This window comes from Pholcus phalangioides, unplaced genomic scaffold (assembly GCF_987345545.1).
Source record: "Pholcus phalangioides strain wild (caught in Gottingen) unplaced genomic scaffold, Ppha-v1.0 ptg000041l_1, whole genome shotgun sequence".
In the NCBI taxonomy this organism is placed as follows: Eukaryota; Metazoa; Arthropoda; class Arachnida; order Araneae; family Pholcidae; genus Pholcus; species Pholcus phalangioides.
The window spans coordinates 7,018,558-7,306,915 of NW_028301627.1; the positions used below are offsets into that span (position 1 = coordinate 7,018,558).

General features: G+C 38.5%; 11 protein-coding genes across 11 annotated transcripts in view; all 11 read right to left on the reverse strand.

Moving 5' to 3' along the window:
* Positions 1-19,795: 19,795 nt before the first annotated feature.
* Positions 19,796-86,990, reverse strand: LOC149065193 (cell adhesion molecule Dscam1-like). Its single transcript, XM_089254318.1, has 25 exons — positions 86,756-86,990; positions 83,393-83,674; positions 83,159-83,284; positions 81,421-81,607; positions 81,031-81,125; positions 80,626-80,907; positions 79,063-79,182; positions 77,003-77,146; positions 74,435-74,716; positions 73,385-73,504; positions 69,059-69,175; positions 66,999-67,280; positions 63,466-63,585; positions 63,133-63,291; positions 57,562-57,709; positions 51,377-51,525; positions 51,145-51,276; positions 43,836-44,003; positions 43,659-43,729; positions 35,984-36,221; positions 32,928-33,023; positions 31,886-32,074; positions 29,074-29,238; positions 28,766-28,974; positions 19,796-27,492 (listed from the first exon to the last, which is right to left on the reverse strand). Exons 1-25 carry the CDS (start codon positions 86,841-86,843, stop codon positions 27,400-27,402), a joined length of 4,062 nt encoding a protein of 1,353 aa, XP_089110444.1. The 5' UTR covers positions 86,844-86,990; the 3' UTR covers positions 19,796-27,399.
* LOC149065194 (cell adhesion molecule Dscam2-like) lies at positions 86,949-91,600 on the reverse strand. The gene is made up of 5 exons (XM_089254319.1): positions 91,382-91,600; positions 89,864-90,145; positions 89,626-89,745; positions 87,660-87,812; positions 86,949-87,010 (listed from the first exon to the last, which is right to left on the reverse strand). Exons 1-5 carry the CDS (start codon positions 91,476-91,478, stop codon positions 86,949-86,951), a joined length of 714 nt encoding a protein of 237 aa, XP_089110445.1. The 5' UTR covers positions 91,479-91,600.
* Positions 91,601-91,919: 319 nt separating this feature from the next.
* Positions 91,920-107,025, reverse strand: LOC149065195 (cell adhesion molecule Dscam2-like). The gene is made up of 8 exons (XM_089254320.1): positions 106,817-107,025; positions 101,119-101,400; positions 99,732-99,851; positions 99,249-99,401; positions 95,820-96,101; positions 95,561-95,680; positions 93,739-93,891; positions 91,920-91,978 (listed from the first exon to the last, which is right to left on the reverse strand). Exons 1-8 carry the CDS (start codon positions 106,908-106,910, stop codon positions 91,920-91,922), a joined length of 1,263 nt encoding a protein of 420 aa, XP_089110446.1. The 5' UTR covers positions 106,911-107,025.
* A 76-nt stretch (positions 107,026-107,101) lies between these two features.
* Positions 107,102-111,962, reverse strand: LOC149065196 (cell adhesion molecule DSCAM-like). The gene is made up of 5 exons (XM_089254321.1): positions 111,784-111,962; positions 107,762-108,049; positions 107,522-107,644; positions 107,248-107,409; positions 107,102-107,145 (listed from the first exon to the last, which is right to left on the reverse strand). Exons 1-5 carry the CDS (start codon positions 111,854-111,856, stop codon positions 107,102-107,104), a joined length of 690 nt encoding a protein of 229 aa, XP_089110447.1. The 5' UTR covers positions 111,857-111,962.
* A 4,343-nt stretch (positions 111,963-116,305) lies between these two features.
* LOC149065197 (contactin-5-like) lies at positions 116,306-138,816 on the reverse strand. Its single transcript, XM_089254322.1, has 9 exons — positions 138,813-138,816; positions 138,442-138,708; positions 133,540-133,824; positions 133,250-133,444; positions 131,752-132,039; positions 125,037-125,159; positions 124,757-124,939; positions 119,397-119,681; positions 116,306-116,424 (listed from the first exon to the last, which is right to left on the reverse strand). Exons 1-9 carry the CDS (start codon positions 138,814-138,816, stop codon positions 116,306-116,308), a joined length of 1,749 nt encoding a protein of 582 aa, XP_089110448.1.
* Positions 138,817-139,869: 1,053 nt separating this feature from the next.
* On the reverse strand, positions 139,870-142,848 carry LOC149065198 (cell adhesion molecule Dscam2-like). Its single transcript, XM_089254323.1, has 6 exons — positions 142,801-142,848; positions 142,247-142,531; positions 141,751-142,017; positions 140,600-140,884; positions 140,177-140,358; positions 139,870-139,878 (listed from the first exon to the last, which is right to left on the reverse strand). Exons 1-6 carry the CDS (start codon positions 142,844-142,846, stop codon positions 139,870-139,872), a joined length of 1,074 nt encoding a protein of 357 aa, XP_089110449.1. The 5' UTR covers positions 142,847-142,848.
* Positions 142,849-143,195: 347 nt separating this feature from the next.
* LOC149065199 (CAVP-target protein-like) lies at positions 143,196-145,225 on the reverse strand. Its single transcript, XM_089254324.1, has 4 exons — positions 145,140-145,225; positions 143,809-144,093; positions 143,410-143,676; positions 143,196-143,215 (listed from the first exon to the last, which is right to left on the reverse strand). The coding sequence occupies exons 1-4, from the start codon at positions 145,213-145,215 to the stop codon at positions 143,196-143,198; spliced, it is 648 nt and encodes a 215-aa protein (XP_089110450.1). The 5' UTR covers positions 145,216-145,225.
* Positions 145,226-148,306: 3,081 nt separating this feature from the next.
* LOC149065200 (leucine-rich repeats and immunoglobulin-like domains protein 1) lies at positions 148,307-151,996 on the reverse strand. The gene is made up of 4 exons (XM_089254325.1): positions 151,792-151,996; positions 151,200-151,469; positions 150,083-150,346; positions 148,307-148,590 (listed from the first exon to the last, which is right to left on the reverse strand). The coding sequence occupies exons 1-4, from the start codon at positions 151,904-151,906 to the stop codon at positions 148,307-148,309; spliced, it is 933 nt and encodes a 310-aa protein (XP_089110451.1). The 5' UTR covers positions 151,907-151,996.
* Positions 151,997-152,248: 252 nt separating this feature from the next.
* On the reverse strand, positions 152,249-166,440 carry LOC149065201 (cell adhesion molecule DSCAML1-like). The gene is made up of 9 exons (XM_089254326.1): positions 166,377-166,440; positions 163,629-163,916; positions 162,226-162,345; positions 160,454-160,603; positions 158,055-158,339; positions 157,686-157,955; positions 153,779-154,051; positions 152,638-152,901; positions 152,249-152,259 (listed from the first exon to the last, which is right to left on the reverse strand). Exons 1-9 carry the CDS (start codon positions 166,438-166,440, stop codon positions 152,249-152,251), a joined length of 1,725 nt encoding a protein of 574 aa, XP_089110452.1.
* A 35,160-nt stretch (positions 166,441-201,600) lies between these two features.
* On the reverse strand, positions 201,601-251,853 carry LOC149065202 (cell adhesion molecule Dscam1-like). Its single transcript, XM_089254327.1, has 23 exons — positions 251,653-251,853; positions 247,571-247,852; positions 247,332-247,451; positions 245,944-246,108; positions 245,730-245,746; positions 245,542-245,647; positions 244,430-244,708; positions 241,577-241,690; positions 241,203-241,377; positions 238,795-239,102; positions 237,878-238,000; positions 234,453-234,602; positions 224,441-224,588; positions 222,461-222,609; positions 219,810-219,941; positions 216,568-216,738; positions 215,360-215,430; positions 212,718-212,958; positions 211,517-211,612; positions 211,169-211,351; positions 208,585-208,752; positions 207,516-207,718; positions 201,601-204,213 (listed from the first exon to the last, which is right to left on the reverse strand). The coding sequence occupies exons 1-23, from the start codon at positions 251,723-251,725 to the stop codon at positions 204,130-204,132; spliced, it is 3,558 nt and encodes a 1,185-aa protein (XP_089110453.1). The 5' UTR covers positions 251,726-251,853; the 3' UTR covers positions 201,601-204,129.
* A 217-nt stretch (positions 251,854-252,070) lies between these two features.
* LOC149065203 (hemicentin-2-like) overlaps positions 252,071-288,358 on the reverse strand; it is a 41,267-nt gene continuing 4,979 nt past the window's right edge. Inside the window, exons 4-25 of the mRNA XM_089254328.1 lie at positions 287,151-287,315; positions 284,888-285,169; positions 283,513-283,629; positions 283,228-283,386; positions 282,086-282,367; positions 280,366-280,485; positions 278,765-278,929; positions 277,554-277,835; positions 275,370-275,531; positions 274,280-274,561; positions 273,857-273,976; positions 272,715-272,876; positions 271,313-271,594; positions 269,230-269,349; positions 266,593-266,754; positions 264,072-264,353; positions 263,786-263,905; positions 261,826-261,987; positions 258,234-258,515; positions 256,108-256,215; positions 255,194-255,313; positions 252,071-252,267 (exon numbers count right to left, since the gene is read on the reverse strand). Of these exons, the coding sequence (XP_089110454.1) occupies positions 252,071-252,267; positions 255,194-255,313; positions 256,108-256,215; positions 258,234-258,515; positions 261,826-261,987; positions 263,786-263,905; positions 264,072-264,353; positions 266,593-266,754; positions 269,230-269,349; positions 271,313-271,594; positions 272,715-272,876; positions 273,857-273,976; positions 274,280-274,561; positions 275,370-275,531; positions 277,554-277,835; positions 278,765-278,929; positions 280,366-280,485; positions 282,086-282,367; positions 283,228-283,386; positions 283,513-283,629; positions 284,888-285,169; positions 287,151-287,315 (4,133 nt within the window). The remainder of the gene's footprint in view (positions 252,268-255,193; positions 255,314-256,107; positions 256,216-258,233; positions 258,516-261,825; positions 261,988-263,785; positions 263,906-264,071; positions 264,354-266,592; positions 266,755-269,229; positions 269,350-271,312; positions 271,595-272,714; positions 272,877-273,856; positions 273,977-274,279; positions 274,562-275,369; positions 275,532-277,553; positions 277,836-278,764; positions 278,930-280,365; positions 280,486-282,085; positions 282,368-283,227; positions 283,387-283,512; positions 283,630-284,887; positions 285,170-287,150; positions 287,316-288,358) is intronic.

Consider the following 288,358-nt stretch of genomic DNA (forward strand, 5'->3'; position numbering starts at 1 on the left):
TGATTGCTTCATATTGCAGTGTATTAGGGTTTAACATACATTTCTCGTCTTAAAGTGTTTCTTGACGAACGCTGCAGTGCATTTCTTTTTTTACATAAAAGCTCCACATAAAACTCCTGTTCAGAAAATCATCTCGTCGCGCAATGTTTCTTTAAAGAACGCTTCTCGCTCCACAATCAATGTTTTCTAAATAAGACTTCTCATCGCAAAATGTTTCAGAAGAAACACTTCTCATTGCGTGATGGTTTCTAAATAACGCTTCTTATTATACAATGTTTCCTAAATAATGCTTCTTATTGTACAATGTTTCCTAAATAATGCTTCTTATTGTACAATGTTTCCTAAATAACGTTTCTCACTCCACAATGTTTCCTAAATAACGTTTCTCACTCCACAATGTTTCCTAAATAACGTTTCTCACTCCACACTGTTTCCTAAATAAGACTTCTCATCGCAAAATATTTTAGAAGAAACTTTCTCATTGCGTGATGGTTTCTAGTTTCTAAATAACGTTTCTTATTGTACAATGTTTCCTAAACAATGTTTCTTATTGTACAATGTTTCCTAAACAATGTTTCTTATTGTACAATGTTTCCTAAACAACGTTTCTTATTGTACAATGTTTCCTAAATAACGCTGCTTATTGTACAATGTTTCCTAAATAACGCTGTACAATGTTTCCTAAATAACGCTTCTTATTGTACAATGTTTCCTAAATAACGCTGTACAATGTTTCCTAAACTACGTTTCTTATTGTACAATGTTTCCTAAATAACGTTTCTTATTGTACAATGTTTCCTAAACAACGTTTCTTATTGTACAATGTTTCCTAAATAACGTTTCTTATTGTACAATGTTTCCTAAACAACGTTTCTTATTGTACAATGTTTCCTAAATAACGCTGCTTATTGTACAATGTTTCCTAAATAACGCTGTACAATGTTTCCTAAATAACGCTTCTTATTGTACAATGTTTCCTAAATAACGCTGTACAATGTTTCCTAAACTACGTTTCTTATTGTACAATGTTTCCTAAACAACGTTTCTTATTGTACAATGTTTCCTAAACAACGTTTCTTATTGTACAATGTTTCCTAAACAACGTTTCTTATTGTACAATGTTTCCTAAATAACGCTTGTTATTGTACAATGTTTTCTAAATAACGTTTCTCACTCCACAATGTTTTCTATATAAGACTTCTCATCGCAAAATGTTTCAGAAGAAATACTTCTCATTGCGCAATGTTTCCTAAATATTACTTCTCTTCGCAAAATGTTTCTTGCTTTTCATCACAATATTTCTTCAAAAATATGCGTTATATGTATAATAATCGCTACACCTTCTTCACTCCAGAGGTACAAGTACCTCATTTTTAACGGTTTTAAATGTTTATTAATATTTTTTTATCCAAGTTAAGTTACCCATATGTGTGCCTAACTCGCGATTATGGTCATAGTAAAGATATCGGCACAAATTTTTTGATTATTAATTTTGTTTTCTTTTTAAAGGGTATACTTAGACATACCATTAAACACCAATAAATCAATAAAAGTTTTTTCTTTGATAGTCATTGTATTGGCTCTGGTGTGGAGAGGACGGCATCACGCACTTTTCAAATCAAACGTTCTCTATCACATAATGCTTTTGATAAAAAGAAATGATTTTGATTTGGACGAATGCTTCGTGGCGAACGGTGTTGATTGACAATGATCATTTGTAATTGAATGTTTCTTAGAGAGCTTATCCCACCAATGAAATAAGTTCGTTGAGAGATATCTCAATGTTATAGAAGAAACACTTCTCATTGCGTGATGGTTTCTAAACAACGTTTCTTATTGTACAATGTTTCCTAAATAACGTTTCTTATTGTACAATGTTTCCTAAATAACGTTTCTCACTCCACAATGTTTTCTAAATATGAGATATCTCAACGAACGACAGATTTGATTAGCGAATGCTCCACATCACACTCTGTTTCTCAACGAACGGCAGATTTGATTAGCGAATGCTCCACATCACACTCTGTTTCTCAACGAACGGCAGATTTGATTAGCGAATGCTCCACATCACACTCTGTTTCTCAACGAACGACAGATTTGATTAGCGAATGCTCCACATCACACTCTGTTTCTCAACGAACGTCCCACATCTCTCTGATCTACATCATAGTTTCCCAACCTTTTTTGCCCCATCGTCCCCTTCTTCAGAAATTTTTCCTTCATCGCCATCTAACCCGTAGAATCCTATGCTATACTCGTAGCTTCTACCACCCCCCCTGGAGCATTCCATCGCCCACGTTGGGAATCACTGATCTACACCCTTCTTTGTTCGCAAACGAGCGCTCCACATCCCAGTCTGCTTTTCAACGGATATTCTACGTCACACTAAGTTTCCTAACGAACGTTTCACATCGTACTCTGTTCCTTGAAGAATCCTCAAAATTGCACTTTGTTCTCAAATCAATGTTTCATTGTCACACCCTGTACTCCAACGAACGCTCCATATCACATTCTTATTTATAACAAATGTTCCAGATCACACACTCTGTTCTTTGTTTCCCCTACAAACGCTCTACAACACACATAAGGTTACTTTACGTATGACAGTGTTTTTTTTTCGTTTATTTTACTAGACCTTCCCATCGCACTATTTTTTTGACAAAATTCCAGATCATAATAAACACTGCTCATAGTGAATGAACTCTAACGGATAATTAATGAACGATTTACATCACGCACTCTGCTCCACAGTGATCGCTCCATCATATCACTTTCTGTACCCCCCCCCCCCCCCGCGAAAGAATGCTCCACATCACACATTGTTTCTCAGAGGAACACACAGAGGCGTCGAGTGTTTAGGCCTGTGGGTCCTCGACTTGATCTTTATATAGGAGATTTTGATTTTTGAATTGATTATAGTGATGCTCAGACCGGTGTTACAGAGTATTGTAGGTGCTCGTGTACCTTCCCCCTCTGCTTCGACGCTACAGCTCAGTCCCTCACAACAAAACACTCCACACCTCACTGTCATTAAACGAAGTCACCGCATCTCACTATCATCGAACGAACGCTCCACATCTCACACACTTAGTTTCCCAAAGAACTCTGGAGATAGCACAGACAATGTATCTTAATGAACGACTGTGTATCTGAACAAAAACTCTTCACCGCACACGCACAATGTTTTTCACGAACACTCACGATCATAATGAAGACTGCGAGTGAACGAACTCCTCACATTGATGATGAACACTGCACGTCACACACCCTTACTTAACAAAGATATACATACGTCACATTCAATGTTATACGGAACTTTTGCTCTTTCAGTATTTCGTTTACCAAGGTTTTTTCTCATCACTCACATAGTGTTTTTTTTTTAACGAACACTGTTGTGGTGGAGCTGACTATCTTGCGTGAATGTGATTGAGCCGAAGACGTTCTTTCACTCTTGTAAAGTGTTAATGTGTCTGTGCAGACAGAATTGACATCTAGACGAGAGAATTAGTGAAGTAATTAAGATGCTGTAACGGAAAAAATATCTGTCTGTTATGTTATAGGCACACAATATCGTGGTTGATACTGTATATTTACAAAATTGTGAAATTCGTACAAATTGCCATCTATCGAGCAAATGCATAAAATATTTGCCGGAAAACACGCATGTTAGGAACGAAAAAAACACGAGAATATCTTTTTATACATTCATCATTTGGCTTGTCTTTACATGGAATAGCAGGTGAAGCTGCCGGTAGATATTACGACCAACAACAGAATTCGGCGTTAGATCTCCTCTGATTCAGCATGTTCACCATGTTTTCCCTTCAAAAAGCCCGCAATCAAATGTCATTAACGTGTCCCATAAATTCCATTATATCCACGGTTCCATGGAGCTGTTTCCTGAGACCTCGCCTCACGTGATTCTGATATCATAATACACCCATCAAGTATAGATACGTCTTCCAATCATATTTATTGCTCAGTGTCACGTGAATCTTTTGTGAAGGCACCGAAGAAGGTCTCTGTCCCGTCCCGCCGTTCTTTGGAATTTCCTAGAAAACCTATTGTGTTAGTGAGAAGATGGACGTCATATAGTTCAGAACCGTGACCGCACCTGCCTCATGTTCTTTAATGCGATTACAGAGATCGTACCTTGCCGTTTCGTCGATGATGCATTGCAGTCCGTAGAAAGGTATGATACCGGCAATCAGTCACACTAGAGATACGCAGAAGGATGCACTGAAACACCGTGACTTTTAGCCACACTATGTGGCTAAAAGTCACTGGACACACATTTGCTCGAAGCTCAATGTGCGCTTGTCACAAAGAACGTGTGAACTGTCATGATTGCAGGCGGGCCCAGGGCCACATTTGGTCCGCGGGCAAAGGGTCTTTAAGCGATTTATCATTATATGGCTTAGATGGTGGGTCGCAATGAATTTCTTAATGATAAATTTTGAGTCCATAACCTTCAAATAACATTGGAATTAACAGAAATCGATTAAAATAACATACAAAGGTATTTTCTTCCGAAATTTCTATTAAAGAAATATTTGAATAATTTTTTTATCGTCGGGTGGGGGAGGGCGCGACGAGCCCCCCCCCACCTTATGTACCCCGTGTGCGTCACTGATCCCACCAATATGCGTTAGGATTCAGAGGGGCAGAGATCTCATGACTAATTTTTGCTGACAAGGGGGGGGGGGTCAGAGTCTTGCTTACTTTTGCTGACCGGGCGGGGGCGGGTCAAAAATAGCTAAAAAATTTGCTGACGTAATACTTGAACGGTCCCTAACGTGTTTTGTTACTTCAAACGGAGGTTTCACCATGATTTCTTGAGCTCTTATAATTCGTGTTCTCGCGTTTTCACTTGGCAATACACTGACAAGGTTTGAAGCTTGAAAAATTTGAGCAGAGATTGCATGCGCGGAATGGAAAAACCATAAATAGCTACCAAATCCTGCCAAGACGGCATTCAGATGGCGATCGCATTGTGCATTGAATGAATTTCATTTTGTCGACAACATCAACGACTCCCGTTTATAAGTAAAGTAATGAAATTTCATAACTTCTCTGCCTGAAATTTCCTTTGTCCGCGATCTCAATTTTGTGTGCATTCCGTTCCAGACGTAGATTTTCTTTGCTCATACCAACTGTAGGTATTTGTTTTTTTTGCTCAGTCGAAAGCATGAAATAATGACTCTCCCCACCCACATCATCCAGAAGGACCCCTAGGCTGGGACATCATTTTTTGGGGGTCTCCCTCTGTAGTGAATTTATAGTGTGAAGAAACAAAAAAAAAAACGGTAAGAATCGTCTCGACTCCCGAACAAGTGCCCTGTATATGAAAAATGAAGACTTCTATTGTTGTGCGTCAATTGCACCAGCGAATGCAATGCAGTAAAAACGCACAAAGACCCATAGAAACCAAGGAAACAGTTATTTTCCGGATATTATGCTGAGGTGAACTCGGAAAGAAAAGCCATCATGTCGCCGCCGGGACTCGATCCCAGGCCCTCTTGCATACCTGGCAAGCATGCTACCATCCACACCACTGGAGACATGACCCTGCCTTCCTTATTTCCCGCACTGTAGCGTGAGGCGCTGAAGTAGAGGCACATTAGTAGCCTCAACTCCAGGAAATGGCCCCCGGATTAAGAGAGGCTACTGCCTCTACTTCAGCGCCTCACGCGACAGTGCGTGAAATAAGGAAGGCAGGGTCGTGTCTCCAGTGGTGTGGATGGTAGCATGCTTGCCCGGTATGCAAGAGGGCCTGGGTTCGAGTCCCGGCGGAGACGTGATGACTTCTCTTTCCGAGTTCACCGCAGCATAATATCCGGAAAATAACTGTTTCCTTGATATCTCGAGCTGAGAAAAAGCCATCTGTCTCTATCCATAGAAACGTTAAATGAATGGAATAACGTACAACGTATTCAAAAGTGTACCTTTGAATGACACAAAGTAGGTATTGGAGAAAAGCAAACACCATGATAGAAACACCTCTTCCTTTACTACATATTAATGTCCGCATAAGACAAAATGTCCGTTTCAGCATGTTATGCAACCAATCATATTAAACTGAAGAGCCAAAAAAAAACTGGTACAGGCATGCTTATGCAAATAAAGAGATATGGAACCAATCAGAGTACGGCGCTGCGGTCGGCAACGCCTATATAACACAACAAGTGTCTGGCGTAATTGTTAGATCGGTTACTGCTGTTACAATGGCAGGTTATCGAGATTTAAGTGAGTTTGAACGTGGTGTTATAGTCGGCGCACGAGGGATGGGACATGCTGCAAGAACGGGACTGACGAGAATCATTAAACGTGACAGACGTGCAACCCTTCCGCTAATTGCTGCAGATTTCAATGCTGGGCCATCAACAAGTGTCAGCGTGCGAACCATTCAACGAAACGATCTGGGCTTTCGGAGCCGAAGGCCCACTCTTGTACCCTTGATGACTGCACGACACAAAGCTTTACGCCTCGCTTGGGCCTGACAACACCGACATTGGACTGTTGAAGACTGGAAACACGTTGCCTGGTCTGACGAGTCTCGGTTCCAATTGCTTCGAGCTGATGGACGTGTACGGGTATGGAGACCACCTCATGAATCCATGGACCCTACATGTCAACAGGGGACTGTTCAAGCTGATGGAGGCTCTGTGATAGTATGGGGCGTGTGCAGTTGGCGTGAGAATGGGACCCCTGATACGTCTAGATACGACTCTGACAGGTGCGTAAGCATCCTGTCTGATCACCTGCACCCATTCATGTCCATTGTGCATTCCGACGGACTTGGACAATTTCAGCAGGACAATGCGACACCCCACACGTCCAGAATTTCTACAAAGTGGCTCCAGGAACACTCTTCTGACTTTAGACACTTCCGCTGGCCACCAAAATCCCCAGACATGAACATTATTGAACATATCTGGGATGCCTTGCAACGTGCTGTTCAGAAGAGATCTGCATCCCCCTCTTACTCCTACGGATTTATGGACAGCCCTGCAGGATTCATGGAGTCAATTACCTCCAGCACTACTTCAGACATTAGTCGAGTCCATGCCACGTCGTGTTGCGGCACTTCTGTGTGCTCGCGGGGGCCCTACACGATATTAGGCAGGTGGACCAGTTTTCTTGGCTCTTCAGTGTAGTTAAATATCTCTATAGCGACCAAAATCAACGCTATCGTCTTTCGACAGTAGATAGAACTAAATTTTACCATTAAACTAAGAAACCTAGAACATTTGTATTTTTTAGGAATTTAAGAGCCTTAGGGGCCGTTCAAGTATTACGTAAAGAGACGTACACGGATATGGCGGGGCTCGTACACCCCCCCCCCCCGAATTTTTTTTATTTTTTAATGCAAAAATTTACTTTTTTAATTGAAATTTAAAGGTAATCAATTTCTGTTAATTTCAATGACATTTTGAACGCTATGAACTCAAAATTTATCTTTAATAAATTCATTGCGACCCACGCTCTAAGCCAGCGGTTCTCAACCGGTGCTTCGCGGAGCCCTTAGGGTCCTTGTACACTCTACAGGGGCTCCGCGGCCGCTTGAGGGGAAAATAAACAAAAACAGTAAAATTAAAAAAAATAATTTAAATATTTTTAAATAGTGAAAATATATATAAATCAGTAACTTTGATGAATAATGAAGAAATGGGTCTACGGGGCTCTGCCATAGAATTTTTTTACGAAAAAGGGCTCCTGCGAGTCAAAAAGGGTTGAGAACCGCTGCTCTAAGCTATATAATGAGAAATTACATAAATGCCCTTGGCCCGGGGGGGGGGGGTTTATCTGAGGCCACCTGCCCTCTTCAAACCTAATTTTGTAAAAATGGAACAAAGCGGCACATTTACAGATCGCTTAAGTGCCCCGCGGTGCAATTCCAGAACATTTAAGCGGCCCGCGGCATACTTTCAGATCACTTAAATGACCCATAACACTTAAGCGACACATTTAAAGATCCCTTGAGTTACATGTGACGTAGTTTTAGAGCATTTAAGTGGCCCCCATTGTGGCTCTACATCCCTCAAGTGACCCGCGTCACATTCTAAGATTATTTACGTGATGCGCAATAATGAGATTCATCCTTGCCCCTGGGGGCTTGATGGGCCCCCCGTTCTTTCCATTTGTGAGGGCCATAGGTCAAAGCTGGGTCATAAAATCAATTTCATATTTTACTTTGCATATCCATGAATTCCTGGGAGGAGAGAAGGGGGGGGGGGTTAAGTCTTCTTACAAAATTTATTGGGCACCCAGTGGGGTATTTGAGGGAGGGCGCTCAGAGAGTTGAATGAATGAACGCCAGGGTCTCTGCCACCGGACTTATCCCGTTGCCGAGATCTCTTCCAGCCCAGCTTCATAGCATAGTCTGGAACAAAGGGAGTGTGTACACCTAACAGTCTGAGTGTGTAGCTAGTGTTGTGTATGATATTTCAATGCTGCCATCTATACTTCAAATTGTGAGTGAAGTGTAATGATTGAATGATTTATCGTTGCAGGACTGTTGCTCTCTGTGGCGAGACTTTTTAACGGGGAGATCGGCTCGCATTCGCGCCTTGAAGTTGGGAACCACAGAAAACCAACTTCAGCCGACCACCACTGTGGGGTTCGAACCCGGATCCTCGCATCGCGAATCCGTCACTATAACCACTCGACCACCACAGCGGATCGCTCAGAGAGCTGTAACCCAGGGCGGCAAGTTCAGATGGACGGCATATTTCGGGCATGCGTGGTCAAGAAAATTTGTAGAATGGGGGAAGGGCCACAAAATTTGTATCCTAATCCGCTTCTGCCGAGACTGTAAGGGACTACGTCGGTGAGTGACCCGGAAAGTTTGCAAGCGTGTGAATGATTAAACGAGTGACCCACAGAGCTAGGGACCACGTCAGAGAGTGACCAAAAGACTTACCTAAAGAGTGCGAAAGCATATGAATGACCAAAAAGTGACGTAGAGCATGATGAGAAAAGTGGCCTATAAAGCAAGGAGCCATATTTGTGAGCGATTAAGGGAGTGACCTAGAGGTGAGCAAGAATGTGAATGACCAAAGTAGTGTGCAATCATGTGAATGACAAACATTCACACAATTTCCAAGGGAGTGTGCGAGTACGGGAGTGACCAAAACAGTGTGCACGTATATGTGAGTGACGAAAAGAGTGACTTAGAGAGTATTTAAACATGAGAGTGACATAAAGCAAGAAGCCAGCCACGTCTGTGAGTGACCAAAAGAGTGAGCAAACACATGAATGAGTTAGAGAATGAGTGGGGACGGGAGTGACCTACAAAGCAAGAAACTATGTTAATGAGCGAAAAAAACAGGGTGCAAGCATGTTAATGACTAAAAGAGTGACATAGAGAGCGTGCGGGCATAGGAATGACCAAAACAGCAAGATACACAGGTTTACCTCCAGGAGTGGGGGGGGGGGGCAAGTGGGCTATAACACAGGGTGGTGGATTTGGCAAAACCATAAATGCGTCTCTTTAAGAGCACTCTGAGTCCTCGAGTACCGGTGTCTATGCCCAACAGGGTGTAGGCGAGATGAACTTCTACCGATATACGTGTGAATGACTGTTTGTAGGTCTGTTATATATGGCATGTTGGAAACTGTGCGTGTATGTGTTGTGAACCTAACGTGAAGTCTGTTTCTGAGGAATTCTTGTTATGTGCTCGTTATGCGTGTCGTGTGAAACGTTTCTTTCCCTCATTTATATATATGTTGTATTTCCCTACTTTTCTTTGAATTTCAATATCTCAGCGTGTATTGCACTTAGAAACGAGGAATTTCTTTTGTTGTTTTCGGGAACAACTCTCGAATCGCATTTTTGAGGACAGGTGTCCGTATATAAATTTAGTTTTTATGTTTCAAATACAATGGCCATTATAATACATAATGGCCATTTAACATTTTAAAAAGTCGCTCAATCTCACTACTAATTTTATATTAGTATTTAATTAGCATGATACTATAATATTAATTATTACGTATATACATCTAATTAGACGTATACAAACAAAATTCATTACTTAAATATATTGATATGTCACATTGCAAACAGCATATTCATAAAAACCCAAAAAAAACTCGGGCGGGGTTGGGTTTTCGGCAACCCTACTCTGCAGGTATTTTTTGGTCTCCAAAACCTTGCCGCATATTCCATTCCAGGACGAAGTAAGCCTCGGAAAAGCAGTAGAATGACTTCCAGAGAATCAAAACAGACCTTTTTAAGAATGAAACCGAGCATTCGATTTAATTTTTCGACCATTGCTGAACAATGTTCAGAAACCCTTAGGCGCTCGACAATGAGAATTCCTGAATCGGTGACTCTAGTTGCATTCTGGATGGTAATACGATTCAGCTCGTGAATGAACCGTTGTTATCAAACCAGAATATGTTATCAGAACGAAACGGCCATATACCGTGTAGAACAGCACAGTGATACCAGTGCACAGTGCTTCCATCGAGGACTGGTGTTCTTTACGGCAAATGCCGATCAATACCTCAAAAACGGTTCACATCAAAGTTACCCGTAATTACTTCCTCTTGAATAGTCGTACTCCGTCAATTAATTTAACGTTGTCCCAAGTTTCACAAATCAAATACTTCGGTGTCAGAATTTCAGCCGACCTACGCTGGAACAAACATGTGTTGACTACATTTACCAGAAGTGTCTTAACAAACATGTTGACTAAATTTACCAGAAGTGACTTAACAAACATGTTGACTACATTTACCAGAAGTGTCTTAACAAACATGTTGACTACATTTACCAGAAGTGTCTCAACAAACATGTTGACTACATTTACCAGAAGTGTCTCAACAAACATGTTGACTACATTTACCAAAAGTGTCTCAACAAACGTGTTGACTACATTTACCAGAAGTGTCTCAACAAACGTGTTGACTACATTTGCCAGAAGTGTCTCAACAAACGTGTTGACTACATTTACCAAAAGTGTCTTAACAAACATGTCGACTACATTTACCAGAAGTGACTTAACAAACATGTCGACTACATTTACCAGAAGTGTCTTAACAAACGTGTCGACTACATTTACCAGAAGTGACTTAACAAACGTGTTGACTACATTTACCAGAAGTGTCTTAACAAACATGTCGACTACATTTACCAAAAGTGTCTCAACAAACATGTCGACTACATTTACCAAAAGTGTCTCAACAAACATGTCGACTACATTTACCAAAAGTGTCTCAACAAACATGTTGACTACATTTACCAAAAGTGTCTCAACAAACGTGTTGACTACATTTGCCAGAAGTGTCTCAACAAACGTGTTGACTACATTTACCAGAAGTGTCTCAACAAACGTGTTGACTACATTTACCAAAAGTGTCTTAACAAACATGTCGACTACATTTACCAGAAGTGACTTAACAAACGTGTCGACTACATTTACCAGAAGTGACTTAACAAACGTGTCGACTACATTTACCAGAAGTGTCTTAACAAACATGTTGACTACATTTACCAGAAGTGTCTTAACAAACATGTTGACTACATTTACCAGAAGCGTCGTAACAAACGTGTTGACTAAATTTACCAGAAGCGACTTAACAAACATGTTGACTACATTTACCAGAGAAGTGTTTTAACAAAGTTTTCTTCCTCCGCCGCAACCTTAAACACTCCACTCGGGACATCAGACAACTCGGTTCCCAAACTTTTATCTCCCGCGTTCTCTCTTACGCCGCTGAAATCTGGGACTACTACACCTCCAGTAATATAGGTAAACTCGATTCAGTCCAAAGTATAAATCCACCCGATTTGCTTAAGACTGCTGGTCATCTTTCGTTTCCGTGTCCGAACTCAAAAACGAACTTCATCTCCTCCCTCTCTTTACTCATCGTCTCATTTCTCGGTTAACATTGTTATACAATATTTTCCATGCTCAATTTAACAGATACTTCTGGTATCTTAGCCAAACCATCCTACATCTCTCGAAGACTCGACCATTCCCTTAAAATAAAACCTATTTTTGCTTCCCCTTTCTGCTTTGAATACAGCTTCTTTCCTCATACCATTGGTGAATAGAACAAACTTCCAAGGTCTCTTGTCGAATCCTTTGCTCTATCACTAGTTTTTTGTCCAATGTCAAACAGTATCTTTGTCATTTTCAATCGCGTTCTCTTGCATTGGCCCCAGGGTCAACAATATTGTAAAAATAAATAAAGAATATTACCTTGTCAGTGGCGGATTAATGTCAGTCGAGGCCCCGGGCACAAAAGATAATATTTGGCCCCTTAAATTATAAAAAAAGTGTGAAGTTAGGGTTTTTAGGACCCTTTAGAAGTCGGGGAGAGCGCCCGGTATGCCCGCCGTTAAATCCGCCTCTGCTGACAGGCTAATCGGATTCAAACACTAGGCTAGCTTGGCACACGCTTATTTTCTTCCGTATTTGGTAATAGATGTATACTGGTCCATATAGGCACCGGAACCTAGGGGCTGAGGCTATTTGAAACCCTCCAATAAATTTTGTAGGGGGCTGAAGGGCACCCCCCAATAATTTCTGAAAAAACAATGCGATACACCTTTCTCCTCCTGCTTGAGTCCCGTATACGCGGGACGACCAGCAACTTTCAGCCTCTCCAATGTTTTTTTTTTTTTCATGTCGGCGCCTCTGCACCGACAACACCATCTAGAGCAGATTGCTTTAGCTGGTGTTAGCACTGATCAGCAAAAACAATAAATAAACGTATTAATAGTTCAGCAGAAACATCAGTGGGACTGTGCTGTGTTAATCTGTCAAGCAGTAACTCGTGCCGTTGCCACACAGGTACTCGGACAATTGACACAACTTGATGACCACAGGATAGTCACTAGACCATCATGGGCCACATGGGAAGCTGATGTTCCGTGGAGCTACCATGCTGGAAGCATCAGCCAACGATTTCCATAATTACGCTTGAAAATTATTCCAAATCTAGTTTTCATGTGTGCTCACCCCCCGTCTATATACTTGGGACACACGGGTCATGCCAAGGAGCAAATCTAGGGCGATGTGTTGGGAGGGACATTCATCCCCCCTTCCCCAATACGGGACGATTCTAAGAACCTAAACTATAAATCGTCTCGCCCAATAATAAGATAAGACAGATAAATTTTCCCTCACTCTTGGGAGGGGCGATGGAGGCAATCGCCCCCTCCTCCCCCCCCCGGATCCATGCATGGCCGTGCACAAGGTTGGCCAAACGGCTGAACGTTTTGGGCATTACGAGGGTTGTCGGAAGTGATACACCAAAAGAACTAAACAAAGAAGTAATAATAAATCATATCAAATTTTTTCAACTTTCTATAAGTCATTATGCTTGCATTCATGTGAGAAACCTCATTGATATGTGATCGCTGCTGCCACCTATCAAATAAAAACAAAACTATTTTTTATAAGTCTTCCAGTAATTGAAGAATGTTAATAACACACACACCTCGAGTTCGTAAGCCAATTTTGAATGGTAAAAGTTCGATTCTTAAAGGAAGGGTTAATCGTCCTAAGAGATCAGCTGTGTTTTTATCCAGATTAAGTCCCGATAGTACAACCGAGGATATTGTTCGATTCTTGGATTCTAATAATCTTAATAATTTCACGTGCACGTTTATCAACAGACGCCTTGATTGCTGATGGTTTCGCAAAGTTTTTTGTAGCGAATTTCACAGCTTCTGAGGATGATCACAGTCGTTCTTAAAATAGAAGATTTCTTAGAATCTTGTTGTTATAACCGATGTTGACGACAGCGACTTTCCTGTTACTCCTGATGTAGTAAATATTTCTTACATCTTCTTAAAAGGCAAAATATAGTATAAAACGTATGAAAGGAAGTAGCTCCAGGAGTATTGATGGTATACCTCCATATTTTATCAAGGAATGTGCTGAGCATTTGTTTTATCTACTTTCATTAATTTTTAATATGTCTGTTAAAAAGGGGATCTTTCCGGATGATTGGAAGAAAGCAAGAATCGTTCCAATTCTTAAAATTGAAAATTATAGAGGCGTAGCCATTCCGTCACCTTTTGCTAAAATTTTTGAATCCATTGTACATGATAAAATCTATGCTCAAACTAATACCTGCATCTCGCCAAATCAGCATGGTTTCGTTAGAAATAGATCAACAGTTACCAATCTTCTTTCCCTCAATGCACATATTATTGAGGTAATAGCTAATAAACGTCAACTCGATGTAATTTACGCAGATTTCGCTAAAGCATTTGATTGTGTTAGACACAGTATATTAATATACAAACTAAAAGAAAATTCGTTTCTGTGGTGATGATACTTGCAATTTTTTTTTTGCTTCGTATCTAAAATACAAATACAAATACAAATACAAATAAATACAAATACAAATACAAATACAAATACAAATACAACGCCACAACAGGCAAATTGCCCAACAGAACCTTGCCCTTAAAACACAGATTGATTTTTGTATCTTTTGGCTCGTCTCGTAGTGACGGATTTTGTGCAACATCCGCAGTCCCTCAGGGGTCTATCCTTGGACCTTTACTGTTTCTCATTTTTATTAATGGCCATGCAGCATATATTCATGATTGGTTATTACTTGCTAATCATTTTCAAATATTTGAATTTATTGTAAATTTTGAATCTTGTTATATTGTTCAAGATAAGTTAACCTACATTTGACCACTGGTTTTGTATCGAGAATCATCTACACTTGAATATAAGCAAATGTTTTGTTATGTCTTTCACCCGTATATGTGACTTAACAAACGTGTCGACTACATTTACCAGAAGTGACTTAACAAACGTGTTGACTACATTTACCAGAAGTGACTTAACAAACGTGTTGACTACATTTACCAGAAGTGTCTTAACAAGCATGTTGACTACATTTACCAGAAGTGTCTTAACAAACGTGTTGACTACATTTACCAGAAGCGTCGTAACAAACGTGTTGACTAAATTTACCAGAAGCGACTTAATTTACCAGAAGTGACTTAACAAACGTGTCGACTACATTTACCAGAAGTGTCTTAACAAACGTGTCGACTACATTTACCAGAAGTGACTTAACAAACGTGTTGACTACATTTACCAGAAGTGACTTAACAAACGCGTTGACTACATTTACCAGAAGTGTCTTAACAAACATGTTGACTACATTTACCAAAAGTGTCTCAACAAACATGTTGACTACATTTACCAAAAGTGTCTCAACAAACGTGTTGACTACATTTGCCAGAAGTGTCTCAACAAACGTGTTGACTACATTTACCAGAAGTGTCTTAACAAACGTGTTGACTACATTTACCAAAAGTGTCTTAACAAACATGTCGACTACATTTACCAGAAGTGACTTAACAAACGTGTCGACTACATTTACCAGAAGTGTCTTAACAAACGTGTCGACTACATTTACCAGAAGTGACTTAACAAACGTGTCGACTACATTTACCAGAAGTGTCTTAACAAGCATGTTGACTACATTTACCAGAAGTGTCTTAACAAACATGTTGACTACATTTACCAGAAGCGTCGTAACAAACATGTTGACTACATTTACCAGAAGTGTCTTAACAAACATGTTGACTACATTTACCAGAGAAGTGTTTTAACAAAGTTTTCTTCCTCCGCCGCAACCTTAAACACTCCACTCGGGACATCAGACAACTCGGTTCCCAAACTTTTATCTCCCGCGTTCTCTCTTACGCCGCTGAAATCTGGGACTACTACACCTCCAGTAATATAGGTAAACTCGATTCAGTCCAAAGTATAAATCCACCCGATTTGCTTAAGACTGCTGGTCATCTTTCGTTTCCGTGTCCGAACTCAAAAACGAACTTCATCTCCTCCCTCTCTTTACTCATCGTCTCATTTCTCGGTTAACATTGTTATACAATATTTTCCATGCTCAATTTAACAGATACTTCTGGTATCTTAGCCAAACCATCCTACATCTCTCGAAGACTCGACCATTCCCTTAAAATAAAACCTATTTTTGCTTCCCCTTTCTGCTTTGAATACAGCTTCTTTCCTCATACCATTGGTGAATAGAACAAACTTCCAAGGTCTCTTGTCGAATCCTTTGCTCTATCACTAGTTTTTTGTCCAATGTCAAACAGTATCTTTGTCATTTTCAATCGCGTTCTCTTGCATTGGCCCCAGGGTCAACAATATTGTAAAAATAAATAAAGAATATTACCTTGTCAGTGGCGGATTAATGTCAGTCGAGGCCCCGGGCACAAAAGATAATATTTGGCCCCTTAAATTATAAAAAAAGTGTGAAGTTAGGGTTTTTAGGACCCTTTAGAAGTCGGGGAGAGCGCCCGGTATGCCCGCCGTTAAATCCGCCTCTGCTGACAGGCTAATCGGATTCAAACACTAGGCTAGCTTGGCACACGCTTATTTTCTTCCGTATTTGGTAATAGATGTATACTGGTCCATATAGGCACCGGAACCTAGGGGCTGAGGCCATTTGAACCCCTCCAATAAATTTTGTAGGGGGCTGAAGGGCACCCCCCCAATAATTTCTGAAAAAACAATGCGATACACCTTTCTCCTCCTGCTTGAGTCCCGTATACGCGGGACGACCAGCAACTTTCAGCCTCTCCAATATATTTTTTTTTTTCATGTCGGCGCCTTTGCACTGACAACACCATCTAGAGCAGATTGCTTTAGCTGGTGTTAGCACTGATCAGCAAAAACAATAAATAAACGTATTAATAGTTCAGCAGAAACATCAGTGGGACTGTGCTGTGTTAATCTGTCAAGCAGTAACTCGTGCCGTTGCCACACAGGTACTCGCACAATTGACACAACTTGATGACCACAGGATAGTCACTAGACCATCATGGGCCACATGGGAAGCTGATGTTCCGTGGAGCTACCATGCTGGAAGCATCAGCCAACGATTTCCATAATTACGCTTGAAAATTATTCCAAATCTAGTTTTCATGTGTGCTCACCCCCCGTCTATATACTTGGGACACACGGGTCATGCCAAGGAGCAAATCTAGGGCGATGTGTTGGGAGGGACATTCATCCCCCCTTCCCCAATACGGGACGATTCTAAGAACCTAAACTATAAATCGTCTCGCCCAATAATAAGATAAGACAGATAAATTTTCCCTCACTCTTGGGAGGGGCGATGGAGGCAATCGCCCCCTCCTCCCCCCCCCGGATCCATGCATGGCCGTGCACAAGGTTGGCCAAACGGCTGAACGTTTTGGGCATTACGAGGGTTGTCGGAAGTGATACACCAAAAGAACTAAACAAAGAAGTAATAATAAATCATATCAAATTTTTTCAACTTTCTATAAGTCATTATGCTTGCATTCATGTGAGAAACCTCATTGATATGTGATCGCTGCTGCCACCTATCAAATAAAAACAAAACTATTTTTTATAAGTCTTCCAGTAATTGAAGAATGTTAATAACACACACACCTCGAGTTCGTAAGCCAATTTTGAATGGTAAAAGTTCGATTCTTAAAGGAAGGGTTAATCGTCCTAAGAGATCAGCTGTGTTTTTATCCAGATTAAGTCCCGATAGTACAACCGAGGATATTGTTCGATTCTTGGATTCTAATAATCTTAATAATTTCACGTGCACGTTTATCAACAGACGCCTTGATTGCTGATGGTTTCGCAAAGTTTTTTGTAGCGAATTTCACAGCTTCTGAGGATGATCACAGTCGTTCTTAAAATAGAAGATTTCTTAGAATCTTGTTGTTATAACCGATGTTGACGACAGCGACTTTCCTGTTACTCCTGATGTAGTAAATATTTCTTACATCTTCTTAAAAGGCAAAATATAGTATAAAACGTATGAAAGGAAGTAGCTCCAGGAGTATTGATGGTATACCTCCATATTTTATCAAGGAATGTGCTGAGCATTTGTTTTATCTACTTTCATTAATTTTTAATATGTCTGTTAAAAAGGGGATCTTTCCGGATGATTGGAAGAAAGCAAGAATCGTTCCAATTCTTAAAATTGAAAATTATAGAGGCGTAGCCATTCCGTCACCTTTTGCTAAAATTTTTGAATCCATTGTACATGATAAAATCTATGCTCAAACTAATACCTGCATCTCGCCAAATCAGCATGGTTTCGTTAGAAATAGATCAACAGTTACCAATCTTCTTTCCCTCAATGCACATATTATTGAGGTAATAGCTAATAAACGTCAACTCGATGTAATTTACGCAGATTTCGCTAAAGCATTTGATTGTGTTAGACACAGTATATTAATATACAAACTAAAAGAAAATTCGTTTCTGTGGTGATGATACTTGCAATTTTTTTTTTGCTTCGTATCTAAAATACAAATACAAATACAAATAAATACAAATACAAATACAAATACAACGCCACAACAGGCAAATTGCCCAACAGAACCTTGCCCTTAAAACACAGATTGATTTTTGTATCTTTTGGCTCGTCTCGTAGTGACGGATTTTGTGCAACATCCGCAGTCCCTCAGGGGTCTATCCTTGGACCTTTACTGTTTCTCATTTTTATTAATGGCCATGCAGCATATATTCATGATTGGTTATTACTTGCTAATCATTTTCAAATATTTGAATTTATTGTAAATTTTGAATCTTGTTATATTGTTCAAGATAAGTTAACCTACATTTGACCACTGGTTTTGTATCGAGAATCATCTACACTTGAATATAAGCAAATGTTTTGTTATGTCTTTCACCCGTATATGAAAAATCCCATCCCATACTCTTATTATATTGGACCTGATATTTTACAGAGAAGATATTCTGCTACTGACTTGGTGTAATCTATACAGTCGAATCCCGTTATAACGAACGCCAAGAGACCAGAGGAATCACTTCGTTAAAACGAAATTTCGTAATAAAGGAATTCCAGGTTACCTAGCATTGTTCCTACGTAAATTTATTTGGGGGATTAGAAAAGTGTACGTTAAAACGAGATTTTCACTCGTTAAAACGGGATTCGACTGTACCTCTGAGTTTACCTTTCGTGATCATACTAACGATATTTTTACTAATTTATATTGCAAACTTGGTTGGCTTAAAAGAATAACTGAAGATTTTCAAAAATTTGGGTACAATGATTGTTCTTTTCAACTCTATAATACGCGATCAAAACTTGAAAATTGTTTTGAATCCTCAGCTGTTGTTTGGAATCCTCATTACACGATAATGCTGTTGATGATATTGAAATTATTCAAAATTCATTTAGGCGATATTTGTATTTTAAGAAATTTAGAAAATTTGACAATAGAGTTTCAACAACTTTCCTTCGTCAAACTTTTTTATAATTGCCAAAATCCAAAAGAGAAGAAATTTCATTCTTTTGGAATTTACTCAATGGTAATATTGATTGTTCTTTTCTGTTACCCAAAATAGGATTTTTGGTCACACGGTACAATACTAGGTCAAATAAATTATTTCATTTAGCTCTCTTCAAGACCTCGATTGGTCTTTCTTGTGTTATTATATTGCTATACATTTTACGCGTCGTAATACCGATTAGAGTAGTATGATTTAGAGTTTACAAGAAAATAGTTTTACGTCAAAAATCATGTTATTAATAAGGATTACGGCATTGAAAATTTCATAAAATTTTGTCGTTACAACCGATGTTGACGACATCGAAGATTTCATGAAATCTTGTTATAACCGATGTTGACGACATCGAAGATTTCATGGAATCTTGTTATAACCGATGTTGACAACATCGAAAATTTGTCGTTACAACCGATTTTAACTAACGTTTAGGGGAGTGCTTACACACTATCCATACATTCTAATAAAAGAATCACATTCAATCGATAATCAATATCGTTTTATTCAAAACATCATTTTACATAAAAAGCATGGAAAAATGACACTTCGCCTTATAGAAAAGTCACAATACGTTTGTTTTTTTTGTGTATTTGTATATATACAAAAGAGGAATGCAATTATTACAACATTACATTGCATAAAGGCTACCATATACTTTGGGGGGGAAATGGGTAAGACAATCGATAACTCGTGTATATCCATCGCACAAAATGCATAGATTCCAAATAGTGAAGCTATAAATAGTCCATAGTGTAAAGGCAATTAATGGTATTGCATCATCATCAATCATCATTATGGTTAGAGCCCGGATAATACGCGAATGCATAAATGCATATGCAATTGAATATTTTAGCAATTTTTTCTTTCATAGTTAGTGCATATTCTTATGTTTTTACTCTTCAAATCTTCAAATTTAATCTAATTTCTCTAGTTTTTTCTAGAAAATATTTTACATTGAGTATTGATCATTTTAGGGCATTTTTATAAATGCATATTTTTATGCATTTTTCAATGCATTTCTATTAAATGCATATTTTCTTATTTTTTGCGCACATTTTTCTTTTCTCTTAGGACATACTTCAGTGCTTCTGATACGCATATTTTTTTTATTTTAGTGCATATTTTCTATTTTTCATGCATATTTTCTATTTTTCATGCATATTTTCATATTTTATAAATAATTTTTCACTTTTAGGTCATATTTCTGCATTTTTAAAAACGCACGTTTTATTTATTTTTCTCATTTCCGGGCCTATTTGCCCCTTTTTAGAGGAATTTTAGCATTTTTAAAAATGCATATTTTTCAATACTCGCATGGAACATATTGAAGAATTTTTGGAGCATATTTTTTATTTTATGCATATTTCGTTATTTTCGAAGCCATATTTTTACATTTGAAAGTACTTATTTTAACGACTTTATGCATTTCTCCACTTTTCGGCACATATAGATGCATATTTTTTCATTTTTAGTCCTATACTTTAGCATTATTAGATGGATTTGTTTCCATTTTTGATTTTATATTATATCTGGATGTTTATAAATGCATTTCTAAATGCATATTTTACTTTTCTCTAATACGCATTTTTTTTACTGCATATTTTTATATTCACGCATATATATTCCTTTTTTATGCCTATTTTTATTTTTCTGTAAATAATTTTTTCATTCTTAGGTCATCCTTCTGCATTTTTGAGTGCCTATTTTCCCTTTCTTGGGAAACTTCAGCATATTTTTAAATGAATATTTTTCATTTTACTTACACATGTTGAATTTCTGAAGCGTATTTTTTAATGCAAAATTTGAAATTGCAAAAATGAAGAATTGAAAATGAAAATTGATAATGCAGAAATGAAAAATTTCATGTAATCGTTAAAATATGCATACTAAAATAGTATGTTTGAAGTCGTATTTTGACATTTTTAAATCCATATTTTGACGTTTTAAAATGCATATTTTAACTATTATATGAAATTTTTCATTTTTTTGTCCCATACTTTAGTATTAGTAAGTGGATTTGCTTTCATTTTTTGCATGTATTTTTGATTTCATGTCATATCTCGACATTTTAAAAATGAATATTTTTACGCATTTCTTAAATGCATGTTTTCTTATATATATTTTCAGTTTTACTACATATTTTTCTTTTTTCCTTAGGGCATACTTCAGTGCTCCTAACACGCATTTCTTTTTCATTTTAGTGCATATTTTATTATGCTGATAATACAATTATTTCCTTGTAAATATTTTTTTTTTCATTTTTTGGTCACCCTTCTGCATTTTTAAAAACGCACGTTTTTTTACCTCCCTTTCATTTTTTGCGCCTAATTTCTTGCTTTTAAGGTAAACTCCAGCATTTTTAAATGCATATTTTTCCATTTTACGCATATTTTCCTATATTCCCATGGGCCATAGATTTCTTAAAATTTCTTTTTTTATTTTATGCATATTTCTTTATTTTTGGAGCATATTTTGACATTTTTAAATGCACATTTTAATGATTTTTTTTCATTTTTTTGCACATTTAAATGCATATTTTCATTTTTTCGTACATTTTCCATTTTTAGTCCCATACTTTAACATTATTAGACAGATTTGTTTCCATTTTTCTCAAATATTTTTGATTTCATATCTCGACATCTTTTAATGCAGATTTGTCTATAATTTCAGTGCATTTTCCGGCGTTTTTTATTGCATATTTCGCAACTTTTTTTTAGTGCGTATTATCCGGGTTCTAACTGTTATAAATGGGGTTTCCTTATATAGCACTTCCAATACGTAAAATACAATAATCACGATGGCTCATTATTGTTGGCATTTTGGTGCACCGGGGTTATACCAAACTTTCCGAACGGATTGTGGACAATCTTGGAGATATTGAAGGTGGAAAATTCAGGGCTGGACTGGTGACGGGCTGCCTGACCTTAACGGAGTTTCGAATTTGGTCCACGAATCTTCAATTTGGTCATGACTGAGCAGGCCATTCGTATTTTTAGGGCTTTTGGTCACGAATTGGCGACCGTTGTTTTTGCGGGATTTGTGGTGCGGAGCTTTAATTGGTGACAATTGCTGATAGTTGGCTGGATGTCTTGTTTTCTTCTGAATGCTGGTCTGGTCCTATCAATGATTGCTGGAGGAACCAGTGAAACCCAGAAAGTATGCAATAGTTACAACATTGATTTACCGTCTGAGATTTTGTCTTTAATTGGTGACAATTTTTTGCGTGATTAGCTGTGCTGAACGTTAATTGGTGACAACTGCTGATAGTTGGCTAGATATCTTGTTTTCGTCTGAATGCTTTTGATGCTATCCTATCAGTGACCGATGGAGAAACCAGTGAAAACCTAGTGTCCAGTTCTTCTGAATGTTGATCTTTCATTCAGTTGGTCTTACGAGTGACTGGATCAGCCGAACACTGAATGTATGCAATTGCAACAACAATATTTAGAACAAAATAGCGTTCGAGATTTTGTCTTGAATTGGTGACAAGTTTTTCTGCGTGATTAGCTGTGGTGAACGTTGATTGGCGACGATTGCTAATAGTTGGCTGGATGAGACGAAATCCCGTTCGGAAAACAAGCATTCAGAAAACAAGAATGCTTGTTCTCTACAAGATGGGGAGACCGGTGAAATCTCGAAAGTAGCAATTGTTGCAACATCGATTGATACCATTTGAGATTTTAGTTTGAATGAAATAGCATTTAACAATGGCGCATTTGGCTCCGAGCAATGACTACTGGGTGGACCAGCCAAACCCCGAAAGCATTTACTTGTTAGAACAGTGATTGTTACCGTTTGAGATATGATTCCAAATGGCTAGGTGGACTGTTTTCTGACGCATGAAATATTGAAAGCCAAAGAATGACTCGTTTGGCTCCAAATGACCTTCTGTTGGCATGGCCCACACATCCAGAAGTAGGGCCCCTAGGCTCGGATCTTTCGCGGGCCCCCTCGTCAGACTTCTCACGGGCCCTTCTATGGTTCATGTATAGCATGAAAAAGCAAAACATTATGAGAATTGTCACGGGTCCCAGGGCTAGAGCCCTGTCAGCCCCGGCCTTGTGGGGGCCATGTCTGTTGGACTAGTCAAACCCGGAAAGAACTCAATATAATAAGAGACCAATTGAGATATGGTTCCAAATTAACGGAATTTTTTTTTGTGCAGAGTGTCAGTTGGCAGCAATTGTGTATGGTTGAGCATTTGACCGCCTGATTTTCCATCTAAATGAACTATTGTCCTATCAATGGCCCATTTGGTCCTACCGTCAATTACGGGTCGACCTGTCCAGCCCTGAGAATGTTCATTATTACACCATCGGTGTCACAAATAATGCTTGAGATATGGTTATGTGAATAACCAGAAAATTAACAATGGCGGTATGGTTAGTTTGGCGGCTAATTAAATCGCCATTTTTTTTTAATGCGTTGAACTTTACAGCGAAACTGGAATCAAAAAGAAAATTTTTTGGCTGTTACTCATAAAATATCTTTGCCAAACCTATTGACAACTCGCCAACGTTGGCTTTTTTTATGTGTACGGATCCACAAACTGACCAGTGACGTCAGCCATTATTGTTCGAGTTTATTGTTATGAATATTGACGAATTTCATAGCTCATAAGTACACTGTCTTGCAAAATTTAAGCACGCTACAGACACATTTCTAGGAATGAGAAAGAAATTTCGGGTTATTCCATCTCTTGATGACCATCAAGTGATTCATCAAAGATTTTACCGATTTCTTTCGCGTTAAAGACCAATGAAATCTCGTTCCGCACAATTCCACAACACTTGCGAATCTCTAATAATCAATGGCATCGCAATTACCAGCCAAACACTAGCAAAACCCTGTTATAGTTTTTGGAATAAAATAAGAGAGGTCTACGTTCACCAGCAAGGTAAGAATAAAGGCCGAAACACACTACACTGACGAGACGTGGTTTCACGTCATGTCAGAGGCGTTTTGAATTCTGATTCGTGGAAATTCTGTGACGTGGGAATTCCACGTGATAATCGTCGTCACACCAGTGTAGCGTGTTTCGGCCTTAAGGCTCACATAGTATAGATCTTGGGAGAGTGTCACGAGTTTGTGTTTGTGACGCGATTAGCATGTTTCGTCTTTGGCCTCTGTTTAGTGCCGGAAGGTCATTATGTGGACCGTGACACGGTTATTAAGGTTTCGTCTTTGTTCTTTGTTCAGTATTAGGTGGTCATTACGTGGTCTATTAAGGTTTCGTCTTTGGTCTCTGTTCAGTGTCACTATGTGGTCTATGAAAGGTCATTACGTGGACTGTGACATCGTTATTAAGGTTTCGGCTTTGGTCTCTGTTAGAAGGTCCTTACGTGGTCATTATGGTTTCGTCTTTGGTCTCTGTTCAGTATCAGAAATACGGAGTGAGTCGTGAATCCGACTCATGCCTTAGACTCAAATAACCATAGCATTTATTGTTATTTATTGGTCATTACGTGGCCCACTAAGTTTTCGTCTTTGGTCTCTGTTCAGTGTCACAGGTTTATTTAATAAAATTTCCAGGCACACCCATCCTCCGGGAACGCTTCGATATCTTAATGAGATGGGAAGCGGGGTGTGCTTGGTCATCAAAGGTCAACGGGTCTATGAAGGTCATTATGTGGACTGTGACATCGTTATTAAGGTTTCGTGTTTGGTCCCAATTAGAAGGTCCTTACGGTTTCGTCTTTGGTCTCTGTTCAGTATCAGAAGGTCAGCACCCATACGGAGTGAGTCGTGAATCCGGCTCATGCCTTAAACTCAAATAAGCATAGCATTTATTGTTTGAATGCAACTGGAACAACATTGTTTAATGGGGGGGGGGGCAGTGTCGTCTTAACGCATGGGCCTACCCGGGCACGGCCCGGGGGCCTCAAGAGAAGAAGGGCCTCACAAAAATGAGATTTGGTTGAAATTTTCGAAATTTACCTGGTAGGGCCTCAGAAAATCCACTTGGCCCGGGGGCCCATGGTGCTCTTAAGACGGCCCTGAAGAGGGGTGATCTCGAGACCATGAAATTGAGCACAAGCGTCGAGTACTTTCAGGGGGGTATCAGTGACCACCTTGTTGTTCGTGTGCTAGAGGTTGGACATGCCGGACTAGGAAGATGAACACACTGAATTTTGCAAAAGAAGAGGTACAAGCAACCACGTTTTAGCGACGTTAATTTTTCTTTGGTCCGGCCATATTGGTTTTATGTTACTAGGTAGATTTTCTTTGGGTACTACACCGACCTGCGCATGTTCGCAGAAAGGTGTCTAAATTAAGTTCTTGAGCAATTTGTGATGTCTGTAATGGAGAGGTTCATATTTTCCCTTATGTGCGGCGTGTTTGTTTTTCTTACCTCGTGAGGAACCCCTACAGTAATTTACATGTTCAAGAGAATCCAGGTTCAAAGGGTGCTCAAATTTTCGGGGAGTACGGACCACTTCACAAGTTTGGTCACGGGCCACATGAGTTATCTGGAAATGTGCCTCAGTTGATCTGAAAATGCGCTATGGGCTACTTGAATCATCTGGAAATGTGTCGCGGGTAGCTTAAATAATCGTAAGTGTGCTGCGAGTCACTCGTAGTAATAAAGTATGCCACAGGCCACCCGAACGAGGTGGAAATGTGCCGGCCAGCCACATAAGTAATTTGCAAATCTATCACGTGTCACTCAAGTGATTTGGAAATTTGCTTGAAGTCACTTAAGCGATCTGAAAATGTGCTGTGAGCCACTGAAAAAATTTATAAATGTTCCATGGCCCACATAAGTGGTTTAATGGTCTTTCGTGGACAAATTTGGTGGTTCGGGTATAGGTAGTGGGCCACATCAGGTGACTCCTAGGGCCACATTTGGCCCGTGGGCCATGAGTGCAGCATATATTTTCTAAAGAACCCTTGAAATGACGTTCAATATTGACGTTGTAGAGAACCTTAAAAGGCAATATCAATGCTCAAGGGAACCTAAGAAGCAATCTTCATGTTTGCGAGCACCGTTCATTGAGGGCAGTATCTGATGAAGAGTATGTTCACACATGTATTTGGTCCATGTGCTATTCTTCGATTGCTCTCGTCGACATTCCTCGTGACACCCACCCTATAACGAATAATTTTGTTACTCAGAGCGCTAGTCATTACAGTATACAATTCCCCAGCACGATCCACCCCACACGGGTAAAGGACTCACATCCCGGAAGGGACAGAGACCCGGTCGCGTCCGGTCCGGCAGTCATGACAGCATTGTGTGTATCTGGGGTTGTGCGCGTTACAGTTTCTGTAAGTGCTGCCATTATGGAAAATTCGAAACCAATTAAATCACGTGTTTTCGAATCATGGCGGATTCACTGGCAGCGTGCTTAACTTTTGAAGGACAGTGTATATAAGGAAAAAAAACCAAGATAATATTTTTCAGTCCTGACCACACTCAACATCGCCTTCGAAAAACCATACATTTTAACATGATAAACATTCCGACATTAGGCCACAAACAAGCATCTTAAGATCATCATCATGCATAGGCTGACCATATTATTTCCTCGAAAAAAACACAGGAAAACGGGATCCTAAATGCGAAACGTCGCGAATTGTCGCTAAAAATCACTGGAAAAAAAATCATATAATACTGTATATATTAGTGAAATAATCCTAGCCTTTCATTTCAGTAAGGAATAAGATTTCAAGAACAGTGTTGAAAATACGGGACACTTTTTTGTGAAAAGAACGTCGGGGTAGCCAAAATTACGGGTTATATGGTCAACCTAATCATGCACTGAACATTCACATCCATGTAACACTAAGAGTGCAACACACCAGCGGTGTTGCAACCAAAACACTCGCAGCCGACCACCGAACAGCTTGCGCAAACTGCTGGTCGATCATTGTTGAAGCTGATCACTTCTCTCTTTTCCCATACGATGCCCAGCTACCCACTACGACGCCAGGTTTGGTTCCAAATTCCAATCCGTGGTTAACACCATCTTACTGCAAAAAAAAAAAAGAGTTATATAAAATGTCTTCGAATAACGTCCAATTGTGTGTCCTTTCGTTTTGTTTGCACAGTCTTTTCTAAAAGGGGAACAGAAATGGTGTGACACTATTGTGGCATGTCGTATATATGATTATCATCCTTTTCCGATCCACCAGGTGGCGCTTGTTGTTGCTTCTTCGACAAAGTCTGTTGAGCCTCCTATGGGTGAGAGGGCGTAAGAAGTGATTAGAAAGTGTTAACGCTTGAGATATGCAAGTGAAATTGGTTACACTTTACGAGAGATTACTGTACTCAACAGAACGTTACAGCGAAAATGAGAGGGAGGTTACGTCTAGACAAACTATTAATTGCAATGGAATATAAAGCCGGGAAGAGTAGACGTGGCCCAGCACCTGGACTGGCCACGGCAGAGGGCTCAATAGAGCTACCAAGCCGAGAGGGGAGATGTGGCTCAGCACCTTCGATGGCGACAGCGACACGGAGGGCGCACCCGAGTCACTAAGCCGAGAGGGGATATGTGTGGCCCAGTACCTCCTCTCTTATCCCCGTCAGGCTTTGTTGTAACCCCACAAAGTTGTTCTTTTTACCTTCCTTTTATTTCTATACACTTATTATTAGTGACTTTTTCCCTCACACGTGATGTATCCTTTTATTATATATGTATACGAGCAAAAGAGAACTACTTTACCGCACACCAACGCCGGTCATATATCGCCATACGGCAATTTCCAACCATAGGAGTTGGGGGGGGGGGGAAATGAAGGTTCCATCCATCGGTGGGCGCCCCATCCTCGGTAGGTAAAGAACTTGCTTCTAACGTTCTATGCCCGGATTCAAACCCATGGACATTGATGGTAACTTTCATAGTGGAAGACGAGTATCTTACCACTGCGCCACTCCGGCGCCAGCAAAAGAGAACTGGGTGGGTGAGGTGAAAAGAGGAAATCTACTTCGCATAACTACACTCATCTCCTGTTCTTACGTATTATACTGTTTTCATTTGTTTTCTGTCTTTTTCCCCTTCAACTTCTTTACCTTTCTGTAACGTGCGGTTAGGTTAGGACGAGGTTAATACATTTTTAGCCCATTCGTCAAATAGAGATCATCCGTATTTCTCGCCGAAACCTTGTAACTGAAGTGGTTAAGAACCTATTTCTCGCAGCTGCTAGTAAAATTCCGTTTGGAGCTCCTTCGCTGTTTTTGCATCCGATAAAAATTCCTTGACACGCCAAGCCAAGCCAGAACGAAATCAATGATTCATGAGTCGATAAGACTTGGCGACGAAATCCACATTGAGTTGCGCTCTGTCAACCCTAGAGAATCCACTTCAGTTTCCACAAAATAAAGTATACTCTATTTTCTAAGGATTGCTCTCAAATCCATCCCGGTCGTTGGGAACCCGCGTATTCATAATGGCATTTCTCGAATATACCATTCGTTAAACATATTTAGCAATGTCTGAAAATGATACCTTTGAGTACACTGCGGCTTGCTGCATGGCTTGGACGATAGCCTTCCCGTGCTGTAGGATCTCCTGCTCATCCGCCATCGGGATAGTCTCATAAGGTGCAGGGAACATGGCTCCTGGGTTGTTAGGATCCAGGAGCGCTCGCGTCTTGTCGATCTCGACGTACCTCTGCAGAGTACCCACCATTGCCAAGTGCTTTTCGGCCGCTAGAGCTGTAAGAACAAGAAGCGCGAACACCTTTAATATGAGCGACAAATTGAATTATACAGCACACACACACACCAAATCAAAAACTGAAATGTGACTGTTACCTCTCTCCAGGTTGTGACGGCTTCTGATCTTGCGGACGCAGACACAGGCAACTATGAGCACTACGCAGATCGTGAGCAGTGACGCTGTCACGGGGATTACGACGGCCATGTCCGTGTAGGCACCGTGAGCCCCGAAACTGGACACTGATAACAGGGAATGGCCTTCTGGAAAACAGAAAGTTACGTGAGCATGAATGTACGGAAAATAATTGCACGGCATTAATTGAATGTAGTCATAATCGGCCCTCTCCATGTGACATGGACGATAGACCATGTGAGATATGGTTCTAGGAAACCAGTCATCGATTCATCAGTACACCGATCACGCATTGAACCGTAATCGCTTGGCGTCTTTAGTAAGGGTAAATGTGCTGCAGGCCGCTTGGGTGATCTGGTACTGTGGCACGAATCACTTAAGTGGTTTGCGAATGTGACGCGAGTCGCTGAGGTAAATTGGAAATCTGAGAAAATCTGCCGCGGGCCATTTAAGTGACGTGAAACTGCACCACATGTCTGGAAATGTGTTGTAGGTCATTTGAGTGATCTGGAACAGGGCCACAGGTCACTTAAGTGATCTGAGAATTTACCGATGGCCACTTGAGTGCTCTTGAATTGTGGCGCACGTCACTCATGTGATATGTAAATGTGCCGCGGGGACGCTAAAATGATCTGTTTATGAGCCACGGACGACTTGATTGATGCGTAACTACACCACGGGCCACTTAAGTAACTTGTTTATGTGACGTTTAGTTCACTTTTTAAAAAATAATTTGAGGTCGCGGGCCACATTAGATGCCTCCGAGGGCCACATTTGATCCGCGGGAAAATAGGTTGAGCATGCATCACCTAAATTGATGAGCAGATCACGAATCTAAATAATGGATAAATTAGGCCACGAGAGTGAGCACTGTAATAGGCCGAGTTATTCGTGACTCAAAGTGAAGTAATCAAAGTGATTCTTCAAGTTTGACGTCAGGTGTTGATGTGATGGTAATAGTTCAAGTCCATTAATTAGGAAAAAAGAGCCTAAAAGTTACTGAAAGCCTAAATATCGCCCGCCCTATAGGCCACTAATGCCCTCGTCTCAAAGACGAGTCAACGAGTCCAGAAAAACGCCCGCAAATCGCTCGTCATTATCCTAACATTGAAGCGATAGACAGACCGTCATTAGCAACTAGGCCTAGTATCACTATACTAGGGCGATCGTCATCTACGCACATAAAAGAAAGAAAAAAATCCCGCAAAATAAAAATGGCGATGACCACCCAAAGAGGCTAGGCCCAACACCCACGCGTGCACTCTCATTCCTCCCAAAAAAAAAGCATGAAATTGCTCAAAGTCGCTCATTAAAGACCTCCGACTGTAGTTATTATCTGTATCCTGTTACACGCGCTAGACATTTTCCTTGATGGGGTTTTCTGTGACTCTTGGCGAAGGAATCGTATTTGGCACCAGAAGCTTATTTTACAGGGAGGGAGGCCAAACGGGCCTATTGCCCGGGGCGGCAAGTTCGGAAGAGGGGTGACAAATTTGATCAATGAGTGGTCAAGAAAATTAGAATATAATGGAAGAAGAGGGTGGTGAAATCATTAAATGCACCTCTACTTAGAGAGCGAGGGATCAGATCAGTGAGCGATCAAAAGAGTGACCTAGAGAGTGTGCAAGCATGTTAGTGACTAAAAAAAGAGCCCAGATTAGTGAAAAACCAAAACTGTGACCTAGAGAGTGAAGGGTCAGTTCAATGTGTGACCAGAAGTGTGAAAGTTGATCAGTAGTGTGCAAGTATGTGAATGACCGACAGCTCGACCTAGAGTGAAAGACCAGGTCAGCGAATGACCAAGAATGTAGAAACGTGTGTGTGACCACAAGTGTGACCTAGAGAGTAAGGTAAGGGACCAGTTCACCGATCCGAACAGATTGACCAAAAGTATGTAAGCATGCTAATGACCAAAGGCGTGACCTATAGAGTACGGACCAGGTCAGTGTGTGGCTAAAAGAGTGGTCAAGAATTTAAAATCATGTGTGTGACCAAAAGTGTCACCTAAAGAGTGAGGGCCAAATTAGGTGAGCAAGCATGGGAATGACCAAAAGCTTGATCCAGAGAATAAAAGACCAGGTCAGTGAGCAACCAGACAGTGATCAGAGTGGGAAGAATATTAGTGAAGAATATTAATCCGAATGAGTGACTCAGACACAGAGGCGTATTCACGTGAAGGGAGGAGAGTGGGCTATAGCCTGGGACAGGGTGCTCCTTTTGAAGAGTGCGGGCCATTTCATTGATTTCAAACGTGTCGCGGGCCACATAAGTGATCTATAAAAAATCGGGCCACTCAAATGATGTGGATTGTTGTTGCTAGGGCAACTCAAGTGATCTGAAACAGCGCTTCAGGTCACTCAAGTGATCTGAAAATGTCCCGCAGGTCACTTGAATGATCTGGAAATGTGCCATGCGTCTTTTAAGTGGGGTAAGACTGTGCCGCGAGCCACTTGAGTGATCTAGAACAGTATATAACCTCAGGTCATTTAATTGATTTGTAAATGTGCCGCATGTCACTTCATTAATCTGGTTATGTACTGCTTAGTTCATTTCTACAAAATCAAGTTTGAGGTCGCGGCCACATTAAATGACTCCTTGGCTACATTAGGCCCGTGGTCCACGGGTTGAGCATGTATGGCCGAGGGTTTGAAGTTCAAAGGGCGGCAAATTCGATTAATGGGTAACAAAATTAGACTGAAAAGGAAGAAGGGCGGCAAAATTTATATGGACCCCCCGGGCCAAAAAACCATAAATCCACCAACTGGTTCCACTTACCATTCTCTCCGGTCTTGATGGCGATGATCTCGCTGGGATCGCCTCTGCCATACTGGTTCGTAGCAGTGACGTAGATCTGGTACAGTTTACCAGGCTGCAGGGCGGTCAGTACGTAGGCGTTGTCCTCGGGGGCGACAACGGCGACTTCCTGCCATGGCCCGTTCTCTTCTCTGAAGTAGACGGTGTACCCTGCAATGGAATCAATCATGTATTGTAGCCTCTGAACACAACAATGAAACATTGCCTTAAGCCGAGGCCACACTCGAGTCCAGATTGGCCCAATACGTTTCAAGGTTGGTCATCGATGAGTAGTGTGGCCGCTACAGCATTGACAATGGTCGTCAAATGTTGAAGGTTGGTCGAAGAGAAGGACCAGTAGCCTACGTTCCAGCTTCCACCCCTAAGTTAAAGAAGCCACCTTCCTTCCTAATCTTCCATTTGGCCCCACACGGGTTGAAGAACGCCAGCAGCCAAAGCGCGGATGTATGCTTGGAGAGTGTTCTAACAGCAAATATTCGCCAAGAAACATTGGGCTAGGCTGGGTCAGTGTGTAGACAACCTACTGGTACGTGCCGCTGGTACTTGATTGTCGAATATTTGCAATGAGACTTCTGGTGTTTTAACGCCAACAGAGTCACAATGAGTATCCTTGGAGAGTTTTGTAGAAGCAAATATTCGCACAGTGACTTGGTGACACCATCGACTGACCCAGTCTGACCGTGACCTTCGAAAATAATACGTGTCACTCACGTAGGTCACGCAATGTTCCTTGGCGAATATTTGCTTTCAGAGTACTCTCTAAGCATACTCCCGTGTTGTGATTGTTGGCGGATTGGAAGATCGGGAACGAAGGCGGTTTCTTTGAATCGGGGGGGAAGCTGGTACGTACTGGTCCTTCTCTTCGACCAGCCGTTCAATACCTACCAGCCTCGAGCATTTACCATTGACAATAGTGCAGAGACAACACAACTCGCCGAAGACCAGCCTTGGAAAGTACTGGACCAGGCTGTGGTTCTCAGCTTCATTGAATGATTGTGTTTACCTGAAAGAATGTTGTCGATCTTTCTCGTATTCCACTTAAGGCTGACTGACGTCGGAGAAGTGTCTGCAACGTATATAGATGGCGCTGGTGGCAAATCTGTAAAATAGAAATGTCCATGAAAGTAGCTGCACTGTATTGAATCAAACATGGCGGAAGCAATTTGAACAATAATACGAACAACCCCTCAACTTCCAGTCAGAGAGTTTAATACAGTCCGTGAATGTGTTTCAGAACCTGTTTACGGAAAATCCACCGCCAACAATTCACTGCCGGAAAATTCACCGACAACAATTCACCGCTAGGAAAATTTACCGACCAGCAATTCACCGACAACAGTTCGTCATGAAGCTACCGAGTTCGTGAGCGAGAGAGGTGAGTGAGTTCGCTCACGGACTCGGTAGCTCGCTTGCTCACTCCCTCACTCACCCACTTGCACACTCACTCGCTTTCTCACTCACCCGCGTCACTCACTCACGGACTCAGTAGCTCACTCATTCCCTATTTCGTTCGCTCACACGCTCACGGAAGCTTCGTGTGGAACTGTCGGTGAATTTTCCGGACAAGTTCCAGAACAACGTAAATGAAAGTGAAGTATTGATGACACACCTCCTCGGCCTAGGCTTGGCCGGGGGGGGGGGTCTTTGGGTGGTCCTGCAAGCTTGACCAAGAGCATTCATGGGTAAGTGAAGATTTGGTTTTCTGAGGCATTGTGGGGGGGGGGGGATAATTACCTATCGTCAGATCACTTGTCAAAAACATACCTATACTTTCAAAACCAGCTTACCCCCCTCCCCGATCTTGTGCCATGTGACTTCCTTTTCCCTTGAATAAAGAATTTTCTCAACGATTCTCAAGCTCCGAAGGCACTACTACTACCTAACCGTACATGCACCTCGTAAACATTCCTCTACGGAATTTCTAACGAATTGGCATCCACCAGAATGTGCGCGCGCGTGCTGTGAAACTAACGCGAAGTTTGTTCCTGCGTAATGCTTGTTATGCGCAGTGCTGCCATCTGCCGTCACTTTTTCTAACTATGAGCGAAGTGTGATGATCGAAGAATTGTATCATTATAGGCCTGCTGGTCTCTGTGTATATGACGATGGGATCGGAATGTGCTCGGTTTGAAAGTAAGAAACGAAAGCCTAGTCAGATTACCTAGACCCATGATCTAATCCATAGTTTCCCAAACTTTTGATTCCATCGTCCCCTTCTTCATAAATGTTTTTTTCTCTCATCGCCCCCTAACTCAAGCGAACCCATATAATATCCTGTATAAAATCCGGAGCTTCTATCGCCTCCCCCTCCCCAAGACCATTCCATCGCCCACCAGAGGGCGATATTGCCCACTTTGGGAAACACTGATCCAATCAATGAATGACATGATGCCCCACGAAATACCAGGACAGTTTTTCTTCTTGAGTCACGTAAATACGGGACAGCGATCGACGCCGGAGCCTCTGCTTAGCGTTCCCCTGAAAACTAACGCGTGGAATTCAGGTTAAGGGATTGGCAACTTTCTCCTTTTAACTGAGCCAATTTGTTGACTAACAACCATTCTCATCACGCACAACACCTCATTAAAGCAACATGAATACATATTTGTTGGAGCATGGCGCACGAAAATGCCCATGGAAATGATGATATCCATCTTCTGGTGAGTGCCATAGACAGGGAGGGACGGTAGGCACGTCCAAGGTTATCCGGGGGGAAAGTGACTCTTCAAGTCTCGCAAGTAGGACACGCATGTGTCACGCGATTCTTCTCACGGTCCACTGGAACCGTTGAAAGTGAATCCTCATCGGTCAAGTCGCGATCCACTTAGAGCCCGACCCCGCGCTAAACGAACCAGGGGTTAATGAACGCCATTTTTTTTGTCTGAGGAATCGCCTCGTCAAGGCCGTGACTTCTCGATTGGGAACAATGGCTAGCGAATAATCTATTTTGGAGGCTGCTATCGCCATCGTCGTCAACGAGGCCCCGAATTCGAAGCCTCAATGACCTCTAGCCCAGGGGTTCACAAACGGTGTGCCGCGGAGTGATTGGTGGCCCTGACAATGATATTTCGAAGAGTTTTTTTTTTTTGTTAAACTGCTGTAGGGAGCCGCGAATGAGCGTTGATCAGTGGAAGGGGAGCCACGGGAGAAAAACGCTTGAGAGCCCTGCCCTAGCCGAAATTTACTCTCACTCTCCCTGGCAAATGATCATTCGCGACTTTTTTGCCTTAGCCATCTCTTACAGGTGATGAAAGCTCCACCACCTTTGTGATTGCTAGTGACTCTTTCGCCTTAGCCATTATTTACACACTGGTCTAACGCGGCCGTGATCACTTGCGATCCTCTGCCCATGGTTCCCACTCTAATGCTCACTAGCGACCAAGCCATCATTTACCCATGACTCTTGCCCTAGTCATTATATACCCTCGGCTTCTGTTCTAGTGATCACCAGAGACCTCATTTGCTACATCTCGTTTACCACGGCTTTTTCGATATAGTGATGACTAGCAACCCTTTGCTGTAGCTGTCATTTATCCATGACTCTTATAGGAGATCCCAGTGATCGCTTCGGCAAAGGCGATCACTGGGATCTCCTCCACCTTTGCCATTATTTGCACACGGTTCTCTCGCTCCCAATTCATCACTAGCGACCCATTTGACCTAACCGTAATTCACCCACGGCTCGCTTGAACTAGTGAGCACTAGCAATCCATCACCACAAACCCTCAACCACGGCTCTCTTGCGTTGCGATAAGATCAATCTCGGCCATATTGTCCTAGTAATCAATCAAATCTTGTATTTTTTCCCAGCTAAGATTAACCCACGGACATCTAGCCCCAGTGATCACAAACATGTTCCCCCAGACATGATTTACCCATGGTTACCTTGCCCTAGTGGTCACCAGCGACTCTTAGGCATTAGGCATCGTTCACCTCACCCGTGACTCTCTCGTCGAAGGTACGATTTACCCACATCAGTGATTGATGTCTTGGGGGATTGTGGATGTTAGAACCTCGTTAGGGGTCCACCCATGGTTGTCCTCATTCAGCGACACTTACCTCCATCCAGGGTCCTGACATACATCTCGTGGGACGGCGGTCCGCTCCCAGCCGAGTTGAAGGACTTCACCACGACGCTGTAGTCGGAGGCCTTCAGAAGATTGCCCAAGAAGAATTCCTGCTGGGTCTCCGGCACGAAGTCCGTCGTCTTGTACGAGTAGGGCTGGATGGAGTCTCGGACCTTGTACCCGACGTAGTAGCCCTTGAGTTCGCCGTTCCAGCTGTCCTTTGGTGGAGGCTGCGTTACAGCAAAATGAAATAAAATCCACATTAGTTCGGCATATGCAGTCACGGACTCGACTACAACGACACGGAACATTTTCCGGCAAGTTTTGCTTTCAAGAACGTTCTTGGTGCTAAAATGCAATCAGATGCAATCAAATATCGCGTGAATCAAGTTGCTGTTGCATTAGCGTGACGATATTTACCATCACGGGCGTAATATTACGTCCAAACATGAATGCAATAAATTCAAACAAGTTTTCTGTGGTTTCTTTTCTACCTCGTCACCATCGTGAAGCTTGGAAATTATCCATAATAACCCTCTATCCCATAGTTTCTCCCAACCTTTTTGTCCCACCGCCCCCTTCTTCAGAAATTTGTTTTCTCCCATCGCCCCCTCCCCAACGCAATCTGACCCATAGGATCCTATGTTATACCCATAGCTTCTACCGCCCCCCTGGAGCATTCTATCACCCTCCAGAGGGGCGTTAACGCCCACCTTCTGCTTTTTCTTTCAATCACAATCTTTGCCTTTGCTTTCTTCGTATATATGTTACCGCCAAAGCCCGGCTAGTTTTATTTTTAATAATTATTGAAATATTTAGTTCAAAAGAATATGTGGTTACAAGTATTTCTGAACATTTGAATAAAAATTCAGTGAAATTTCAATCTATTTGTCTCTGTGTTTCGCAGGTACAGTAGCCACCGCTTATAAGAATCATGTTTCGTTCAACCATTTTGATTCTTATAAGTGGCTGATTCTTGCATCCGGAAATTTTTGCTGTTACTCTTCCAGTTACCACTGGAGTACGCACGCGGGGAGGGGGGGGGGAGAAAGACTTCAGGCGAGATAATGGTGTTTTCAATTTGAAATGAAATCGAAAGCTATGTCATTAATCACGCTATTTCAATAGCATGTCCTTAATGATGATTTGTTTTCAATGTAGACTGACTAAAATGTTACGCAGTAATTGAACTATTACTGTGTAGTACTATTGTCATGCCCCCCCCCCCCCAAGGGTAAGGTTGACAGGGCTGCAGCCCTGGTACCCGGAATGGTTCTGAAATTTTTCTTTTTATACGCTATATATATTCACTATTGGGGGGGGGCGGGCTTGAAAAGTCTGGTCCGGGGACTCACCAAAGATTCCAACTGCTCAGGTTGAGGGGTTTTTCAGGTAAAGCTCCTCTATCCTTTTAGGTTAGGATATGTTTATTACATTTATCACTGATTCATTAAGTAGAGGTATAATCCAAATTTCTTGTCAAAAGCTGTCAAATTTATTAAATTTACGGAGACGATTGGCAATCATGCAAAAGATCGATTTATCACATTTACAGCAATATACAGGGTGTCCTGTAAGTGTTAAAGCGGCCTTTATCTCATCAACCATCCGTCATTGAGATATAGTTTCAATTTAAAAAATGCTCGACAGGCGTTCAAAAAAACTACCCTGTACCAGTTTTGAAAATACAGTGTGTAACAAAAGAAAAGAAAAATCTTAATCTTTACGCGGTCTTGCTGTCCTCTAACTTCCAATGAGAAAGTTGTTCCACTGTCTCTCCTGAGGACAACAGAAGAATTCCAGGTCTCTTAAGTGCAATATTCAAAGAAATATTGGAATCCAAAGAACCGAAGAAATTTGAGAAAGAACCGCTTTAAATGCGGGCAAAACGGTTTTTTCGCACTTAACACTGTTCTTCCCAAATTTCCTCCGTTTTCCGAATTCGAATATCTCTGTAAATATTGCACTTAAGAGACCTGGAATTCTTCTGTTGTCGTCAGGAGAGACAGGGAAACAACTTTCTGATTGGAAGTTAGAGGACAGCAAGACCGCGTAAAGATTTAGATTTTTTTTTCTTTTGTTACACACTGTATTTTCACTCTCAAAACTGGTGACTTTTGATCGCCTGTCGAGCATTTCTTAAATTGGAATCGTACCTCTACGACGGACGATTGGTGAGATATAAGGCCCTACTAGCAGTTACAGGACACCCTGTATCTGTATAATGAAGCATTGCAAACCCCTTATATCTTTAGCCCCGCCTCGTCTTTTAGTGACGTAATAGCGATCTCGGCCAATGAGCGTAGCCGCACGTCAAAATTGTACGTATAGGATGCCATAAGGCATCCGCGGATTTATTTGAAGGGAGGAAATGCAAATTTTCATGTAAGTGTAAAGAAAGGAGGGGTGATAAAAGAAATGACCACACACTCGCGCGCGGAACGGGCAACCTGCCAACGCCATCTGGTGAGCTTCCCACAACAACAACAAAAAAAAGAGCCGAGATATAAACACAGCTTGGATACGAGCCAAGGACCCAGAGAATTGCTCTCGATGGACGCACGCGCTGTACGTGCGTGATTAATCGACACTCGCATCCAGAAATATTAACCGGCGGTTTCTTTTTTTTTTTTCAAATCTTTCTGGGTGGAATCGCGTGATCCCATTTAAGGTTCAACCGCAACCACTTTCCAGAATTAACCGCTCTTGATGGATGGTGATCCATATACTGGTACGTTCTTTTAACCGATTCGCAATCCTTATTCGATCGATGATTTGACTACGTAATAAATACGCGTGGCCCGTGGGCCAAATGCGACCGTCGGAGTCATCTGAAAAGGCCCGCGATCTCAAACGTAATTTTGTAAAAACGAACTAAGAGCGGCGTATTTAAAGGTCACTTGAGCGACCAGCGACGCGGTTCCAGAGGACTTGAGCGGTTAGCGGTGCAGTTTCGGAGCTCTTAAACGTCCCACGGTGCAATTCCACACTACTCAAGTTAGCCGCAGCACAGTTTCACATCCTCGAGTTAGCCGCGGCACAGTTTCACATCCTCGAGTTAACAGTTTCACTTCCTCGAGTTAAGTTTCACATCCTCCAGTTAGCTGCGGCACAGTTTCACATCCTCGAGTTAGCCGCGGCACAGTTTCACATCCTCGAGTTAGCCGCGGCACAGTTTCACATCCTCGAGTTAACAGTTTCACTTCCTCGAGTTAACAGTTTCACATCCTCCAGTTAGCTGCGGCACAGTTTCACATCCTCCAGTTAGCTGCGGCACAGTTTCACATCAAGTTAGCCGCGGCTGTTTCACATCACTCAAATTTCGTTCTCATACTCCGAAGGTTTTTAATATTCATTGGACCTTTTCGAATTCTCTAAGTCCGATATTTCCATAGAGCAGTCACTGCGGAATTGCTGTTGAGTGCCATCTCGTAAACTTATCGTCATTGTGAGCAACAAACATATCGAGAACCAAGATCTCCGCGAATGTTTCTAGGTTTTGTAACAGCTGCTGCGTGACATCACATAAATTCACGTGTTTACTACAGGTATTCAAAGTGGAAACGTCCCCTGGTGGCGACATTTGCAACTAATTTCCCCCCCATGAAGTCCACAAAATTTCACACTTTTCTGATGACTGGTTTCGCCTGTAGGCTACTTTAAAACGGGGTCTTTTAATTATGGACGTCCTGTACTACGAAATTTTCTGCATCTAACTGTGTTCAAGTTTTTGAACTACCCTGTATATTATTTTAAAAATATTTTAATATAAACTGCTCTCAACACTATGGCGCTACATACTTTAACATGAGGATTTTTTTATCAAAATTATTTAAAAATATTTTATGGCACAAAATATGGGTAAATTTTGGTGATTTTTGAAAAAGTTGCATGCTGTTGAAGTTAAAATTCGGGGGGGGGGGGAAAAATAACCAACAATTAAAATCCCAAATGCTCGTGTCAAATTGCATAAAAATATCCATAGCATTTGAGAAAACGAAATTGAGTGTCTCTAAAGCGAATAGGAAATTTTTAAATGTTCCTTAACGAAAGGAGATTTTTTCCCATAGGAAAGCATGGAAGACCGTGCATCAAGCCCCGTGAATCTGTGTATTATCAGGGATCTATTCTTTCTTTATAGCAAGTACTGTACATGTTTCTCTCCTCACATTTCTTTTGCTCCCTCACTGTCGTTCTACCGAATGTCTTCACGTTAAAAAGTGAAGAAATTGTCCACAAAGCCTGAATTTCCACATCCTTTACCTATCCAGTAAAAGTTATAGGTTATTTTTGTCTGGTTTAAGTCTCCCCCCGGGGGGAGCAAAATTTTAAACTGTCTCACCAGCTAGCAGCAAACATATAGCATTAGCATTTTGCCACGCTATTTACAAATGTTTCCAGCCTGATAGTGTCAAACAAAAAATCGGAAAAGGTATTTATGCTGATGTGTTTAGAGCCGGGAAGTTTAGGCACTAAAAATGATCGAAATAGGCTGGCAAAAAGGCACTAAAAATGCCTAAAATAGGCACTAAAAAGGCATTTATTATTTTTGAGTCCAAAAATTAGCTTAATAATAAAAATTAGCTCAAAACAAAAATTGGTTCCTCTTAATCCGTCCATTGTTCTATGTAGTTCATAACAACTGCATAGTTGTCCATGTTATAGATTGAGTTCAAGCCCCAAAAAAAAAAAATTTGCTAGACCCTCAGGATTAGGCCAATTCCAGGGCCACCATTACCAGAAGCGGGGTCGGTAGGGATAATGATCTGTGGAGCTATCTCGAGTTGCGAATGATTCTCGTTTATTTGTCGTATCATTTTGAATAATCATTATCATTTCTATAGTTGAATACCATGGCCATCTTGTATTTTTCTAAAAAAAATTCAACGTCTTTTATATTGCCACATATGCGAGACTCCTTCAAGCGCGAGGGGGCCCTGTGTGGCCGCATCTGTCACAAACCCCTGAGGGCGACTCTGCTCAATTTAATCGAAAACTGAATATGTATGTTTAATAAATAGCCATGGTTTACAGTGCATTTATGGTCCAAAAAACAAGATCAAAACAATATGGGCCCCCAGAGCCCTTTCTGCTCCTACCCCGTCTTGTGTGAGCCATAACGTCAATTTATGACCTCTTGGGACAATCATCGGTCCACTATACACATGCAATGCAGCCCAATGCCTGAGCGAGACATTATGTGAAGCACATGTGGACAAATAAAAATTTCTAATTTCCCTCTGCTTTTATAACTGGGGCTGCGTTCATGTGAAACAAATTCCTTCATGTCTAATGCCATCCGGCCAAAGCAAAGTTAATGCATGGCAGCACCAATCTTTCAAATCATTATTTGCTTCTAAGGGGCCATTCAAGTATTACGTCAGCATCGGGGGGGGGGGGGGGTTCGGATTTGCTGACTTTTGATGACAAGGGGGGAGGAGGGGGGTTTGAAGGTGGCTTACGTCATCAACCACCCCTTTTTGAAGATATGAAACATTCTAAGCTGCTGACGGGGGGGGGGGGTGAGTGTTTTGCTGACAAGGGGGGAGGGGGAGTCAAAAATGGCTGAAAATATGCTTACGTAATAATGGCCCCTAAATGGATCTTTAAGCGGTCGAGGGGGGCTTTCTGATGATAATAAATATACTGAGAGTTGGAAAATTTTGAAAAGAGCAAATTCTTTTGAAGTTCTCAATGCTCAAAATATCCAAGTTTTACAGATTATATGGCCTTTGAAATTCACTAATAAACTTAAAAATATGTTAAAATAGGCATTTATAGCGCCCGAATATTTCAAATAACGGCATTTTTACCAAAAAAAGTTTGAAAATAGGTAAAAAAAATGGCATTTTGCTTGAACTTCCGAGTTCTACTGATGTGTAATAAAGATTATAAAGTTATACAAAGTGAACTACCAGCTCTGAATGAATTCTTTTTTCAATTCTTATCTATAAGGAAGTGGCCGCGGATAGGTTGGCCGCTGACCGCATACGGAGGTGGCCGCGGAATAGGGGGGCGATTTTCGTATTACGTACATGGAGCGCATTGTCCCTTCCGAGAAAAACTGGTCACGAAGGGAAGTTGGCCGGAGAATAGAGGTGACCGCCTATGGAAGTTTCACTGTAGTTACATACACGCTGCTACGCTGACCACCTTTGGATGATGGCAGCACGCTGAGGATTAATGGTTCCATAACGCAGTGTTACTCGACCGCCGGTCCGCAAGAAATTTGAATAATTCATATAGCGTATTTAAATAATTTCAGCTTCAATTTTAACTATCACGCCGTTTTTGCCGTTAGCAGGTCTAAGGATTATTACTGTAAATGTTTTGCCAGTCCGCAAATATTATTGCTCCGAAAAATTAATTAATTATCCTAGAAATTTTTCTCCAAAACGTTTCCTAAAATCATTTCTCACAATTATTTTTTTATCCGTCCGCAAATTATTTCTCCCAGGTATTCATTTTTTCCTACCATTAATTATTTCTCCCATTTATTTATTTTTTGCCAGTCCGCAAATTATTTCTCCCAATATATTATCAATTTCTTGCCATCCACAAATTATTTCTCCCATTTATTAATCTTTTGCCAGTCCGCAAATTATTTCTCCCAATATATTATCAATTTCTTGCCATCCACAAATTATTTCTCCCATTTATTAATCTTTTGCCAGTCCGCAAATTATTTCTCCCAATATATTATCAATTTCTTGCCATCCACAAATTATTTCTCCCAATATATTATCAATTTCTTGCCATCCACAAATTATTTCTCCCATTTATTAATCTTTTGCCAGTCCGCAAATTATTTCTCCCAATATATTATCAATTTCTTGCCATCCACAAATTATTTCTCCCATTTATTAATCTTTTGCCAGTCCGCAAATTATTTCTCCCAATATATTATCAATTTCTTGCCATCCACAAATTATTTCTCCCATTTATTAATCTTTTGCCAGTCCACAAATAATTTATCCCAATTATCAATTTCTTTCCGTCCTCAAATTATTTCGCCTATTTACGGTATTTATTTTATTTGCCACAGTCCGTAAATTATGACTCCTACGTATAAATATTTCTTGCCTGTCCGCAAATTATTTCCCCCATTTTTTTATTAATTTTCTGCCAGTCTGTGAATTATTCCTTCTCTTTTTTCTGGCGGTCCTCAAATTATTTCGCCCATTCATTCATTTTTTGACTGTCCGCGAACCATTTCGCACAATTACAGTCGACACTCGTTATAACGATCGTTCCATTACAACGACCGGTAGGATAAGTCCCACAAATGCTTTCCACATAAAAAAAGTACCCTATATGTTTACATTTCGATGTAACGAACGCCCAATATAATGTCAGTTTTCCCCATGGAACGATGGGGGTCGTTATAACGAGCGTCGACTATATTTTTTTGCTGGTCCGCAACTTATTTATCTAATTACCGCCGGTCCATGAGATTATTCAATTTTTTTCTTGGTTCGTCATAGCTAATATATGCCAGAGAAAGGGCTCCTAAGCTAGGACCGGGCCCCTCCACAATGTGAAAAAAATGACTCTTCTCGGGACCCCCGAGCTGCAGCCCTGTCAGGTGCAACCTTGTGGGGGCCATGTGGTCCCTACTTATAAAAAAAAAGGCTGAAGTACACTGTCATAACGTATTCCAAACTTACTTTCCAGGACACTCGGATCGTCGAAGATCCTCTCGGCTCGGCAATGATGTCCGCTGGAGGTGCTCCTGGTTCTGGAAAAAACACAAAACAAATGAAGACATGTATAGTCTGGCAAGCCCAATGATGATTGTAACATCACCATCAACATGAAGAATGGCACAATCGCAGTATGCTAACCTTCCTCTCCGGTCGTAAAAGACGCAGCGTCTGACGGTTCCCCTCTTCCGACAGAGTTCTCGGCGACCACTTTAAGGACGTAGGTCGCTCCAGGTTGCAGGTCCTTTAGGAGAGCCGATATCTGACTGCTTGGGACAGCGAGTTCGTGAAGCCTGTGGGGTGTCCCTCCTTGAAAAAACAATTAATGATAAGGTTAATAGTACAGGACATGGACATCTAAGCAAGATCCATACCGAGATTTCACACTGGAAGAGAATATCAGGAATGTTATGGTCGACAAATAGGTGTCATTTAAGTTGTTTGCGTAAAGCTGAACATTTGACATTTTTGTATTGAACAGATCGCATCCGAAAGCCTCGGCTCTTCGTACATCGAGCACGTGTCATTATCTTTGGAAATTTTACAACCCTGAAAGAGTCAATAAAGTGTCTTCAAACTTAAGTCACGCTTTTAGCGTTATGAAATTCTCAAAGACGCTCATGTTGAATGTCGGATGTCTCTAATTAAGATAGGTACCGTACATGCCTTTGAATATCGGACAGGTGTCATTGAGATATCTTTTAATATCACATTGACGTCACTGACAGGGATTTCGACATCAGACGTTCTCAAGACGTCTTTTAGCATCAGACAGGTGTTACCAAGATGTCTCTTATCATCGAGACATCATTAAGTCTCATACTGATCCGATCAGAACGTCTCTTAGCACATGACACAGGTATTATTAAAACGCCCTTTAATGCCAGGTTAATGTCATCGTAACGTGTTTTCATATCAGACAGATGTCGTCGAGACGTCTTTGGATGTCCTACCGGTGTCAAGAAAACGTCTTTTATCATCAGAAAGCTGTCATGGCCACGTCTTTTAATATCAGAGGTGTGTTACCGAGATTTCTTTTAGCATCAGACAGTTGTCATCGAGATGTTTTTCAACATCAAACAGGTGCCATAGACACGTCTTTTATCATCAGATAGCAAAAGGCGTCTCGATGAAACCGCACCTATCAGACAGGTGTCATGAAGATATTTTTTATCCTCAGACAAGTGTCATCAAGTCATGTTTTATCAGACAGCTTTCATTGAGAGGTCTAGCGTCAGACAGGTGTCACTGAGACATCTTTTAGCATCACACAAGTGTCATTGAAACGTCTTTCATGATTATGCAGGTGACGTTGAGACGTCTTTGGACATCTTATGACACTAAAAAGTGCCGTCATTCAAGCGAGTTCGTACCAGGCATGTATAGCGAGGACATTTTTTTCATCCAAAAAGTTGATGTTTGAAAGCCTTTGTTCGTCTATGGATATTGGGTACGTGTGATTAGGACTTTCGCGTTAGTAAAGTTTCATCGAGACATCTTTGGTCGCTGGGCAGGTGTCATTCAGATATCTTTAATCATTTTATTATCCCTAAAGTGTGTGTCATATTAAAGTGTTTTTGCTTAAACCATGTATCGTGAGGACATCCTTTGAATCCCAAAAACTACATCAAAACTTCTCTGCACATCAATGAACATCAGACAGAAGTCTTAATATTATTTAGGTGTTGTTAAGACATCTTTGGACATTTTATGATACTAAAAGCACCATTTTAGTACGTTTGCACCTGGCAGGCAGAGTGAGAACATTACGTTAATTAGTTGACATGCAAAAGACTTTTTTCACTTCTGGACATTACGCAGGTATCATTAGGATATTCGCGTTAGAAAAGTGCCATCAAGACATCTTTGGATATTTTATGGCGCTCAAAGATGCTTAATTTAAGCATTTTCACATTACCTAGGCACCGTAAGGGCATTGCGAAAACGACATAAAAATATTTTTGCACGTTTTTGAACATATGACAATTGTCACCGAGACGTCAGTAAACATTAAGCAGGTGGCATTAAGACGTCACTCGAAAATAGGCTGGTTAACGAATCTAGTTCTGTCTCTACATTAGGCATGTACAAACATCAATCTTTTGCGAAGATGTTCCTGTTTACCAGCCTATGAAGTGTGTAGATCAGAGGTGGCCAACCCGCGGCCGGCCCGCCATGGTATCGGGAATGGCACGCGAACGCTTTTAAAAAATCAAAGTCTTTCTAGCCCATTTTTTAATCAATCATCTCCAATTTTTGAACAATCCTTTTCTTATGAATGATTGTCTTGTAGGCTGCCATACGCATATTTAGTATGGGGGCCGTTCAAGTATTACGTAAGCAAATCTTTAGCCATTTTTGACCCCCCTCTCCCTTGTTAGAAAAATTTCGTCATCACTGCCCCCTACCTCCTAACGTATATTGGTGGGATCAGAAGCGTACGCGGGAGGGGGGGGCATAGGGGGCTGTGCACCTTCCCCCCCCCCCCAGAAGAAAAAAATTTAGAAAAAAAATTAAAATTTCGAAAGAAAATAACTATGTACTATTATAATAGATTTCTGTTAATTTCAATGCTATTTGAAGGATAAGAACTCAAAATTTCTCTTTAAAAAATTCATTGCGACCCACACTTTAAGCCATATATGGCAAACCCTTGACCCGCAGACCAAATGTGGCCCTGAAGGTTACCTTACCCCGCTCAAACCTAATTTTGTAAAAATGAACTAAGCGGCATATTTACAAATCGCTTAAATGACCCGTGGTACAATTCCAGAGCATCTAAGTGGCCCGTGACACATTTTCAGATCACTGAAGTAGGCCTCAAAGATCACCTAAGTAACCCGCGACACAGTTATAGAACACGTAAACGATCCGTGGCACATTTAGAGATCCCTTGAGTGACATGTGTCACTGTTTTAGAGCACTTAAGCGGCCTCCACAGTGCGGTTTTACATCACTGAAGTTACCCGCGGAACATTTTCCAGATTATTTAAGGGATTCGTGGCATAATTACGGATCACTTGAGTGATGCGTGGCACAGTTCCAGAGCACTTAAAGGATCGTGAAACATTTAGAGATCATTAAAGTGGCTCCGTAGGGGACTTATCAATAGGGAGAATGTTATTTCAGGTGCTCAATAACTATCGAAAAGTTTTTTCCGTTTTTAGCGCACCGAATAAGATGCCATTATGAATATTTCATATTTTGATATAAAGGGTGGTTGATGACGTAAGCATCATCCAACCCCCCCCCCCTTGACATCAAAAGTCAGCAAATCGGAACCCCCATCGATGCTGACGTAATACTTGAATGACCCCTATGGTACGCACTCCTAAAATAACTATGTGATGATTTTCTATTCAATTTGGGCATAGTTGCTGGACGTGAAAGGGAAGGACATGCTAAGCAATTGTATTATACAATAAGCATACCTATGAATTCCTGGGGGAGGCACTAAGCTCTCTTACAAAGTTTAATGGGGAGAGGGAGAAGCCCAATCACACGCCCGAGTCCTCAGGTTCTGGTGTCTATTCCCAACATGGTGTGTAGGTAAGATGAAGATTTTTTTCAACAATACAGGCCTACGTACATGCGCAATCTACTTTGCGGTAATCCAAATTATGACTCAAAAACGAAAGCAATTTGAAACTCAAAAGAGCGACAAACAGAGCATTTTTACGAAAATAAGGGGACAGCCGAACAATAGTTTGCCGGGACGGAGAAAATTCACGTGTCCCGAAAAAAACGGGACGCATGTCAGCATGCTAATATTCGTGGCGGGGCACGGCGTAGAAAATAATCTTGATTCTGGCACGGTCTGAAAAGAGTTGGCCACCCCTGGTGTGTATATGATCGATTCCAGTTCACCTGTTTTAAATGAGCTATGCTTTTATACATAGACATGGTACAATGCAGAGGCGATAAAAGGACTCTAAAACCCATGATATGCTCATGGCAGCAGTGTCCAAAAAATCATTAAACATCAATTATGACCCAGGGTAACCCACACCCCTTTTACTGCACTTCATTAGCTGTTTGCGAAGGGAACAACGGTATTTTTAAAATGGATGCTGTGGTTTTGTTCTTTTAGAGCTGTTTGCGGACTGTCTTCGTACTACTATGATGGAGCGCGTATGTCCGCGGATAAAATAGTAAATGCCCTGCTCTCAGGCGCGGAATCAAGAGAGATCGATGGGGCCGATTTCACCTTCTAAAAGCCGAATGATACGGGAAAAATGAGTCTGTCCCGTAAAAGACTGAACCTATACAATAAATTGCCCCTCCCGATACATTGCCCTGGATCCATGCGTGGCTCAGCTGAGAGGAAACTTGGATCCTCGTTCTCTCTACTACTTCGATTGGTCAAAGCGTGTGAAGACGGAAAAAATGAAAAACAATTCAGAAAATCTGAAAATGAGGACACGAGAGAAATTTCAAAAACGTACGAGTATATGAGGACGCTCAAAACGAAATGATTTACAATGAAATTCATCGCAATAACGTGCTCTTCAGACTGTAATGCCCGATGCCGTAAAGAGATTCCATTGAGAGAGAGACACACTGGGATTATCAACGGGTACCTCCGTGGTATTTGTGTCAATAAGGATCGCCACAACAGAAGTGGTAAAAGAACAAAAATAACAAACGGATCACCGCAAACGGGTGTGGAGAAGAGATACGTTCAAGGCAAAGGGGGATGTGTCCATTGTCTCGGAAACGGTGACGTCATCTCCTCGTCCGTACTAGCTGCATATGACGTCATCGGCACCGATCGATCGATTTCGATACTTTAGTGCTGCTGTTCGTCATCGTCCGTGGAAAAGAAAAAAAAAGTACACGGGATGCCTCGGAACGTGCGTCGATAGAGATGGCCTATCCTCTCTCAACGACATCTCGCCACAAAGTTACAATGAACAGAAAAGGGGGGTCGTGTATAATCTTACATTCGTTTTTCATTCATTCAATTGAATCGGACGCGATAATTGTTGATTGAGAAGTGACTTTTCCCTATTCGTCATCGGCATCGATAACTACCGCGAATGCAGTTAACCATGCTGATAACTGCTGATAACATGCTAATAGATTTTCAGGCTTAATGTGTGGAGATGCATTGAAGACACGCCCTCCAAAGGTTCAGAGACACCTAAATGACACCTGCTAATTTTTCAAAAGATATTAATGACATCTGCCTAATGTTTATAGATGTCTCAATGACACCTGCAATAATTTCTCAAAACATATTAATGAAATCTGCCTAATGTTTATAGATGTCTCAATGACACCTGCTATAATTTCTCAAAACATATTAATGACATCTGCCTAATGTTTATAGATGTCTCAATGACACCTGCTATAATTTCTAAAAACATATTAATGACATCTGCCTAATGTTTATAGATGTCTCAATGACATCTGCCTAATGTTTATAGATGTCTCAATGACATCTGCCTAATGTTTATAGATGTCTCAATGACATCTGCCTAATGTTTATAGATGTCTCAATGACATCTGCCTAATGTTTATAGATGTCTCAATGACATCTGCCTAATGTTTATAGATGTCTCAATGACATCTGCCTAATGTTTATAGATGTCTCAATGACATTTGCCTAATGTTTATAGATGTCTCAATGACATCTGCCTAATGTTTATAGATGTTTCAATGACACCTGCTATAATTTCTCAAAAAATATTAATGACATCTGCCTAATACTCCTAAATGTTTCAATGACACTTGCTTGATGTCCAAAGAAACGATTACGTGACATCTTTCTAATGTCTAAAGACGTGCAGAGACATTTTCATTCACACTTTCAATGCAAAGATGTTAAAATTTCATTGAAAATATACTGATATTCAGACATCTTAATGGCATCTGCTAATTTCCCAAAAACGTATGAATAACTTCTGCCTTATGTTCATAAATGTCTCAATGACACATGTTTGATGCCCAAAGATGTCTAAATCACACCTACTTGATGCCGGAAGAAGTCTATTAGAAGAAGACATTCTGACATCTGCTTGATGTCTGAATATCTTTACAGCACATCTGCTTGATGTCCGAATGTCTTTACATCTGTCTAATGTCTGAAGATGTACAAAGATATTTCGATTCACATTTTTCTATGTAAAGACGTTAAATTTCAATGCCAATATGCTAATGTTCAAAGACATCTTAATGATATCTGAGAATCTTGCAAAATCGTGCAAAAATCGCTCATGCCTAATGTTCATAAATATTTAAATGATATCTGCTCGATGCCGGAAAACATCAAAATGACACCTGTTTGACGTTCGAACACGTCTAAACGACAACTTTCTAATGTTTGAAGACGTGTACAGATATTCCGATCCACACTTTTAAATGTGAAGATGTTAAATTTCAATGCAGATATGTTACATTCAGACATCTTAATGAAAACTGCTTATCTCCTAAAAATATGTAAAAGACTTCTTCCTAATGTTCATGAATGCCTCAATGCACCTGCCTAATGTCTAAAGACGTGCAAAGATATTTCGATTCACATTTTCCAATGTAAAGATATTAAATTTCACCAATGCAGTGCTAAACGCATTAGACTACACAGGCACCGAATCTCTCAATCTTTCCTTGGAATTCGCGTACACTGAAAGGGACCGTACATGGACGGCCGGACCAGACTCAGGCCAAGCTCACAACTGCTGACGCTGCTCCCAGATGGCGACTTATACAAGGATGACGTCACTCTCCGCTACCATACGAAAGTTTTCGATTCCCCGCAGGGGCAGTTGAATTTTTTTCTCTCTTTCCAAAATATATTTTCGCAACAGCCAGTTGTAAAAAAACCTTCGTATGGTAGCGGAGAGTGACGTCATCCTTGTATAAATGACACCTGATTGATGTTCGAAGACGTTCAATTGATACCTTCCCAATGTATAAAAAATAATTAATATTATCGAATCACTTAAGTGGCGCGGTAAATTTCCAGATCATTTAAACTAATAATGGCAAATGTTTAAATCCCTTAAGCAAACGCAAGCACATTTTCAAATCACTTGCGTGATCCGTGGCCCGCCTATAGTTCACCTACCTCTTGCCCCCCCCCCTCCCCACTTAGTAGGGCCTCGTGGTGCATTTGCGATTACTTGAGTTACTCGCAGTACACTTACAAATCACTTAAGCGGCCCGCGAACATATTTACAGCAGCCTGCGGTATTTTTTGGATCACTTAAGCGGTTCTTGACACATTTCCAGATCGTTCAAGTAACTCTTGGCACATTTGCAGATAACTCAAGTATTCGCGATACGTTTCCAAACCAATGAAATGGCCCACACTCTGCAAACGGTTGAGCATTTTTGGTTTAAACGCAGGGTTGGCACGTCCAATACTCTGATAGGCACCGAAAATTTGGTTGCTTATTACCGAAAACTTTACAATTGTGTAGATGGGAAAATGTCCGATTCAACTCACCGACATCTCTCCAGAACTGGACTATATACTGCGTTATAGGCGAGTTGCCGCTGTACGGCGGCGACCAGGATACGCTGGCGCTTCGACTCCAGATCTCTCTTATCTTGATGTCCATCGGATGAGCAGGAACCTCTGGAAAATACAGGAGACATTGAAATTGAATATAAATCTAATAACGTTAAACAAGAGTTTAATCAAAATTGAATTTGATCCAATCCAAGATTGTAGGTACCCATTACTAGAAGCCGGATTTTCCTCTCATCGTGACCGTATTCATTTTCAGCCAGACAGGAGTAAAGAGCTCCATCGTCTCTTTCAGTGGTCCTGATTATGAGTTCCGAAACCACTCCCTTGGGAGCCATCGTCTCGAATATCTCGTATCTGGAAGAAAGAATGACATCTTATTCATGCTATTCATCGAATTTCTAAAAGGTACACAAATGCATTCTACGTACTTAAAAATACGCCGCTATAACGGATTTATTACCGTAAAAACTCCTATAACCTCGGAGCAAAGGTAATCTACGAACAACGGCCACATTTTGTTGGAACCGAACGCGCCCCATAGATTTAACATTACGGGTAACCTCTGTACAACGGCCATTGGAGGCGGAGAAAAAAATGCGCATCGCTACGAGAAAAAATAATTTCCAAGCTGATTTTCAAGGGAGTTCCCCCTCGTACTCTATGGGGGAGGGGGAGGATTATGTGGCCTATGCTTACTTTTCCTAGTTCAAATGCTATATGAAGGGGATGGAGAGGGGAAAAGGGAAATTTAAGTGATCTAAGTAGATCCAAGGGTCACTTAAGTGATTTCAAAATGTGCTGCGAACCGCTTAATTGAAGTGGGAATGCGCCGCTGGTCACTCAAGTGATCTGGAACAGCGTCCCAGGTCACTGAAGTGATCAGTGTGTGCATGAGAATGTGCCGCTTGGTTCATTCTTACAAAATTGATTCCGAGAGACACATTTATCCCGCGCATCATGGTCTAGTTGATCGTGGATGGGAATAAAATACTATTCGGGGCTGTTGATACATCATCTTGGTCCATATCAGTTTTCTCGTTATTTTTGTTATGCGAAGTTTTCAAGAACTGGCTGTTGCGAAGATATATTTTGGAAAGAGAGAAAATTCAACTGCCCCTGCGGGGAATCGCACCCACGTCCTTTCACTTTCCGGGTGAATAGATCCGGTCCCTAGACTACAGAGGCACCGAATCTCTCAATCTTTCCTTGCAGCTGAACTTTTACACAAGCGGCTTGTATAAGTCGCCATCTGGTGGCAGCGTCAGCAGTTGTGAGCTTGGCCTGATTCTGATCCGGCCGTCCATGTACGGTCCCTTTCAGTGTACACCAGCTCCAAGGAAAGATTCTCCTCTACTTCGATGCCCGTTCATCAGATCCACCTGATCCCTTCTAGAAGCAGCCCTGTCGGTATATCAATCATTAGAATATTAGAGTATCGACACAATAAAACCTCTCTTTTGCGGACACCGGCGGTTAAAAGTTCGTCCGTAAAAGAGGGAGTGACCGTAAATCAGGCGTTTGAAATGCATACTTCTATTATACAAGGGGAAATTATTATTTGGCTGTAAAAGAGGGGTGACCGCATCTGAGGCGGCGTTCTTTAAGAGGGGTTTTACCGTTATATAATCATATATCTTAATATAATCAATTAGATAATTATCGTAATCAATTACAGAACGGATTATTATTTTGCATGTTACGTAGATCGCAAAATTTTAGTTGTTTTTTTTTTCAGAAATAAAATGACATTCCCAATAGTGGCCGCATTTTGATGGTCCCGTTCGTGGTCATCGTGGTTTTACTGTACATCGAACACAGAAATGTACATGCCATTAGGGGCCATTCAAGTATTACGTAAGCAGATTTTCAGCCATTTTTGACCACCCCCCCCACCCTTGTCAGCAAAACACTAACCCCCCTGTCAGCAAAATTTCGTCAGCAGCTTAGAATATTTCATATCTTCAAAAAGGGGTGGTTGATGACGTAAGCAACTTTCAAACCCACCTCCCCCCCCCTTCTTTCTTGTCATCAAAAGTCAGCAAATCCGAACCCCCCCTCGATGCTGACGTAATACTTGAATGACCCCTTAGGATGCACTGTGCAATTTCCAATACATTCTTTTTTAGAGCAGTGCCTACCAGACTATCAATATCATCCCATGTGTGGCAAATCTGTCGTGATTGGATTGATCCCTTCAAGGTAATTGCGAGTTGTCTCTGAAAACAAACTTCAGCCGACCGCCACTGGTCCGCCAACGACGTCCGAACCTGGATCCTCATGATGAGAGTGGCACGACGACCACCCGACTGCCCAGCGGCGCAATTTACGGCTATTGACTCGCTCATTAACTAGTTAGTGATAACGGACGCGTAGTACATGATACATCCCATAGATGGTCAACATTCTGGTCAGTTCATGCGAGCCTCTTCATTCATTTGGAAACGTGTCACGGGCCACTTGTGTGATCTGGAAATGCGCCTTGAGCCACTTAGGTGATCTGAAAATATTCCGCGTGCAGATTGAGTAATCTGGAAATGGTCCGGGGCAATTAGAGTGATCTGGAAATATGTTTCAAGTCACTTAAATGATCTGGAAATGTGCCCCGGGCCACTTAAGTGATTTTAGTCTTTCACGGGCCGTGTGACTGACTGGTTTTGTTATTTTTTTGCAGGTTGCATCAGATGACTCCGAGGGGCACATTAAACCTTATTCTTTTATTATATATTACCAACCTGAATATTACCTGATAATTACCTGAATATTACCAACTAGGTAATGAAACGTTACAGCAATTGGATACATGCGTGGATTTAGGTATTGCAATGAGCCGCATTCTGGATTTCACTGATCATTATCATGGCATAGTCTGCAAAGCTAATAGAATTTCATATATGTTACGTACGGCATACCGTAAGTGTGATGCGCATATGCTTTCTGTGTGTACGTTCGCCCGACCCTGGAGTTCTGTTCGCAAGTATGGAGCCCTTACAAAATCAAGGACATACAGCTCCTCGAAAAGCCACAGAGGTCGTTTACTAAACGAATACCTGGCATGAGCGGTCTATCTTATTGCCAGAGACTTAAATTTCTGGGTTTACACTCACTGGAATGGCGTAGAATCGCTGCGGATATGAAGATGTGCTACAAACTAGTCCACCAAATTGTTTATCTACCATCGAGAGAGCCTTTCTTTGAGATCATAGACAGGAAAGTTAACCTACGTAGGCATCGCTTCCAAATAAGAATACCAATGGCTAGAAGGGATTGTTTTTTCCAAGGATATAGATGCCGTGTGGCAAGAATATGGAACAGTCTTCCATCAGAACTTGTATGTGCCTCCTACGCAAGATTTGCTTCCACTATTGGGGATTTCGACCTGACTCCGTATGCGAAGTGCTTCCCGTACTGACTATTATTATTTTTTTTTTCTTCCAGTATAAGTGCATTTCATGTCTTCTGGGGTTATTGTAAATAAATAAATTGAAATCGAATTTTAATTTTTATGCTATAACTATGAGGCTGAGAATAGTCTTTACTTGTTAACTTGGAGAGGACCCTTCAATTGCTTCATCATGAGGACTTGAAGGAATTGACTAGGAGAAGAGGCTTAAAGTCCAATCCGCACCTTCTCGTGGTGCAGCCTGTAAGTAGCCGTGTTTAACACGTGGTGAACGGACGCGGATGGGCCTCCCCCAACCCGCACTGGCCAGTGTGGAGGATTACGGCCGAAAACCCTCTAAAAAGAAATATGAACTCTGTCTGTAAATCAAAGCCCTCAGTCCCCCAGCAGTCTGAGCGTCCGTGGTTTTCGGCAGCGACCAGCAAGTCATGAAGACAGAGGGTGCCAAGAATCTCTGGGTTGGACCAGGCTGCCATTAGATGATAACCTTGGATACATATAACGGACGATCTCTTTCTTCGGGAAATCTTTTGCAGGAGTTGGAAGAACTGGGAAGAATAAATTGGGACATTTAGGTATTTGTAAAGTAATAAGAAAAGGAGAGGAGAAAATCGAACTTGCCAGTGGACATGTATTTGACTACAGGGGAACAGACAATGGAAGAACCAGTGGAGTAGGATTTCCCATTCATTAAAACTGGAAAAAATCACATCGCTACGTTAGATCATAGTTTTCCAAACTTTACCCCCTTGATCAGAATTGTTTTTTCTCATTGCCTCCCTCCCCACCCCCCAACTCAGAAGATTCCCATGGGATCCTGTGTTAAATCCATAGCTTCCTTTGCCGCCCCCCCCCCCGGACTATACCATCGTCCGCCAGGGGGGCGATATTGCCCACTTTGGGAAACACTGCGTTAGATAGTACATCTGATAGAGTTGCAAAGTTGGTTATGCAAATATCAAGCAGATATGAGATACAGATTATACAAGTCTATGCACCAACAACAAGCTATTCTGAGGAAGAAGGAGAATATTTTTTATGAAGAACTATACACGAGACGAATAGTAGAGGAAAGGAGTTTCATATCAAAATAGTAATGGGTGACTTCAATGCTAGAATTGGGGAGAGAAGAAATGGTGAAAGCTCAGTTGGAAGTCATGGTTACGGTGTACGCGAAACGACAGAGGAAACCGACTCGACGAATTTGCAAAGAGCGAACAGTTATGCAATCATGAATTCGTTTTTTAAGAGTAAAACCACGAAGAAAGTGGACCCGGAGAAGCCCAACTGGAACAACAAGTGAGATCGACTACATCTTATCTAATAAGAAACATGTGATCCAAGACTGCAGTGTTCTCAACAAATTCAATACAGGAAGTGATCATCGACTGGTTGGGTGGGTGTAGAATAAGGCTTATCACTTCAATGGAAAGAGCGAAACTTATCAAAAATATAGAAACTGTCATCGATATGGATTAGATCATCGAAGAACATCGATACAAATTCCTGTTAGAGCTATGTAAACCCCCCCTCCCGCACTTTCCGTGGATACGAGTCTGGGTCCGTAATCAAATTCACTTGTTCAGAGCCGCAAAACAAATGAAACCATTCATCAGAAACCTGCAGAATCAAAAGAGTAAAATTTTGAGTGATCGAAACTAATTGAATTCACACAGGGGAAATTTTTATTTTCAAAATTCACCACCAGATGGCATCTATGGAAGAAGTAGCGTACATGCTTATATTTGGGGACTCTTTCTCTCTCTCAGCCATAGGCGGGGATAGACTTGGAAGTCTGGGGGAGGGGGGGGAACCCATGGTCAATATTGCGGGCCCCCTCGTATCTCCGCCCATGCTCTCAGCCAATTTTTCTTTAAAAAACTGCTGAAAAGCATTTTTTTCAAACTGGTGTATCATCAGTCGTCGCTTCTATAAGTTTTGCCCTGCTAAACCCATGTCTCCCACTCAACACGAAAAAACACGTTATAGCGAGATTCTCGTTTCATACAACGAACACTTTTCTAATCCCCCAGATAAGTTTACATGAGAACCATGCAAAAACCTGGAATTCCTTTCATAACGAAATCTCATTTTAACGAAGGGATTTCTCCGGTCTCTTAGAGTTCGTTATATCGGGATTCGACTGTATTATGAAATCACTCAAGTGGCCCGTAACATAAGTCTACAGTACTATCCGAAAATACGATTTTGAATAGGAGATTTTGAGAGATTTTGAGAGATTTTTTACGATTTTGAGAGAAATTTTAAGAGGTATTTCTGTAAAAAGAAGCGTATTTTTTTTTTGGCGTGACTGTTTGACGGAGAGACCGGCTCGTATTCATGCACTGTGGCGACGGTGGGGTTCGAACCAGATAATTTAAGGTGCCAACGCCACATATCCGGATAACTTAAGCAACCTCAAGCATGATTTAAAATAATTTAAGGGGGGGACTCCTCCAGTTGACTTGAGTGGCTCGTGGTACGTTTCCAGGTCGCTTCATTGGCTCGCGGTACATTTATATTTCACAAGTGGTCCACGGCATTTTTATAGATCGCCCCGGTGGCTCTTGGTAGACGTCCAGATCATTTAAATGATTCTAAGTGTATTTCCAGATCACTTAATTTCTCACGGCACATTTCTAGGTACGTCAAGTGGCCCGCAATGCGTTTTCAAATGAATAAAGTGGCCCCGCATTACGCAAAAGGTTGAGCACCCTTGACCTAGTATGTAGAGGCATTCTTTTTCTTTTAAACCGAGCACAACTCAGGATAACACAGTCATATGGAAGACGAAACCATTATGCGCCACCTGGTGTTGAATTTTCGAAACTCACTTTCATCAAGACGCTCTTGAATTTCGTGGCTTTCAGATGCATGTGGCCCATGTAATATGCATGTGCTGCCATCTATCTTAATGGGATGTTGCAGGAAAGCAATAATCGAGACAATGATGCAATAATAAAAAAAAGAAGAGTATAAGCGACACTAACTTGTTGTCACCATTTTTGCTGAGGACCTTCTCATCTCGGTGCCACGATATGGACAGCGGTTGGTCACCAAGAGCTTCGCATCTCATCCGGGCACTGTCACCTTTCTTGGCGGTCACCACGGCAAACTTTTCTTCGAATCTCGCCGGAACTAGAAACAGAAACAAGCACGTGGTTAATGGATGAAGAAAGAATCCAATTTTTGGAAATGTATCGATTTAGTTTTCAATGTACAGGGTAATCCAAAAAGTCAGTTCAACATATGAAACTTCAATAATTCACGGAATAGTTTACATAGCCGTATAAAAATAGACACACATGCTTGAAACGACATAAGGGTTTTATTGAGACGTTAAGAAATAATAACTACAAAAATGACCAACAGATGGCACTAGATAGCTGAACATGGTGAGAATTTGTTAGAAAGAACATCTTTACTAACAAATGCTAGAATTGCTTTTGTTATCAGATAAAGCGTTATCTATATGCCAATTTTTGTAATGATATTTTTATGGTTTCAATAAACTTTCATGTCGTTTCAAGCATGAGCGTCAAGTTTTATACCTCTACGTACATTGTTCCCTGAATTATTGAACTTCTCAAATGTTAACTGACTTTTGGTCCACCCTGTGTCTTATGTTCTTCAGAAATTCGTGACACATTTTGTGATGAGAACCTCATTCACGGCGTTTTCTGTGATTATTTACGTGACATGTCTTACTTGAACGCAAGGCACGTCACTGACCGCAGTGTCAAGTCTTATAATAGGCAAACATGCATCATATCCTATTATTTTAGCGTGTGACGTAAAATGTTGAAATTCATGTGTAATGCCTATTTTGTATATTTTCAGATTTACATAGAGAGATGGTTTCAGCTCAGATTGCAATCATAAAAACATGAATAGAAATTTTGAAAAGAACTGGATAAGTGATTATCACACATGAAAGCACGATTTCATGCCTGTCCACTAGGAGAAGACACCCGCCCGCCTCTAGTGGTTTTCCTAAATTTCTAGTAACAAGGAATACATAAATGCATCAAATGATTTTACATGTATTTGCCTTTTTTGGCGGAATACATAATCCGGATAAGACTGAGGTTAATGACGAACTGTAGTTTCGTTTCCACAAGGAAAGGAAACCACTCAATTGTAGTTCATATTTCACAACACTGGAGAGGTTGCGTGATTCACCTTTTTGGCGAGTTTTGACTCGTATGATTGGGGGGGGGGGAATCGAAGCCAACGGTAAAAGAAAAAGAATCCCAATTTGAAAAAAAATTCTTGTAACCCTCTAGCAGAGTATCGTATATTCCTCTATTTTGGCGATTTTTGATGACTCATGATTTTCAAAAGAACCTTTCAAGTCAGCATTGAAGAGGAAAATGGAAATAGATAAATTCTAGCAACTCTGGGGCAACAAAGGAGTAGCTTATTAGCTTGTATTTTCCCCTTCTGTTGTTTAGGAAAATATAAAGCTTCGGGTTAGGTGAAAGGAAACAAAGGAATCAAGTAGCGATCATTCCTTGCAACATTGGAGAGGTGACGTATATTCACCTCTTTGGCGAGTTTTGAGGCACAATATGATTAGGGAAAGAAGAGGTTATGTGGTTAATTCTAGAGGTAACGGAAATCTGTGACGAAAAGAACTTCTTGTAACAGAAAGATTGCGCATATATTCACCTCGTTGGCGAGTTTTGGCGACACATATGATCCAGGAAAGAAGTGGCTGTGAAGAAAATGGAAACTTGAAAAAACAAATTCTTGCAACTTTGCTGGAAAAGTTGAGTAACTTGTATTTATTTGGCAATTTTTGGCACGGTGAGTCATGGTTGGGAAAAAAGAAGCTTCGGTCGAAAACACGGCGGGAGGGAAAGGAAAGCGGAGTCCACACTGTTGCAAATCATTTTTGCAACAGTGGAGAGGTTGCCTCTTTGGGTAGTTTTGGTGGGCGATGAACGTGATCAGCAAGGGGGGGGGGGAGAACTTTGAGATTAGCGCTAAAGGAAACCAAACTTAGCGGAAATTAATTTTTGCAACTATGCTGAACTAGAGTACAAATTTAAGTACGCTCGTTTCTTTGGTGTTTAATTATTTTCAAAAGAAGAAGCTATGAGGCCAACCCAAAAGTGGAAGAAAAAACAAGCTGGGGTAAGTTTTTGCAATCCCTGGAAGACGGGGAGAGCAGCTTTCATTGTTCTCTTTGGCGACTATTAGTGACTCATAGTTGGAAAAATCTTGAGACGAAAGTACAGTAAAAGAAAGAAACAAATGGTAATCATTTCTTGCAGCATTGGAAAGATGGCGTGTATTTATCCGCTTTGGCAAGTCTTAGTGACATATATGATTAGGGCAAGAAGCTATAAGAGAAGCGATGGGAGGAAGGAAACAGAAACCAAAAGCAGAAATAAGTACCACTTTCTCATTTGGCGACTTATTTTGGCATTTGTGAAAAAAGAAACTTTGGCGATAGCGTTGAACGGAAAAGAAACCAACGGGAAAATCATTCGGGCAACCCCCTTGCACGTTCCCAGAACTTCCTTTGGGGAGGTGTGGCCATGTGTATTCTCGTAGTGGACAGGTTCTTCCGGCATTCAGTATTTTTCAACATTTGCCCCTTTGATTATGTTAAATAAATCTGAACATAATCAAAACGCAGAAATCGATGAATGATGTACTGTCGTCTCCTGTAAAGCAATTGAAATACATATCAACACATACTTCAATAATTTTTGTCACCATTTCAATATATATAAGTCACAAATAAATGAACCACACGTCTATGTCACGACATGTTAAAACTATTAATTTATTTATTCATTCATTCAAAGTGTACAATCAGTCGATCGATCAAGCAAATCTATAATGAGAAAAACATGAAAAAAAATTAAAGGTCATTATTATTGATTATAAAGAGAACATTATAAGAGAGATAATGCAACAAAATATTCTACGTTTTCGGAATATATACATATTAATTAATATAAACTGATTATGAACAAATATAGTTTGCTGTAGTTGCTATTCTGAGACTATAACGTGATCTATAAAACATATTATGACGATAATTACGCCACCTCCGGACATACGAATGCAACATTATTTGTGTACACTGAAATAATGGATTTGATGCTTCCTTGTGAAATTGTGCATGAAATTAATTTAGAACGAAATCTGCGAATGCAACGCCATCTGTAAATAAAATTAATGACAGTAATGTCTTTCACGCAATTAAAATAGCTATCTCAACTTATATAATATGATCAAAAATGGCAACTATACACTATGTCATAATAACGCCACCTACAGACAAAATCAACGATAATTTCACTATCTGTAGTCTTAATTGATGTTCGTAGATAGTAACGCCATCTATGCACTGAAGTTGCGAAAAAAGTGCCTTCTTCAGATTTAAATCAAGCATAAAACTTTCTTAAAAAACAAAATTCACCAAAGTTTCTCCACCAGTCGAACTAAAATGATGAAAACAACGCTATATTCACACATTACATTCTTTTTACTGCCACCTATAGACTGTAATAAGAAACGTAACGGCATGTTGAACGTAACGTCAAGATTAAATTTATGTATTTAACGCTATCTGTGGATCTCGAATTCGTATCGGTAAATTGGCAAACAATGTACAATATGGGATGACAATTGGACACCACTATCTTCGAATTTACGAATAAAACGCCATTTTTAAGTTAATTTGCGGATATAAAATCATCTTTTTCAGGTAATCAATGAATAAAATGCCATCATATTGAGCCAATTACAAAAAGCAACACTATCATTAAATCAGATTAGCAAATAGCTATCTTTGACTATTGCTAAACTAATGTTTATCTAAAAAATGTAACGCCATCTGTAAGTTCACTAATGGATATGTAACACCATTTTTCAGCAAAACTAAGGAATATAATCCCATCTTTCAGTTAAGTTGACGAACGAGCTTCAAGTCCATCAACAAATGCAATTACACTTATGGCCAATTAAATGGCGTTAAAAGCAGTTGATGTATGACATCATCTTTGAGTTAATTAACATTTTAACGCCACCCATTTAGTTCATTAACGAAAATAAAGCCATCTATGAGCAAATTAATGAATCACATAGATATGGTCTACCCCGAGTCGAGTCGATTAATAAAAGCAACACGCTACCTTAGAGTAAATTTGCACAGAGCAATATTAATTTTGAGTATATTTGGCAGGACGTGATGTACCAGTAAACGAATGTAACATAACTTTTTTTGGTTAATAAAAGAGAGTAACACCATGTTCTTGGTCAATCAGTGAATGTAACACCACGTGCTTGGTTAATGCAACACCTCGTTTTCGGTTAACCAAAGCCAGCATTTTTGGGAAAAAAAATTAAAAATGTCATCGTTTAGTCATTCAACGAATGTGTGGGAACATCACCTTTGAGTAAATTAACGGATGTAACACCCCTTTTGTGTTAATTTACGGAAGTAACGTCATCTTTCAGTCGAAAAAGTGTTTATGCTACCTTTGCGTGATTGACGAATGTAATCTTTGAGTATGTATAACGTCATATCTTTGAGTTAATTGACGGATGTAACGTCATCTTTGCGTTACTTTACGGATGCAGCACCATCTTTAAGCCAGAAAAATAATATATACTATCTTTGGACTAATCAACGAATATACCTTTGAGATCCAATAACGAATGTACAGGGCCGGTTCTAGACACTTTTCAAGAGTAAGCGAATAATATTTTAGTGATAAAAAATCAACTCCCCCACCATAGGCCCCGTTCAGTTTGCGTCTTCTGTGGCTACATCATTCGCAGGTTTCAAGGCCTGGTCCTGCGAATATAACAACTTTTTTTTTAAATCAGTTTAGCGAACGTAATACCTTAATAACTGACTTATGACGTCAGTTAAGGAACGTGACACCTTTTTTGAATCAGTTTAACGAATATAACACCTTCTTTGTGTCGGTGATGGATTTGATACCGGATAATAATTTGAGAGACAGGTTACAATTGCAACATCTTATATATATATATATTTGAGACAGTTAACAAACGTAACACCTTCTTTGAGTCAGTTAATGAACGTAACACTTTTTTGAGTCAGTTAACGAATTCAAGTATAAATGAATCAGTTAACTTCTCTGAGCCAGTTAACGAACCTAACACCTTCTGTGAGTCAGTTAAGGAACGTAACACATTTTTTTGAGTCAGTTAACGAATATTAGTAAACTAATCAGTTAAATTCTCTGTTAACTTGTCAGTTAACGAACGTAACACCTTCTGTGAGCTAGTTAACCGACGTAACACCTTTTTTTGAATCAGTTAACGAACACAACATAGTATACCCCCAAACATTTTAATTTGTAAAATTTACGAAATTCGTGAGATGAAACCGCACAATGTTCACCATGTATTTTTGTTTTTTTTTTGAAGTTGCAAGTGATTCCGAATCGGGGAACCGTGTGTTGTCCGTGAAAATTTTAGCTGCTAGAATTTGTTTCCTAACAGACACTTCATATGAAGGGCACACACACAATGGGCTCAATCTCATAATAAGGATAGGATGACCTTACCATTGACCGTCAAAGTTATGGTCTTTGACAAAGTTTCGCCGATACCATTTTTGGCTTCACACTCGTACCTTCCAGAATCCTCTACCCTTGCGGAATTAATAATCAGCGACGTGTTACTGTTTGCTACACGTGACTTGGATGAATCGATCTGTGAATCCTCTGGAAATCATAGATAAAACAAGTTAATTTATTCATCTAATTGGCAGATTCCATCAATAACATCCAACATCAATGGCAGATAGATAAAATCCCTCCAAATTTTGTACATTTTTGGGTATTTTTAGGCATCAATAGACATGAGCCAATGAATGCACTATGTAATGGAAACTTCACCTGATAGCCTATACCAGAGGATACTAGGAGACGGATGTCCCTTCGCCTCACATTGTACCGAGACACTCTGGCTCTCAAGGATGGTCACGTCTTCTGGTTCTTTCAGCCATTTCGTGGGCTCTGCAAGAGAAAAGCCGAGGTCATAAATTCATTTCATTATTTTCCTGCGTTCAGCGTTGCTTGTGTGAAGAGTATACTGTACACATATATATTGTAGTTAAATGGCAGCATGTAAAAAAAATGATTTCATGGATAGCTATGTGGAATAAAAATGGTGTTTGTGTGTGTGTATATGGAGGGATATGGTGATAAAAATAATGATGTGGTTATTATTATAGCTTTGTGGAATAGAAAAAGATATTTGACGATTTAATGAATAGCTATATGGAATAAACATTGGGTGATTATAAATCCATGAATATAAGCAATCTGAGGAAAAATGGTTGCTTATAATATGTGGAAGGCTTTGTGGAATAGAAATATAATTTTTATCAATTTATGAACTATTTTTGCTCCATATTAATGATAATTAATGCGGAGCAGAAATAACTCATAAAAAAAATGGAGTATGTGAATTTATGAATAAATGTTTCAATAAAAATGGTGTGGTTATACATATATGGATATCTATGTTAATTATAAATAGCTATCCATGAATGTCTAACTACACTATGCAAAATAGAAATGGGGTAGTTATACATTCATGTGGATGTGTGTGCAGTGTCATAACTAGCCATTGCAAGAATTTGCATTTAGGTCCCCTTCTAGCCCATTCTTGAGCCCGGAAATGGTCCATTTAGGCACCCCTCCCAAGTGGGCCCTGTGCGGATGCACCTGTTACACCTGCCTAGATACGGCACTGGCTATGTGAAATAGAAATAGCTATCCATAAATGTCTAACTACGCTATGTAAAATGGAAATGGGTTAGTTATACATCTATGGATAGATATGAAAAATAGAAATGGTGCAATTAGACATTTATCGATAGATTATTACTCTATAGAAATAGCGTATTTTTTTACACATTTATGGATAACTATTTCTCTTTCACATAGCTATCTATAAATGTGCAAAAGAATACGCTATGTGAAACTGAAAAATAGCATATGTTTTGCATGTTTATGGATAGCCATGTGAAATAGCAATTTTTTTTACACATTTGTGGATAGCCATGGCGTAGAAACGGCGTAGTGCGTTATACATTTATGGTTAGCTATGTGAAAATGTGTTAGTTATACAGTAAATTTATGGATAGCTCCATGCAATGCCGTAACTAGGCAGGTACACCCGCACAGGGCCCACTTGGAAGGGGCCCCAGAATGATCCATTTAGGGCTAAATGCAAATTCCTGCATAGGCACAAGAATGGCTAGTTACGGCACTGGCTCTATGTGAAATAAAAATGATTTTTTTTTGGATTTAATAACATCTTTATGGAATGAAAAGGAATTGGTTATATTATGAATTTATAGATAGCTTTTTGGAATTGTGTGTCTGGAGTTACAAGTACTATAGCTATGTGGAATGAAAATGCAATGGTTGCGAATCTACGGATAGCTATTGGGGGGAAAAAGATTGTGGTTATGAATCTATATGGAGAGCTGGGTGGAATAGAAATGAAATTTTTATTACATTCATAGATGTGGAAGAATATTGGTGTTCGTGAATTTATGGATAGATATTTCTTTTTTTAATACGAATATTGTGTAGTGGAAATGGTGTAGTGAATATAATGATGTTTTAGGATTTAAAACTAGCTATGTGGAATAAAATTGAACTGCTTATGAATCTATGGATAACTATGTGGGGGGCAAATTGTGTTTAAGAATTTATAAATAACCATTTCGAATAAAAGTGGTGTGGATATGAATTTAGAGATAACTCCGTAGAATGAAAAATGGTGTTTATATAAATTCATGGACAAATCTGTGGAATGAAAACGATGTTTATGAATTTATGAATGAATCTATGGAAAGAAAATTGCATGCTTATTAATTTTTAGATAGATTTGTGAATTCAAAATAGCGTGATTATGAATTTATGTAGAGCTATGCGGAATATATCAGCTATTTGTGAATTTAAGAAAAGCTATTTCAAATGAAAATAGTGTTTTATAAAGTTCCAACATAGAATAAAAGATAATGTTTATGAATTTATAGATAGCTGAGTGTGGAGTAACAATGGTGTCTTTATCAATTTTGGATATAGCTTTGTGAAAACAAAATGTGTTTACAGAATACATTTGGGCGTACATTTGTATTTACAGTGTAAACATGTAATTTTGGTGGATAGCTATGCGAAATAAAACTAGTGTTTTGTAGCAAATTTTATAGCCAATCTGGATGGTGCAAAGCGTAATTTCATGCTAAACATGAAATTTGATGTTTGTAATTCACATTTGTATTTACATGTATTGTGACACAATATATACAATATCTGTGGATAGCTGTGAAATGAAATATGGAGTATATTTTTAATGTGAGGTATACAATGAGAACATATTTTGTGTATTTCAAATATTTTATACAATATTTTCAGTTATGAATATTAAGCATAAAACAAGTATACTAAGTAGAATACGGATTATATGCAGGTGTACAAATGCATATGCAACTGTGTATTTTAGCACTTCTAATAGTTAGTACATATAAGTGTATAAAATGACCGGAACGTTAGAATAAGCGCGTATTTTTAGCATTTTTCCTATTAATTGAATTGTACTAATATGTAAAAAGATTTTTCTTATTCTCTTACTCTTCAATTTTAAATAAAAAATTTCAAGTTAATTTAATTTTTTCAAAACAATAAAAGAACCATTGAGTATTTTTTGTTTCAGGGCATATTTTCAGGCATTTTTAAATGCATATTTTTGCACTTTTGCATTCAAATGCAGGTTTTCTAATTTTTTTTTTGCTCATATCTTTTTAGGTTCACTCTACATACTCTTAGGCCTTTCTTCAGTGCTTTCAATACGTATTTTTTTTCCCGTTTGGGGATATTTTTATTATTGTGTATGTATTTAATTTTTTATCCAAATTTATTAATTTTCAAATGTACGTTTTTTCTCCTTGATTTTTTGCTCATATTTCTGCACATACGCTTTTTTTGCGCATATTTTCCCTCTTTAGGGAGAACCTCAGCATTTTTAAATGTAGATTTTTTAAATTTTACGAATATCTTTCAATACTTTAAAAGAATTTTAAGGCATGTTTCGATATTATTTATGAATGCATGTTTCAACATTTGCTAATGCATATTCCGGCATTAATAGATGGATTTGCTTTCATTTTTCTCGCATATTTTTGATTGCATGGCATATCTCAGCATTTTCAAATGCAGATTTATCTTTATATTTTTCCACTTTTTAGAGCATGCCATCCAGGCTTTTTAAAGCTTTTAAAATAAGTTTTTTTTTTTTGGTGTACGCTCTGGTTTTTGAAGATCCCCGGACTTTGTCCCAGTTTAGTAATGGCCCTGCATACAGAATAAAAACACTAAAAAAAAAACAACAAAAACATGGCTAAACATCTTACCCAAGACCACCAGTACTGCAGTGAAGCTGTCTTCGCCTTTGTTGTTTCGTACGGTACACGTATAGTTTCCCGCGTTTTCAGAAGATACCGAATCTATAATTAAGGTCGAAAAGTCCTCGAAATCATCGACCTGAATGTTATCGATGTCGGAGATGTCGTTTTTCCGAAAATTCCACGAAAACTTTAGAGGTTTATCGCCTTCCTCTATGGAGCACGTGATCCTCCTGGATTTTCCGAGCTCTACATTCGGTGGTAGGATTATTGGCTGGATTTTCGGAGCACCTAAAACAGTATTCACATGCATTACACATTGGACATGTTGCATATTGATACACAAAACCATTTTCATTCACCTAAAGTAATAGTAATTCATACTCGAAATATTCAGGTATAACGAATATATATTACAAAAACATGCCTAAGTATAGAGAAACGAAATAAAATACATAAAGAAAACGCCATTGACAAAGAAGTTATACGTTGTGATTGCGTGTTTAAAGCACCGTTTCTCAATCGGTGTTCCGCGGAGCCCTAAAGTCACCCGAGACATTGTTACGGGTAACGCGAAAGATAATGAATTAGAAATTGTTTAGTAACGTTGTAGAGGAAATGATTATCATTTATAATGTCATGGGCTCCCGAGAACGTGGATATTTTACAGGTAATTCCTGGAACATTTAATCTCAATTGAGGTTTCCATGGAATATTGATAATTTGGCGACTCCCTAGAATTAGAACTGTGTTGACATGTGAGAACCCCCCCCCCCCGAGAATGTCAATAAATTCTCTTGGTGCAAGAGAGACCCCCCCCCCTTCCCTGTTGACCTTGTTAGTATCAATGTATAAGATTTTTGGATGCCCAGTGAGTTTTTTGGCTCGGGGGGGGGGGTTTCAAAAGTCTTCACGTTTTCTAGAGCACAGATATAAAGTTTTAAGAGTTACCTAGGGCATAGATATCGGGTAGATAAGAGGGTTTCATGGGCGTTTCCTTGAGCATAGATATTGTTTCAAGGTTTTCATAGAGCATAGATATTGTTTTAAGACTTACACAGAGCATAGATATTGTTTCAAGGGTTTCATAGAGCATAGAAATTGTTTTAAGACTTGCACAGAGCATAGATATTGTTTTAAGACTTGCACAGAGCATAGATATTGTTTCAAGGGTTCCATAGAACATAGATATTGTTTTAAGACTTACACACAGCATAAATAACCTATTGTTTTAAGAGTTACCTAGAGCACTTATTGTTTCAAGAGTTACCTAGAGCATATATTGTTTCAAGAGTTACCTAGAACATAGATATTGTTTCAAGAGTTACCTAGAACATAGATATTGTTTCAAGAGTTACCTAAAACGTAGATATTGTATTAGGGTGTCATAGAAGGGGTTTCATGGACGCTTCTTAGGCCATAGATATTGTTTTTAGGGTACCGCAAAGCATAGATATTTTTTTCAAGTGTTTCCTAGAGCATGGAAATGAGTTAGAGGGTTTCTAGAGCATAGATATTGCTTTAAAAGTTTCCTTGAACATGTACATTAGGTACATATATGGGTACATACATTGCGTACAAGGATGGAAATGTAAAAAGTAATGGAACACCATGTTTTTCGTGCTGGGGGGGGGGAGGGGTCCCTATATCATATATATTGGGTACATATTAGGGCGTCATGGGGGTTTGCTCAAACATAAGTATAGTTTAAAGTATAGGTAGCATAGCTATTGTTTTGAGGGCTCCCTAGAGCATAGATATTTTCAAATGTTTCCTAGAGCATGTATATTGTTTCAATGGTTTCTTGGAAAACTAATATTATTTTACGGGTTCGGCAGACTATGGAAATTATTTAAAAGGCTCTGAAGAGAAGTAAAAAAGTTGAGAACCATTGGTATAATGTAATTATAGGTAATTAAACGATTATTCACAATGATAGATAATGTTGATATAAAATGCATTATACGATGTATAATAATATAGTGTGCATGAGCATTACACTAGCATGTTGCAGCATAATGTTATATGGAAAGAAATTATTGTACGTGTAATATTTCATGAAATCTTACCTGATCCATCGACTCCAACACACAGGAGGAACGTGACGAGCAGGGAAGACAACATGAAGGTATGTAAATGGGATGTACTCCCATGTTTCATCTCCATCGTTGTACAAGTGTTGTTTCAGTAGCGCGTATACGAAAGATCGTCTTGAAATCACTTAGAGTAAGATCCTCGCGGCATGTTCCTCGAACAACATGGCAAAATGAAATGCACAGAAGTTAGTGTGAACATGAAAACTCCCATGGCGTGAACAGGCATGTATACGATAAAGTACAATGTATTCGATACTCTCTTAATGGACATATAGCGCCACGTTTTGACAAAAACTGGAACTAAAAATTGTTGGAAATGTTTTTAGAAAGACAAGCTTGGATGATAAGTTGGATTGAAATGAAAAACCATGTTCAAATCATACTTAACATTACTCAAGAAAACGTAATTACAAGCATATTCAAGCACAAAATAATGGATGTAAGAAACATACGCAGACACATTGTCTTTAATCGATAACCTTACCGATAATAGTAACACTTATTATTTTCATAATTGGTGATGAAACATTATTTCTCGCTGAACATTCATAATTGCCTGAATCTGAAGAAGACACGTTAGGTATTATTAGACTGGAATTATGGGAAGGTATCGGGTCTTTCGAGAGAGACTCTTCAGTCCCTAGAATGAATAATAATAAAGTAATTAATCAATTTTAATTACAAACATTTATGAAACATCCAATTACATTACTGAATTTTGCATTCATCAATTGGTGATATAGACCAGTAATAGCATTCAGTTTGAATACTGTCTAGTAGCATACATATAGTATTCGAGTAGTTATTCATCAATGTAACTAACTGTACCTGGTGATCAAAAAGTAAAAATTCAGTAATTAATAAAAAAAAATTTCATTTCCGGAATAGTTACATTCGCCACCGGCAGAGGGAGTTTCGAATATGTTGGTAGTTTGCAGTGTCGGGTCTGGTTGAATAGCGAAAAACCAGCAGTTTTGGGACAGTGCCACCTGTCGGTGGAAAAATATAGCAAAATTGGCAATAACATTTTTCACTATGAAAAAAAAAAAAAATTCATGTCTTTCTATTCAATTTCGTGAAAACCGCGTCGTGTTAATGTCCAAAAATATTGAATTTTCAATTTTTCTATTACTTTTGGATCGCCTGATGAAACTGAAGTTTCTTAACAACATGATATTGCTCCACGGAATCCTTGATGATTACGAGACTGTTCCGTGAAATCCTTGAGAGTTACGAAACCTGTTCCACGGAACCCATGGTGATGCTGTTCCATGGAACCCTTCAGGGGGCAACGTGACTGTTCCCTAGAAACCTTGGCGGTACTTTTCCACGGAACACTTGAGTACAACTAGACCAGAGGTGTCAAACTCGTGGCCCCCTGGACAGACTAGTGGTTTGTTTTTTAATTTAAAAACAACCAAATAATTTTGTTATTAAAAAATGTGAGGAATTTACCTCGGGGGAGGGGGGGGGGAAGACAAGGAGAGCTTCTTACATACAATAAAACCCCAGCTACATATTCGCGAAACATTCCAATCATTAAAGTGACGGTTCCTTGGTTTGATGATAAATGCTGCACGAAATATGTGTCTTAAATATGTGAAAGCATTTCATGATATTTTCATATCGATATACATTGTGGGGGGGGGGGAGGGTGCGAAAGAATAACAGAAACAGCTGGTAATAATTCGCGTGACCAGTTGGAAGTAATTATCCTCAAACGTACATCGCTTTTCAATGGTGCTCATTGAAAAGCGTGCCAATTTCGGGGGGGGGGGGTCTTCATGGCCTTTCTTCGGGCAGTGCCGTCTCAACGCATGGGCCCACCCGGGGCCCCAAGAGAAGAGGGGCCTCATAAAAATAAGAAGTAGTTGAATTTTTCAAGAATTTGCCAGGTAGGGCCTCGGGAAAACCCACTTGGCCCGGGGGAATATGATGCTCTCAAAACGGCCCTGTCTTCAGGCTAATATGTACATCCGAAGTCGCCATCTGGTGGCATTGTCAGTAATTGTGAGCTTTGGCCTGAGTTAGGTCCGACCCAAGGACAGATTGAAATATTCTCTGCCTCTGTAGTCTGGTGGTTTAGGGCGTTCACCCGGAAAGTGAAATCTAGATAGTCATTGTGTGTGTTCCCCATTCACAAAAATTGACGTAGAAGTTTCTCAAGTACAATATGTGTGGGTTATAATTATCTGCATCGGTGTGCACTGCATTGGACGTGGGTTCGATTTCCCGCAGAGGCAGTTGAATTTTCGCATCAAGCAGCTGTTAAAAACCTTTGTAATATGGACATCACTGAAGAATTTTCGGAAATGTTTTCCGTTCACGAAACCACAACAACGTAAGATATTTCTGACGTCGTGGAAAACTATTAAATTGTGCACATAGGAAAAAATATCAACCTCCTACGAAAAAACTTGTAGCAGTGAGAGAAAGAATGGATATCGGCTATGGCTATTAAAAAAAAAAATGCAAATTTTGCTTCAAGACTCGCAGCTAAACTGAAGGAAATTTATATCAGACATTCTTAAACTGATAAATTTCCATTTCGTCTTAGCAACAGGACATATTGCATTTATCACCAGTTCCTTTGATGGAAAATAAGTTGCATTCTCTCAACCCTGTGACGATCACTTTTGAACTTCATCCGGTCCTTCAATGTTTCAAAAATCATTTCTTTCAGTAATTTAGTGAGCTTTCATCAATCTGTGTTTCACAATTATTTTTTTTCATTTACTGTGGAATTATTGCATTTTTTTCTAGAATTATTTCTTTGATTTATATATTCTAGAGAATTATTTGTTTCATCGAAATCCCTTTTTAATCAATTCCGAAATTATTTCTTCTTCAATTCTAGAATTAGTTGTTTTTCAATGTTTTCAACCATTTCCTGAAAATGATCGGGGGGGGGGGGGGCACGAAAAAAAGCTAACAGGGCCAAATGTGGCCATATGTTTTCATTTATATAAAGCTATGGGCTTATGTTTGAAATAATCAAGTAACATAAAATAATCGAAATACAAATATGTGGAAAAATCCCTTAGGTATCCTCTAGGTCAGCGGTTCTCAAACTTTTCTGACGCGCTTTTCAGCGTATAAATTTCTATGGCGGAGCCCTGTTTAATTCGGGGAGCCCTTTTTAGTATATTATTTATATGGCGGTACCCTTTAGGCCTCTTTTTTTTTGTTTGTTTATCAAATTTATTGATTTATTTTATCATCCTCCAGTAGCCGCGGAGCCTCTGGGAAGTGCACACGGGGCCTCAAGGGCTCCGCGGAGCACCGGTTGAGAACCGGTCCCCACGTTATCAACCGGAGAAATATATTTAACTACTGTATATTGCTCTAGGTCGTGGTTTCCTGACCTTTTTGTCCCACCGCCCCCTTCTTTAGAAATTATTTTCTCCCATCACCCTCAACGCAATCTAACCCATAGGATCTTATGTTATACTCGTAGCTTCCACCGTCCCCCTGGAACATTCCATCGCCCCCCAGGGGGCGTTAACGCCCCACGTTGGGAATCAGTGCTCTAGGTACTCTCAGACAGTAACTTAAATTATATCTCATCTTTCGTATATCTTTCTAAATTTTCACGGCATTCAACTAGAAGTTTCACTATATATCTGGCAACCGAATTATGAAGAAAATAAAGTAGATATTTCCTACGCAATATTAAAAGTTATTTACCAAAATTATTCATTTCTCATTGGATAGAAATTATCAAACTGCAAATTCTATACATGACATCTCATGTGCAGTATCAGATTTTCTGTTAATTTCATAAAAATTGGTTGAAAACTCGGCATGTTTTAAGCAAAATAATTTTTTTATATAAATTACGTTTTTATAGAAAACATTTATATCTTTGTGAACGAACATACTTGCTATTCTTACGAAAATACACACTAAGTATTGCAAAAATATAGTACAATATTTTGTGAAAGTCACAAATTATTTAGTTTTTTTATCATACAGGGTGTCAAAAATCTTTGTTTCCCATTTAATTTTTTTTTGTCGGTCCTCTAAATGCATTCGTGACTAAATTTCCACTGGAAATTGTGAGTACAATCATAGGGTTCACGTGAGCGAAATTTCAGGATTTCAGAATGATTTGCTTAGTATTATTCCAGAAATTCGAGAAAAAAATGCCAACTTCGGAAAAGGACACAGACTTTTGGAAATATAGTGCACACACATGTCTGGTGAAGTATTTTACAAAAATTCCTAAATTATGTAAAAAATAATTTGATAATTTTACGATAATGTAACGTACAGATTGATCACGTGGTGGATGATTACCTCGTATTCTTTTCCATGATATTGTAGGTTGAGGATAGCCAATGGCCGAACATTGAACGTGCAGAGTATCGCCAACATGAAGCGTCACATCTTCGGGCTCTTTTAACCATAATGGTGCCGCTGAAATGATTATAATGATAGTAATTAATAGAGAAAGTTTTGATTTCGATATTTTTATGCTGGGGACACACGCACACAAAATACATAAAACTTCTTAAATAATCATTATTGGTGACATTAAGACGATAATTATGACGAATACCTTCGTGACTTTTCACAATATGTGTCCCCAAAAATCCATTTTTTACCCTCTCACCGACTTCGACGAGATATCTCGTATCCTTAAAAGCCTTATAATTCAGTAGCCAAGATGGATTGGTACAAAGTTATGGTGTATTTGAGAAGTGGTGCCACCTATCTTTGGAATTACGAAGGAAACAACTTGGCAGGCTATTTTTCCTGTTGTATTATGGGTAAACTTGACATAATGTTGTAGGTGTACGCCACGTGTTTAATTAGTCACAACTAACCTTTCGTTCAAACTTCATGTGATTCACTTTAATTTTTCCTCGAAAGGCAAGGTATAAGAAGATTCTGTAAATATTGATAAATATTCGGATTATGAACCAAATGATTCCAGAATTGATGAAAATGTAGATGTTTCTGGAATGTTTTTTTTGCGAGTAATTTTCATAAAAACTGGTTTTTGAAGAATTAAGGGGTAATTGTGCCAGGACGAGCACCATTCAGAGACAATGGCAAGGTTATTTTAGAGAGATGCTTGGTCGAATTCGTTGTGCACTGTTTGGTAGATGACGCAATCATCTGCAAAGAGGCTGATATGGCAATTGATGGAATTTGGGAGATCGTTAATATGAATCAAAAACAATAATGGCGAGAGGACCAAACCCTGGTGCGTGCCAGACTCAACTTTCCGAATCTAGGAACTAAGTTTCCCGTTTGACTTTTAGTTTTCTAGCGGTATCACACAAAATTATCAGAACGATAGCGATATGCCGGGTTCTACTTAAAACATCACTGAAATAATACCTTGAACGTTCAGCACAGCTGAATAGCTATCGGTACCCATATCGCTTTCCGCATAGCAAGTATAGTTCCCGGTGCTGTTGAAAGTGACCGGTTCGATGACCACGACAGAGAACTCCGTGTCGTTTTTGACACGGACTTCTGGGTGGTGGTAGACGTTTTTGCCGTCTTTGGTCCATTTGAATCTCAGTTTGTTCGAGGTGATGGTGACCGAGCAAAATGCGGATGCTGACTCGCCACTTTTCACATTGTCCGTGAAATGAAACGGACGTATCCGAAAAAGACCTGTAGAAATAATTAATGACAACATAAATTTTTATAGATATTTTGAATAATTTAAAAATTTGTAAATGAAAAATAAAAAAATCTTGACCATATATTGAAGAAAAGAGACGATATAAAATATGATATTGCAAATATATTAGATAAATTTATAGTTTTATCTATTCCTTAACGTGTTCAAATAATTAAATTGTGCCAAAAATTCAAAAATAAAAATTAATAAATGGTGGGAAGTCGGAAAAAATAATTATAAAATTGTTTTCTCACGAAAAATTTAATCATTAATTATTTGTACATTGATTTTTGACAAAACAAAATCATGTTAATTCAAATTACTAGTTGTTTTAGAAATACTATATGTAAAATTTGTGACTTCTTTTACCTCTTACAAAATTTGTCGTCAGAAATTTAGATTTTTCTTGTGAGAATCTTAACAATTTTTTTTTGAAACCTAACAATTTTTTCCTGCAACCAAAATTGTTTCTTAATATATAATAATTTTTTTTTCTGTGAGTTTAATATTTTCTTTTTCAGCGAAAAAAAATTTTTTTTCTCTAATTTTGATAATTTTTTTTCTCATATCATTATTTTTCTGAAACTTGGGTTTTTCTTGAAACAAAAATCAGTATATTTCTGTCACAATCAAATGCATTCTCTTGCCACCGGTATTGTATATATAAATACAGTAAATAAAATAAAGGTAATTTTTCCTGAAATTGAAATTATTTTATAATTTGAGCATAAACAATTTTTTCTCAAATTAAAATAAAATTTAGTGAAATATAATCATTTTTTTTCCATGTATTGTTTTTCTAAAATTTTGAAACTTTCATTTTTTTCTTAAATGAAAAAATAATTTTTTCCTGGAAATTCCCCAATTTTTTTTGTAAATTTAAATTTTTTCTCATATTGTAATATTTCTGAAACTGATTTTTCCTGAAATAAAAATAATTCTTTTCTGGAGTCCAATGATTTTCTTTCCTCACATTATAATTTCAATCTAAAATTTGGATAATTTTTAAATATTGCATTCAATTTTATTCACATTTAATTATTGACACATTTTATTTCTCAAAATAAATTTACCAAGAGCATTATCGAAATTCATTCTAAGAATTATATGATTATCATTTTGAATTATTTATATTCACAATATATTTAGCGCTAAATAGTAAAAATTTGAATTTTTCAAAAGCAATATTTTCAGCGTGTGTGTGTTTACCCATATATATTCAATTAAAAAATTATCTTCAGTTCCAAAATTTCTCTTAACAAGAAAAACTAACTTTTCATAGAAATTATTAAACATTTCTTTACGTAAAAAAAAATATGTGATAATTTTTTCTTAAATTTAAATTTAAGGGAAAAATTGTGATATTGAAGTTTTTAATTGAAAATTTAGTTATTTCAATATAGCACATTATTAAATTTCATGTAAAATGATTTTTTAGGTAATAATTAAATTTCTGTAAAATCCAAACTCTTCAAATATTTACTACTTTTTGTTTATAATTATGTAATTTTTAAAACATATAATATTTTTACCGTAATGATTCATCCAATATTCAAAAATTTGAACACACATGCTGATTTTATGAACATTGGAAAGTTTTTTGCTAAATTTCAATTCATCCCAATTTATCCATAAATTTTTCATAAGATATTCAGGAACAAAATTCACAAAAATATTGAATCCATTCAAAATGCATAAAATCACTCGAAAAATTCATTGATTATTGGTCAAAATTGATAAAACGATGATTAAAGTTAATAATATAAATTTTCTAAATTTATCTGGATCAAAACATTTGTTAAATATCAACAGAAACAAGAGTGCTGATCTGACTCACCTTCACTATCCACAACACCCGGAACGGCCATGATGATAATTATGCATGATAACACTGCATGCTCTTCCATGATCATTCATCAGCTTTGTTATCCGTTATCCTTAAAGTGTTATCGTTATCTATAATCGAATTCTAAACGTACAGTAAAATCCCTCGAAACAACACCGCAAGCAATAATCGGTACAGTGTCAGCCTGTGTAAATACTAGAAAAACGAATGTATAATCTCATGAATGAATTGGGATCCCATAACGGATGGGAATGTAGCGCCACATATAGTCATTTTAAGGAACTAAATACTCCCCGATATACATCCGAATACATTCTGATGTATATCGGGAGTATTCTTTTGTCGGACAGCTGAAAAGTACTCGTAAGTACACCCGCGGTCAATAAGAAACGATTGTATTGGTTTAAAAAAAAAACAATGGTTATCTCACCAATTACAGTGACTCTGATGGTCTTCTCGAGGTCTGGACCGACGCCATTCGTGGCCGAACATTGATACGTACCCTGATGGTCCACTTGGACGTCCGCGAGTACCAGCGAAGAGTTCTTGGAGGCCGCCATTGGATTCCCATCACCTAAAAATGAGTGGTTGAAGTGTTAGAATGTCATACTTTGTCGGGGGAAGTCTAAAATTCAAATCTAGTACGGGATGTACTACATCAGATATGTATGTAAAATATCAAACCGCGTGGCCATATTCGGGAAGCATTCTATGACCTAATACCAGGAGTTCTCAAACGTTTTCCACCCGCGGCGCCCTTTTCGCCCTATTCAATGCTTATCCGTGAGCTACGCCGGCTGCCCCAGAGCTGTTTAACAAAGAATCTTTTCGAAAAATCTTTGTCAGGACGCCCGTGACAAAGGTTGAGGCCCGCGGCACCCCTGACAAAGGTTTGAGGTTCACCAACGAGCAGCGGCGTACATTTTGAGAACCCCTGACCTAAAACATGAACTGAGAGATGGTCGAGAAGTAACGAAGGTTTGTGGTCACTACCATGCATAAGCGTAAGCCGGATTTTCTTAATGGGGGAAGGGGTTAGATCACTAACATGCTAGCAAACACTCTATAGGGCAGTGTTTCTCAACCTTCTTCAGCCCACGGCGCCCTTTGGGCCATACTTTTCCTCGTGGCCTCCTGTCTTATCAATGCCCTCTCCCTACCCTTATCCAAAAGCGAGCTCCTTTTTTACTTATCGAATTAATAAAAATTTAATTTGATTTAACAATGAACAAATGCATTTTACAAATAAGATCGATCTCTGGAGCCCTGGGCCGGGCACGGATCCAGAATGTGGGTGATCATCCCTCCCATGAGCCGAATTATATGGGAAAAACAGGTCTGTGTAAAATACTAGACGATCCACACACACACAACGAACCTACACAATAAATCGATCCAAATCACCCTGGGTCTACGCTTAACCTGAGCTAGAAGAATTCAGTGACCTTCCTACTTGTGGGGGTTTTATGCATGGTTGTCTCAATATCATGGGTCCCTGAGCATGTTCTGGGGCCCCCAAGTAACAACTTCCATATTTGTATATATTCACATTTGAAAATCGTAGTGGCAGATCTCATCGTGCAGGCCCTCTATAGATATGAGACCACTGGTCATGCCCGCATGGGCCTCAGGGCTAAGATGGTCCTTGTTCTATGGAAGCAGTCATTTTTGTACATTCCACTTGGAAAAGCTTTATTTTCCCACAGCTCTCTGTGCCCTCCCCCCCCCGCCCTTTACTACTTTTTGTGGCTTCCTTTTCCTCTGATTTTTACTCGCGGCTCCCTCGGACAGCATGAGGGGGCAGCTGGCCCCAGGTTGAAACCACTGCTTTAGGGCACTTTTTTTGTCACTCGCTTGCTTGCACTCGCTCTAAGTCAGCGTTTCTCAAACTTTCTGCATCAAAGGACCAGTAAAATGTCTGTGAAGCAATCCGACGGACCACAAATTTGCAATATGATGGGTTTTCCGTGTTTTACGGGACTGTTAGAACTGGCCGATTTTTTTTATTGTTCCGAGTGTTTTATACAGTTGTCCCGTTTTTTGCCCCTAAGGAAGCTTATTTGAATTTGCAATGCCTATTAAACTCGTGAGTGTGAAGATAATTTTTATAGCTTATACAGTCGACGCTTGATATAACGACCGCCCCCTCTTCCATCGAAAACGGACGTTACATTGGGAGGTTCGTTATATCGAAAGTGATACTTATATGATAATTACCGGTCGGTGTAATGGAATGGTCGCTATAACGCAGGGTCATTATAACGAGCGTCGACTGTATATTATTTTTTGATAATTAGGGCCACATTTCAATTCGCAGCGATTTTTAGTAGTCCTTCATTTTTTAAGCATTTGGCGTTTTTCAAGCAATTTTAGCAACCATTGTTGATTTTGCCGACGTATGGCAACGTTTTTGGTGACAACTGACGATGCCAATTGTCACAAACTGACAACATTCATTGTGTACCGTGTATATATATATGAAAGTCTTACCTTCAACTTTCCTCCACGATATCTTCGGCTCAGGGAATCCGGAAGCCTCGCAATTGACACTAATATCATCATGGACTCTTACTGTCACATCAATAGGCTCTCGTATCCATGCAGGCGGAGCTGAAAAAGTTTTAACAATAAAGTACATGTACAGGGTGATTCTTACAGAATTGGTCCAATTAATTCACTAACAGTTCTGTAGTTAATGCATGCAACCGCTAAACATTAGGACACATGAATCTCCCGGATTTGGAATAGTTGAGGTGTCTGCGTGTGTGCGCGCGCGTGCGTAACACTGGAAATCACCTAAGGAACACTTCAACATACATACATAACACCAAACAAGGCCCCCGCTCTGTCCCTTGCGGGATATAAGCGGAAAACACTTCAATACATCACTGAGAATATGAAACATCGAGTAGCCGCGTGCCTTCAAGAAAACGTCACTTCACTTTCACAACACTTTTAATCACAACGAATGGCCCCCGAAGGTACAGTACACAATCTAAGGTCAGTTATATCAGTGGTGTATAACTGACGTATGTACGAGGGGGGGGGGAGTGCTTGGCGGGTTACAGCCCACGGCGGCAAGTTCAGAGGGGGCGACAAATTTCAGGAATTAGTGGCCAAGAAAGTTAGTAGAATGGGAAAAGGACGGTTAAATTTGTTTCAACTTCAATGTATCCACTTCAGCCCAGACAGGAAATGATTAGGTCAGTGAGTGACCCAGAAAGTATCTAAGCAAGTGAGTGGCTTACGGCATGAGCAAGCATGTGAATGAGCAAAAGAGTGACTTAGAGTATGATGAGCAAACATGTGAATGACCGAAAGAATAACCTAGAGCAAGTGAAACGTGTAAATGATCAAAAGAGTGACCTATAAAGCCAGGAGCCATGTCAGTGAATGACCAAAAGACTGATCTATAAAGCAAGGAGACATGTCAGTGAATGACCAAAAGAGTAACCTAAAGTTTGTGCAAGTATGTGAGTGACCAAAACAATGTGTAAGCATGAGAATGACAAAAAAGTGACTTAATGAACATGGGAGTAACCAAAAAGAGTGGCATAAAGCCATATAGGTGTACTTGCGGGAGTGGGGGAATGGGCAAGTGGATTACAGTACAGATTGGCGAATTCAAGGAAAAGAGCAGTCAAAAAAATTAGGACTATTATGTGAGATGGGTATCAAGTGGAGCCGCCCACAAGCGGGATAACCATAAATGCACCTCTGAGTTATCGAAATCCATTTTAACGAATACTGTTACAGCGGAAATCTCGTTTTAACGAACACTTTTTCTAATCCCCCAGAAAGTTTGCATAGGAACAATGCAAAGACTTGGAATTTCTTTATAACGAAATTTCGTTTTAACGAAGTGAATTCTCCGGTCTGTTGGAGTTCGTTATAACAGGATTCGACTGTATCACACAATCACATAATCATATGTATGGTATCTTTCGTGATGTACCTCATTTTGTGAAGGGGAGGGGGCGGTTCTATATGAATCACCCTGTAGATCAGAATCACATGTTAAAGCAAGATCAGAGATACTGAATTTGCACATACCCTCAATCTGGAGAAATGCCGAATACGTGTCCGAACCGATGTTATTGACAGCCTGGCAAGTGTAGTTCCCGGTACTGCCCTTACTTACGGGATGGATAACGAGAGTAGAGAAATCGGTATCGTTTTTGATTCGTATTTCAGACGTCGGTATCAGTGGCTTCCCTTCTTTCAGCCATTGGAAACTCAGACCAGTTGATTCAGACATAACCAGGCATATGACGCTAGCCTTCTCGCCGTTTCTCACTTTCGACGGGAACTGGAATGGCTGGATTTTTGGCAATCCTGCAAAGTACACGTTCGTGAAACATTTCACGGAAGCAGAAATTAAGACATATTCCTAACGACAGCTGAAAAATGAAATGTACTCACGATAAATTAGGAATAGGAACGGGATCGTGCACTTACCTAGTACCGGAGAAGCATCGGTGAAGACAGAAATCACTCCAATCAGTACCAGTATGAATAATCCAATGTTGAGCATGTTCAGGTGTAACATCACGCTGCACAATTTTGCGATGCAATCCAATCACTTGTATTTAAAGCATCATAACAAGCACTGAATACACAGTACCAGTCATCATACTGACGATGGCGGTGGAATAATAATAATACAACATCATTTTCACAATCATACAGCGCCACACTTTGGCAAGTTTCGATACTAAAGACTTAACCCACCTCAAGTACTCAGAAATTGATTAAAAATACGGTGTATTTTATTTAATATAGATTGAAACTTAAAACTGTGTGCGCACAAATATGAAACTGTATACACAAATATTATAATGGGTACACCAGAGATGATCAATGCACATGTCAATATGTAAATTACCTTGCACAGACAGAGTAATGTTTTTACGGATAGCACTACCAACACCATTACTAGCTTCACATGAATACACACCAGCGTTGTCAGCACTCAGGTTGTTCAGCACTAACGTACCGTTAGCATTCTGTTGAGTCAAATTTATGGAAGTACCACCTGGAATAGTAACGCATGTAAAGTCAAAGCTGATATAAAAACTTTATTACAGGGAAAAATATTTAAATTTTTTGTCGATAGAGGACGCTAGAAACCAGTCCGGCAGAAGTAATTGGACCCGAACCTTTTTTAAATCGATTCTGTGTCCGAAACATCCGCTAGGGCTGCAGCCGGCGATTCCTGGCCACGGTGAAACAACTTCACCAATAATGTTTTATCCACCAATGTCAACATAAGATATCCTTATGTTAGCATCAGTGCATTGCAACAACAACACTCTGCATTTTATAGGACTCTGATTTGCATATTTCCAGTGATACGCTTTCGTGCAGCGCTCTCTATCGACAAAAATGAGAAACACATTTTCTGCCCAAATAACGCCACCTTCGTGAGAATACACATTCCAATTCTCTTCAAATTTTTTGATGGATATTAAACATAGGCGGAATAGATTTGGAAGTCTGGGGGGGGGCACGATCATTGTTGCTGGGAGGGGGGGGGGCAAGATGATGATGTCAATTCATATATACGTATATACATTAGATCAGTCGACTCTGCCTTTGACTCTGGGGCGTGTCCCCCCCCCCCCCACGCATCTCCGCCCATGATATTAAAATTATTTTATTGGACATCCTGTACAACATGATCAAGTTCCCTGATATACTATGCAAAAGAAAACCAAAATCTGAAAAATAGGGGTATGAATGCATGAATCGCCCAAAACTCAATTTTAATTTGTGAGTTTTAACAGATATGTGTGCTTGTTACTAGGTGCTGCCATCTACAGGGAGTGACCAAAATACTGAAAACAACCCAATCTTAAAAGGCATCATCATTTTGATTTGAATTTTTAAAGCGGAATGGTGCAGGTGGCGCTGTCATTTCATATGGTGAACTTCTGTCGTTGTTGAAGTAGGGTGACCATATGACCCGTATTTTCACCAGATTTTAGATCTCGACTTTTTTGTTAAAAATTTGTCCCGTTTTCTTCCCGTATATTCAACGTAACCCATGTGAATGTTCATTTTTTATTGAAATTCTTTTTTAACTTACGAATTATTTTGTGATAAATATTATGACTATAAATATCTTATATCTCACGTCTGTCAATTAAACGTTCTCTTTCGTAGAATTAATTTCAATTTCCTGATCATATCTTTGCTTGCCTTTATCTTTTCCTTGCCTATCTTATTGCTTGCCGTTTGGCATCATTTCTAGTGATCATTAGTGATTTCCCGTGTTTTAAAACAGCATTAAGGATCCTAATCACACAGTTTTTCTCTCGATGAGATATGGTCAGCCTATGTTTAGACAGCGTTCTGCCCAGATGCTAGGCTAGGGAATCATGTAAAAGTTTTACGGAATTTAAACTGGTGCATACTGTTGGGTCCGCCCTTAGGTGCTTGCGTATTATTGTCCCCCCCCCCCTCCCCCACGTATCTTATGCATTGAATGAAATGAGGCAAAAGAAATTCGCTCAACGGTGTATTTGATTCTTAAAATTAAAACAATATGGAGTAATTTCTGTTTGAGGCACATAAGTATGATTACCTGTTAGCTTCTGGTAAGTAATCACCGGTTTGGGAATTCCAATAGCTTCGCATTTGAGAATCACTGACGAACCTGAAACGGATGTGATTTCCTCGCCTCCGACTTCAGTCGTCCATTGTGGGGGTGCTATACAGTACAAAAACTATATGAGCTGACTTCATTCTCATCAGTCACAATCAATGTACAACTAATTGCTGAACAATTGTGGAAAAAAGTTATTATAGGTGGTCCTACCTTCGACTTCCAGGGAAGCTGAATACTGAGCTTGAGCAGCGTTTTGAGACGCTGTGCAGGTGTAATTACCGGCGTCAACTAATTTGACCGATTCTATCAAAATCACTGAAAAGTCCGACGAATCGGTCCATCGGATGTTTTCCGTTTCGACGAGATTGTTCCCGCCCTTTTGCCATCGGAAACGAATGTCTTTTGTCTTTGAGCTTGCGACACACACAGCTGTTGCTTTCTCGCCTATCCTGAATCTTCTAGCAAAGGAAAACGGCTCGATTTTCAAGGTTCCTATTTGAAAAAAAGAAAATTGTCGAAAATATATATAAGGATTTGATTTTGGTTTAATCGTTCACACGCATGTTGAATCAAGATGAGAAAGAAGTAAACAAATATGAAGATAAATAGCTATATATATTAGTATAATACTAAATATCAACAGAAAGATTACTACGTGAAAGAATGGTGGAAAATGAAATAAGACCTTGGCTCTATCTGCAATGGAGCTGCAGTGGGGAGAAAACCACAGTGTCTTGAAGGTTTGTCATTATGGACAGCCTTTCAGAGTGCTATTTTCTGCCTATTGATCCTTCAAAATGGTATATTTTCCGCCAAATAGCTTTCTAACTAATCCTTCGAGAAACGAGCATTCATTTTTTGGAATTTTCAAAATGTTTTTGCATTTTTGATACTAAAAAATGCATCAAAAACGACTCTTTTTTTCCAATTTTTTTTGTGAAGAAATAATTCATTTCATTCAATTTTTTTTCAGCCAAGATAATGCAAGGTATATTCACCTTCACAAAAAAAAATTTCCAGAATTTTATTGCAAAATTTTATATAGTAAATAACATTTTACCCGGAGGCACTTTCTCCTGGAAGCCATCTTAGAAACCCCCCCCTGAAAGTTCGACTTCAAGTGCTGTCCTCTGATGAAAGCCCCCCCCCCCCCCCATGAAGTTCATATTCGCTATACTTCTTGCTCAAAATTTACACAATCCTTTAAGTCAGGGCTTAACTCCCTGAGGTCAAAAGAAAAAAAATATACACCAAGAAAAAGCAACTCCCCAATATTTGTGGCATGAAAGGGCTAAGGCACTGTTTTTTGCTCAACAGTTTTTTACGGAACTCTATTCTGCCCAAAAAACTTGCAAAGCACTGTTTTTGTCCATTTTCTTCCAAATTATGTAGATCGGAGGTCTTCCACCTTTTTCAAGTTGCGAGCACTGCCTGCCCTCATCATCAAAAGAAGAGCACCTATTCGGCAAGTTTGACATACTGAATGCATGAAATCAGGATGATTTTAATCCTTTAATGCAATCCATAAAAAGATTTTAATCTTGACGTTACCCATTGTACGAAGAGATACAAACAGGTGGTCAAAGACCTGGGCCATAACTGGACAAATCGTCTTTCTCCTCATCCCGTCTCAACGAAGAGATACAAACAGGTGGTCAAAGACTTGGGCCATGACTGGACAAGTCGTCCTTCTCCTCATCCCGTCTTAACGAAGAGATGCAAACAGGTGGTCAACGACCTGGGCTATGACTGGACAAGTCGTCCTCCACCTCATCCCGTCTCAACGAAGAGATACAAACAGGTGGTCAAAGACCTGGGCCATGACTGGACAAGTCGTCCTTCTCCTCATCCCGTCTTAACGGAGAGATACAAACAGGTGGTCAAAGACCTGGGCCATGACTGGACAAGTCGTCCTTCTCCTCATCCCGTCTCAACGAAGAGATACAAACAGGTGGCCAAAGACCTGGGCCAGGACTGGACAAGTCGTCCTCCACCTCATCCCGTCTCAACGAAGAGATACAAACAGGTGGTCACGACACTGTTTTCTGCCCAATACTTCTCAGACACAGTTTTTTCCCCTGAAATTCATTAAGGCCCTATTTTCTGCACACTAGTCTTCCAAGGCTATTTTTTTTCTACCCATTAGTCGGGACTTTTTCTGCCCACCAGTCTTTTAAAGCATTTTTTTCTGGCCACTAGTCTTTGGAGGCACTGATTTACAAATACAAATACGAGTGCAACGCCACAACAGCCAAAATGCCCAACGAGGTGGCTGCGAAAAAGATGCCCATTACAAATATGGATGTCATATATTTCAAAAATACAGCAACCCAATTAGAAACACAATCACAAAAATCATAAAAAATATATACATATGATACAATGCCCATAAAGAATATTATGGTTGTCTTATTTATGCCCACTGGTCTTTAGAGGCACTGATTTATGTCCACTAGTTGTTCAAGACATGGTTTTCTCTTCAATGGTTCTTTAAGGCACTGTTTTTTGCCAAATAATTCTCTTCTAGGCAATGTTTTCTCCTTATTTATCTTTCAAGGCCTAGTGTTCCGTCTAATAGCTTTTCAAGGCATGGGTTTTCTACAAGATTTTTACATGTACAAAAATATAGACAATACTACGGTTTTTCTTTAAGGGGGCACTACTTTACTCAAACTAGTTCTCCTAGGAACGGTTTTCTGCACGTCTACTGGTTCTGCAGGGCTTTTTTCTGACGATTGGTTTTACTTAAAGGCATTGTATCGTGCTCGTATAATTTTAAAAGCTTTTTTTTCTGACACCACTTCTCTTTCAGCACAGTGTTTTTTGCGCAACTGGTTCATTATTGTTTTTTTTTTTTTTTTTTTGCACTGTTTACTGCCCAGTGCATCTTTTTTTTCGATAACCAGGGTCGTTCTGTCTACCTGTTATAAAACCATTTAAACTACATTTTTTATGATGATATGGAATGACTATGCTACTTTAGTACAGTAAAACCCCCTCAGGTGCGGTCACTCCTCTTTTCGGCCAAATAATAATTTTAATAATTTTCCCCTTGTGTAATGAAAAGATGCATTTCAAACCCCTGATTAACGGTCACTCCTCTTTTATGCACGAGTTTCTTTTTCCCCCATCTGTGTTCGCACAAGAGAGGTTTTACTGTATAGATCATTCTAATCATTTATGCGCAACATTGTTTGATCATTTCGGTATAAAGTTAAAACACTGAAAATACACAAAAAAATTCCATGATTACGATTTGTTAGCATGCGATCAACATGTGAAACGCATTCATGTTAAAACAATCTCAGTACAACTAAAGTATGTGATCTGAAAATCACCAACGAAGAAGGCATTCCCCGTAATTAGCCTTATTCGTTGGTGATTTTCGGAGTGTTATTGAAGTTTATCTACTCTTCCATGGAGTTAATGGTACCGTAACAATACTGCAAAAATTTATAATGGAGTTAATGTGACTATTAATGTTCTGATATGTTTGTAATTGATAGGTATAGCAAAAAATATTTATACTGCACAAAGATTATAGGGAAAAAAAAGCAATGCCAAGAAGCTTACCTTCAGTATCAACCAAGGAGACGGCCATGATGACGATCACCGACACTGCTGATAATTCACTGATGAAACGGATTAAGGGTTGATTCATGATTATTCAAACTGTCATAACGTGCTAATTATACAATGATTCAAGCGTGATGACCGCAAAACAACTGACACAAACGCTGGAGAAACTCGCCATTTACAGTAACAACTAAAGTACAACCTCACAAGTACTCAACAACATAGAAGTGATGTAAATAGTGAAAGTCTGGTCTGAAAAATACAATCTGAAACAGGATCGCAGCGCCACTTAGGGACTGTGTACTGAACTAAAAACACTGATGAAAGTGTTAGTTCGTTTTTATTACAATAATATCCTAAAAAGAAGACAAATTATATGCAAAATACAATATTTGATTTTGTTATACAATTTAAACATAAAATAAACTATACAGTGTGTTTTTTCCAGTAATAGCGAAATATTTTCCTTTTATTGCATTGCCACTTTTGATGAAAATCACCAAATAAGCAACCTACATCAATAATGGTGATAAACTTTTGTGATAGTGGCATGCAAATAATGATGAGAAATCAATTATTTCAATAAGATCATGGAATAATCACGATGTTTTGAGCGCATACAAATTATACAAATTGATAAGCTGGATGATGACGTAGAGACAAGTCAATCAGTCAAAATAAATTAGAATAAGAAAATGATGACGATGAATATGGGGGGAAATAATGGTGATGATGATGTGTGAAACACATAATACGATCATTTCATTCCATTATTAATTAAAGAAAAACGAACCTGTTTTAAGAATGAATATAATTTTAATTAGTAAGTGCGTTTGTAAATGCCCGCGAAAGTAAATACTGTCCGTAATTACAATGATTATAATAAAGTAATAAATCTCACCGATCACAGTGATTTGTATGGTCTTTTCCAAGCTTGGTTCGACGCCATTTGAAGCGACGCATTTATACGTACCGCTATGGGAAACGTCTACGTTTTGTAAGAATAATGACGAGTTCTTGCTTAATACTGATTTCACGTCCAATGGGCTTGATTCTGAAGAACCAAAATAGTGTGAATAAAATAATGCATATAAAATACACTTCTCTCTCACATTCATGATTGAATTAAACGATATCGTATTGGAGTATTGCAGAACAATCACCGACATGTTTGATTGTGATCTATGTATCTATCCATGATGATTGGAAGAATTATTCCGATGTCAAAATGATAGTCATAATACATGTAGAGAAAGACGTTTCTCTCCACTTATTCATAAAAGATATGAACTAAACTGGTTGTTTGCGTAGAGATGATGGTATCTGGTAAGAAAATTCACATTTGCCTCCGCTGGGATTCAAATCACAGCCCTCTCGCAGTCCGGGCGAGTGCGCTACCTCTACGTTGTGGAAGCAATGAGAAATTTCTTCTCTGGAGCGCATTTGGCATATATGCGCTACCGTGTGATGAACGGCGACAGCGATCAGCTAATATCTCCGAAATTACGTCAAGGTCATCAGATGGGTAGTCATGACCATCGCTACATAAACAACCAGTTTTCTGCATATTCCGTGTTAACAAGTGGACATGACACCTTTCTCGACGTATATATCACCATCTGGTGGTCGTGGTGACATTTACGAGTAATTAGCTGGTTGGTTGCTGTCACCGTCAATCGCACAGTACCGTTCGGCATATATGCGTTCTAAGAAAGAAACTTCTCATTGCTTCTATTTCGGGCCCGGACTCCCCAGTCCGGGTTGTGGTTCGAGTGCCAGAGAAGGCAAATGTGAATTATCCCTTTTCAGAAATCATCTCTACACAAACAACCTGTTTCCTGCATCTCTTGCGCATGTAGACATTGTTTGCATGAAAAAAACAAATCGACCCAATAATGACTAACAGGACTAAATTGAATTTCGAAAATGTTTAGAATGATTATTTTATCGAGTAAAAATCTTATCAAATTATCATCTGGGCTTTGAATGGTTATAAATGTAGAAGGGAATAATTCTTCTAGAAATTTTTGTATTGGTACGATGATATTGAGTGACTAACGACGACCATTTTGATTGCCATTTTTATGTGAAAATGACCAGTGCCAGAGTCACCGTTACCAAACGCTGGACTCAGCACAAAGAAGTTTTGTTTTGTTTGTTGGATACTATTGTGTTATACTATTATGAATATTGCGGTTGTGGCACAGCAACTCTTACTTCATTTTATAAAATTATTTTCCAAGTATAGAAGGGTTTTCTGTTATAGCGAATAACAAGTGCTCCCCATAATATTTGTAACTCCCGGCGACGCCCTCCCCGAAACTTCCAAGCCCTCCCAATATTTTCAATGATATTGATAATGATTTCAATGATTTTCACTTCTTAATCGAAAGAGCTTCATATACGACATACTAGCGTTATTAATTGTCGATAACCTCAAATGTACACATTTACCATTTACGTTGGCATACTGCTCATCGTTCTGTGTTTTTAATTTTCAGACAGTTTAAATCATCTGATTCTGTCTGAATCCCCTGTATAAATACTGATTTAATCTATTGTTTACTGTGCATGTAGAATTTGATAAAATTGCATTATACTATACATGTATGGTAAGTAGCTGTTCGACAAAGAATGTTAAGGCAATTTTTAGTTTTGAGTTTTTCACTTACGTTACGGAAAATAAAAATAAATTTCTCATCCGCACGTTTTCATTCTGGAGAACTCGCGTTTCCACCAGGAGGTCACGACCCACATTTCGGGAACCACTGCCTTACGGAATTGCTTGTAGAGGGCTAAATATCTTATTTATTACCGGTTGTGTGTCCAATGGTATAGATATTGTAAATGATTTTTTTGAATATTACCATCGAGTTTGTTCCAGGAAATAGTAGGATCTGGATAACCAGCCGCTTTGCAATCTATGTTGATGGTATCACCAAGATTAGCCGTAACATCTCTCGGTTCTAGGAGCCATGTGGGAGGCGCTATAACCATTAGAAATCAAAAACATAAATTGATAAACGTATCATATGAATAGATTTAAAAATTTACCGAAGGCATTGATAAAACAAAACAGAACACGGGCCTTTAAATAAAGGTTACCTTCTATCTGTAGAAAAGCGGAATGGCTGTGAGACCCGTACTGGTTACTAGCAGTGCAAGTGTAATTACCGGTACTCCTCTGGTTAACCGGATCGATTACCAGCATTGAGAAATCAGTATCGTTTTTTATGCGTATCTCCGATGTCGGCAGGACAGATTCGCCATCTTTCGTCCAACGGAAGGTCAATTTTGTAGATTTCCAACGTATCAAGCAAGTGATACTCGCTTTCTCGCCTTCCTGGACTTTCGTTGGGAATACGAATGGTTGAATTTTTGGAATTCCTGGAACAGACAGACATAAAAATCAATTTAGTTATCAATTTCACTGAATAGTGATTGGTTTATTTGAAAAAATATATATATGGTGTACACTATCATTATTTAATCAATATTTTTCTGATTAAGAAGAATAGTGACTAGCTTGAAATTCATCTGAGTACGCGCATGATCTAACTATTAGTGTTTCTTAAGGTTTTTTCTGTGGCCCCCTTTCAACAATATTTTTTTCTCATGGCCCCTGTATTATCTACGAGTCACCCAATCTCATTCAGGGTTGAGATATTTTCTATTTATTGGAGAACTATTTTTTTATAGTAAATTTATAGTTGGAAAAAATTTTATAAATAAGGTTGGTCTCAGGACTCCTGGGATGAATTTTGCGGAGCTTTCCTCTTGACCTGGTGAAATGCAGGGCCATCTTAACGTCACAGGCCTCCGTACAAACTGATGCTCTGGCCCTTCCTGGACTCAGCTGGAAGTAACAAGTAACTGCCTATAGACACTTGGATAAATTACCTTGAAAATTATAGCGCCAGATGCCATCCTATAGGCTCCCTGTGAACATGAGACCCCCGGGGGGGCAAGGTCTTATGAGGATCCTGGGCACCGGAGCCAAAGTAGTTTTTCTGAGCCCCCCCCCCCCCCCACCTGGAGATATATGTTTTATTTCACAGATTTGAGAAAGATCTAATTTTCATGAGGCTTCCTTTGCACTTGAGGCCCCCGAGCCTTGCCCGGTTCAGCCGGTGCCGCCTGAGGGGTTCTGCGTTAAGATGGATCTGGCACCATTGGCATTTCCGTTGAATTTTAAAAGTATTAGTCATACTATTTCCCCCCATGTTTCACTTAAAAGCTTTATTTCTATATATTTTGTTTCACCACAGCTCTCTGTGCTTCTCTTCTTAACTACCTGTCACAGCTCTCCTTCAATTCGCTTTTATATAACCCTTGGGTTACTCTTAACATTTTCTCAGGGCCGGAGGGGCCCTACATGGACTTGGGTCAAGAACCATTGATCTGGATTATAAATATCTAAACATATATCCATGCAAGAAATATGACTGATAGCATGCATTTTCAAACAACCATAAACTAAACAAAAATCTTGAAGCTCGTATAATCACAATTAATTTTAATTGTCAATAACATTCAAGTTTTCTTTACAGCTATTTGATCTATTTGAGAGCAATTTTATGATGGTGAGAAATAAATAGGAATATATTGCTGGGAAAAGCTTACCTTCAGTATCCACCACCGATAGCACGGCCATGGCGAGAATCAACGCAGTCGGTGAATTCACGCGTATTAATTGGCGATACATTTTTGCTGTATACATCCGTTATCATAACATGCTATGGATTATGCACGTATATTGTGGTGTTGAAGTGGAAGAAAATGCACACTACACACACAAGAAAACTGTATCGCTGTGCACTCCACAACGAGAATTTAACAACAAAGAAGTATTAACACGAAACCGAGATAGATCGTCCAGAAAAATATCATCTGCACAGCCTCGCAGCGCCACTCAGGGACACTGTACTGAACTAAAAACAGTTTGCATTGTAACCGTACTGGAATAAAATTGATATTAAAAAAATCGTTTGAACATGTTGTCTTATTGTAGGCTATTCCAGCCGTGTTTTCTGGAAAATGAAATACATTCCTCGATGAAAAACTGTGTGATATACTTATACGTACATACGGTATCAAAGTATTGAATAGTATGAGAAGTTTGATATACCGGCTGCAAGTGTCCAGTTCAGTTTAGAAGTATTCATTGCAAGCATTCAGTATAAGTATTCAATGTGAAAATATTCAATACATAAGTATTCACTGTAAGTATTCAATGTGAAAGTATTAAATATGAAAGTACTAATTTTTTTGCAAGCATTAAATGCAAAAGTATTGATTTTTTGCAAGTATTCAGTACATAAATATTCATTGCAAGTATTCAATGTGAAAGTATTCAGTATATAAATATTCATTGCAAGTATTCAGTGTGAAAGTATTCAGTATATAAATATTCATTGCAAGTATTCAATGTGAAAGTATACAGTACATAAGTATATAATACATTCAATGTGAAAGTATTCAGTATAATAAGTAGTCAGTATATAAGTAGTCAGTATATAAGTCAGTATTCAATATGAAAGTATTCAGTATTCAATATGAAAGTATTCAGTATCATATGTAGTCAGTATATAAGTAGTCAGTATATAAGTATTCAGTATTCAATGTGAAAGTATTCAGTATAATAAGTATTCAGTACATAATTATTCAATAATGTGAAAGTATTCAGTATAATAAGTATTCAGTACATAATTATTCAATAATGTGAAAGTATTCAGTATAATAAGTAGTCAGTATTCAATGTGAAAGTATTCAGTACATAATTATTCAATAATGTGAAAGTATTCAGTATATAGGTATTCACTGCAATCATTCAATGTGAAAGCATTAAATATGAAAGTATCCATTGAAAGTATTAAACACGAAAGTATTCATTTTTTTGCAAGTATTAAATATGAAAGTATGCAGCATATAAATATTCATTGCAAGAATTCAGTGTGAAAGTATTCAGTATATATAAGTATTCATTGCAAGTATTCAGTATATAAGTATTCAGTATATATAAGTATTCATTGCAAGTATTCAGTATATATAAGTATTCATTGCAAGTATTCAGTATATAAGTATTCATTGCAAGTATTCAGTATATAAGTATTCATTGCAAGTATTCAGTATATAAGTATTCATTGCAAGTATTCAGTATATAAGTATTCATTGCAAGTATTCAGTATATAAGTATTCATTGCAAGTATTCAGTATATAAGTATTCATTGCAAGTATTCAGTATATAAGTATTCATTGCAAGTATTCAGTATATAAGTATTCATTGGAATTCAGTGAAAACTATTCATTGCAAGTATTCAGTATGTAAGTATTCATTGGAATTCGGTGAAAACTATTCATTGAAAGTATTCAGTGAAGAACTATTCATTGAAAGTATTCGGTGAAGAACTATTCATTGAAAGTATTTGATCATTTTTGTCGCACCACGGTAATTTTCTGCACACGAGGGGTAATTGGACCGGGACCTAGAATTTATTGCCGATTCCGAACAGCAGCCTTTTTTTTCCATACTCACCGAGAGACTGGTTCGCTAACCCCTCGGTGCGGGACTCCCTGCGGTAGCAATCTTTTTCTGTGTTCACGCCACCGTTTCCGTTGGACCTCGGTGTCAGAAAAGTTTCCGACAAGGACGAACTCACGGCACCTCTAAACATTAACCTTTGGTACCTTATCGACCTGGGCTACCGCGCCCTCAAGTATTCATCGAAGGTACTCAGTGTAGAAATATTTATTGCAAGCATATCAGAAGTCACTCGCGTAATAGATACTGATATTGTATTATACGAACAGAATTTGTAACAAACGCTGAATAAAGACTCGCCTCGGATAACAACTTGATGCAAAGATTTGGTTACGTTTTCCAATCGGAACAATGTTTTTCAACACGCACGATACGTATAATGCACTGAAAGTAATAATAATAATAATATTAAATGCGGTAAATAAATAATGTATCTCACCGATCACAGTGATTTGTATGGTCTTCTCCAAGCTTGGTTCGACGCCATTAGAAGCGACGCACTTATACGTACCACTATGCGAAACATCCACGTTTTGTAAGAATAATGACGAGTTCTTGCTTAATAGCGATTGTGCATCCAACAAAGCTGATTCTGTGATACATACGTGAATAAAATGATTATAATAAATGCAAATTATCTCAATTTAATGATCATAAAAATCGATACATTCTTCAAATAACCCAAAGATCTTATAGTACCGTAAGCCTTGCCGACCATCTTGTCCATCTCAATGGACATAACCTTCAAATGTCCACAGAAAATTTGTTTATCGTGTGGTAAGTTTCATTATTGGCTTTTTAATATTGACAACAATCCCTCCACTGAACAAAATTTATATTTCTACGTTGGCAACACTACGGTGGCAACGTTGCCACGATTCATGTCAGCATCGATGTCCATTGAGATTGGACACTGGGTCTTAGAAAGGTAGCAAAACTTCTTCCTTCCAGCATTTTCTTATCACTTTCTAATGCTTGAAATTTTATTTATATCTCCTTCGGAAACTGATTCTATGACTAAGAATCTTAAGAATGATTGGAAAATAAGCAAGATATTTCTTTACATTCAGCTACGCGGGATATACAGGGTGCGCCAAAAGTCCACGACTTATTTCAAAAAAAAAAAAAAAATCGATACAAAATTAACAAACTGGCATCTTACAGTGATGCTTGCAGTGTAATGGTCATACATTATTTCTGGGGTACTAAAAGAAATTGTACAAAATTTCATGCATTCCACATCAAAACATGTTAAACAACAAAAGCAAAATTCTGACAAACGGTAACAGTTCGCATTTAAGTTTTCACCTGCTTTTCGCCAATCACTGTTACACTTTGATGAATATGCCATTTGTAGGCCAAGAAAGTCGTATTTTAAATTTACTTTATTTCAATTCATGAATTTGCTAACATGATCTGCAGTATCGATTCATCTCAAAGTTATTAGATTTAGCCAATTATGAACGGTAGAGTGCAATCTATGCATGGAATTTTGAACTCTTTCATTTTCCTGAAAAAAATATGTGGCAAATATGTTTATTTCACTGCCCTCTCGTATATATAAACTCAGTTATTTTACATAATATATAAATTATAGAAATTGTCACTGACTTCGGGCCCAACTTGTATAATCAATCGGATGTACCAAATATTGACACGTTAAAAAATTGTGACACCGAACAGAAATTTCACATCAATAAACTCATGGCCCACGCATTCTGGATCCCTATAAACTGGACTCTTTGATGGGGGCCCCCAGTCCAGAATTTTCCAAACCATAACCTTATGAGGTAGTGTTAGGAAACAAAACCAGTAAGATTCGTGACGGGCTCCCAGGCCGGAGGCCTATCAGCCCCCCCCCCCCACCACATGGACAGAGCACATTGACATCATGGGCCCCCCTCTGAGCAATCCAATGCACCCCATGGTCATCAGAAGCTCCTCGGGCACCAAAAGGATCCGCCCCAGGCCATGTCCTAGTGAGCCCATGAGTTGACATGGCTCTTACATGAAGGGTCATGAAGGCCGCATTTCAGACACGACAATGTTTTTGAATGTATATTTTACAGTATTTGCACATAGAAAACAAGATTTCACAAGTTTTGCAACCGTTGAGACCCAGTGTCCATCTCAATGGACATAGTTGTAATTTCTTTAAAAATTAAATTTCCAAATTTTTTCTGCTTCCTCCGGTGAATTTAATGCGGGTCTGAAAGGGTTAATCACGTGAAAAAACGATTTTTTAATGACGAATATCATACCACCAAGTTTCTTCCAAATGATATTAGGATCGGGATAACCAGTTGCTTTGCAGTCAATGTTGACAGTATCGCCGAGATTGGCCGTGACATCCCTCGGTTCGATGAGCCATGTCGGAGACGCTGGGCAAATAAACAGAACATGATCAACATGGGCATGACATCATCAACAACAACAAAAAAAAATCTTAATAAATCTTCAATTTTGCAGCTTAGGAAATTCTTCTTCGGAAATACTTTCCGGAACGGTCCAACAGCTTACCTTGTATCTGTAGGAAAGCCGAGTGGCTCTGAGACCCGTACTGGTTACTCGCAGTACAAGTGTAGTTCCCGGAACTCTTGTGACTGACCGAATCGATCACAAGCGTCGAGAAATCCGTATCGTTCCTTATTCGTATCTCCGACGTCGGTAGGAGAGTCTCGCCGTCTTTCGTCCAATGGAAACTGAGATTTTTGGATTTCGAAAGCACCAGGCATATGACACTAGCCTTCTCGCCTTCTTGCACCTTTGATGGGAAGACGAATGGTTGGATTTTCGGGATTCCTGTGGAATAAAAGGCAGTTTCATTCAAGAAAAATCTCCAGAGAGTGATGTAAGATATTGTCTGATGAAAGAAAGAGAAATTATGCAATTACTAGTCAAAGTCAAAAACGATAATTCTCATAGTTCATGTATGTTCATACCGACATTTTAGCTTCTGTTAATTATCTGTGGCTTCTATTCAATGAGTTACATCTTGTAAATTTTTGTTTTTGCATTCGGATAATTTGATTTTTTTTAATAATTATAGCTTTCAACATGTGTGTGTGAAACCAAGAAAAATTCTGAGTGTGGGGGGGGGGGGGGCGGCGGCTCAATATTATATATTTTGCAGTGAGAGAAACCGTACACCGAATATTACGTTACGTTATTGCAAAATATAGAGATGCTGGAGCGTATTCATGGAAAAATTTATTGCCAAATAATGTGGAATTAACCTAGAAATTAATGAAAATTTCGAATTGATGGGAATCCGGAGCTGAAAATGATTTTGAATTAATGAAAGAAATAATTCCAGAATCGATAAAAATTCAGAATTGTAGAAAGAAGTAGTTACTGAATCAATATAAAAATCAGAATTGATGGAGTAAATTCTTGCAAAATTGATGGAATAAATTCTTGCAAAATTGATGGAATAAATTCTTGCCAAATTGTTGAAATTCTTACAAAATTGTTGAAATTCTTACAAAATTGTTGAAATTCTTACAAAATTGTTGAAATTCTTACAAAATTGTTGAAATTCTTACAAAATTGTTGAAATTCTTGCAAAACACATGAAAAGAATTCTTACAAAATTAATGAAAGAAATTCCTACAAAATTAATGAAAGAAATTCTTGCAAAATTAATGAAAGAAACTCTTGCAAAATTAATGAAAGAAACTCTTGCAAAATTAATGAAAGAAACTCTTGCAAAATTAATGAAAGAAATTCTTGCAAAACTGTTTAAAGAAATTCTTGCAAAACTGTTTAAAGAAATTCTTGCAAAACTGTTTAAAGAAATTCTTGCGAAATTATTTAAAAATATTCTTACAAAAATGAGGGAAGTAATTTTTGAAAAATTAGTGAAAAAAATTCTTACAAAATTGACGAAATTCTTACAAAACACACGAAAGGAATTTTCGCAAAATTGATGAAAGAAAGAAATGCTTACGAAATTAATGAAGTTTCAGAATTGCTGAGAAATTCTTATAGAATCGATGAAATTACAGAGTTGATGGAAGAAATAGTTCCAGAATCGATGAAAATAGACGAAAGAAATAGTTACAGAATTGGTGAAAGCTGCGATTCCTTTGGAGCCACCGTTGATTCGGGGACTCTGGGACCCTTTCGCCCACAGTTAGAAACAAAAATGCATCTAGTGACCTGGAACAAACATCTATTTTTGTGATCCTACTATGATTTTGAATGCAGAAAAGGGTTAATTTGGTGATTTTGTAATGGCACATATTTTCCTCTCTTTATTACAGTGAGTGTTAATTCCCCCTCTCCCGGCCACCAAAGCACAGGGTCTGATGCCACCGCGCCTGTGAATGTACAAGTTACGGTGAATATGATAAATCAGGTTATTATGCATAATCGGTGAGCATTTTGGTAAATTTGATATATATATATATATCGTTGGTAAATATGATAGATCGTTCTACATTAGTGTTTCCCATAGTGGGCAATATCGCCCCCTGAGGGCGGTAGAACGGTCCATTGTGGTGGTAGAAGCTATGGGTTTGGTATAGGAACCTATGGGTTGGCTTGAGTTGGGGGCGATGGAGCAAAAAGTTTGGGAAACTATATTCTATATGATATAACTATGCATAATTTATACATGCATTGTATCATTATATCGGGGTCCCATTACTTATTCATCACACATACAAGACTCTTTTGAATTTTTTTCCTATTAATAAAATTTACCAATTACACTAGAGAGTATTATGCATAATCAAGGCGTAAATATCAAGTATTTATCAAATTTATCCCAACGCCACTTGTTTATACTATGCATAATCACCGGTAAAAGTGATAAATTTGGGAAAATTTATCAAACTTACCAAAATTCTTGGCGATTATGCATAATAACCGTTATCATGTATAATAACGGGATTCATCACATTTACCGAGCCTTACATCCATATCACGTTTCGGTTAAATCATGCTCCAGTTAGAAAAAGGGTCCTTGGGGAGATTTCTGGGGAGGTCCCGTGAGCCATGCCCCCCCCCCCGCCCCACATGCTTGTGCAAGGTCCCTAGATTGGGATCTTTTGCGGGCCCCCGGCCAGACTTTTCACGGGGCCCTTCCTGTAGTTAATTTACAGCGTAAAAAAACGAAAAAATGACTAGAATTATCCTGTCAGCTCCGCCCTTGTGGGGGCCATGCCGTGAGCTTGAAATCAAATCCCTAGTTACCAAAATCAGCTTTGGCAATTTCTACTGGTTATTATGCATACTACATATGTATGTTATAGACTACAATAGTTTGTCATCAGTCATGTTATAGTGCAACAAATATAACCCACGGTCATGTTCTAAATGCATGTAAAAGAGAAATTCATTCATACAGAAAACGAGAAATTATTGCTGGGAAACTCACCTTCAGTATTCACTAGAGTGAAGACGGCCATGAGGAATATCATCGACGCAGCTGATGACGGATTCAGACGAATACAGCGATGGCTCATTTTTCTTCCGGATATCATAACATGCTGTAATTACATTCTCCTAAATTTCTGTAACTATTGTTGGAACTTGGTATACACACACACACACGTAGATACGCGCTGAAACGCCGACGGTTGTGGAAAACGTTCAGAGTACCAAGCGGAACTAACACATAATAGACATAAAAGTATTCAACGACATGGAAATTATAGGAAAATAGACAAGCCTGTTCCGTGATAAACAGTCTGCACACGATCTTAATGCCACCTGGGGGCTGTGTACTGAACTACAAACACTGACGAGAGAACGTTACAAAAATTAGTGATCATTCTAAGTTTTAACGTTCTATTGTGGGTACAAAATACAAGAGTTTGTCGCGAGATACAGAAATGGACTTCATTGAAGTTAAATGAATGTATTGCATGCGTGGAAGATGATGACGTAAATGAATGATCAACAAGACAATAGTCATTGAAAAAGAGAAATCATGATTCTTACCGATCACAGTCACTTCTATGGTCTTTTCTAAGCTTGGTTCGACGCCATTGGACGCAACGCATTTATACGCACCGCTGTGAGATAAACTCACGTTTTGCAAGAATAACGACGAATTCTTGCCAGCTGTAGACTGTGCATCCAGAGGATTTGATTCTGCGATTCACATACAACGAACAGAATAATATTTTAAAACCAATTTGCTCATGTAACAGGACTCTTAAAACGATTTTTTTTCAGTGTAAATTATGCCAAAAATGATTGTTAGCCGCATAATAACGAAATTCTACAATACAATAACATGAAAAAAAATCGATGATGTAAGATGTAAATAATTATTATTTATTACACGTGGATGAAGAACATAACGATGACAAATATTGTTAGAAAATTGGTGATAATATTCAATAGAGGATCATTAACGTCGAAAAATGCCAAAATTTCATGATGTTAATCACACATAGATACTTTATATAATCATAATACCATCAAGTTTCTTCCAAATAATGTTTGGTTCGGGATAACCAGTCGCTTTACAGTCAACGATAACACTATCGCCCAGATTAGCAGTGACATCTCTCGGTTCCACGAGCCATGTTGGAGAGGCTGGACAAAAAGAACAAGGGGGGACTGTTAACATTCTCATATGATATTAATCAAGAATTTATTTAGTTATTATTTTGAAAGAACCTGGATCAGTTTATTTCAGTTTTTCTTAACCCTTTTCTGTCCGTGCCTCCCTTCCGGGCATTTTCTTCTCGTGGTCCTACGAGATCTCCATGGCCTCAGTCCTCATTCAGAAGTGCGTGAAGACCTCTCAACTTATTGAATGCGGTGTTTTTTTTGATCAAATTTACAGTAAACAAAAATTTTATAGGCAAAATTGATTTCAGGACCCCCGGGCTAGAGTTTAGGGAGAATTTTCTCTGGAGTTGCGGGGGAGGGGGGGGGGTGGCTATTCCGAAATAGTACCGTCTTAAAATCATGATTAACCCCCCATGTAGATTAATAAACCCGATCTATCGCCGTAAGGCAATTTACTACCGAATGAGTTTTGTCAGAAACCTTACACGAATACCTTACAGTTCGAGAGCATATCTATATAGAGGGGTTTGCTTGAATTTGTTTTAGTGCTGCCATCTATTTTTTGAACTATGAGTGAAGTCTAACGATTGAATATTTTCACCGTTATAGACATGTCGTTATAGACTCTCGGCGTCGAGACTTTTAACGGGGAGATCGGCACGAATGCGGGCCTCAAAGTTGGGAACCACAAAAAAAAAGCCATCCTCAGCCGATCACTACTGTGCCACCGGTGGGAGTTAGCACCGCGGTCCTCGCGATTCGAGTCCTCGAGTCCCGTCACTATGCCACACAACCGCACATTGGCAAATTGATATTCTGGATGCCCCGCACTTAGCTGGAAGCAAAAGATTTAATCTCTACATGCTCGATCTCACAGATCTTAGTATCAGAGGCCATCGTGTCAGCAGCCTCCCCCCCCCCCGCCCCCAATGGACATAAGGCCCTTCTTGGTCCCATAGGTGGGATTCAGTGAAAAATTGATTATTTGCATAGGTAGGAGGGCAGAAGTGGACACGTCCCCTCCCCTCGTTCGAGGAGTCTATCCGCTCGTGCCGGGCCATGCCTAGGTAGGCTCCTGTATTAAGATGACCCAGATTTTGTATTCGGTTTTGATGGATGGATGCTGAAGTTATTTCAGTTTTCTGTGGCCTTCCCCTAAAACCCCTGCTATAGCCCCCTTTCTGCTTGATTTCCACCCGTGGCTCTCTAAGGACCACGAGGAAGCCAGGGGTTGGGAACCAGACAAACTGGTGGAAAATTTTAAACCGAGTATCACTAGCATGCTTACCTTCTATCTGTAAGAAAGCGGAATGGCTGTGAGACCCGTGCTGGTTACTCGCGATGCAGGTATAGTTACCGGAACTTTTCTGGTCGACAGGATAAATGACCAGCACCGAAAAATCGGTGTCGTTTTTGATCCGTATCTGTGGCGTGAGCGGGAGATTTTTGCCATCTTTCAGCCAATGGAAGCTCAGCTTCGACGATTTGGAAAGTCCCATGCACGTGGCGTGGACTTTCTCACCTTCTTCTACTTTCGAAGGGAACCCAAACGGTTGGATTCTTGGGATTTCTGGAACAGGACAAGAAACATGATTTCAATTTGAAACAGTTCAACATGTGTTATCATAAAATCCTGATCATTGTTGCTAATCTAGATCCTCAAGAAGGTAAACTAAACACTATTCAACAAAATGTTCGAATTCTATGATATTCATGAAATTTACCATATTCCTGGATTTGATAAATATATATTTCATTCATTTTACTGGTTTTTTTTCTTCTATGTCAGATGAACATGTTATATCAAAGTCATTATCGTCTACATGACATGTTAGATAGGGATTGTTATCCACTACAGCAAGGGTGCGGAAGCTCCGGTCCACGGACGAGCCACGAAAGTTGTTGCTTTAGAAAGTGAATACGCACAGCAGAACAAATACCAAGCGTGACCATATATTGTTTTTCATTAAAAATACGGGAAATTGGGATCGATACAGGATATTGCCAATTGCGGCCAAAAAAATGTCAAACGCAAGTAGGACTGATAAAAATTGTTTTTTCGGGTTCGAAGACCGTCGTCCGGTTGAGTTTGTTCTCAACGTTTCCCCAACACTAGTGGTTGGCATCTTCAGGAGAATTGATAAACTGGATCAAAGTCGACTTTGATTCAGTTTATCAATTCTCCTGAAGATGCCAACCACTAGTGTTGGGGAAACGTTGAGAACAAACTCAACCGGACGACGGTCTTCGAACCCGAAAAAACAATTTTTATCAAATGATGGCCGCGAAAACCTTATAAACTATTTGCAAGTAGGACTGTCAGTTACAACCGGAAAAATCGTCTAAGGCAAGTAAAGGTGCAAAAAAAGTTACATCAAGGCAAGTGAACTTGCCAGTGAAGTTTTACTCGCCGAAAAAATTGTCAAAGGCATGTAAATTTGCCAGTTACAGCTAAACGTTTTCAGAGGTAGGCAGGGTTGCCAATTACAGCCGAAAAGTAAGAAAAGTCGCCAATGTCAGCCAAAAAACAAATTGTCAAAGGCATGTAAATTTGCCAGTTATAGCTAAGTGGTAGGGTTGCTAGTTACAGCCAGAAATATTCAAAAATAAGAAAAGTCGCGAATGTTAGCCAAAAAAAATTGTCAAAGGCATGTAAATTTGCCAACCCATGGGGGCCGAAGAACAAATGTGGCCTTCGGGGTTTTCTAATGTGGCCCGCGAAAACAAACCTAATTTTGTAAATATGGAGGACAGCGTAGTTCTACATCGCTCAAGTTACCCACGGTACATTCCCATATTACTCATATAATTAATTCATATATATAATTCCCATATTACTCCCATATTACTCCGCGGCATAAGGACGGATCGCTTGAGTGACGCGCGGCACAGTTCCAGAGCACTTGAGCCGCCCGCGACACATTTCTAGAACACTTTAGCATCCCGGACACATTCCCAGAACATTTGAAGGAACCGCGGAACATTTAGAGAATGTTGGGTCAGGTGCCCACAAACTAGGAAAAGGGTTTTCCCGTTTTTGACACACCGAGTAAATTGCCGTTAAGAATACTTGACATTTTTACAAAGGGTGGGTCGATGACGTAAAAATCATTCAACGCCCCCCCCCTCCTCCTCGTCATGAAAAGTCAACAAACACGAAACCCCCCTCCCCCGTCGATACCGACGTAATACTTGAATTGCCCCATCCGAGATACTCGTCATTGCAACTTTTTCCGGGGGGGGGGGGGGGGCAAAGGACATGTAATGTTCCGCGGGTAACTTGAGTGATGTAGAACCGCACTGTGGGGCCGCTTAAGTGTTGTAAAACTGTGCCACATTTCACTCGAGGGGAATCTCTAAATGTGCCACACGGATCGTTTAAGTGTTCTGGAACTGTGTCGCGGGTTACTTAAGTGATCTTTGAATGTGAAAGTGATCTTTGAGGACTACTTCAGTGACCTGAAAATATGCCCCGGGCCACTTAAATACTCTGGAATTGTGCCACGGGTCATTTAAGCGATCTGTAAATGTTTAGCTTAGTTTATTGTTACGAAATTGGTTTGATGGGGGGGGGGGGGGGCAAGCCACATCAGATAACCTTCAGGGCCACATTTGGTCTGCGGGTCAAGGGTTTACTACATAAAATTGCTTAAAGGGTGGGTCGCAATGACATTTTTAAAGAGAAATTTTGAGTTCTTACCCTTTAAATAGCATTGAAATTAACTGAAGTTGATTATAATGACACGGGGAGTTGCATGAGCCCCCTATGCTCCCCTCCCGCGTGCGTTTCTGATCCCACCAATATGCGTTAGGATGTAGGGGGCAGCAGGGCTGACGAAATTTTGCTGACAAGGGGGGAGGGAGGTGGTTACAGTTTTGCTGACAAGGGAAAGGGAGGGGGTCAAAAGTGGCTAAAAATTTGCTGACGTAATAATTGAACGGCCCCTGCATGCTTACTTAGTTTTCGCGTTTTTTAAATAAGTTGTAAGTTCTGCAAAGAAGCCGAATTCGGTGGGGGGGGGGCCCTTTCTGTAATCGTAAGGAAACGGGGGGGGTTGTTATAGTATGAGGCATTGTTCAAGTTGTTGAGTCCACCTTGAGTTAGCGACACTACTTAACCAAACACCAACTCTGGCCATATCGCCATACTGCCATTAGTGAGATGGGTTGGAAGTGAAGGCGCTGTCTATCGGTGGTTGCCTCGAGTTCGTTAGGGAAAAATATCTTATCGATATCCTCCCTTGGGTTCGAACCCGGGACCCTGACAACAACCTTCACGATGGTAGACGAGCATCTTACCACCATGCCACTCGGGCACTCGTTAGTTAAAGACACTGACATTGTTCTTTTATATTAATTGATATTATGTACTTGTACAATTGCCGCATTGCATCAATACGGTTATGCTTTTTTATATACATTTTCTTAAAGTTATTAGTACAGGGTGGTTATAAATAAACTGACACTACTCAGACGTAAGTAGGGCCCATTCTGAAAGGAGGTATTTTGATTAAACTTGGTGTATAGGGCATATGGACCATCTAAAAAGGTCGAAGTTGAACTATGTTGACGCTACTCCGACCTGTGTAGCGCCCGTTGTGGTGGGCGTAGTTCATTAAAACTTGTTACATACGTTGATGGATGGGTCGAAATGATGCTATTACGTTACTTGGACCATGGGGGAAAAAGATAACTGGTGGTGAAAAATTCAACTACAATTTTTTTATATTGAATCTGCATTTTCCCCCATGGTCTATGTATCCTACATGCTGTTTCATCGAAATTCCTCCATCGGAATGGGCGCTGCATACTTCTGAGTAGTGTCAGTTTATTTACAACCACCCTGTATAAGAAAATTCAGGGTGATTCCGTAATTCCTCTTGCTGTATTTTACTGAAGAGCCGTTGATACTAGAGGCATATTTCCAATTAGAAAATTTATTTAAATAATTCGAATTCAAAAATCGGAGAAAAGTTAGGGAAGATCCGCACAAATGAGGGAAAAGAAGCCGTCAGTTTATGCTGTTCTTTCCCAACTTTTCTTAGATACTTGAATTCAAAGATCACAGCGGATATTGCATTTGGAAACATGGATTTTTTTTGTTGTTGGAGAGATAGGGCAACAACTTTGTAATTGGGTTTTTAAGGGTGTCCCAGAACCGGATCTAAAGCTCGATTTGGGAGGCATGATTTTAGAAATTAGTTCAGTCTGAGAATGGGGTGACCATACTTCCTGCAATTTGTCCCGTGTTTTCCATGACAGTCCCGTTTTTCTGTTTTTCCCCCCTTCATCCCGACTTTTTAAAAACTGGTCTTACCAGTTTTTAGTGCAAGTTTTCTTGAATTTGTTTTTTGCCATATTACCATATAGAAGTTCCGAAGATTTCATGAATTGAACAATTACATTTTCGCTTGGGGTGGGGGATTGATCACCCCTCCTCTCATATATCCGTCCCTGGGGTGCCCATATAAAAAATCGATTTTCTTTAAATGACTATACAGCCCCTTGTAACACGAATGACGTACTTGACTTTTACACGTGATTTGGATATAGTATCTTCCGACTGGAAATATGTCTCTTGGACCAACGACTCACTTTTGTCACATCGCCCCCTTCTTCAGAAATTTTTTCCCCTCATCGCCCCCAACTCATAGGATCCTATGTTAAATCAGTAGGTTCTATTTCCCTCCCCCTCCACCTGGACCATTCCATCGCCCACCAGGGGGGCGATATTGCCCACTTTGGGGGAAACACTTCTTTAACCGGATGGTGTTAGACGTAAATGGTTTTTTTCCCCTTGAGATGAACGCAGCAGCCGTGTTACAAAAGCAGAGGAAAAATAAGAAATTTGTGGTTTCTCCAAATAGGCTTCACATAATCAGTCTCGCTCAGGCATTAGACTGCGTTGTTTGCGTACAGTGGACCGATGACTGTCCCAAGGGGTCATGAATTGAAGTCATGGCTCACACAGGGCAGGGTAGGAGCAGACAGGGCCCTAGGGCCCCCATGTTGTTTTTGATTTCATTTTTTGCACCACAAATGCACTGCATTTACATTTTTTACATGGCTATTTGTTAAACATATATACATTTGGTATTCGATTAAATTGACAAGACTAGTCCCCAGGGGGTGTGCGGCAGATACGGGCACCCAGAGCAACGCGCTTGAAGGAGTCCCGGTAATATTTCACGAAAATGAAAAAAATGGAACAGGATATCCATGCTTAAACTATAGAAATGATGATGATTATCCAAAATAATACAACAAATAAACGGAAATTATTCGCAACTTAAGGGAGCCCCACAGATCATTTTCTTTACGGGCTCCGCGTCTGGTAATAGTGGCCCTGGAATTGGCTAATTCTGAGGGTCTACAAACATTTTATTTTGGGCTTGAAATCAATTTAACCTGGACAACAATGCAACTATAATTGAAACAATAGACGGATTAAGTGCAACCAATTTTTCAGCTAGTTTTTTTGGACCCTTAATACCTTTGTTTTTAGTCATTTTTTCTTTCTTTCAAAAATTATAAATGACTTTTTTTAGTGCCTATTTTTAGTGGCTATTTTCCAGCATTTTTAGTGCTATTTTCCAGTATTTTTAGTGCTATTTTCCAGCATTTTTAGTGCCTTTTTGCCTGCCTATTTCGACCATTTTCAGTGCCTAAACGTCCGGGCTCTAATGATTAAAAACAATAATATAAACAAGTATAAAGTCATGGAACTCAAGAAAAATACATTATTGAGTATAATTTGGATTCTTTAAATATTTTCTAGCTTCCGACATGCGAATTTCACGGAATCGTAACGACAATATATTTTTTGATGAATTTATATGTTAATTAACAACACTACCATTAATTGTTTTTGGTACTTTGTCATCGAAAACTCCTAATTTATAAGAATATATATTATGCAATGTAATGGAATATCATCTCTGAAGATCTCAGTTAATATAATGTTTAATGTCAGAGGAACAACTTACCTTGGAGATTTTGCGCTGAAGCTGCGGCGTGGTGATGAATCCTAAGCTGTAACAGAAACTTCAAGATCAGCATAATCACCCGTAGCTCCGTCATTTTACTGACGAGTACACGGTGCACAGAAATACCGTAATAAGTGATAAATGCTTAATTACACGTATTCGGAAATATCCGTGATTTTTGAACAAATAAATTCAGAGATTCGTCGTTGTAAAGAGAGCTGTGGTTTCTCTGTTGTGTTTCTCTGACTGATTTCATGTGCAATGGCGGTGTACATTTTTCGATAACTAAACACTGATCCCATAGCGCCACATATTGACAGAATTTCGAACTAAAAATTCACAACGAAAGTAAATATACAATTTTAAAAGCGAAATTAGGCACATTTTTGACAAAATATTTTGATTTTCTTTTTCATGAACGCAATTGATACCTTGGACGGTTAGAGAGATATTTCTAGTGATTGGAGGACCGACTCCATTAGCGGCCTCGCAAGAATATATTCCAGCATCTTTTGCTCGTATTTCGTCGAGTACGAAAGTGCCATTGTTGGTATTGTCGGCGTTTCTGGTACGATTCATCGGTACTCCATCTCCTGGGATTATTAAGAGAAAAACGAAAATCAGAAAGAGATTCGGATCAATTCAGAATTTAACTTAGGTGACTCGAGGTTACGTGTGCGGCACAGTTAAAAACGGTGAAGTTACCTTTTATGAATTTGTAGGTGACTGTTGGTTTCGGAACCCCTCTCGCACCACATCTGAACGTTACGGTGGATCCAGATGCTGCTGTTATTTCGTCAACAACGGCGTCGATCCATTCCGGAGCAGCTGAAAGTGCAAAATTAGGAAACGCTGGCATAAAGTATTTGCAAATATATGGAGAATGTTCAAAAAGTATTCAGGCAAAAACCGATTAAGACACGAAAGATCATTGAAATGACTCGCCTTCTACCTCCAGCATCGCTGTGTATTGAGCTTGGGTGGTGCCGTGAGATGCGACGCATGTGTAATTTCCAGCATCAATGAGGGTTATATCATCGATGATGATAGTTGAGAAATCGTTACCACTTGTCCATCGAACGTTCGATGCTGCCGTTTCTTTTATGAAGTTTCCATCTTTCTGCCAACGGAATTTGACATCTTTCGATAAAGAACTCGACAAACACGTCGCAGTTGCCTTTTCACCGAGACGGTATCTTCTCAGGAAAGCAAACGGTTCGATTCTCAGAGCTCCTACAACCAACAAAGAAGGAATCAGAATTTAAACAGTCGGAACTTCGAATACGTATTCTAAACATTAAATCATAGCTCTGTATTTTACACAAATACCGTATTTCTTGGCGTAAGCGCCACAATGGAAAAAAGAAATCTAAAAATATATCCTGCGTTGTAAGCGATGCATTTTCCCAGGATAAAATTTGGCGGGGAAACTCCGGACCCATGGAAAATTGGCCTCGAAAACACGGCTATCCAGAGAGGTTTTACATCATATATGCAGGCCAGGCTGTGCCGAATCGTTTGCACAGCAGATATCTCTGCAACCGTTGAATTTCGAAGTACACTTTCGAATGGCAACGCCTGTTGATCAATTTTCACCTTTATTTGGCTACGGCATTCATGAGTTTCTTATATTTTTCAAGTAAAGCCATTGATATATTTCGAGCTCTTTTCGGCACCGATGCTTCTAAGCCGCTCGTAAACATTCGATTTTTACTTGTGAGCTGTTCATGAAGTTTCTATAATTACCAGCAGAATGTTCAACGGTATACACGTCTCCCATGTAATCACAAGCCAAACAAGGACGATTTTTGACCTTCGCATTTTGGAGGGGAAGTACCATGTGTGGAGGAGACACATTTCAAATCTATGCAAATCATATAAATGCAGAATGTTCCCTGAAGTGCAACACATCCATGGCCCCCACATCCTGAAGCAGGGCCCCCAGGCCAGGATCTTATACGGGCCACCGACCAGATTTTCACGGGCCCCCTCTATGATGAATTTACAGCGTGAAAAAACAAAAAAAAGGTGAAAATCGTCCCGGGCCCCAGGGCTGGAGCCTTGTCAGCCCACCCCTTGTGGGGTTCCATGAACACATCCCATATATTTTTAAATATTGACAATAATATATATATTTTTTCATTTAAAAACATTCAGGGTACCCCTAATATTTGCTTGATGTACCTCTAACGGTAAATGTGAAAAATGCGGTTATTGTACAGTGTGTACATCAATGAATATCCTAACTTTGCAGGGCTATTGAAAGAAAAACTACACAAAGTACAAACTTGTTGTTCATCGGAAATCAAAAATAACAGTTGGAACATCATCCGGGGACCATCTAATCCACATGCCACCATTGAAGTGGAACGCGATTCACCAAAGTTGAATGTGTTTTGTGTTATGTCGCATGACAAAATCTTCGGCCCGTTCTTTTTCCCCATGAGAAGACTGTTAATGGGATTACAGTCAAACCTCGTTAGTGCGTCACTCGGTTAACACGTCACTCCGCTTACCGGGTCATTTTTTGGAAGTCCCAATTGTCCTCAGGCAGGAATCGGCACAGCCATGACTTACTCCGTTTAACGAGTCACTCCGCTTACTAAGTCATATTTTTGCTCTCCCAAGAGTGACGCATTAACGAGGTTTGACTGTACTTGTTTGGATATGTTAGAGATTTGGTTGTTGCCACAGTTAGAAGAAGAATCGAGTGATTTCATTCTACAGCAGGATGGTGCACCATCCCATTGGCACTTAGCTGTTCGTGGGTTTTTTAAATGACAAATTGCCACACCGGTGGATTGGTCACCGAGCACCCCCAGGACCTTGCTCTTCATCAATAATGGCGTCCTCGCAGCCCTGACATCACTCCGCGCGGGAGGGGAAGTACCATGTGTGGAGGAGACACAGTTCAAATCTATGCATGTAAATCATATAAATGCAGTGTTCCCTGAAGTGCAACACATCCATGGCTCCCACATCCTGGAGCAGGGCCCCCAGGCCAGGATCTTATGCGTGCCTCCGACCAGATTTACCGCTCTTTTTTTTTCTGACCAAATGACGTTGACGAACTTAAGACACGCATATCCGCGGTCTTTCAAACCGTCGCACCAGACAACATGCTGAAAAGAGTGTGGGACGAGTTATCGTGCCGCCTCGATATCCTTCGTGTTACTAAAGGGGCTCACATTGAACACTTATAACTGTGTCGAATTTAAACTTTCAACTGTTATTTTTGATGAACAACAAGTTTTTACTTTGTTTAGTTTTCTTTCAATAGCCCTGCAAAGTTGGGATATTCATTTATGTACACACTGTATATAATAACCGGTTATTAAGCATAGTACCCAAGCGTCGTTGGTCAATTTGATAAATTTCTCTAAATCTATCACTTTTACCAGTGATTATGCATACTCATGGGTTTTTTAAGGGAGCCACGCTTGAAAATCAAGTGAAAAGGGAGCCATGGCAGGCAGCTAGGTGGGGTCCCACAGAGAGTTGTGAACAACGTAAATGCAAGAAAACAAAGCTTTCTAATGAAACATGGCGGGGGGGGGGGAAAGTGAGTAATTTCAGAATCCACCAGATCTGCCCATGAAACCAGGGTCATCTTAATGTATCGGCGCAACAACGTATGGCGCAACTTATGTAAGCGGTTACCTCAAGCTAAGTACGTGGTCTTCAGAACATGATTTTGTCCGGAACGGGAGTTGCATGTTCATACGATCCTGCTTAGAGCCCCCATCAAGAGGGAAGCTCATTGTCTACCCCCCAGGCATCTTCAACACCTTGCTCGCGAGCACCATGGGTGCTCTCTGAAGTACCCGAAAGTGCTCGATGCTCGTGTTTGATTTCGCGCTCGCGAGCACTCGCTCAATGCTCCAATCGAAACACCTTGTTAAAATTGCATTCAAGGATTGAAACCATCCCGATTTCATGCATTCGAATGCTCGTCTTTTGATGATGGGTCCGGGCAGTGCTCGCGACTGGGAAAAGGAAGACCCCCGACCTGGTCTACCCGAACATTTCGTTCCCATTCATTGTTAGCCGAAAAATAAATATTACACTTTCTTCGTGCACTACGTTTCTCGCAGGTATTCAAATTACTACCTTCCATTTTGGCGGACAGCTAATTATTTCTACTTAATTTTTGCCGGTCCGCAAATTATTTCTCCCCCATTATTTGACCGGACATAAATTATTATATTTATTATTATAATACAAGATTCACATAAAGCATTTTGCTGGTCCGCAAACTAATTTCCCCATTTTCGCCGTAAACAGGTTAAAAAACACTGGTATAATTGATAATATAACAATATAATCATCTATACAGCTTAATATAGCAAAGGCATTTCACTGTATAATATGGTATGTTTAATATATAACATGATAATACAACAATAAGTAAATAACATGCAGCGTATGGGTTATAAGGATTATAAATTGTTAGAGATGACTGACTATCCATGATTTCATGATGTGATTACCAATGCAGTTATTACATCCTCTTATGATTACTTTGTTTAGTTATATTGCATTATTATTTTAATCATCATTTCGTGTAACAATTTATAATCCTTATAACCCATGGAAAGCCAATGAAATACAGTCGAATCCCGTTATAACGAACTCTAAGAGACCGGAGAAATCACTTTGTTATATAAAGGAATTCCAGGTTCTTTCATTGTTCCTATGCAAATTATCTGTAAGGGTGGGATTAGGGAAAGTGTTCGTTAAAACGAGATTTTCGCTATAACGGTATTCGTTAAAACGGGATTCGACTGTAATCCGTAATGTGGGAACTATTCAATATTTTTGTGTATGTGGTAAGTTTTCATAGTTATGCCGTAGTCATGTAAATGAATTTTTCCCTCATGAAAACGATTATTCCCATGTAAGTATAATTTATTTACATAAAACATGTCTCACATGCAATACTCATTGAAATAGTAATGAATTCTTACCTTCGATGCAAGACATGTAGATCCAACTCATCACGGCAAGCTTCAGTATGCACGAGCTCCATTTACATGCCATGTTGCGTCCATGAAACGAATGAATCACTCTCTGCAAATTAGCGTAGAGTGTTGAAATAATGAATTATTTTATTTCGATTGTTGCCGTCAGCGGACAATCATGAAGGAAAAGGTAGAAGTGCGTGTGTGCGTGTGTATGTACGTAAATAAGGGAAGCGTTATGTGACGTTTCTACAAAGAAGAGAGGATGTCGGACAACCTTATTTTTGTTGATTACTAGCGCCACACCACGACGGGAATACGAGTTATATATTCTGACGGTTGCAGTTAAATCGTAAAAATAATCTTCAATAATATCTTGAATAATCACGAATAATGAGTCACGAAATATGGAAACGTTTCTAAAAAATCTGTATTTTTTTTTACGTGAATAATTATCATCTACAACGGATGCCCGGCCCATGGCCTGCGGGCCCAATGTGGCCCTCGGAGCCATCCGATGTGACTTGCGAACTCAAACTAATTTTGTAAAAATGAACTAAGCGCCACATTTCCAGACCATTTGAGTGAACGACGGCATATTCCCAGATTATTGAATGATCCGCGACATATTCACAGATCACTTGAGTGACCCGTGGCAATGTTTCAGTTCACTCAAATGGCTCGCGGCACGCATACAAATCACTCGAGTGACCAGCGATGCATTTAAAAATCACTGAAGCGGTCCACGGAACCTTTACGTATCACTTATGTGACCCACAGGGCATTTAAAAATCACTGAAGTGGCATACGACACATTTACATACCACTGAAGTGGCCTGCGGTGCAGTTCCACATCACTTGAGGGGCTCGAGGCATATTTCCGGGTTGCAGTGCATTTCGACGTCGCCTAATTGGTCCATGACATCGGAACAGTTAAATATCACTTAATTGGTTCACGGCACAGTTTCGGACCACTCAAGTGACCCACAGTGCTGTTTTACATTACTTCGGTGGCCTGCGGCACGTTCTCAGATCACACTCCGAACCCTGCGGCATATTTACAGATCACTTGAGTGATCAGGGGCACATTTCAGGGCACTTAAAACACCCACAGCACATTTGCACATCACTTAAATGACACTGGGCAAGGTTCCAGTTCATTCAAGTGGCCCACGCGGCACATTTTCAGATCCCTTTAGTGACCCGCGGCATGTTCCTAGATCATTGATTGATCCACGGCTGATTTACATATCAGTTGGTTGATCCTCTGCATAGTTCCAGATAACCCGGGTAATCCCCAATGCAGTTCCGCATTACTTTAGTGGCCCGCGGCACATTATCGAATCACTGTGCAACTGAACCGCAGATATTCAAATGACCCGCGACTTATTTACGGATCTCTTGAGTGACTCTCGGCGTAATTTAAGAGGCCAGCCTCACATTTTCAGATCACTTCAACGACCCACAGCACAGTTCCAGACCACCCAAGTGTCCCACGGCATATTTTCAAATCAAGTGACCCACACTGCAGTCCCACTGGAGTGACCTGCGGCACAGCTTCGGATCACTCGAGTGGCCCGCGGCACATTTACCGATCACCTAAGTAACCTGCGGCTCCGTCCAGGTAACTTATTCAAGTGGCCCGCGGGACACACACACAGGTCACTCAAGTAATCTGCGATACTCTCTCAGATCACTTAAGCGGCCCGCGTAAACACGTTTTCAGATCAATAAAGTGGCCCACACTGTTCATAAGGTTGAACATCCCCTTGGTGTACAAGACGTGCAATAATTAGTACGTTCAACATGAAAAACGAATCGATTAATGAGACATTTTTTCATACTGTTTACATGTCTACGCAGAATAATGAGACACATACCAAGTACCGTGACGGTGAAATTGGCCGAAATCGATGGCGGAATTCCGTTCTCTGCCGTGCACTGGTACGTACCGGTATCGTTAACCGTGACCGGCGAGAACACTACCGTGCGGTTTAGACTGGCTCTGGTGGCATCGTTGTGGTCAGTGTTTAGGTCCGCGTCCGCAATGCTACCCGAGAGCTTCCGGAATTTCACCGACGGTGACGGAGAACCATACGCTGAACATTGCACTGTCACGTGTTTCCCGACATTCGTCAAGACATCTTCTGGTTGGATGTGCCATTTTGGTGCAACTAAATAGAGAAAAACTACATTAATTATATGAATGGGAACAAAATGGAAATATATAATGTACTGATCGTCTTTTACCATAGATATTGTTACGCAATTTTTAGCAACTATTGTGCAATCTTGAGGGTTGCGTGAAGACACTAGGCGACTGCCGAGTAACCCGAAGACATTTTGCTCCTAACGTTCCTGGTCACTTACCCATTCACTTGGTCGATGATACGGTCACTCACTCATTCCCCCTACTCACTTGGTCACTCTTAGTCACTCAGCCCCTCACTTCGTCACTCCTACGATTACTCACTCACTCTAATACGGTCTCACACGTGGTCACTCATATGATCATTCGCTGACTTATATGTTGTCACTCACCCAGTCACGTCGCCCCCCATATAATTACTCACACCCTTACTTTGACACTCACCCACTCACTCTGCCCCGTCCAGAGGGAAATGTCGGGGGCGAAACGCCTTGGCTGCGAAATGTCGGGAGCGAAACGCCTTGGCGACGAACGTGAAACGTGCTGCGAACGAACGAAGCTGCGCGTGGAAACGTCCTAGGGACGAAATGTAGGAAGTGAACCGTCCTGCGGACGAAATGTAGGAAGTGAACCGTCCTGCGGACGAAATGTCGGGTGCGAACCGTCCTAGGGACGAAACATCAGAAAGAAATGTCGGAGGCGAAACGTCCTGGGGGTGAATTGTCGGGTGCGAAACGTCCTGCGGACGAAATGTCGGGTGCGAAACGTCCTATGGACGAAATGTCGGAGAGAACTGTACTGATGACGAAGCATCAGGAAGAAATGTCGGAGGCGAAACGTCCTGGGGATGAAATGTCGGGTGCGAAACGTCTTGGGGACGAAGCTGCTGGCGAAACGTCCTAGTGATGAAATATCGGAAGTGAAACGTCTTGGAATGAAATGTCGGGTGCGAAATGTCTCAGGGACGAAGCATCAGAAAGAAATGTCGGAGGCGAAACGTCCTTGAGATGAAATGTCGGGTGCGAAATGTCTTGGGGACGAAGCTGCTGGCGAAACGTCCTAGTGATGAAATGTCGGAAGTGAAACGTCCTGGAATGAAATATCGGGTGCGAAACGTCCCAGGGACGAAGCATCAGAAAGAAATGTCGGAGGCGAAACGTCCTTGAGATGAAATGTCGGGTGCGAAATGTCTTGGGGACGAAGCTGCTGGCGAAACGTCCTAGTGATGAAATGTCGGAAGTGAAACGTCTTGGAATGAAATGTCGGGTGCGAAATGTCTCAGGGACGAAGCATCAGAAAGAAATGTCGGAGGCGAAACATCCTTGAGATGAAATGTCGGGTGCGAAATGTCTTGGGGACGAAGCTGCTGGCGAAACGTCCTAGTGATGAAATGTCGGAAGTGAAACGTCTTGGAATGAAATGTCGGGTGCGAAATGTCTCAGGGACGAAGCATCAGAAAGAAATGTCGGAGGCGAAACGTCCTTGAGATGAAATGTCGGGTGCGAAATGTCTTGGGGACGAAGCTGCTGGCGAAACGTCCTAGTGATGAAATGTCGGAAGTGAAACGTCTTGGAATGAAATGTCGGGTGCGAAATGTCTCAGGGACGAAGCATCAGAAAGAAATGTCGGAGGCGAAACGTCCTTGAGATGAAATGTCGGGTGCGAAATGTCTTGGGGACGAAGCTGCTGGCGAAACGTCCTAGTGATGAAATGTCGGAAGTGAAACGTCTTGGAATGAAATGTCGGGTGCGAAATGTCTCAGGGACGAAGCATCAGAAAGAAATGTCGGAGGTGAAACATCCTTGAGATGAAATGTCGGGTGCGAAATGTCTTGGGGACGAAGCTGCTGGCGAAACGTCCTAGTGATGAAATGTCGGAAGTGAAACGTCTTGGAATGAAATGTCGGGTGCGAAATGTCTCAGGGACGAAGCATCAGAAAGAAATGTCGGAGGCGAAACGTCCTTGAGATGAAATGTCGGGTGCGAAATGTCTTGGGGACGAAGCTGCTGGCGAAACGTCCTAGTGATGAAATGTCGGAAGTGAAACGTCTTGGAATGAAATGTCGGGTGCGAAATGTCTCAGGGACGAAGCATCAGAAAGAAATGTCGGAGGCGAAACGTCCTTGAGATGAAATGTCGGGTGCGAAATGTCTTGGGGACGAAGCTGCTGGCGAAACGTCCTAGTGATGAAATGTCGGAAGTGAAACGTCCTGGAATGAAATATCGGGTGCGAAACGTCCCAGGGACGAAGCATCAGAAAGAAATTTCGGAGGCGAAACGTCCTTGGGACAAAAGGTTGGAGGATAAGCGTCTCGAGAAACGAAGCATCGGGCAAAAATTCTGGGAAAGAAATGTCGAAGGTGAATTTTTCAGATCCCAATCAAGGGTTGATAATCGTTTCGATATAAAACCTGTACACGAAGATCGCCAAGTCAATTTTCGTGGACTTCAGCTTCTGCTGAATCAGCTCAAAACCAGCGGCTTGTGTACCTACACAAACTGTAGCTTGTCAATAGGTTAAATTAGACTGGAGACATTATTGACAGTAGACTGCCTACTAGACTCGCATTGACAGATAAAAAATACTTTTTACACATTATTATTATTTTTTGGACACATGCCAAATAAGTGTCAAAGTTTCTTTCCTCTTCAACATTAAAAAAAAAAGGGCTTATGGGAAGCTAAAATAAATTATAGCTTAAGTCAGGGGTTCTCAACCCTTTTTTGTCCGCGACCAAAAATTCCCAAAAAGATCAGATTCCCGACCAATGGAACTGTTTGTTTTTCGGAACTAGTAAAACTAGTGACACAATAATCAATCACATTTGGTCATATTTTGTCGTGGCCAATAGCTCAAGAATCCCTGATTGTAGATGAATTCGTACAACCCATCTAGGAAGCCCTGCGAATCAAGTTTGGGAGGGCCCCATAGCTCAAGTCTGCAAGCATGCGGGTGACCAAAAGAAGGACCAGGTCAGTGAACAACCAAAAGAGCGTTAAAACCTGTGCGCATCCAAAAGAGTGACCTAGAAGAGTTAGTGACCTAGGATTACGTTAGTGGGCGACCAAAAACATTGGTCAAAAACTATGTCAATGTTTTGAGGAACCAGTTCAGTGAGTGAGCGAGGATGTGGATGATGAAAAAGCGTGACTCAGAGAGCAAGAGACCAATTCAGTGAGCAACCAAATCAAGAGAGTTTGAAAGCACGTGAGTGATCAAATGAGTGAGACTGAGGCGTATTCAAAAGTGGGGGGTGGGGGAGGACAAGTGGGCTGTAGCCCAGGGCGGAACGTTTAAAAGGAGGCAAATTTGAGAAATCAGTGGTCAAGAAGATTAGATTAAATCTCCAATCGCCTTGGTAAGTTTGATAAATTTATCACTTTTTCCGGCGATTATGCATAATACCCGAGCGTCGTTGGTAAATTTGATAAGCACTAAAAAAATTATCACTTTCCACCGGTGAAAAAATTCTCAAATGAATCAGATGTTTGATAAACGTAGTCGGACCCTGATATAACGAACTCCTCTTTAATGAATTTCATGATTATTCAACGAATAAAATCGTAATTTCATGATGACGAAAAATTCGCTAAAACGAATCATTTTTTTTAAATAGGAGTTCATTGTATCGGGGTACAATCTCAAAATTTCATTAGTAAGATAGGAGTTTGTTATCACGAGGTCCTATTTTAGAATTCATCAAGTAGGAGATATTTCGCGGATTTTTTGAAAAATTCGTTAAATCAAAGTCCATTATATCAGGTTCAAAATCCGGCTCATAAGTACATTCATTTAAATCAGTGGTTCTCAACCGGGATCATATGGCCCTCTGATGATACTGACATATCCCGAGGGGGCCCACAGGTGAAAAACATGTGCAATGGGAGCCATGACAGTTGGTTAAGTGGGCTCGCAGACAACATCTGCGGAAAAAACTATATGTTAAGTAATGAAGCTTCTAAGTGGAATATGGTGAGAACTACTTTCAGAAATGAGACAGAACTAGGGCCCCTCTTTAGCTCGTAGGGACACAACCGGACATTGCCCGGAGTCCTCTCCTGCGTAGAAGGCCCTCATGGTAATGAGATCCGATACAATTCTTTTCTGAAAATAAGCATGTATGGGGCTGTTAGACGATTGCCGACAGTGCCTGGGCGGGGTACGGTTCAAAATTTAAAAGTATAGACACAGGAACCAGACAATTAAAGGTGGTCGCCTACGTTAAACTGCCCCACATAGAAACAGGCCTATCAAAACAAATGGGTCCGTCCGGGCATAGCCCTGAGCTTGATGGCAATAAGGGGACCTTTATGGTGATATCTGGTACCATGATTTGCGAGATTAAATAAGCATGTAAGAGCTGTTAGTCCCAGCTAAGTACGGGGTCTCAAAACGTCTTTTGAATGGGGCCCTGTTGTGTTAAGACGGCACTGCATAAAACCCTTACAAGATCCCTCAGTCGTTGACCTTACTCGTGAAATTTTTGTTCGCTATTAATTTGCTCAAAAAAATCAACTCCATAAGTAGGTCTCACTCCTTTATGGGGGAAATGGGTTGGATGACATGTTTGGGGCCCCCACGAGAAAAAATAAAGAAATATATATATATAATGTAGAGGGGGCCACGGGTGAATAAAAGGTTTATAAACACTAATCTAAATAATAAATTTTTTCATGGCAATGGGATTGATTTACCTTATTTTCCAATACGAAATGGCGATTATGGCGATAACTGACAAATGCGATGAATTTAGAATCGTTTTTATCATGTTTATACCGATGCCTCATAGGTACTATGCATAATCGCAGGTCAAAGTGGGTTCCCTTACTTCATCTTATACATAGGATTTTAATATGGGGGTTACGCTCATTGGCAAAGGTTATGTGATTAGGTTATTATGCATAATCGTCTCCGTAAGTTTACCAGAGATAATGTATAACACCCCGGCATCATTGGTAAATTTGATAAATGCTAAAGAAAAATTCATTTTTACGGGTGATTGTACATTGTACCCAAGCGTACCTAGTTAATTCGATAAATACTTGAAATTTATCGCTTTTACTGGTGAATCGGCTTCACGGAAAGATGAAAAATCGACTTCGGGGGTCATGACACCCACTTTAAATCGGGGTAGATCAAGCATTCTCGTCTCATTTAGGAATTTTTTTTTTTTCATATTTATCAAATTCATCAATCACACTAGGGTATTACGCATAATCACCAGTGAAAGCGATAAATTTAAACTATTCATCAAATTAACCAGTATTATGTAAAATAACAAGTAATAATAATAATTTTTTGGTATTCATCAAATTTACTACCGATGCTCTTGATTATTACGCATAATGACCGGTAAAAGTGATAAATTTATCGAATTTATGGAGACGATTGACGATTATGCATAATAACCGATTTGTCATATTTACCGTAACGTATACACACGGTACTCATTTTTCTTTGTTAGTCTTACCTTTCACGGATAACTGAGCCGCATATCTGCTGCTTCCGTACTGATTCTTCGCAATGCACGTGTAATTGCCATCGCTGTCTAATGATACCGTGTCGATAATTAAAACGGAAAATTCACTACTTTCTTCGACCCGGACACCTTCGGTGGATTTTATGATGGGTTTGCCATTTCGCTCCCAACTATACATCAAGGGTCTAGTTTCTGAAGAAGCCATGCAAATTACCGAAGTCATACGACCTTCTTGGACGTCGTCGGGGAACGAGAATTTCTGTATGTGTGGTAAATCTGCATAAAAAAAAACGCCAATGTAGTATCTTGAAATAAGTCATGTAAAGATATAGATATTTTATCGCAGCATCTCATGCTGTGCGGGAAAAAATCATGGCATGAAATATGGGTATCGTATACAAAAATCAGAAACACATAGTTGGATTTTCAGTTGTATCTTAGTACGAGCTTAGATTGCTAAATAATTAGATGCAACAATAAGTGTCATGATGGCACTCTCTGCCTCCTCTTCCCCAGCGAAACCACAATACACACATAGATACATGGAAGAAACACGTTTTGAGTTTCTTTTCCTGGCTCAGGAATTTACGACGCATTATGCTTTGCATAGGGATACGTACAAGCTTGCGCAACATGAACACACATTTCAGACAGTAGGAAAAGTCACGTTTTTCAAAACGTGCCTCTGAGCCAATGAGGGGCCCCCTGTCGGATATCAGGCGATAGCGGTTAACCAATAAGAGGAGTTTACACGGACCTGGTGTGAACACACGACCGAGTTTTCGTCAGAGAGTGATAGGTTTTACATGGAGGTAAGTCGCGTTTTGAACTCACTATCTCAGCATGGGGAAGGGTAAAGATGGATCCCGACAATATCGTCCAGGGATGCGTGTCCGAAAATGGGTGAGTGATCGAATACTAATATGCTATTTTTTACTGCGTTAGAGTAGCCAAGGGCCGTTATTACCGTTCACTAAGTTTGTGTAATGTACCACAATTAGGGATAACCATGAATAAATTTAACTTTTAATGCTGAAAGAGGAAGTAAAGTATCTTGATTATTTTCGCAAAGTCCATTATGTAGTTTCATTGTTACTATGCCGCGACAAGAAACTCATAACATATGTAACTAGCTATAATACCCGGCGCTGCCCGGATTTTCTTCAATGAGGCTTTTTGGATCATGTGATATCTCACTCTTTCTTTGACGGACATGCAAACCGTGTCAAAGTTAACCAATATGGCGACTTCCAGCGCGACTCATGAAAGAAACAAATCCAGATTTAAAGAAAGGCAGAAATAAATATTTTTCTCCTTTTTTAAGGGCGCTAAGTATTTCGATTCCCTGCTCTTTTGAACTTCAAGTTATCCATCTCTGCCTGTTTCAACTTCCAAAAATGCTTAATTAAAGCTGTGGAATTTCTTCCATGTATTTTAAGGGCCCATAATTTTAAAAAAACATCCTAAACTATATGAATTTATGCAGTTGAATATTAAAAGACAATACAGACACATTTTTGAGCTTGAGAAAGTGTAAATAAAAAGTTGAAATCAATGTTATTGTATGAATATCCAACTCAAAAGTAGGCCCGGCTAATTACTTCATATTTAATTTTCTGGGCTTCGTATATCTCTAAGCGAACTCAATATTTCAAAAATCGAGAATTCAATACAATTTTTAAAGTTATTGGTGTGGCAGAAAACCCCACTAAATTTCCTTTCTACAGTGAAATCGGTAATTTTAACACTGATTTTTATGAGGATCACCCTTTACCTGACCCTCAAAGGGATGATGATTATGATGTCTATTCAGAAACCCTCATTACTGAGAGTACTGAAAATTTGGCAAAGCGTTATAAAGGCATAGATTATTATTCATATAGTAACAGCATTGAAGAAATGACAAACCATTGTAAAGGAATATACACGTCTTAAACGCATTGCTAGGGAACCACGGTAGCCAAAGTAGACGTTCGGAAAGTGATTGTTGAGGCCCAAAAAACCATTGTTGCCCTACGGTTTTCGCCCGTTTGGGGCATTTGCCCTTCTCTGACAAAATTTTAAAGTAGCCTATCGTTTAAGTCGGGTCCCATTTGGTATATATGCAAAATTTGGTGACGATCGATCTAAAATTTTAGATTTGTATAGAGAACATACACACACAGACAGACAGAAAACCAATTTCTATATATATAAAATTGATTTTCTGTGTGTGTGTATGTTCTCTATACAAATCTACAATTTTAGATCGATCGTCGCCAAATTTTGCATATATACCAAACGGGACCCGACTTAAACGATAGGCTACTTTAAAATTTCGTCAGAGCAGGACAAAAAACTGTCGGACAACAATGGTTTTTGGGCCTCAACCGAACGTTTACTTTGGTTCCCTAGCGATGAGTTTCAGACGTGTTTATGTCTTTACAATGGTTTGTCACTTCTTTAATGCTGCCAGTTATGTATAATAGTTTATGCCTTTATAATGGTTTGCCACATTTTCAATACTCTCAGTAATGAGGCTTTTTGAATAGACGTCATAATCATCACCATCATCGCTTTGAGGGTCAGGAAAAGGGTGATCCTCATAGAAATCACTATTAAAATTGCCGATTTAACTGCATAAATACGGAAATTTAGTGTGGGGGGGGGGGGGGTTTCCTGCCACATCAATAATTTTAAAAATTAAATTGAATTCTCGATTTTTGAAATATGGAATTCACTTGGAGATACGAAGCCCAGAAAATTAAAAATATGAATAATTTGCCGGATCTACTTTTGAGTTGGATATCAATGTAATAACATTGATTTCAACTTTTTATTTATATCTCCTCAAGCATGAAAATTAATGTCTCCGTATTGTCTTTTGATATTTATTTGCATAAATTCATATAGTTTAGGATGTTTTTAAAATTAGATGTGGGCCCCGTAAAGTGCATCGAAAAAATTCCACAGCTTTAATTAATCATTTTTGGAAGCTGAAACAGGCAGAAATAGATAACTTGAAGTTCAGGGGGAGGGAATCGAAATACCTAACACCCATAAAAAAAGGTGGGGGGGGGGACTATTCATTTATACGTTTCTTTAAATTTAGATTTGTTTATTTCATGAGTCGCGCAGGACGTCGCCATATTGGTTAACTTAGACACGGTTTGCATGTCCCTCAAAGAAAGAGGGAGATATCGCATGATCCAAAAAGCCTCATTGAAGAAAACCCGGGCAGCGTCGGGTATTGTAGCTAGTTATATATATAGAAGACTTACTATGAAGGAAACAGATATTTTCTGAATATCTTAGGCTGAAAAAAAGCCGTCTATTATCTCTACTGTCCTACCTGGGAGCCATTTGCTGAAGTTAAGAGAGGCTACTAATGCCTCTACTTCAGCGTCTCACGCCTCAGTGCGTGAAATAAGGAAGGCAATGGTCGTGTCTCCAGTGGTGTAGTGGCAGTATGGTTGTCCGGTATGCAAGAGGGCCTGGGTTCGTGTCTGGGTGGAGACAAGATGACTTTTCTTTGCGAGTTTACCTCACGTGATATCCAAAAAATATCTGTTTTCTTTGACTAATGTTTAAGTCTTTTATTGGCCCAATTTATGGACAATTTTATAAATTTTTTGAGTCCTTGTGTCCGCCCAAATCTACGGACACTTAAAAATTCTTTGAGTAATGCTTTAGTCTATATTGTTCCAGATAATTTTTAAACAAAGAATTTTAACTGAGTCCTTATTACCATAATTTACGGACAGTTGAAAGTTGTTTGAGTGATGTTTGATACCTTATGGTCCAACCTATGGATAGTCCAAAATTTTTTATCTGAATAGATGAATTCAGGAACAACTTAATTCACTTAGCTTCTTAAAAATTCATAAAAAATGAAATAAATTGTTGTACGAGTGATATTTTTAATAAAAATTCGTGTCATAAATCGGAATTTTATTTAAAAGCACTTAAGTTTGTTTCACTTTCGTTAATAGGTAGCATTAGCTGTCATTCCATTTTTTTGATAACATGTTAATGGAAGAAAATTTGCTTGAATGGCCTGAAATCACTGTAATGGGCAGTGTTTCAATATTAAGTGTTCAATGTATTTGCCCCATGAAATATCATTCTGAACGAACAATCGTTTTCAAAATCTGCAAAAATAATCTAGAGGGAAAAAATCAACAATTTTGAATAACAATTTGCTTTTGAAGGTAATTTTATTGGGATATTTATACTAAAGGAGAAGAGTCTCCTGTGTCAATTAAAATTCGAATTCAAGACGACCTTCGGTGTATAATTGGTTTAATTAAATTTTTGTGAATTTTTAGGTGTAGTGACTTTTGTTTCACCCTCTATTTACCTCTTTACATTGTCTACTCTACTATTTAAACATTGAAATATCTATCAGTAAATGATTCTCAATTTTAGCACGGCCATCTTTGGTTCTGAATACCTATTTTCTGCTAACGTGAGGATAATTGAGCAATAGAGAGTCTTCCTATTGAAATATCTATTTAAAACTTTGACGGTACTTACATAATTAGCATTAAAACGAAATGAGAAATTTTGACTTGCATGTAATTAGGTTAACTTTGTGTCGATAATAATTCTTTTTTTTAATTTTGATAATTACCATTACTTTCTGTACGCATAGATCATTCATATGAAGATTTCATGGAGCCGTATGCAGAAATATACATATACACATTGACGTATGCACTAGTATGAGCCTAAAAGAAGCTAGTAAACAACTTGAGAGTAAATGAAACTTACCTGATGACATGTATCCTTCAGGATAAGAAGCCAATACGAACGCCAGCGTCATCCAACTGCCATGCACGATATTCTTCATTGTTATTTTCGAAGAAAATGACCATTTAATTATTGTTCTTCGGATGTACATCCGAGCATATACTAATGTACAAATGCGAGTAACGTGAGCTTCGAGAAGCGTTAAAAATTTTCAATACACTTTCTTATACACGCACACAGTATATACATCTGAATCATAACATAAGCCTCTTCTATTACTATTAGACATGACACATTCTGTATCGAGTATACAGCGCCGCTTCTCGGTCGTAAAAAGAACTAAAATTTCATTTGAAAAAGTGTAATAATGGCGATAATATGTATTCAAAGAATAGATCATAAGATGAGAAATTTCATGAGAAATAAATGGAATACATAAATATTTCCATTTTGTGGATACGTATTGTCAGGCTGTCGCGAAAAGTCTCATAAATACACATACAAATATTTCATGTTTATTACTTAAATGAACTAAAAAACTTTATTTTTAGAAAACATTCTTCAATCCAAAGGAATGATCAATCATCATAAGTTTAATAATCAATAATAAATATCAATACCCAGAATAGTTATTGTGAAGTTGGACACAATCACTGGTGGTATGCCATTATCAGCAATACATTGGTATAAGCCTGAATCCATTAGAGTTATAGGCACAAACCTCATTGTTGAATTCGAAGCTGATAGAACCTTCGTATCCAGTGACTGATACCTGTTTGAATCATTGATGATAGACTTTTGATCTGCAAAGAAAATTTATGTAAATTATTGTTTTTTTCCGTTTGAGAAATATTCTAGGTAAATTACAGATTAAAATGTATGGCTTTGAAACGACTTTACCGTCTTTAAATCTCCGCCATGTTACTGAGGGTGGTGGCGAACCAGTTGCCGAACATTCAATCGAAATATGCTTCCCAACAGTTGTTACTATATCTTCAGGTTGCGATTTCCATCGTGGAGACACTAAAGAATGTTTCAAAATTTACGAATGAATTCCTAAGTAGACTGATATTAGTTTTATTTTGTCATTAAAAACATTAGATAATTCATTAATCATTATTAATAAGGCTGAAAAATTAAATTTACGAAAATAATCAGCTTCGACCCATTCAATAGGGGAACTATGTCAGAAAGCTGAATAAATATAAAAGGTTTGCTTCACGGTTGAAAGCAATGAATTTGCTTCGATTTCGACTTGAAAATGCATTGGAAATTGAAGCATTAAAAGTGCTTCTGATCTTTTAAAATATCAATAACTTAAATTAAGAAAAATATAAATTGAAATTTTGAAGAATTCAAATATTACCTCAAGGATGGTAGAATAAATTCGTAATTTATACAAAGAAAGAAGCAAAAATAGGAAAGAAAAAGTGCGAAGCGAATGCAAAAATAGAAGAAATGGAAAGCAAGAAATTTGAGACTGGAAACAGAATTGTAACAGTCCAAAAATACCAACATAAAGTTATGATGAAGTTAGCATTTGTAAGAGCAAAGAATAAAGATTATTTAAAATTGACTGACAAAAATAGAAAAACTAAAAATATAGAAACGGAAACAGCGGAAATAAATAACAAAAACATAAAATAATAGAAACATAAAATAACACATGGAAAAAAAATGAGCAAAAAAAGAGCAAAAATTGAACAATGTTCAGAAAAATTTTCTCCAAACAGAAGAAATGGAACGAGAAGAGAAGAGAGAGAGATGTAAAAATATGCAAAAAAAAAAAAAAAATTGCTGATAGAATGAGAAGAAAAATAAAATAGAATAATAAGTGTATTCGAAAATGAAAAAAAATTAGAATAGAAGAATAAAAAGAAATGAATGAAAGAAAAGAAAGAGACGTTAGAGATGATGCATACAGAGAAAAAGGTGAGTAGAAGAACAAATTACAAATTGAATTGAATAGAAAAAGAATAGAAAATAGGAAGAGAAAACATAAGAAGAAAAAAAGAGATAAGAATACAAAGACTATAAAAAATTAATACTGTAAGAAATAAGGTAATAGGAGATTAGGAAAAAATAGAAGAAAATAAAAACAGATTAAAAAAAGAGAAAAGGAAAATTAATAAAAAGGAGTGAAAAAGAATAATAAGAAGGAATGAAAAAGAATAATAAGGAATGAAAAAGAATAATAAGGAATGAAAAAGAATAATAAGGAATGAAAAAGAATAATAAGGAATGAAAATAAACAAGAAGGAATGAAAAGAATAATAAGAAGGAATGAAAAAGAATAATAAGGAATGAAAAAGAATAATAAGGAATGAAAATAAACAAGAAGGAATGAAAAGAATAATAAGTAATGAAAAGAAAATAAGAAGGAATGAAAAGAATAATAAGTAATGAAAAGAAAATAAGAAGGAATGAAAAGAAAATAAACAAGAAGGAATGAAAAGAAAATAAGAAGGAATGAAAAGAAAATAAGAAGGAATGAAAAGAAAATAAGAAAGAATGAAAAAGAAAATAAACAAGAATGAAAAAGAAAATAAACAAGAATGAATGAAAAGAAAATAAGAAAGAATGAAAAAGAAAATAAGCAAGAATGAATGAAAAGAAAATAAGAAAGAATGAAAAAGAAAATGAGAAAGAATGAAAAAGAAAATAAGTAGGAATGAAAAGAAAATAAACAAGAATGAATGAAAAGAAAATAAGAAGGAATGAAAAAGAAAATAAGAAGGAGTGAAAAAGAAAATAAACAAGAATGAATGAAAAGAAAATAAGAAAGAATGAAAAAGAAAATAAGCAAGAATGAATGAAAAGAAAATAAGAAAGAATGAAAAAGAAAATGAGAAAGAATGAAAAAGAAAATAAGTAGGAATGAAAAGAAAATAAACAAGAATGAATGAAAAGAAAATAAGAAGGAATGAAAAAGAAAATAAGAAGGAGTGAAAAAGAAAATAAACAAGAATGAATGAAAAGAATTAACAAAAAGAAAATAAGAACGAATGAAAAAGAAAAGATGAAATAAAAGAAAGGAAAACAAATAAAAGAACAGAACACGAATAAGAAGAAAAGGGAAATGTGGATAAAAGACACGAAAGATTAATAGAAGAAAACATAGATGAGCAGAAGCACACAGAAATGAATAGAAAACAAAAATGTATATCAGAAAGAAAACGAATAAAGGGAAAAGAGAGAAAAATCTTGGAACGAAAAGAATCGAGAAAATCAACGAGGTGAAAAGAAAAAGCGATAGGAGAAGAAAAATACAATGAAAAAGAAAAGAAATTTAAATTGAAAAATGAAAATTCGAAAAAGGAAAAACGAACGAAATAATGCAAGAGATAATGGGGAAAAAATTAATAGAAGAGAAAGATGGGGAAAAGAAAGAAAACTGGTAGAGATAGCAATAAGACTGAATCATGAAAATCGGTAGAAGAAAATAAAGATAAGAAAAAAATATGAATAGAAAGGAAGTAAAAAATGTTTGATGAAAAAAGGATAAGAAATGAAAAGTTGAAAAAGTAACAATGGAGAAAAAGAAAGAAGGGAGTAGAAGATGAATGATAGAATAATTAATATCCAAACCAAATAAAAAGAATAGGACGCAAATAAGAGTGTGTAAAAAAACGAAGAGCGGATAGAAAATTTAAGAAAGATGAATAAAAAAAATGGAAAGAGATAAATGGGAAATGAAAAAATGAATAAAAACTAAAAGTGGAAAAAAATAGAATGTGAATAAAAAAAATGAATAAAAACTAAAAGTGGAAAAAAATAGAATGTGAATAAAAAAAATGAATAAAAACTAAAAGTGGAAAAAAATAGAATGTGAATAAAAAAATGAATAAAAACTAAAACTGGAAAAAAATAGAATGTGAATAAAAAAATGAATAAAAACTAAAAGTGGAAAAAAATAGAATGTGGATAAAAATGGGAAAAAATATGAATAAAAATGGGGAAAAAATATGAATAAAAATGGGGAAAAAATATGAATAAAAATGGGAAAAAAATATGAATAAAAATGGGAAAAAAATATGAATAAAAATGGAAAAAAATATGAATAAAAATGAAAAGAAATATGAACAAATAATGAAAAGAAATATGAATAAAAAATGAAAAAAAATATGAATAAAAAATGAAAAAAAATATGAATAAAAAATGAAAAAAAATGAAAGATAGATGAATTAACAAACGCATGATAAACTCCTATCTCAAAGTGAAATTTACTATTTTAAAGAACCGAGATTCGTTTGTTTCCAAATCCATATTAATGACAGTATAAAAATCAAATATCGTGGTACAATAAAATTACACATAAAAGTGGTTTAGCTCGAATAAAATTACAGTACAGTCTAACAATCATTATTATATGTCTTGTGTTCAAAGCTCAAACCTTTTGTTTATCGAGCTTCTCCTCGTACATTTCTCATTGTTTTATCGAATATTTACCTGTAAATTGATTCATTGCTAGCGATTTATTTCACACCCAAAACTGGACAATTTCAATAACATAGAAATTTGAATTGAATAAAATTTTTTTACAGAAAAAAATATAATGACTATTGAAGAGAGAGAGAGAGAGAGGAGAGTATATATAAAAAAACTGATAAGCAGTTATTGGCAATACTGTAAGAGAAAAACACAATATTATGATATTAATACTCTAATATCCCTCTTTAATCTATAAATATAAAATTGATTTTCTGCCTGTTTGTATGTTCTCTACATACAAATCTATAATTTGAGATCGATCGTCGCCAAATTTTGTATATATACCAAATCGGACCCGAATTGAACGATAGTCTACTTTAAAATTTCGTCGGAGTAGGGCAAATGCTCCAAATTGGCAAAAAACTGTTGTGCAACAAGGGTTTTTGGGCCTCAAAAATCACTTTCAGAACGTTTAATTTGGTTAACGTGGTTCCTTAAAATTGTAGCAATGCTTTTCAAACGCGTATTTGCCTTTACAACGGTTTGTCACATCTTTAACGCTGCCAGTGTGTGTATGTATGTATAATAGTTTATGTCTTTTTAATGGCTTGCCACTTTTTCAATCCTCCCAGTAATGATGCTTTTCGAATAGATATCAGAATCATCATCAGCATCACTTTGAGGGACAGGCAAAGGATGACCTCCATAGAAATCAGTGTTAAAATTGCCGATTTTACTGTAGAAATGCGGAAATTTAGTGGGGTTTCCCGCCACATCAATAATTTTGAGAATTGAATTGAATTCTCGATTTTTGAAATATTGAGTGCGCTTAGAGATACGAAGTCCAGAAAATTAACTATGAAGTAATTAGCCGGACCTACTTCGTAGTTGGATATCCATGCAATAACATTGATTTCAACCATTTATTTATATCTTCTCAAGCGTGGAAATTAATGTCTCCGTATTGTCTTTCAATATCAACTGCATCAATTTATATAGTTTGGGACATTTTAAAATTAATTATGGGCCCATAAAGTACATCGAAGAAATTCCACAAGTTCATGGGGGGGGAGTGAATCGTAATACCTAGTGCCCCTTAAAAAAGGAAGAACAAAAATTAATTTCTACGTGTCTTTAATCTAGATTTGTTTCTTTAATGAGTCGCCATATTAGTTAACTTGAACACGGTTTGTACGTATGTCCCTCAAAGAAAGAGGGAGATATCACGTGATCCAAAAAGCCTCATTACAGAAAATCCTGGCAGCACCAGGTATTATAGCTAGTACCCTTATAAGATCCAAACTAGAATACGCTTCAATTATTCGGATCCGATATCATACTTGACATATTATGAGTCTTCAAACCATTCGAAACCATTTTCTAAGATATTTATATTTCAATAAACATGGTTCTTGCAACTATATTTCATCTGCTACTCATCCAGGCAACATTTTCAATGTCATTAGTTTACAAAAGAGCAGAGATTACTTGCTCATTATTTTCTCCCCATGAAACTATTGAATAATTATATTGATTGATTGCATCATTCTTAACGAAATAAATTTTAATATCAAGTGTCACAACGGAAGATCAAATTGCTCGCAGTTAAATCATTCAATTCTAATGCAGTCGAATCCCGTTGTAACGAACTCCAAGATATTGGAGAAATTACTTCGTGAAAACGAAATTTCGTTATAAAGGAATCCCAGGTTTTTGCATTGCTCCTATGTAAACTTATTTGGGAGATTAGAAAAGCGTTCGTTAAAACGGCATTTTCGTTATAACGGTATATCGTTAAAACGGGATTCGACTGTATTGGTAAATGCTGTGCTGCAAACAGATTTTCTGAATTTTATGCTGATTTTTCTCAACATCTTGATATTTTTCATTCATATTTACCGATTCCAAAAGATTTTTGTTGTGATTGCATTTCATATATATTTTTTTCTCATCTTTGTGCATAATTTTTGTTACTTTATGTGTTTTTCGTGTATTTTATTATTTATTCATTCGTATTCTGTGCTAATTTTTATTTTTACTGAAAGCTGCAGATTGGGTTCTAATCTCTTGCTCTACATTTTATAAGTAAATAAATAAATTGATGTAAAAATAAAAATGACAAAAAATTGAAAAAGAAAATTTAACTTTTGAATTAGAATTCAATTGAATGTTAAGATTAAAAAAATTGAATATTAGGAAAAAAAATTGTCAAATAATAACGGAAATGAAAAATTAATTAAAATGAAGAATAGAAAAGAGCAGAAGAAAATGAAAAATTGCGTAAATAATAATGTAGAAAATGCTTAAAAATTGAATAATGAGTGACTATTTGAATACTTCTCATTGACAAAGAAAAGATTATAATTATGAAAACATCTATGAATGAAAAATATATATATGAGCTACTGAAAATAATTATTTCCACGAGTAATTGTTCGATGAATTTCTTTCATCTGAGTTAAATAAAATAATTGGAACATCAGTTATTTCATTATCATTTGATCATTACCGTTTAATTATAGTTACAGCAATGAAAATCATGTAAAAAAAAAATTGATCCAATTATGGTATTAAATACCATATTTGAAACAATATCAAAATATCTGCAACTAGTATCAAGTGATTATTATTAAGTACTAGTATCAAAGCATTATTTAGAGATACTATACTATACTTTAGATATTATATACTTTAGCATTATTAGATAATATATACTTTAGCATTATTAGATAATATACTTTAGCATTATTAGATATTATATACTTTAGCATTATTAGATAATATACTTTAGCATTATTAGATAATATACTTTAGCATTAATAGATAATATACTTTAGCATTATTAGATAATATACTTTAGCATTATTAGATAATATACTTTAGCATTATTAGATAATATACTTTAGCATTATTAGATAATATACTTTAGCATTATTAGATAATATACTTTAGCATTATTAGATAATATACTTTAGCATTATTAGATAATATACTTTAGCATTATTAGATAATATACTTTAGCATTATTAGATAATATACTTTAGCATTATTAGATAATATACTTAAAAGATTAAAAACAGAAAAATTCATAAGTATTCTAAAGTACTGTACATGATGTGTAGAGGTACTTGAAGATATTTGTACCATTTATGAATACTAAAATAAAAGGTGAAATAAAACTTACCTTTAACTGCTAGATTCGCAGTGTACTTGGTGCTCCCGAATTTATTAGTCGCCGTGCACGTATAATTACCGTCATTTTCTAAAGTCACCGATTCGATTATCAGTACTGAAAATTCACTACTGTCCTCGGCTCTGGTGCTTGTGATGGAAGCGTCGGTAATGGGAACACCATTCCTCTGCCACGTAAAAGTGAAAGGTTTTGTTTTGGATGAGGCGAAGCAAGATACTGATATCGTACTGCCTTCTTGAATATCATCGGGGAAAGCAAATTTCTGTATTATTGGTAAATCTAGAAAACAAAACCAAAAGATACATCAACATCATTATTTGGGATAATTTTGGAAAATTCTACCGAATTACGAATAGAAATGCATACGTACCTGCTGATACTTGTGTACTGTAAACAACCACCAGAAGTACAGACGAAACACGGAAGCTAACCGATTTATGTAGCATAGTTTTGTCAGTTACAGTGTCGTTTTCGGCTAAATAGTACTCGTTCAGTACGGATTTTTCAACTGCTGTGACAACATGGCGTTCGTTTCCTATAATGACTAAAAGCATCGTTTCTTTCTTTCTGTATGAGAAAAGTATACAGGTTAGCAGCGCCACACTTTGGCAGAATTAACAACTATTAATACGGTACTTTAAATACGTGCCTTGTGAATTCAACACTCAATTTCCTAAAACAAGACGATTCAATTGTTTCATGTTACACTCCTGAAAGAAGTAAATTGTATTACATAGTTTGAATAGGAAATTCACCATCTTGAAAATAAATTTTTCGAACCAATAAGGGTCTCAAGGTGTCGTCCTAAAAAAATTTGAAACAAATTTATAAGTACATTCATCTCACCCAGAAACACATGAAAAAATAATTTAGCGGCGGAATTCAATTTATAACAGTTGGCTACTCATCGCCTCTCGCGCTTCTTAGCGACGTCTATAACAAGCTTTTCTTTTCACTCTTTCACACACCTTTCCTTTTCTCTTTGTTTGTCTGTGCTGCACGTGATCATGTGTTGCTTGAATGGCACGTCAGTCTAATGTTTTTAAATTTTCAAATTCATTCTTGGCCTCTATTGGCGTTCAAAATATTTGTATTTCCTTTTTTTTTTGAGTGCCTCATAAGAATTCCGCCGGATTCTTTAATGTTGACCTTGGGAACCTTTCCTTGTATATGTATGTACTGTATTTTCTGAAAAATTTTCCACATACACCTTCTAGGTGTACCAATTTCGTTCATTATACTCTATGTGCCAAATATAATATTAATATGTCAAACATAATATTAATATGTGTCAAACATAATATTAATATGTATCAAACAAAATATTAATATGTATCATTATATGTGTCACACATAATATTAGTACTTTTACGAGTAATACATTGTAAGTATAATGAAAAAATACTAGTTCACCCACCGAGTACCGAAACTGTGATATTTTTCTTGAGGCTTTCTCCAACGCCATTCTCGACAGTACACTCGTACATACCCGCGTCATTTACCTTGACGGAAGGTAGCAGTAAAGTGCTATTCGTATGAGAACTAGCAGCATCTTTGGTGCTGTCCACAATCTTCCTCCACGTAGTGTTCGGAGGAGGTGAACCATGGGCTTCGCACGGGATCGCTATCGACGATCCTATTCTGGTTATCGTATCTTCGGGTTCTTTCGCCCATACTGGTGGAGCTATTGATAGAAAAATAACGGTAAATACAGAGCATGCCAATGAAGAGAAACGTTAATTGTTCTGTACCAGTTGCATTGTGAATCGGACTACTCACCGGATACACTCAGATGTGCAGTGTAAGAGCTTTTTTCCAGGCCGTAGGAAGCACTGCAAGTGTAATTGCCTTCATCTGATGCTTCTGTTGGGTTTAGAACTAATATAGAAAAATCTTTGTCATCTTTTACGCGAATATGCGTCAAACTTTTATCAATTTTGTTCCCGTTTTTCAACCACGTAAACGTCACTGGACCCGGGACATCCGAGATGAAGCAGTTGACCATAACCTTGTCTCCAACAGGGATCCTTTTAGGGAATGTGAACGGTTTGATTTCTAGTATACCTAAATTGACAAAAGACTTATCATGTGATTGATTATTTATTTAACCAGAAAAAAAACTATTTATTTATGTATAGAAATAAACTATTTTAAAACATATGTCCTAAAAATAGAAATTTCAATAAAAACTCTTCTCAATTTTCTGGGCTTTTCCTCACAATGTCACAATGTGCGAAACTCATTCGTGTTCTAATTAATCTTCGAAATGTTTCACTTGATCTAGGGAGTTCCTCAAATAATGTCCACAATTTAGAATATTTTGGGGCTATCTCCTTGTTCTGAGGACCTGAAACGAATGTTAACAATCTATGGAACTGATTAAGTTCCACAGATCGTTGGTTTGATGTCCACGTAGGCACCCCTTGAAGTCACACGCAAGCTCTAGTAATCATCTGGAGAATATAAATGGTCTAGGCCAACCAGGGCAGTCTTAATAGTACCATGCCTCCCTCCCGGCCAAGTAATTTTTCTGAGGTCTTACCAGGCTAATTTACATTTTGCATGCATACTCCTCGAAAATTTCAACTATTTCTCATTTCTGTGAGGCCCCTCTTCTCTTGAGGTGCCTGGATGGCCCATGCGTTAAGACGGCACTGAAACAGCATTTCTCAACTTATGGTCCGCGGACCACCTCTGGTCTGTGACGATGGCACAGGTGGGTCGGCAGGTCGGAGGACTTGAGCGTTTAATTGTCACTGATTATAAATTATTGTTTTAATTGGTATAAATGATATCCTTATGGGGTAAAAATGAAAAATTAGACCACCATTATTCTGATAACCATATCTCATTGAGAAAAATATTGGAAGTTGTGTGCGTGATCCTAAATACGGAATATCTCAAATTGTAGCAAAAAAAATATTTTGGACAAAATTTCCAATTATTGCTAAAACTGCTAAAAGGCGGGGAAATAATTGGGTTGCTGAAAGTCGTAGTAAGTTTTAATGTACTTCACGGGGGTAAAAATCGTTCATCATTCCATGATGACCATATTTCATCGAGACAAATACGGAAAATTGCTATATTAACAGTCAAAATATGGGACATCACTTAATGTTAACAAACAAGTTGACATCAGGAAAATCAACAGCTGCAGCTAAAATCTCTGAAAAATTACCACTTCGTTAAAAAAAAAGAAGGGCTATAAAAACAGCCAAAAAAATACATGAAAATACGTGAATGGCCCGCAAAATACGAGGCACGTGGCTCATGAAATTGTTTCAGATATTTTACTTGTCCTTGGGCACAGAAAAGTTGAGAAACGCTGGTCCAGGCTATGTGATCGTATGTTGTATCAGTAGCGTCTGCCACCTTCCAGTCCTTGCTATCACCGCCTTCCCTCAAGAAGTGACATCGCCCACTTTGGGAAACACTGGTCTATATTCTAGCAGTGTTTCTTGGCCGTTTTTTCGGTCGTGTCCTCTTTTTGGTGCCCCCCCCCCGTCTATCTAGGGAACCCCACCCCATCCAGTAAATTTTAATAAGGGCTGTCTCCGGATACCTTGGCTAGGTTCGGTGAGCGTCCCTCTTGTCCTGGTTCTATTCTGAGCCATCTGAACATCATGGGCCCCTGGGCAAATTGATTTTCTGGAGAGTGTTGTATTTTGCAGGAAGTTAACATGTTTACTTACTTACTCTCGAAAATCATAGTGCCAGATCTCATCGGGTTAGGCTCCCTATGATGCTATGGGCATGACGCCACCTGGTAACGCCTGAACGGAAACCTATGTGTAAAAACGGCCCTGGTTCCATGAGTAATCCTATCTATATTCTAAAAATTGTTTTACATTTTTCCCTCACCATATTTCCTCAAAACTTTTATTGCTTTACATCTGAATCATTTTCATAGCTGTCTGGGGGCCCCTTTAACCATCCGTCATAGTGCTTCTCTTGCACTTGATTTTTACCCATGATCTTACGCCTACATTAGAATATCTCCGGAAATCGGGGAGGGGGCATATGGCCCAGGTTTAGAACTGTAGAGAGTTTTTCAAACTTTTTTCTTTCCATCGCCCCCCCCTTCAGAATTTTTTTTTCTCATCGAACCCCCCAAACCAATCCTACGCATACGATCTTATAATATACACCCGTGGCTTCTATTTTCTCCACCCCGGATCATTCCATTGCCTTCTAGAGGGTCGATATTGCCCAATTCAGGTACTACTCTAGAGCAGTGGCTCTCAACCTGGGGCCATATGCCCCCTGCGGTCTTGGGATATTCTGGGGGACCACGGGTCAAAATCAGATGAAAGAGGAGCCATGGCAAGTGATGGGGGGGGGGCAAAGAGCTGTGAATAAATGAGGGAGTTAAAGTCAGCGTGGGTGTTAGTCAATAATCACCATTTTGAGAAAAAGAGGGCATTACCAGAATTTTTGTCATATGGAATCCTATAATAAAAATTCATAATTTTACCATCTAGTGGCAAACTCTTGAAGCTGAGACTCAGTTGATTTTTTCTTTTAACAGTTTTTTAACAGTTTAGCACCTATAGATTGCATTTCTGTATTTACGCCAAAATTGTTCAAAATTGACTTACGCACAACTCTAACTTTAACCCCCTCAGACAAAGTTTTCAATTGAAATATGAAGGGTGAAAAAATGTGGCTACTCTTTCAAAATCCAACCGATCCAATCCATGGCTCTAGGGCTCATCTTCACCCATGTGGGCATGACTCATGTCCACCGGGAGTCTACTTGATGAGATCTGGTACTATGACTCGATTGTAAATATTTAAGATGTTACGGTTACTTCCAGCTAACTATGGGGCCCCCAGAACATAACTTTGCCCGAGAACCCATGATGGTGAGACGGAATTCCCGCAAGAAGCAAAAAAAGTTAGTTCACTGAACTCTATCCCAGGGTAGATGCGGGCCCTGTGTATTGTGTGTGTGTGTTGGCAGGGCGATATATCATGTAGGTTCGTTGGATCATTCTATTTTTACCCATATAATTAATAATGCTCATGGGAGGAATCATCACCCTGTTCTCCCTCCCTTCTGGATCCGTGAATGGTACAGGGTTGCAGAGATCGATCTTATCTCTAACATTTCTGTTCATCATAAATTTAGTAGTTTTCACTAAATTAAACTCCATAAGTAGAAAGGGTCTCGCTCATGCATGCACGAGGGTAGGGGGTCCTGGGAAAGACGGGGGGGGGGGAAACACGTGAAAAAAATATGTTCCAGAGAGGGTTAAAAAAGACTGAGAACCTTTGCATTGCCCCTCCCCCTCCCCTCATTAATGCCCGGGGATTCCTAAGAAGTAGCTTACGACCCTACGTAATGTGTTCCTGAACTAAGGAACTGAGAGAAAATCCCTACAATATATAAACACCCCCCTTCCCTCCCAGTCAGCAACTATCCCATAGTTACTCGAAGGGGGTTCTTGTCATCCTTTGTGATAGACCTGGTTGATAATTTTCGAAAAATACTGGACCAAATTTCTGCTTAAACATTCCAAGTTACATAAATGTTTTCAGCAACCCTTGAAATTGCGTTCGCATGATCTATATATAGGGAGATTTTCTAGAAAATACATATTCTTCAGAAAACCCACCATATAAAGTAATATCCACCCTTGAAATGATATCCGTGATCTCTGCAACGACATCTCTAACCATCATTATTTGTAGCGTAGCCCCTGTAGGAACTCCAGGGCCACACGGAACGTAGGTTGGGATACACAGATAAACGAGTAAAAGAAAATTCATTGTTTAAGACTTTTAAAATCATAGTGTGGTGTGAGAAAGGCATTTAATAGACATGAATTGATAACAAATCCACGATTATAAGAAATGAAAGTTATGCAATGCGATAAAGATAGAAAATGGGAGAATATAAATGACAAATATAATGCAGCATTTCTTACCTTGAAAATTATATCCTTGCAGTATCGATATCCACACGAAAATTACGGCTGATAAACGCAATGTATGCCAACAACATCCGAGTTGAAATGCGTACATAGGCATAGTTACACGTTTATTTCCGATTAAATAGCGTTGACTGCGTTAGTTCCAAAGGATATACGAACTGTACCAAAACATGGCGGTGAAAAACAAAGCATCACTCTCTGGATGATATAAAGCAAAACAGGATACATAGCGCCACGTATCGGTGATATATAAAACTAAAAATGCAAAACATTTAACAGGATATTTACTTCACGGACGTTCAGAGTATATTTTGCAATTATTAAATCAACATATTTCAACAATTAGGAAAATAAATATACAAGCGTGTGAATTTGTGGTGTCTTGTGGTTCGTGGATAAGGCTAACAAGTGTGTATCAAACTACTTACTTGTTAGAAGAAACTGCTGAAACACATTATTTTATTTCAATTAACTTTGTAATATGTGTCCATGAAATATGAGCAACAGCAACCCAGGATAGAGTAACTGGCACTAATAATCACATCAAACATCCTTGAAAAATCGCTTATTGCGAATCTATGTTTAGATAACGTAACTGTGCATTTTTAGATACCAGAGTCCTAGTATACCAAAAATTTCGCTTAAAATGATCTCGTATAGGTTCAAATGGGCATATCATACATTTATAACTTCAGAAAAAAAAATTAAATACATTGAGATACCACAATAAAAGTGATATACTCACCGAGTACCGATATTGTTATATTTTTCTTCAGACCATTTCCGATACCGTTCTCGGCAGTACACTCGTATACACCTGCATCATTTACCTTGACCGAAGGTAGCAGTAAAGTGCTATTCGTGTAAGAACCAGCAGCATTTTTGGTGCTGTCCACGATCTTCCTCCATGTAGTGTTCGGAGGAGGTGAACCATGAGCTTCGCACGGGATCGCTATCGACGATCCTAGTCTGGTTATCGTATCTTCGGGTTCTTTCCTCCATACTGGTGGAGCTGTGTAAATGATTTGAATACATTTAAAAATATTTTATTATAAATTATCACGATCACATTGACCTTTAAAATAGTACTTTAGGGTTTTCTTAATTACATCACACGCATAACTGACTGTTAGATATTTAGACTGGGATACGTTTTGTAGGTCCTATAAGCCTGCAAATATGTCTTGAACTATTTTGAACTATTTAAAATTAGCCATTAGTAGAATCAAATAAAAATTTTCACCTGAAATGCTCAGATGGGCAGTGTAGGAGCTTTTTTCCGGTCCATAAGATGCAGTACAAGTATAATTACCGTCATCTGTGGCTTCAGTTGGATTCACGAATAATATTGAAAATTCCTTGTCATCTTTTATACGAATGTGCTTCAAACTGTTATCGATTTTGTTGCCGTTTTTCAACCACGTAAACTGTACTGGACCAGAAACGTCCGATATCAGGCAATTTACCATAACTTTATCTCCAATCGGAACTCTTTGAGGAAAGCTAAACGGCTTGACTTCCAGAGTACCTGGTCGTAAATATACACACTAATATCAGAACTGTAGCATCATGAAAAACATTTATATTTTGATTATTTCTTTTCATTGGATACAGCTCCTCTGAAAACTGAAATTCTTATCAATTTTAAAAATTCTTGTAATTTGGTATCAATCATTTTCAAATGCTAATTTAAGAAAAGCTTTAGTATAAGCTCGCCTTATGTGCACGCATAATGACTTCACAATGAAAGCTAAAGGTAAAGTATTAAAATAATCCATTGCGAGCTATAGAAGCACACTTACCTTGCAACTGATATCCTTTCAGCTTGAAAATCACCAGCAGAAGCACAGAACGCCATATACAGCATCTATATCGACTTAGAAGCACTTCCAAGCTCATAACTTTGCTTTTATTTTGGTTTAAACAGGGATGATGATGTTGTTTGTGTCAGTTACGAACGAGATACGAGCTGTACCAAAACATGGCGGTGAAAAAGTAAAGCATTATTCTTCGAAAGATATAAAGCGAAACAGGATATGTAGCGCCACGTATCGGTGCTATATAGAACTAAAAGTAAAATGATGTATAAATTTACATCTTTTCCATATAGCTAAGAGACATTTCTATGTCTTTTCAAATCAAAACCAACCAAAGTGTGACAGTGTAGTGATTATTAGTAAGTCTGTAAAATAATCAATAAGAAAGACAATTTATGATAACTATGATCAAAATCAACCATAATTACAAAAAAAGTGTATATAAATTTACCTGAAAGAATGAATAAGTTATTTTTGGAGTAAAAACATTATTACAGGCATCATTAATAAAAATATCAGTGATTATTCGAAGTCATTTTGGTGACAAAAATAATTCTGACTGAACATAATTTACTTACCGAGTACCGATATTGTGATATTTTTCCTCAGACCATCTCCGATACCATTCCGTACAGTACACTCGTATACACCTGCATCATTTACCTTGACCGAGGGTAGCAGTAAAGTACTATTCGTGTGAGAACCAGCAGTATTTTGGGTGTTATCGACAATCTTCCTCCACGTAGTGTTCGGAAGAGGTGAGCCATGAGCTTCGCACGGGATCGCTACTGACGATCCTATTCTGGTTATCGTATCTTCAGGTTCTTTCTTCCATACTGGTGGAGCTGTGTAAATAATTAAAGCGTAATGCATTGAAAAATATTTCAATTGTAAATTATCACGTTCGCATTCACCTTTGAAATTGGATATTTTTGTGCTTTCTTTATCACGTCAAATTACTGCCAATGATACCGCATGGGATTTTACGTGGATTGTGTGCACGTGCAAATAAATGTGTGGCGCTTATATATAGCGTATGGAAAGTATTCCAAATTGAGATTACTAAAGTCACATAAAAATACTCACCTGATATGCTAAGATGGGCAGTATAAGAGCTTTGTTCCAGTCCATAAGATGCAGTGCAAGTATAATTGCCTTCATCAGTAGCTTCAGTTGGATTCACGAGTAATATTGAAAATTCCTTGTCATCTTTTATACGAATGTGCTTCAAACTCTTATCGATTTTGTTGCCGTTTTTCAACCACGTAAACTGTACTGGACCAGAAACGTCCGAAATTAAACAATGTACCATAACTTTGTCCCCTGCCGGAACACCTTTAGGAAAGCTGAATGGCTTGACTTCCAGAGTACCTGGTCATAAATGTATGGAATAATATCAGAATTGTAGCATCGTGAAAAACATTGATATTTTGATTTTTCTTTGACGATACCAGTGCCTACAATTTGTCTGACTAACAACTTTTAAAAACTCTCATAGTTCGGTATCAACAATTTTCAAATGCAAATTTAAAAAAGCTTTACTATCAGCCGATCTAATACACGCATAACGACTTTACAATGAATGCTGAGGGTAAAGTATTGAATTAATATTTTGCAAAGTATAGAAAGCACACTCACCTTGAAACCGATATCCTTCCGGCATGAAAATCACCAGAAGAAGCACATAACGCAATATGTAGCATCCATATCTACTTAGAAACAGTTTCCAGCTCATAATTTTGCTTTAATTTCGGTTTGAACAGGGATGATGATGTTGTTTGTGTCAGTTCCGAACGAGATACGAACTGTACCAAAACATGGCGGTGAAAAAAGCAAAGCATTATTCTTCGAAAGATATAAAGCGAAACTGGATATATAGCGCCACGTATTGGTGCTATATAGAACTAAAAGTAAAAAGATGTATAAATTTACATCCTTTCTATTATAGCTATGAGACATTTCTATATCTTTTCAAATCAAAACCAACCAAAGTGTGACAGTGTAATGATTATTAGTAAATTTGTGTCAAATAATCAGTAAGTAAGAAAATTTATGATAACTACTGATCAAAAATCAACCATAATTATCAAACATAAAAACTATAAATTTAGAAGAATGAATAGATTAATTTCGGATTCCACAATATATTGCAGGCAACATCAATAGCACTAACAGTGATCAATTCGAAGTTATTTTAGTGACAAAAACAAAAATCTGACTGAAGATAATTAACTCACCGAGTACCGATATTGTGATATTTTTCTTCAGACCATCTCCGATACCGTTTTCGACGGTACACTCGTATAATCCGGCGTCATTTACCTTGACCGAAGATAGCAGTAAAGTACTATTCGTGTGAGAACCAGCAGCATTTTTGATGCTGTCCACAATCTTCCTCCATGCAGTGTTCGGAGGAGGTGAACCATGAGCTTCGCACGGGATCGCTATCGACGATCCTATTCTAATTATCGTATCTTCGGGTTCTTTCCTCCATACTGGTGGAGCTGTGTAAATGATTTGAATATATATGTTTTTTTTTAAATATCTCAAATATAAATTATCACGATCGCATTCACCTAGAAAGCATTTCTGGTTTCTTAATCACGTCACATTGCTGCCAATTATATCGTATATGGGTTTTATATAATCAGTAAATTAAATATGCGGTGCATAAATATAGTATAGTAGAAACGTTCCAAATTGGTATTACAAGAATCGCATGAAAATACTCACCTGAAATACTCAAATGGGCAGTGTAAGAGCTTTTTTCTAGTCCATAAGATGCAATGCAAGTGTAATTCCCTTCATCTTCGGCTTCAGTTGGATTCACGAGCAAGAATGAAAACTCTTTGTCATCTTTTATACGAACGTGTTTCAAACTCTTATCGATTTTGTGACCGTTTTTCAACCATGTAAATTGCACTGGACCAGAAACATCCGAAATTAGACAATGCGCCATGACTTTGTCCCCTGCCGGAACTCCTTTAGGAAAGCTGAATGGCTTGACTTCCAGTATACCTGGTCGTAAATGTATGGAATAATATCAGAATTGTAGCGTCGTGAAAAACATTGATATTGTAATTTTTCTTTGACGATACCAGTGCGTACAGCTTGTCTGGCTAACAATTTTTTAAAATTCTTATAGCTCGGTATCAGTAATTTTCAGTTACAAATTTAAGAAAAGTATATATACTATCAGCTAATCTTACGCACGCATAACAACTTTACAATCAAATGCTGGGGGTAAAGTATTAGAATAATATGTTGCAAATTAGAAGCACACTTACCTTGAAACCGATATCCTTTCAGCATAAAAATCATCAGCGGTAGCATGTAACGCAGTACATAGCATTCATATCTATTTAGAAACAGTTTCCAGCTCATAATTTTGCTTTAATTTCGGTTTAAACAGGGATGATGATGTTGTTTGTGTCAGTTACGATCGAGATACGAGCTGTACCAAAACATGGCGGTGAAAAAGTAAAGCATTATTCTTCGAAAGATATAAAGCGAAACAGGATATATAGCGCCACGTATCGGTGCTATATAGAACTAAAAGTAAAATGATGTATAAATTTACATCTATTTTATGTAGCTATGAGACATTTCTATGCCTTTTGAAATCAAAAACAAGGAAATAGTATAATAACTGTTAATAAATCAGTGTAAAAAAAAACAATAATCAATATTCCCAATGATAATCTGAAAAAGAAGGTCAGAAATGATTACGAATGATTGGAAGTTAACCACAGTTACCAAAGATAAGAGCTGTATAAAAACTTACCAGAATAAATATTCTCACATCACAAATACAGGTATCATCAATAGCACTATCAGTGATTATTCGAAGTCATTTTAGTGACAAAAACAAATCTGACTGAAGATAATTAACTCACCGAGTACCGATATTGTGATATTTTTCTTCAGACCATCTCCGATACCGTTTCCGACGGTACACTCGTACAATCCGGCGTCATTTACCTTGACCGAAGGTAGCAGTAAAGTGCTATTCATGTGAGAACCAGCAGTATTTTTGGCGCTGTCCACAATCTTCCTCCATGTAGTGTTCGGAGGAGGTGAGCCATGAGCTTCGCACGGGATCGCTATCGACGATCCTATTCTGGTTATCGTATCGTCGGGTTCTTTGGTCCAAACTGGTGGAGCTGTTAATGGTAGAATAAGTGTTGGCAATGAAAGTGGTGTATGTCATGCAGGTAATTTTAGTGAGAATACAAGCCCCATACATACTTATTTGATTCTCAATCACCCATTAAATACGAAAGTGATTGACTTACCAGAGACGCTCAAATGTGCTGTGTAAGAACTCTGCTCCAGGCCGTAGGATGCACTGCAAGTGTAGTTTCCTTCATCTGATGGTTCTGCGGGATGCAACACTAATATTGAGAAATCTTTGTCGTCCCTTATTCGAATATGCGTCAAGCTTTTGTCAATTTTGTTGCCGTTTTTCAACCACGTGAACTTCACTTGACCAGAAACATCTGAGATTAGACAGTGTACCATAACTTTGTCTCCAACAGGTATTCTTTGAGGGAAGCTGAAGGGTTTTATTTCTAGTACACCTGAATGATATGAGATAACAAATACTAAATTATTCTGACCATGAATACATGCAATTTTTTCATGTTTTTCCACACTTTTTATGAACGAGAATTATATAAAATTATTTATTTCATATTAAAGGGGACTTCTGATTTAATATTTTCATAAGCAAATTAGTGATACTCATATTGCTGTCTTGATAATAAATTTTAGTATAATTGTGCTTTACAGTTCTTATGGCGGAGTTATAGATCTTCTTAATCAGTTTGGGTTCACTTTAAAGCAGGGGTGGCCAACAGCTTTCCAGTGGAGTGATTTTGCGAGGCCCCTGACAAGGTAAAAGTATCGTGTAACGAAATTAAATTTGTGATCATTATTTGAGCTATGGGCTCCAACAGCAAATTTCCCGAACAACGAACTGCTTGAAAACTACTTATTTCTATTGGAGAAAGTAATTAATAATTAATTAATTTAAATAACGGTGCTGTTTATACGCCGAATGGACACTACTTTTGGGGCCCGTGAAGTTGCAGCTGACCATTATGTTGGCCCACGAACGGAAAGAAGTTCGTCACTCCTGCTTTAAATCATGCACCTTCAAACCGATGCTCGTGTCCCATTCCGTGATCACGAACACTTGATGACAATTAAACACATTGTACGAATTGTATATTCAAGGATTAAAATTATCCTGATTTCACGTATTCCTATGCCAAACTTGTCTATAAGGGTACTCTTCTTTTGATGGTGGATACAGGCAGTGCTCATGATGAGAAAAAGATTAAAGACCTCTGCTTCCAGCGATTAAAAATGCTGAATAAATCTATGCAGCTTCTTTAATGAATCTACGGTCACAAGAAATCCCATGAGGAATCCATAAAAAAAAGGGCAGCATTTTCCAGTATTTACACTTCCATCCGTTATACTGTTCGCAATATTTATATAAGTCTTCGCATCATCTGCACTTATGAATAAATTAGAGAAATTTATAAATCTTTATATTTCACGCACTTAAAAATGTCAATTATAGCGTATACGAATAGCAATGTATTTTGGAAGTGCTTACCTTGGAATTGATATCCTTGTAGAACCGAAATTAACATCCAGCATCTATATTGGATTTGAAACACGTTCACACGCATAGTTCATCACTTGTATCAGTTCAAATACAAAATGTATAGTCGTTGCCGAACGAAGTACGAGCTTTACAAAAACATGGCGGTGAAAAATAAAGCATCATTTCGCTGAAGGATATAAAGCAAAATAGGATATATAGCGCCACATATCGGTGTCATAGAGAACTTAAAAATATCAGGACGTGTGTAAGTGAATATTCGATTCATAACTTATGTTAATTGACGTACTTTCTTTCACAATTTAAAATATTATATGGTATTGCAAATGGACAAAATTTGAAAGCAAATTGTATTTCCACTATTTTACATTTTTTTTTTGTGTTTTAATCAAAACCATAGTATAATACTGCAACAACAAATTTAAGAAAACTCCTCTAAAAAGCAAATAAAACTACGACATTTTTCGAAAAATTCGGGATGGAGGGGAAAAAAACACAGGAAAACTTGACAATCACAGAGAGTAAGGGTAAAAATGTTGGACACATGGTCACCCTATGCTGAGCCTAATTTCGTTTTAGTGATTTTTAAAATCACTCCTCCCAGCAGTGAGCTCTATATCCGCCCCCCAATGCCCAAATCATGTCGGATGACTGACAGTGAAAAATAAAGAAATTAAAATCGCTGAAAATTTTCAATTTCAATTTCATGGTTTTTGTGAAAATTTTTCTTAAATTTTTGGTAATCAAAATATGAGTAATTTGGTCTGTAAAAATATCTTCGTAATCTATAAAAGTGATGAATTCGGTAGAAAAAACCAAAATCTATTTTTATACAAACGTTATGTTGGGAAATATATTATAATTATCACCAGTAAAAATGGTTTAAAACGAATTAATAATATACGCACCCAACACAGAAAGAGTGATATTTTTCTTCAATATGGGTTCTACACCATTGCTTACACTACACTCGTACACTCCAGCATCGGCTTCTTTGACTTCGTTGAACGCTAACGTGTTGTTGGTGCTCGTTGGCTTCACATGCCAGTCGCTTGTGAACATCCTCCAAGTAGCGTTCGGTAAAGGAGAACCTGTCGCTTCACATGCGATTGATAGCGCCCATCCTATTTTCGCGGTAATGTCTACGGGCTCTTTCGTCCAAGATGGCGATGCTTTGAAAATAATTAGGAAAATTCAAAGTTACTTCATAAGTTCCAAATCTATAAATGCATATATATTTGAACTTAAGACACTTTATTGACCATGGGATGGTCCTCGGACCATTACTTGCCCGTGGGAATTTCCTGTTGGATCATTTCACTTGGTTCATAAAGCTGCTAAATAATTTTAGATTTAATAAATTATACCGTTTGTATATTGGTTTTTATTTCTATTTTAGCCGAATTATTTTCCTTAACTATGCATTGTTTTGTCCCGTGAATTATTTCTAATTATTTTTTCCTGTTCATCCTAAAATTATTTCTGCAAATTTATGGCATTTATTTTTTTGCTTTCTCCAAAATTATTTCTCCCATTTATTTTTGGGCCGTAAATTATTTTTCCTAATTATATTTTTGCCGGTCTGAAAATAATTTCTACTATTTATTTTTTGCTAGTCCGTGAATTATTTCTCCATCAATAACCGGTCCCGTAAATTATTTCTCTTATTTAGTTTTTTTTGCTTGCCTTCCAACTTCTTTTCCAATTTAGTTTTTGACTGTTCCTAAATTACTCATTCCCATTTGTTAATTTTTGCTCGGTCTGCAAATAATTTCTCCCATTTCCACTGGTAAATTAATTTTTTACAAATACGTCCGCAGTTGCAAAAAATTCAAGAGCACTGCTATCGACAGTGATACTGATGCTTAATTTGCAAATATAGGTAATACAAGAAAATTAAGTGGAATAAAATTTGATTAAGGAATTTTGATATTCAACAAAATTGTATTCATGAAATATATATATACTAAAATAATTATTGAGTAATTTTATAAGGTTACTTACAATGTACTGCTAAATATGCCGTGAACTCATCAGTACCAAAATTATTACTCGCTTTGCATGTGTAGTTCCCTTCATCGGAAGATTGTACATTTTTCATGTACAGAACTGAAAAAGCTTCACCTGGATTGCCAGTAGCGGGCATGGGTCTACCATTATGAGTCCATGAAAAATGTATTGGTTCGCTACCTGAAGTTATAACGCAAGAAGCGGAAGCTACATCGCCAACTTGTATTTGGTCTTCGAATGAAAATTTTTTGATCTTCGGAGGATCTACCATAGAAGAGAGAAAATCACGTTGTTCAATCAAAAATTATTTTTGATATAACTATCAATTATCTTAAATTTACCAATATGATAGATATAATTCCACTTACCAGAACAAAAGTACATCGGTAAGACGAGTATCACCAAGAATCCGATATAGGTATTCGTAGAAGGTACATCCATTGTAACTTAGTATGTATTCCCGGAAACACTTGTAGTGAAATTATGTATTGCGATTCTTGTAGAAATGAATCTCGTCCATTATGTCCGCATAACTAGCATTTTTAGAATAAATAATTTTCAAACAAAAATGGAATGAAGATCATTACAAAACATACACACGAACTGCAGGCATACTGAACCATAACAACGCTATACTGAGAGGCCTTTTCTCTAGATAAAACTATATTGTGATCAGCAGCGCCACATTTTGGTCGGGTTGAGAACTAATTTTTGAATCTCCAGCTCTTTTACTTCGAGTCTCTTTGTGTGTGTGACTTTGCTTCCATAGATGATTCGAATGGAAAGTGGAATAAAAAACGAATATTCTTAATTTCAAACCAAAATTATTTTGTATAGTTCTTCGTTCATAAGTTTTCTCGTCCTTCAACGTAATTATTCGTATTCCATCCCTCGATTTAAGGGATTATTCGAATAAAGGACATTTTTATGTAAAAGACAAACAGTCTGGTCTTCGGGGCTATTGAGAGATTGCATTGTACATACAACCAACGAATTTAGACTAATTTTAGTTACAAAATATGCCTCTGGAAAACAATGCATAAAATCTGTAGCATATCCTTCTCGGATATGATTTTTCTCTTATCAACAATTGTCGTATAATTGGCATGTAGCAAAGTAAATACTACAGGTATGTTTCTTCATTAAAACTAAAATTCAAAACACTCACCCAATACAGAAAGTGTGATGTTTTTCTTCAATGCAGGTCCAACACCATTGTTGACGTCGCATTCGTATATACCGGCATCTTTTTCTTTTATTTCTGGAAACATTAACGTGTTGTTGGTGCTCGTAGGCTTCACATGCCAGTCGCTTGTGAACATCCTCCAAGTTGCGTTTGGCCGAGGAGAACCTGTCGCTTCGCATGCTACTGATAACGACGACCCTATCGTTGCAACAACATCCACGGGTTCTTTCGTCCAAGATGGCGGTGCTTCAAATGTACATAATTTGAAACCATATTGTAATGACTAAACCAAACTTAATTCGCTTAAAATGAAGTTTAAATCACTCAACATACTTTCAGAACAACATCTCTTAATTTTTTTAATTTTGTGTATTGTCAAGTTAGTATTGTGGCAAGAATATTGAATATTTACGGAAATTATTCAAATAACTTTATAATTAGCGATCTGTAAGGAAATGGTGTTATGGAGTTGAAACATGATTCTTATTGAATACGATCTTAATTGGATGCAAATAAATTTCTACGCACGAGTTCTGTGTTCTAATTCACGAGTTTCAAAGCATGGCATGTTGATGTAATTGGAAAAAGAGTAAAATGTTGAGAAATCTTAAAAAAGTACTTACAATGCACTGATAAAAGTGCAGTGTACTCATCACTGCCGAAAGCGTTACTGGCTTTACACGTGTAGTTTCCTTCATTTGAAGACTGTACATTTTCTATGTAAAGAAGAGAGAAGACTTCCCCAGAATTTCCTGTAGCAGATATAGGTTTTCCGTCGTGAGTCCATGAGAAATGTACAGGCCTACTCCCTGAAGATATTACGCAAGACGCTGATGCTACGTCACCGACTTGTATTTGGTCCTCGAATGAGAATTTTTTGATTTTTGGTACGTCTGTTTATAAGAAGAAAACTCGGTAAATCGATCATATATATGAGTTATTAATTTATTGGAATTTTTTCATAGAAATATATTTATCTCCAAATATAAGCTGTACTGATTAAAATTTAAAAATTTAATTTTTCAGTGAAATTGAAAAGGGGATAGAAATATTACGATTCCATTTTTTTGCTTGATATTAAGATAAATGTTATACACATTCTATGTTTTCAATTTCGAAAAATGAATATTATTTTAAGTAACTTACCTGAACAGGGATGCATTGATAACATGAACAAGAGCGTCAAGATCCAGAGGAAAATCCTACAATTCGATGCGGTATGTTTGCTGTAATATCTGGTCATAGCTGCACTGATTGTGAAAACAATTTCATATAAAATGTACGTTATATAACTTGTTGTCAGTTGAAAAAACACTTTTGCTTCACTAGAAACGAAGTAGTGAGCTTAAAATACCGAGATTGAAGCCGTACTGAACCATAACAACGCCGTATAGAAATGGCCCGACATCCAGAGCAAATCATGTAAAGGTAAGCAGCGCCACATTTTGGTCGAAATAGGTACTAATTACGATTCCTTCCATCCTATATTGAAGCACGAGCTGAAAACGACTATTACTTTTTGGTTTGATTTCACTGAGTATAGATACAGCATGTTACACAAAAATGTTCAAAAGTAGGATAATTTTTGATTATCATATTCATGTTTGAGGATTAGGAACACAGATTTTACTCAGATGATATGAAACGCTCAAAATAGGAAGAAAATGAGAAAAAGAAATCTGTATAGGAGTCATGAGACAATTTCAAAAAATGAACTCTTCTCATTACGATTACTTACCCAATACAGAAAGAGTTATATTTTTCTTCAGAGAAGTTCCGACGCCATTGCCGACACTACACTCGTACACCCCGGCATCATCTTCCTTGATTTCATGAAACGATAACGTGTTGTTGGTGCTCGTGGGCTTCACGTGCCAGTCGCTTGTGAACATCCTCCATGTAGCGTTTGGTGAAGGAGAACCTGTAGCTTCGCATGCTATTGACAGCGACGACCCTATCCTCGCAATGGTATCCATGGGTTCTTTCGTCCAAGATGGAGATGCTTTAAACACAATTCACACGAAAACATGAAGGTTAATCTCAACTCAAAAAAGTGAAATAAATACCCCCACTTATTCATATACCACTTGGTAAAAGCAATACTCAGCAAGTATTTGTATAAAATTGAATTAAATATTACTATAAAGTTTACTTTCTTAAGAATGTAATACAGTATAATCTCCTCTTAACGGTCACCCCCTCAGATGTCGATGGCCCTGTTTTACGGGCAAATAAAAATATCCCGCAAAAAGTCTATTTAAATAACGTATTTCGAACCCCTGCTTAACGGTCACTCTTATTTATGGTCACGAATATCATTTTCGTCATTCGTTTCATTGAACTAAAACGTTGTATTTAAGAAATTGTACGGTGAATCTGATATCAATGATGAGGTGTGCGAAGAATTGCCAAAAATTAAGGAGGGATATTCAGTCAATGATATGTACCACGGATGATACACAGCTGGCTTGGGGGCCGCATACGGTCAATGTTTGAAGGAACTGAAATACTCAGCAAAACCCATCAAACATCGGCTAATTATTTTTTCCCAAAAACTGTAAATTCAGTATTTATGACATTATTCAGTATTTAGTTATGGACACTTTTTCAGTCAGCTCGTAGGGTAATTTGTCTGTTGTAGCCTTTGTGATTATATAAAAATTTCGTATAATATTTTTTTGTATTTTAATTGTGTATCTGTGCAATAATTATGTACTTTCGTGATATAAAAGACATTTAATATTTCTTATATTATCAGAATTTCGTTTTACAAACAAAGAACCATTTCAATCAATGTGTTTCCCTGTACTATGAAGCAAAATAATGCTATAAATACTATAAGGAAAGCTACTTACACAGTACAGCTAAATAAGCCGTGAATTCGTCACTGCCAAATTCATTAATAGCTTTACACGTGTAGTTTCCATCATTGGATGACTGTACATTTTCCAAGTACAGAAATGAAAAAGCTTCACCGGGATTACCAGCAGTTTCGACAGGTCTCCCGTTGTGGGTCCAAGTAAAATGTACTGGCCTACTTCCAGAAGTTATCACGCAGGACGTAGTGGCTACATCACCGACTTTTACTTGGTCTTCGAAAGAGAACTTTTTGATTTTTGGTGGATCTGTTGAATATATGTAAAAATTATTGATGCCAAACTTTCTGCTATGGCAGGACGTACAAATTAGAAACCGAAAAAGAAGAAACAATAAACTTAAGCAAAAATTTAAATTCGAAATTACTTATAAGTTATTGTATTGCGATTTTAACTGTAAGTACATCATATAAGATTCTATTCAAGAAATATTGTGGAATATAAGAATACTCTAAGTGAAAAACATTGCGAGTATTATTATAAGCAAGACAGTTGCATTCATGAAGAAATGTAAGCATATTATCGAAAATATATTTTAAATTACGGGTATAAATATATATATTGAACTTACCTGAACAGTAATGCGTTGGAGGCATGAGCAGCATCAACAGTAGCCCGATAAAAAACACATTATTCGGTAAAGTCGTTTTATGCTTGTTGCTGGAGCAAGAACCACTATTTATCATTGTGCGAATCCTGATATAAACATGGGAAAAATCATGAAACAAATCATTTGTCTATAATCAGCGATGCTTGGCTCTTTTATTCTTGGTGTAGAGGAACAGATGAGCGTTATACAAACCCGAACCCGTACTGGATCACGACAGCATCATATACTAAAAGGCCTCACCTCATGAGAATAATACATTTTGGTATGCAGCGCCGCATTTTGGCCGGAATGAGAACTAATCGCCGAAATCCCGTATTTTGATGGCACGTTCTCGGATTGCATTTATGGAATTTTTTTCGACTTGAATACTACCGTTATATATTCGTTTTGAAATGATTGAGTAGAGGATATTTTAAAACTAGTGTAACACTGTGAAATGAAACAGCTTCAGAGTAATATAAAAATAATGCTAAATCCCCACCCCGTCACATAGGATGGGCTTAGCAGCACTCGTAATACTTACAGAATCTCGATTAGATTAGGTATAACCAGAAATTTACGAGTATTTGGTGAATATGTGGTTATCTTTACATGTCTTATGTACTACTTAATGAGGACGGCTTAAACTGATATGTATTTAACTCGTTGAAATATCCATATAAAAGTTTTTATGAATTTTTTACGCTGCTGCTGTGTAAAATTTAATTAATATCTGTACAGGATTATTTGACTTCATTAGCACATTTGTGACCCAGGTTCAGAGAAATAGTTTCGAAATCCTTTTTCCCAGAATAGCTAGAAACCTACCTAACACAGAAAGGGTGGCGTTCTTCTTCAGAGCCGGTTCTACGCCATTGCTGACGCTACACTCGTAAACACCGGCATCATTTTCCTTTACTTCGTGGAACAATAACGTGTTGTTGGCGCTTGTAGGCTTCGCGCGCCAGTCGCTTGTGAACATCTTCCACGTAGCGTTTGGCGGTGGGGAACCCGTCGCTTCACATGCTATTGATAACGACGATCCTATCTTGGCCACAACGTCTACAGGTTCTTTCGTCCAAGATGGTGGAGCTTCAAACACAAGGAAAATAAATTAGCCGTGCATGAATTGAAAGTAATATGGTTTTCTGAATGTACACGTCACAGTGAAAGTGCAAAGTGTGACCAATTCGGAACTGGCCGAAAGTCCGACAATTATAGTGTTTCTCGAACTTCTGCCGGCCAGTTCGCACAGTGGGCCAAAGTCCGACAATTAGTGCAGTTAATATTTTTTTCGGTAGATGACACATCTATCGCATCTGGTTTGACGCTGGCTTATACATGGTAACAAAAACGGTGTCATATTGGTCAAGAGAGATTTAATAGGGGTCGTTTTCCAACTGCAAATGTGGCGAGACGGGGACCGTCAACGCTGGGAGGCTCTCACTGCGGTGATAATCTTCATACTGATTCACACATGAAATAAAAGATATCGCGGTCACGAATGTCTTGTGCGAGTCAATGTCCCCGTATCGCCACGTTCACTATGTTATAATAATTTATGATATAAAAACTATATATTAATGACTATTATAATATGTGTCTGACCCCCGATAACGGAATTATAGCACAGTACATCGGACTGTGCTATTCATGGCCAAGGATCTCCAGTGAATTGTCCGGCTAATGTCCGGAAAAACACCAATTGTCAGACTTTGGCCAAGGATCTCCAGTGAACTGTCCGGCCAATGTCCGAAAAAAACCAATTGTCGGACTTTGACCAGAACTCTTGTCTGGCTAGAACTCTTGGCCAGACCACGAAATGGCCACACTTCGAACTCTGTCCGTAGCATGTGATTTGATTATCAGAAATAGTACTGATGTCCATTTTCGATTTGGTCTAAAACTAACTAAACTACGGGAAGAAGAATTTTAAATCATAATATGCGCAAGCATGCCTGCTACTTACATTGTACTGCTAGATAAGCCGTGAACTCGTCGCTACCGAAAGCATTGCTCGCCCTGCACGTGTAGTTGCCTACATTGGATGGCTGCACATTTTTCATGTAGAGAACTGAGAAAACATCACCTGGATTGCTAGTGACGGGTACAGGCCTCCCATTATGAGTCCACGTGAAATGTATCGGCTCGCTTCCCGACGTCACTACGCAAGACGTTGTGATCACATCACCAACTTGTATTCGGTCTTCGAATGAAAATTTTTTTATTTTTGGCGGATCTTCTGAAAACGAAGACATTAAGTCCATCATCTACGTGGCAGCTTCACTTCATTAACACACAGTATGTAGTATAATAATATTATATTAATAAGAATAAGTGTCATTTGTGAATTCCCTCATGTATACACATTTTTTTATATTATCGTTAAAACTCATTGAAAACGTTTTGTATAGTTTTAAGTGAAACTATCATATGTTCAGTCAAAGAAAAGTTTTATTTTCAGAAACCTTCGCATTTTAACATGATACAAACACGTCTATCAAGTTTAGTACCATAGTCACCAAAACTATGAAATCCAAAGCCGTGCTGTTTAAATGGGTCCTAGGGTAGAAACGAACATGATAATAATAATGATATTGATAATATTCAATAAACTTTACTGTTGAATTTTACTCTTAAGCAATTCACCAATTCAGTGAATTTAAATCTGTGCTGTTTATATTGAGTCTGGTGTAGAGAAGGACATGGCGAATTAGTGAATTTAAAGCTGTGTTGTTTTAAAATTGGTATAGTGAGGGAATGACCATTTTTATGATTAGAGCTCAAAGCTATGTTGATATATAGATACTCAAAGCCATGTTTCTTAAATCAGTCTAGTGTTGAAACGAGCATGATTAATAACTTAGTTCAAAGCTCTGCTGTTTAAATAAGGTGTAGAAATGAACATGGCGAATTAGTGAATTTACATACATACAAATACATACAAATACAACGCCACAACAGGCAAATTGCCCAACGAGGTGGCTGACTTAAGAACATCATGGATCCCCGAGCCATTTTTTGGAGTCCCTACCTACTACTGCTACACCACACATGCACCCACCCCACCCCACGGAACCCCCCAACGAATCGGTACATGCGGGAATGTGCGTGTACGTGTAGTGAAACCTGACGTAAAGTTTGTTTCGGTGTAATGCTTGTTATGTGTAGTGCTGTCATCTGCCCCCAGTTTTACAACTATGAGTGAAGTATTATGGTTGAATGATTTACCGTTGTAGGACTGTTGCTCTCTGTGGCGAGACTTTTTAACGGGGAGATCGGCTCGCATTTGCGCCTTGAAGTTGGGAACCACAGAAAACCAACTTCAGCCGAATTTAAAGCTGTGTTGTTCAAAAATTAGTATAGTGAGGGAATGACCATGTTATGATTAGAGCTCCAAGCTACGTTGATGCATTTATACTCAAAGCTACGTTGATGCATTGATACTCAAAGCTACGTTGATGCAGTCTAAATCAGTCTAGTGTTGAAACGAACATGATTAATTACTCAAAGCTCTCTGTTCAAAGCTCTGCTGTTTAAATAAGGCTAGTGTGGAAATGAACATGGCTAATTGGTGAATTCAAAGCTGTGCTGTTTAAAATGATGTCGAGTGAGAAGATGAACGGTTAATTGGTGAATATTAGCTTTTCTATTCAAGTGGGAAGAGATGAAAATGAGTCTAATGTATACATTAGTATTGCTAATTAGTGGCTTATCGGTGTTAACATGTCTAAATAAGGATAGTGTATTAGAGAGAAAAATATCGAGAAAAAATAGAATTAATTCCAACAATTCTATTAAACATTCCAATACATCACAGGAGTTTTGAGAAATTTTCAAAGTTTCTCGCCTTCATATATATGTTACGGGGAATGTGAAAAAAAATTTACATGGTGAGATTTATGGGCATGAATGTAATATATATATACGTCACCGTAAATGTAGTGAATCCGGTTATTATGCATAATAACCGGATTCACTACATTTACGGTGACGTATATATATATTACATTCATGCCCATAAATCTCACCATGTAAATTTTTTTTAATACATATATATGAATTAGCAAACTCTTACAATTAAAAATATCGCGCGCATTAATTGCATGCATTAGACGTGAGTATTTGATTGCCCAAAGTCTTACATTATAAAAAGCTTAAAATTTTAAAATATACGTCAGTATACTTATTCAAAGCTGTGGATATTTGTATTAAGTAATGCTAGTTTTTTAGAAATTCAATATTGTGTGTTTTTTATTATAAAATATATGATTACGCTGAGTAGTGGGAAATCCAAACTTATTATACCGATGCGAATAATTTTTAAATATTATTTACAGGATAATTCACTAATAGATAAGTAGATAATTTAAGATAGTTTAATGTGCTTACCTGAACAATGATGCACTGATGACAACATCAACAGCAGCACCGTAATTCCGATGGCAGTCCCGGTAGTCGATGCCATTTTTGTGTATTCCGAACGGAAGATACTAAGTGCAGAATACGATTTACTAAATCTAATGATTGTGTGTAATAATACGCACCGACGGCTAAGGAGAAATTTGTGTTTAATGTCAATGAAGTAGAAAGCATTAATAAACAGAGAATATTTGATATTGTACTGTGGATTATAACAACGCCAAACAGTGAAAGGCCCTCTCACTTTCACAACATACTACTTTCCGGTAAGCAGCGCCACATTTTGGTTGGAATAAGAACTAATTGTACAATTTATAGCTGCGCGAACTTAACCAAAACTCTTCTCTGAGGTTTCAAATATTTTACTGTCCCTTAATATTGGACTGTACTGAATATTCGAAGTATTTAAGTGTGACGGAAAGCGTTGGCGTTTAAGATACACCCATTTCAGAGTACACCGAATTCTCGACTCTTGACGGTTAATGCAACCCATTAACCGCTTTGATATACATAAACTAAATCCTTATTTTGTTTAGATATACAAAAACAAAGGCTGTTTCAAAACTGGAAATGACGATAGACTAAAGATATATACTACTATTATTACTCTATGGAAATGACTGCCATTCAAGCATTTCTCATCTTCAGTATATACGCAATCTTTTTAACTGTTTAATATAAACAGTAATCGGCGTAAATATCATTTTCACCCTTTTGTTGCAGCGCTCATCTTTTTTATTGTAACGCTCAATGTCATTTTCACCCTTTCAACCTCAAATTGCAACGTTGAATGTCATTTTTACCCTTAAATTTTGGAGCATTCAATGCCATTTTCACATTTGAATTGTAACATTCTATGTCCTTTTCACGCTTAAAAAGTAACATTTAATGTGTTTTCATCATTTATTTGCCACAGTCGATGCCATTTTTACTCTTAAAATGCAATATTCACCACCATTTGCATCTTTAAATCGCTACGGTTAATGTCATTTCCACTCTTTGGTTACAACATATTCAACGTGATTTTTACCCTTTGGTTTCAACATTCAATGACCTTTTTCACCCTTTAATTGCTGCATTTAAGGCCATTTTTCACTTTTTGATTGCAACAATGTCATTTTCATCTTTCAACTGCAGCATTCAATTCCATTTTCGCCTTTTTAATTGCAACAATCAGTGCCGCTGATACTGTCCAGGAAACAATAGATTCTACGCTGCGAATGCTTGCATGTACGCAAATCGAATAATTTTCGTACAGAACGGAACTGTATAATCAGTTCTGTTTGAAAATTATTCGATTATTTGGTACTGTTTAGAATCCCTTACAATTGTAATAGACATTCACCATTCTTACCAATGTAATACCACAATGATGTAACAAATTAAAACTTCGGTTTCGAGCTTAACAAGAACTATCACGTCAAACTCAAGACAATGAAATGCTTCCTACTTACCCAGAACAGACACCGATACGTTCTTCTTCAACGAAGGTTCAACTCCGTTATTAATAGTGCATTCGTATGTTCCAGCATCAGATGTCTTGATGGGAAATAATGATAAAGTGTGATTAGAAGCTGAGAACGTCTCGACGATGCTTCCGTCACTTTTGAATTTTCTCCAAGTTGTGTTTGGGATTGGCGATCCAGAAGCCTCGCATGTAATGCCCACTGGTGCACCGATTCTCGCCAATATATCATCGGGTTGCTTTGTCCATTTAGGCGGAGCTGAAATTGACATAACACAGGAATAGAAAAGGGGAAATTTATATTAAGAGCCATTCGCAAATTTAGTGAAAATTTAGAATTATACATTACACGACTTACCAGATATCTTCAATTCAGCCGTATAGGTGAATTTCTCTAGAGCATAGGAAACAACACAAGTATAATTTCCTTCATCTTTAGCTTCCGTTGGATCCACAAACAAGAACGAAAAGTCCTTGTCATCCTTTACACGTATATTCGAATTCCTGTCTTCAATTTTCCCACCATTTTTCAGCCAAGTGAATGATACCGAACCGGAAACCTTTGAAATCAAACAGGATACCATGACCCGGTCTCCTATGGGAACTCTTGATGGGAAACTGAACGGTTTTATTTCCAAAATATCTACAAAAGAAGTAAGTAATTAAAGCGTGCTATTTATTTAAAACGTATGGTTAATTTTTCTTTTATATCAAAAGTTACTGCTAATTATCGGGCCATACCTCCTCGCGTGCTATTATTTTATCATTATCATAAAAAAAACATAAGATTTCGAACTAGAAGCATCAATATAAAACATTTATTTTTCGAATTACAAAGATATTGAATTACGATAAAGGCTCAAAATTTCTTAATGGCACGCTGAAGTACTTATGCACGGATTCAAATTGAAGTCCATGAAACATGACCATGATTGTTTGAGGAACATTAACCCAATTCAGTTTTTAAGAAAGGTAGCAGTGGAAGTGGACATTAGATGGATGAGAGAGAAAGATAAGGACAGTCATATGTGTTGTGTCCGAATTTCGTCAAACTGAACAGATATGTTGGGTCCAAATGTCACCAACTTAAACAGTTGTGCTGCACCTAAATGTTCTTACACTAAGCCAGTGATTCCCAACGTGGGCGTTAACGTCCCCTTGGGGACGATGGAATGGTCCATGTCCAATCAATCCGATGGCGGTAGAAGCTACAGGTGTAACATAGGATCCTATAGGTTAGATTGCATTGGGGGGCGATGGGAGAAAAAATTTTCTGAAGAAGGGGTTGATGGGTCAAAAAAGGTTGGGATGCACTAAGCGAATAATGCCACGCATCTTTGCATAGAAGCAGGGGCATCTAAACGCTCTCCAATCAAACCAGTGGTACCGAAATATTCTAAAACCATACAGATGCGTTTGACTTCAAAACGTATTCAGATCAGAAAAGTGAGCGTCTGTGTACGTACGGGTGACTAAAATACCCTCAAACAAAATAAGTGTAAGGTATCTAAACAGCCTTAGACCAAGCTGGATGATGTGTGTCATCGAAAAGCCCTTAGATAAAAAACAGGTGTCTGTGTCATCCAAACGTTCTTGCACAAAACAAGTGTGCGTGTTATCAAAATGTCTTTTAAACCAAACAGGTGTATGGTATGGTGTGTAAACGTCCCCAGACAAAACAAGTGTGTGGCACCTAGACGTTCCGTTAGATCAGTTTTAACCGCCGCTGCAAACGTTATTAAAAAGAATCCCTATCATGACATTTTACTCTCAACAATCCCGCAGGTAGAAATAATTTTTGTTTCTTCGATACAGCGGTACGTGATCCCTAATAACGACGTTTATTATAGAACAGTTATTCCAAAAAAAATTCACGGGTTTGAAAAGATGTTGAAGTTTACTAATAAAAAAAATCAAGTTTTTATCATTATTCGATTTTGAGAAGTAAATTCGCGAACTCTCTCTCTCTCTCTCAGAGTCTTAAGATATAAAAAGGGGTTGATGCTAATTAGTTCAGGAAATGTGTCCTGTTCTACAATAGCATGGGCTCTTGTACATTAAATTAAAATTTGAATGGAAATTTTTGGAGATAACTGTACAAAATTTTAGAGTTTTCAAGATGTTCTTCAACAAAATATACGTAATTAAATCAATCACAAGAGACCCGGTGTAAGAAATTTAATTCGAAGTAGCACTCATTCCATTGACTAATCGATAAGATTATGGGACAAAAATTCAAATTTTGGAATGATTCTTATATCTCAGGCGGTTGCCAATTTCTTTCTGTTCGAGGGGCACGATGATAAATAAATCAAAATGAAATTGATATCGAAGGAAAGCAGACTTACCTTTGAAATCATATCCAAGTAATGATAACGTTGTCGATACGAACATGAAAGTTCTCACGATTCCGGATGGTATTAAACAACGCATATCGATAAATCAAACTTGGGTAAGATCCTGTGTAAAATTATAGATCAATTATAGTTTATGATTTGGATATAAACACGAGACGTTATACACGGTTTTACGTACAGTACACTCTGAAGACTGAGAACACGAAGACTGAGATCATGGCGGCTTTTTCCCAAACAAAACAAAAAAAAAGAAGAAAAATAGTGTGATAAAAAGGTATGTAGCGCCACACTTTGGCAAGTGATAGTACTAAAAGAAAAAGTATTATTTTAAATATAAGAATTTAAATATCATGCACACAAATCCTCCATGATTGCATGATATGATGGCTGGAGTACTCACCTCTGACCACTACTGTGAAGTTCTCTTCCAAGGGTGATAATATCCCGTTGTCAACTCTGCATTTGTATAAACCTGTATCTGCTATGGAAGTTTGCGTCAACTTCAAAGAATTGCTGCTCACGTTGGAAAGTAGTACGAACTTTTCTTCACCTGGAAAGACAGTACCCGTTGTACGCCATTACGGAGATAAAAATACACGAAATGTCCCATTAAGACAAGGCATATGCAACCAATTCCGAGGATAGTCGATCATAATAGTTATAATTGACGAAGTAATCATCAATATTAATGTCCAACTGAAATAAATGAATAAATTTTTTTCCTAATGGGTATTACCTTATAATTTTACAATATGTGATTTTGCTGATTTTTGTATTCGAATGGTAATATATTCAAATATGGTCATTTATGTGATGGTGGTTTATAATTATGGTATAGCAGCTGCTGATGATATTGTCACTGCCATGACATCTCGAGGCTACTGGAATGTTTTCGTCATTGGAGGTACGATCCAAGTCAGCAGACTAATATTTCATCCTCACCACGTCACTGACAGTTCGCCTCCAAAACGTTAGTTACAGATGGTTGCATCTGTTATAGCTGGCTTCTGTCTCCAATGGTCCGCCTATTACTGATGTTTGTTGCCATGGCGTTTATTTCTTATTTTGGCACTAGTGTTTTTTGCCAAAACATTTTTCCTCGATTTATGATGTAGATGTTTTTTCCATAGCGTTTCTCCTCGACTTCCATAGATTTTTTGCCAAGACGTTCCTTCTTGAGTTTTACGTAGATGCTTCTGCCACAACGTTCCTTCTCGACCTACACACAACCGTTTTTTTTTTTGTGTTTTGTAAACGTTTATTTGCCTCAACGTTTCTTTTTCACTTCTACACAGATGTTTTTTTTTTGTTTTTTTTTTTTGCCAGACCGTTGCTTCCCGACCTTCATACAGATTTCTTGCCTCAACGCACGTTCCTTCTTGGATTCTACACAGATGTTTCTGCCGCAGCATCCGATTTCTACACAGGTGTTTTTACCACAGCATTCGATTTCTACATAGATGCTTTTTGCTACAACGTTCCTTCTTGACTTCTACACAGATGTTTTAGCCACAACGTTCTTTCTTAACTTCTACACAGATGTGTTTAGCACAACATCCGATTTCTACACAGATGTGTTTAGCACAACATCCGATTTCTACACAGGTGGTTTTTTTTGCCATCAAAGTTTCTCTTTACGACTCTACACAATTTTTTTTTTGCCGCAAAGTTTCTTTTCGACCTCTATTCAGATTTTTTGCCACAGCATTTCTCCTCTTTTACACAGAGGATTCTGCTACAATGTTCTTGTTCTGCTACTTCTTTACTGGTTCGTTTACAACTAGTAATTTGCTAACAGGTCATTTCTCAACTTTCACACACATTTTCTGTTACAGCGTGTTTCCTCGGTTCGTCTATCATCAACATTTGCGGACCGGATCGTTATTTGTCATCGTCAATCACAGACTATTGCTGCCTTACTTTTCTCCAACAACTTTTACACAGATCTTTTCTACAACTTTTCACTTCGTCCTTCTTTCTTCCAAACCGAGCGCAACTCTGATCTGTTGCCATGCGCAATTTACTACTTAATGAGCTGGTGGAAGTGTGCATGTGCTCCTAACGGTCTGAGTGTATATCTAGTGTCGTGCGTCATATTTATTGTCACTGCAGAAATGATGATGTTACATATATTTTAGGAAATATGTACAAAAGTATATTTTCTATACATACCATCATGTTTATACCATGTGACGACCGGTCGAGGGAAACCCGATGCGCCACACGTTATATTGACAGAGTCTCTTTCGTTCAGCGTCACGTTCGATGGTTTTTCTATCCATTTCGGTGCAGCTTGAATTAATCGAAAAATAAATCCTTAAAAAAAGTATCATACTCTCTTATATAACAAGTACATGAATAAAACTTGAATACTTCCACACTTAATTATACAGGGTGAACGTGACCTGTCTTGCCAAACGAAAAAAAGTGATAGGCGAGCCCAAGTGGGGGAACATGAAATACCCTACCAACCTTGTTCTACCATAAAACCGTTTTTAAGTTATGGTAGATAATGAATGAATGTAGATAATGAAGAAAAATGCGTGAAGTCTGAGAGAAACCCAAATTTGTTAAGTTTCTGAAGAAGAACATAAAAAAAGGCAAAATAGAGCAAAAAAAAATCCTATAGGTTGTCACTATTTCCATCAGGTTATCTGGGTTTAATGGCGAGCTACAAGCGCTGAAAGATTAGCAAAGTTCAAAACCGAGTTGTCACCAAAAATTCTAATCACCAATTCCGAAAACACCCTTCTAGCTACAATCGGTCAAATTTACCAAAAACTTGTCCATTTCGTCAGCTTTCGAAAGGGTAAGTAGAGAGTAAATCATGTGTCGGTGATCTAGCTCAGGAAAACTTTTGCCTTATGTTCTCAATACGTCACTGAAATCTGCGTTTATCGCAATAAATATATTCGAAGAAAATTGCAAAAAAATCATAAGGTGACACTACTTCTATCAGGATATCTATTGTTTAATGGCGATCTACAAGCGCTGAGATAGGAAAAGTGGGAAATCGAATTGCCTAATGAATCTCAAATTGAATCTAAAATGTCTGCTTCGACAAACGCCGTTTTTAGTGATAAATATCGAACAAAAGGCTAAATTTATCCTGAACTTAAACACTGATACGATTTGTTGTAAACTCTTTCGAAAGCTAGTGGAATGGAAAAATTTTTGGTGAATTTGGACGATTGTAGCTAGAAGGGTGTTTGGGTAGTTAGCTATGAATTTTTTTTGGCGACAATTTGATTTTGAACTTCGCCAATATTTCAGCGATTGTGGCTCGCCATTTAATCCAGATATTTTAATGAAACTGGTATCAATTTATAGAATTTTTTCTGTTCTTTCCAAATATGTAGTTAGCACATAGGCCTCTCAGAAACTTCACAAATTTGGGCATTTTTCAGGCTTGACATATTTTTCTTCCATGATCAATTATTCACCATAACTCGAAAACGGTTCAAGGTAGCACAGGGTTTGTAAGGTGTTCCATGTTCCACTGGGGCCGGTCCATTACCAACTTCTGTTTTTCAGAACATGTAACGTTAACCCTGTATTTATTTGGTTCTGCATACCTTTCACATTCAGAACCGCTGTGTAAGTGCTGCTACCGAACGGGTTGGAAACGACGCAGGTGTAATTCCCACCGTCACCAGCCTTCACCGGGTCTAAAACCAGTACCGAGAACATACTGTCTTGCTTGATTTGGATATTTTTGTTGACTGCACCATCAACAGGTTTTCCGTTCCTACTCCACTGGAATTTGAGAGGTCTGGAACCGCCAGTCGCAGTACACATCACTGATGCTATCTTCCCGTCCTGTACGTCATCTTGGAACGAAAATTTCTGTATCTCAGGTACATCTACACAAGAACAAATGCACTTCATTGAACACAATAATAAATTTAAACTCGTAATAGAACATCTATAAAATATACAAGTGCCACAAATGTGTGGGTTACTTTTCCTAGCTGTAAAAGTTTCCTTTGACCTCAGGGTGTTAAGCCAGCACCTCCTAGAGATAGAAGGTCCCCGCACGCTGCTTGTGACGTCAGTAAGTAGTCCAATTTCCCTCAGAATATTCAGGGGTAAAAAATTCCCTGCTCGTGCCACTATCATCGTTGTGAGGAAAAGAAATGATCGGGTTCAGAATTGGCGATTTCTATGCCCCACATCCAAACACTATGCGGTATCTGTGAGCCAATCAGGAAGATTCTATGCCAAAATAACAAGAAACGAAATAGGATGTTTTGTTTCAAAATGTGGCATACTTATTAGGTAGTTGCAATCACGTTTATGGCAACCCATGTGGAGGCCTTCTATCTCTAAGTACTGGTTAAGCCTGACTTTTAAAGGCTTGTGTAAGTGTTGAGTTAGGAATATGGTAAATATGAACATTTTTCCGGGGGGGGGGGAAGGGCTTTCATCCGAGGGCAGCACTTAAAGTTGAACTTCGCGGAGGGGGGGGGGGTTTAGGATCGCTTCCAGAAGAAAGTGCATTAGAAGAAAAATGCAATTTATTACATAAAATTCTAAAAAAAAAAAATTGTATGCGAAAATGATTCATACCCCGCATCATCTTGGCTGAAAAAATTGAACGAAGCGAATTAATCCTAAAAAAATAACTTGTAAAATTTTGAACACGTGAAATTTCAGCAGCGCTCAAAAAAGTGACACCAACAAGGAATAAACTCTTTGTTGCCGTATTTTGCATTGAAAAGACACTGAATGTACTTTCTGCAATACCAAACAATTGGTATTTTGATTATTTCGAGCAAAGCCGCAACTAGATGCTTGGTCGCCCGGGGCAAGTGAGCATTTTGGCTCTTGTAATTTGGAAGGATAGGTTTGAGAATAAAATTTCCTCCCCCTCTGGTCCATCGCCCGAGGCACGAGACGCGCCTACTACCCCTAGTTGCGGCCTTGATTTCGAGAATAAGCCCACGGCATTATGGGTATGAGTCAAGAAGCGTGTCTGATGCTATGGTAAGAGAAGTGTTTTAGCATAACACGCGTGTCTGATGACAAAATGAGCAATTTGAATTCAATAATAACAGCAAAATAATTAAGCATGAATTTATGGGAAGCCCACTTATCATTCGGTTACTTTCAACCATATATACGTATATCTGGCAATGAAATTATGGAAAAATAAAATGTATATTTTTTGAGCATGGGAAATTAATAACCATTCACTAAAAATACTCATATCCCATTGACTAAGGGCTTGCCACATTTTAAATTTTTACGTAATATAGCCCGTGTATAGCGTCATTTCTTCTATGAATTTCGTAACGACTGGTTGAAAACTCCGCATGTTATAAGCAGGAAACATGTGATGAAAATTGGAATTTTATAGAAAACATTCATATTTTCTTAAGTATACGTGCTATTCTCACAAAAATACGCATAAATATTGTACAAAGTTAGTACAATGTTAAAGTTACAAGTCATTTGCTGATACAGGATTTGATCAGAAACATTTTTTTCTTATTTAATTTTTTGTCAGTCCCCTATATAAATGCACTCGTAAATAAATTTTCACTGGAAATGGCGAGTACCCACAAATGGTTATACAATGACTGAAATTACAGAGTGATTCGTTCATTATTTTTCTAGCAATTTGAACTGCGTGTCTAAATTCCCAAGTAGACACAAAATTTTGGCTATATATTGTATATACTGGACCATAGAGGGTTGAGAGAAAATTCTTTACTTATGCTCTGGTCATTGAGAGCCAATGAACAACAAATTTTCTAAGAAGAAATCGAAATGCCAGTATAAAAATTTCTTTTTGGAGAAATTATATGAATTATGTTCGTTGGCCAATATTACCTATCCCAGCATGGAAATATAGTTATCTATATTTTGTGTCGCCCGAAGAAGCCATGCACAATCACTTTGAAAGAAAACCACAAGCAGCTAATCCAATATATCTAAGTTCAGTATAAATATTGCTTCTTTCTAATTAGTGTTAGTTAACTTTTCGAATTAGTGTAAATTTTCTGCTAATTCAAGATTTGTAGAATTAGTATCAAAGATTGGTTTTTCATGGAAATAAAAGGCTGATATTCCGATTATACGATCAGGTTTGTATGAAACGCCAGATGCAAAATGATTTGTTGAGCAGTGCTATTTACTGGTGTCATGGCAATACAACAATATATTTAATTCATTTCAGTTGGCTCACCACACTGTGGAGTATTGCAACTGAAATTTTACTGAAGTAATAATAATTTGAAAAATAAATAATGATAACCGTTTCTTATTACTATATTTCGATACAAATCGTATACTGGAAAACAATCTGTGCAAGTACTCACCCCCAGCGATTGATAGTTCGAAGACCAATGCTAGAAGAACAGCTTCACTGATTGAAAGCACCATATTCATCCTTTGCATAGATGATAAGGGTATTTGGTATGTATTATACCAAATTAGTTTTGCACGTCACAGTATTCAAGGCAATACATTTGTTTCAATAGATTTTCAGTACCGAGAGATTCCGCAATCATGGTATAGCTATATTCTATGGCGTTTTCTCCGATTGTATAGAATTTTTTTTAGTTCAATGCACAAAGACGCGATAGTGGCGCCACACTTTGCCAACAATACAAACTAATATTTGGGAAGTAGAGAGTACCTAGTTTCAATTAATCATAATTTTCTGGATTGAACGATATACGATTGTACAGGGTGAGTATAAAGTATGTGCCTGTTCAGAGCGTTCAGCAGCTGCAGCCAATAAGCATACTCTGTCATTATGACAACTTATTCGATGCTGATTTGATTGATTGATTGATTGATATCATTGATGTGCAGGTCTATCACTTAGCATTTTGAATAATGTAACTAATGAATCATTATCTGTGTGTAAAAATTACTGACAACAATCTGAAAATAGACGAGTAAATCCCATGTATTCGTTATTATGATCTGGTGTATCTTAACCCTAGGCCATGTGCTGCCCCCCCCCCACCTTGTATTTGTTCTTCCTCCTCTCTCCCGTGTATTCCCCAGGTCCTGAGATATTCTAAATGTTGCAAGGATGGAAATCAATCGAAAGAGTATACTTGATAAGTAGTTAAGAGGGTCCATAGAGACCAGTGAAAATAAAATTCTCGCGTGAAAAATTAAACTTGGAAGTGAAATACTGTGGGGAAAAGTGTATCTAATTTCGAAATCCAGCAGAGCTACCACTACCCATAAAACGGGGACCATCTTAACGCTTGGACCATCCGGTAAAAGGGGTAATTATCCATAGTGGACCCACATGATGAGAGAATCTGGTGCTATGATTTTCGAGAGTAAGCATGTAAATATGTAAGTTGTTACTGAGTACGGAGGTCTAGCACATACGTTTGCCTGAGGGGAAGGGCATGATAATGAGATATCCCTGTAGAACCCCTCCCTCTAAAAGGGAACCTCACTCAACTCTAGCCCAGACCCTGGGTCCGGAGATCAACTTTATAAATATAGATTCAGTGGACGATTTTTTATTCACTGTAAATTTAGTAAAAAGAATCAATTTAATAAGTGTAAAAATTGTCATTCCTGGGTCGGATGCACTGGAAAGGAGCCTTGAATAAGACGGGGGGGGGCAACAAAAGAAAGTATAGCTCATAGAAATCATGGGGGAAGGGGGAATATAAGGTTAAGAAAAAAAAAAAAAAAAATATATATATATATATATATACGGACAACTACAACTAAACTGAAATCTCTGATAGTTGTAGTTGTCCGAAAGATCACGCTACGGAGTTCCCTTCAAGCTATCGCGGTGAGAAAAACATTTATTCGGAAACATATGGATCATTAAGAGCTCGTCTTCCAACATCGAAGTGAAACGGAATGGATTCCCCCTTCGAAGCCTCATCAGAAATTATAACGGTCATGGTAACCGCGATGTCGGAAAACGCCGCCCGGCGAAGGGGGATCGACAAATCGATTGAATTATGCTCCTAGTCTGGATGGCCGTAGCCAATGAACGTTGATGTTTAGTTGCATTATGTCCTCCGAACACAGACATATTCAAATGGGAAACGGCGCCTGATGATTGATTCCTCAGGCGGCTTTTACGGATTTCAAAAATTCGAATTATTTCTTTTTTTTTTTTTCAATATAATAATCTCTCACCCGTGTAACAAATATGAAACACATGGAACCGACCGATTTAGAATAGGGTTACCAGACGTCCTCCTTTTTCGATGTCATTTCAAGTGTCCTCCTACGTTTTAGAAAATTTGCCCTTTAGTCCTCCTTTTTAAGTTTCTGGAATTGTTTTTCTGGGGAATTCACACTCTGAAACATATACACTCATGTCCATAAATTCAGGATAATGCCAGCTCCGGCAAATAAAGGTTCAGAAACAAAACAAACGTTACTTATTCATAAAACCCATTTATTAAACAAAAGATAAAGAACAAGAACGATGGTGTATGTATGATACCATTCATCAAAACTACGATTTTTGCTCCCTGGAGCAATTGTAAAAAATATCTCCTTTACAAAAACTTACTGTTACATGGTTGGTATGATGGTTAATACATTGTATGTCTCCCATGCGATTAAATACAGTCCGTACAACGCCTAGGCATGCTGAGTATCAAATTATCTATCTGATCTTGGGGAAGATCACTCCACTCAGCAAGCAATGCACTCCGAAGTTCCGGTACACATGTAGGAGGTGGTTTACGGGCTGCAACTCGTCGGCCAAGCATGTCCCACACATGCTCTATCGGATTCAAGTCAGGTGAGAATGCTGGAAATTCCATATCCTCAGATTCAAGGCATTCGTTTACGATGTTTGCTCGGTGAGGGCGGGCGTTGTCATCCATAAACACAAATTCTGCACCCATGGCACCCCTAAACAAACGTACATGTTGTTCCAGAATGATGTCCCGATAAATTTGGGCTTTCATGGTTCCGGTTTGAACATGCAGATCTGTTCTGGAACCCAGTATAATTCCACCCCAAACAAGCAATGCTGCACCACCGTAACGGTGTCGTTCAATGATGTTGTCTTGGTGGTAACGGGTACCTGTCGTTCTCCATATGAAAGTCCGACGTGAATCAGATTGCAAGCTAAACCTGGACTCGTCGGAAAACATCACACAAGCCCACTGTGACGATATCCACATTGCATGTTCTCTACTCCAGGCTAATCGCTGCCGACAGTGAGTTGCCGTGAGCGGAACACATCTGACAGGCCTACGAGCATATAAACCAATATCTCCCAAACGTCTGTACACGGTTTGGCTTGAAACTGTGGTACCCGTGGCTGCAGATAGCTGACGAGACAGGTCGGATGCTGTGCTCCGTCTGCTTCTTTTGGCCTTCATTCGGCGTTGTAACTCGGGGGCGACCCCGTTAACGTTTTACTGACATTTCCGTTATCTTGGAATCGTTGCCAAAGCGTAGAGATGACACTTTGGGCAATTCCAAGTTCCTCGGATACTTCCATCTGAGTACGCCCACATTCCAGGCGGCCGATAATTCTACAACGTAAAAAATCATCCACATGCGTCCTCTGTGTTATAACTATTCGCTTATGGCACTGAGCGCCTTACAGAACTCTTGTGTACAATTTCACTTCTTTGCCACCATTCCTTATATACCCCCTCTTACACTATCCTCATTGTGACATACTATCGGCATCATCTGGTGGCTTCCTGAAATTTGCATATCATTCTTGCAGGTGCGTGTGATAATTCTACAGGTGAAATTTTTACTTTAAATTTCGATTTCCGTGTGATTCTGATTTATCCTAAATTTATGGACATGAGTGTACATCTCTTCATTGAGATATGAGTGTTTGTGTGCGTGTGTGTTTGTTTTCTACGCATGTTCACACACACACTTTGACCACACGCTGTCGAAATTCCCTGAATTCAAGAACCCAAGTTGCCCTCCAAACAGGGCGGATGTTATTTTAACCAAGGCCCAGCTTGGAATGATATGAAAAAGATATTAGGACAGACAGCTCTTGAAGAAGAAATCCCCGTAGCATCCATTTTTGAGAATACCATTGTTCACTTACCAACATATTCTGAAGTATGGGAAGAATGGCAGTGCCGTTTCGACGCATGGGCCCACCCAGGCATGGCCCAGGGACCTCCAGTGCAGAAAATGCCTCATGGAAATGAGATCTGGCCGAATTTTCGACAGTGGGGATGTAAATTGGGTATCAAGTATCAAGTATTTCTAGCCAAGTGGGGGAAGTGGTTAGAAAAATTATTTTGCCAGGGGCGTCTGATGCTGTTAAAACGCCCTCGCGGAGGATAATGATATTTCTTCCGTTCAGAAATACAGACAGAATAGTAGAATTAGTGTGTTTTAAAGATCTTGAGGAGTATCTTCGTTTGTTACCATAGTAGCGCCATCTATTGTAAAAATTTAGAAAAGAGACGTAAATAAGACATGAGCTGCAGGCATTCTTCCTTTTTTCAGTTTTCGCGCGCTCGCGAATCTGATAATTATATTTTAGAATAGTGGTTCTTAACCCTGAGCTGGACAAATCCCAGTCACCAGGTCGCTATGGCGACTAAAAAAATTGGCATTGGCGCCTATAATTTTCTTTGTGTGGTTACTAAATTGCAGGCACAAAATTTTTGGAACTCTCAGAAGCATACCTTCTGCCAGCATGAAAGAAGGTCGCTCTGCCGGTCACACCGGGCCACGTGGTTTGGGACCCCGCACTTACGGCAATAGAAGTGTAAAAAATATACACATATCATCTTTTGCGGTCAGCAAGGTAAACCGCTGAGCGGGCATCGTGCTGGACTCTTGTCCTGAGGACTCAGGTTCGAACCCCGTTCTTTTATAGCGGAATGCCGGTTTCAAACAAGTTTTCTGTGTATTTCGAAGGTGGCGGAGAAGTGACACATGCTCGTTATATGACTGTTTCGTAGTTTTTGTTATATTATATTTTATGTGTGTTTAAAAGTGCTTTTCAGAGAGGGAGAGGATACACTTCCTTGAGGGACCCCGCTTGTGACACCTGTCCAATCAGGAAATTCCCCGTTGATCATAAGCATTATAATATCAACAGAGCGCGTGTCATTCGAAAACTTTTTGTGATTGGATAAGTCGACGGTTCTAAAGATAGTCCTCTCGGCAAACAATTTTAATCGCCATGTTTTGGAATTAACAATTAAAACAACAATCGCAACATCTGCTGGTCTACTTTACGATGCCACTGATTACCTCGCGAAAAGGGACAGGATTGCCAAGAGTAATTTCAGATTTTAGTTGAGGTGGCATGAGGCAACAATATCTATAACAGAAGGCCTCCGCGCGAAAATCGTGACGTCACTGAAGAAAATCATAGCCTATAGCCATTAGATATAGCAGGCCGACGCATTCTTTGCCCTGTTTTTATAGTACAGTCAAATCCCGTTTTAACGAATACCGTTGTAGCAAAAAAATCGTGTTTTAACGAACACTTCTCTAATCTCCCAGATAAGTTTACATAGGAACGATGCAAAGCCTGGAATTCCTTTATAACCAAGTGATTTCTCCGGTCTCTTGGAGTTCATTATAACGGGATTCGACTGTATATCTAATTGCTATAGGTGAGATGGCCGCCTTCAGTGACGTCAAGTTTCGCACGGAGACCTTTCTGCAATATATGGTGTTGAATGAGGGCACTGTATGCACCGTTGCTGAGATAACACAACGTCTATGACGTGTCACACATTTAGTCACTGTCGTAGCACATGTCTAAAATCCACGAGCAGTAATTTCTTCGAAAAATCTTAGGGAAAAAGACGGGGATATTAAACCACACCAGGTTGGCAAGATACAGCCCCGTCTCGCGGGTGATTTTGCAACTAATTCGTTCAATAGAAATTAAAAAATTGTGAGCACATTTTACGGGTAACATGTTAAAAATTTTTCATTCATGCAACAATTTGGTAAAAAGAGTTCCCCTCGATTCTTCTTACACTATTAATAACTCCTTAATCACCGAAGTTTATAATTATGAATACCTGGGTGTAATTATTTCTGCCGACCTCCGACGGAATCCCCGTGTTGATTACGTCTTTCATAAGTGTTTCCAAAAACTCGTTTTCCTTCGTCGGAACCTCAAAAACTCCACCCGTCACCTCAGACATCTCTGCTTCCAAACCTACATCCTTCCTGTACTCTCCTATGGCTGTGAAATCTGGGACCTCCATACTCTTTCAAACATAGACAAATTAGAATCTATTCAAAATAAATCCGCCCGCTTCATTCTTAACTGTTGGTCATCCTCCGTCACTGAACTCAAGCGCAACAGCTTTCCACCCATAGACATATCTCTCGATTATCTTTCCTTTTCAAAATCGTTCATGGCCATTTTCATATCGACGCTTCGAATTTTCTAACTCCAGCTTCATACACTTTTCGAAGAGAATTAACCATTCACAAAAATTGAAACCCATCTTTGCATCCACAGATTGTTTCAAATTTAGTTTCTTTCCTCGAACAATAACCGACTGGAAACATTATTGATTGTTATATTATTACTTTATTTAAATCAAGAAAAACATTACATACACAAACACACAGAGCATATACATTGTTTTGTCCGTTCCCCTTCCCATCCGGACGGCTTTGACTACCCAATTCTTTGGCTGGTGGTGATGATTATTACACATCTCCCCCTCCCTTTTTTTTATAGGTTGAGCCTACTAGGGGGGCGAACCACCCTCCCACTTCTAGTGACATAAGGTACCTTGACAGCTGAGTTTTCACTCGAATTCGATGGAGTTGCTGCAGGACAGTTTTCTAATGAAGGAAAGTCCAATTCTTCTTTCTCTGGGTGGAAATTTGGTGATGGGATTAGATGTCTCCTAAATTTCTTCTATAGATGTTATTTCCCGACTTAATCAGATAAGATCTTGGGAATGAAGTCTGTTTTAGTACTACACCAGTAGCTCTTCTGTCAGTTATCCACACTTCTTCTCCTTCCTGTAATTTCTTTAGATCTCTCACACCATGTCTTGGCACTGTCTTTCAACTCTCCTTTCTTCCTTGACCTCGATGGTTTTTCTATCCACTATTTGTGGTTGCAACTGACCTTTAGCTATTGGCAAAGTTGTTTTAATTCTTCTACCCATCAGCAACTCTGCTGGACTGAATCCGTTTTCTAGGGGAGTTGCTCGATATGCCATCAAAGCAATGTATGGATCTTCAGACTTCTTAATCAGCATTTTAACTGTTTTAACTGCTGACTCAACCAGTCAGAGGAAATCTTTGAGGAAACTTTGGGCTACTAGAAATGTGTGTGAATCCATACCTTTTAGAAAATGTTTGAAATTCCAATGTTCGCACTGGATCAAATTGAGGCCCATTGTCTGATCGAACAATATCTGGAATGCCATGTGGAGCGAATATGGACTTGCAATGGTTTATGATTTCAGCAGCTGTCGGTCTATCAAGTTTTGCAATTTCAGGAAAACGAGAATAGTAGTCAGCTAAAAGAAGATACCACGAATTCTTGTACTTGAACATGTCCATGCCAATCATCTCCCATGGACTCTCAGGAAATGGTGTTGGAATGAGAGGTTGGTGCCTGTTCTTAGATTCTTGGATACAAGCCGTGCAATTTTTTACCTTTTCTTCTATTTCTTTACTTATTCCTGGCCAATAAATAGAACATCTGGCTCTAGCTCTGCATTTTGTAATTCCAAGATGACCTTCGTGAATCTGATTTAGAACTGCCCTTTGATGTGATCGAGGAATGATGATTCTACAGCCTCTCATCACTATCCCATCCTGAATGGAGATTTCATAACGATGTTGCCAGAAAGGTAGACAAAAGGAATCGACATCTTTCTTTGCAGGCCATCCCGTCATTGTATATGATGAAAGTTTCTGACAAACTTCGTCAGCAAGTTGTGCTTCTTGAAGTTCTTCCAGTCTTTTCGATGAAGCTGGTAGAGTCTCTTTAACCATTTGAACATATGCATCTATTTCGTCTTCCAATTCATTTGTCATGTTTGGATATACTTGAGGACTCCTGGATAAAGCGTCTGCTGCATACAGTTCCTTTCCTGGAATGTGAACTATGTCATAAGAGTGTCGCATCATCCTCAATTTGATCCTTTGTAGCCTCGGTGACAAGTCATCCAAATGTTTTTTGGAGAAGATAGGAATCAGAGGTTTATGATCACTCTTTATCTTGAAATGAGTTCCTGTTAGGTAATCCTTAAATTTCTCACAACCCCATGCAATAGCTAAGGCTTCCTTTTCGATTTGGGCGTATCGAGTCTCAGCTGTGGTTAAAGTTCTGGAACCATAGGCAATAACACCAATCTGACCATCATCTTGCTTTTGGCGTAAGGTGGCTCCCAAGCCATATGAAGATGCATCGAAAGTAACTATGGATTCCTGGTTGGGATTGAAGATTTTCAAAACAGGATCAGATGACAATATCTCCTTCCATTTGAGAAAAACATTTTGCTGAGGTATATCCCAGATAAAATCTATTTTGTTACTGAGAAGCATAGTTAGAGGAGAAAGCACTTCTGCATAATTTGGAACAAAACGAGCCAAGTAATTTGCCATGCCCAACATCTGTTTCAGTTCCTTCTTATTTGTTGGTGACTTATATTCCTTGATAGCAATGATTTTCTCATCATCTGGATGAATTCCTTGGCTATCAATGATGTGACCAAGAAATTTAATTTTGCTCGTTGAGAAGATACATTTTTCTTTGTTCAAAGTCAAATGAACATCCTTCAGTTTCTGGCAAACTTCTCTCAATCTCACATCATGCTCTTCTTGAGTAGACCCCCACACTAGTTGACATACCAGATGACATACCACTGGATGACATTGCCAGAATCCTGAATTCGCATCCAGTTTTGAGAACACTTTAGCACCAGATAAGAGATTCAGTGTGTATTCCACTTTGGGTAAGGGATGTAATTCCCGTAGAACATTTTTATTCAGCTCGATCAGATCCACACAAATTCTCACCTTTCCATCACTTTTGGGCACTATGACAACAGGAGAGCACCACTCTGTTTGCTCGGTGACTGAAGTTATGACTTTTTGTTCGACCATCCTTTTTATTTCGATTTCTGTCTTCTTCAAAAGAGGTATGGGTACTCGTCTTGGCGATGTTACTGCACATGGAATGACATCAGGCTTGAGTTGTATGGAATAGCATTCCTTCATGAGTCGAAGTCCTTCGAACAGTTCAAGAAACTCTTTTTTCGGATCTATTGCAGTAATCCATTGAACAGCACTGATATTGGGTCCTAAACCAAAGGATATCAAAGCTGGTTTCCCAAGAAGACAGTTTTTCAAGCCATCGATGACATAGATTTCTTCTGTGCATTTCTTGTTTACATAGCTCAGAGGTGCTTCGAACATGCCCAGCACTTTTAACGGAGTGTTATTTGGACCACAGAGAGTCCTATCAGCTGGTTTCAAATTCAATTTCTGAAACATCTTGTGATACAAAGTTGCAGGTATTACTGTATGATCTGCTCCGCTATCTAGTCGAAATCTCAATTTCTTATTCATAATATTGACAAAAACTGTCCAATCCTGGTTTGTTTTGTCTTGAATATGACCCAAGAACGAAATTTTTGAATGCTGGTTTGGTTTCTTTGCTAAACAAACGTTTCCGAAATGTCCGAAATGTCCCAGTTTCGAACATTTAAAACATTTGGCATCTCTAGCTGGACATAATCTTCTCTCATGTTTCTGCCTGCCACACCATTTGCATGTCTCCGAATGTTGGGAATCTGAAAAGTTCTTGCTCTTTGGTTTATTTTTCACACCAGACTTTTGATATTGAAAGTGATCAGATTTTCTTGAAGACATTGCATGTATAGGAACATTGGTTTCCGTTTCATTGAGTTTATGTTGTTGCTGCTTGATTGATTCACTAAGCCTAACCTGTTCTACCGCTTTTGTTAGTGTAAGTTCGGCATCCAGTTGCAACCTTTCACTTAGAGATTTATCTCGAATACCAACAACAATACGATCACGTATGAGTTGATCATGCAATTCTCCATAATCACAATGTTCAGCAAGGCTGAATGAAGCAGTAATGAAGTTGTTTACTGATTCTCCTTCTTGCTGCACACGTTTGGTGAACTGTGCTCGTTCAAAAATTGTATTCTTTTTAACAATGAAATGATCACTAAACTTCTTCACAACAACTTCATAGTTTCCCCTTTCAGTGTCAGCCAACTTGAAAGAAGTGTAAATGTCCTCGGCTTGTTCACCCATAATATAAATCAGCGAGTTTACCTGCTCTTCTCCCGTCTTGGTGGAGAGCCCAGAAGCTATACGGAATCTCTGGAAGCGAGTTATCCATCTTGACCAGTTTGCAGGTGTTGAAAATGTAAAATTGTCCGGCTGGTTCATCTGTATTGCTGGAATGGCAAAAGGAAAGTGCTCTGGATCAGTCATGTTTACTTTTCAGATTGAAAGTTCCTTGCAAGTACTGATTTTCATCTACTTGATGTGTATCAGAACATTTTTTTTCTCTGCTGCTACTTTGTTGTCATGGCCTTTTACCGCTGCCACCATGGTGTATTATCACTTTATTTAAATCAAGAAAAACATTACATACACAAACACACAGAGCATATACATTGTTTTGTCAGTTCCCCTTCCCATCCGGACGGCTTTGACTACCAAATTATTTGGCTGGTGGTGATGATGATTATTACACATTGATTGTACAACAGTTGCGTATTACCTTTGTAACATCAATCGTCTCTGCCAAACTTCACCACCACATTCCCTTGTATAGGCCTTGGCCAAGCAATATTGAATGAATAAATAATAAATCAGCAGAAAAATGTTTTAGGCTCACCTTGCTCATTGATTAAAATTACTAATGGTCATTATTCGTCGTTTTGAATAAATGTAACTAATCCATGAAAAATAATAGATTTTGATAATAATCCAAGTACAGTGGAACTTCGGTAAACGAGCTTAATTCATTCCGCGAACGTGCTCGTTATACGAATCGCTCGTTATTCGAATCAAACTCCCCATAGGAAATAAATTAAACACGCGGATAGTTCGTTCCCCAATTATTCATTCACATAAAAATGGCGAATGAGAACGGCAATTACTCAATAATACAATGCAATAATAATAAATAAATAAATAAATATATATATATATAAGTAATACAATAAAATACATATATTGGACGAGCCAATGAATTTTCAGAGACCTCGGCTGCACCTATCCTCGGCTAGAAATCAGTGAACTTCCCTCTTGCGGGGAAGGGGGCGTCTCAACATCATGGGTTTTTAGAAAAGTGCAAGGTCGTCCATCGGCTTCCTCTTCTTGGATACTGTTGCGGATAATTTTCCACAAGACTTCGAGATTGCAAAAACAAGAAGCGGTTCGACGGACAAACACAGATTTATTTACAGAACGGCAATTTACACGTATTTACAGGCTAATCAGATAGCTAACAACTTTCTCGTAAAGTTTAAACACAACTGACTGAATCTCCTTGTGCCTGTCTAGCCTGCCATCTTGTCAGCGCCGCACTATTTATAACCCCAGAGAAACTTCGAGAAAAAGAACATTCCACAAAATTCTATTTTACAGTTTCCTAGTCGACGGCGCCACCATACGGACTGCCTGGAGGGGCGTTGAATCACTGTTTGGAGGGGCGGGACTTTCTAGATATTTCTCTACTCGCCCTGCCAGTTCTCCACCAATCCAATCACAGTCATTTCCGCCAAACCGAAACCGGTATCAACCGATTTTGATATTTCTGGGAGCCATCGAACGAATCGCGCCATCTATCGTCGATAGTTCGTAACAATACAGTAATTTTTTTAAGGCTCCGTACTTGGATAGAAATGTTTGTCTGGTATGTTATTCACATATTGAATGTCTCGAAGATTTTGACCAAATATCGTTATCATGAGAACCCCTTTCAAACTTGAGCCCCCCCCCCCCACCCCGGGCCGTTCCAGGGTGGGATCACGTATTAAGACGGCACTGACAAAGTGTTCTGGGGTCACTCGTACTTGGCTGGAGAGAGAGGTAATATATAGCTTACATATTAATTACACCCGGAAATTGTAGTACCAGATCTCATCATGTGCCCCCCCCCCCTCATGGATATGGGCCCCGCGGATTTAGATGGTCCTGGTTCCATGCTGTGCTGGATTCAGAAAGTATATATTAACATTTTATCTTACCATAATTCACTTGAAATCTTTTCCTCTCTCTCTGATGACCCTCTTCAGCATTCTGTCGTGGTTCCCCTTCATCTGATTTTCACCTGCGCCCCCCCCCCCAGAATGTCCCAGAGACGATAGAAGGCCATATGACATCATGTTAAGAACCACTGTTAATAACATAAATTATTGATATAATATATCTGCTGCCATCTACCGAATAAAACTAATATGATTTCTCATTTGACATTAGTAAAAGGTTTCCAATAAGCGAATTATATTAAAAAATAATATAATATGGTATGATAAAATATTTTTATATAAACAATAATATTTATTAAATTACCAAATTTGCTTCAAAATTTTGACGGTTAGTATTTTTGTAAACTAAAATAACATGAGTAAGCTTGCAAACGCTGGAAACATTACAGGTAACGGTGAAAAGTGTTTGCGCGGGAAGGTCTTAACGAGACCAACGTATTTCTGCAAATTTTGATACTTTGGATTCCACGTCCGAGACATTTAGTGCCTATTGGATATATATCGGCTAGATGAATGGATAACTGTATTAGCGGCGACAAAATGGTAAGTGCTGCTTCTGTTGTCATTTTCTTTTTGGCCGAGTTTCATCTGTGAATAGTAGTGCAAATGTCGCGGACCATGGTTGGTAAAAATAAGATGATGGTATGCTTTGCGCATAGTGTATTGCTAGATAATGATAAGTTAAATGTTAGTAACATAATTGATAAGATCAAAGAAACTGTAGATGATGAAAAGCTACCTCTTCAGGACACTTTAGAGTTTATTTTTTATGAACTGGATCCAATTATTCAAGAGTTCATAAATCATAATAAGTTCAGTGAATGGCTATGTGAAATTGATAGTGAATGTGAAACTAATGGTATCTTACGTACCATTATAAAATTAGTTGGAGACTACGAAAATTCAAAAGATGCTGCGTCTGATAAAATAATTAGTACCGAAATTCTCTGTAGTATGAAAAAATTATACAATTGTGATTTCCAGAAATGTGGATTGTATTTAAGTAAGGATAGGGATGACAAAAAATATCCGATAACCGGGTCCGAAAACTCTGGCAAAGATTTAGAAGACGGTCTGACAAAACCACTCTAAACATACTAGAAAAAGAAATAAGACAAGAAACAACTGAATATGTCAAGGAGAGATTCACCCACTTCATTGAGGAGGCCACAGCATCCGATGGCTCACTTTGGAAGGCGTGGAAAATCTGTAAACGAAAATCTCCAGCGGTGGACAAAATTACAAACGAACAAGGTCAACTGTTGTATACAAATGAAGAGATTGTTGAAACGTTTGCTGATAACTATGAAAAGCAATTCATGCCAAACAGTCTGCAATCTCGAAGTATTGCTTCAGCTCATCATGGAAAAGTTCAAGAATTCCTGGATAGAGTTCGCTCGGATGCCTTGCGCGGAATGGGTGCTACCGGTTTGACCAATGTTGACGAAATCAGGGGCATGATTAACAAACTCAAAACTAAAAAAGCTTCTGGTCATTATGAAATTTCAAATCTCGCTCTTAAAAATCTTCCTCTTTCTATCCTCAAATCATTCACTAATATATTTGATAGCATGCTTCAGACAAGCTATTTTCCTAATGTCTGGAAACTTTCTATTGTCAAACCTCTTCATAAATCTGGAACTGACCCACTTTTCTCTCAAAACTTCAGACCTATCAGCTTACTCAGTAACCTTTCTAAAGTCTTTGAACGTATCTATATTTCACGTCTTGACGCTTTCCTGTCCTTCAACAGCATTCTTCGAAGTGAGCAGCACGGATTCAGGCGGGGGCATTCTTGCGTTACTCAGCTGCACAGAGTTACCGAGTTCGTGATGACTGCGTTCAACTACAAGGAACATGTCTGTGCTCTCTGTCTGGATATATGTAAGGCCTTCGACAAAACGAATCACACGACCTTATTATCCAAACTAATTGACCTGGGTTTGCCTGACTATTTCATCATCTTTTTAAACAGTTACCTTTCCAATAGAAGATTACAAGTCAAAAATGGCAACTGTCTCTCAACTGTTAGACCAATAAGAGCGTCTGTCCCGCAGGGTTCTTGTTTGGGACCACTGCTCTTTACGCTATACATCAATGACTTCCCAGCTCCTCAGCACGGAATGCTTGGTCTATTTGCTGACGATGCCATCCTGTTGACCAATCACAAAAAAGGGAAAAAATGTATTGAAAATTTACAAGAATCAACTGAAGACGTTGAGGACTGGTGCCAAGACAACGATATAAAGTTGAATCATCAAAAATGTCAATATATTCTCTTCACAAGACGGTACAAGTTTCCAAGAACTCCCATATACATCGGCAATACGGTGTTGACAAGAAAACTCCAAGTCAAGTATCTAGGTTGTATACTAGATAAGTCGCTCTCATTTTCTCCTCAGGTGATGTACGTAAGAAATAAGGCCTCACAAGCAGTTGGGATGCTATCCAGAATCACATTCCCACAGGCCAGGCTAACGTTGAGGAATAAAGTAATTCTTTTTAAAACTATTATTCGTCCTATTCTGACATATGCTGCCCCAGTGTGGGCTCATGCCAGTCTTGCAAATATGAAACGTTTACAGACACAGCAGAACATCATTCTTCGTCAGTTTACCAGAGCCCCCCGGTATGTGAGAGGAAAAAACATCCGTAAAGATCTTGACTTACCACTAATCTTGGACTATATCAAGGAGCTTGCAAATGCTCATTTTGACAGGCTACGATCTTCTGAACACCCGCATCTTAGAGAAATTGTCTGTTATGACCCTAGAATACCCACAGTACACTCTAGGCCAATGGACTTGCTGAGCGTGGATTGGGTGACGAATTGATGCAATTTTCAGAACATTTTCATGATTTTGATTTTTTTTTTTTCCAAACAATTTATCAATTTAATATCAGTTTTGTTTGATATTGCGGATGCTGTGATCGCAATTCAGAGGCATTTATATGTTTTTTTTTTTTTTTTTTTATCGCAATTAATAATTTTTCTCATTTATTCGTGATTTGCGCTTGCATAAAATGGTGCATTGGGTTCGTGTCATGTTGAAACTGATGTTATTACAATACAGAGATGGTATGTGTCATGTCTTCATTATAACTTTTTCTTTGACGTTCTTGATTATGGTTATATGACTGATGAGGGTTCAACAGTACCTCAAACATCTCTGGTTAGTGTCTCTCGATTATGTAAATATTTATAATGTTGGGGTTTTTGGGTAGCATATCATCGGCTACTTCCCTTGAGACATTTCCCCCTTGTTCTTCGATTGTGTTGTGTTTTATCTCGATGAGCATTCATTTCGCGAAGATTTGTAAACAATACTCTCCTGGCTCATTCATTCTCTACACACACACATACACTACATACCTTACACACATGCACAAACTTGTCTTTTTCCTTCTCATACCACCCCTGGTGATCTGTAAGTCGCCAGACAGCCTGCAAAGGCTGGGCAGCGACGGAAACGTTCAATTCTGGTCTGGTCTGGCTTAAATAACTCTTGGAAGTTGCTGCTCGGATTTCGTCACGATCGGTCGCATGTAGCTTTCTCTCCGTCAACGACCAACCGTAGGCCTAATGGATGTCTGCAATGCGGCATAACGGTCATCTTGAGTCTTCGCTTGCTAATTGTGTTTTCGCTCCAGTGTTACGCCTGCCCTCTTTTTAATTATTATTTTATTTTTTTGGAGTCCCATGTGCAATCTCTGCGGCTATTCACCTGCTAAATTGCTGGATTTCAAGGAGTAGAGTCCATATGTACAAACATCCAGTTTAGGATTGTGATTGGTGATCGTCAGAGTGGAGGTGTCACCAACGGATATTCCAACGGTCGTTTTTCATGCAGTTTTATGGTGATTTCAGTGCTGTGTGTGTGCGCTCAACAGTGTTTTCCCCCCTCCCCAGTGATACGTCTGCCCCATTTTTGCCCCTTTTTCTTAGGTTTTTTGTTATTTCAAACCAAGGTAAGTTCTGTTTCATAATTACTCAGTGCTATGGGGAAAATCTGTCCTTTCTCAAACATTGATGACATTTCTGTAGTCAAACGATTGAGTGCGTTAGCTGCAGATTATGCTGACTCAGGTGAGAGTAGAGAGATATTTGATAACGTTGTATTTGATTGGATTATCGAAAAGTACAAGGAAGGTAATGATGTTAACAAAAATGATGAATGTGATATTGCTGATAATTTTGTTGAACTGTTCTCAGTGTATGTTATGCTTTTGGATACTGATAATAACGAGGAAAATTCGGTACATGATCTTTTGTTGTCCACAGCTCAAACCCTTTTTGATGGGTTAAATACCTCTTATTGCAAGCATAGTATGAATCAAAAATTTCGAAGTGTGAAAAAGCCAATTGATACCCCCTCCACAGACCCTTCTTCTTGTACCCAATGAAGTGGAGGCTACCCCTCCCGTAGGAAAAAGTGATGGTGATCAAAGTAAGAATGACTGTAACGACACATCTACTGACTCATCTTCTGATTGTGACACACATTCTTCACAAACATCATCAACTTTTTCAGTCGAAGGGAACGAATCTTCACATATAAATGCGACACAGCAAATTGAAAATAACATTAAACAGGAACAAACAGTAGAGCAACAATTGCCTAGTAGTGTTAACTCTGATTTGGCTAATCAGCCTAATGACAACAATGGCTTTACTGTTGTAAGTAGGAAAAAGAAAAAGACTAACATTCCACCGATTATTTTGACTTCATGGGGAAACAACTGGATTGTTGATTTCAGCGAAATTAAAGCTGTATGTGAGTTTCCCCCCCAACAAAAGCCAACGGACAACAAAATAACCTTCCAAGTTTTTTCAGAACTTGATCATAGGAAGGTAACAAAAATTTTTGATGCCAAAAAATTCAGATATTATACTTATCAAACAAATAGCAACAGAACCTTAAAGTTTGTCATTAGAGGGTTACCTGCAAATGTTAACCCCCTTGACATTAAAGCAGACATTGAAAGGCAGGGTATACCAGTGGTCAAGGTTTGTAATATGAAAAATTATTCAAATGGGAGACCTTTCCCACTTTTTTTGGTAGAGGTTTTGATTGAACATAAGCATTTTGCTAATCTAACATGCATAGGTGACATCAACATTAGTATCGAAAGATACAGAGGAATACTCCCTGCGTGTGCATTTTGTTCAGGGTCTCATGAGACTCGGAATTGTACTCATAAAGGTGATAAATCTAAATTGAAGTGTCTTTTATGTGGTGGCCCTCACACGGCTACATATTCTGGATGTAGTGCTAGACCTGAAGTGCCAGGGAAAAAAGGCAGGATTTTTGAATCTAAACTGCCTGTATCACTTAGGGGCCCTTCGATGGAAGAATTTCCAACTCTCCCTTGTCAAGATGAAGACAATTTTAACATAGGACACAGCTCATTATTCATAAGATCTACTAATAGCACAAACATTTCACCTAATTCTGATAAAACACATGACAGAAACATGGAATCTGAAATTTCAGAACTAAGGAAAAAACAAGAATTTTTGCATTTTACTGTTAGGAAAGGGCAACATCCCTTAGGACGAGGTAAAGTGATTAAATCAATTGATGATATTTACCGAGAATTGCATCAAAAATTGTATAAAAATGTGATGAACCAGCTTATTATATACACAGAAGAGCTGGACATGAGTGACATCGACATGGTCAATGATGATAGCTATCATACCTTAAATGAGGAAGTGGACTTTTCTAATCAAAATGCTATCTCACTGGCTAAAAAAACACACGGTGATCATTCCAACTCCGATAACCTGTCTAAAAATTGCACGGACACTGAAAATTTAATCAACAATTTTGGAAAATTGTTGGAAGGGGCTAACATTGACAAAAACAAGATTCAACAAATACTCTCAGTTTTGATTACTATTCTAATATCGCCTAACAATAGCTCAAACAATTGATGCTCCTCCCAGGCCACTCATTGTAATGGCCTGGCATGCTAATAGCCTTAGAGGCTCTAAACACTTATTTACTCAAATGCTTTTTGATTATCAAGTAGATATTGCACTTATCAATGAAACTTGGTTCCTTCCCAGCACGGTTTTCAACATAGGTGGTTATCAATGCGTCCGACGGGATCGACTACATAACCGGGGGGGAGGAGTCTGTATATTTATTAAAAATTGAATTCCCTATCAACAAATTATTCTTTCTGATTCTACTGATATTGAAGCTGTGGCGGTCTCTATTCATATAAATAGAGTATCAATGGACTTTTGTGCAATTTATAAACCGCCTAATAACAGCTTGGACTTAAATTTGTTAAAAGAAATATTCAACACCAGCTCATCTGTCCTAGTAGCAGGTGACTGGAACTGCAAGTCATCTTTGTTTTTCTCGAAGTCAACAAATAGAAATGGTAAAATTCTTAGGAAATTCTGTATTGACAATTTTCTTCAAGTAATCTCTTCCCCTCAGCCAACTCATTTCCCTGGCCAAAACAGAGGAGCGCCTGATGTCATTGATTTTGGTCTGGCAAAAAATTTTTTGTACGATATACAAATGTATACTAAGGCAATTTTGTATTCTCCTCACAATCCCCTGTTCTTCAACATTGACTTTTTAATACCCAGAAAAAGACTTTTGGTAAATCACATTGACTGGAATGCTTATAATGACAGACTTTCTTCAACCGCACTAAACACTGTTGATAACCGAAACAGTGATGACATTGACCAAGCTGTTGATAATTTGACCCATCATATTAATGACTCAATTAAAGCCTCTTCTACTCAAAAAATCAAATCTGAGAATCAATTTGGCTTGCCTAAAGAAATTTTGGATAAAATTAGGCATAAAAACAAAGTTAGGAAAAAGTGGCAGAGGTACAGAGGTGCCTTAGACAGAATAATTTTAAACAGACTCCAAAAGGAGATCAAAAAAGAAGTTGCATCTCACATCAATGACCGTTTTTCTGACTTTGTGGGTAATGCTACAGCAGAAAACGGCAATTTATGGAAAGCTTGGCGGATATGTAAGCCCAAAACTACACGAATTAACAAAATTAAAAAGACAGACAACACAATTGTTTACACAGATCAGGAAATTGCTGAAGCATTCGCAACTACTTATGAAGGGCAATTTTCACCCAATAGGAATCAGCCTAACAATACTAAATTACGGCTTCGTAGAAAAGTCGCACAATTTATTCACTTTCACACAAATAATTCTACATGTCACATGGATCTAACAACTAATGATGAAATCAGCTCAATCATCAACTCATTGGATGTCAAAAAAGCACCAGGTGCTGATGAAATTAGCAATAAGGCCTTGAAGTGCCTGCCAGAAAATATCATTACTCACATAACAGGAATTTTCAACAGTGCTTTAACATTAAATTATTTTCCAAAACCTTGGAAACATTCTGTTATAAAAACAATTCACAAAGCTGGGACTGACCCACTTATGGCACAAAACTTCAGACCAATAAGTTTACTGAGCAACTGGAGTAAAATCTTTGAAAAGATTGTCGCAAATAGACTTACACAATTCATCAATGAAAATCATTTGATTAGACCCGAACAGCACGGGTTTCGGCCTGATCACTCTTGTGTGACACAGCTGGTTAGAGTCTCAGAGTTCATAAATGAAGCTTTTAACAATTTTGATTTTGTGGCTGCATCATTCTTAGACATAGCAAACGCATTTGACCGTTGTGATTATGCTACATTGCTTTCCAAACTCATTGACTTAAATATGCCTCCGCATATGGTCATATTCTTCTATCACTATCTTCTAGGTCGAACTTTTCAAGTAAAAATTCAAAATACACTTTCTTCAATAAAACAAATTCATGCCTCTGTGCCTCAGGGCAGTGTGTTGGGGCCACAACTGTTCCTGCTATACATTAATGACATACCTTGTCCCCAAAATGGCATAATATCTTTATTTGCAGACGACTGTGCAGTTTTGTGCAGTAGCAGGGATGCAAATCAGGCCTTCAACAATTTACAAGAAACCATGGATGAAATAGAATATTGGTGTGATCAATCTGCCATCCAACTGAATAGTGACAAATGCAAATTTTTATGGTTCACTAGACGTCGTAAAATTCCGGACAGACGACTTCAAATTGGTACACAATCTTTAAGCCCTGTTAGACAAATAAAATACTTGGGCTGTATCCTCAACAAAAATCTATCTTTTTCTTCACACATTGATCATGTAATAAACAAATCTAATAGAATTATGGGTATGCTCAATCGCATCACATTTCCACAGGCAAAACTTTCATTAAAGAACAAAATTATTATTTTTAAATCCATAATAAGGCCTACTCTACTCTATGCTTCGCCAGCTTGGGCGCATGCTTGTAAAACGAATATAAAAAAACTACAGACTATGCAGAACAAAATACTCAGAAGATTTGTTGGAGCCCCTTGGTTTGTTCGCGGAATTAACATCAGACAAGACTTGGACATACCTCACATATTCACATACATTAAGAAATTAAACAATGATCAATTCGAGCGAATGTTTAGTTCCCAATTCGAACATCTGAGGGAAATTGTTGACTATGATGCCGACAGCTTAAGGAAATATAGGAGGCCCAAACAAATTGGCCGCCTTACATGGGAGAATTTGTAAAGATGCTTTCTTCTACAAATCTCATTGTATACATACTATTTTAATACATAAATTCTCTCATTCAATTGTATATACTCACATTACTTGCATACTATGTATCTATCCACTTTTGACATTTATTCGCATCTATTCGATTTGTATCTTCTCATTATTGAATTTTGTATATATACATATATTTCCCAACTGAACTTGCATATTGAACTCATATGATGTACATTTGAAAAAAGTGTAAAAAAAAAAAAACCAGAAGACTATTTTTGAACTTTGGATTGTTTTGCTTACATAAAATTTGTCAATAGTAAATCCCCATTAATTTCTGATGCACTGAGTTGAAACAGAACTTTATTACCTGTATTGCATTTTTGATGTTACAGCTGGGGTTTTTGCGTCACGACTCCCATGTGATGTTTTTTCCCCCATTCTACTTCGAATATATGTTGCTAGCTGCAGATTGTGTGACCTGCTTCTGTGAACTGTGATGACATTTGCCTGCTTCTGTGAACTGTGATGACATTTGCCTGCTTCTGTGAACTGTGATGACATTTGCCTGCTTCTGTGAACTGTGATGACATTTGCCTGCTTCTGTGAACTGTGATGACATTTGCCTGCTTATAGCCAGATCATGACTTTTCACCAATCTGACCAGTTCTTTTTACATACACTACACATTCATGCAAACACATATCTATCTACAAACATGTACACATTTTCTTCTTCACAGGCCTTCTTGGCCAGTTTTTATGCCGGCAGTTGGCCCTCGCGGGCTGGGAATCGGCTTAAGGTTCAATTCTGGTCTGGTCTGGCTTAAATTCAACTTGTGGCTTTTCGCCGGATGGCAGAGAGTTTCGTTTTCGAGGGGAATCATAATTTTGAGACACTGACAAAGAAATTTCTGCCTTGGATTGAGAACATGTATGATTTGAGTAACGATGGCATTAGTGATGAATGTTCTGTGGTTGATCAATTGCAAAATTTGATAACATATTTTGTTGTGTTCAAAATGTCACATAACAATGATACTGTACTCAAAAAACTAATTAGTACAGGTTGTTTATTTTTTGGAGATCTTGAGGGTATTGATTGTGTTCATAAGCTGTCAAACAGCTTTAAGAAAACGCCTGTGAACTTGGTAACTGATCCTGGTCCCGAGTGTGCTAAATCAGTTCGTAAGAGTAAGAAGGTAATGGCTGATAATGTATGTGAAAAAAACTCTGCTACAGGTAAAGAATTTGTGATTGGAAATGTTTCAAAGATAAATGATAAGGTAATCAGCCCAAATCATATTTATGATTGTGTCAAATCAATCGATAATTCTGTGTATTTATGTGATAAAAATGACTTTAATTTTGAAAAGAGTGTCAATGATATGAAACCATGTGAGGCTAATCCAGTTTTGCCATCTGTAACTGGAAATTCAGTGATCCCTGACGAAGGCAATGGCAACGAAAAAAGCAGATTCAACGTGGGAAAATTGAAAACCAAGAACTCTAAAAGTGTCAAGCATGCTAACAAAAATATCACTGTTGCCAAGGCCCCTCCATCTAATGCATGTATGGCAAAAACTTCAGATCGTTATCTGCCGTCTCTTCAATCCCGGATCTCGAAAGAGAAACCGGATCCAGCACTTGGTTCCATGGTCACAACTGACGAGCCAGATAATCAGCCAAAATTGACGAAGTCACAGAGATCAAAAGCTAGAAAAAAGGCAAAAAAGATGTCTACAAGAGCAAATGAGGTGATACTCTCCACGGGAAATAACAACTCCACTGGAGCTACTGCTACCCCCATATTTGAAGATAAATCAACAAATGAGTTTGCAATCGCTTCAACAAGTCATCGAAGTCCAGTGAGAGACTCAGGTGGGGTTGGAGAGTGCAATGGAGAGTCGGATTCAGTGGAACTGAGTAGGGTAGAATCTAGAATTGACAATGATTATCCTAATGGTGACAACGATGAATTTACTCAAGTCAACAGAAGACGAAAAAAAGTTAATGTACCCCAAATTGTCTTATCCTCTTGGGGATCCAACTGGCTTGCAACCTTTCGAGATATAAAAAACAATTGTGAATTTGCTCCAGTGTCTAAAACGACAGAGAAGAACATTCTGTTAAATTTATATAGTGAAAATGATCACAGGAACGTCACAAGGTTCTTGGACGATAACAGGTTCGAGTATCATACGTACCAAATGAATAGTGAAAGGTCCTTAAAATTCGTAATACGTGGTCTACCAGCAAATGTTAACCACTCTGACATCACTAATGACTTATCAAAACAAGGATTCGATGTGATAAAAGTATGCAACCTCAAAAACTATACTTCAGGAAGAGTACTCCCGCTCTTCTTGGTGGAAGTTCCGATCAACTCTGAAGAAATTGCCAACTTGGTCGACATCGACGGGGTTCCAATAGAGATTGAAAGATACAGAGGAAATCGTTTTCCCTTGCAATGCAGGAACTGCATGAAATTCGGACATACAAGTTATATTTGCCATAATCAAGCCATATGCGCATTTTGTTCAGAAGGACACAGTACTAGAAGCTGCTTGGTCAAGGGAGATCTGAACAAGATAAAGTGTTACTTCTGTGGAGGCCCTCATACAGGAACGTATTCTAAGTGCCCTGCCAGACCTGCTTTCACAGGTGAATCTGGAAGAACCTTCATCTCCAAGCTTCCACCTTCGCTTCGAGATTTCCCCCTTCTAGGCAGCGTAGGAAATAACGTAGTTTTAGAACGAGGAACAGACAGAAATGGGGAAAACAACTTTTCTGAAAATAAGTTGTCTACTAAAACGGAGTGAAATCCTTGGGTCAAGGCTAGTACAATCCCGTTGGTATTACAACGTTCTGTAGACGAAGTCTTAAAGGGACCACATATTCTTGGAATAAGCAAAGTGCATCTCACGGAAGCCGAACTGGTCGAGGAGCTGAACCGAAAGTATAACGAAGCCGAGGAAGTGAAAATATTAGATTACAAAAATAATCAATTTGGAATTAATTTCACAGATGTAATTCATGAATTCAACAAACATCTTAATAATCGTGATGATTCTTTCGGCGATCACATAGTTAAGCCGTCTGAACTTTCCAAATCTTATAATAATTCTGTAAACAGGCAAATGCCAGAACCTTACCTTGTCATTGATGAAACTGATGTCACTGATGTATCTGTACATTCAGTTTGTATGTCTTCAACTACTAATGAAACAGTGGAGAATTCACAGAAGAACAACATCGAGAACTTTTCCAATGTTGTGCGAGAACTTTTGGTCAATATGGGCATTTCTGAAGATAAGGCTCATAACCTTATTCAAATTTTGATTGGTTTTATTTCAGCGCTCAAAAATTAATACACCAGTGTCAACTATCAGCAAACCGCTGAAAATTATGGCATGGAATGCCACTGGGCTTAAACAGGAACTACAAGAATTCAAACAGTTACTCTATGACCTACAAATTGATGTAGCACTGGTTTGTGAAAGTTTTTTAAAACCTTCTCATACTTCCAATATCTCTAATTTTATCTGTTTACGTGAAGACCGTCTACATGGAAGGGGTGGTGGAATTGCGGTGTTCGTTAAAAATGACATTCCTCACCAAAAACTTTCGATTCCTTCTTCAACTGAAATGGAAGCTTTGGCAGTAAACATCTTCATCAACAGATCACCAATAACCATTTGTGCAATTTACAAACCACCTAATAACCATGTTGATATCAATCTCCTAAACTATCTCGTTAATATCAACAATCCGGTACTAATTGCTGGCGACTGGAACTGTAAAAGCCCTACATTCTTCAGCCATTCCACAAATAGACAAGGTAGAGTTCTAGAAAGATTTTGTAAGAATAATTGCTTGTGCATTCATTCATCGAACATTCCAACCAATTATCCTACTAGTCGATTTTATCCACCCGATGTTCTGGACTATGGAATCTCCAAAAACTTTAGTCACAACAACTGCCAACTTCTTCGAAACAACTGCCAAACTTAATTCAACTCACAACCCTATTATTTTCACCATCGATATAACTAGACCAAAGGATATTCCATATCAACTGGTTACCAACTGGGAAATCTTCCGCTCTACGCTGGAAACATTACCAGTGTGGAACTCAGCGGAATTGACGACGAACTGTATTGAAAATGCAGTAGTTGATGTGACTGAACAAATTAAAACAGCTATTCAAGCCTCTACCAGGAAGATTAAGGCAAAAGAAAACAGATTTGGCATTTCGGAAGAATTACGGGACAAAATCAGACTAAAAAACCGGGTCCGAAAACTCTGGCAAAGATTTAGAAGACGGTCTGACAAAACCACTCTAAACAGACTAGAAAAGGAAATAAGACGAGAAACAACTGAATATGTCAATGACAGATTCACCCACTTCATTGAGGAGGCCACAGCATCCGATGGCTCACTTTGGAAGGCGTGGAAAATCTGTAAACGAAAATCTCCAGCGGTGGACAAAATTACAAACGAACAAGGTCAACTGTTGTATACAAATGAAGAGATTGTTGAAACGTTTGCTGATAACTATGAAAAGCAATTCATGCCAAACAGTCTGCAATCTCGAAGTATTGCTTCAGCTCATCATGGAAAAGTTCAAGAATTCCTGGATAGAGTTCGCTCGGATGCCTTGCGCGGAATGGGTGCTACCGGTTTGACCAATGTTGACGAAATCAGGGGCATGATTAACAAACTCAAAACTAAAGGGTTCTTGTTTGGGACCACTGCTCTTTGCGCTATACATCAATGACTTCCCAGCTCCTCAGCACGGAATGCTTGGTCTATTTGCTGACGATGCCATCCTGTTGACCAATCACAAAAAAGGGAAAAAATGTATTGAAAATTTACAAGAATCAACTGAAGACGTTGAGGACTGGTGCCAAGACAACGATATAAAGTTGAATCATCAAAAATGTCAATATATTCTCTTCACAAGACGGTACAAGTTTCCAAGAACTCCCATATACATCGGCAATACGGTGTTGACAAGAAAACTCCAAGTCAAATATCTAGGTTGTATACTAGATAAGTCGCTCTCATTTTCTCCTCAGGTGATGTACGTAAGAAATAAGGCCTCACAAGCAGTTGGGATGCTATCCAGAATCACATTCCCACAGGCCAGGCTAACGTTGAGGAATAAAGTAATTCTTTTTAAAACTATTATTCGTCCTATTCTGACATATGCTGCCCCAGTGTGGGCTCATGCCAGTCTTGCAAATATGAAACGTTTACAGACACAGCAGAACATCATTCTTCGTCAGTTTACCAGAGCCCCCCGGTATGTGAGAGGAAAAAACATCCGTAAAAATCTTGACTTACCACTAATCTTGGACTATATCAAGGAGCTTGCAAATGCTCATTTTGACAGGCTACGATCTTCTGAACACCCGCATCTTAGAGAAATTGTCTGTTATGACCCTAGAATACCCACAGTACACTCTAGGCCAATGGACTTGCTGAGCGTGGATTGGGTGACGAATTGATGCAATTTTCAGAACATTTTCATGATTTTGTATTACGTATAAGTTTTCAAGTATTACGTAAGCACATTTTTAGCCATTTTTTACCCCCCCCCCCTCCTTCCCCTTTGTCAGCAAAAGTCTGACCCCCCTCCCCTCCTTGTCAGCAAAATTTCGTCATCAGCTCTGCCCCTCTGAATCCTAACGCATATTGGTGGGATCCGAGACGTACATGGGGGGGGGGGGGAGCGGCATAGGAGGGGTTCGTGTCCCGTCCGACGATCAAAAATATATTTTTTTAATGCAAAAATATATTTTTTTAATGCAAAAATATATATTTTTTTTCAATTGAAATTTCGGAAGACAATACCTTTACATGTTATTATAATCAATTTCTGTTAATTTCAATGTAATTTGAAGGCTATGAACCCAAAATTTATCTTTAATAAATTCATTGCGACCCACTCTCTAAGCCATATAATGATAAATCGCATAAACGGCATTGACCCGCGAGCAAAATATGGCCCTGTGGGTTATCTGATGCGGCCTGCACTTCTCATCCCTAATTTTGTAAAAATGAACTAAGCGGCAGATTTACAGATCTGCTCTCAAGCTATCGCGATGCAAAAAAATGTTATTCGGAAGTTTGTGAAACATTTCCTGCTCGTCTTCTTCCATCACCGATGAGAAAAAACGGAATGAGTACTCATTGTCGGGATGACCCTGATGCCTTATCAGAAACCATCACGAACGCGAAGACCGCGATGTTGGAAAATGCCGCCAACCCTGCTGACGGATCGTTACGGCGGGCGAGAAAATCGATTGAATTATGCTCCGGGTTGGGACGGCCAATGGAAGTTGGTGTTTGGCGGAATTATGCGTTCTCTGAACATGAGCATATTCAAATGACAAACTGAGCTTCACATACCGCTTTTCCTCATTTCGTTTCATTCTTGTTTACTTCAATATGATAATTCATGCAATAGATAAGTAATAAGCGAGTAATAACCGAAATAATCTCTCCCTCAGTTCCTTTTGAAAACATTCACGAGAAGCGCATTTTTTTTACGGACGTCCTTAAGACGTTCCAGCGACGAGAAATCTCGTTTGTTTCACTGGTAAAGAAATATTTTTTTACATATTTTTCCTGCCCGAAATTATCATTTTATGCACAGGGTGTCCCGTAAGTGCTAATGCGGTCTTTATCTCATCAACCGTCCGTTGCCACCAGATGGCGACTTATGAAACGATGACATCAGTCTTCCGCAAATTCGCGACCGGTACAAGAAGGCATCCCGAAAGCACTTTTTCCCGAACAGTGCATTCATTAGAAAAGTCGGGACATCTGGCCACCCCCCACGTGTGCCAGCCCAAAAAGTGTTATTCTGTTTTATTTCTGCCATCATTGTGTAACCATGAGACTAATAGAATAAATCCAATTACAGGAAACTGCCTCCGAATACCCTTTAATATACAGGGTGTCCTGTAAGTACCAATGCGGCTTTTATCTCATCAACCGTCCGTCGCCGGGGTATAGTTTCAGTTCAAAAAATGCTCAAAAGACGTTCAAAAATTACCCTGAATCAGTTTTAAGACTGAAAGTACACTGTTTAACAAAATAAAACAAAAAAAATCTGCATTTTTATACGAACTTCTAATTAGAAAGTTGGTGCCCTGTCTCTCCTGAGGCCAACAAAAACAATTTCCATGTTTCTAAAAGTGGTATCATAGAGATATTGGAATTCACAAACTGAGAAAAGTGGGGGGAGAAAAGAGCTCTAAATGCGGAAAAACAGTTTTACCCGCTTTTAATGGATCTTTTCCCCAAATTTCCTCCGTTTTTCGAATTCCTACATCTCTGTGAATTCACTTAAAACATGGAATTTTTTTTGGTCCCAGGACCTCAGGAAGAAAGGGCAACAACTTTCTAATTAGAAGTTAGAGTACGGGGGGGGGGCGTATAAAAATGTAGATTTTTCATTTTATTTTGTTACACAGTGTACTTTCACTCTGAAAACTGGTACAGGACAATTTTTGAACGTCTTTTTGGGCATTTTTTAAATTGACTCTATACCTCTACGACGGACGGTTGATGAGATAAAGGCCGCATTGGTACTTACAGGACACCCTGTATATTAAGAGGCAGTTTCCTGTAATTGGGTTTATTCTATTAGTCCATGGTTACACAATGATGGCAGAAATAAAACAGAATAACACTTTTTGGGCTGGCACACATGGGAGGTGGCCAGATGTCCCGACTTTTCTAATGAATGCACTGTTCGGAAAAGTGCTTCCGGGATGTCTTCTTGTACCGGTTGCAAATTTGCAAGGTACTGGTGTCATCCTTTCATAAGCCGCCATCTGGTGGCAACGTCAGCAGTTGTGAGCTTCGCCTGAGTCGGATCCGGCAGTCCATGTACGCTCCCTTTCAGTACACACGAGCTCCATGAAAAGATTGAGAGATTCGTTGCTTTTATAGTCTAGTGGTCTAGGGCAGCGTTTCTTAACCCTTTTTTTGCCCGTGGCCCCCCTTGAAATTTTTTTTCTCGTGCCCCCCCCCCCTGTCTTACCCAGAGTCTTCGACCCTCATCTAGAAGCAAGGTACTTCATACGTATTGAATTGATTTTTTCAGTGAATTTATACTGAATGAAAATTTTGCAAAGATGATTGGCCTCTAGACCACTGGCCTAGAATTTATTGAGCTCCCCAATAGTCCGAGTTGTATTCAGGACCGTCTCAACATCATGCCCACCCCCCCCCCCCCCAGGCAAAGTGATGCTATGGTAGTCCCATACTTAGTCGGAAATAAACAGCCTACATATTTCCTACTTATTTTCAAAATTTATTGTAATATGCAAAATATCCTAAGGTGGGGTCATTTATGGACATGAGACCCCCGGGCATGACAAGAGTGGCACTGACAGAGCTGCAGCCCGGAGCCTGATATGGTTTTCGTCATTTTTTGTTTTTCACACTATAAATTTAATACAGACGAGAGGTCAATGAAAAATCTAGCCTGGGGCTTGAGAAAAACCTCATCCTCTAGTCTAGGGAGCCTGCTGCAAAATATAGGCGGTGAGGCCCGGGTTGGTCCATGCCCTAAGACGGCCCTGGTTTTGTTGGATTCTGTGAGTGTATAGTCACTAATACAAACGCATTATTTCTTCACACCTTAATTTTTCTTCGCAGCTCTCTTGCGGCCCTCCAAACCACCTGTCATGGGCAATTTCTAAATTTTCTTCCGTGGCCCCCTTGAAGTATCCCAGTACCACTATGGCCCCCGGTTGAGAACCACTGGTATAGGGCGTTCACCCGGAAAGTGGAAGGACGTTGGTCCGATTCCCCCACAAAGGCAGTTGAATATTCTCTCTTTCTAAAAATTCATCTCTTCGCAACAGCCAGTTGTTAAAAGCCTTCGTAGAACTGCTTGATTATGAAATTTCAAAAACTACGCATATACGTAGTTTTAGTTTCGAATGCGGTGCACATAGTGATTAACAAAACCGCAAGTTTGAACGGAAAGCCTAACTAGCGCATATATTAACGGTACAGAGTGGCCAACTTTGCACCCAAACTCACGGTTTTACACAGACGCGGGCGAGGAAATACTCGCGGACTCTTCCACGGAAACAAAGTTTAGCTGCCATTATATTATAATACTGCAGTTACACGCAGACATTTTGCTTTCTAATGGCGTTAATGGATTGTCATAATCTATATATAGATTATGACAAGAGAAATACATTAATAAATCTATGTATTTAATGCAATTAAAGTTAGTAATAAAAGTAATAGATTACAGGGGGGTTAGAGAGAAGAACCCATTATTATAATTAAGATGCAAAACAACCCCCCCCCCCCACAGAATTTTCTGTAATGAGCCTGCCGGAGACTACAACTAATTGGATAACCTCCCGATGCTGACCCACATGTTGCCTCGGAATATACTATCCACCACCACCAAACCAGAACATGGCTTCCACTCTGTCGGTGGTCAGAGTAATATCATCACCTCAAGAATGGCATCACCAACCACTGGGTCTCAATTCTCAACAGGACACTTCTACTACAGAACCCAGCCCCGCAGTATCTCGGAATCCTCGCTCAAGATTTCAATCAAGATCCATAGTGCCCAAGATCGGCAGTGTTAAAGATACCAAATGCTCAAGATCGGCAGTGTTAAAGATCCCAAATGCTCAAGAACCTCTTGTGTCAAGGATCCTAAGTGCCCACGAACCTTAGTGTCAAAGATCCTAAGTGCTCACGAACCTTAGTGTCAAACACCCTAAGTTGTATTGTGTTTCCCAATGACTAGTGTTTTTCCACAGTTGACTCAACATCACACTCTTCAGGACAATAGGCTCCTCCTAACACAATACAGGTCCCTCATGACGATGACAATGACGAATTGAATTCGACATCAGAATCATCTACCATCTAGGTTCTACAGTCAACTATGGAGCCAAGTCATCACATGAAGAAATCCGAGAATAGGAACTGTTTCTTCGTTCCTGAACCCTGACCTACCTTGTCTTTAATCCGGATCAAGACTTTTGCCAGAAGAAGATAAATATGTACAAGTATATATATGTTGCATTTTTTAGTTTTATTATACATTAGTGGTATAGGCACCATTATGGTTTTTGTTCTTGCGTCTAGTTAACCACTTAATATTCTATTAACTAGGCGCCAACATGGATTACGCGACTGTATTCGAGATTATGTTAAATAAATGCAGACGGTGCTGGGGGTGGGCCAGACTGGGTTTAGTGGTAGTTTGCGCTGCCATGTGGAGGGTGAGGTTACTCTCCGGCATGCGCCCTTTACGCCTGAAGTTCCGACCGGAATGTAGGCGCGGGTGCATGTTTCGGTTTTCTTGTAATGAGCCAACACTGATATAATAACTACATGAATATTGTCCATACATTACTATATTTATGTAGGCTACAGCAAATGTAACTTGTTTTGCTCATGCTCCAGAATTATATACCTAAAAAATCCCCAAAACCCTGAAAAAAACAGGGTTTTTGCCAACCCTGATTAGGGAAGCTCAGCGGGATGTGATGTGGGGAGTCATTATTTCACTAAATAGCATGCTTTCGACTGAGCTGAAACATAATTGTGCAGTTGGCAAGCATGGAAGTATCTAAGTCTTACGTACGTCCAAAATTTAAATTGGCAGTAAAATTTTAATCGATCTATTAATGAGTGTCGTTGATGTTTTCGACAATTTCAATGAATTCAATCATTGCACAAAGCGATCGGCAACGAGAAGCTGTTTTAGGGGTGCGAATATAGTGCATGCTGTTTTTCGAATCTGTGAATCCACGCCGTTATGGATTGGTTGAAAAAACTTGAATTTCAGGTTTTTTTTTTAACTAATCCGTAACGACGCGGACGTGCAGATGCCGAAGCCAGTATGTACACTGCTCAAAACAATTAGGGGAGCACATGGTTTAACAAAATTACGCAAAGATGTATACCGATAAGCAACATAAAATGAATCATCCGTAATTTAAAGCCTAGCAGGAAACGGAAGAAGAAAACTTCATATGCAAATCAAAGTTCATGACGTCAAAAACCAGAAAAAGGAGATAAGGGCAGAAATCGGGATGTTGCAGAAACGTCTGTTTTACTGCCGTAACTGTGAAATTCGATTGCGCAGTATTTTGTTTTTGAGACAAGGTGACTTGAGGATGTCTCAACAACGTGATATACCGGAATCCATGGCATGGCGTGTTATAGGCAGACTGGAATCCGGGCAAACACAACGTAGTGTCGCGGACGCTGTTGGAGTCGCCAGAAGTGTTGTTGCAAGGCTGTGGAATCGATTCCAAGAAACAGGAAATGTTAGACGTCGAGCAGGGCAAGGTCGGCCACGCGCCACTACAGCAACTGATGACCGGTATGTACGGTTAACAGCCCGTTGAAACAGAACAGAGAATGCTACGCAGCTGCAAAGACGGTTGCTGTTGGCAACAGGACGAAGGGTGTCCAGCCAAACAGTACTTAATCGGCTTCATGAGGGAGGGCTTTATGCACGTAGGCCAATGGTCTGCATTCCGTTGACCCCACGCCACCGTGCGGCCCGAAGAAGATGGGCAGCTGAACATCGAGATTGGGAGCAACATGATTGGAGCCAAGTGCTGTTTACAGACGAGTCTCGATTCAGTCTGGAGTGTGACACCCGACGTGTTCTGGTATGGAGGGACAGGGGCACTCGAAATAACCCCGCATTCGTTCGTGAAAGGTCACAATACAGACGAGCTGGTTGGATGGTATGGGGTGGAATCAGCATAGGCGGACGTACGGACCTGCATATCATTCGGAATGGCACTTTGACGGCCCGAAGGTATGCAGACGAGATACTGCGATCTCATGTCATCCCTTACGCTGGAGCCATTGGAGATTCCTTTGTTTTCCAGGATGATAATATCCGACCGCATAGAGCTCGTCTGGTGGAGAACATGCTTGAAGCTGAAACAATACAGCGTATGGAATGGCCAGCGTGCTCTCCTGACCTGAATCCAATCGACGCATTGCTGCGCGACCAAGGCCGCCTGTTACTGTCCGAGACTTGCAGATTGCACTTGTTGAGGAGTGGAACAGTATTCCCCAAAGTCTGATCGATAACCTCATCGCATCCATGGCAAACAGGTGTGCAGCAGTCTTAGCTGTTCGAGGAGACCACACGCCCTATTAAAACTCATGCATCATGTCTAAACAGTACTTTTTTTTTATCGTTTACATGTAACCAAATTGTTGCCCTAAATCATCTTTTCATGTTTTTTCCATATTTTCAAAGAATTAAAGCTTAATTCCAAATTTTTTTAAGTCTTTTTTCTGTATTGCGCATTGATACTATCCATTGTATGCCAATACGTGCCTGTCTCGCACGGTTTTCTTCACTTTTTTGCTTGCTCTCCTATTTGTTTTGAGCAGTGTACTATGTTCGCACCCTTACGTATGTAAATTGCTCAGGATTTGGCGGCTGTTAATTTTTTTTTTTCATTCCGCACATGGAATTTCTTCGCAAATTACTCAAGCGTATGGTACTCTTCAAATCTTGTCAGCAGACAGCCAAGTAAAGATGAAGCCGCAAATTATTACAAGAACTAAAAAAAATCGTAGTCAAACCCATTTTTGAAGTCACAAAACACGGTGTTAGTCTTCCCTCATAACATGCAATTTTGTCTAAACTTTTCCGGCGGTGAATTTTCGTAGCGGAGAATTTTCCGGCGGTGAATTGTTGGCCGGTAAGTTTCCCTATAGGTGAATTTTCTTAGCGATGAATTGCATGACGGTGAATTTTCTGGTGGTGAATTGCTGGCGGTGAATTTTCCAGGCATGCTGAGTCATAACTGGATAGATATTGTTTAAAGAAAAATAATTTATGTCGATTTTTCCGTATTATGGTCAAAATGACCGCTGTTCGTCGGTCTAGGTATTTGGAAATTCCCGTCGTTCTATGTTAACCCTCAGTGGTCTAGAGCAGTGGTTCTCTTCTCCTGTGTTACTGGATATTTCAATGGTGGCCATGGAAGAAAATGAAGTAGAAAGGGGGAGCCGTGGCTCCCAGGATGAGGTCTTTTGCAGACCTCCTGGCTATATTTTTCGTGAGCCCCTCCATATTAAATTTACAGTGTGAAAAAACAAAAAGTGATGAGAATCATATCGGACCCCCAGGCTGCAACAGAAGCTCCGTCAGTCCCACTCTTGTGAGGACACTGTGCAGGGGAGATCTTATGTACATAAGTGACCTCACCTCATGAGGTTTTGTACAGTACAATATGAATTTCGAAGATATGTGGGGTAAATATGTAGGCTGCGCTACTTGCAGCTAAGTCTACCAGAATGCCTAGGACCCATAACGTTGAGATGACCCTGAATAGAACTCGGACTAGAGTCGAGCTCAATAAATTCTAGCCCAGTGGTCTCGAGATGAATCTTATTTGCAAAATTTTTGTTCGGTATAAATTTTCTGAGAAAATCATTTCAATACGCAGGAAAGATCTCCCTTCTAGGTGCAAGTGTGTGTGTGTACCTAACAGTTAAGTGAGCGTATAGAATGCAGTTGCGAGTGAATTTTTGTGCTGCCATCTACACTTCAAACTGTGATTGAAATATAGTGATTGAATATTTGTACCGTTGAAGGCATGTTGCTCTCTGTGGCGAGACTTTTTAACGGGGAGATCTGTTTGCATTCGCGATGCGAGTCCGTCACTATGACCACTCGACCACCACAGCGATTGGTGGAAAGACTGTCAGATCTAATTACGACAGCTTCTTCGTATAAAGAAACATCCAAGACTGCGTTGTGTAGCAGAGACTCGCGTACACCGTAATTCATTTTATTGTCTTATCCCACCATCCATATCGATGGGGGGGGGGGGAGCGCTTCCTTGATATCCAGAGGAACTGAATTTTGCTGGCTGAGGCCAGGGAGAGATAGCAAGCTAGTGATAGATTTGAGCGCTTTTTTCACCAGCTCTTCGGTTTCTTTGATCGTTTAAGAGGACCTGAGCACGACGCTGATGGTGCTCCTTTCTGGAGGTATTTAGTAGCCAATCTCTCGCGTCAGTCACAATCGCTGGTTGGCGATCACGCAAAATAGCCTTGAGTTATAGAGGTACGGGCATTTCCACTACTATACGTAGAACAAATTCATACGTTACGTCATCAGAAACGATTTCTATGTCCAGAGAGAGAAAATGTCTACATCGTTACCTTTGTGTCGCGGGGAGACAATTTTTACCATCATATCTTCCAAAGCCATCTCAGCCGATTTGCTGTTGTCGGAACCCGTACTGATGAATGTCCCACCAGCCATCGCTCTCCGAGTAATTCGCTTCAATACTTTGCCAACAGAGGAGAGTGAGGATATCGGCTTATATGACCTCAAGACCATGGGGGTTACGGCCTATCTTCAGGGAGGATAGAAGCTTTCCGATTTTGAAATGACTTGGGAAACACTCGATTGAGAGGCCTCTATTTGAGGCCTTAAGATGGAAATCATAGCTTTCAGGAGATTATAGTTTACACGGGACGGAATTGATCAACTGACACGGTATTTATTGTTTAGGTAGCCATGACCAATTCCGAGTTATAAATGAGAAGTATACGCCATTTTCTTTTGGATTCCTGAAAACCCATGGCTAATATTTCATGAAAAATTGAAAAATCATTGTTTTCTGTTGATATTTTTTGGTGTGATGTGATGTTTTACACATAATTAAATAGTACAAACAGTTAAAAAACAGTTCCGATTTATTAATATAACAGGTTTTTTTTTCCCCGACGGGTACATAATTATTTCACGTGGAAAAGCGCTGCTAGTTACATAAATAAATTGATGAAATGTATATACAAAATCGATATGCGTACATCTAAAGTATAAACTAATGAAAAAAAAAATACACTGATTGTACACATGCGATATTGCTGCCGGTATTTATCGCAATTCATAAGCAGGCATCAGCTGTGGATCATATTATACAGTTCGTTTCAATGGAATGTGGCTCATATTTTGGACGTAAATCCGATTGCGTAAATTATTGTGAAATTGCGCTTGAATATTGTGCTGAAAAAAAAAAAATCTATTACTTCATATCAGTATTCGTCAAAAAAATTTTCTTCTTCATGATGAGCGTACATCATTTTTTGTAACATTAAATACGTTTCAGCACGAGCTTATGACACAGCAGAAATGTGTTAGAAAAGCCCCTACCCTGATGTTGAAAACACTATATAATTCCCGAAGGTCCTTTGCCTTATGAAGAATGGATTCTATCTGACCGGCTGAGCTTAATGGGACTTATCCCACAGAACTGGAGTTAATATTCAAACGTAGCAACCCTTTGTAGACTCTCCTGCAATAGTTGCAAAAAACTTCTTTCTAAAAAATGTAATCGAATAACTATGGAGGTGAGATTTGTGTGACAGTCAAATCATTTGGGTGTGTAAAAAGAGGTAAAATAGAGAAAAAATGTATTATTTCCAGTTTTTCAATCTAATTTGATAATAGATGAATCCTCTGAAAATAACCATGTGTCAAGCTGCATGCGTAATGTTAGTCTCGGAAACAGATTTGTAAGGCTTGTTTAGAATGATTTCAGTACATCTGAGAGAGTCTTATAAGTTGCCGACATAAGCTAGACTCCGTAATTCCTTCCGTGAAGAAAATACTCAACTAAAACCATCTCACATTTATGACCGGTGTTATTTCAGGAAGGTCTAAGTTATCGCTACGGAATGAGGTTGCTGAGGCTGCTTGCACACTCTCCAGGAACAAAGACAACTGCATATTCAATATGTACAGTGGCCAAAGCACTGACAAACGCTGCTTCCTTTGAGTATGAACAAGAAGCAATGCATGTCGGGGCTTGAAGACACAACATATTCAGAGAGATATAAGAAAAACAGGAATCACGTGATACTAAAAAATAAGTTGTTTACAAGAACACGTGAGTGTATATCATTTAAAGCAAACCCACACACACACACAAATTGCATGCTACTTCATGGTAAAAACACGGAACAATAACGTGAAACATGCATAGTCGAGTCAAAATATTCAAACCACCTTGCTCTGACCCATAAAAAATATGCAAATGAGTGATGTTCCTAAAAAAACACGTGGAACATGTCGAAACAAATAAATGTCCCAAGTCCGAGGTTTTTCCTGCAGTTCGTACTTTATAGCGCCGCCCCGGAACGTGAGGAGAAGGCCCGCCCCATGGATGTTTGTCCCTTCGTGGCTTTTGCATAGCTTATATGTTCGGCTAAAAAAAAGCCGAATTGGCAGTAGATATCCTATCAACTTAAGAGGCCGTTGTAACAATGAAGTACCTTTGTTTCGTGATGCGGTCCTATATTGAGTCCCCTTTGAAATGGGACCTCAACAGGTCAAAATGGAAGATGAGCCGGTCTTAGTCTCACGTTCGATGCTTTATTTACCGTCACGTCAGAAAAGAACAGATTTATAATACGATACCTATTTGGAGTGGAATACCATTCTTGAAAAAAAGGCTGCCTGACGCCTAGGTAACCGCATTTTACCCTGCCATAATCGGCCCAACATCACATTGATAAAATAGATGGTTTTTATTGTTGCGACTCCACCCTGTATTTCGACTCTTATTGCAACCAAAAGAAGCAAAACAGGCGTACAGGTTACGCAGTTTTCGCTCTTGTACAACTGTATTTCTCACCCCTTGATCCTGTCTTTCATCAACTTCGTAATCACAGTGACGTGTCAATTCAACGAGACGTGATGGTACTTGAAGAGAAAATATTTTTGTCATAACCAGTACTAGCAAACAGCACCATTATTGTGTATTACGTGATGTATACAGGCTTGAATACAACATCAATCGAAGTATTATTAGCTTCTAAAACGGTCGCCGGGAAAGCAAAGAAACCGGTATCGACGTACTTTGTTACACAGTATATATACACACACATTGAATACATTTACCTCAAACACGTCTCTATGAAATTTCAGTACAAAAATTGTATAGTTATATTACAGATAGCGATCATATCTTGTTTGCATAAATTCGATAAAATACTTAATTCAGCATTTCCAGAGCATGTGATTAATTCTGTTCAATTCCAAACTTACATTCGTTTTTTTTTTTCAATCACATTTAAACAATGTTATTCGAAGTACTTTTTTGGCCATCTCAGAAGTTCGTCGTTTCTCACGGAATAGGTTCAAGTATCAATTATGTATAAACTATTATATAGTTATTATGGAATCCTACACTGCCCTGTAGTTCACTGAGCGCTGTCGTAAATGTGAAGGCTCTCTCGTTTCTTCGCTGATCCCGGTTTTGATGGCAGAGGCCTGTCTTGTACGTTCTGGAAGAGAATCGACATTGGAAATTATGCTTACCAATGATAGAATGTGATTTATATTAATAATTTATCCTCATAATTACTTATACTATCACAGTAACTGATTAAAGTGAATTACTCATATAAGGGGGCCTTTCAAGTATTAAGTCAGCCATTTTTGCCCCCCTACCCCCTCCTTTCCCAGCAAAATTTCATCTCTGCCCCCCTACTTCCTATTGGTGGGATCAGAGACTGTACGTGGGGAGAGGGCACATGGAGGGGATGCCCCCCCCCCTTCCCAAACGATCAAAAAATATTTTTAATCAAAATTGCAAAAGAAAATACCTTTATATGTTATTATAATCAATTTCTGTTAATTCCAATGCTATTCCAAGGCCAAGAACTCAAAATTTCCTTATGAAATTCATTGTGACCTACTCTCTGAGCATATGATGATAAATTCTTGGCCCGTGGACCAAATGCGGCCCGGAGTGTTATCTGATGTGGCCTGCCCCTTCAAACCTAATTTTGTAAAAATGAACTAAGCGACATATTTATAGATAGCTTAGGCACAATTCCAGAGCATTTAGGCGGCCCATAGCACATTTTCTGATCACTCAAGTAGGCCCGTGGCCGCTTTTTTCAGATCACACAAGTACGCCTGTTGCACATTCACAGATCACTTAAGTGACTCGCGACAATTCCAGAACACTTAAGCGATCCGTGGCACATTTAGAAATCTCTCGAGTGACAGTTGGCACAGTTTTAGAGCACATAAGCGACCCCAGTGCGACTCTACATCACTCAAGTTACCCCCGGCACATTCCCAGATTACTTAAATGATTGATGAATGGCAATCACTTAAATGATGCGTGGCACAGTTCGAGAGCGGCTCAAACGCATTTCTAGATCACTCGAAGGATCCACGAAACATTTAGAGATCACCAAAGTGGCTCTCTAGGAGACATCAATAGGGAGATTATTAGTTCAGGATGCCAATATTTCATGTTTTTATAAAGGGCGGTTGATGACGTAAGCATCATCCAAACCCCTTCCCCCCTTGTCATTAAAAGTCAGCAAATCAGAAACCCCCTCCCCACATCATGGATGATGGCATAATACTTGAATGACCCCTAAAGTAAATTCCGTTTTGAGTTCTAAAAGATACTAGTGTACAAATTCCATCTGGTGTACCTCAAGGATCGGTAGTTGTACCGATTTACGAAGTACGAAAGCCTGGATAACCAAGCGGAGATCGAGATGTTGTTCGGAAAGAAAATTCACATTCCCCTGTGGGGAATCGAACCACCAATCTCTCACTGTCCGGGCGAGTGTTGTAACCATTGAACTACAGAGGACAGGCATTTCCAATCCTTAGAGCATATGCATGAATGCTGAACGGGACTGCGCATGGACAGCCTCCTAGCTCAGCTAATAGCCCTTACGCTTGGTTATCCAGGCTTTCGTACTTCGTATGAAAAGCGGAGAGTGACATCGTTTCTCTCTATAAACTCCTTTGTTGGCAAAAGCAACTTCCCTTCCGTTTCATTAACTGTGGTTAGTAAAGTACTGCAATAGCGATGTCACATTTAACAAATTAATGAATAAGAAGACAATAAATGTAATTTAAACAAATAATTATGCAATAAAACATTAATTTAACCCGATATCAGACCCTTCCAGCTCTCATAGACCACAATGTTATTAAACCCTCGTTTATTCGTCGCTAATTTCGGTTAACTCATCACTATGAAAAAGTATGAGAAAGAGGAACAGACTATTTTTATGGCTCCCATTAAAAAAAAGGGATTGTTAACAGCATTGTCATATGCTTAAAAGTCACCATGAAATCGTATATACCCAAACGGAACAGTTTAAGTAACGAAAGTTACGCTGGGGAAGTTCATTTGCCGAATAAGGTTTTTACAACGTTGGGGACTGTTCAGGCTAGATCTCATTTCTGCCTGGGCTCCATTGGAGAAACTGGACAAACCGCGAGACACCCAAGCTCTGCCGCAAGAAGCAACGTAAGCACTTCGGCCCCCCCAGGGCATCTCCGGCAAAACCAAAATTTATTGATACGTCAAAGATTACATATAGTGCAAGGAAATCAAAATTTATGTAAATCGAGGAATCAAATTAATCAAGTTAAAGTCAAAATGCAACGTGGGCACGGATAATAAATAATCATAGAAAGCATGGGCTCTACTAATTTAGGGCTTGAAATTTAAACAAAATATCTTTGTTGAAAAAAATGATATATTCTTTCCCAAGTTGAGTGCATCTGTTTACTTTTCCCTGCCCAGGGCCCCTCCACCAAGTCAAAAGTGTTCGAGATTACTTTGTAGTTGTATCATGAACTACTGATGAATTCAAACACCAAAATTAAATTTGATGTATATGTAAAATTAATGTGCAAGAAAAGCTTCTTATTCAAACAGTTGTTCTGTTAGTCTATAAATTAAAAATTACTAGTATAAATCAAAGTGTGCAGTACATTTCACCACAATAATTTAAGTAATAAGAGATCTATAAGTTTTATTAATATATTGTTATTTTGATTCATTCTTTAATAAATGTCATATTACTTTAAATTTATACGATTTTCATAACATCGCACATTAAAACTGACGGAACTCCGCCTAAGTCGTCACTCCGCTTAAGCCGTCATAATTTTTCGGTAACTTGAGGTGACGACTTATCGAGGTTTTACTGTATTTACACCTACTGGGCCGATATACTTCGTTCTTTATGTCTTTCTTCCAGGTCTACAGAAATAAGAAGATTTACGTGTATCGCAAGAACAGTGATGTCATAGAGTCGAGAGCATTTTACTAGCTTTTAGCTACTGCTCGCTTCCCTGTCCCAGCTTTCTTCATCACATTATGAGAATTAACTGTTCGACCGTGTTCATTCAAACTGTTTTCTTTCCCTGAATTTGTAATATACGTAATTTAATTGTAAATTCTAATTTGTATAGTATTATCGTAATTGACTGGGGACAAATAAATTATGCTATGTTTAGCTAGGCTGGATAGTACGGAGACCGGTTAGTCGAGAGTCTAATGTATGGGTAATACCCTTTCGAGAGCATATGGAGCTTTTCGAAAATTTTCGTCAATTTCGCTCAAAAAACAATTCGAAAAAATTGTTTCCGCCGATTAATGTTACAGGTATTGCCTAAAAATGCATGGCACCTATTTTTTCAGCGACCGTTGACAGTGCTGAGTGGCCGCCACAAATCACGTAAACTACCACACGGAAGCAGTAAAAGCGCTTCACTTAATGTTTGAACTCGACCGTCAAAAAGGATGCATGATATATACCTGAGGAAGAAAGGCTTTCATTTCTTGCTGTCGGTCTTCCTTCATAAGTTCGTTCAGGTCTTCGGCCATCTGCACCGTAGCGTAAGGAGTCGGGAAATGCAGTAGATTGCCATCGGCATAAACTGGCAGAGATCTGGTCTTGTCGATGTCGACGTATCTCTGTGTTGCGGCTGCGTAGATGTAACGCTTATCCTCCTGGATCGCTACAATGTTAATGAGTGAAATTCGACATGAATATATGCAAAATATTCCAGAAGTGATATCTAGTCAGAAGTTTAAAACCGTCACTTAAATATTCACTGGCTCAATGCGGTCCGATTTTCCGATATCAAGTGAGATTGATTCTTAGGAGATGGGATGTTAGCAGACTTGACATATTCTATTTACCATTTGACATTTGGTGAGGTGAATGCTAAACGGTTGGTCTCTTAGCTGAACTGATATACAGTACCGCATTTTGTTATCATGTGAGGTGGACCCGACACTACTGAGCAGTGATGGTAACTTTGTCAAGCAAAATTTCCCTTTTGACTAAATTTTTCCGAAATTTGTGCTGCCATCTATCGGTGGAAATATCTAGTCAATTATTTTGCGCTAGAAAAGCATTGGTTTTGCATTTATATATATATATTTTTCAACAAAAATGCTTTTGTTTGATGACTTCTCAAAACTTCCCACAAACGCCAAGAAATTTCTCATGTGGAACAATTTTGGCCAATTTCTCCCACGAGTTACCATCACTGCTACTGAGCCTGCCAGCTGAATTGAAAAACCATTATTTGTCATTGAGTGAGGTGAATGCGATACGACTTATCTCGGACATACCGCCATTCGCCATCAAGTGAAATGAATGCGACAACGGTTGGTCTCTCTCAGCTGAACTGACGGTGTTCTCAGGCAAATTCCCAGACCGTCACTAACCATCGAGTGAGGTGAATGCGACATGACTGGTCTATCGGTTAAACTGGCAGACGCGTCATTTACACAGAGACGTGACTGGTGACACCCTTGAGGTTTGACCAATAAAAAAGAAATTTTGAAAAAATAAGATAAAAGCGTCATTTCTTACCTCTTTCTAAGTTCCGCCTAGACTTAGCTTTCATCACCCAAATGCAAACGGCGACTATAACGACCGTGACAGCTAACAGGGACGCTAATATAGGGATTAGAAGCGACACGTCCATGTTGAACACTTGCTCTGGAGCACCAGACAGCAATACAATCTGCTCGTGTGGACCTGCAAGACAAACGACGCGACTCAGGCACAGAAATACTACTTTGCATGATATTTGATGTCACGTAGTCTTTAACACTACAACGACGAATAGCGGTCATTTTGACAGTTTTAAGAAAAAAGTAACAAATTATTTTCCTTTAAAACAGTCTTAAAACAGTATCTATACAGTCTCTGTGTGACTTATTTTTACAATAAACTCTTGTTCGTGTACCATTTTTTTTGGAATTTTTGACAAAAGGGCTTGTCATGACAAAGATTAATCAGGTATTTTGTTACTTTAAAAATAGGTTTGATTGTGATTTCTTGAGCTGTTATAATTCGTGGCTTCATTTTCACTTGGCAGTCCTAGCGACAAGGTTTGGAATGTAATACGCTTGAGAAATTTGCGAAGATATTGTATGTACGTAATGAAAAAACCGTGAATAGCCGCCAAATCCTGAGCAATGTAAAATACATACGAAAGATAGCTTTTAGATAACGATCGCATTGTGCACTGATTGAATTCATTCTGTCGAAAACATCAACGACAGTAATTAGTAGAGTAATAAAACTTCATATAATTTCTGGTAGGAATCGCCTATGTCCGCAATTTCAGTTTTGTTCGTGCTTGGTATTTAAGACCTCGATACTTTCATGCCTTAAGCATGATGTGTGATAAAATAATCGCTCCACATACCATCCAGTAGGGCCACTAGGCTGGAAAATATGGTGTGCCCCCGCCTCTATAGAGAATTTAGTGTGAAGAAACACAAAAATAATAATCGTCTCGTCCCCCTCCCCATCCGGGCTGTAGCCCTGTCCATGGGTAAAATCGTGAAAAATGAAGATTCCTTTCATTGTGCGACATTCTACCAGCGAATGCTATGCAGTAGAAATGCAAAGATCCATAGAGACGCCAAATGAATAACGTACGACGACGAGCGTCTTCAAAAGAATACCTTCAAATGGTGTAAAATGGATACTGGAAAAAAGCAAACACCACAATAGAACATGCTTCTTCGATATTAATGGTTGCATAAGAAGACTGTCCATTTCAGCGTGGTTTTTAATCATTGTAGTTGAATATCTAAGCATAGAACTCTCTAAAGCGATACTACCTACCGACGTTCTATAGGTAGAACTTCATTTCTACCGACGTTAACAAACTAGAATACATTTTATGCTTTAGGGATTTAAGAGCCTTAACAAGATGAGATAAGTCACGAAATTTCAAAAACCTGAGATAAACCGTTTGGATGTAATCGCATGCCAAAGTACTGTAGCTTTGCTGTCAAAATGACCTGTTTCGTCATTTTAGTGTTAATATGTTGCATGTAAAATCAACACGTACCAATTGGCTATTGAGACCTCAGCCGGTGATTGTATGCATTAGTGTGAAACACATTATTGACTTCAATTAACACGGGGGGCCTTCAACGTATGGCCCGCGGGCCACATTTGGCCCTCGGAGTTTTTTTGTCGCTGCCCGCCGTCATTTTGAAAACATTGAAAAAATATAAATTCTAAAATTAGTGAAAGGAATAACTTCGGAATTAATGAATTTAGAATTAATATTAATTAATTAATTCTAAAATTCATGAAAGAATTCATTCAGGAATAAATTGATGAAAATTTCAGAATTGATGAATGAAATAATTTCAGAATTGATGAATGAAATAATTTCAGAATTGATGAATGAAATAATTTCAGAATTACCGAAATAAATAATTACAGAATAATTTAGTGATTTCAGATTAAAACTAATCAGTTATTGATCAGAAACTTTGATCAATTTATTCCTGAATTATTTCTTTCATGAATTTAATTAATTAATAGTAATTCTAAATTTATTAATTCCGAAGTTATTCCTTTCATTAATTTTATAATTTATCTTTTTTCAATGTTTTCAAAAATTCCCAAACTAGAATTGGTGAAAAAAATTACTTCAGAACTAAATATAAAGATTAATAATTATAAAGGCTGGTATTACACTATAAAACTTTGATAAAAATTCTTTTATAAAACTTGAAAAATGTAACCAATAAACACATCTGTTACATTCGAGCGAACTTAACTGATCCGCCTATCGGTTGCATTTTTCAAGTTTTATAAACGAACTTTTATAAAACTTTTATAGTGTAATCCCGGCCTAATAATATTATTTTACAATGAAGTCTTGAATACTTTTGCTCCTGTTCAACTTGAGCCCCGTTGGCCCCCTTCTATCAAGATGTCACTGTAAATTATATGAATAAGCCCATGTAAATCTGTAAATGTGTGGATTTATGTATGAATTGGTGGCCCGCGGGCTTCGTAAGAAATGCCAATTTGGCCCATGGTGTCTGTCTGAAAGATTGAAGACCCCAGCATTAAAGACACATGAGTTATATAGAGTGAACATGTAAGAAATATTCTGGTATAATCATGATGTTCATACCTTGTGTTTTGACAGTGACTACGTCACTAGGGTCACCCTCACCGTAGTCACTGTTGGCGGTGACGTACAGCTGATACAGCGACGAGGCCTGCAGGCCATTCAGCGTGTACGAAGTCTCCATGGGCGAAGTGACGGCCACACGCTGCCAGCTGTCGCCTTTCTTTCTGTAATGTATCGCGTGACCTGAAGAGAGACAGAAAAGGAGCCAAACAATTAGTTCTATGGTGTCATAACCGAAGATTTATACAGTCCATAAGTTCAACGTATATTACAGTTCAGTCGGAGACAGTTTAAAATCCAAAGTTATTACACCCGAATGATGATTCTGGATCACGTGATGGCGATTACCTGAAACGGGGATCTTGTTATCTGCCGATCTCCATTGGATTTTGATGGAATTCTCTGAAGTTGCCACGACGAAAACGACTGGTGCTAGTGGAAATTCTGCGATGGAGAGAAATGAAGTCAGTTATCGTTATTGGGTGTAAACAACTAAGTAGCACTAGGTTCATGCACACAGGTATTCGAAAATTAAGAGAATGAAAACATTTTTCTTCGAATTTCTTAAAAAATACTGACCCCCAGAACTAGAAAATAACTCAATATCACCGATTCGGAATAACCCAATCGTGAATTAGAAGTTTAAAACTAGGTGGCGCTGCGACAGCCGTATTAGAAAGCTGTTTGCTGCTACTTCGTTCGCACACGTCGGTAGTTTTCATATGGCGCGCATTTTGTTGAATGCTATATAAACACTGCGGTCAAATGAGTCATCGCCGGCGTTTGGATGACGGAATGAATAATTGGTGTACTGCAAACAAGACAATCCCGAGCTCAAGTTGCCATGTAACGCCTAGTCTTTTCTGTAATTTGTGAAGAGAGTTAAAGGAGAGTGGTTTGATCTACAGACTGCTTCGGCAAGGGCGTCCAAGAGTGATGGAAAGCCAATGAAGATTGGTATTTGGTACTTTCAAGCCAGTCGCTAGTGGATTAGCTAGTCGTGCAGCTCTCTCGTGAGGTCAATGCTATCACCGGAACGGCAGTTTTAAGGGTCATTTTCCACTTATCGCAAGGGGAGCATATGACCAGGAACCCCATGATTTTTTAAGCCCCCAAAAATGTAAACATAATGCTGATTATGATTCTGACGTCTTGTTAAAGATCTCATTACTGGGAGGATTGAAAAAGTGGCAAACCATTATAAAGGCATAAACTATTATACATATACTGAGAGCATCGAAGAAGTGACAAACCATTGTAAGGGCATATACACGTCTTAAACGCATTGCTAGTGAACCATGGTAACCAAAGTAAATGTTCGGAAAGCGATTGTTGAGGCCGAAAAACCACTGTTGCCCTACGTTTTTTTGCCCATTTGGGGCATTTGCCCTGCTCTGATGAAATTTTAAAGTAGCCTATCGTTTAACTCGGGTCCCATTTGGTATATATGAAAAATTTGGTGACGATCAATCTAAAATTGTAGATTTGTATAGAGAACACAAACACACAGAAAATCAATTTTATATATATAGATAGATGCAGTACTTACCGCCGTTCAAAGTGCTGACGATAACTTCCTGAGAAGGCGGACTGCTTCCGGCACCGTTGAAAGCCTTCACGATGACGCTGTACTCGGTGTCTTTCCTGAGGCTGGTTATCATGTGCTCCTGAACCCCACCGGGGATGTACTCGACCGTCTTGAACGAATAAGGGTGGTTCGAATCTCGAGTCGCCCTGTATCCTACGTAATATCCCCTCAGTTTACCGTTCCATTCGTTCTTGGGTGGAGCCTGCAATTTCAAACGGAACCGTAAGACATCGTAATACGTAGCGTACAGTGAAATTTGATGACTGAAATGGATACAATATACACTGTTTCGTGTAAAAAAAGAATCGTCCCGGGGGCCCCACGGGCAGTGCTGGTCCACAACTAGATGCTTGGTCAGCAGGGCAAGCACGCATTTTGACTAGCCCTTGTAATCTTGAAAAAAAGGTAAAAGGGTGAAATTTGTTTGCCCCCCCCCCCCCTCCACCGCCTCTGGTCCGGTGCACTATATCCCGCTTATCCCACTTCCCCAATCGCATCTGCTGTAAACTAAATTGTTAAGGAGAGCTTGAGGGATGTTGTCTCATTCGTCCTTTAAAATGATTTCGAGTTCCTGTCCTGAATGAGGTCTGAGCAAATACAAGTGGTTCTCAACCGGGGGACGGGGCAGCCCGTCAGTTGGAGACCTGGTTATGGCCCCTTGTGGTTTTGGGATATTCTAAGGGGTACCACGGCAGAAAATTAAGTGAACGGGGAGTCATGACAGGTGCTGAGGGGTGGGGGGCACAGAGAGCTGTGGGAAAAAGTGTGACCACTTTTTAGCTAAACTGTCCTTAGAACAGGGTCATCTTAACGCATATACCAATCCAGACATTATCCATTGGACCTCATATCCACAGGGTGCCTACTCAGTGCCATCTTAACTCATGAGACCCGGTGAGCAAGGTGTGTTTCTCATAAGTTCAGGCAATGGGCAAGTATGAATTTTTGGGGCCCCCCTTTTTATATTTTGCGTTCTTTGAGGCAGAAGCGTTGGTAGAATTAAGGCCGTGGTTATAATGCGTAAAGCAGCTAATTTCACAGCCCTGAAAATTGTGGGTTTTTTGAGGACGTGCCTTGTTTGTTCAACGAAAAACAGGCCTTGCCTGATGGGGGGGTTAGATCTAGTTACAATTTTCGAGAGTGAGTATGTTGACAGTTACTTATAGTCAGGTAGGGAAGCCCTAGAAAAATTACTTTGCTATGATGCTGTTAAGAACACGCTGGCCCTACATGATGAGATCTGGTACTGAGATAGATATACTTGTATGGTTTTCAAGAATAAATGCACAAATATGTAAGCTTTTACTTCCATCTCCAGAACATTACTTTACCTGGGGGGGGGGGGTGGACCGTGATGTTGAGACGGCCCTGCATAGAACCATCTCAAAGAGAGAACTCCCAACCAGGGATCCGGAGACTGACGTTCCTTTTTGTTCATCATACACACACATTTACTTAAAAAAGTCAATTCAATAAGTACAAAGTCTTTCGCTCCGGAATGAGGGTAAGTGGGGTCCTCGGTATAAGGGGGGCCCCCATAGGCTGAGAAAGGTTGAGAAACACCGCTCTATGGGATTTTGGTCCGGTCAATATGCAGGCCACACAGGGCATGCGCTCTATATTTTTACTTTCCAGTGTGCATCCACTTCATCTGTCCCGTGCAGACGAGAATTGTCATCCATGTATCGAATGTCTGGAACAACTGCACTGCGGAAAAGATGGACATGGCCCAGGAAAATCTCGGTGCAATACCACTGTGATTTTACGGTACTCATCAAAGATATGAAGCGGAATTCTGTCATTGGTGCAGGACACCTGCCCACACCATTACTCTTTGGCCCATAGCGATCAATTTTCTGCTGATGGTAACAAGTCCCCCGCTCTCTGCAGCAGCTGGTGTCCAGAATCACTGTTGTTGCAATTCGTCAGAGAACATGACTCTGAACCTACTGTTGCTGGTGATCCCAAAGAATATGCTTCATTACACCAACGTCATCTTTCTCGTCAGTGATGTACAGATGACGTAGCAGAATGCATTTTACAGGTTTCCGTGCATGTAAACCAGCACTATTCAAATGCTAAAAAATGCGCGCGTTCCAGTAGTGTCTGTCCAGCTCAGCCCAACCCTTCGGGGTGAAGTGTTTATATCCCTCATGGAACAGAGCGAGGGTCATGTCTGGTCTTACAGTGGCGTTAACGAGGTCTACTAACTGGTCTACGGCCAGAAGGGGTCGCCACTAGACTGACATATCTATCCTACTGAGGTGTGGTGATCCTCCCACGGCCTCTAGCACTTGGCAGAGGTGTTACTCAAAGACTTAACACCCTCTTCGAACCATACATGAACTTAAAATCGCGTTGGAGGCGCGAATGGGACAAAAAGTCCCTCATCTCTCTTGAACAATTAAGTGGATGGCATGCACGAGAGATACCAAATTTGCACATTTGGCATCTCTCGTGCATTAAGTATACAATGTTAATAGTATACAATACAAGCAGTATATAATATAGTAGTATTATTGTCAAGCAGTATGTTATACAATGTAATAAAGGACTGACTCTCTCTCTCACACACAAAAGTTAATAAAGGTGTGTACAAATACCTTCCACGTCACAAGAAGAGATGTTGCTCCTTTTACGTCGACATTCAAATCCATCGGTGCCCCAGAAGGCTCTGAAATGAACACAATTGTCGATATGGTTAAGTCGGTTTGTAATAGTCACGATTGCGGAAAATTCACCGACAAGCAATTGATCGACAGTGTGAGTGAGTGTGACAGCAAGCGAGTGAGCTCAGCTGAGTGAGCCATTGAGCAAATAGTCAGGGAGTTAGTGAGTGAGCAAGTGAAGGGACGGGTGAGTCACTCATACGGTCGTTCACTCACTCGGTCATCGATTCACCCAATCGCTCGCTCAATCAATCACTCACACGGTCAGTTACCTGGTCATGAATATGTTTACTCATTCATCTACTTGGTCATTCATCGCTCAATCATATGTTCATTGTCTCGCTCATTCCCACAGTTACTCAGTCACTCTCACACGGTTCTCTCTCACTTGGTCACTTAGCCATTCACACATAAGGTCACTCATTGTCCTATGTCAATGAGTCTATGTCTATTTGATGTCCTATGTCTATTTAATCATTCGGTCCCTCACGCATTACTCAATCCTTCCCTAGCTTACTCGCTAGCTCATTCACCAACTCATTAGTGACTCGCTAGCCCATTCACCAACTCATTAGTGACTCGCTCGGTCACTCATTCACTAGCTCAGGGGTTCTCAAACTGTGCGCCTCTAGCTTTTTCAGCGGCGGCTCGACAAAGGCTTTTCGAAGAGTTTCTTTGTTGATCCACTCTGGGGAGCCACGGATAAGCGTCGATTAGGGATATGGGGCACCACGGGTGAAAAAGTTTGAGAACCCCTTCACTAGCTTATTCCACAGCTCACTCACCGATTCATTCGATCACTCATTTACTCACGAATTCACTCAAATAGCTCAATTACTCGGTTATTCACTCACTGGTGACGAACTGTCGTCGGGGAATTTTTCTTATCCGTGAATCGCGTGACGGTGAATTTTCCGCAAATTTGTAATAGTATATACTGTTGATCCTGCTTACAACGTTCCCGTTTATAACGTTTTCCAGCTTAAAAGACTTAAAAGTTTCGTGGTAGCAGCACCATTACGATTTCCCGTTTTAAGTGTTTTCCACTTACATTTTTTCGTTACGGTTTTTTGAAGAGAAAAAAAACGTTATAAGTGGGATCCACTGTGCAGTTCGTCACACAGCAAAGTGGCAACACGTACCTTCCTCTCCTGTACTGAACACGACCACATCGGACGGCTCGCCCCGTCCGACAGTATTTTCAGCGATGACGGCGAGTCCGTAATTAGTGCCAGGATGTAGGTCTTTGATGAGAGCAGAGGTCTGAGCACTGGTCACTGCTTTCTCTTCGAGTCTGTGTCTTCCACCGGAAACTGCTAATTATAATATTATACACACATGTACATTGGTTGTCGAAATTAAGAGACTATATACAACGGTCATAGTACGCACTCATGATCGTCATTAAGGCTCGGGAATACCCGAAAACCTACGTTGCGAAATCGGACATGACTAATAATACGGAACATGGTCCTGTTTGACTCTCACGATAGGTGCACTAGTTTCTGTCCCGCGAGTGATAGCCATATGGTATGTCTCACCATACTATGACTGAAAGGTTGTGGTTGAGGCCACTTAGTTTAAGACGTTCTCTGATAGATGTGTGGCACCCAAGCATCCTTAGACAGTTGTGTTTGTTGACAGCTGTCCTCTCAGGCACCTCAATAGTTGTCACCTAATCCTAATAAAAAATCCTTAGATAGACATATGGGACCTAAAAATTCCCTTAGACAAGTGTATAGGAACTAAAAATATTTTGACAGACACCTAAACATGCTTTGACAGCTTTATGGAACTTAAAAGTTCTTAGACAGGAGTTTGAGAACATCTTTAAGCTAGTATATGACACCTAAACCTCCTTAAACAAGTAGGTATATGAAACCTAAACATTTTAAGACAGGTGTCTGACACCTAAACACCCTTAGATAGGTGTGCTATCTAAATACCTTTTCACGTGAATCTTTAGGTGTGTGACACCTAAAGATTCTTAGGCAAACAAGAGATATTAAAAAAACCTTAGATGTGCGGCATTTAAATATCCTTGACATTATTTGTGGTGCGTGGATCACATAGGTATCGCAGGTGTATGGCACTTGAAAATGCTTAGACATGTTAAGCAGCAGACCTAAATATCCTTCTACAAGTGTAGGGCACCTAAATATCCTTAGACAAGTTTATTGGGGGGGGGGGGTCTAAACATCTTTAAGCCAGGGCAACCCTCGCGTGTGGCCCAATGATTTCCAAAGATGGTCTTGGGCAAGTAGTGTGACCGCTCCACCATTGGCAATGATTGTCAAATATTGGAGGCTGATATGGGAAGGCTGGTCGAACAGAACGACCAGTACATTCCAGCTTCAAACCTAAGTCAAAGAAGCCTCAGTCTTTTCCCATCTTCCAATCCGTCTGACCACACATTGGTCCAATGACACCAGCAGTCACAACACAGAGTGTTTTGGAAGCAAGTATTCTCCAAGGAACATTGTGGGCCAGCGTGTATCCATCCTATGCCGCCGCTGCTTCTTTTCATCAGGGGGAAGGCAAACATTGGAAGTAAATTTTTAGGAATGACTATACGGTCATGTTTGATACGAGTGTGGTCCTGGTTTTAGACAAGTATGTACAGTATATGGGACCATCCTTATACACGTTTATGGCATCAAAACGTCTAAATTCCCAACATCAATACGCGACATCATACTGGAATTAAGACAGTTCACGAGTCCTCATAGTCGTTGGTCTCACTCCTACAGCAACACAGTTTTAAGCCCTGGGTTTTCATCTCTCCCTCCCCGGGGTGGGGTGGTGAGCTGCAATCAAACACCCAAGAGTGTCCCATACATGTTCGATAGACGCACCAACACGATGCGTGTCCAGGCCATGACAACTTCACTGCCGTAGCGAATCCTTTCGATGGATGATGTTCATATAATAATATTGGATGAAATTCATCGGGATCTCTCCTGATAATGGTATAAGCTTAAAGGTTGATTCACTCCTACCTATGTGTGTGCGCCGCGGTTCCCAGAGGCGTCACCAGGTGTCGCAAGGAGTTGTACATTGATGTATGCCCGTTCAGTGCTTTGAGGTAATTGCTTCCTAGACAATTCTAGGGAACGGCACATGGATGATGACAAGGCAAAAGGAGCCACGGATTCAAAAAGTTTTGAAAATAACTGCGTTGGGGTCATACGGCAATAGTTGGGAACATAGGCGTGCGCAGAATTTTCTCGAGGGGGGTTTTCAGATTTGTTTTCCTTCTGAAGGGGTTTTTCCCCCCCCCTGCAAAATAACATTATAATCTTGGCTCGGGGTGGGGTGGGGGGGGGGGGGTTAGAAACCCAAAATCCCCCTATGCGTATGCCAATGGTTAGGAACATGACGTTGTAAACCCTGACAGTAGAGACCGGCAGAACCCTGACTCGAGTACCAACGTTCAGCGGTTCCAGAGAGGGGTGTGCCGCTCTCTCATAATTTTTTACCCCTGTGTGGCAATGCGTATGATACAGATTATACACCCTGAGGTGGCCCCGGTGGAAGTATGTCACATACCTGATGTATGTCATGTGGGGAGTCCTTGGGAGGGCAATAGCTGGCCTCCATCTAAAATCATCCGGGGTGGGGGCTGAAATTGTGTCAACTGTGCGTCTATAGCAAATTTCATTAAAAAATTTGCCCATCATTTTTTTTTTACTTCCACAGAATGCGCAAATTTTCTTAATTTTGGATGACAGTGTACTTGGATTAAGCATAACCATAAATGTGTCTGTATACACTTAATAAATACTCTTAGTAAACACTTAAATTTTAAAATACATCTATAGAACGTTCCCGTCACAGTCTTCGTTTCCCGTCACAGTCGAGGCGCTGTATATATGTAATTTGTATACATTGTGTATTGTGTATTTTGATCATTCTCAAAGCTCTCCCACTTCAACTTGCCAGCTTCTTCCTCTTCTTTCTTGCCCACAAGTCTTTTCCACATTTCTTTCGGAATCCCAGGCTGTGGTCTCCGGCCCTTATGTGCCACTGGGCGCACGTGCAATTTTTCTCCCTAGTCATTGGATTCAGTCCCCCATTTTTGTCAGATGGCTTGTATGTTGCATTGGTTGATGGCTGTCTTCCTGGGGAGAACGCGAGTAATTCGAAACTTGCGGGCACGGGGCAAGGGGAGCCACTACTATAAATCTTTGCTAACTTTTCCGACACAACTTTGCCTCTTTTGAGGGAACGGAAGTAAGGTGCTTTGCATCAGTCCGGGGTTGTGAGCGGTTCTATCTATCTATCTATAGAACGTTCCGAAATCACATTGTAATATCGTCATTGCAATTTCGAATGAAACTTAATGTCAAATACTAAATTATACGGTGGGGGAAAAAAAAATCACCTGTATCCCTCCAGTATTGTAGAATATACTTCGTAATCGGGCTGTTTCCAGCAAATGGTGGTGACCAAGTGACACTTGCGCTCCGGCTCCAGACTTCTACGACTTTCAGGTCGAGAGGCGTTGCTGGCACCTCTGTTAATGAGACATGGAAAAGGAATTTAAAACCATACTTTGACAATATACATGGTGTTTCAAATTGCTTGTCCATCGAACTATCTCTGCAACTGTTGAATTTAGAAGCGTACTTCCAATTAGGGGTCATTCAAGTATTACGTCAGCATCGAGGGGGGTGGAGGGGTTTCCGATTTCCATTTCAGCGATCTCTAAATGTTTCACGGATCCTTCAAGTGCTCAGGAAATGTGTCCGGACCGCTTAAGTGCTCCGAAAATGTGCCCGGACCGCTTAAGTGCTCAGGAAATGTGCCCGGACCGCTTAAGTGCTCTGGAACTGCGCAACGCATCACTTAAGTAATCTGGGAATCTTCCGCGGGTAACTTGAGTGATGTAGAATCGCACCGGGGGCCGCTTAATTGCTCTGAAATAGCGTCACATGTCACTCAAGGGATCTCTAAATGCGTCACGTATCGTTTAAGTGTTCTGGAACTGTGTCGCGGGTTACTTAAGTGATTTTTGAATGTGTCACGGGCCACTTGAATGCTCTGGAATCGTGCCACGGCTCATTTAAGCGATCTATAAATGTGTCGCTTACTTCATTTTTACCACATTGGTTTTGAGAGGGCAAGTCACATCAGATAACCTTCAGGGCCACATTTGGTCCGCGGGTGAAGGTTTACCATTCAATTTTCTGTCGAAATTTTTTTAAACAATATTTTTTATCGTCTGGGGGCGCACGAGCTCCCTATGCCCCCCCCCCCCCGCGTACGTTTCTGATCCCAACAATATACGATAGGAGATAGGGGGCAATGCATTTCGCTGACGGGCTGGGGGGGGTCAGAGTTTCGCTGAGAAGGTGTGGGGGGGGCCAAAAATGGCTAAAAATTTGTTGTTGACGTAATACTTGAACGGCCCCTTATAAAAAGTTCTGAATTTTGACAATGTTTTCTTGATACGTCGTAATTTTTTGGAGGGGTCGTGTACATAAAAGTAAATCATTTTTCAGAAATAATAAGTCTTCAATTATTAAATGTGGAACCGGCTTTGAAACATCATTTGCAAACACTTGACAGAACAGATGAAAAATTAGAATATTTTGGCGACTTATCGCGGTGTTGGAATGATCTTATTGGCTTGACGATCTCCATTTTTAGGGACCGTGAACAAATGAAATGACCTCAACGCCGTTGGTTATTTCATTAGATATATTATTTTATTGTGCATTTAAAATACAAATGTTTTTCATCGCTTATTATACTTATCCCGATAGTTTTCATCCCTCCCTAACGAGAAATTATATTAATATAATTATTTAACCTTTCGAGGGACCAAACATGCAGCAGCTAAGTGTAATGGAGTACACCTGTATATATATATATATCATCCATTGCATCAGTACCTATTCCTTCTGCTCTTAGGCGGACATTTACTATACCTAAATGGTCGTGAATAGCAGCCAAGTGTAATGGAGCTGGTCGATTTCATCCGCTGCGTTAACATTTGCCTTTTCTATTATTAGCTTATTTACTTCATCTACACCATAGTTTCCCAACCTTTTTTTGTGCCATCGCCCCCTTCTTCAAAAAATTTTTTTCAGTCATCGCCCCACGCAATCTAACCCATAGGATCCTATGTTATACCCGTAACTTCTACCACCCCTTTGGAACATTCCATCGCCCCCCAAAGGGGTGTTAACGCCCACGTTAGGAATCACTGACCTACACTGTCATATATAGCAGTCAAGTGTAATGGAGTACAACAACTTGCTGAGTCAAACACTTACTTTTCTCGCTATTGGTATCGGATTTATCGAGTTGTATAATATGCTTCAAGTTCAAAAAACACCGTGGACTTCCACACTTAAAAGAAGTGAAATGAAGAAAACGAAAACACATAACATGCTGCAAATGTCTCTTCGGCAGATGGAATCAAATTGCATGAAACATTGCTAGTTTCATCTTCAAATCATTGGTAAGCGCGGATCGTATGAGGGGGCCGGGGGTGTGATCTTCCCTCTTCAGAGCCAGATAATACGAGGAAAAAACCAATCTGTCCCGTAAAATACGGGGCGATCCTCGAGATTACATAATAAGTGGTCTTTCCCACATTGACCTTGGATCCGCGCCTGACCACTGGTCACGTAAAACACGCCTATGAAAAGATGGTTTCGTTGTGAAACAACTCGACTGGAAAGGCTTCATTATTGAAATTATTGAAGAGTGAACATTACCCTTTTTCGTCACAATTGCAATTTTGTTTTCCATAATTTTCAAACTTTGAATTTACATTTTAGCAATTTCCGAACCACACTCGCAATCATTGCTGGAAAAAATAAAATTCCAAAAAATGCTGAAAATTTCGAAGTCAAATACCTCCGTGAATATTGCATTTAAAAATACAGAATTTCTTGCAAATTACTTTTCGGTGCCGGCTCTACATTTCACAAATCCGAAGTTTTAGCACACAAGGATGTATAATATATATATACTTGAGTAACTGCACGCTATGTATAAGTTACGTAAATTCAGCTTTCATACCCATTACTAAGAGCTTGATGCTTCTCTCGTCTTTTCCGTACGGGTTCTCAGTGATGCAGGTGTACAGCTGACCGTCGCTCCTGTCGGCTTCACGAAGAACCAGCTCCGATTTCAAGCCCTCTGGGGTGAGCGTTTCAAATATTTCGTATCTATAACCGAAGAAATAGCAATTTAATTAAATGCTTTTGGATCTTTAGAAGGATTGACACTGAAATTACACTGAAAAGTATGGAAAAAATGTCTTAAAGTTACTGAAAATCATGAAAGAAATGCTCAATCGCATAAAAATATGCAAAGTCATAGAAATCCGAACCCTAATGATAATAACTTCAAAAACACTGTATATATAAGAATTTTTTTATATATTTGCTTTGGAAGTGTTTTGAATTTGTGGGTGCTCATCTTGATATTTACACAGGAAATTCAGATTTCTGAATGAATTCAGTGGGTGCTCAGACACATACAATAAACAACGCTCCCCGCAGCACACCTGGCTTCCGGGGGCCACTTACGGGTGTATAATCTGTATCATACGCATTGCCACACCCGGGGTAAAAAAAATTATTAGAGCAGTACCCCTCTCTTGAACCGCTGAACTCTGGTACTCGATTCAGAGTTCTGCCGGCCTCTACTGGCAGGATTTATAACGTCATGTTCCCAACTTGCCGTATGACCCCCAAGACAGTTATTTTCAAACTTTTTGAATCCGTGGCTGCCTTTGCCTTATCATCATTATGTGCGGTTCTCCAGAATTGTCTAGAAAGAAATTACTCCAAAGCACTGAACGGGTACACATCAATGCACAAACTTCTTGCGACAACTCTGTCACAAGACCCGCGACGCACACTTTGAGAACCACTGCCCTAAGGGATAGAGTAAAGCAACCTTTAAGCTTATTGCATGATCAGGAGAGATCCCGATGAATTTCATCCAACATCCCAGAAAGGCAGCGAAGTTGTCATGGCCTGGACACGCATCATGTTGATGCTTCTATCGAACATGCATGGGACGCTCTTGGATGGGTGATTGCAGCTCACCGTCCCAGGAGGGGGAGATGAAAACCCAGGGCCTGAAAATGTGTTGATGTAGGAGTGGGACCAACAGCTTCCCACGTTTTCATAAATATACAGAAACTAAGGGAAATAATCGAAAAGATAATTTTGGATAGAATTTACTAGAATGGGCAGTACGGAACTACCAGGCAGTGCCAACTGCCGTAATTAACAAGGTAGCAAAGCGGGAAGCGCACTTGGTTCTACAGGCTAGTGACGTCAGCTGGTACCAAGCTCCAGCCAACACTCCCCCCCCCCTATAAAACAAGGCCTCCGCACGAAGCTCGTCACGTCACTGTAGGCCATTTCACCTATTGCCATGGGATATAGGAGGCCGACGCTGTGCAGTATATCCAGAGAGGTTGGTGCGCTAACCCTTCGGTGTGGGACTCCCTGCGGTAGCCATCTATGTTATAACCCTGTGTCAAAAAAAAAAACGGCGACTTGACCACAGCAAAAAATTGCTACCGCAGGGAGTCCCCCATCGAGGGGTTAGCGCATAAACCCCTCGACGAGTATAAAAAAAAAACAAGACTGCCGTTCGGAATCGGCAGTGAATTGTAGGTCCCTATCTAATTAGCCCTCGTGTGCAGAAAATGACCGTGGCGCGACAAAAATGATCAACGATTCTGGTATCGAGAACTCGCGACACCTCTAAGCTGAGACTTTAGATTTTGGTACATAAAATTTTAAAAATATAATAGCAAAATATCATACTAAAATGTTTTAATGATCAGTGGCGTATTTACAGGGGCTCGGGGAGCTATCGCCCAGGGCGGCGGGTTCAGAAGGGCAGGTGTTTATTGTGTTGGTGTGAGCATTAACACTTTTCCCCGCAATAACTTTGGCGGGACGAATGGAACCCCATAGTGGGCGGAAGGCTGTGCATTGTGCAACCCTGAATTGTAGATATGTAGCGCATACTCACCGCCCGCCATTTGATTTCCGCATTTCTTTGGAATCCTTACGCCAAATGACCGACAGCGGCTGGTCACCTATGGCCATACATCGCAGGCTCGCGCTGTCGCCTTTCTTGACCGTCACGACCGAGAACTTCTCTTCAAAGCGAGCAGGAACTGGAAATAGGAAATATTTGGGCATCAAATTACAGGATAATTTGTGATAATTTCCTTTTTTGTAAGACACTAGTAATCAGATAATGGATATCCTCATAAAATTTCGTATTTTTACATATTTCTGGGAAAAAAAATTCCGAGTTCGCTTAATCATATTCTGTCATTGGATAAAAATGTCACGTCACACCTACACGTCTTTAGACCAAGCCAGGGGTCTTCAATCTTTGACATTGCGGGCCAAAACAAAATTTACATGAAGCCCGAGGGCCAGCAAGTGATATTGCGGTAGCTTGATCTACAATGTGGTGTCTTAACGGATGGGCCGACGGTGCACAGGGCTCCTAATAAACCGGCGCCCTATGTCATTGGAGAAATTTACTTACTCTGGGACTTTTTTTTCTATTAAATATGAATTTTCATCGATTCTGAAATTTTTTCATTGATTCCCAAATTTTTTTTCATAGATTCCATAATATTTCTCATCGCTTGTCACGTTGTTTTTCTAGTCAAATTATTTTTCCCCCATCGATTCTGAAATTATTTTTTCCATCGATACTGCAATTATTTCTCCCCCCCCCCATCGATTCTGAAATTATTTTTCATCGATTCTGAAATTATTTTTTTCCCATCGATTCTGCAATTATTTGCCCCATCGATTCCGAAATTATTTTTCATCGATTCTACAATTATTTTCCCCATCGATTCTGAAATTATTTTCCCCATCAATTCTGAAATTATTTTTTCATAGATTCTGCAATTTTCCCCCATCGATTCTGAAATTATTTTTTTAATCGATTCTGAAATTATTCCCCCCCCCCCATCGATTCTGAAATTATTTTTCAGCGATTCTGAAATTATTTTTTTAATCGATTCTGAAGTTATTTCCCCCCCCCATCGATTCTGAAATTATTTTTCAGCGATTCTGAAATTATTTTTCATCGATTCTGCAATTATTTCCCCCCCCCATCGATTCTGAAATTTTTTTGATTAAGCATGAATTTTAGTTAATTTTGAAATTTCCTTCAAAATAATTTCATCATTAATTCCGAAATTATTTCTTATGTTAGTTTTGAAATACGTTCTAAAAATAATTGCGAAATTATCTATTCTAGAATATACGTATTTCAGAATATACGTATATATTCTGTAACTACGTATGTGTTTGTCTCATGCGGCCCTCCGTGAAGAACCCCTGGACTGAGTAGTCAATACGAAACATCTTTGCATATGATCGAACCGATGTATGGGCACACAAATTCGGCCCCCGACATTTCGCCTGCTCTGACCGTGGGAGTGACCAAGTGAGTGGCCATATGAGTGACCACTTGAAGGGTGAGTGACCATATGAGAGTGACAGTATGTGACCGCATTAAAGACAAAATGAGTGTGTTATCACCCATACAGTCACTAACTTGATATTTCATACGGTCACTCTGTTACATGCGGTCATTAACTTGAGCACGAAAATGGACACCCACATGGCCACGCACTTTCGCACTCATAGTCCGGCAATTAGTCACTCATACATACGGCATTCACTCAACAATTGCCAAACACATTAACTTAATCACCCACTTATATGGTCACTAACCAAAGAATCACTTGGTTCTTTTCTAACCAAAGAATCACCACACACTCAAACAGCCAGCCACTTGGGCACTCATACGGTCACTTACTCACACATACACATGGTCATTCACTCAACCATACAGTCAAACACACTCACTTGGTCGTTCACTCAGTTATATAGTCACTCATTCTTTTTCCACCGTGGCCTACGTATCCTGAGACGAACCAGCTTATATCCCCTAGGGGAACAGAACGGGGGCCAAGGTTGGTCTGGAGGTCGTTCCATTCGGTTACTAACCCAATCACTTGGTCAGTCATACGGTCATTCGCTCAGCTATACGGTCAACCACTTATATGGCACACTCACCCACTTATATGGCAACCCATACCGCCACTCATACAGTTCGTCATATGGTCAGGGCATGCAAAATGTCAGGGGGCAAAATATACCGTGGAAGAAACGTAACCAGGAGTGAAATTTCGAAAACGAAACGTCGGGGTCGAAATTTCCGGATCCCGTGGCACCCAGACTTCCTTAGACATCAGTATTTGGCGCACTTGAACCCCTCGACAGGTGTGTGGCACCTAATAATCCCAACATCTAACTCAACTTGACATCAACATCTAACTAAATTGAGTTTCTCAAACCAATTTATAATTTATGTCATCGCTCCCTGATCTGAAGAATTATTTTTGTCCCATCGCCCCCTCCCTCCACTAAGCCAACCCCTAGGACCCCATGTTGTATTTCATTGTCCCACACTATGGGAAACAGACATAACCGTTTCCAAATACAAGATAGAAATTTTTGTTGCTTAAATATAATTACAGTTTTATATAAAACCTCGTTATAACGTTAATTACCTGACAACCATCCTGAAATAAAACACACGAATGTTTAAAACATGTTCAAATTTCTCAATAAAATAAATTTCATTTTTCAATTTTTAATAACATTTCGAGAAATAAATTCATAAATTTAGAGTTGGTTCAGAGTTCGTGCTGATATTTTTACGTTGACGCCATATTAAATTAGTCAATGTGTATGTTACGGTAAATGTGATATACATAATATAATACCGGTGATACACCGGTTATTATATACATAATAACCGGTTTTATGCATATAATAACCGGTTTTATGCATAATTACCAATCATCATGGTAAGTTTGATAAATTTATTAATTTTACCGGAGTTTATACATAATAACCAAGCGTCGATGGTAAATTTGATAAATACTTCAGATTTATCGCCTTTATCTGTGATTATATGCATAATACAATTGGTTAATTTAATAAATATGGAAAAAAAATGACTAGTATGAGTCTAACATGTATGATGAATATAAATAGTCGAACCTCGAAATGATGGAAACAAATTTTACGATCGTATCCCGATATAATAGCGCAACACATGTATGAATTATCATAGTCACTGATAAAAGTGATTAATTTAAGGAAATTTATCAAATTTACCAACGATGTTTGGGTACTGTGTATAATCACCGGTAAAAATGATTAATTGAGGGAAATTTGTAAAAATTTTACCAACGACGCTTGGGTACTATACATACTCACCGGTAAAAGTGATAAATTTGGAGAATTTTTTAACAAAACTCACCAACGATGCATGGGTATTATGCATAATCCCGGCTTGTGTCTACTAACACTAACCAGTTCCCTGGACAGATCGTAAAGATCTCTTGGGAATATGTGATGATCACATTAAAAAAATAATAAAAACTAATAAAAGTGATTAATTTAGGGAAATTTATCATATTTATCAACGACGCTTGCATAATCGCCGGTAAAGGTGATTAATTTAGGGAAATTTATCAAACTTACCAAACTGGTTGGTAAGTATGCATAATACCCGGATTTATCGCATTTACCGTAAAATATACGTTGGTAAAGGTCATTCAATCAAATATTATCATGTTAAAATGTACTCATGGTCATTCAATATAATGTAATTGAAAATTAGACTCCAATTTGCTTTGTATGTTCAAATGTCAAAAAATAATAACTAAATACATACAAAGAAATCAACAATGGAAAAATTATTATAGGCATCAGTAAAAATTCTGAAAAGTGCTAAACACGTGCTCTACACGCGCAACGATTTCGCGATGGATTCTGGGATTTTCTTTCCCGAAATGCCAATTCCCACCCATCCCGTAATAATCGATCCGCACGTTGTACCGTATATGCTGACGCCGATCCGAGTTCTGATCCCGGGGCCGACGCCGTTCTCAGCCCTGCACTCGTAGATGCCCTCGTGTCCTTTGTTGGCTTTGTTTATGATCAGGGTCCCGTTACCGCGCGACCCTCCATCCGCGGATGGGATGACGTCACCGGCCGTGACGTCACCCCTCATCTTGTACCACGTGACGCGCGGCAGCGGCAAACCCGATGCCGAACAGCTGAGCGACAGCGTTGATCCTTCCCTCTGGTCGATGTCGGATGGAGTGTTCGTCCATGTTGGCGGTCCTGTGTATAGGGAAGAAAGAAAAAACATCACAAACTGAATACAGTATTATATGGGTTCATAACACGGCCAATGATTTTTCACTTCTTTCTTCATAACATTAGTGAAATAAGTTTTTTAAGTCACTAATTTTCGGTTGCTAGGGCTGGTCCGATTAATCGATCAATTGTCAATCGCAGTTAGACATTTTAGTTGAGTTAACCGACTCGATTAAAACTTTCATTAAAAATTTGTAATTTTAATGACTTATTTGGCTTAGATGTCTTAAATTATGTTCCTATACGCAACATTTCTGACAAATGCCGTATTTAAAAATATTTGAATCAATATTTTGATTAGATTCTTCGACATGAGGAAACAAGTCGATTCATCGAGAACTAGTGATGATTTCCAAACTAACTGATTAAAAAAACAAGTACATGATCCAAGTTAGAAATTCCAGGACATGGCAAGCCTGTCGTCCCTCTTATGCCAGAGACATGAATGTGCAAATTTTCACTCTTGAGGTTATCAGCTGGCTGGATCACTTATTTTGCTATCCAAGTTTCGCCAGAAAAGCACATTATCCTTCTTAGGCCGGGATTACACTATAAAAGTTTGATAAAAGTTCGTTTATAAAACTTGAAAAATGCAACCAATAGGCGGATCAGTTAAGTTCGCTCGAATATAACAGATGTGTTTATTGGTTAATTGGGTAATTCTTCAAGTTTTATAAAATAATTTTTATCAAAGTTTCATAGTTTCATATAGTAACATTTAAAAATCTTTTTCCAAGCTCTATAAATTTGCACATTCATGTTTATGGAGTTAGGCGACAATATTAAATAGCTTCGGGGTGGCCTTAATCAATTTCTTAATCAATTTCCATATTTGTTTGCATCCATTCAGCGAATAGATTCGTGAAAATGAATTGAATATATTTTTATATGCTATTGATAATTATATAGTTTTCTAATACTCTGTTTGCTATAAACGAGTAGTATGTTAAAATATTCGATTAAAATTCAATTAATCAATCGATTGATCCATATAAAATATTTTGATTAACCAGTTAAAAATTTTAATCGATCCCCAGCCCTAGTAATTACTCGTCATTGAAGGGTCCCACCTGCTTTGGTAGTCCCACCCATGGCCCCCATCGCTATGATCCCCCTGATATAATCCGGGTTCCAATTACACTATTGTAATTGGAACCCGGATTATATCCGGCCACCACAGGCCGCTGTGGTGGTCGAGTGGTTATAGTGCCGGACTCGTGATGCGAGGATCCGGGTTCGAACCCCACAGTGGTGGTCGGCTGAAGTTGGTTTTCTGTGGTTCCCAACTTCAAGGCGCAAATGCGAGCCGATCTCCCCGTTAAAAAGTCTCGCCACAGAGAGCAACAGTCCTACAACGGTAGATCATTCAACCATAACACTTCACTCATAGTTAGTAAAACTGGGGGCAGCACTACACATAACAAGCATTACACAGGAACAAACTTTACGTCAGATTGCACTACACGTACACGCACATTCCCGCATGTACCGATTCGTTGGGGGGTTCCGCGGGGGGGGGGGGGTTGCATGTGTGGTGTAGCAGTAGTAGGTAGGGGCTCGGGGATCCATGATGTTCTTAAGTCAGCCACCTCGTTGGGCAATTTGCCTGTTGTGGCGTTGTATTTGTATTTGTACACTAGTCTATTAGGGGACCATATATTGTTTATTTAAATTTAGTTGAGGATCAACTCTTTACTTGTGACACAACCCTTTGTGAATACCTATCAATTTTCTTTGCAATATTTTATCGATTAAAATGTTTGAAAATCCAATTAAATAAAAACTACAATTCCTCTAATTTTTTTCAACAGTGTAATAAGAATCGTTTTCCAAAGTGCTAAGAACTGAAAACTTCGGAAAGTTTTCAGTTCTTAGAGCTTCAAAAGTAGTTCTTGGAACTTTGAAAAACAATTCTTCAAACTATTCGTTTTAGGATTTCGATCGATTGTTCGTAAAACTTCAGTTATTCTTAAAAAATTAGACAATCATTTTTAAAAACTTCATGAATTTCAAACACTTTGCCAATTATTCTTAGAACTTTAGTCCATCATAAATAAAAGTATATATTTTCGTAAAATATGACTTGAAACGATTAGGGATGGCATCATAATATGGTGAGATAGGTAATTTGGTGAAGTGTTAGAAGCATTTGTAAATTATACTCGAAACATTTGTAAATTTTGACTGAAACATTGATTAATTTTACTTTAAAATGCAAAAGGATGCAAATAAAACAATTCTAAAATAATCAGCTCTACACTTTTTGACTGACTGTTTTTTCACTGCAATATAGTACGAATAGCCAGGAAAACAACTTTAGAAATTACATTTCAATTTTAACAAATTTAAATGTTGGACATAAAAATGCATCGATATATATAAGAACATATACAGTCGAATCCCGTTTTAACGAATACCGTTACAGCGATAATCTTGTTTTAACAAACACTTTTTTAATTCCCCTAGATACGTTTTCATAGGAACAATGCACAAAAACCTGGAATTCCTTTATAACAAAAATTCGTTAAAACGAAAGGATTTCTCGGGTCTTCTTGGAGTTCGTTATAACGGGATTCGACTGTATCGCTTAATTTATTGCCACTTACCTTTGACCACCAATTCAGCCATATGCTCAACTTGACCAACCGAGTTCACTGCTCTACACGTGTAATTCCCAGCGTCACCGGATTTTATTTCATCGATTACTAATACCGAAAAATCAGCCTGCGTTGAAATTTTAAATCGATTTAATTTGGTATCGGTTTTCTCCAGTATTCTCTTGGTATTTTTAAACCATTCGAATTTGTACGGTTTGATTCCAGTGTAAACGTTACAAAAGAATTTGGCGCTCGCTCCTTCAGTAAATGTACTGGGGAAAGAGAAGGGCTGGATAACTGGCAAACCTGTAACAAAAGTGGAAAGTCTACATTATAATTAATGATTTTACATTATAATTAATAACTATAATAACGTTTACATTATACAGATAGATATATCATTATTTCATTATTATACATGGCCTAATTTTATGGTTTAGTAGTGTGCTATATGGCAAATGCTCATACTTGATGAATTCATGCTTGAATTTAAAATGATGAATTCATGCTTGAATTTAAAATGATGAATTCATATTTGAATTTAAAATGATGAATTCATATTTGAATAGAAAAATAGTAAATCGTATTTGAATTGAAAGTAATAAAACTGGTCATACTCGCAAATACAATTGAAAATAATGAGTTTATATTCGAACTGAAAATAATGCGTTTATATTCGAACCGAAAATAATGAGGCATGGGAGTGAACTAGAGACATGGGAGCGACCAAAAGAGTGACATAGAAAGTGTAAGGCATAGAAGTGACCTAGAGAGTGACTACAAAAATGTGCAAGCATGTGAGCGATTCAGAAAGTATGCACGCATGTGATTAACCGAAACAGGTGTGCAAGCATGTGAATGATAAAAAAAGATTGAGGTGATCAAGGGACCAAATCAGTGACCAACCAGAAGTGTTAGTGATCTAGAGGTAGCATGGGAGTGCGACCAAGAAAGTGTGCAAGCATGTAAGTAACCTATTGAGCAAGCGAGAAATCAGTGACCTCCTGAACAAGCATGTGAGTGACCAAAACTGCGCAAGTGACCTAGAGAGCAAAAGACTGGTCAACAAAATCCTCCCCATCTGTATGGTGTAAAACTTATTTATTCAACTTTCAGGAGGGTTAAGACCACTTTATTGGTTTGATAACGTGTCACGGGCCACTTAATTAAGTGATCTGGAACCAAGTTCATGGTTACTTAAGTGATCTGTGAATTTGCAGCGGGTCCTTTAAGATACGTGAGAATGTGCCACGGTGATTTGTAAATATGCTACAGACCACTTAAGTGCTCTGGAACTGTTCCGTTGTGGTCTGTGAATACACCGCGGATCACTAAAGTAATCTGGAACTGTAGCGCAGGTCACTCAAATGATTTGGAACCATGGGTAAAGGTTAGGTATATGGGTGGTATGTATAGGCAAATGGGTTACTTAAATAATCTGAGAATGTGCACAGGCCACTCAAAAATCCTAGAATTGTACCCCAGGTCACTCAAGTAACATATAAATATGCCACTGGTCACTTGAGTGATGTGTAAATGCGTCGCGGGTCACTTGTGATCTGGAACAGTGACTCGGGTCACTTGGGTAGTATGAAGGTGATCTAGAATAGAAATGTGCCGCAGGTCATTTAAATGATCTGCTGCAGTGATCTTTAAACATGGTATGGGCTATTTAAGGGTTCTAGAACTGCACCGCCGGTCGCTTAAGTGCTCTGTAACTGTGCAGCGGTGATCTGTAAATATACTGTACCATGAACCACTCTCCGAGACCGTCTATTCCTGTGGGAAAGAGCGCACACCATCCTAAGATGGTCTCTCTAGGCGGTCAGCGGTCATGTCTGTCTTTACCATGAGCCATTCAAGTGGTCTGGAACTGTGTCGAGGGTCACTCTAATGATCTGTAAATGCACCGAGGGTCACTCAAATTATCTCTGTAAATGCATCGAGAGTCCCTTAAATGGTCTGTAAATTCACTGCGGGTCACTAATAAGTTTCTGCAAATGCACCGCGGGGCCATATAAGTGATCTTTGAACATGCCCTTAAATATTCTGTAACTGCGACGAGTGTCGCTTGAGAGAGATCAAAATGTATCACAAGCCACTTGAAAGTCCTGGAACTGTGCCACAGGTCACTAATGATCCGAAAATGCACCGCAAGTCACTCAAGTTATTCACGAATGTACCACAGACCACTCAAGTGATATGGAACTGCTCCGCGGGTCACTTAAATAAGCTGAAAATTTGACACTTGGTTAATTTTTACAAAATTGGGGGTTGAGGACCCTGGTCACATCAGATGACTCTGAGGACTAGATTGAGCATGTATCGTGTAGAACATGAGTATGGTACGCAGGGCCGGAACTAGGGGGGGGGGGCAATTTCTCCGGGACGCAAAATTTCGGGAACGGCAACTTTAGGTGGGAACATAGAACACCGTTTGTAGAATTATCGAATTTTAAAGTTCTGGGAACGGCCAGAGTCCTAGTTGCGGCCCTGGTCAGGCCCGAGGTCACCTTATAGTACGACATGAAACATGATTACTAATATGCATGAAATTATAATGACTCCCTTAGAGCATGGCAAAAAACATCATGCGCATATTTAACACAGATAATCCATGTACCAAATAGTCAGCAAACGAAAAATACATGTGTTATCATCAAAATATTTACATTATCCAGTAGTTATTCAGTACAAAATGAAGCAGTACTTACCGGATTCTGCGGTACCCCTCGCCGTGTATCCGCCACATAAGTACATCATCAAAAGGACTGGCCAAACCCCGAAGGAACGCTTCAAGAACGGGTTCGACCCGATAATGTTCAAACCACGAATCTTTCTCATCATGAAATAATGATCATTACACGTCACAAGCAAGTATAATATATACAGCAGCCATCTTTATAAATCACACAAAAAAAATACTGTACACACACATCAAACACTAGAATCATGTTAAAATATCCGACACGTAGCGCCATGGGGTGACAACAAACGCAACTAATAACAAATTGCGGGGAAAAAGTACTGAAATACTGTGTTCGTAAATTCAAAGACACAGTACAAATGTAATTTTAATAAGAAACTAATTTATTTATTACTTACGTTACAATATTTGTGATCGATATTGATATTTTGTGAATACTGTTAATAGGATCGGAAAGTTCTTACCAAGAATACTGAGAAATACTGATTTCCTGAGACCCGATCCAACGCCGTTCTCGGCAGTGCACTCGTAGGTTCCGGAATGAGAAACGCCCAATAGTGGGAAAATCAACGTCCCATTGTTGGATTGTATTATCGATACTTTTCTAGTGTTGTCTAAGAAACAAACAAAATACATGTAAATGTTACAATAATAGTTATTATTTTTTTATAATTATTCGAAATAACTATTTTGGTCAAGAATATAATTTGGTGTGTGGGCTGAGGATGATTATTATGTGGGATTATCGTAAGATTACCGACATGCCGTATTTACGGGGGGGGGGAGGGGATTAGTGGGCTATAGCCCCGGGAGGTAAGTTCAGAGGGGCTGAATATTTGAGGAATGATTGGTCAAGAAAATTAGTAGAACATAAATTAGTAGCCTCTGCAAAGACAGCTAGAGGCTAGGTCAGTGAGTGACAAAAAAAAAAATGACCTAGAGCGTTTGCAATCATGTGAATGACCTATAGAGCGAGGGACCTGGTCAGTGAGTGACCTAGAGCATGGGAATGAACAAAAGTGAAACAGTGATGTAGAGCAGCGGTCAGCAACTTTGGGAAGCTCAAGGCCCAGTTGATTTGTGAGTGGAAGGCCCGGTCATGCACACGACTAATAAGAAATAAAAGAGGGAAAATGAAACAGGGAATCGCTCAAGGCCCGGTACGACTAATGTCAGGGCCCGGCGGTTGAGAAACACTGATCTAGAGCATAAGTAAACGTGCAAATGATCAAAAGAGTGACCCAGCAAGGAACCATGTCAGTGGGCAACCACAAGAGTGGCCTAGAACATGTGTAAGCATGTGAGTGACCAAAACAGTGTCCAAACATGTGAGTAACCAAAACAGTGTACAAACATGTGAATGACTAAAAATGGGGCTTACAGAGTGTGACCAAACGAGTGACTTAAAACGCAGGTATACTTGCAGGAGTGGAGGGAGGTCAAGCGGGTTTTAACACAAGGTGGCGAATTCGAGGAAAGATTAGTCAAGGAAATTAGACCAGAATGGGAGAAGGGTGGCAAACCATAAATGCGCCTCTGATTGTCGATAACAAATCAATTTCACCTCGATGATTTTATCAATATGCAAATGAATTTCTCGTGACACTTTACCGATATCTAAATTCCATTTCTCAAGCTCATTTTTGATCTTTCAGAGACTTTCCAGGAAATTCTGACCTATATCTATGATTTTAAGACATTTCTTGACCTACAACCACGATTTTTGAGACGTTTTTGGAGTTATAACCATGGACTTTTAGACATTTTGCGAATCTACAATCACATATTTTGAGAGGTTTTTGGACCTACAACCATGTCTTTGGAACGTACATTTTACGAACCCACTACCCCTCATTTCTAGACATTTTACGGACCTACTACTCCCCCCCCCCCCCACCCATTTCAAGACTTTTTCGGACCTGCTGCCAGGCATTTTGAGACACCTTTCCAAAAATGCAACTGTGCTATTCTGAGAGGTTTTTTGAAGGTACAACCGTGCCATTTAAGACATTTTATGGAGCTACCACTACGAATTTCGACACACTTTCCTGACCTACATCCATGCCTTTTGAGATATTTTAGGGCCTACAATCACGAATTCTGAGACGTAGACGAAGATATTTTTCTGATTATTCCAAGACATTTTCCTGATATTTCGATACATGTTTCTGATGTTTGCGACATTTTTCTGATATTTCGATACATGTTTCGGCGGCGTGCAAAAGGCTACTACTTACGCCTTCTCCCTGCTTGAGTCACACTGCCTCATCGGGATATTTCAATTGGGAATGGTGTGAATAGTATGAACAAACTGAAGGGATGGCGATGGGCAGCCCAATCAGGGCTAACTTTTATATAGATAGATTCGAGGTCCAAGCTTTGGCGTCAGCACAACACCAGCCATCAACCTGGTTTCGGTATATGGACGACACATTCGTTACATGGGGCCATGGAGAGAGAAAACTTGAAGAGCTCCCAGTTCATCTGAACAGTATACATCAAAACATCAAATTTACAAGGGAGAAAGAACAAGGGGGAGACCCTTCTGTTTCTAGATGTTCTGGTCACGAGGAAATGTAATAGGCTTGGCCATACGGCATACCGTAAAAAGACGCACAAAGGACAGATACCTGCACCGGAAGTGTAATCCTGCCCTGAAGAAGGAACCTGGTTATTTGCGCTTATTTGCTGCTTCATTCATTTTTGCAAAATTAAGTTTGAGGTCACGGGCCACATCAGATGCTTCCAAGGGCCACATTTGGCCCGAAGGCCATGGGTTGAGCATATATGTCTCAAATAAACTATGGTGGGGTGGGAGGGGAATGTGACTACTTTCAGAATCCAGCACCCATAAAAACCGGGCCATCTTAAGTCCCCCCATATTTTGCAACAGGGTCCCTAAAATGGGGTCTTTCGTCGATCTTCTGACTAGATTTTTTATGGGTCCCTCCATATTAAATTTATAGTGCAAAAAAAAAGGAAAAAAAAAGAGAATCATATTGGGCCCCATGCTGCTGCTCTGTCAGTCCCACTCTTGTGAGGGACCACGCCCAGGGGCCTCATGTCCATTAAGTGACCTCTCCTCATGAGGTTTTGTGCATTACAATGACTTTAGAACATAAGTGGTAAATATGTGGGCTATGTTACTTCCAGCTAATTACGGGACTACCAGCGTATCATTTTGCCTAGGGCCCCATGATGTTGAGACAGCCCTGAATTGAACTCGGATTAGAGGGGAGTTCAATAAATTCTAGCCCAGTGGTCTAGAGACCAATCTCATTTACAAAATTTTTTGTTCAGTATAAATTCGCTAAAAAAATAATTTCAATACGTAGGAAGGATCTTCTTTATGAGGGTCGAAGACCCTGGGTAAAACAGGGGAGCCACGAGAGAAAAAAATGGTCCAAAGGGGACCACGGGCAAAAAAAAGGTTAAAAAACACTGCATTACATTGTGAGGAAACTCATTGAATTCAATCATGCTTTTTTTAGGCATTTTTGTTTATCTCCCATCATGAATTTCAAGATGTTTTTCTGATATCTGACAGCGCAATTTTAAAAACTCTTCTTTTACCTGAGCCGTGTGCACTCTTAAAATTCTGACACGTCAATGACACCAGATGAAATATCCTACAAACGCTATATCCGATTGTACGTTCTGAACATTTTTTCCGAGACATGTGACTACGATTTCATCGCAATCGAAGTCTCAAGACATTTCAAGTAGAAAACCTGACCATGTGCCCCGATACTGCAGAACTGATACCAATTTTCGTATATAAAGTTTTCAAATGCCAATGATACTTGAGATATGACGTGAGTTTTCGTAGCTTTATATGAGTATTTCCGGCACCATTACATTTATTTCGTGATTTTTCGTAATCCCTTACCTTCAGTTTTAGTCCACGTTATAACGGGTGTCGGGAATCCTTTGGCTTGACATTCCAAAGACAGGAAGCTCCCAGCTTCTTTTCTAACATGTTCCGATGGCTCTTTCAACCACACAGGTGGCGCTGGACACATGAAATAATTCAAACATCAAATGTATGTATGTGATATTCTCTCGAAAAGATTAGCTAACAATCATATAAAGAAAAAAGTGAAATTATTTTCAATTTATGTAAGAGAAATGTTCGAAAAAGTAAGATATATTATACGGAAAATCTAAAAATCTGTAAATTGGTTACTCGTAAAAGATTTATTGTAGTTAATATTTGTCTAAAAATTGTAAAATTATTATAAAAATTAAAAGTTATACAATTTTTGAAATTATAAAGAAAAATTTAAATTATAAACATTTTTAAAATCATAAAATTGAAATTATAAAAAATTTTAAAATTATCAAAAAATTAAAATGATTAAAAAAAATTTAAAATTATAAAAATGTTCAACTGAAAATATAGAAGTTATCTATAGGTATTTTAAACGGGTGATTTTTGGAGAAAATACTGAACACTCTCTGGTAGGTTAACCGAATGGTTATCGTATCAGAACCTATACGTATCTTTTAGCACAAGTTCTAATGTTACTTTAGGCACTTTACGCATCTATACATGTCAACTTATAAATCTTTCATTCATAGGTACTTTGGAAATATATGTATATCAATGCAAACAAATCTTTAAACTGTATTAAGTAAGTACTGTGAAAACCAAAATCGGAGATGTGAAAATATCGTGACTAACGGATTTAAATCAAGACTAAATCTTCCAATTATCTTGATACATTAATGTCTTTCCATCAAGAGATAATCGGCACTATTTTTGGAAAAATGCATTCGATAAAATAGAAAAATAATCAACTTTACCAGTGACTGTCAACATCACGGATCTCGCATCACTTCCAGATTTCCCTTCAACCACACACGTGTAGTTGCCACTCGTTGAGGAGGTCACATTAGTGATCAATAAAGCTGACACACCGTGATTATTAGTGACCTGGTATGTTCTGTCATTAATGAGCTGTGAATCATTCAGGAACCACTTGAATTTGATGTCTCTATCGGAACCGCTCGCGATACATGCAAGCTTGGCATGTTCATTGATGAAAAGTCTTTCTGGAGAGCTTAAGCTCTGTATCCTCGGATTATCACCTGCAAAACACATATTGGTACATCTTCAAAATTACTTAAAGACAGTAAAATGATTTTTTAAATTAGTTAACCGTAAATGTGTGAATATGTATTACAAATCAGTGAGAGGTAAATCTGAATAGTAATGAATAGCTGCTCAATTTTTAATGTATTCAGATAGCTTCTGTGTGGGGGAAGTGTTCATTGAATCTCATTTATAAAATTATAAATAAATAACTTATGAATAAAACTCATGAGAGAAAAGACAAATGATAGCCAAATCAAAGTTTTGTGACAACGTAACTATCTCTTCCTGACACTACAGATAAATAATAAAAGCAGATCTAGATTTATGCTAGAAACCAAAAGCATGATTACACAGTGCTTTATGGTGATTAAAGCAAGTCTAAGAATTAATCTAGAAATCAGAAGTAATCAAAGCAGGTCTGCAGTCCTTAGAAATCAAAGAATTTCGAGATGTTTTTCCAGAAACCGAAACTGATCAAAGTAAGTCTAAAGGATTTTCCAGGTAAAAAACCTTTCAAAGCAAGCCTAGAAATTTTTATAGAATTTGAATTAATTGAAGTGAATTCAGATTTTCTTTTGTAAAAACCGAAACTAGTCATAGCTCGTATAAAATTGTTTTCAGGTAAAAAAACTAATCAAAGTAAGTTTTCTAGAAAATAAAACTAATCAAACCAAGTCTAGAGATTTTACTAGAAAACGAAACTAATCGAAGCAAAGTATAGATGATTTTCTAGAAACCAAAACTTATCGAAATAAGTATGGAAATTTTTCTAGGTACCAAAATTACTAAAAGGAAGTTCAGCACCAAAGTTTAAGTACCAACACTAACCAAAGCAAGATTGAAGATTTTTATGGAAAATTAAAACAATCAAAAGCCAGATTTTTTGAAAATTAAAAACAATTAAAGGAAGTCCAGGGGGTTTTTTCTGGAAGCCAAAGCAGACTAGGTCTTGAGAGTTTTCTAGAGAATGAAACTAACCAATGTGTGTGCTACTGCAGAAACTTTTCTAGAAAATAAAACTAATCGAAGCATGTCTAGCGATTTCCCTACTTATCAAAACAAGTGTAGAGATTTTCCTAGAGAACGAATCGAATCAATGCAAGCCTAGAGATTTCTTTAGAAAACAAAACTAATCAATGCAAGTCTAGAGATTTTTGTAAGAATCAAAACTATTCAAAATGAGTCTGAATTTTTGCTACAATTTAGAAGTATTGATCAAAGCAATCAAAGAAAGACTAGAATTTCAACCAAAAAATCGAAGCTAATCAAAAATTAAACTTGTAAAATTAAATTAATACAACACTTAAAGTTGTTTAAAGTTTATTTATGGTACCATAAACGTACCGTTGACTCGAGGGGGGGGGGGAGCCCAGAAGTTTAGTGTTTTTACAAATATTTAGCTTACGTGGGGACACTGAACTTTGGACCTAAAGGGCTCATTACCTTTCCGGCCCTAAATCATGAATCGTTAAAAGATTTTTGGGGGTATCAACACACACACACACACCAATAAAATCCAAGTAGTATTTTTTCATGCTCAATAAAGGAATTTTACCCACGATATTAATGAAATAAATATTATAAGCATTTCAAAATATTTTATAAATCATATAATCAAAACATGTGCTTGGCAAACTAAAGTAGCACACAGTAAATATTATAATAAAACTGATGAAGTAAATTGAAAAATAATCATAACTTACGTTTAGCGTCTGAGTCATAGGTCCCATAGATGATGATAAACATGACGAACAATAACAAGCTTCTCATGGCCTAAAAAATGCCCGTTTTAAATTATCAAAATGTTTCGAAGTGATTTAAGAACTGTACTGTGTAAGTAAATACTGTGAATACTGTTTACAAGTTGTAGGTAAAGCCCGTTTCATGAGATCTATCCAGTACTGAAAAGACGATTCGAACATGAGATGCTCTATTTATTCATGGTTACACAAAATAGTGCTTGGTTCAGCCTAGCCTCGTAATATCGTAACGGCTTGAACGGGTAGCTAGCGCCACACTGTGGAGTTAATATGAATCGAAAATGTTGTGTAAGACTCAAATTTCTGAATTTATTTAATGAAAAATTTATATACGAATATTATATTTTTATACGCACATTATACGAATCTTACCAATGACATTTACAGAAATATTTTTATTAAGCGACTTATGTTGGCCATTTTGTGCGTAACACGTGTACGTTCCTCTGTCGGCGTTGAGTACGCTGGTGAAGACGAGCGTTCCGTTCTGTAGTTGATGTTTTCTTGCAGTGTTGGTGACTGGAACGCCATCTAGAAGAAACGAAAATGTTAAAATGATATTTGGTTCATCAACCATGGCAGGAACTTATGAACTTTAGCATTAAATTGAAAATTTTCAACGCGTAAATTTTTAGGATAATGATATTTTCATGGTTTCAAAAACTTCAATGACTATGCTGCTTGAAGTTTTAAATAAAATAGAAGATATCGATATATCGGGACTCTTTACCCTTTTTCCACGTTATCTCAGGTTTCGGTCGCCCTTTAGCTTGGCATTGAATGCGAAGGCTTTGGCCTTCTGTGACATCGACGTCTGTAGGTTCTATGATCCATTGTGGAGGAGCTTTGAAAAATGTAAATATTGTAATCAGGAATAAAAATTGTACACGTTATACTTCTCATGAACATCTGTCCAAGAATTTCAAAAATTTAGAATATGAGCATAAAGTTAAACATATTTCAGATATTTTTGTCAAAGTTTATGTCGAGTATTTCAGGATAATTTTATTGAATTAAATTGGGTGCACCAAAGGCACTGCTCGAATCATTTTTAAAGTTAATGTCAAGTATCTCAAATCATTTTGAAATTAGCCAAATGAAGTATCTTGAATTGTTTTGAAAGTGTCACATTGGATTTCTGATCGTTCTGAAGAGGTATGGCATGAAATTTCAGTCAAGTATTTCGAATAATTTTGAAAGTATAACATTAAATTACGGTCAAATGTATCTCATAAAATATCAAAAGTAACCAGTCAAGTATCTGGAACAATACTGAAAGTAGCTAGACAAGTGCCTCGAATAATAGCGAAAGTAGTTGATAGCGTTAAGCGATAAGTATCTCGATTAATATCAAAAATAGCCAGTGAAGTATCTCGGATTTTACCGCAAGTGGCCAGTCAAGTGTCTCGTAGCCAATCATTTTGAAAGTATCGCATAATATTTTCATCCGCTACTTTGAGACATTCGGCAAATGATTCATGACATTCTAATCATATATCTCAATATCCTTGGCCATTTGTTCTTTTCCTTTTTTTTCATTATGCCAAATATCTTGAGAAACTTTCATCATTGCCCATTGCCACTCATAACATCTTCATGTATCTTACGCTATTCAAATCTCATAATACAGTACATAATTTGAAATTTAATACTTTAATAACGCTTTTAAAATCTCGTTTCTTTTACACCAGTACTGACATTACAATGGAATAAAATTCATGTCACATAATTTACCCTTTATTAGGTCGTGTTGCTCTCAAGCACAACACATTCCTTCTCATACAGGGTGTTTCAAAAATAAAATCATCCGATTTAAAAAAAATCATAACCATTCAGCTTTTGATCCGTTTTGATCGAATAATGTAAAGGTAGAAAGAGGAAAACCTCGAGTTTCACGCAGTTGTCGACAGGTAGCGCTAACGCTCTTCCTTCGGCCGTCACTTCAGAGTTTGTCAAGATCGGCTTTTCCCACAGTTAGAAACCGATTCGGATGACTTCATTTTCCAGTAGGACGGAGCACCACCACACTGGAGCTTGGATGTTCGAGAATTTTTGAACAATCGCATTCCATAACGATGGATTGGCCGTACGGGACATGACAATTCAGTTAAACATCATTGGGCCCCCCAAAGATCGCCGGACCTCACTGTGTGCGATTTCTTCTTGTGGGGGTTTATAAAAGACAAATTTTATGTGTCTCCCCTTCCATCTACATTAACCGAACTGAAGATACGCATAACAGGAGCCGTGGAAGCAAACATGCTCGCAAAAGTTTGGGACGAATTTGACTACCGTATATATACATTGACACATGCCGTGCATCCATGGTGGACATATTGAGAACCTTTAATTTTGGTTTGTAAAAAAAACTTTAGAATTAGCCATGTAATATAAAATTAATCTTAAGTGCCTATGTCAATATTTTTTGTAATATACGCATTTCATATCGGGGGAATTCTTTTTGAAACACCCTGTATTTTTCAAGTTAAGGCACTGTATATTTTGAACTCGTTTTGGCATTGATGCTTTTAAGCCCCTACTAAACATTAGTTCTTTACTTGAGAGCTGTTCGTGAAGTTCCTATAAACACAACCAGAATGGCTCAAAGATACGCATGTCTAATGTTTATTGACAAGCCAAGCAAGAACGATTTTTGGCACTTTGCAGGGAAGTACCATGTATGGGGGAGACATATTGCTGTGCAATAAATTATTCAAATATATATAAATAATATAAATACAGTGAAGTACAACAGCCCATATTATTTTAAATATTGGCAGTAATATTTTTTTTGTCTTCTAATAACATTCCGGGTACCCCTTATTTGCTTCATGCAACTGTTAAAGTAAATGTGAAAAAATGCTGTTCACACACAAAATAACCGGTTATTATGCATATTTACCAAGCATTTCGGTAACTTCGATAAATTTCCTAAATTTATCACTTTTTCCGGCGATTATGCGTATAATCCAAGCGTCGTTTGTAAATTTGGATAAATTCCCCAAAGTTATTACTTTTACCGGTGATTATGCATAATATCTAAGCGTCGCGTCGTTGGTAAACACGCTATATGATATATACTATACATCATAATTCATAAATGTATTGTATCATTATATCGGGGTGCGATCGCAAAATTTGTTATCACTATACCAGTGTTCGACCATATTCATCGCACATACTAGACTCATTTGCAATTTTTTTCATATTTGTATAAAATAGCCACTGGTGAATTTGATAATCACAGATAAAGGTGATCAATTTCGAGTATTAATCAAATTCATCAACGGCACTTAGTTACTAAGCACTGGTATTGGTAATACATGGTTTCAGTTTTTATCAAATTTACCAACGACGCTTGGGTATTATGTATATTCGCCGGTGAAAGTGATAAAATTTATCAAACTTACCACGACGATTGGTAAGTATGCATAATAACCGAAATATTGCGTTTTACCCTAACATAACCAATCGAAATGTTTCTACTCCGGTTATTTCACTGCGTGTCAATCAAAAGGGTTGAACGACATTAATTCTGAGGAAACAAAACCCAAAAATATATCGAATAGAGTTTCTCACTCACCTTGTACAATCAGCAGAGAACTGTGATTAGTTTGACTGTTCAACCTCTCACTGATACACGTATAATTCCCAGAATCCTCTTCGATTACGCTTTTGATTTTTAGCACCGAATAGTCTCTATGAAGACCAATCTCTACCCTCTCGGAGCTTTTGATAATGAATCCATCCTTAAGCCATTTGAACGATACTTTATCTTCAGTCGTAACTGCACAAAGTACTTTGACAGTTTCCCCTTCGCGGACTTTTGAAGGGAATGAAAATGGCTGAATTTGTAGAAAACCTTGAAAGAAAAAGTTGTAAAATTTGTATAAATTTTATATTAAAAATTAAAACATTATATGAAATTTACACTTTAACAAACTTGAAATTTAAGTAGATTTTTATTAAAAATACGACAGTAATTTAATTACAAATAATACATTTTCTTAGAGTTCTTCAAACTTTCTTTATTGATTTTCAGACTTTTTTAGAAATTTTCTGAACAACTTTGAAGATATTTCACTAATTTCTTTTCTTTTAACGTTGAACTTTGAAATTTACTTCTTTGAATATAAAAATGATTTTCCCTAATTCTTTTATTTGTGACCGATCTCTACCAAAATTTGCGTACAATCCATACCAAACTATACCGATATAAGCGAAAATCTATCTCATAACTTCTTAACGTCCAAGATAATCGAAAAACGGCCATCAACAATGCTTTCGCACGTTCGAAAATGACTTTTTGAAATGTTTACATAGCTACCACGGTTCCAAACAATGCGTTTTTCAACAATAGAGAGACATGTTAATCATTTTTTTACACCGGTTTTGATTTCTTTGATGCTCGAATTGTAGGGAAAACTGGATTAAAACTTTTATATGGAATCTATTTCATAATTCAAATGCAGGTAAACAATAAAATTTTGCTCATTGTTTCCAATCGAAATACAGAAATCCAAATTTCATTTCATGTTCAATAGAATATTCACGAAATTGTTCACATTTGTTCTCATGTCAATTGAATGTTGCATAGTTTTCTCATTGTTATATGAATATTTCGACTTTCTACGTAATATATAATTGCAGTCTATATTAACTGAATGTGAAATTTATAAAAAAAAATGTACTCACCATGATATGGTAGAAATGATGCAATAACCATTGTTGTGAGTATAGCGTATTGTCTGAAATACATTATATATTTCACATCGAATGTACAACAATATTTACACACAAACTAAAGAAACTAACGGTCGTATAATGGATTATTCGAATGGATAAACGTGTTGTGGCGACCGAAATACTGAAATAAGCGTTACTGTATGATGGGAGGAAGCTGCAAAAAAAAAAAAAAACAGGTTTACATTTGGTGGAAAACTAGCGCCGCGTAGGGAAACTATACGGAACTAAAAAGTGTATAGATATATAATCTGTAGAATGATAACAAATCGGGACATATAGTTGCTCGGGTACACATTGTGGCGTTTGTTGTGAGACAACGTGTGAATTGAGTTTTGTTTTGGGAAATCTCACCAATGACTCTCAAGAAGACGGACTTGCTCAATTGTTGTCCGATGCCGTTGCTGACGTGACAGATGTAATTTCCGGAATCACTCATTTCGACGTTGTTTATGCCGAGTGATCCGTTTTGGTGCTTGGTCACGTGATCGGATTTCGGCTCAGTTTCTTGTCCTTTGTCTGTTCAACGAAAGAAAGTGTTAAATTACAATTACATTCATATATGAAATTGGCAAAATGAGCATGATCAAATGCAATACAGCATACTAAATTGTTACGTTGAAAGAGAAGTCAAGGTCCGTTGTTGATACTGGATGCAATGACTATACGTCCCGTATTTTACCGTTCTTTTTGCCATCCCAACTTTTGTTTTTTTCAAGAAGTGTCCCGTTTTTTCAAAGCGTACACGAATTTTAAAACTTTACTAAATTCATAAATGAAGATAGTTTTAAAAACTTACAAATTATACGATAATTCAGAGATTATGGATATAAACATTCTCACATATGAAAGTATCATGTGTTCAACTTTTTTTTCATGAAATACATTAAAACTCAGAGTGCGTGACAATAATTCCCCCCCCCTTTCCCACCGTTGGCGATTATTCAGCGATTTCAGTGATAATTGGCACCTTTTTTGTGGAGACCATTGGCAATAGCTTATAGGAACAAAATTTTATCATTTACGTTGCGGCAATGACAAGCAATGACACTTTATTTACCTTCCGTTGGCAATTTTTGTGGCCACACCTGTCGCATACTACCCCGTGGGCAACTGTGAAGTTAATAACGTTTCTACGCCAGATACCAGTCCTTGTAGATGGCCGCAAGAGTGTAGCTCCATGCAGAACTGAATTACCGTATCAATGTAGAGTGATTGAGGATGACGAACTATATTGGCATTAAATCAACCCATACAGCCAAATGCGGACCGTATTTGACATTCCAGCCAGAGTTTAGCTGACACTAACCAAATCTTATAGAAATATTCTCTTTTACCACCGATACAAATCGTTTTAAAGATGTTCAATATGTCCCTCAAGGTTGCACACGTTTTATATTCGTAGGTTTACCGAGAGCAACCCGTAACCCTGTAACATCCGAGAACCAGCATTCATCGGTATGTTACAGAGAATAATAAGCCGAATTATAGTTTTCATCTATGGAAAAACGCTGGTTAGTCAAGAGAGATACCTTAGACACATATAGAATGACTTATCAAGCGGCTGTGACACCTATCAGCAAACTGTTATACCACTATGCTTCATTTAATCAATGATGAGCGAATGATCTCAGGTATTGGTTGCTTGATTTTGGTGTCATTTGGACCAGTAGAAAGCTCCCCCCACAGTCCTCTGAATTGGGAAGTTTGATTTCCATAACCGTTTTCAATTATATTCTTACCTTTTAGTCGGGCCCAGGTTATCACCGGAGTCGGTGATCCGGCAGCAGAACACTGTAATAAGGCATTCCTTCCAGCATATACCTCGACATCCGCTGGCTCATGTAGCCATACAGGGGGCGCTGAATTGGAGAAAATAGTGTTAAAAGGTATCCTGAAAAATATGGAGAAATACATTCGATTGAAATTAAAAAATCATTGAATTAAAGTATAAAAAATGTGTGGATACGGTCCAACTTACCCTGTACTGATAAGTACGCCGAGTAATTATCACTTCCGTACGCGTTTTTGACGAGACACGTATAGTTTCCAGAAGAATTATTGGTCACGACATTGATGGTCAAAAGAGAAACTCGTTCACTTTCACTGAATTTGACGTTGGATGTCTTGTCCAGTTTCTTGCCGTTTTTCAACCACGTGAATTTCAACGGCTCTTGACCTCTGATGACAACGCAGGACACGCTCAGGAAATCACCGATTTTAATGAGGCGTGGGAAATGGAAGGGGGCGATTTCTGGCTGTTCTGTTGGCGAGAAAAAGTGCGTATCAGTAACTTATATAAGGTTCCAGAAATAATATGCAGATATTTTTCTACTAATTTACTTTATATGGCATTATTATTATTCAATTGTAGCAGCCTTTCTTCAAAAAGGGTTCAGTGGAGGTTTTCCCAAGATATCGCATCATTTTCCCAAGGCTAATCATTTTCCGTGAGGTATAAAATGTTGTGAAGAATTCTTAGAATATAGGTGTGATACTAGCTGTAATACCCGGCACCACCAAGGTTTTCTTAATACAGAGTGGTTATAAATAAACTGACACTACTTAGACGTATGTAGTGCCCATTGTGATGGAGGTATTTTATTGAAACTTAGCATATAGGATATATGGGCAATATGGAAAAGAAAGATTCGATGAAAAATAGTTCAATTTTTATCACCAGGTGAATAAGGTGGCGCTTTTCAATCGCAGTTATCTTGTTCTCATGGTCCAAACAACACATATCCCAAGTTTCAATGAAGTAGTGTGAGTATAATTCAACTGACACTATTCAGCTTAATATAATACTGACACTACTCCGACCTATGTAGAGCCCGTTGTGGTGAACGTGTTTCATTGAAAATTGGTATATGCGTTATTTGGACTATGGGAACAAGATACGTGCCATTTTATTCACCTGGTGATGAAAAATGGAACTATTTTTTAATATTGTTTCTTTTCGCCCCATGGTTCATATATCTGATATACCAAATTCCATCAAAAATGCCCATCATTAAAATGGGTGCTACATACGTCTGAGCAGTGTCAGTTTATTTATAACCACCCTGCATACTGGCAGCATTGAAGTAGTTACAAGCCATTGTAAAAGGATAAACGGTTTACGGAAAATTCACCGCCAACAATTCACCGTCGGAAAATTCACCGACAACAGTTCGATGCGACTCAGTTAGCGATTGAGTTACTGAGTCAGTGAGTGGTTGAGTGAGACAGCGAGCCACTGAGTCCGTGAGTGACCCAGTGCAAGTGCAGACTCAGTGCACTTGCACAAGTCAAGTGCAGACTCAGCAGCTCGCTCACTCACGGACTGACTTACTCGCTTATTGACTCAGTAACTCACTCACATACTCATTGGGTCACTCACTCCCTCTCTCACTGACTGAGTAACTTAATCGCTCACTCCCTCGCTAACTGTCTCGCATCGAACTGCTGCCGGTGAATTCTCCGAACACGATATATTTTACGCTAAATGTAATAAATACGGTCCGATTATAATTCCTAAATTTTAACGTTTGTAGCACTTTTGAAAATTTGAATGAAATGTTAAAAATCTGGGGCACTTTTCCGGCACCCCTTAAATTGCTTTTGTAACGACTGGGTGATTTATCACTATATTCAACATACAATCTTTTATTTGGGAAACATTTCGTGTTATCCCTGACCAATATTGGGGGAATCATAGGATACCCCAATACACACACAAATTTTGAGATATTTTTCCTGGTGATTCCTTCAGCCATCAAGGGTTTCTATAATAGCATTTCTCAAAATCGGGTTTTCACTTTTTCAAGAGCAGGAATATTTTCTCGGTGATTCCTAGAATCCGCAGATTCCTTCAAGAGTCATCTAAATCAGCGTTTATTTACAAGGTTTCCACTACTACTACTATACAGCACAACAACTCCAGTCATATATCGCCATATGGCAAATTCCAACTAGTGGAGTTGGGTGGGAAACAGCGGTTCTCTCTCTACTATTTCATGTGCATGGATACTTTGCAGGGGATCCCTAGAACATGGAGATTACTTCAAGGATTCCCTAAACTAGTGTTTCTCAACTTGGGGTTTCGCTTTTTCAAGAGCATGGGTATTTTCCAGGTGATTATTAGAATCTCAAGATTCCTCTTCAAGGGTTCCCTAAATAAGCGCATATTTATAGGAGTTTCACTTTTTTAAGTCTATGGATATTTTGCTGGTGATTCCTTGAGCACGGAAATTGCGTCAAGGATTCCATAAACCAGTGTTTCTCAACTGGGGTTCCCCCCTTTTTGAAGACCATAGGAATTTTACACGTTGTTCCTTTAACACAGAGATTTGCTTTAAGGGTTCCCTATGTCAACATTTCCTTACTGGGGCTCCACTTCGATTGATTCAAGGGTTCACTTAATCAGTGTTCCACAGCTCGTAATCGTAAATGTTCTCATTTCGAGATCATGGATGATTTCTAGAACATGACAAGGAATTAAAGGGTTCCTCAAATCAGCATTACTCAACTGGAGTTACATCCTCTAAAAGCCACGATTTTTTTTCAAGGTGATTTCTAGAACTTGTAAATTCTTTCAAGGGTTCTCTAAGTCAGCATTTCTGAGCTAGGGTCCCACATTTTCATGAAAATGGATATTTTCCTAGTGATTCCTTGAACATTTATGCCATATTAAGGGTTCCCTAGAGCTTAGACTGAAGTGATGTCCTTAAAGTTACATACTGTACATGTATATAATCATAAAATTACGATATCTTCAAGGCTACCTGATATTTTTTTCCGGGTGACTCCTAGAACGTGGAGATTGCTGCAAGGGTTTCCTGTATCAGCGTTTCCCAGCTGCGGTTCCGCCTTTTCAAGAGCATGGATACTTCCCAAGTAATTCGTTGAACATTCATGTAACATCAAGGGTTTCCTAGAACGTGGACTGAAACGATGTTCTCAATCTAGGGAACCCCTCAAAGTTTATACATGAAGGTATGAGATATTACCTATGGCTACTTCAAGGGTACCACAGAACATTGGTAATGTTTATTCACCGCGATTATTTTTTAGGTGATTACTAAATATGTATGTGACGTTAAAGTTTCTGTATAACGTTGACAAGCTTCTGCAATATTACTAATTTCAAGGATTCCTCAAAACATGGGAATCGCTTCTAGGGTTCCCTTGGAAATTCCTCAATCGAAGTTACGAGACAAATAGTAATAAATGACAGTGACAAAATATTTCCTAGAGGGCTTTTCTGGTTTATTGGGGTCCCTGTGAACATGGATAACATTCCATGGGTTCCTCAAGCGTAAACAGTCAGTAGTGCTTTCTCGGAATTCAAAAGTTTTCCATATGACTGTCCACATTAATATGTGCAGCTTTAGGCAGAATTTTTGGTGGTCCCATCAAGCCAAGACTTTCAGCGAGCCCATTATATTGATTTACACTAAATCAGTGTTTCAAATTAATACACAATCGGTCCCTTGCATGGCCCTCATATCCTGGATCAGGGCCCCCAGGCTGGGACTTTGGCCAGCCCCCTCCATGCTAATTTTTCACTGGCCCCTCTATAGTTAATTTATGGCGTGAAAATAAAAAAAAAACTGATGACAATCATCCGGAACTCCGGGCTGAAGCCCTCACAGCACCATCCTTGTGGGGGCCATGGTCCCCTGGCCACTAAGCTACAGCTCTCTACTCAGTCTACTCCTAATGAGCAGCAATAATACCATATTTATAATTAAAAATATATATTTCAAGCAGAGCCGACACAGGCACGGCCCATAGTCCTCAAGTACGTAAGTTTCTTCGTGATAAGAAGATTTGGTGCCAGACTTTTCAAGAGTCATTGGTAGACAGGGGTAGGTAAGGGCCCCTCTCCCCCTGAACATTTTGTCTGGGGGGGGGGACATTAAGCCAGCCCAGCTTTTAAATATGATCATAATTATTAAAATGAACTCAGTATTTGTCATTATTTGGACTCATTCAATTCATGTTTCAAATACACAGAGAATCTAAAATAGTATCGACAACTATTAATAAAATAATGATATAAATGGAAATTTTCCTTACCTTTGCATTCGCATTCCAACAAGACTGCCACTATTAGGATCAGTATTTCTCTCATTATCAGCTTCATTTCCATGCGAATTAGGGACAGTATTTAGTCAGTTTACATCGAACTACGTAAGAGAAATATTCGTAAAGTATTTACGACGTTATAGATGTTCAGTATAATGACATTACAACCGTATAAACGGCACAACAAACAATTTCTGGCTTCCTCAGCGCGGATAGTGTGTTATTCAAGTGACAACATTATACCAGGCGACGTACAGCTAGCGCCACATATCGGACAAAAATATAACTATAATAGTCTTGATGGAGCTATAAGAAATGTAGATTGTCTTATTTAGACCGAAAGAGTAATACAAAAGATAAATGACACACAAAATGGCTTCCATATCAAATAATTTTTAATGAAATTCCGCTATAAATGGGGGGAATCGAATTTCCGTTGCTCACCGATAACTCTAAGGTAGACGTTTTTCTTTAAGGACTGCCCGATGTCGTTCCTGACGTGACATACGTACATCCCTGAGTCAATAGCCTGAACATGGCGGATGGCCATTGTTCCATTGCTGGATATTGAGATGTGCTTGGATGTTATCGGTTGATTTTTGTCTCCTGAAAATTAAGAAACATATTGTATTTGAACATCAGCATACACCTGGAATATGCAATGCAGCCAAACTCGGTTATAACGTCAATTAGTTGCCCCGGCTGATTCCCACACAGCAGCGTTTCTCAACCTATAGTCCGCAGGCAGACCTCATAAAATTATTCACCCGTTGCAATTGATATTAGCAATATCCATATGGGTTCCGATGAAAAGTATACCTTTGTACTTATTTTCACCATTCATCATCGAGGAGAACGCAGGATATTGCGATATAGAAAATGCCGGATTTCACTGAATTCTGCCGAAAAATTGTAATAAATGCAATTGCTTTAAACGCCGTTTACTAATTACTGCTAATATTGCTGAAAGCTTTGGGGGGAAAAAAAGGGCTGCTACGAATCGCAGTTTTCAAAAATGTACAGTACCGTACGTCGTGAAAAGAATATTCAAATGATCTGATGACCATATTTCATAGCGAAAGATACGGTAAACTGGGTTTCTTAAATAACAATCCGTAAAATATACGGGACGTCGCCAATTGTCATCGGGGAAAAAAAACAAGGCCGAAAGTAGGCACAATCATCAATTTCAATTAAAACTGCTGAAAAATTGCGGAAAAAATTAAATATATGAAATGTGAATAATTATAATTTTTGCCATAACTGCTATAATATAATTTATATTAGGACAATTATTTGTGCATATATTATGACTTTCCAGCAATTATTACAAAAGTATCGATGAAAAACGGGACAAATCTGGACGAGACAAAAAAACAATATATAACTGAAAATGTCCGAGGTTAACCACTTCGCGAACTGTCCGGCCAAGTTGACCTGGCCGGAATTCGGGTTTCGCCGGCACCTATACATCGACCCCTATACAGTGGAACCTCCCCTAACGGACAGCCCCGTTAACGGACACTGATCCCAGTGCAGTAGAATAGAACCTTAATGTATTTCACTCCCTGTTAGCGGACACTCTGGATAGCGGACAGTAAAATCAGGCTAACTCTAATTTGTTTCCGAAACTCTGTGAATTTTCGGCCATAATTCAAAAATTTATCATATCCAACGGTGATTATGCATAATCCCAAGCTTGTATTGGTAAATATGATAATTCAGTAATTAATTACTTGATTAGCGGAACATAACAGTGGTCCAGGATGGTGAATTCGAATAGTAATGTTGGATGTGTTCGTTGATACGGGTGAAGAAAGCCAGTTTGATAACGTTGTAATGAATGCTTTTGTCTTCTCTTCGCACTTATTTTAATTTAATTCAATTTTTATTGTAAAATAGGCGTAGTGTCCGCATGTACGGGTGAAAATAACACACGCACGCACGCACGCAAAGAGTAACATATACATTTTAACATTATCATTTATTGGAGCTAATTGTGACCGAAGCTAAACGTCGTATAAATGCAAAAGTCGTATAAACGAGGCTCTACTGTGTCATCGTACCTCCCCATTAGCGGACACTCCCCGTTAACGGACAAAATTTTTGTAACGGAAATACATTTTTTTCTCATGAGTGTCCATTATCGGGAGTTTCTACTGTACATGAATCACTAAGGTATCGATATTCAGATTCCTTAATCGTTATGGTTGCCACAGATAACCATAACAACTATGGATAAATATAAATGGTCATAATTATCGTTTTCTTATCCGGAAAGCTCAGTAATGTATTTGTATCCAGGAAACTCAATAGCGTTTTTTGATTCGGGAATCTCAATAACGTTGTCGTATCCGGAAAGCTCAAAACCTGCCCCTTATAATCTGTTATAAGAATCCCAAGGATCTTAAAAATCAGTTTCCCCTTGAAGAAACTCGTTGTTTGTATTGCAATCCCTCTAATCCAGCGTTTCTAAACCCAAGGACCAGTAATATGTCTGAAGCAACTCACTCATGTCCTGTAAAAAGTGACATTTATGTATTTTTGGTCGTTCCGATTTTCTTTCTACATCTGTCCCGTTTTTTTCCACCGATGCTCATTTTAATGTGTAATATTTATTAGAATGGTGAATGAAAAAAATGGTTTTCATAACTTACCAGTTACATGATAATTATGGCTATAAATATTAATATTCCTCTTACATATTTGTCAGTTTCAATGTTTTTACCGTTTTTTCAGTTCACTGAGATTCTCCGTTTATTGGCCTTTCTATTCGTGGAGGATAGAACAATACGTGCATTCATATGTCTCCATGTCTTTCATTGGTAATTTTTCAACAATTTCAACAACAATTGGTGATTTTGCCGACTTATAGCAACATTTTTGAGGCGATATCCCGTACTTTACTGAATTGAAGATCCCAGTTTTTCTTTCTTTTTTTTCAATGGAAATATGGCCACCTGTACTCGCAGTTTAATGCTTTTCTTTGTGAAATTGTAGTTTGCGATTTGCTGCAAGAGCTTTTTATTTCCTCACTCTTCAACAATTTTTAGCAAAAATTCGTAAATTGCATATTTTAAATAACCCATATTTAGGATCGCGATTCCCTGCATTTTTTCCTCGATGAGTTATGACGAGTCTTTTATTATAAAAGTAAAATTTTTACTTTAACCCAGATGGATATTACTAATATAAATGACAACAATTAAATAGTTCTTCATCCAGTTGGATCAAATTGCCAAGTCTACCTGCGGACCACCTATATAAGCACCTTAAACTTTTTCCACCCGTAGCGCTTATCCGTGGCTCCACAGAGCAGTGTAACTACGAGTCTTTTGGAAAAACCTTTGTTAGGGCCGCCTCTCCGTGGTGACCCTGACGAAGGTTGGCAGCACAGTTCGAGAACCCATGATTTCAGCCATCTTCGCGGACCATAGGTTGAGAAACGCTGCTCTAACCGAAGGGCTTAACCCTTCACAATATCATTACATTGAAAGTTCCAATAAGAAGATTGGTTTTGAAACAACGCTACCTTTCAGAAGTGTCCAAGTCACAGATGGTGTCGGTGAACCATCAGCGGAACAATGGAAATAGGTATCGTGTCCGGCAACTGCTTCGACATCGTTCGGTTCAACTTTCCATACTGGAGGAGCTGAAAATATCGCAACAATTACATAAGCATTACCATGCAATCATTGCGGTACATTTTATACATAGGCATTCTTTATGTTTATGTTTACTATATAAATACGGTAAACCCGCCCAAGAGAGCCCCCTTCGTTCCACTTCAAACTTTTCCTTGACACCGGCGGGCCCCCTGAATGAAGGAAAACTAATAAAGAACTACCAAGAGAACAGAGAGAGAGAGAGAGAGAGAGAGAGAGAGATAGCTTTCTCTGTTACCAAGAGAACAATTTCTCAGCAGAAAAAGACTAGTTATGCGGTAGACTAGCCATATTTCATTAAGAAAAATACTGGAAATTCGAATCGTAATAATAATGAAATTATCACCAAAAAACTCACATTGTGGTAAATTATGGCAGCAAATGGTTGTCATTTAAGGGAAAATAAAGGGCCAATCTACATTTCTTGCGATTTGCATCTGGCCAGGGGTACCTCCACCCCGTGGGCAAAATGCGAACTTTCAAAGGGTGAAAGGCGTTTTTTCCGAAGATGTTGTCCCTCTCTACTATTACTACGAAAGTTTCGACAGTTGGTTGATGCGAACATAAATCCAGCACTAGACTACAAACCCAATGAATTCTCTTTCTGTAGAGCTCTTTGTGCACTGAACGGGGCCGTACATTAACAGCGAGACCTAATTCAGGACACAGCTCAAAATTTCTCACACTGCTACAAGATGACGACTTATCAGAAGATGATATCATTCTCCGCTATTACTAAAAAGAAAGAGGATTCATTGGCTTTGTAGTATAGTGTGCTCACCCGGCAAGTGAGAGAATGTGAGTTCGATTATCCGCAAGGTCAGTTGAATTGTCTTTCCCGGATTCATCATTGGCATCAACCACCTGTCGAAACCTTCGTAGAAAGGTGCTTTTTGGTAGAGAAAAGTATCAATTCACACGACACAATATAATCGTCCCCTAAGCTGTCCATAGTTTCTTTCCTAAAAGTACCGGAAATCGGGATTCATATGGGACATCATCAATTATCAATTTAAAGAAATTGTCAATGGTAAGTAAAGTAGCCAATCATAGTGAAAAAAAAATTGTCCAAGTTGTCTGAATATAGTGAAGTCGTACAGTATAATGTAAAAAAAATTATCAAAGCCAAGTAAAGTTGCCAATCATTATGAAAATAATCATCAAAGGCAAGTAAAGTTGTCGATCATAGTGATAAAAATGATCAAAAGCAAGTAAAATAGCCAATCATAGTGAAAAATTGTCAAAGATAAGTAAAGTCGTCAAATATCACCAACATTTCTGAAAACCGCCAATGGTGGGAAAAGAAGATTACTGCATGATTAAACTGTAATTCACGGGGAAAAGAAGCGTACATGTATTACAAATATATAAGATGAATATTTTATTGATTAAAATTTATTATGACATTTCGTCATAATTATCATAATACAACTTATAAGTTATGAAAATAATTCATGATTTACGTCCTTGATTTCAGAAAGGAATCAAAATTCAAGTGAGCTTCGTACAAAATACAGGAACAAACGAGATATTTGAAAAAATTCAGGACTCCTAAAATTTCGGAAATATCCCGTAAAATACGGGTCAAATGGTCAGCATATATATACCAGTCTCGGGCAGCAATACCACATATCTATCTGGCCCGGAGACTGAAAAGGTCGTGTGCAACCTCTTGCATCAGACCTTTTTTTTACTTCTAAACGGCAAGATTTTAGCAATAAATTGTCTCGATCGTAGGGTCTTAGTGACAATTAGAGTGTATTATTTAGAATCCAAAGTTTTATCAATAAAATATAATCACCAAATTTTATGCTACGAGAAAAATTGCAAGAAAATATCGGTGAAGATGATGGGTAAAATGAGTGTGTGAGATGAGAGAATACTTATATTTATAGTCATAGTTATTGTAATGTAATTTTTAAGTCATGTCCATCAACGGTTTTCAGTAAAAATCACAAACATAAGTAAACTTCGTTGGAAAAACGGGACATTCCTGTAAAACAAGGGTCTTCAAACTTTCAGTCTCATCACGGGCCAAATTAAAACTCCCCCATGAAGAAAGCGGGTCACCAAACCCATTACTGAGGCATTTAGAATTATAAGATGGACTCCAGATTTGTGCCATGGCACAGTGACATCTTAACAGAAGGGCCAAGGGGACCCCCCCCCCCAAGTTATACGGGGGGCCAAAAATAATTCAAAACCTCATTTATTCTCACATTATTTCTTTCATTACGCGTCAGTTTTGGTTACTGATTAGCTATGAAATAATTTCTACTTTTCAGCATTTCTGTGAATTCTGTAATTGGGTATGCCTTTTTGTGTGCGGTGGTTCCGTCTGAGATGAAGGGCCACAAAAAACTGATTGGGCCTCGCGAGCGTGCTCGGTTTTCCACTGGGCCTGCGGACAAAATCAAAACCGTCTTTCGATGTCTTTAGACATTCTCTAAAAATGATCAGCGGGCCACGGGAAAAAGCTCCGCGGGCCCCTGCTGTAGAAATAGTTAGGACAGCCGAAAAGAGGGAAATACAAGAATGTCCCGTTACATTCGGATCACATGGTCACGGTACTCTTTTGGGAGACGGCTTCTACGAAAGGTTTCACTATATATTTATAAAATTCTAATTCCTTCTTCCTCTTAAGGCCGATATTACACTATAAAAGTTTGATAAAAGTCCTATTATAAAACTTGAAAAATGCAGCCAATAAGGTCAACGGTTGAATTTTCTAGAATGTAACCAATAACCTTATTGGTTAGATTTTTCAAGTTTTATAAAATGGATTTTATCAAACTTTTATAGTGTAATACCGGCCTTATACAAAATAACTTCATCACAAAAACACTTTTGACTTGCAAATTTTTTTTCAATTAAACGCTATACTGTATATAATATGCATTTACTTACCTTGCACAATGAGCGATGCCGAATGGTTATCGTTGCCGTATTTGTTACTAACAATACAGGAATAGCTACCGGGTGAGCTGCTGGACACTGGGTTGATTTCAAGAACCGACACGCGTTCAATGTCTGTAATTTTTACATTGTCGAGTTTTTTAAGCGTACTACCATCTTTAAACCATTTGAAACTGAACGGAATTTGACCCTTAATAGCTGCGCACGAAACTGTGACAAAATCACCGATCTTGGCGGAGTTTGGGAACTGGAAAGCAGAAATCTTCGGTTTTTCTGGAAAAGAAATGGAATTTTTCAGAACACGTGAAAATATTTCAAAATAATAAATTCTACCAATGAAATAGGTTATTATAAAGTATCAGTTAAGTTGATTAGATAAGTAAATTATTAATTGCAGTGCAGATAACTTGAAATCCTTATCATTTGTTTTTCTATGATTCATTCCTCAACTAGTGGTCCGTCGAACCTTGGGTCTCCCGAGCCATCGTGGGAAGGTAGTGCAAGGAATCGTGATGGATACCAAATATAGTCCGTCTCGAAAAATTATGGTATATATCAAGTTCTTGCAGATGAGAACGTTTTTGATGAAAAACCGAGATCAGGAAGGCCACGTGCAGCGTGTATTCGGACAGACAGACACTGGTCAAGAGAATGATGTCAATGGCTGAAAGCAGCATTCATCGACGAGACAAAGTGAAATTTAGTTGACCATGATGACTAGAAAACTTACTGGCATGGCTTTACGGAAGAACCGAGGGCTGTCTTCATCAATGAAAAGGTGTAAAATTACCGATGATTTGGTTCGAATGGTCAGACTACACTCTGTCAATTTTTGAAAGACAAGATTTGAAGAAGAATAAGAAAACGCTCGAGTAATATTTGGTACCCATTTGGGGAGCGTCTTAGGGATCCGAGTGGGAGTTTCAGCAAGAAAATGCTTCCTTTCCTATTTCAACATGCACAAAACATTAACTCTCCAATAAATTTTCTTAGTTTCGTACCGACTAAATTGATGGTCAGGCCAGGGTCTAAACCTGATAAAGAATCTTTATGGCATTCTTATCCGTGAGATTTCTTAACTTGGAGAGCAATAAAAGCCTCTAGAAAGACTCGGTATTGCTATAGCGGATGTTGGCATTCCAGGAATCTTTGCAAAATACGATTCTACCAATGGGAACACGTTTTTTAAAGTGATACAGGGAAATATCACTAACACTTTATATTGCAATTTTTTGTATTGTACCAGGATTTTTTTTTTTTTTTTGTGCTGTGCTTTAACTTTTGAGAGAGATATTCAAGTGTAAAATTTTCTATTTTATATCAAAAATCGTGATTTACTTATTACTTGTGATTTTTCATGTGGATTATGGATGGGATATTATTGCTTTTAATTTCTTTTCGTCTTGCCATGTTCCTTTTGTGCTTAAACTTTTGAGACGGACTATACGGTTTAGCTTAGTTGTATCGATACCTCGGATAAGTAGCGTCAGTGATAGCAAATTTTCGCAGAGGGACTGTAAGTATGACAATACAAAACAGGATTCACTGTATTTTTATCGATCACTATTCGGTGCCCTCTATTGGTAGAGCTCGTAGAAGCCGTAGATTCGGATTCATGTGTTATGTTTTGATATCCAAAGTAAGCCACAAGTACATTTCTCTCCAGGATTGATTCCTGATTCTTTTAATCGTTTTAGTACATATAAGCTCTTTTTAAGGAACTTCTGGAATTAACTTCATAGCCGAGTTCAAGGAATAAATTAGTCTAAATTATACAAAACTATAAAAATAATTATACAAAACCTAGATAATTTGTATATAACAAAATAACGAACACCACAGCAAACAACAATACAACAAAATGTCATAAGATAAAACTACATTTTAGGTTAATAATGTATTCATTTTTAAACAATAGATGGATAGAGAAAAAATAAAATAGTTCATCTAGATTAAGTAATCAAGTGCCAAAAGCAAGTGAAACGTTATTCCAAAAGAGCTACAGATATACTGATCCAAAAATAATGAATCTGTGTTATAACAGTAATACAACAACACAATATAACAACTCATCTGTAGGTATATTTTCTTCGTTTCAATAACAAAGCTTAACCGTATAGTCCGTCTCAAAAGTTTAAGCACAAAAGGAACATGCCAAGACGAAAAGAAATTAAAAGCAATAATACACACACTTTATGAAACAATTACCAACCTATAAAAACCACATTAATAAGGCTGTTGTTGAACTAATATCACTAAGTAACCATGATAGACTTGCTGGAATGGCATTCACGTCCCTTGAGATCAATAGCGTGTTCATTGTATTTTTGTATACATGTTCGTATATGTACATGTGTTTGTGTAATTTACAAAAAAGTCTGCGACCTAATACTTGTTTTTATCATCCGTTCAAAGCTGTATCCTACACTTCTACATTTACGGGCGACGTAACACATTTGAGTGTGACATACACTTCATTTATATATTAGGTTGAAATAATTATTCTCTTATGATAGTAAATGGTTATACCTTTCGACACCAGTGTCCGAAAAACCCTCGATTTCAATTACAACGATAAAGCTCACAGTCGTTATAATCGAATGTCATTATTCTAGGAGCCCGTACATTCTAGAGATTCCTCTATACTTCATTTTAATTAAAGGGTTACACAAAAAGCAAAATAGCTTAAGAAACGCCGGTAGTTATAATAATAAAGATTAATTAGATGTATAATAACATTCCTGACTTTTGCATGATAATTTAAATCAATAATCAATAACGAAATTCTCTCATGAAAATTCTGCACATAAAGTCATTGTATATTTGGAAAATGACAGGAAAACCCATTACTAATTTTGATTGAAAAATAAAGTTGATAATTATCCCATGTGAGTGGTTTTAAAAAAAATTAGCATTTATATTTTGATACTTATACATTATTTACATACACAAAAATGAATTAATTATTTTCACTCGTGTGAATGTCAGATTTTGTATTCATTAAATACCATAATAAAAAATACAATGCTAAATAATAACGTATATGTGACACTTACCGCTTGCAATAACGATGTCACAAAAGGCTATAATGAGAGTCAATAGCCATTTTACATCCAAATGTCTAACGTGAATCATACCGTAGAAATTCATTCGACACCTTAATGAAAAAATCCACTTAATGAGAACAAATCGCAGACTCTAAGTAAACCATGTAAGCATCTAATACGAACTGGTATGTCATATGAAGCGCAAACATTATTTTAGATACCGTACATTTCAGTATCCAGCACGAAACCAAAGTAACAGAGATTACACAACTCAGTAGAGTCGTCACAATCAGAAATCACGAGGACGTCTAACGTACAACTAGCGCCACGTACTGGAAAAATAATGAACTAACAATATATACTTGTAAAAAAACACTGAGTTTTGCATCTAAAGTTTTCTACTGAGTTCCAGTGTAAAAATATTAGAAAAAAAAATTTTATTGACGTCATTCAGAATTGATAGATATAAAATTTATACACAGAAAAGTTATGTAAAATATTGGAAGGATGCGTATGCTTTCGTAAGTGAGCCTCACCGATCACTCTGAGATAGACGTTCTTTTTCAAGGATTGCCCGACGTCATTCCTGACGTGACATGCATATACGCCGGCATCAACTGCCTGAACATCGCGTATGAGCATCGTCCCATTACTTAGTATAGAAGCACGTTCGGATGATATTGACTTCTCTTTGTCTCCTATAAAAAATGAAGTATATATATATATATATATATATATATATATATATATACACAATAAAAACAATATATGTCGCTATTTGAGAAATGGGTGCATCATCATACAGAATGGTACTTCTAGAAATAAACAACATGATTTTAGCATTCATTATGAATGTCCAATTGTTAATATTTTTCAACTAAAATATGTAATTTTAGTGAGTTTTTTATTGGCAGTTGAATTCAGTGTTTTCTGATGAAAGACATTTTTGCAATTGTTGGAAAAGGACGTCAAACATTTTCTGGGTCCACGAATTCGTCGAGAAAATCCTACCCGTCACGAATTTGCCTTTTGAACAGAACAAGGCCCCAAGGTGACAATTTCATAAATTGCCATGAAGAAAGACGAGACGATGTTGGACTTCACTCAAAGTAAGATGAAACTCATTTGTATAATAGTCGCATTTAAAGAATGTCAATTGGCAATTACGCCTTGAAATTGGAGAACATCTAAAATAAAATCTACGTACAGATGAACTACTATGAATTCATGGGACAAACTTTAAGAGGTGATATATGCTTCGCTTGACCCCCTAGACATATCACTATTTAAGTATACACCAGAGCCAACGAGAATAACTCATAATCATATTTATTTACATAGACGCCTAAACCAGAGCGTCCGACATCTCTCATGTCCAACAGACAACAACCTTGTATCTCCTCGGCTCCATGGCCTTTTCCCCCGATCCGATTATTATACATCACTTCAGACACAATATAAGACACCTACACAAGCATTTTTGGTCATAAAATGTATGGCTGAATCGCAGTAGCGAAGGCGGTAGAGGATATTTCTAGAGAGTGCTCAACAGCACTTCACCGAAAGCAAATATATTTTTTTTCGACGAATTTGCTGCGATATGTGCAATCTGCAATTCGAGGGTACACATGCATCGTCAGATTGGATCGGAGTTTGTTTCTTATTACTGCGAGGACCATCAAGTCAACAGATAATCAAGAGGTATAATGACTTGTGGCGGAATTTAAAGTTACCCAGGTTGCCATATGAGAAGGCCTACCTCATTAGAATAACCTGCACCTTTGAATGGTTGATTGCACTTATTGCAGCAAATCCGTCAGAAAAAGTATATTTATTTTAGTTTAGTGTTGTGCACCCTCTAAAAACACCCCTCTACCGCCTTTGCTATTGCATTTTGACCGCACATTCTATGACCAAAAATGATTGCTTAGGAAGTCTTATATGACCTCATACGGTCGTATTCACCAACAGAGTTTAACTGCAATCACAAGTGAAAGGATTAGAGATCCACACGAATTGATTAAAATCTTTAACCAATCCGTGTCGATCTCTAATCTGTCGGTGAATACGGCCGTTAAAGTTTGTCCCATGAATTTAAAATCACCCTGTACATAAACTTTATTTTCTCTCTGTGTGTGCATATTCTATACAAATATACAATTTTAGACCGATCGTTGCCAAATTTTGCATGCATACGAAACAGGACCCAGATTGAACGATTGGCTACTTTAAAACTTCGTCAGAGCAGGGTATATGCCAGAAATGGGCATAAAAACCATCAGGCAACAATAGTTTGTTGACCACAACACACACTTTGGTTACCGTGGTTCTCCAACAATGAGTTTCAGCCATGTATACGCCCTTATTAAAAGAATTTTAATTCCTTTGCATTAAGGAGAAGTGACATTTAATTCTGCCATTACATAGACAGCGCCGGGTATTATAGCTGGTCACTAATAAGATTGGGGCAAAAATTTGTTGACCATAACCCATTACCTTCCACAATCATCCAATTTGCAGTTGGCGTCGGTGAACCAATCGCAGAACAATGGAAAGTAGCAACATGCCTCGCAACTATTTCTACATCGTTTGGTTCAACGTTCCACGCAGGAGGAGCTGTGAAAAATTTCAAATTAAAGAGACCACGTATCAAAACGTAAAAAATTCTCCGAAATACATACAATAGTACATTCTAGTAGTTTAATTGAACACATTTTTTATATATCCGAAATTTGATTATATCAAAGAAACAATATTTGGTAATCAGTTAATATTGACTTACCTTGTACGCTCAATACCGCCGAATAGTTGTCACTTCCATATTTATTACTGGCAACACACGAATAACTACCTGTCGAAGTGCCGGACACTGGGTTAATTTCTAGCATCGACGCACGGTCGCCGTCCGTAATTTTGATGCTGTCCGTTCTACTTAAAGCCTGACCATCTTTATACCATTTAAAAGTGAAAGGTACTCGACCTTTCACAGCTGCACATGATACTGTCACGAAATCCCCAATTTTTGCAAAATTCGGAAATTGAAAAGCCGCAATCTTTGGTTTTTCTGTAAAGGAATAGAAAAAAATAAATTAGATATTTTTTCGCAATATTGTATACGTACTTCCACGAGTTAAATTTTCAGAAAGAGTATTCGGAAGGAAATAGAAGAAAATTTATATGGTTGATTTTAAAATAAAAGTAAAATGTGTAAAATTATCAGTTAGAAATAGAGAAATTTTATAGTATTAAAATTTTATAAAACCGCAATAACAAAAATATACAGATTGAAATTTATGAAACGCCTCAATCAAATTTCACACAGTAAAATTTACATGTTCCTCCTCACCCTGTATTGTGATGAAAGAAAATCGCTTTGTAACCTTCGGAAGAAAATTTGTCAATTTTTTCCCCATTTCTTTTTGCAACTGCCTCCTTATTCTTTTTGTCACTTGGTCGTTTTGTTCATAAAAAGTGGCATTTCCATCGTCGATATCTCGACAAATTTTCATTCCAATTTTACTGGGCAAATTTCTCTCAGTACAACATCAATCGATATGGCAATCAAAATAATATGAAAAGACTCAAATTCGACTGGTTCACATAGTGAAGAAAGAATCAAAAATACAACGTATTTCATGCAATTAAAATAAATTTCAGAACACCGATACATATTTCGGCACAATGGCGGGAGCCGTTTTCACTTGTTTTCGCCTTAAAAATGACAACCACGAGTGCCAAAACATACGTCAATTTAATCAAATTTATTCATTGCCTAAAATATGTTTTATTTTCCGTTCTTTCTCCGCTAGTCTCATTAAAAATTATTGATATTAATTGATTGACATTGTTTGGAATTGAGGGGTAAATATCAAAAATTGCTGTACATCTCTCCGTTGTCATTCCAAATGAAACTACCACAGCTCAATTTCTCTTTTTTTACTGATATTTACTTCGATTTAAAATAAACAGTTTTTACTCTTTGAACATTCTCTGTTAGAAAAACTGTTTCACCGAATAAAGTACAAAAAATAACTTACGCCATAAAGCTTACTATAAATGTCTCAAATATCAATTTCAATCAGAATTCTGTTAGTCGTAGCATATTGAATGTCGAATAGACATCGAGACTATTGAGAGTGAGAAAGGACATTTTTGATTGAACTGCCTAAAAATTCTACTGGTCAAAATTATATCAATTTATAGATATGCGTATCATAAGAAAAGTACTTTAAGTTCTGCTAACAAGGCCATCAAGACTTTGTAAGTCAACTAGTTGCAAGCCTTGCTGACAAATACTGATAAACATACAAACAGGGTTATAAGAGGCTAGAATTTTTGACTTTCCCCTTTATACAGTGATTTTATAGTAAATTCGTATACAAAAAATAAATTATAAGGTTCGATCTGCTGCTTATATTGCAACTCTGTCGGCCTCTTTCTTGTAAAACTATACAGATATTGTAGAGGACTAGCGTACAAATTAAATCGCGGCCCTGTTCATATTTTTAATGTAAGTTTAAATTACCGCCGACAAATAATTGTGCGACACAACTGTCGTTTGTATGAACATTATAATCTATTTCATTTAATTCAATTTTTCTTTTCATTCAAATCTAAATTTGACCAAATTTTTTGAAACCATGGATGGGAATTTCTTTGAAAGCTGCGATTGCTATTTATAAATATTTAAATAATTTATATTTTGATATTATAACAAGCAAATTATGTTCAAAATGATACGCAGGGTTAAAAATTTTAAAAATTTCAACAACGTAATTAGAGTAGAACACTTACCGCTTGCACCAACGATCACACAAAGAAAGACTATGATGAACGCTATTATCCGTCTCATATCCGTATGTCTAGAACACTGCAGAAACACCTTAAAAAATCGAATTATGAAAAAAAAAATATCCCAAAAAACTTCTTAATATTCGATGCTTGTGTATCAGGTATACTTATTTTGGACGCAAACACTGTATCTTACATTGCAGTATCAAGCACGAAACCAAACTAACAAAAGAGTATACAACTCCCGTAGAGTCGTCACAATCCGAAGTGATAAGGATGCTTAACGTACAACTAGCGACACATGCGGGGAAAATAATGAACTAACAATACAAGGGTATAAGACACAATTTCAAAACACTTTCTTATACACATAATAGCGTCGAATTAAACATCACAATCAAAATAGTAGAAAGCAATAAACTTCATTTGCTTTAATTTGGAAATAAAATTGCACACAGTGTTTATTTGTTCAACACGAATGATTTGTTTTTTTAAATTGAATTTTTTCTCACCGATGACTCTAAGATAGACGTTCTTTTGCAAGGCTTGCCCGACGTCATTCCTGACGTGACAAACATATACGCCGGCATCAACTGCCTGAACACTGCTTATGACCATCGTCCCATTGCTTAGTATTGAGGTACGCTCCGGTGAAGTCGACTTTTCTTTGTCTCCTGTAACAGAATAATTCATGTCAAATACAAAAGCAATGCCCATAACAAGCCTACAGCCCTAGGGATAGTTGATAGTTCACAATTAAAGTTAAAAGTGGCTATTTCACCAAACACCAACTCTGGCAATACCACTATATTGAAATTTACCGCCATTAATGAGATGGGTTGGGAATGAAGCCGCTGTCTATCGGTGGTCGCCTCAAGCTCGTTAGGGGAAAATATCTATATCCTCCCTCGGTCTTGAACCTGGGACCGTGACAGCAACCTTCACGGTTGTAGACGGGCATCTTACCACCACGCCACTCGCCATGGCTGCTGTTCACCTTTGATGGCTGTTTACATAACGACGGCCTAGTTCAAAAAGGGTAACTCCAAATTCTATGTACAGTAGTCTCTCGTTAATGCAGCATATATCAAACTAGTGTGTGTGTGTGCCGGATAACCAAAATCACTAGAGTTAATTGAAAGAGCTCATTTTAATGATATAAATTTCTGTGCTAAGACATGCGGTGACATGTTTTCCTTTTTCTATGCTCGAAGAAACCCCGCTAAAAAACTCCGGACTACTGGACGGGCTGGATTACTTCACGGCCGGATTATTGAGAGTCTACTGTATTGAGAAACCTGCATTCCAAAGATTCACTTTGTATGGAACTGAATGAATATAAGCAGAGTTGAGAGCTGTTGCTGTTTTGCAATATGTATAGGTATATTCCACCATTCTCATGGCGTGCATAACTCAAACATTTTCAGAATTTTCTGAGTTGTTGCCTTTTTTGATTAGGCCATCGATGTCGAATGTTAAGCGGTTTTTAATATATCCGCATCCCTGATCCGCATTATAACTGCCACAAATCGCTATAACTTCTAGAAATTGCCGCCTATTCTCAAGAAGAAATTTTTTCGGTTGGACGTGAGCTGATAAATGCCCGCAACACCGAAAATAACAAAAAAAAAAAATAAAAAATAAAAAAAAATAATAATAATAAGAAGAAGAGGGAAAAACTATCATTTTCTGCTGTTGTTTCTGCTTGCAATAATCCTTTTTATACCACGGAGGGAAAAGAAAAACACTCTTTCTCCCCTTCTGTTATCAGACTTTGAAAAAAAGCTGACTCCACCCACTTGCAGTTGATTGACAAGACGGGGATGTGAAGGAAAGCATGTTTCAGGAGAAGAAAACCCACAACGATATCTGGGCTCGTGGTTGCCGAAATAAAACCGTTTTAAGAATCCGAGATATTTCAGGATTGCCAAAATGAAGTAAATCTAGTTAGACGAGATATCTCGGGATTGCTGCTGGTTTAAGGGTTAAACCAGCAGGTTTTTAAAGAAGGTTGGTTGCGCCTTATATCCCTCATATATAGCATTAAGAATTCTGGAGTCCGCGTCTAACAATACGTATGATGTAATACCATTATACAGTTGAAATACAGTAGTTCCGAACAAAACATGATCGATTATTTTCTAGTACTTCCTAGAGTAGGCTTTGCTATTGCATTGTATTTGGTTTTCTGCCAGCGTTTGCTATAATCCAGTGATCTTCAACTTTTCAGACATTGAACTAGCGAGTGAATAAGTGAGAAAATAAGTGAGAGATCTATTGAGAGAGTGAGCAACCTATTGAGTGATTGAGGTCGAAAAAAAATCCCTGAAGTCCGAAGGCCAACAAGTCGTACTGGAGTATCTATATTCACACAGTGGTGGGGTCTAGACAGGTTGACGTAATGGGCCCCAGAGCTGCTGAGAGTCAAACGGGGGGCTCTTATATGTCTCTCGTTTATTATTGGAGAATTTTTATTTATATATTCCGAGATTATTTCTTCATAAACTGCGAACCTCATCAATTTTGGAAATATTTTTCATTATTTCTGAAAATATTTTCAATTACTTCTGGAAATACTTTTCAATAATTCTAAGATTTGATCTTTTTTTCTGCAAATATTGATTTTTGAATTTCGATCAAGATTTGAACTTTCAATTATTCTGAAATTATTTCTCTCATCAGTTCTGGAAATTTTTCTGAAAGGAATCTCGAAATTACTCCTTTCACCAATTCTGGAATACATATTTTCAATTAGGGTTTTTTTGTTTTTCTGCAAAATTTCTACAAATTTTGTAACGCATTCTTTTCGACGGCAGGCCAATGCGGCCCTATCTTCGAGGGCCGCATTTATCCCAGGGTTCATGCCTCAAAGACCACTGGTGCAACCATTTCAATTGTTTTAAAGTAGGAAATTTTTTTGTGTTTCAATCAGAATCAGAAATACGTGATATTATGATTGGATTCGTCTAAGGTGTTTATCGATGTTTATAAAGTCTTCGACATAATCGAACACAAGGAGAATCAGTCTTTCATAAACAAGACAGATCATGTGATTGCAAAATATTCCTGATTACACGAACATGTTCTAAAAGGGATCAGTTCTTTAGATTTGAAAAATGGAATTTTATCATTGTTTTTGAATTCATTACCTTTTAACATCGTCCAAGTTACGGTTGGTGGAGGCGAACCAACAGCAGTACAGTCAAAACTGGCGTCGTGTCCTACAACTATCTCTACATCGTTTGGTTCGGCTTTCCACACGGGAGGAGCTGGAACGTTTTCAAAACGCCAATCAATAAACAAACATTCATTTCATGCTTATATCAGGTATAAAAGTATATACGATGTACATAAGAAAGTCCTTTTATCTTGAAATATCTCGTGATCCTAGAAGCATACTTCCACTCACAAAAACATCCAAATAAAGCGTAGATCTCACATGCAAGTTAATATTGCATGTTATATATTGCAAGTCAATGAAATAAAAAAAAATTAACTTCCTATTTCGTCACATTCTCCTAAAATCCTCAATTCGAAAGTTGTTGAGCTATCTTTACCGAGTCGGACAAAACAAATTTCATGTTTCTAAGTGCAATATTCGCGGAGATATTTGAATTTAAAAAATCTGAAAATGAGGGAAAGAACACAGTATAAAGTGTAGCATAAGCTTGTCCGTTAATTTATGTTGTCCTTTTCTTAGTTATCAGTGATTTTCGAATTCATATATCTTAGTGAATATTGAAACTTGAAAACATGGACTTTTTTGGTGGGGGGCTCAGGGGACAGACAAGGGTAACAACTTTGTGATTGGGTTTTTTTAAGACACAGGGAGACCAAATAAGTTATTTTTTTTCATTTTATTGTGAATGGTGTGTCTGAGGTCTGCATGTTATTTGGATACTTTTTCTTGGTGGAAATATTTACAGCGTTTAGGACACTGGTCATGGGCGGAATTACAGGGGGAGGGGGACGTGAGGGGCATTGCCCCCCCCCCCCAGCGTCAAAGGTGGAGTCGACTGATCTAATATATATGTATTGACATCGTCATCATCCCCCCTCCCTTAGACTTCCAAGTCTATTTCCGCCTATGACATTGGTCATCAATCTTTCGAATTCGAACTTCCTGCGTAGAAACTGCCTACAGCCCGCGGGCCACACCACATTAAGTCAAATAGAATTAAGATTCACTCGGACTTCGTACATGGTGTCCAAACGGATTGGTCAACTACAGTCCGGATTAAAAATACATGCGCTTCAAATAATTGAAAATTTATTTTTTCTCAAATAATTTGTTTCACTAATTCTGAAAAAAAAAATTCGATTGATCTTTTTTTTTCGCTAATTATGAAATTATTTTTTAAATATTTCTCGAAATTATTTTTTTTAAACATTCCAATTATGCTGGAATTATTCCTTTCGCAAATGTTATGGCTAATGATACTGGAATTCATCGAAATTTTAAAAAATAGTTTTTCAATGTTTTCCAGCAATTTTCTACGAATGTTTGACGGGCCAAGGCAAAAAAGGCTCCGAAGGCCACATCTGATCCGCTGGCCATGTATTGAAGACCTTTGGAGACTTTTTGACAGACATCTTCAACCCGTTGCTCGCGAGCACCACGGTGCTCCCCCTGAAGCACCCAGACTGCTCGATGATCGTGTCCGATTTCGTGCCCGTGAGCACTTGATTAACTTTCCCATGAAACACCTTGTACAAACTGCATTCAAGGACATTTTGATTTCGTGCATTCGTATGCCAAACTTGCCACGTAAGGGTGCTCTTCTTCTGATGATGGATACGGACAGTGCTCGTGACTAGAAAAAGTTTGAAGACCTCTGGTCTATAGGATCAACAGTTAGTGAGTTATTCCAGGAAGAAGAGACTTTCCTGTGCACCCTTGTATAATTATTGTTGCAATACGATATATTTTACAACCAGTGAAAGGATGACAAATTGGTCAAGGTCTTACAATTTACCAGCGTAGGAGCAATACAATCGGATCCCGTTTTAACGAATACCGTTATAGCGAAAATCTCGTTTTAACGAACACTTTTCTAATCCCCCAAATAAGTTTACATAGGAACAATGCTAGGTAACCTGGAATTCTTTATAACGAAATTTCGTTTCAACGAAGTGATTCCTCCGGTCTCTTGAGTTCGTTATAACGGGATTCGACCGTATTATTCATAAGAGAAAAAGGAAATTAGTTTATTATGTAAATAATTTACTTACCCTGTACGCTCAGTACCGCGGTATAGTTGTCATTACCGTATTTATTACTAACAACACACGAGTAGCTACCCGGTGAATTGCTGGTCACCGGGTTGATTTCCAGGACCGAGGCGAGCTCACTGACTGAGAGTTTGATATTGTCCGTTTTACTTATAGGATAACCATCTTTGAACCATTTGAAATTGAAGGGCACTCGGCCCTTCACAGCTGCACACGACACTGTTACGAAGTCTCCAATTTTAGCAACGTTTGGGAATTGAAAAGATGCAATCTTTGGTTTTTCTGCGGGCATAAAAGAAGACATTAAGTCATGAAGAAGAACCAGACACTGTTAAGATAAATTATAAATTCATATAATGCAATACAGTCGACGTAGTGAATATCAAAAAAGGGCAGTTAAGTTTCGTTCTAAAAAATTTAGTGTTATAGTAGTAGTGCTTTTGCCGTAGGCTAGCCTACGCATGCAAGAATAAGAAACAAGCACAGCTCATACAAACATTAATTAGCTTGTTAAGCTCTAACTTCTTTATAAGAGCTCGAGAAAAATTTCTAATATATTTATCAAAATTATATATGCTTGAATTTTCCATAAAATAGGGTCCACTAATTGTCCAATACCATATATTTATTATCAATTCAAAAAACATAATTTATCTATCACGGGGATTGTACTTCATGTGAAAAAAAACCGTTTTATGAAAAAAAAGGGAAAGTAAATATATACCGTAAAATGCATATAAAATTTCCAATTATCTATTTCATTTTTAGAAAAATTCAACGAAACGAACTGAAGTTACTATTACAAGAAAAAAAAAGTATTGTACTAATTTCTGGCAAATATTACAATTATAATATGTGTATATATGCACAATATAAAATAATAAACAAAATGTATCACACTTACCACTGGCACTAGCGATGGCTACGAAGAAGACAATAACGAGAGCCAATACTCGTGCTGTATCTGAATTTCCACCTCGAATCATATTACAGAAATCCTTTAAACACATTAACGGGGAGAACACACTTAACAATGAGAAGTCATAAACACTATGAACAATATATCTGATCCGTTAGTCACTCACGATGCCGCTGCCATTAGAATCCGTCGGTGTCAAGTAAGTAACCTAACTGAAAGAGAGTATGCTATTTTTTTTTTTTCAGAGCCGTCACGGATTTGAAACGTACAACTAGTGCCACGTAGTGGGAAAATAATGAACTAATAATACGAGGATGAAAGAATCACTTAAAAATAAGTCAAGATGGATTTTAAATTGATAGAAAGGGCTATGAAACGTTATTGTTTGGTTTTAAGATTGAAATCACATGGAGCATTTATTAGGTAAACATGATAAGAAATGTCGAGAAAGTTAGTATTTTTTTTTCTTAATTGGATCCTCACCGATCACTCTAAGATAGACGTTCTTTTTCAGGGCTTGCCCGACGTCATTCCTCACGCGGCATACATATATGCCGGCATCAACTGCCTGAACATCGCGTATGACCATCGTACCATTACTTAGTATAGAAGCACGTTCGGATGACATCGACTTTTCCTTGTCACCTATAAAATAATAAAGTTATGTATGAATATTCTTCTCTCAAACATACTTAATTCGAACATTTCCATCACGTTAAATGTAGTAAATCTTCAAAACGAGACGGTACAACACCCATTTCGATTCCAAGAGCTAGCGTGAATCAATAAAATATACCTCAGTTGCTTTAAGTGCTGATAGTGGACTTAGTTTCAAGAAATCGAAAATGTATCCGAAAAAGATGTGGTTAATTTCCAAATTGCCCAAAAAAAAGCACGTGCAGTGTGGTTTTCAACGAATATATTTCAATAATGAACGTGATATTCTGATAGAAAATAACTCCTCACCGAGCGTTTTATATACGGGGGGGATTCAAGAGTCTTTTTTTCTGCTATAACCAGGGTTTCCCAGATCCCTTAGAGGTCCTTGAAGAGGTTTCAGGGGGTCCTTGAGCTTGCAGGAAAATAAACAATTAAGTTGTTTTTGCAATAATGTCCTGAATATTATCCTGTAAACGGGTCTGTGACCTTCATCTTATTGTCACATAGACTCCGTTGCATAAAAAGTTGTTTTTTTTCAAGTCGAGCACAACTCAGATCTATCGCCATGGGCAATTTACTCCCTAGTGAGTTGTGCCGGAAGTGTAAGTATGTGTACCTAACAGTCTGAGTGCGTATCTAGTGTTGCGTATGATTTTGTTAGTACTGTCATCTATATCTCAGAAATACAAATACAAATACAACGCCACAACAGGCAAATTGCCCAACGAGGTGGCTGACTTAAGAACATCATGGATCCATCATGGAGTGAAGTGTAATGACTGAATATTTGTACTGTTTGTAGGACTGCTGCTCTCAGTGGCGAGACTTTTTAACGGGGAGATCGGCTCGCATTTGCACCTTGAAGTTGGGAACCACAGAAAACCAACTTCAACCGACCACTCCATAAAAAGTTACGAATCCCTGTTCTAGGTGAATGGTTAAAATATATTAGTCTTTGATGTTACCTTTCAAAATCGTCCAAGTTACAATCGGGACTGGCGAACCTATAGCTGAACAATGAAAACATGCATCAAGTCCGGCTACTATTTCCACATCGTTCGGTTCAACCTTCCACACAGGAGGAGCTGCAAATTTTAAAATACTTATCAATCAACACCCATTAAAGACCATCACTGACAATATATCGGAAGAGAAAATCCCATAAAAAAACTTTTAAGAGCATAATCCTGAAACCACAGAGTAGTTAATAATGTTATCAAATTACGTGAAAAGTGGGGTTGTTACAGAAATGCTGACACTATATTACTGTATACTTCACTGTATATATCTAATTATTTTTTTGTGCAATCCCGGGAAGAAATGTGGAAAAACCTACACCCTATATAAAAAAAAGAGAAGATATTCTGTTTAAATATAGGCACTCTTACCTTGTACACTTAGTACCGCCGTGTAGTTATCATTGCCGTATTTATTGCTAACTACACACGAGTAGCTACCGGGTGAGTTGCTGGTCACTGGGTTGATTTCTAAGACAGAAGAAAGCTGAATCACTGAAGTTTTAATATTGTCCGATTTACTTATAGGAAAACCATCTTTAAACCATTTAAAATCAAAAGGTGCTCGGCCTTTTACAGCAGCACATAGTACAGTCAGAAAATCTCCAATTTTGGCGGCATTCGGGAACTGAAAAGACGCAATCTTGGGCTTTTCTGTGAATATATACAAAACATTATTATTAGTATTAATATGTAATTGGGAAATATGTACCACATTCATAAATCAGATTATAACTTGATGTGTACCATAAAAAATTTACATGATGTTTTTGTAGAATTCCGTTTTCTCAATAAACTGATAATATAAAAACGTTTTCGGCAGTGACTCACATTATAAATCACTGATTTCTTTCACAAATTCACGATCGAGGATATTTAATACTTTATCTCTCTCATCATGCGTATACATAAAATAATAATAATATATATTTCTGACATGCATTATCTTCCACGAACGCAATGGATATGTGCTTTATAATAATCATTGTAAACAACATTATATTGAATAATAAGAGTATCGATACGGCACTTACCGCTTGCATTAGCGATGACGCAGAAGGCCATGATTAGAGCCAATAGCCGTTTTATATCCAGATGCCTAGCAGAAATCATATCGTAGAAATACATATTGAGCACGTAAGTAAATATTACACTTAACGAAAAGTAATCACGTACACACAATTATGACGTATCAGAATCTAAACATGTAAAAACCGAGCACGAAACCAAACTGGTCAGACAAAGAGTATAACGTATACTAGAGTCATCACAATCCGAACAGATTATAGTGTCTAACGTACAACTAGCGCCACACGCGGGGAAAATAATGAACTAACAATATAAGGGTGTACAAATCACTTCGAAGCAGTATCGAATGTATGACGGAACTGATACTGCACAGTATGTTTTGATAAATAGTTATCAAAAATGCGACAATTTTTGGTTCTAATTGCATCCTCACCGATAACTCGAAGATAGACGTTCTTCTTCAAGGCTTGTCCGATGTCATTCCTGACATGACATGCATAAACGCCGGCATCAACAGCCTGGACATCGCGTATGAGCATCGTTCCATTGCTCAGTATAGAGGTACGCTGGGATGACACTGATCTTTCCTTCTCGCCTACAAAGCAAAGTATGCATGGATATGAGTATAGTCGACATAATGTGACATTTTCTTATTCCTATCTAGGAAGAAAGAACACATGAATATCATTAGATTACATTTTAAATTGCATCCTTGCGAAAACTACGTGATACCACGTCTAATAATTGATGCTGATATTTATCTTATGTTGTTCTCGGAAAGAGTGGCAAAGCGGTGATTATGCATAAACGCCAATTTGGGTAAGTTTGATAACGATCGTATTTTTGTTGAATAAGAGTCCGTTATGTCCCGTTTCCGATAACCGAATTCGTCGAAAGGAGTTAATTATAAGAGTTATTTCGGGGGATGTTCGGAAAAGTTCGTTAAATCAGAGTTCATTATAAGCGGTTCAGACTGTTAGACCAGGCACGGCCCGAGCTCTGTCCCTTTAGAGACGTAAGCCCTTTACCAGTGTGGGTTGCATGGTTCAGACTCTGGTTCACAAGTACGGGCAGCTAAATAATAAATATTATCGCGGCAGTGAAATCGATTTATCGTATTTACCGATATGCGATTATGCGTAATAACCGATAAATGTGATAATTTTTTCAGTATTTAAGAAATTCATGAACGGCGTTTGGGTGTTTTGCATGTTTATTATTTTATTAATATAAAATAATACAGTGAAATTTATCCCACTCACCAAAATGGACGACGATTATGCACAATCACTAGATTTATCACATTTTCCCGTAATAAATATATACTATACTTAATTAATTTGTTATAAGATTCTGACAAATTAATTAACAAAATCATGCAGCATGTTGTATCCAGTGCTGAAAATATAATTCATTGAATATCTCTGCGCTAATGAGATACTTTATTTTGAGTAATATAAGGCTGTCATGGTCTTACATAAACAGATAATTATTCGGTACAGATAACGTAAAAATAATTATTCAGGATGAAAGAATGAAATTATCTTGGAATTCTGATGCATTGGTTACCTTTTAGAATCGTCCAAGTCACAGTCGGGATTGGTGAACCGACAGCTGAGCAATGGAAATTGGCGTCGTGTCCAGCTACTATTTCCACATCGTTCGGCTCCACTTTCCATACAGGGGGTGCTGGAAGATTCAAATCACCGATCAGTGACCAAAACAAATCTTCATTGACCTTGAAAATAATCGCGTATGGCTAAAAAGTCAGCATCCACGCAATCATATACATGATAAGGTAAATTTGATGAATACGGTTATTATGCGTACTTATCAAGCATTTTTGTAAGTTTGATCAATTTCACTAAATTAATCACTCTTACCGGCGATTATGTATAGTTATTCACAGGCTCTTCGGTAAATATGACAAATTTCCCTAAATTAATCACATTATCAGCTATTATGTATAGTACCCAAGCATCGTTGGCAAATTTAATAAGTACCAAAAAATTGTCACTTTTACCTCCATTTATACATGATACTCAAGCGTCGCAGCGTTGTAAACATGATAAATCGTACTATATGATAACCCATGCATGTATTATATCGGAGTACAATCGTAAAATTTGTTGTCATTGTATCGGGGTACGATAGTAAAATTTGTTATCATTGTATCGAGGTCCGACTGTATTCATAATGTATTCATCACACACATACTCGACTCATTTGTAATTTTTTTTTTCACATCTATCAAATTCACCAATTACACTTGGGTATAATGCAAAATTACAGATAATGGCGATAAATTTCGAGTATTTATCAAATTTACCAACGACATTTGATTATTAAGCATAATCGACAGTAAAAGTGATAATATTTTTAGCATTTATCAAATTTACCAACGACGCGTGGGTATTATGCATATCCGCCAGTAAATGTGATACATTTATGAAACTTACCAAGACAATTGGTAAGTACGCATAATAACCGGTCATTACGTCGCATTTACCGTAACATATATAAAACATGATTCACACGTAAAAGCTTATATTATACACGTACAATATTATGTTATAAACAGAATAAAGAAATTGATATTCGGTTTAAATTAACGTACCTTGTACAGTCAGTAGTGCCGAGTAGTTATCGTGACCGTATTTATTGCTGACAATGCACGAATAAGTGCCCGGTGAGCTGCCGGTCACCGGATTGATCTCTAGTGTGGACGAAACTTCACTTCCCGAGATCTTGATATTATCCGTTTTACTGATAGGCGAACTATTTTTCAACCACTTAAAATCGAAAGGTGCTCTGCCTTTCACAACAGCACAAAAGACCGCCAGGAAGTCCCCAATTTTTGCTGCATTCGGGAACTGAAAAGACGCAATCTTTGGTTTTTCTGTGAATAAGAACAAAAGAAAGTTTATCAGGAATATGATAAGTACTTATATGTAATTCAAGAAAATAATTATTTTATTCAATAAGCGTTTCTGATGCTGATTCAATGTGTATCATCAAATATTATTGTGAATTATAAATTCGAAAATTACATAATTTTTGTGAAAATCCCCATTTCAAAATTTATAATATATATTAATAAATAGAAAAGTTTATCCTCATTGAATAATTAATGAATATGAAATTTTTTGACAATGACGTAAGATCATAAACCACTGATTTCTTCCATAAAATTAAATTATAAATTCACACGATCGTGGATATTCGATCACCATACATATCCAACAATAAAAATCAATTTAAATACTCATTATATTCCACGAATGAAAGAAATATGCGTACATTTTATAAATAATATTTATGAACAAAATAGTATTGAATAATAAAAGCATCGATATGACACTTACCGCTTGCATTAACGATGACACAGAAGGCTATTATAAGCGCCAATAGCCGTTTTATATCCAAATGCCTAGCAGGAATCATATCGTAAGAATATTATAAACACGCCAAAAAGAAAATTGAACTTAATGAAAAGAAATCATGTACACGACATTGTAATAAAGCAAAATCTGAACATGTAAGAACCAAGCACGAAACCAAACTGGTCACACAGAGAATATAACGCATAGTAGAGCCGTCACGATCCGGACGTATTATAGTGTCTAACGTACAACTAGCGCCACACGCGGGGAAAATAATGAACTAACAATACAAGGGTGTAGAAATTCACACAAAGCAGTATCTGAATGTATGGTGAAGTTTGAACTGTACAGTGTGATAAATAGTTATATAGATAGTAATTATATAATAGTGTTGATAAATAGATATTGGAAATGTGCCAATTTTTGGTTCTAATTGCATCCTCACCGATAACTCGAAGATAGACGCTCTTCTTCAAGGCTTGTCCGATGTCATTCCTGACATGACATGCGTAAACGCCGGCATCAATGGCCTGGACATCGCGTATGAGCATCGTCCCATTGCTAAGTATGGAAGTACGTTCGGATGATGCCATCAGTTGCTCCTTGCCTCCTATAGAAAGGATTACGCACAGGAATTAGAATTTTTTTTCGCCTCGAATTATATGCGTAATGCGTTCCAAAATCATACGAGGGCCGGGATTACACTATAAAAGTTTTGTACAAGTGCTTTTGTGTAAAACTTGAAAAGTACAACGAATAAGCTGATCGGTTACATTTGCTCGAATGTAAACTTTGAGCTTTATTGGCTGGATTTTTTAAGTTTTGTAAAAGGGATTTTATCAAACTTTTATAGTGTAATACCTGCCTAAAAACAATATTAAGTAATTTAATTCTTGAAGCACTGAAATAGGAGATCTATACGACAAAGAGCACCTTGAATGCTATTTTAATGGAATTTTGAGCCTCTTCTAACTCCGTACTTTGAGTCCTTGCAATATGTCTTGTTAATAGCAATGAAAAACTGTTGACAGAATTGTTAAAATCTGATGGCCATGTATATCGTTAGTACTTACTTTAATGAGAATGTGAGTGAATGCAAATATTATACTATCGAATCAGAATTCCGGTAAAGCAATACGCCAATTGGTGCCAACTAAAAACATGTTGACTGTTTAGACACCAACAATGTTGGTTTCAACGAATGAGAAGTGTCATCAGCGTAATAAGCAACTTGGATATGGGGCTTTCAGACTTTGATGCCGAAATTATGCTTGAAAGTGTTGCAGAAGAGTGGAAGAGATTAATTTAACCTCCATTGAATTATGAGCGCCGACATCAGAAGATCATCTGTATGGTGATTTCAGCATTTGTGCTTTGTGTGTGTCATCAATGTTATAAAAGCAACTTGAATAGGGTGCTGCTCCCAGACCATCTTTCAGGTGCATAGGCTTGAGTGTGTCACGGAAGACATTGGGAGAGATAAACGAAACTTTTTTCAAAGTTATGAGCACAGATATCCCAGAAGAAGAGCACTAGTGGGGATTTCATAATTCGAGCAAAAGCATCAAGTGAATAAAAATTTTTAATTCTGAATTATTTTTGTTTAAAAACCAGAATTTTGAATTGTAGGAAAGGGAGTCGACCTTTGCCCTCTAGGTGCTCGGGAACTTACGAGCACCTAGAGGGCAAAGATGATCAATGATGATTAAGGCAAACCACATGATCAACTTCACAAGTTGAAAGATGTCTCAGAGGATTATTCTTGGACAGAATGTCCTTCTTGTGACTTTATTCCAATAATTCTTGTGAGCACCGTAGCTCTACGGTGCTCACGGAATAACTCAAGGGCACTCGATGATTGACTAGATTTTGTATTTCTAAACTTATTGACCAACGTCCCAGTTGTGTATGTTTGTTATTCATCTCGTTTTCAAGAATTTCTATTCAACTGATGGTATTGCTCGAATGACGAAATCCCAAGTATGGGTGCTCTTCTTCTGTGATGCCTTTGCTCATAACTCCACATATGAGTATTATTATCATTACCTTTGAGGAATTTCCAGGTAATTGTTGGCATCGGTGTGCCATCGGCAGAGCAATGGAAAACGGCACCTTGTCCAGCGACAAATTCACCATCGTTTGGTTCTGTTTTCCAAACCGGAGGAGCTACAAATCGAAACTCAGAATTATTCCAATCGCATCTGATGGAAGCAAAACCCAGAATATAATTAATTAATAAACTAAAGATTCGAATATAAGGGCTGCAACCTCAATAGGTTTCATCATAATACAATGTAATCCTTGCTACAACGATACTCGATATAACGATAAATCTCTCTACAGTAATATTTCTTTCGAATCTTGTTTGGAATCGCCTGTAGCAGGGTTTCTCAACCTTTCTCAGCCGCGATCAATCATCGCGACCCATTGATCGATTTTGAATTTGAAAGTTCCAATTCAATAATTTCTGATGAACAAAATGTTTGTTTTTCGAAATTGGTGAAATAAGTCCATGGTGTCTTAGCAGATGGTCCAACAGGTCCTGAGCCTAAGGCCCCGAATGAAGAAAGAGCCTCAAGTTATTGAAAGCTTCCGTTATTGACAGCATTATTGAAATTAGCATTTCCTAAAAATTTTGAATTTCCACTTATTCTGAGATCATTTCTTTTAAATTCTGGATTTTCACTTATTCTGAAATTACTTCTTTCCCTAAATTATGAATTCCCATTCATTCTGCACATTCTGTGATAACACCATGCCATATATTTCGGATGCCGACTTCCCCATAAAAATACTGCATGCAAAATCATGGCTCAAGAGCGACCCAAACAATACCTGGGTCCCAGTCCGGATCGCCGAAATCGTTGAGGTGCTTCTGAAACCAGTGGCGTAACTAATGAAATCAGAACCAGATTCGAATTGGGTACTTACGATCCCGTCTCAGGAGCCCTTCGACCCAAGTTTGGGCCGTGACCATTCAGGTTAAGAATCCCTGGCCTATATACTAGAATATTAAACTCCTCTCTATAAAATGATATCCTTTACTACGATAGACCCCTCTGTAACGATATTTCGAAACCATTACAAAAATATCATATATATTTCACTCAAAATCACCTTCAATATAATTTTGTTTCCTCATCAGTGTTTGTTCTCTCTCTCTCGAGGGTGTTTAATATACACGATATTTCGCACTGTCTACCGTTCGAAAGTGTAAATGAGTGATTCCCAACGTGGGCGTTAACGCCCCTGGGGGTCGATGGAATGTTCCAGGGGGACGCGGTGGAAGCTACGGGTATAACAAAGGATCCTATGGGTCAGATTGCGTTGGGAGCGATGGGGGAAAAATATTTCTGAAGAAGGGGGCAATGGGACAAAAAAGGTTGGGAAACTATGGTGTAGATAAAGTTGCGATGAAGCTATTTTTTGTGTAGACACAAAAGTACTGTGCGGTAAACCCCTTTACAGAGCATTTTATTAATGAATTAATCAATCACAACTTTTGTAGCGAATAATGCTCATAAATGCATTTTATGATGTACTAACAACGCCAATTCGGAAGAGATGCCAACAAAGCATAAATTTCTTGGCGACTGATGATATCGCTACCTCCTCTAGATATAACTCTACAATGATATTTTTTCTTCGTCCACAGAGTATCATTATATCGAGGTTTCACTGCATGCTAAAAACATTATGCCAAGTAAGAAAGCAAAAACACAGAAATGTCACATTTGTCTATAAAAAATGAATCTGTCCAACTCACCTTGTACGGTAAGCAATGCCGAATGGTTGTCGTTGCCGTATTTGTTACTAACTATACAGGAATAGCTACCAGGCGAGCTGCTGGAAACTGGATTGATTTCTAGTACTGACACTCGTTCGGTGTCCGTTATTCTAATATTTTCCATCTTTTTCAAGGAACGGCCATCTTTGAACCACTTGAAAGTAAATGGTTCTTGTCCTTCCGTCGCTGAACATACAGCGTTCACGAAATCACCAATTTTGGCGATTTTAGAGAATTGGAAAGGAGATATTTTCGGTTTTTCTGTAGGAAAAGAATTTAAAAAAAATATTTTTAGCATATTGCCATTTATTATTATCAAAATTATTGAAAAATGAATGCAATTTTCATTATAAATTTCATTAAAAATTTAATGAGAGTTTTGATGAAAAATGTCGATTTCGTTAATGAAATCACTAAAAGTATCAGAGACATGTTCCTGCTTCTATCGGAATCACGAATCAAATACTTATGAAACATTTCCATTCAGTTTCATGCATATTTTTCCACCAATTAATATTTCTATAATTAGGTATACCCTGAACAGCATAATATGAATCATGGAGTGCTTAAAACGAGAAAATGTTCGACTTCAAAAATATTCAACGCATAAATGACAATGTCAGGATATTAATGTAAATGTAAAACTATTATAGCCTGCTTTAATGTATGTATAGTAAGTTAAATTGACATAAAATACTGCGAGTCAATGTATAATATTCATAAACAGTACTCACCACTAGCATCAACGATCACGATGAGGATGAATAGGATTCCGAAATGATTAGCATGAGTCATACCCGAGCTCTCGGAAGCTTCTTGTACACTAAACGAACAGCACTTGTACAGAAAAGTCCAAAAAATATTAATTTCGGTGGGTGAATTAATTCATGGATAGTAATGTTCCATTATACGCTAGTTGTTTTCTCTCCGTCAGTCTTTTTTTAAGTGTTTTATCCAGTGGTGTTCGAGAGTATAAAACTTGATAGAGTCACAAAAAGAAGGGGGGACGTGGAGTATAACATTTGCGTACAACTAGCGCCACACACAGGAAAAATTTAGAATTAATAATAAGGGTGTACAAAATCATATAAAGACAGAAATGGAACAAACGTAATTTATACCATGAACGGACAGTACAATGGATGATTTCAGTGGTTCTCCCACACCATTGCGGGCTTCACAGGAATAAGTACCTTCATCGGACTTCTTGACGGAAATTAACGTAATCGTCCCGTTTTTGTGATCCATCGATAATTCGGAACTGCGACCATTTTGAATACCTGCAAAATTGTAGGCAATATGGTAATGTTACCTCCGCAAGACATTAATTGAAAAGCAATTTTTCTGGCAATAATTAGTAACCCTGGACCTGTAATAAACAGGTCCTCTGATGATTTTATACATACTTGATTTTCCCCATTTAATGACCGGTGCGGGGTGGCCATCGGCCGAGCAGTGTATTTGTATAGCTTCGCCGTCTATTGCTTCGGTGTCTTCGGGTTGTTTCACCCACACGGGCTGGACTAAATAAAAAGCACATGCATACGTATATGAAGAGTTTTTCAAAGTAATACAGTCGCAAAGTAATACAGCCAATCCCCGACTTACGAACAAAATATTCAGCTCTCTCTGTTAATTCCAGATAAGCCTTAACTAGCTGCGCGGCGTTTCAGTTTAGGCCTGATAATCATAACATAGCATCTGGTTGTTACGAAGTGAAAGCACTCAGACCTTTTTTTTTTTGATGGGACCTGCCAGTGTATACGAACGATGGAGTTACAAACCAAATATTTGGTCCTCCTGGCGAATCCCAGATTGGCATTGGCGACATTGGGGAAAATGTTTTAACCAGACTCTTTCGGCTCTTCGTTCCAAAATTATGTAATTCCAATTAATAATACACAGTAGGAAATTCTATGCCAATGGTTCACAACCTGGGACAGAATTGCCCTTTCCCTTTAGGATCCCTGGGATGAAGAGGCCATGGGCGAAAAATATATAAAAAAAAGAAAAAAACCAAATGCAAGAAAAGAAAAATGAGAAATATTGGAAAAAGGGACTTTCACTTGGATGTGGGAAGGGGGACTACAGACATTAAAAATGGTCAAAAAAAAGGGACCACGGCCGGAAAACAATATGTCGGATGAGTCTGTTGTATTCTGTGTTGACTAGAACTTCCGCTGCGTTTAAGTTTGCGCATGCGATTTGTGGCATAGCATCTGGATGGTACGAAGTGCGTGCGGGGGGGGGGGGGTGAGGACTTAAACCGAGATTTCTTGTTGGGTTCCCATTGCAAGAAAAATATTTCCAAGGAAATATCCGTTAACGAGTTTGAATTCCTTGTGAAGGGTGAATTCGAAAATATGGGTGAGATCAGTGGATTCTCGCCAAATTGGTGTGATTTTACTTTACGGGCGATGCTTGGAACGCAACCTGTTTGTAAGTCGGGAAGTGGCTCTACTTGATAGTATTGATGGGTTTGGTTAGAATACACTCTTTCAAGTGAAATAACTTCTCAATTTATTCACTACAAATCAGACATATTTTACATCAAAGTAATGTTTCATTTATTCTGAGTTTTCATGTGGGTTCTAGAATTTTATTTATTTTATTTATTATTTTTCATTTTCTGAAGTTCCGATTCCCCTCCCCACGAAATATATGAAATCGGTGCTAAGGGGCAGCGAAATTATGAGGACGTCTCTGGCCTCGCAATCAATTTTCCACCGGGCCCCGCGTTTGGTAAGGGCAGCCCCGTCGTATATAATAGTGATTACTTACTCTTAACTTCCAAGACGGCCGAATAAGAGTCTCTACCAAATTCATTTCTGGCGTGGCAAGTATAATTCCCGGCCGATTTCTCCGAAACTGGGTCGATAACCAACACCGATAGTTTCTCATTTGTATTGGTCGTGATGCCAGTCATTCCCTTGACATTTCTACCATCTTTGGTCCAACGGAATTCCAGAGGCGATTGTCCTTGCATTATAATACAGGACACTCCCGAACTGTGCCCAGCGCTGACTTGTTTCGGGAACTGGAATGCTTGGATCCTCGGCGCTCCTTTAAAAAAAAAAACGGATAAAAATAATCAAAATGATTCGAGCATATTATTAGCATTGGATTCATGATAGCGATAAAGGAATTCGAAGAATTTTAGCGGTTAAATTAAAGTGCAACCACTCCCCGACTTACACAAACGCGTTCCCAATCTAACCAAAACACGCCAATTTTGCGAGAATATCCCAGTCAACCTAGAATTAGACTATATATACCTTAAGGAGGATACAGAAAGGTGCGCGATAGTGGGTGGTCAGTGAAAAAATTGTATTATTGGCGTGAACGGGAGGGTGGAAGCGAAAATTGCTCCCGCCCAGTTCCCTTTATACACCCCTCGGCCGGGAGGGGGGGGGGGTTTCCTATCGTATTACATTCACGTGGCCAGTAAAATTTAAGTTTTTTTTTTCTATTAATAAAATGAATTTGTGTGTGTGTGTGGCTGTCCTTACGCTTGATTTTTTGGCCATTGTCCATTTATAATAACCCTGGGGCTTAAGGAAGAATATTTTGCCGGGTTCTCAGAACCATTCACACATATATATATGGTTCATCATGGGCCCCACATACTGCAGCAAGATCCCTAGTCTAGGATCTTTGGCGGGGTTTTTTTTATCAGATTCTTCACTGGCGTCAATACAGTGAATTTATAGTGCGAAAAACCAGAAAAGTTTAAGAATCGTCTCTGGTATACGGGCCTGAGAGTCTGTCCCGTATGAGGGCCCATCTGCTTCATTATACATTGAGACCCACCCCGACCCTTTTATCATGCTTCATTACTGCTCCCACAGCCCCCAAAACTCAAGAACCAGCCCTCCCTCCTTTCCATTAATAAAATGTATTTCTTGCTTTGGCATCTCTTTCATTTGATTTTGAGCCACGGTCCACTTTCAATATCCCAGGACCCCTAAAGAAGTGTACCTACACCATCTACGAGGCTACGTTTTTACCATGTTTCACACACATTCCTGTGCAATCCTCCTGACTTAAAATATATGTATAAGTTCAAGTCTCTCTTATTCCCTCCTTTATATAAGATACTTCCATTAATAAAATGAAATTTTAGCAATGAAAGCGGCTAGAAATTTCCACTTGTGGCCGTGGTGCTCTCCCTCCACTTGTTTTGCCCATGCCCCTCCCCCACCCCTTGATAATCCCAGGACCCTAAGAGGGATAATGCATGTGTTATATATAGTACATACTCCTGGAAATGTGTTTTACTAAACGATATATAGTAGAGCCGATTTTGTTAAGAATGTCGCCAAGGTCCATCTAGGATTCGCCAAGATTGCTAAATATTTCCGTCCATAACTCGGAAAGTCCGTAAGTCGGAGAGTGGCTGAGAATTATTTTCGTAGAGTAAAATATGCCTAAAAGTCCTTCGGAAATGTCGTCAAAGTATGTTTCTGTGGAGCACGAATAATGCAAAACACAGAGAAGAATTAAGCCTACTTTACCATTGATATGCACGAGTTTTGAAATAATATTTTTATGTACCGAATAGTACTTTTTTGTAATCATATTTAATTAACGGAATAGCAATTATATTTACATATAGATAAAATAATTAAATTATTTAAATGTTTAAGAATGCACGGGTACTTACTGTTGTTTGCATGGACGTTGCAGGCGGATAACACCACAATAATCAGCACCGAGAGCTTGTTGATGACCATTTTGTACTGGATGGCGGACCGAAATTAATAGACACGTACATAAAATTCGGTATCAACGGGATTGTGTTTAGTAATACATAAACACTCCACGCACACACATACTACGAACGAAATGCACACTTGGAGCAGCACTCACGTCGAACGCCAGAGCAATGTTTCCGAAACTGTAAATACGTGAACACGTAGCGCCCCGTATCGGACAAAAAACAAATTAATGTCCAAAAAAAAGTTCAGTTCAGAAAAATTACTGAATAATGTCACATACACAAAAATATTACTTAATCAATAAATACTATAAACAATTTCATTACCACGTATGGTGATCGAAACTTCTTTACGAATCTTCGGTTCGACTCCGTTGTCGGCTATACATACGTATATCCCTTCATCAGACTTCGATATACTTCCGAATACCAATGAGCCACTGTCGACGATGACGGCGCCATCTCGAACGGAATCTTTCTTGTTATTGTAATCTAAATACAAACATTATGTTATTTACCAGCGAAACATTAGCTGAATTTTGGTTATTCCTAGACATTAGGCAGTACCAGTGTTACCCAAAATATGATTTTGAACAGTAACGTCACACTTTTCTCCGAAATCTTAAGGGGCAGTATCGTAAACTGAGAGATATTTTGTTTACGAGAAACAGAAATAACTGTATTAAAAAAATTAACTGAAATTTGAAGCAGTGTATAGAAGTGAAATTGAATTCTGATGCGTGAATCACGCACCTAGATGCGTATTGGTGAGCACTGGGCAGGGTACTGTAGAGCCCTTTTACGCACACTTTATACCTCTTGAAATGCATAGTTATTGCTAAAGCCTGCAGTGCGGCCAATTTCCGACGGGGCTGGTCATTTCAGGAAGTGGCCGGAGACCCCTGGCCAAATCACGATGTGCTGATGTAAGACGGCCCGGTAGGAGCCAAATCCATTTTTTTTAATCGCCAACGTATGATACATGTCTATATTGGATTAGCTCCATGTGACGAGACTGCAATTCGACTGCAACTTCGGAGAGAAAAAAATGATTGCCGCATAATGACCGGGGTCTGATGAGTTGCCATAAGTAACGTGGGCATAATTATCACTAGAAAATGTACGTCAACTTGACGATGATCCCGAGTCATGTCTTTTATTATCGGACTTTCACCAGGGAACGCCGGCCCTTTCGCGAGCTGGTCGGGCCAATATTTAACGAAATTGGCCAATTGTAGCCGGCCCCGTCGCGAAATTGCTAATTTCGGGCTTTGGCTGTAACATACATAAGGCTCATAAGAATTTCTAGAAATACAAATACAACGTTGAATACTTGTAGATATATATGTAAGAGGCTTTTGCATTTCCAAAAATTCGTGGCGGGATAGAAATAGACGGATTTTTCTTAGCCCAAAATATATCAAGGAAACAGATATTTTCTGGATTTTCATGCAGAGGTGTCATCTGGTCTCCACCGGAACTCGAACTCAGGCCTTCTTCTTGCAGACCGAGCAAGCATACTACCATCTACGCCA

What these genes read in the sequence shown, in the direction of transcription:
- LOC149065193 (XM_089254318.1), bottom strand. Translation starts at nt 86,843, where the DNA reads ATGAATCAACCCTTAATCCGTTTCATCAGTGAATTATCAGCAGTGTCG. An exon ending in CGATGCTTCTCCGGTACTAG is followed by an intron (nt 80,908 to 81,030) that starts GTAAGTGCACGA and finishes TGTACTTTGCAG; the next exon opens with GATTGCCAAAAATCCAGCCA. An exon ending in CCAGTTCTGGAGAGATGTCG is followed by an intron (nt 44,004 to 51,144) that starts GTGAGTTGAATC and finishes TGTTTTTTCAAG; the next exon opens with GAGGGACACCCCACAGGCTT.
- LOC149065194 (XM_089254319.1), bottom strand. Translation starts at nt 91,478, where the DNA reads ATGTATACAGCAAAAATGTATCGCCAATTAATACGCGTGAATTCACCG. An exon ending in TTCCTGGAACAAACTCGATG is followed by an intron (nt 87,813 to 89,625) that starts GTAATATTCAAA and finishes TTGGTTCTTCAG; the next exon opens with AATCAAGCCCATTGGACGTG. An exon ending in CATACAAATCACTGTGATCG is followed by an intron (nt 87,011 to 87,659) that starts GTGAGATTTATT and finishes TGTATTTTTCAG; the next exon opens with ACCAGACTTTCACTATTTAC.
- LOC149065195 (XM_089254320.1), bottom strand. Translation starts at nt 106,910, where the DNA reads ATGACGGAGCTACGGGTGATTATGCTGATCTTGAAGTTTCTGTTACAG. An exon ending in CGCTTTCTTACAGATAGAAG is followed by an intron (nt 99,852 to 101,118) that starts GTAAGCATGCTA and finishes CTTTTTGTCCAG; the next exon opens with CCTCTCCAACATGGCTCGTG. An exon ending in CATTTGGAAGAAACTTGGTG is followed by an intron (nt 93,892 to 95,560) that starts GTATGATATTCG and finishes TATGTATCACAG; the next exon opens with AATCAGCTTTGTTGGATGCA.
- LOC149065196 (XM_089254321.1), bottom strand. Translation starts at nt 111,856, where the DNA reads ATGGCATGTAAATGGAGCTCGTGCATACTGAAGCTTGCCGTGATGAGT. An exon ending in CTACATGTCTTGCATCGAAG is followed by an intron (nt 108,050 to 111,783) that starts GTAAGAATTCAT and finishes TGTTGGTTGTAG; the next exon opens with GAGCTCTGAGAATCGAACCG. An exon ending in CACCTACAAATTCATAAAAG is followed by an intron (nt 107,410 to 107,521) that starts GTAACTTCACCG and finishes TAATAATCCCAG; the next exon opens with GAGATGGAGTACCGATGAAT.
- LOC149065197 (XM_089254322.1), bottom strand. An exon ending in ATGGCGGAGATTTAAAGACG is followed by an intron (nt 124,940 to 125,036) that starts GTAAAGTCGTTT and finishes TTTTCTTTGCAG; the next exon opens with ATCAAAAGTCTATCATCAAT. An exon ending in GGCTCAGTTATCCGTGAAAG is followed by an intron (nt 116,425 to 119,396) that starts GTAAGACTAACA and finishes GACAAGCTACAG; the next exon opens with TTTGTGTAGGTACACAAGCC.
- LOC149065198 (XM_089254323.1), bottom strand. Translation starts at nt 142,846, where the DNA reads ATGCTACCGCTGATGATTTTTATGCTGAAAGGATATCGGTTTCAAG. An exon ending in GAAAGGATATCGGTTTCAAG is followed by an intron (nt 142,532 to 142,800) that starts GTAAGTGTGCTT and finishes ATTTACGACCAG; the next exon opens with GTATACTGGAAGTCAAGCCA. An exon ending in TGCCCATCTTAGCATATCAG is followed by an intron (nt 140,359 to 140,599) that starts GTGAGTATTTTT and finishes TTATTTACACAG; the next exon opens with CTCCACCAGTATGGAAGAAA.
- LOC149065199 (XM_089254324.1), bottom strand. Translation starts at nt 145,215, where the DNA reads ATGCGTGTGAACGTGTTTCAAATCCAATATAGATGCTGGATGTTAATT. An exon ending in ACAAGGATATCAATTCCAAG is followed by an intron (nt 144,094 to 145,139) that starts GTAAGCACTTCC and finishes CATATCATTCAG; the next exon opens with GTGTACTAGAAATAAAACCC. An exon ending in AGCACATTTGAGCGTCTCTG is followed by an intron (nt 143,677 to 143,808) that starts GTAAGTCAATCA and finishes TACCATTAACAG; the next exon opens with CTCCACCAGTTTGGACCAAA.
- LOC149065200 (XM_089254325.1), bottom strand. Translation starts at nt 151,906, where the DNA reads ATGATAAATAGTGGTTCTTGCTCCAGCAACAAGCATAAAACGACTTTA. An exon ending in TCCAACGCATTACTGTTCAG is followed by an intron (nt 151,470 to 151,791) that starts GTAAGTTCAATA and finishes TATATTCAACAG; the next exon opens with ATCCACCAAAAATCAAAAAG. An exon ending in TATAACTCTTTCTGTATTGG is followed by an intron (nt 148,591 to 150,082) that starts GTAAGTAATCGT and finishes GTACATTTGAAG; the next exon opens with CACCGCCATCTTGGACGAAA.
- LOC149065201 (XM_089254326.1), bottom strand. Translation starts at nt 166,440, where the DNA reads ATGGTGCTTTCAATCAGTGAAGCTGTTCTTCTAGCATTGGTCTTCGAA. An exon ending in CGTATCGGTGTCTGTTCTGG is followed by an intron (nt 154,052 to 157,685) that starts GTAAGTAGGAAG and finishes CTTCGTTTTCAG; the next exon opens with AAGATCCGCCAAAAATAAAA. An exon ending in GGCTTATCTAGCAGTACAAT is followed by an intron (nt 152,902 to 153,778) that starts GTAAGTAGCAGG and finishes TTGTGTTTGAAG; the next exon opens with CTCCACCATCTTGGACGAAA.
- LOC149065202 (XM_089254327.1), bottom strand. Translation starts at nt 251,725, where the DNA reads ATGGAAATGAAGCTGATAATGAGAGAAATACTGATCCTAATAGTGGCA. An exon ending in CATCAAGCTCTTAGTAATGG is followed by an intron (nt 219,942 to 222,460) that starts GTATGAAAGCTG and finishes TCTCATTAACAG; the next exon opens with AGGTGCCAGCAACGCCTCTC. An exon ending in GTTCAGTACAGGAGAGGAAG is followed by an intron (nt 215,431 to 216,567) that starts GTACGTGTTGCC and finishes TGTTCATTTCAG; the next exon opens with AGCCTTCTGGGGCACCGATG.